We start from the raw sequence: 242,919 nt of genomic DNA on the forward strand, positions 1-242,919 counted from the left end.
ACCTGTTCACCTGAGAGAGATCCACATACTCCGGGAAAATGCTACATAACTCCCTTTAATTATAAGGATTCCTTCCCTCAGAATAGCTCAGACACCTCCTTCTCAGAATGGTCTTGCTAGAGTCACAACACATATTGTTGGGAAGTGGCTGACTTTCTTTGTATAATTAGAGTGAATATGTCTTTGCCTAGAGGAAGGATTCTCTCAGCCAACTTAATGACAGTCCTAAGATCCTATATGGTGACAGTCTTTACCCAGCATCCAAGTAAGAAGAGGTAAGTATCTCAGTAGAGATCCCTGAGGATTTAATATTTAATATTACGCTGCAATGGGACTTCCAGGGAAGGTCATGTTCTGGCTGATGGCCTAGGGAGCGCTAAGGGGGTAATGTTACAGAGTAGATTTTTGTATCAACTCTGACATTGGGACAAGCTGCATGCAATAAGGTAATGACTAATTAGTTACCTTACTGTAGATAACCTTGATCCTGATGAGGATTAGAAATATCATCACACTGTGACTCTGATGTCACTGGTACTGCTCATGATCACCATAGTGACTTACATAGGGAATACAACCGAATGTCAGAGATTTAACATCACCCACCAGGGGTTTTAGATTGCTAATATTGGTACTTTGTTCTTCTGAAGACAGGAGGTAAGATCTAGGGTTTCCAATCTTTGTTATCCATATTCCATCACTCCTTTAGGGGCTGTTACATTGTTTCTTGCCTCTTCTTATTATCTTTTTTTTTTTTCTTTTATCTGGACTAAATTTCTCCCTCATTGTTGCCCCACAAGGTTTCTCAAATTCCTAGGATTAGGTTTGCCTAGTAACAGCCCTAAATATAATTAAGTGGTGAAAGGTACTTTAGAAGACCTTTAAAACCTTGCCATCAAGAGTTGGAATGTGAAAGCAGCAGTATCTCCTAGGCTAGGTCTTTTTTGTTTTTTGTTTTTTCCTAAAAGACAGGGAAACTGTCTTTGAGATTAGATTGATCCGAGCTCTCAAACTGCTGGATGGACTGCATCCTGGCCCATCACTTCTCAATGCTATGACGGATGCTGAGGTAGGAGGGAGCAATTCCTTCCTTTCTCCCTTTGGGCGTGTCTTCCACAAAGCACACTTGTGCCTTTGGCCGACTGTCTTTTAAATTTCAGCCAGGGGGTCTACTCATCATCCCTCAGCCATTCAGTCAGTATCATTACTCCTGATTTATTCAGAAAAAGGTATTTAAATTTTGTTAAGGAATCAAACTGTAACTGCATCTTTGTAATTAGTTAAAGCTTCATTATCACCTTATGATTGCTTATCTTTTGGGCTTTCTTGGTTGAAAGCTGGTCAAATTTCAATGCCCCATCTATACAAAATGGGACATATCAGCATTACTTATGACAATGAGACAGAAACAACATGCCTAGCCTTTGAGAAAAGCTGAACGTATAGAATATGTACATAATGGAATTATTACTGGGTTATAAGGAACTGCCCATAAGCAATACTTTTATAGGATGCCTAGTTGAACCCTCCAGGGCAACTTCCCTCTCTTTTTTCCTTCCTAGTTCTTCACATCCAACAAACTGGGGGACTTATTCTCTCTCTCTTAGCATGGTGTGGATATCAATGAACTATCAATTGTTATTGTTATGTCTTGATGTCATCACATGGCTTACTCACCTTCTATTTTGGTCACACTCATCTCCGATGACATAATTTATAATCCTTCTCTTACACAATTTTTTTGTTGGTAGTATGCTATAATTAGCTACTCAAGTCTACTATGCACTTCATTGTCTTTGATCCTCAGTTTTAATTGCACACAGTATGTGCCATGTGGTACTCTACAATTCCCAATTATACAGAACCACTGGGAAATACTGTTAAAAAGATGGTCTGCTCTCATTCCAGGATGAAACTCCAGGTTCTTAAGATATTAAAAATAATTTTCAAAAGTAATCCATCTCATGTATACATATATTGTATTTAATTTATACTTTAACATATTTAACATGTATTGGTCAACCTGACATCTGGGGGGGGGGAAGAAGGGGAAAAATTGGAGCAAAGGGTTTGGCAATTGTCAATGTTGTAAAATTACCCATGCATATATCTGTAAATAAAAACTATTAAAAAAATAATCCATCTGACCATACCTGTTCCTGTTCAATGACTAGGAAAGACTGTAAATTAAGTCAACATTGAGAGGTAAGAAAATTCTTGTCAAACACAATGTCTGAAAATTATATCACATTATCAAAGGACAGCTCTTCTTTCTGAGGACAATCTCTTTAGAGGGAACATAACTTCACAGAAGGGCTTGTTTTGCTTCTTTGGGGGAAAATGTCTGTTTTCTATGTTTAAAAAGCTAACTTTTTTTTTTTAAAGGAATAAATATCTAAATTCTATTTTATCTTCTACTTACTTTCAGTACTTCATTATCTGATTTCTTATCATTCTACCAAAACTGTTCTCTCCAAGGTTATCTCTCTTAATTGCTAAATCCAATAGTTTTGTTTCAGGTTTATTTCTATTTGACCCCTAATAAGCTTCTTATATTTAACTCCTCTCCTCCTGACTATTCTCTCTTCCTTGGCTTCTGTGCTCTTTCTCTTGGAGCTCTTCCTCCTTTCTGACTATTCTTCAATCTTTTTTCTTATTTTCTAGATTCACATCCATTTTTCTCCATCTAATGGTGTGTTTTCCAAGTCTCTGACTTGGGTCTTCCTCTCTACCAACCAACCATTATAACCTAGCTCTATGCTAGGTACTGGGAATATAAGTAGAAAAAAATAAAACTATCTGTTTTGCCAAGAAGACATTGTTATGGGGGAGACAAGTGTATATGAAAATATACAGCAGAAAATAAAAAGTTTTTAATACACAAAGTGGTTCAATGCACTCTTCCAAAATAAATAATTGATTTCACATATACATATGTATATACATATATGTATGTGTATATATATGTATATATGTATATACATATATATATATATATATATATATATATACACCTACTTCTGTCTAATGGCATCCATCTCTAAGGTGGAGGAAGAAAAAAAGACATTTATATAATATTTTGTTGTCTATTTGAAAGGAATAGGAAGTTGTACCAAGGAGATTTGCAGTTTTGTGTGCAACAATTTTTTAAATTGTATTGTTATGGAAAAGCTTGTTTTATTCCATAAATTAAAAATAAAATTAAAACTTTTCCTGATCTAAAAAAAAAAAAGAAATGTGGAACTCTATAAATTGGATGTAAAAAGGGAGACAAAGCTAGTGCAAATGATTGGGGATGGGGAGATAGAATGTTATGCCTGAGAAACAGTGACAAAGCTAATTTGGTTAGGCTGTAGAATGTTAAAAGATGAAGTACGGTCCAAAAAGGTTGAATAGGTAGGTTGGAGTCAAGTTACACAGGGCTTTAAAAGCTAAACAGAAGAATTTATATTTTATTCTATAGGTAATAGGAAGACATTAAGAGTTAATTGAGCATGAGATTCATATGGTAAGATGTATGCTTACAGAAAATAACAATGTGTAGAATGGCTTCACAGTCTAGAGGCAAGAAGCCCAATTAAAAGGCTGTTGCAATTATTTAGGTGAGATGAAGGCTTGAACTAAAGTGGTACACAGGTGAATGGAGAAAAACAGTCAGATAAAAAAGATCAGGAAGGAGAAGCAAGATTTGGCAACTGATGGAATATATGAGGCAAGAGAGAGTAAGTTTAGAATAATACTGAGATTATTAACTTGAGACCCTGGAAGGATTGGCGTGCTTTTGACAGTAACAGGGAACTTAGGAAAAGGAAAAGGTTTAAGGGGAAAATGAGTTCACTTTTAGGCATGTTGAGTTTTAAGTATCTCTGGGATATCCAGGATGAAAGATATCAGAGGCAATAAGTGTAGGGGAGAGACGAGGTCTGCATGAGTAAACCTGGGGGTCATCTGCAAATAGATAACAGCTAAACTCATGGGAACTAATAAAGTTACTATAAGAGAGGGCATAGGGGGAGAAAAATGGAAGAGGACTAGGAGGGCACATTGGGAAACAACCAGTTAGAGGAGATATTATGTAGCAAAGGAGACTGAGGAATGGTTAGGTAGGTAAGAGGCATACCAAGAAGTAGTGCCCTTAAAAACCCAAAGAGGAAAGAATATCCAGGTGATGTGTGTGGTCAATAGTATCAGATATAGCAGATAAATTACGAAGAATAAGGACTGAGAAAGGACTATCAGATTTGGCAGCTTTTAGCTGAGTTATAAGGTTGACATCCAGACTTCACAGGAGTGAAGTGTGAGAAGTAGAAGCAGTGGGCATAGGCACCTTTTTAAAGGAGTTTGACTGAGAAAGGGATATAAACATGTATATTCATATATATGCATGCATGTACATATGTGTATATGTACACATATACTACATGAATTATACAATGTATGTCCTATATAAGTTCATTGTATGAATATATATTACATATACATGTATGCATGTGTGTATATACATGTATATCTATATATGCTTTAATATACCCATTTGTCCAGTGTCCCTCTGGTATTTGTCATTTTTCCTTTTTTGTCAGCTTGGCCAGTCTTATGGGTATGAGGTAGTACTTCAGAGTTATATAATTTACTTATCTCTAATAGTGATTTAGAGAATTTTTTTCACATATAGCTATTTTTCTGAATACTATTTTTTTCATATTCCTTGACCATTTATCAACCCAAGGAAAAGCTTATTCTTGTAAGTTTAAATTGGTTCCCTTTATATCTTAGAAACAAGACCCTTTTGAGATAAACTTGTTGCAAAGATTATCCTTCAAAATTCTGCTTTTAATTTTGGCTGAGTTTTGCTTTTTTTTTTTTTTTCAAATTTAAATTTTATATAATTAAAATTTGTTCATTTAACCTCCTGTGAATCTGTCTGGTGACAAACTTATCTATAAATCTGACAGGTGATTTTTTTTTCCTTGCTCCTCTAATTTTTTTTGTTACCCATTATGTCTAAATCATTTTGAGTTTAGGTTGATATACTATGTGAGATGTTTGTCTACACTTAATTTCTTTCAGCCTGCTTTCAACTGGGATTTTGAAGTTAATCACTATAGTGATTATAGTGTAATAACACTATGTTATCATGCTTGTTTGCTTCCATATCTAAATTTCACTCAATACCAAGCTGTTTAGAGGATTATGATTTTGCTATAGTTTGAGAGACACTACTAGTGGCTTCTTTTCTTCCCACTATCTCCCCTTCCCCCCATTAATTCCCTTGATATTCTTGACCTTTTGTTTTTCCAGGCTCCATACTCTACATAGTTATACTAGTTTATTTGTAAGGTATTGAAAAAGTAAATTAATTTAGGTAGTATTTTTATTATATCTACTTGATCTACCCATAAGTATTTCTCTAATATACATAAACATATATGTATATATATGTTTATGTATACATATCTATACATATGTATGGAGTGAGTCTTTTATTTATATAGTTTCAAAACCAATCCCTTAACTGAGAAATTGGATCCCCCATTCAACTGCTTTCCTTTTTGTCCTAAGTACATTAATTTTCCTCATGTAGGTTTTCAGTTTAATGTAATCAAAGATATCCATATATTTTGTCTCATTCATTTCTAATCAGTTTCCAAGTTTTGTGGATTCTTCTTAGATTTCTTCCAAATGCCCCTTTCTCTATATTCACATAGTGACTACTTTAGTCTAGGCTCCATTACTTATATATACTATTGCAAATAAATTTCTAAATGTCTTTTCCTCACCAATCTATTTTTCATACTGTACCAAAAGAAGCTAAGGCATAGGCTGAATGATGTTACTCCCAGCTTAAAAACAATCAGCAGCTTCCTATTGCCTCTAGGAAAAAATATAAACTGCTCACTTTGGCATTTGAAGTCCTCCACAATCTGGCTCCCACATAGCTTTCGGGACTAATTTTGAATAATTCCACTTTATTTTTAATTTTAATTTTCTTTTTTGTTATGAACTTGATCATCAAAACCAAAAGTATTTCAATATATAAAGAACATAAAAAGTTTGTGTATATAATTGTGAAATTTTGTGATAATTTCTTAAAGTGTATATCATATTTAACATTCAGTAATAACTTTCTCTGCTTATCGGTGCCTCCGAGTTTTCTTTGGGGTATTTAAATATTTCATTTATGTCCTTTTTTGTTCACTATCAATAGGCACCAAACCTTTACTCTTCCCACCCTCACTTATAAAAAATCATGTTAAATGAAAGCAAGCTTATATGTTGGCTTTGTTTGTGAATATATGTCTCATTTTATGCCTCTAGTCCATCACCATCTCTTTTCCAAGAGGTAGGAAATATTCTTCACAAGTCTTTTGAAATTATTAGTCATTGCATTCATCAGTTGTCTTTCAAAATTGTTTTCCTTTATAACAATGTGGTCATGATATAAATTGTTTTTTTTGGTATTATCCACTATTTTTCATTAGTTCATACATGTCTTTTTTTTTTTTTTTAAAGACTGTTCCTTTGTTATTTCTTAATGGTATAATGATATTATTGGTATGCCATAATTTGTTTACCCATTGCCTGACAGACACCCATTGTTTCCAATTCCTTGCTACAATAAAAAGTGCCGTTGAAAACATTTTTTGTGTGTGCATTTTTTTCCCTATTTGTCCCAATATTATATGCCTTTAGACTATATGCCTTATAGCATATAGGGGAATATTAGAAACTCTTGTCCACTAGTGAATATAAATTCCTCACTGTTTATCTCCTTTGACCACTGTTATAGCTATGACTGTGACAGAAAGCTTAGTGACATTCCTAAGGGAAGAGGGGGAGGGGAAGAGTCAAACGGCTGAAGTGAAAAGGAGTCTCCCATCAGCCTTTGTGGAAGAAGACTGGAAAAAGGAAGCAAAGTTGCTTTGAGCTGCTTTGCAACTTCATGCAAACTAACAAGAGACAGAATGCCAAGTTGCTAAGATAAAGACTAAGAGCTATTTGGAAGTTCCAGGGAACAGATACAGGGTGGCTAGAGTCGTTCCTTCTGCTGAGAACAGAACTAATGACTTCCTACTTGACTATTCCTTGCATTACTATGACATGAGCTCTCCCAGAGACTGACGACCATATATTTTTTTTTTCTCTTTCCAATCCTTGATTTTCTGTGTGACCATTTGTTTAGAAACTTTTTTCTACAAAGTGATTATTCTTTGAAATAATTTTTATATCATCCTAAAGGTAAAATACAGTCAAGAGAACCCCAAAGGAGAAAGGATAATAAATACTATTAATGAGGAAAGACATTTCCTGGCCAAAAAAAAAAAAAAAAAAATTTGGCTCTCAGAGCAATAAAAAATATTTGATACATTCTTTTATAGTTTCCCCAAAGTAGAAAGCTCACATGAATCAGGACTTAAAATGATAGCTAGCAATTTGGTGGGGATTGTGCAGTGGACTAGTGCTTTCTCATTAAAGCCTATTTCCACTGTTCTCTTTGGGAAATGCACCCCCTGTTCCAGGAGGGAAGAGCATTGATTAGAAAATCATTCCTTGAAAAATTGGGTTAGAATGACATGGGGAAAGGGTGAGCAGCTAAAAGGGATTCTATAACTTTCTGTTGACAGTTTTTTATATGTTATTCCACATACTGATAGCTCAGTCAGTACTGACTTGCTCAATGCCTTCTTCTGACCCCTTCAACTCCCATTGGATTGTTGGTGCATGAAAGTATTGGTTTCCCCATAGCTTCTCTTAACTGCAATTTTTCTTTTTATTATCTTTGCTAATCTGATTTGTATGAAGTTTTCTTATTAGTAACTGAGCTTTTTAAAAAAATGGCTAATTCTTTCATTTCTTCTTTTAAAAGCTGTCTGTGTTCTTTAACTACTTATCTAATGAGCTCTTATATATATTTGACTTTCTTGCCAGATCAATATTTTCCCCCAATACTGTTTTTTCTTTTTCCACTTATGAGTGGGCTTGTCAATCTAGTTGGTTTTGGGGCAGGACTCATTCAATTCCCTGAAGGAGGGGAATGCTGGGGGATTTCCTTCTTGATTGGCAGGCTCTATCTTCAGTATCCTTATCTCCTTGGCAACACAAGGAACTTAATACATATCCTTTAGGTTTTCCCCTTTCTATGTGAATCAGAGAAAGTATCTTTGCCTTTTTTTAAACCAAATACTTCCACTTTTGATTCCAACCCTTTCTACTTCCTCTGGGACTTGGCAGCACCAGTTTTCTTCACCAATAATATTAATAGCATTTATACAGTGGCTTTAACATTATGCCATTTGGTCCTCACAACTCCTCCATATTTAGTAGGTGTTATATTTATCCCCATTTTTAAATGAGGAAACTGAATATGAGAGAAGTTAAATGATTTGCCCAGAGTTAGACAACTAGTATCCAAAGTGGGATTCGCATTTAGGTCTTCCCAAATCCAACTTCCACACTCCATCCACTATGCTACCTAGCTGCTGTTTCTTTTTCAAGTGAAAACTTTTGTTTCTTTGCAACTTCAGTATATTTTCACCTAAATTATAGGGACAATTAAATTGCAAAGGTTCTTCCTAATCAATGCATTTGTATTTGGTGGAGTCCCTTTTAGATGTGAGCAGATTATTTTACATCTTGGAAAGGATATAAAATTTATGGTGAGGTGATAATGAGCTTGTAATTCAAGGTTGAAACGGTGGGATTGAATTTGCATTTGCCAAAGTTTAGTGAGTCCATTAGCATACCTCAAGCTTCAAAAGTGATACCTGGTACCTCCCACTATAGGTGTTTTGTTGTTATTCAGTCATTTCAGGGGTTGTTGACTCTTACTCATGACATGTGGGATATTCTTGCCAAAAATATTGAAGTGGTTTGCCATTTCCTTCTCCATCTCATTTTGCAGATAAAGAACTGAGGCAAGCAGGGTCATATTATAGATATCTGAGGCTGGATTGGAACTCAGAAAGATGAGTTTGAGAGGATAGCCAATCTACATATGCAAAGCAAAGTTTCCACACCAGAAATTCGTTATGTGGATGAAATCACACATCTAACTTAAACAAAAAAAAAAAAAAAAAAAAAAAAGGAAGATGCTGTGCTGTGGAAGATTCCTATCTTCAAGGAGTTCAAACCAAATAGGAGAGAGGAATACACAAATTTCAATTTCAAAAAATGTTTCAGTACTCATGATGTGGGTACTGAAAGACTGTGCAAGTTGTTGGGGATACAAGGAGATGCAATATAGATTTTACTTTCATAGGAGTATCTTAGAGAAGATATATAAATGAATAATAGTATTAAGAAGAATTGATAAATGGTAAGGAGTGGTAAATGGTAAAGTATGTGAATATACACTCAGGAAAACTTTTGTGGAAGATGTAAACATTTGAGTTGTGCCTGAAATGAAACAACTTGAAAAGAAAAAGGGGAGAGTGTATAAAGTCAATTTCAGGTAAAGGGAAGAATGTGAACAAAGACACAGAAAGGGGGGCCACCAGAAGGAGAGAAAGTGTCAGACAGCATTCCATCTTGGCAGGAAATTAGGAGTGTCAGAGGGAAGTTAGCTGGCACAATGGATAGAGTGTCAGGCCTGAAGTCAGATCCAGCTTCACACACTTACTAGCTATGTGACCCTGGGTAAGTCACTTAACCCTGTTTGCCTTAGCCTCCTCATTTGTAAAATAAGCTGAAGGAAATGGCAAATCATTCCAGTATCTTTGCCAAGATAACCCCAAATAGGATCACAAAGAGTTGGACACAAATGAAACTATGAAACCCTGGAGGGCCTTGAATTGTAAGCTAACTAGAGTGACAAGACATTGGCAGTGCATGTGGGGGATTAACTGAAGAGGTAATAATCTAATTATAAGATCAATTAGGAGTCTATTATAATAGTCTAGGTTGGAACCTGAACTAGAGTGGTTTTATCATACCTGGAAAAATCAAATGCCAGACATAGTGAGGAAGTAAAAATTACAGGGCATGGCAACTGACTGGATATGCAGAGTAAAAGAGAGGAAAGTGAAGGAGGGCTGTAAAGTTAGGAGCTTGGAACATTTAGAGGATGTGTTACTTTTGACATAATTAGAAAATTTGTAGGGGGAGATTCAGTTGAAAACATGTTTAACTTAAAGATACCAGTAGAATTATCTAAGTAGAGATCTCTAGCAGATAATTAGAAATAAAGGCCTGAAGTTCTAAGGGAAGTTTGGGAGACAGAAATACAGATTTGAGATTCATCTACATAGAGATCAATAAGAATAAATGAGATTGCCAAAGGAGAAAATGCAGAGAAAGAAGAAAAGATCAAGAACAGATCATTGGGAGAAAATGACATTTGAGGGATAGGAGTGTGATCAAAGTAGCAGACACAGATGTTGGAGAAGCATGAAAGTATAATGTCACAAGGTCTGAATTACATAACAGACTTCTAGAATTTAAGACTTCCTAATAAAAAAGTCAGATAAAGTGTTAAATAGTGAGGTAAGGCAGGAGAGGCAAGAAGTACAGACCAATTTTTCCCTAAGTCTAATGAAGACTAGAGATGGTATATCTTGAGAGATCTAATATGGTTAATTTTTTTAGGATGAGGAAAGAAGATCAAAAAAGATAAAACAAAATAGAATAGGAAAATGAAATTAATATCAGCAAGGTACAAAGAGTTCAAAAAAGGAATAGATGACTTCTGGCTAGTGGAATCAGGGAAAAAGTCCTGGAAGTGGTAAAATGTGAGCAGTGGTTTTAAGGATGAATATAATTTCACAATAAAGAATTGTGGGGGAGAACATCTTAGGTATCTGTATTGTTTGCTAAAAGGAACAGAGGCAATAAAACATTGTATATATTTGGAGAATGACAAGTAGAACAGATACATAAATTTATTATGATCTATTAAGTGCCTTAACTATGTAGAATTGGTCCCTACTCTTAAGGTTAATTGAAAAATAGTAGGTATGACAGGTAGATGCAATTAATACAAATTTAGGTATGACTGCCTAAAAACAAAAACGTTATGAACTCAGGTAATGAAAAATTCAGGGAGTTTTGAAATAAGACACTAACACTTGGAGATGTTTTTGAAATAATATGGGAAGAGAAGCTGATGCTAGATGGTCAAAGTTATTTTGAAAGTGAAAAAGATTAACTCTCTGGGAGCAGGTGAAGTTTAGTACAGGTTCATTAATCCATATTCATTATAAATTGAAATCAGCACGTAGATTAGGACCAAATCTCTCTCTTTCACACTCTAAATGATTTCTCTTTTCTACCTAATCAAAGGTTAGTTGCTTGTTTGTGCTTCCCCGACACACTCTCAAGGTCGGGAGTGACTGACTTTCAGGTCTATAGTTACGATTTGGGAGGCAGTCTGGCATAATGAACAGCGAGTCTACATTGAGGTCAGGAAGATCAAGGTTCAGCGTTCAATCCTGACACATGCTGGGCTTTGTGGCTGCCCTCTTCCGTTCGCCTACCCGCTTCTCAGTCCTCGGGGAAATTCTTTAAGGCAAGCAATAACAAAAGCAGTTCCCTACATCAATGAAAACTAAGGTCTAGAGGGAGGAAAAAAAATCTGTTTTGAAGATCACTGGCCCCAGTTTGCTAATCCGTGGTGAAGCTTCATTAAGCACATCCGATGTAAAGATCCCTATGCTAACCTGGACCCTGGGGGATGGAGAAATTAAGACCAGTCACGATCTAGGTAGAAGGCCCATGGGAGATGCTGGCAGTAGTATGGGTAAGAGATTTAAAGGGCTTTGTAAATCTTAAATATATAAACATTAGTTACTCATTATTTTTGAGAGATAAAACAGAAGAAATAATCTGAAATTTGCCACACTACAAGTGAGGAATGTCCTAACCTGAGGTTTTCCCTCTCCCCCCCAACATCCAAGTGGCTTTTTTATTTTTCCAACTCCTAAAGGGCTTTTAGAAAGGGTGAATGGACAAAAAAGGCATTTCCCACTTTTTCGTCTTCTCGGGGCATGCAGCAGGCGCGCAGAACATTCCTGCTCGCCGAATGGATGTGAAAGGCCGAGAGGTTGAGGTGCCCACGATTAAGCAAGTGATTCAGTGTGGTGTCCACGGCTAATCTAGGTTTCCCAACACCCTGACAAAGCGCTCTTTCCACAGGACCACGTTGTTTCAAAATAGCAATCGCTGCCCAACACTAAAATTCTAGGGAAGTCGACTTATCTAGAAGCCTGGAGACACGGAGGGAGACCACTCTCCCAGCATGCCCTGCGGCCACCTCAGGGCGGAGTGACCTTCCCAACATGCAATCGGGGGACGACCCCCCTTCCTCCCTCACGCCCCAGCTTCCACCTTCGTGAGAGAGGAGAAAGGAATTGGACCGTTAAGTGTGAACGTCTGCCGTTTTGAGAATCCGTTCCTCTTTCTTAGGTCTTGCATCAGCGCAAAAGCAGAGCAGAAACGGCCTAAATGACCTTCTTTTTTTTGCACGAAGCCCCAACTCTAGATGCTGCTTCGCGCTACAATGGAGGTGATGAGCCGCGGTGCGGGGGCGAAGGGGGGAGTTGGGAGGAGGGGTTGGCAGGCTCGGGAGGGACACGTGACCATTCCCGGCCACCAATGACGGACGCGGTAGCCTAGGCTGCGCGATGTTTCCAGGACCTGTGAGCGGGAGTGGCGCGTGGGTCTGGCTAACTATTTCTATTCCGTGACAGGTATGCGCAGGCGCGCTGCGTTCCCCATACGTTACGTCGGGCCCCCACGCGCGCTTGTTAAAGACTGCTCGGAGCTCGAGGTGTTGAGTGTATATGTAGGTGAATTTTTTTTGGGGGGGGGAAATTGGAGGGGGGTGTGGAGTCACGTGACAACGTCGGGCCAGTCACAGACTGAGGAGGTGGCATCGCATTCCCGGAGTCCGGGGGTTCGATGTGTATCGGGGTGCGAAATGTTTCACTGCGGTTCGATCTAACTAGGGTGGCCCAAGGGCTTGGTTTTAGACTGTGTACCATCTGTGGGCCCTGAGAGAGAGAGCTTAGACCTAGTGGGTAGAGATCGCTCCCTGAGATCACGCATGGTTAGTCTCCCACAAAATGGCTGCTCGAGAAGCCGGGGAGGCTGGGGAGTTGCGGTGTCACGTGAGGAGGCTGGCAGCGCGTGCTGCGAGCGAGGGCCGGGGGTGGGGCCGAAAGGGCCTTTCGATCACGTGGCCTCTTCTCCACCGCAGGAGGGCGGTCTTAGCAAGGTGGTTCATTTAGACTAGAGCTTTGACTGACTGAGCTCACTCAGTTGGGGGACGAAAGAAGGCATGTGTGGGAAGCGTGGTGTAACGGGGATAGTCTTCTGGGTTTGGAAGCAGGTAAAACTAGATTTAAAAGCCCATCTCAGATACTTAACTGTGTGATTCTTGTTAAAGTCCGTATTTCTGAGCCAAAGGAGATAACAATCTCACGGGCTTGTTTTAGAGGATCAATGAGGTAAGGCTTGCAGAACAAATCCTAAAGCTTCTTTAGAAATGTGAGCCACTGTTAACTTTTCTTTTTTTCGTGACCCCTGCTTTCCATAAGCCCAAATAAGAGAGGAATAAATCTTATTCACATCAAAAATAAAAACCTGGCACTTTGAACATTGTATTACAGGAAATCCCTCCCATTCCCTTTCCAAAGAATGCCTCTTTTCCTCCATCTCCTCTCCCAAACAAATTTGGCAGAATGTCTCCTTGAAGCTTTTCCTCCTCTTCTCCACGATCTTTTATTTTCCTTTCTCTTCCCCCAGTAAGAGGTAATTGTTACATTAATTGGGCCATTGTTTCCCGATAGAACAGTATATTTTTTGTGATGGTTTCAACTACCTTTTGACTCCAGTTGAAGAAATTCTTGGCCCACGTGCTCCCTTGAAAGAACTACCATAATAGAAATTCTTGGCACAATTAAGTGAAACTGATATTAACAGAAAGGGAAATGATTGGTGATGAAGCAGGTATCTATTATGTTATCACCAGGCTTAAAAAAAAAAAAAAGTCCTGTTGGATATGATATGATATGGATTTGCATTCTTTCACAGACATGTAGAAGCTTTATGACTCAAGTCTAGTTGGGGCCTCTGTTCCCTGATCTGTAAAATGGCAATATTAACAGCCCCTACCTGCAGTCGTTGTAGATAATATGTAAAGTACTTTAAGGAATATATAAATGCTAAATATTCCAAGTGTCTTCAAAAGAAACATGAAGTTCTTTGTAGTTTGGACAATTTTTTAGTCATGTGTCAACTGCCTTCTGAAATATAAAGCCCAAAGAGGGATAATACTTTTAATTATTGAGCTATCATAGTGAATTAGTAGATATTCTCTTGAAAAAATATTTGTAAAATGTTTTTCAGACTTTAAGGTGCATGTGACATGCTATATAATTGTTGATCGTTTATTAATTGGGTCAGTGAGTTTTTGAAGAATGCAAACAATCTTTAAGAAAACCATGAAGATTGTATGAAGTCTCCTAAACCTTAGTTTTTGAGAAGATTGGCAGAGTATTGAATCTATTGTTTATTTCAGCCATTTAATGGTTTGAATAAACTTATTAAACAAATGAAGTTTGTATTTTCATTCATTTGTATTTTAATTCCAATTATGCTTATGGATGCCTGGCTTTTCTATTTTATGGGAATGGGCGTGAGGGGGAGAATATATTCTAGATGGTACTGAATCATGCTTTTAATTGTTAAGTGTGGTACATGTATATCCAGATGCTAATTGCTGCTCAATAGTTTTTTGGTTTTCAAGACACATTTTATATACCTGATTGCAGTACTATATATCTTAAATTAGCAAATTCCAAAAGGCCCTCTGCATTTAGCATTAGTCTGAAAAGAAGCCCTCCATATATCCAGCCAGTTGCTAATTCATACTTTTTTCACCTTCACTTCTCTCCATTCACTCATTCAACTACTGCCTTAGTTCAGGCCCTCATTTTCTTACAGTTTCTTCTTTGCTCTCTGCCTCAGTTCTCTCTCTTCCCTAGTCCATCCTTCTTAGTGCTTAGATCTGACCAAGCTATTACACTCCTCAGACAACTTTAGTGGCTTCTTATTGCGGTTAGAATAAAGTATAAAATCCTGTGTTTAGTTTTTAAGGTTATGCACAAATTAGGGTGTAACCTGTCGGTCTTAATGGACATTTCTTTCCTTCCTGCATTCTGTGATCTAGCCAAATTGACTTTTTTTTCTATTATTTCTCACACAGTACTATCCGTTCCTCATCTTCCTTTAAGACAAAACTCAAGTTCCATTTTCTTCTTGAGACCTTTCTTGATCCTTCTCATTGTTAATATCTTCTCTCCCAAAATATCTTGTATTTCCCTTATGATTTTTATATATGTATTCATTTATGCTTATATGTTTACATGTATACTTCTCTCCTATTGGAGTGTAAGCTCCTTGAGAGTAGATAATTTTAAATTCTTTATCCTTTTATCTCGAGAGTCTAGCAAAAAGCTTTGTACACAGTAGGTACTTAATAAATATTTCTTTGCATTCAAATAGACCGCATTAATGTTATAGATGGTTCCCAGGTCATTATTGCTTATTTCTGGAAGTGATTAAAAAGGCAAATACAAAAGGGATAGCCATTGTTCATTGTAATCAGGAATGTCATAATTAAGAGTATTGAGGTGAAAGTTAGAAAAAGAAAAGTTAGGTTGGTAATGAGTAAGTCAAGAGAGAAGACTTTAGACAGTGGGCAGAGGGGTTTGATTAATATTAGGTGCTTTTGGATCATCATGAGTATTAATAGAGTTTTATTAAGAACATAGCACTAAGTGGTATATACATATATGTGTATATATACATATAATATAAATATGCATATATGCATACATAACATGTAACATTTTTGAGGTAGATGGTCTAATTTGTAGGCAAGATCCTTGCCATTATATGAACTCAGGGTAAGGATAGTAGTTGTTGTCTTTTATCTCTATCACAGAATGGGGCTTGAGAAGTTTTTCATGCCCTAATATAGCAAGGAAATGGGATTGCCCAGATCTCTACATTGTAATGGACAAACTCTTGTTTAGGGTTAGATTACAAAATATTTCCACATATTAATTTAAGAGGGCCTACCTTCTTATAAATTTAATAATGATGATAATAGCTGAAGTTGGTACTGTGATTCTCTATCATAAAGAGGTTCAAGGGTATTATAACACTTGTCCATGGTTTTACAATGCAGTTAGCATATTAGTAGTGAGATTCAAACCCAGTCACTTTACTTCAGGTCTAGCATTTTTGATGTACCACGCTGCTACAGACATGTTGATAAGTACTACTTTGGATCAAATTGAAGCATCCAAAATTTTGACTGTACTAAAAATTCACTGGAACATATATTTTTGAGAATACTGTTTGTTTGTTTTTTTTAATTTTTTAAATTTGTTTGTTTGTTTGTTTTTTCTTTTTTTGCTAAGGCAATTGGGATTAAGTGACTAGCCCAGGGTCACACAATTAGGAAGTGTTAAGTGTCTGAGAACAGATTTGAACTAGGTCCTCCTAACTTCAGGGCTAGTGCTCTATCCACTGTGAAACCTAGTTGCCCAGGAATACTGCTTTTTAAAGATTGTAAGATGGCACTTGGTAGCATATGAAAATTCTTGAGCATACTGTATTATTGTGACAACTCTTAGTTAAGGATTCCTGATTTTTGTCTAGATAATGTAAAAGTTGTAATTTTATAATTCTAATTACATGTAATTTTATCTTTTGGTTTACTTTGTAGTAGTAGCAATATTTTGGCTCACATCTGAATAAAGAAAAAGTTGCTGAAGGGTATGAAAAGAATTAATTGGAACATATCAAATTCCTGTAGGCAATCAATAAATATTTGTTCAGTGAATTAATGTATTTTTCATGTGTGACCTATGAATGTCTAAACATATAAAAATATTTCCTTATTAAGGTCACAGCTGGTTGATTAAAAAAAAAGATGTAAATATGTATTTTTTAAACCTGTTGAAAGGAAATGGGAAAAGACTCCTTTCTGGTTTTTTGTTTTAATTAAAATTTTGTTGAGAAAAGGTTTTTTTTTTTGGGGGGGGTTGTATTAAATTTTTGTTGAGAAAAGGTTTTTTTGTTTTGTGTTTTTTGGACTCTTATTCAAACAACTTTTTTCATAAACTGGAAGAGGAAAGTTAACAGAAATATTTTATTGCATTATTTACTATAGACAAGTTCATAATTTATTTGGCCAAGCTTGCCTGGCAGGTAAAAACCAAATATTTAATTATCTTTTTAAAAAATTTCTTGTATTCTTAAAGGTACTTAAATCAGAATAATTAATTTACCTTGTAACAGTTTGATAGGGACTTAATTTCTTTTTTTTTTTTTCTGTTTAGTGAAGGCTTTTTTTTTTTTTTTTTTTAAAGGAAAATAGGCACTTATCATTTTGACTTATTAATTATAGCATTTGGGGGAACAAATCTTGTGGGTTTTAAAGATTTTTCTAGTAATAAGTAACACAAATACTCTTTGATTCAATGTTAGTGTTAATCTTTTCTTTTCCCCCTGTTATTTAGTATTTTTTAAAAAATATTTCCTTTGGGGATAACTTCCCAGTGCCTAGAACAGTGCCACATATTCACATGATTTTGGTCTGATTATTGTGGCTCATCTCTCTACTTAAGTTGAATATAATCCCCTCATTTTTGTGTGTCTTATGCATCTCTTGGTCATGTCTTTTTAATGATTTTATCACATGATATTTAGCCTTCTTCATTTCTCATTGTCATTGAGAAGATAGCATTGGACACATTGTATATTGCATTTGACTGTTAGTCTCATTTTGTTACTAGTTCTTCTCAAAATTTTAAAAATTATTTCCTCAATATTTGTTATTCTGGTTTTCTTTATTTATCATGTGTTATTACCCTCTCATACTCTCCATGTTTAAAAAAGAAACTGCAAAGCCTCCTCTTACTTTAGTGACATAGAATTTTTATATTAAAGAAAACTGTTAATTTCTATGTTCTCTAGTGTTTTTAATAGGAATGTGTGTTGGAGTTGGCAAAAGTCTTTTCCAAATCTATTGATATGATTTTGTGACATGGTTGTTTTTTGTTATTAGAATGATCAAATATGTTTATTTTTCTAATATTAAGCCAGCTCTGTATTCTTATTATAAATCCAACCTTGTTCTAGTATATAATCATTGTAATATTATTATAGTCTCCTTGCTAATATTTTATTTTCAAATTTTGTATCAATATTTAGTAAGGATGCTTTCTCTTGTCCTGATTCTCTCTGGTTTAGTTATCTAAGCCATATTTGTATCATAGAAGGATTTTGGTGAGAACTTGTGTTTTTTTTTTTTTTCAAAATGTTTATGTATTCTTGGAATTAATTTTCTTTTCAAAAATGTTTTTTGTTTCTTTAAATATTTCCTAGTTACATGTGAAAAATTTTAATATTCATTTTTTGAAAATTTGAGTTACAAATTTTCTACCTCCCCCTTATTCCTTGAGAAGTCAAACAATAAAACTATTTATATATGTGAACTCATAAAAAACATTTCCATATTAACTGTGTTGCAAAAGAACGCATATATATATGTGTATAGTGTATATATGTGTGTGTATATATATATATATATGTATACACACGTGTACATTATATATGTATTTACATATATATACATATATATATATATTTACACACACATACAAAAAGAAAAATAAAGTAAAAAAAAGTATGCTTTAGTATCTAGAGTCCATTTATTCTTTCTCTAGAGGTTGATTGCATTTTTCATTATGGATTTTTTGGAATTATCTTAAGTCACTGTCTTGATCAGAGTAGCTATCCTTCACAGTTGATCATTTTTCTAGTACTATGTATAATGTTCTCCTGATTTTGCTCACTTTACTTTGCATGAGTTCATGAATATCTTCCCATGTTTTTCTGAAACCATTCTGCTCATTATTTCTTTTTTTTTTTTTTAGTAATAGATTTTTATTTTCAAAATATATACAAAGATAGTTTTCAGTATTCACCCTTGAAAACTTATATATTGGATTTCTTGCTCTCTAAGGGAGGGGTGGAATAAAGGGAGAAAATCCAATATATGTTAAACATGTACAGTTCTTCTATACATATTTCCACATTTATCATGATGTACAAGAAAAATCAGATCAAAAAGGAGAAAAAAAATGAGAAAGAAAACAAAAAGCAAGCAAGCAGCAATAAAAAAAGGTGAAAGTACTATGTTATGATCCACCTTCAGTCCTGAAAGATCTGTTTCTAGATGCAGATGCTCTCTCCATCTCAAGTCTTTTGAAACTGGCCTGAATCATCTTATTCTTGAGAAAAGCCACATCCATCAGAATTGATCATTGCATAATCTTATTGCTGTGTAGTGTTCTCTTGGTTCTACTCTCTTCATTTCTGCTCATTTCTTAAAGCAAAAATATTCCATCACAATCATATACCATAACATGTTTAGCTATTCCTTATTTGATGGGCAACCCTTCAATTACAAAAGGAGCTAGTATAAATATTTTTATACAAATGATCCTCTTCTCTTTGCTTTGGTCTCTGTGGACATAGACCTAGTGATATTATTGTTGGGTCATAGAGTATGAACCACTTTATAACTTTATTTCCAAATTGTTCTCCAGAAGGAACTAATGATTCTTTTATGTTTAATAGAATTCACTTGTAAATCCATCTGTTCCTGTTCTCTGATCCCCTTCTCTCTTTGGGAGTTAATTTATGGCTTATTCAATTACTTTTTTTCAACATAGGATTACTTAAATTCTTCAGGCAGGAAGGTGGTACAGTGGTGCTAGGTCTAGAGTAAAAAAAGACCTAAGCTCAGTTTCAGGCTCAGTCACTTAACAAGCTATGTGATCTGGGGAAGTAACTTAATATTTGGTTACCTCAGTTTCCTCAACTGTAAGATACGGATAATAATAGCACGTACTTCTCAGAGCTGTTGTAAGGGTCAAATGTGATATGATAAGCATTTAGTACAATGCCTATCACATTATAGGTACTTAATTCTTTTCCTTTCTCTTCTATTTCCTGTTCTCTTAATCTGGGCAGTTTATATTTTTGTAAACATTCATCCATTTCTTTAGATTGTCAGTTTTATTGACATCTACTTGGGTAAAATAGTTCCTATTAATTTATTCTATTCTTTGTTGGTTTTAAATACACTTTGTTTAGTTTTGTTACTTTTCTTTTTTTTATCAAATTAGCTAATATATATATATATATTTTAAATAACAATGCTTATAGGAAAAGATAACAATAAATCTTGGAAGGGATGTGGAAAAACTGGGACACTAATACATTGTTGGTGGAGTTGTGAACTGAACCAACTATTCTGAAGAGCAATCTAGAATTATGCCCGAAGGACTATCAAACTGTATACCTTTTGATCCAGCAGTATCTCTACTGGGTCTCTATCCAAAAGAGATCATAAAAAGGGGAAAAGGACCCACATGTGCAAAAATGTTTGTAGCAGCCCTTTTTGTAGTGGCAAGGAACTGGAAACTGAGTGGATGCCCATCAGTTAGAGTATAGAACAATAATAGATTATATTTTGCTTTTTAATTTTTTTAATTCATTGGTTTTCTAGTTTTTTAAATTTTATACTTAATTTATTCATCTGCTTTTTCTCCATTTTATTGTTGAAAATTGTTTAGAGATATAAATTTCCCACTAAGAATTTTCTTGACTTCATTAAAAAAAATTGATATGCTATTTCATTATTGTCATCTTTTTTGAAATTATTGCTTTTATTATTTGTTCTTTGACTTAGCCATTCTTTAGGCTTATATTACTTAATACATAGTAATTTATTAAAAGAGGTTTATCTTCTTTTTCATTAAAAGTTCGTTTTTTTTCTCCTTTCCCCCTGCCCCTCTCCAAAGTTCTTTTTTCTTTTTTTTTAATTATAGCTTTTTATTTTCAACATATATGCATGATTTTCAGCATTGACCCTTGCAAAACTTTTTGTTCCAATTTTTCCTCTCTCCCCCTCATTCCCTTCCCCAGATAGCAGGTAGACCAATACATGTTAAATATGTTAAAGTATATGTTAAATACAATAGATGTATACATATCCATACAGTTATTTTGCTGCACAAGAAGCATCGGACTTTGAAATAATGTACAATTAACCTGTGAAGGAAATAAAAAATGCAGGTGGACAAAAACAGAGGGATTAGAAATGCAATGAGTAGTTCACACTCATTTCCCAGAGTTTTTTTACTCAGTGTAGCCGGTTCTATTCATTATTGAACAAATGGAGCTGATTGGGTTCATCTCATTGTTGAAAAGGGCCATGTCCATCAGAATTGATCATCATATAGTATTGTTGCTGAAGTGTATAATGATCTGGTCCTGCTCATTTCACTCAGCATCAGTTCATGTAAGTCTCTCCAGGCCTTTCTGAAATCATCCTGCTGGTTATTTCTTACAGAACAATAATCTTCCATAACATTCATATGCCACAATTTATTCAGCCATTCTCCAATTTATGGGCATCCACTCAGTTTCTAGGTTCTGGCCACTACAAAGAGGGCTGCCACAAACATTCTTGCACCTACAAGTCCTTTTCCCTTCTTTAAGATCTCTTTGGGATATAAGCCCACTAGTAACACTGATGGATCAAAGGTTATGCACAGTTTGATAACTTTTTGAACATAGTTCCAAATTGCTCTCCAGAATAGCTGGATGGATTCACAATTCCACCAACAATATGTCAGTGTTCCAGTTTTCCCACATCCCCTCCAACATTCATCATTATCTTTTCCTGTCATCCTAGCCAATCTGACAGGTGTCTAATGGTATCTTAGAGTTGTCTTAATTTGCATTTCTCTGATTAATAATGTCTTGGAGCAACTTTTCATATAGCTAGAAATAGTTTCAATTTCATCTGAAAATTGTCTGTTCATATCCTTTGACCATTTATCAATTGGAGAATGGCTTGATTTCTTAGAAATTAGAATCAATTTTCTATATATTTTGGAAATGAGGCCTTTATCAGAACCTTTGACTGTAAAAATGTTTTCCCAGTTTATTGCTTTTCATCTAATCTTGTCTGCATTAGTTTTGTTTGTAAAAACTTTTCAATTTGATATAATCAAAATTTTCTATTTTGTGATCAATAATGATTTCTAGTTCTTTGTTGGTCACAAATTCCTTCCTTTTCCACAGGTCTGAGAGGTAAACTATCCTATATTCTTCTAATTTATTTATAATCTCATTCTTTATTCCTAGGTCATGAACCCATTTTGACCTTATCTTGGTGTTAAGTGTGGGTCAATGCCTAGTTTCTGCTATACTACTTTCCAATTTTCCCAGCAGTTTTTGTCGAACAGTGAGTTCATATCCCAAAAGCTGGGGTCTTTGGATTTGTCAAACACTAAATTATTAAAGTTATTGACTATTTTGTCCTTTGAACCTAACCTATTCCACTGATCAACTAGTCTATTTCTTCGTCAATACCAAATGGTTTTGGTAACTGCTGCTTTATAATATAGTTTTATATCTGGTACAGCTAGGCCACCTTCATTTGATTTTTTTTCATTAGTTCCCTTGAAAGTCTTGACCTTTTGTTCTTCCAGATGAATTTTGTCATTTTTTCTAGGTCATTAAAATAGTTTTTTGGGAGTCTATTGGTATAGCACTAAATAATAGATTAGTTTAGGTATTGTCATTTTTATTATATTTGCTCAACCTATCTAAGAACTCTTAATATTTTTCCAATTGGTTAGATCTGACTTTATTTGTGTGAAAAGTGTTTTGTAGTTTTGCTCATATAGTTCTTGATTTTCTCTTGGCAGATAGATTCCCAAACATTTTATACTATTGGCAGTTACTTTAAATGGAATTTCTTTTTGTAACTCTGTTGGATTTTGTTTGTGATATATAAGAATGCTGATGACTTATGTGGGTTTATTTTGTATCCTACAACATTGCTAAAAGTGTAGATTATTTCTAATAGCTTTTTAGTAGCATCTCTGGGGTTCTCTAAGTATACCATCATATCATCAGCAAAGAGTGATACTTTGGTTTCCTCATTGCCTACTCTAATTCCTTTAATCTCTTTCTCAACTCTTATTGCCGAATACAATATTGAATAGTAATGGTGATAGTGGGCAACCTTGTTTCACTCCTGATCTTATTGGGAATGGTTCCAGTTTATCCCATTACATATGATGCTTACTGATGGTTTTAAATAGATGCTACTGATTATTTTAGGGAAAAGTCCAATCCATCCTATACTCAAGTGTTTTTAATAGGAATGGATGTTGAATTTTATCAAATGCTTTTTCTGCATTTATTGAGATGATCCTATGGTTTTTGCTAATTTGGTTAGTGATATAGTCAATTATGCTAATAGTTTTCCTAATATTCAAGCAGCTCTGCATTCCTGGTATAAATCCTACATGGTCATGGTGCATTATCCTAGGGATGATTTTCTGTAATCTTTTTGCTAATATCTTACTTAAGTTTTTAGCATCAATATTCATTAGGGAGATTGGCCTATAATTTTCTTTCTCTGTTTTCAACCTACCTGGTTTAGGTATCAGAACCCTGTCTGTGTCATAAAAGGAATTTGGTAGGATTCCTTCATTCCCTATTTTTTCAAATAGTTTATATAGCATTGGGGCTAATTGTTCTTTAAATGTTTGGAGGAATTCACATGTAAATCCATCTGGTCCTGGGGATTTTTTCTTAGGGAGTTGATTAATAACTTGTTCTATTTCTTTTTCTGAAATGGGACTATTTAAGCAATTTACTTCCTCCTCTGTTAATCTGGGAAGCCTATATTTTTGTAGGTATTCCTCCATTTCACTTAGGTTATCAAATTTATTGGCATAAAGTTAGGCAAAGTAATTCCTAATTATTGCTCTAATTTCCTCTTCATTGGTGGAAAGTTCTCTATGTTCATTTTTAAGACTAACAATTTTATTTTCCTCTTTCCTTTTTCTAATTAGATTTACCAAAGGTTTATCTGTTTTATTGTTTTTTTTTTTTAATAAAACCAACTCTTAATTTTATTAATTTAATAGTTTTTTACTTTCAATTTTATCAATTTCTCGTTTTAATTTTAGAATTTCAAGTTTAGTATTTGGGGGCTTTAAATTTTGTCTTTTTCTAGCTTTTTTTTTTTTTTCCCCTGAGGCTGGGGTTAAGTGGCTTGCCCAGGGTCACATAGCTAGGAAGTGTTAAGTGTCTGAGACCAGATTTGAACTCCGGTCCTCCTGAATTCAGGGCTGGTGCTCTATCCACTGTGCCACCTAGCTGTCCCCTTTTTCTAGCTTTTTAAGTTGCAAGCCCAATTCATTGATCTTCTCTTTCTCTATTTTGTTCAAGTAAGCCTCTAAACATATAAAATTTCTCCTTATTATCGCTTTGGCTGCATCCCACAAATTTTGATATGTTGCCTCATTGTCGTTCTCTTGGGTGAAATTATTAATAGTGTCTATGATTTGCTGTTTCACCCAATCATTCTTTAGGATGAGATTGCTTAGTTTACAATTACTTTTTGGTCTATTACCCCTAGCTTTTTGTTGAATGTAGTTTTTATTGCATTGTGATCTGAAAAGAATGCATTGACTATTTCTGTCTTTCTACATTTAATTTTGAGGTCTCTATTTTCTAATATATGGTCAAATTTTCTATAGGTTCCATGAACTGCTGAGAAGAAAGTGTATATTCCTTTCTGTCTTCATATGGTTTTCTCCAAAGATCTATCATACCTAACTTTTTAAAATATTCTATTTACCTCTTTAACTTCTTTCTTATTTATTTTGTGATTTGATTTATCTAATTCTGAGAGTGCAAGATTGATATCTCCCACTATTATAGTTTTGCTGTCTATTTCTTCTTGGAATTCTCTTAACTTCTCCTTTAGGAAATTAGATGCTATACCACTTAGTGTATATATGTTTAGTATTGATATAGCTTCATTGTCTATGCTACCCTTTTAGCAAGATAGCTTTTTTCCTTATCTCTTAATTAGATTGATTTTTGCTTTTGCTTGATCTGAGATAAGGATGGCTATCCCTGCTTTTTTGACTTTACCTGAAGCATAATAGATTCTGTTCCAGCCTTTTATCTTTATTCTGTATGTATTACCCTGCTTTAATTGTGTTTCAATGTAAACATATTGTAGGATTCTAGCTATTGATCCAGTCTGTTATCTGCCTCTGCTTTATGGGAGAGTTCATCTCATTCACATTTACAGTTAAAACTACCAATTCTGTATTTCCTGTCATCTTATTATCCCCAGATTATGCTTTTCTTTTTCTTACCCTCCTTACCCCCCTCCCTAGTATTAAACTTATGGGCACCACTTGACTCACGCAGCTCTTCCTCTTTAGAATCCCTCCTACCCCCTTTGAATCCCTTCCTCTTTCTTATACTTTCCCCTTATTATTCTTTTCCTCTCTCACTTTTTCATGAGGTGAGAGAACTTTTTTTTTTGTAAATCAGATATGCCAATTATTTTCTCTTTGAGCAAAATCTAATGAGAGTAAGATTCACACAATATTCCTCCCCCTCCCTAAATTCCCTCAGATATGATAGGTTTCCTTTGTGGGATGTAGTTTCCCTGTTTATCTCCCCTTTTCCCTTTTTCTGATACTATCCCCTTTCCTCTGAAACTATCCACTTTCCATTTCTACTTCCCTTTTTTTATATTATATCAGTAAAATCAAATTATACATTCATTCTTTATGTTTGTCCATAACAGCAATACAGTTCTCAAGAGTTCTTTTTACCTTTTTCTGCTTCTCTTGAGTCCTATAGTTGGAGGTCAGATTCTAGTTTTTTCATTAGAAACAAATGGAATTCACTTGTTTCATTAAATGTCCATCTTCTTCCCTGGAAGAAAATGCTCAGCTTAGCTGGGTAGTTTATTCTTCGCTACATTCCAACTTCTTTTGCCTTTTGGAATATCAGCTTCTAGGCCCTTTGATCTTTTAATGTGGAAGTAGCTAGATCCTGAATGATCCTTATTATGGCTCCTTGGCATTTGAATTGTTTTTTTTTTTTTTTTTTCTGGCTGCTTGTAATATTTTTTCCTTACTCTCGTAGTTCTGAAATTTAGCCACAATATTCCCTGGAGTTTTTATTTTAGGTCTCTTTCATAAGGTGTTCTATGAATTCTTTCAATGCCTATTTTATCTTCTGATTCTATTACATCTGGGCAGTTCTCTTTGATGATTTCCTATAAAATAGTGTCTAGGCTCTTTTTTTTCATCATACGTTTTGGGAAGTTCAATAATCCTCAAATATCTCTTCTAAATCTGTTTTCCAGGTCTGTTGTTTTTCCAAGTAAATATTTAACATTTTTTCATTTTTTTGATTTTACTTGACTGATTCTTGATGTCTCAATGAATCATTCATTTCTATTCAGTTCTGAATTTTAATGAGTTATTTTCTTCATTAGCTTTTTTTAAAACTTCTTTTTGTATATGTCCAATTGAGTTTTTAAGTGAGTTGTTTTGCTCTGTGGAATTTTTTTCCATTTCACTATTTTTTTTTTTTTTAACTGAGTTATTTTCTTTTCCCAATTCACAAATCCTACTTTGCTGGGAGTTCTTTATCTTTTCCAATTCACAAATCTTACTTTCCTTAGAGTTCTTTATCTTTTCTAATTCACAAATTCTGTTTCCCTGGGAGTTCTTTACCTTTTCTAATTCACATTTCAGTTAGTTGTTTTCTTTTTCCAATTTATTAAATTTTTCTTTAAGTGAATTATATGCCTTTCCCATATTCTCTTGCAGAGCTTCTTTTTCCTTTCCCCATTTTTCTTTTAGCTCTCTTTTAAGATATTTTATAATTTCTTCTAGGAGAGCCTTGTGTGATGGGAACCAGGTTACATTCCTCTTTGGAGTTTTGTCTGAGACTGTCTGCTATTAGTCTCCTAGGGTGGAAAACCTGCTCTCTTTCTATATAGAAGCTATCCATGGTTAGTATACACTTGGCTTTTTTGCTCATTTTTTAAAAAGCCCTTAGGGTCTGCCCTCAGGGTAAAGAGGTTACCAGCTTCCTCTGTAGAGCAGGGATAGATATATAGACAGTAGCTGTCCTCCAAACGGGCTGCAAAGAGCAGTGGAGCTGGAGGTGCCCTGGGAAAAGCCCTGCTTTGTGGATCAGCAGCTGCCCTGGGAAGAGCCCCACACCGGAAGTGTTTCTGCCCTGAGAAGCTCAGTGGCTGTGGAAGTTCTGTTGCCATGAGTAGAACCCTCCTGCTGTGCAGAAGTGTGACTGCCCTGAGCAAAAGTGCCATGCTGCAGAATGGGGCTGTACAGCTGGGCTGTGGTCCCTGTTGAATGATTTCTGGTGCTGGGTGAGTGTGGCCAGGTCCTGTTAGATTCCAGCTTTTTTTTTTGGAGTATACTCTACCTTTGGCTTTAGCTTCTCTGCTGATCTACTGCTTTGCAACCAAAGCAGAGCAGCCAACCTGTGGTAGAGTCCTCCTTGCAAAATTTCCACTTGTGGAGACTGCCCTGCCTCTGTCTGCTCAGTGTGCTAGTCTCTGAGCTCTACCTACCTCCCTATGCTGGCCTGCTCCTATCGAATAGGACAAATCTTTTCTGGCGATCTTCCAGATTATCTTCTGCTGGTAATTTGTTATACTCTCAATATTCATGGATTTTACCAATCAAGTATTATTTCTGAGGCTGAATTTGGTAATTAGTAGTGAGGGTAGGAGAGGAGCTTAGAATGATGCATGTGTCTTCACTGCCATCTTGGCTCCACCTCCGAGAAGACCTTTTCTAAGACCTTTTATTGAATATAATTTTTATTTCATTATGGTCTGAAAAAACTGCATTTAATATTTCTACTTTTGTGTCTTTGTAAAGATTTTATCACAAGACAAGTTTTATTTTTGGAGAGAGGAGTGATCATGTACTGATGAGAAATATATATACTCTTTCTTGTTTTCATTAAATAGCTATAGAGGGTTATCATAATTAATTTTTGTAAAATTCTATTCAGGTCTTTTGTTTCTTTCTTTTTTTTGTTTTGGCTTATTTTTTTTATCTAGGTCTGAAAGGAGTGAATTGACTGTCCCATTATTATAGTTTTATTGTCCATTTCCTTTTATTACTTATTTAACTTTTTCTTTAAGAATTTAGATGCTATGATATTTGTAGAAATATGTATAGAAGAATTGCACATGTTCAACTTATATTGGATTATTTGCCATTTAAGGGAGGAAATGGGGCAAATGGTAGTAAAATTTCAAACACAAGGTTTTACAAAGATCAGTGTTGAAAAATTATCCATGCATATGTTTTGAAAATAAAAAGCTTTAATAAAATAAAAAAAAATTCAAAAAAAGAATTTAGATGCTACATGTTTAACCTATATTGGATTACTTGCTGTCTAGGTGAAGGGGAAGGTGGGGAAGGAGGGAGAAAAATTTGGAATACAAGGTTTTTCAAGGGTCAATGTTGAAAACTATCTTTTCATGTATCTTGAGAAATATAAAGCTATTATTTTAAAAAAGAATTTAGATGCTACACCATTTAGTGCTTATATATAATATCAGTATTAATCCATTTCTAAAATATCTTTTAGTAATTATAGTTTCCCTGTTTATCACTTTAATTAGGTTTGGTTTTGCTTTTACTTTGTTTGAAATTATGATTATTTTTTACTTTTTTAGTTTAATTGAATATAAAGAATTCTTCTGTTGCTTCATATATATATCTTTCTGTTCAAGACTGTTTTTTGTAAACAACATGATAAGTGTGGTTTCCAATCTGTTTTGCTGTTCCCTTCCATTTTGAGTGAAGCCTTCCCCTCATATTCAGTTATGATTGTTTTTTTCCATCTAATCTCTTATACTTTCTTTTTCTTTGTTTCCTTCCTTCTTTTAAAAAAAGTTTCTTTTGATTTTCTCCCTTAATTTTCCTTCCCTTTTATTTCCTCCCTTTCTCTCTAACCCCTTTTTCTTCTCTTTTCCTGCTGAATGACATATATTCTATATTACCTCTATGTGTGTATATATGTTTTTATATGTAGTTTTCCTTCCTTTGACTAATTCACATAAAAATGAAATTCAGATGTTGCTCATTTCCTGCCACCTTCCTCCTCCCCATTGTGATTTTTACTTTTATCTCTTCCACAGTTATTTGAGATAATATTCCCTATTCTTCCTTTCCTTTTCCCTTCCCCATTGTGTTTTTCTTTTCCCCATTTCCAATTTTCTTTTAAAATCACAAAATCAAGACCTAAAGACTTTGAGATCTGTTTAGTAAGATTGTTTCTGTGGTCTGTGACGATTAGAGTTCTGAGCAGATACATATATTTTTTTCTTCCTATAAGAATGTGAACATTTTATCCTTTTTTAGATTCATATTTTGCTCATTCACCTTTATCTTTTTATGATTCTCTTGACTCTTCTGTTTATTAGAGTTTCTATATAGTGCTGTTTTTTTTTCTCAAGAATGCTTTATTCTCTTTTTCATTAAAAGTTCATTTTTTCTCCCTTAGGATTATTTGTTTTGTTTTTTCTTGAGTAAACTGTTTTAAACTGCAAACTTAGATATTTTGCCTTTTTGCTATTATATTGTATCTCTTCACTCCTTTTTTGTAGGTAGCTAGAAGACACAGTAAATAGAAATCTGTATTTAGAATCAGAAAAGACTTGAGTTCAGATGTGGCTTCAGATAATTAATAGTTGTGTGATCCCAGACAAGTCACTTAACTTTTGTCTACCTCAGTTTTCTCAACTGTAAAATGGGGCTAATGATAGCATATAACTCAAGGCATAAAGATCAATTGAGATAATATTTATAAAGCACTTAGCGTACATAGAGTCTGGCACATAATAAGTGATCAATAAATACTTTTCCTTTCCTCCTTCTTTTTCTCTTTTTGCCAAATTGTGTATGTGATCATGAGTGTGGCTCCTTGAAACTTGAATTTTTCTAGCTGCTTATATGTAGTATTATTTCTTTGATCTAGGGAATTTTGGGTTTTAGCTATGTTTTAGGGTTTTCATGGGGGGGTTTCAGAAGGTGATTGGTAGATTTTCTATTTCTCATTTGCTCTTGGCTGAGAAATTTGTTAATTTTTTTCTTTATGAGTTCATGAAGCAGGATGTCTCAGGTGTGTGTGTGTGAGGGGGAATATTCAAGTAGGTCAATGAAAATTTTTTTTTTTTTTTTTGTCACAGAAATTGGGTCTAATTGACTTGCTCAGGGTCACACAGTTAGTAAATATGAAGTATCTGAGGTCAAATTTGAACTCCAGGGCTAGTACTTTATCCGTTGTACCCCATAGTTGCCTAATCTAATAATTCTTAAATTGTTTCTTCTCAATCTTATTTTTAGGTCTTTTTTTTTTTTTTTCCTATGCATTGCATTTTCTTTTTTCTTTCTTTCTTTCTTTCTTTCTTTCTTTCTTTCTTTCTTTCTTTCTTTCTTTCTTTCTTTCTTTCTTTCTTTCTTTCTTTCTTTCTTTCTTTCTTTCTTTCTTTCTTTCGGTGTTTGTCTTTATTTTAATTTTTTTTGCATCAAAGAGTCATTAGATTTAATTTTATCAAATATTCAGGAATTTATTTTCTTGGGCAAGGTTTTGTGTCTCTTGTGTTAGATCATTAATTATTTTTCCATGTCTTTCTTCTATAGGTCTCATTTCTTCTTCCTTTTTCTCTCTATTGCTCTTATTAGGATTCTAAAACCAGTTTTTAACCCTTTAAATTGAAAAAAACAAAAAGCAAAAAACAAAATCCTTGATTTAGCTCTTACAGGAATTGATTGAATATGTGCCCAGTCTGTGTTTTTCTTTGAGGCTTTGCTCGTAAATGTTTTGGGGTCATTTCTTCTGAATTTGTGGTGTGAGCTTCTCTTACGGTTCTTTATAATAATGTTCTTTTCTTTTCTTCCCTTCTCTTTCCCTCCCCCTTCCCTTTTTCCTTCCTTCTCTTCTCACCCCCCCCAAAAAATGATTCTTCTAGCCTACTTCTTGAGTCTGGACTTTGTTTCAAATGGGCACACTTTTGCAAATGATGTCTGGACTGAGATTTTGTCATCTTGGGTCCTTCTCCTTTCTTCAGTTTTGAGTGTTACATTATTCTAGTATCTCTTGGATAATTCTGGCTGGGGATCTGAAAGCTTTCAGTGATCCCATAGTGAAGTGACCTTTGGTAAAGTTGTCCTACTTTCTTCATGTTCTGAGTTCTCCAAGTTCTCCAAGTTTGGTGTTTCATATTTGTCTTCACAAATAGCTGCACAGTTCTATTAGACTTAGCCATTGTCATCTTAGTCCACTTGGAAGATCAGCAGGTTCAAAGTGACCAAACTAAGGAATCGCTTTTGGTCTGGCATTCTTGCCCTTATTATTCCATTGCTGATTTTGATCTGGGCTGAAGGCATCAAATGAGTCTCTGCTCTTTTCCTGGGAGCAGATCCACAGTGCTACTGTTTGCTTCAGAAATGGTTCCTTTTAAACCCCAGATCTTTTCCTCATTTTGCTCTGGATTTATGACCTGACTGAGTAGTAAGCTTTTCATCCTTTTAGGGTCCCAGTGGGATCTTTTTCTGCCTTAGTGCTTTATTTTTGGTACACAGCTTATATCTACACTCTCTCAGTCCCAGAGCATTAGAATGTATTGTCATATCTGTCATCTGATTACATGCTATAATCTGGACAAAAGGCATATAGGTAACACATCTGATTACATGCTATAATCTGGACAAAAGGCATATAGGTAACACATCTGATTACATGCTATAATCTGGACAAAAGGCATTCTTATTCTATATGCATTTAAATTATTCTATTAGGTAGTTGGACCAAATTGTTTTCAGTGTTTATTAATCTTGTCCAGGAAGCTCTGAAGTGTTTTAGGGCCTGATGATAGTGTACTGGTAAACATGAGAGTTCAGAGGACCTTGCCATAGGCAATCCTGCTTCCATTTGAACATTACATCATATCTGTTCCATGACAGATACCATGCTAGACCCTTGAGCAAATGTTTTCTGTGCCTCACTATATTAATTACAGGATAATCAGGGGTATCTCTGTTTTATCTTTCAGGGAAACTTTCATTATTTTGATGCATATGTACAAGAGAGATATCTTTGTTGGAAGAAAACTCAAGGTAATATTTTGCTATACTGAATTAAAAGCTTTTTATAGTCAACAAACAGTAAACACAGTGAGATTTTGCATTTACTACTTTGTCAGTTGTAGAATATAAATAGGTGATTTTTGAAAGTTGTCCTGTTCCTTACTAATACTGTCATAAAAGTTGTCCTTGATATTTGCATATATTTTTCTTTTCTCTCTCTCTCTCTCTCTTTTTGGTTTGAGGCAGTTGGAGTTAAGTGACTTGCCCATATAATTGCCTATGCAGTTATCTATTGCATAGATAATTTTCAACATTCATCCTTGTAAAACCTTGTGTTCCAAATTTTTTTCCCTTCTCCCTATTCCCTCCCCATGATAGCAAGTAATCCATTATATGTTAAACATGTGCAATATACATATTTCCACAATTAGCATGCTGCACAAGAAAAATCGGGTCAAAAAGAAAAAATGAGAATTTTTTTAAAAAGCAAGCAAATAGCACCAACAAATGAAAATATCACATTTAGTCCCCATAGTCCTCTTTCTGGATGCAGATGGCTCTCTCCTTCACAAATTTATTGGAACTGGCCCGAATCACCTCATTGTTAAAAAGAGATAAGTCCATAACAATTGATCATCATATAACCTTGTTCTTGCTAGGTACAATGTTCTCTTGGTTCTACTTACTTCTTTTAGCATTAGTTCATGTAAGGCTCTCCAGGCCTTTCTGAAATCATCCTATTAATCGTTTCTTATAGAATAATAATATTCCATAGCATTCATACGCCACAACTTATTCATCCATTCCCCAGCTGATGGCATCTACTCACTTTCCAGTTCCTTGCCACTACAAAAATAACTGCTATAAACATTTTTGCACATGTGGATCTTTTTCCCTTTTTAAAATAATCTCTTTGGACTATAGTTTGTCTTCTTTTTTTTGACAATTCTATTGCTGTTTTCCCTTGCAAATTCTCCATTTCCTCAATTATGGGATGGTTGAACTGTGAACTTTATTTTCTTGTCATAGCAAGAAAGAATGTGTAAGAAAGTGTAGTGATGATCTTTTGTTTGACAAATCTAATTGCTTTTTCTCAGTCCTTATACTTTTTTATATTGTTGTTGACCTTCTGGATATTTTCTTCTCTCTAGGTTTTCATTATACTACTCTTTCTTGGTTCTTTAACTCTCTGATCTCTCCTCAGACTACTAGTTCTTCTTTCATGTCATGTCTACTACCTGTAGAAGTCCCCCCAAATTTTGTCCTACTTTTCTTTTTTCTTCCATAGTATCTTAATTGGTGACCTCATTAGCTTCCTTGAGTTCAGTTATCGGCTCTATACAGATGAATCTCTTAAATTTGTGTATACACAGAGATATACATGTATAATAGTATTAGAGCTCAGAAGATATCTACATATCTATATCTCTGTATATGTGTATATACACACACATATATGTACAAACATTCATACACATATGCATACCTATCTAACTAACTGATCTCTAATTTCTTGCGCTTTAGTCCTGTATCATCAGTTGCCTTTTGAATACCTTAAAGTTGATATCTGTAGAAATCTCAAACTCAGTATATATAAACAGAACTTGCTATTTTTTTTTCCCTTCCATACCTTCTTCTCTATATTTCCTTGTACCTGTTAAGGGCATCACTATATTCCCAGTCAGCCAGGTTTGCAACCTTAAGGAGTCAGCCTCAACTATTCACTCTTATTCTCTCCACATATCCATTGATAAATCTTGTTACTTCTCCCTTCACAACATATTTCATTTATGTCATTCTTTTTATTCAGAGGTGTAACCCGAGTTAAACCCTTATTGCAACTTATCTGGACTTTGCAGTAGTCTTCTAATTGATCTCCCTGATTTATATCTCTTTCTACTCCAATCTACTGCCTAAGTGATTAATCTAAAGCAGAGACCAGTCCCATGTCACTCTTCTACTCAATAAACTCAATATTCTTTCTCTTCCATAATAAAATATAAAATCCTCTTTTGGTCATTTAAAGCTTTTCACAACTTGATCTTTTCCTGTCTTTCCAGTTTTCCTAAACTTGACTTTCTTTCATACATTGTATACTTCAGCCAAGTTGACTTATCTGCTGTTCTTTGCACATGACACACCTTCTCTGGGCTCGCTGCTTTAGTACTGGTAGACTCCCATACTCTATGTGTCTTCATTCCCATCTCTTAGTTTCTCTAGCTTCCTTAAAGACTAAGCTCAAATTCAATACAAATACAAATCCAAAACAAATTAGAGGGAAAAAAGGAAGAAATTAACTTTCAGATCTTTGTATTGGGGAAGGTTTCATTATCAAATGAATTATAAAAATGATCACAGAAAATAATGTAGACAATTTTGATTACACAAAATTAAAAATTTTTTTTTACAAATCTAGTGCAGTTTAGATTTTTATGATGTGATCTTGCTTTTTTAAATTTTAGTTTATTAAAAAAAAAAGAATAAGAAAATAGAAAAATAGAAAAGGAATACCAAAACAAAACAAGAAAGAACATTCTCATATGCCCAGCAGAACATCAAGGAGGATTCAAAATCTATAACAACAAATTACTAGTTCAAGAAAGTTCAAAAATGTTGCTGGATATGATATTTTTGGCTGCAGGCTTAATTCTTTTGATTGTCAGTAGGTATGATTCTAAAATTTCTGGGTTTTTTTTTTATTTTTTATTGTGGCTGCTGCTAAGTGCTGTACAATTTTAATTGTGCTCCAGCAGCTGGACCACAGGTGTTAGCATTTCATACTTGTTTCTCCTGCCTGAGAACTTTTTTCAGATCTTCTTGGGCTGTACCTGGAGGAGTCTGTTCTGCTACAAGTCTTATTTTTTTAGTAGTCTATGTTTGACCTAGGGAGCAAATTTGTTCTATTTATGGGGGAAATTAGGAGAATTTGAAATTTACCAACCTTCTATCTGTCCTGAGAATCCTTCCCTGTGACCTTGTGTTTTTTTAAATACCAATAACTTTTTATTTTTCAAATTATATGCAAAAATAGTTTTCACATTCACTCTTACAAAACCTTGTGTTCCAAATTTTTCGCCTTCCCCACTTCCATCTTTTCAAAAGACAGAAGCAATCTAATATAGGTTAAACATATGTAGTTCTTTAGAACATAGTTCCACATTTGTCATGCTGGACGGGAAAAATCAGATCAAAAGAGAAATAAACACTAGGAAGCAAAAAACAAACAAACAAACAAAAAACTAAACAAAATGAAACCCAAACAAACAAAGAATAACAACAAAGATGAAAATACTATGTTTTTATCCACTTTCAGTCTCCCTAGTTCTCTCTCTGGATGCGGATGGCTCTTTTTATCTCAAGTCTATTGGAATTACTTTGAATCACCTCATTGTTGAAAAGAGCCATATCTGTGTGATGTGACCTTGTAAGATTAAGTCACTTATTCATTTGAAGCTTATTTTTATATATGGGGTGAAGTTTTGAACTACACTTAATTTTTGCAAGACTGATTTCTAATCCTCCCAGCCATTTTAGTTGAATAGTAAGTATTTACCCTGGCTTTTGGCTCCTTGGATTAATTGAAGAAAAGGGCATTGGCTCATTTGTTTCTGTACTTCATTCTGTTCCATTAATCTATCTCTCTTTTTAAGTTTTGATGATTATTGTATTGTAGTATGGTTTGAGTTCTGGTGCTGTCCTTCATATTCAATTTAAAAATTATTTCTCTTAACATTCTTGACATATTGTTTCTCCAGATGAATTTTTCTAGCTCTATAAAGTAATCATTTGGTAATTTGTTATGTCATTGAGTAAATAAATTAATTTAGGTGATATTGTCATTTTTATTAGCACTGGCTAACAGTGATCATTTACTTGAAATGAAGAATTTAATTGAATTGAAAAATTAACATTTCTTCTAAAATTTCAGTCTATTTCTGCAGAGTTTTAGTTATATACATACAGTTACTATGTTTATCTTGTTAGGTAGACTCTCAAATATTTTATTTTGCTTGATCATTGCTTTTAAAAAGCTTTAGTAGCATTTTATTTTTTCAATTACATTTGAAAATAATTTTCAGCATTCATTTTTGTAAGATTTTGAGTTACAAAGTTTTCCCCCTCCCTGCATTACTTCTCTCCTCTTGGGTATAGATTATATATGTATAATCATCTTAAACATATTTTCATATTAGCCATGTTGTAAAAGATAAATCAGAACAAAAGGGGAAAACTATGGGGAAAAAAAGGCAAGCAAACAACAAAAAAGGTGAAAATAATATGCTTCAATCTGTATTCAGTCTTCATAGTTCTCTGTCTGGATATGAATAGCATTTTCTAGCCCAAGTCTTGTGAATTGTCTTTGTTTGCGGTATTCCTGAGAAGAATTGATTATAGTGACTCAAATATTTTTAAACATTTTATATTTCTTTTAAATGAAAGTTCTCTATCACTTTCTACTGGGTTTTATTAGTGGTATAAAGAAAAGATGTTCTAGATGACCTGCCATTTGGCTGAAATTATTGTTTTAGTTGATTTTTAATTGAATCTTTGACATTTTCTAAATAGACCATGTTAGCATCTACAAAAAGCATGAGTTCTCTTTGTGGTTATTTCCTCATTTTCTTTTTCTTATGCAATAGTGAGCATTTCTAGTTCTTTATTAAATAATTACAGCGATAATGTATATACTTTATTTACTTCTATTCTTATTGGAAATTCCTTTAGCATTTGTGTGTGGCATATAATGTTGTTAACTCTTGGTTTTATATAGTATTTATGACTAGAAGAGAATTGTCTTTTAAGTCAGGAATACTTGGATTCAAGTTCTACTTTTCATAATACTGGCTGCCGAGTAAGTCACTTACCTTCCTAGTATTTAGGCAACTTTCTTTAGGATATCTATAAATTGCAGAGAAGGTGCTGGCTTGCTTTGGTTCAGGGAGATTTCTTATATGAAGCCTAGATCTAGTTTTTATTGCTATTATTTACCATCACAAGGGAAAGTCCATTAATTCCTCTGTTTTTTAGTATTTTTAAGAGATGTATGTGTTGTCTTTTTTTAAAATTAAAAACTTAAAAAAAGATAATCTATTAATATAATCTCATGGGTGTTTTAGTTATTGTAATCTACATATTCTTCTGTGATTATAGTGTGCCTTTTATTGAATGAACTGTGCATTTCTAGTTTAAATTAACTCTTATAGGGGCAGCTAGGTGGCGCAGTGGATAGAGCACCAGCCCTGAATTCAGGAGGACCTGAATTCAAATTTGATGTCAGACACTTAATACCTCCTAGCTATGTGACCCTGGCAAGTTACTTAACCCCAGCCTCAGGGAAAAAAAAAAAATTAAATCTTATAATATATCATTTTTTAAACATTGTGGTAGCCTCCCTGCTAATATTTTATTTTTAAAAGTTACATTATGCCCATTCATATGCAAGGAGTAAAGGAATGGGGAAAGGGAATCAGAGAAAATAAAAAACGATTCTGCAATAAGCCAGTTGAGTGTGAACCCAATTTTAGTTTTCTAATTATGAATGTATTGGCTTTTTTTTGGGCGGAGCAGAGATCGGGAGCAAAGTTTCAGGTTTTCTTTTTTAGTGAATTCCTCCTGTCTGCTGTTGGAAACATCAATTATATTTCAGATAGTGCAAGTATGTCTGTATCACCGATTGCCCATCTTATGGTGGTTGCCCATCAAATAGGAGACTTATCTGTAGGACCAAAAAACCTAGTTGTTTACAATAGGCTTTCAGTGGGTTGTAAGTGTTATGTGTCTTTCAAAATCTTCAACTATCTGGTTTTGCCACTTTCAAATTAATGTTATTTGTTTTGATTTCTTCCTTAGACCCATGGTGAGTCAGGGATCTGTCTGCTTAGCTACCAGGGCACAAAATGTAAGGATTTTGTAGAGCATTGGTTCTCCTGATTCTGTACTTTCTCTGCTATTGATAAGAGATTAGTGCTTTTCATTTCTAGCTTGCATGTTACTACATCTCCTGGAGTTAAAAATCTCCTTAATGGCCTGTCAGAGAGTTGATTCTTAGCTGTATAGAGCTAGGGATGTTGCAGAGAGCAGATGGGGAATAGTTAGATTTCTATTGACAGCTGATTAAAGAGTCCTTGGTATTTTTACGGTAGTGTTTGTGTCTTTGGAGGTATATCACCAGAATCACTTCTAACTAGCCAATCCTATTGAGACAAAGATAGCGTGTACTAAAGGAATGGAGTGGGGAAAAGCAGGAGAAAGGACTGGGATGAGCTGTTGGCAAGCATTTGTGCTTAGTCCCTCTTCCCTTCTGTGCTTAAGCTTGAGCTGCCTAGGTCATTTACTATTGATTTTCCCTCCCTCCATTTGGCTATAAAAAAGAAAACCCTCTGGAATGTGATTGGCAAAATTCAAAGCTTTCAAATTATAGGAGAGAAAATTACTATGAGAATATAGAAAAATTTCAAGTATCAAGGAACCAAAGTTAGGCTCACAACAAGAGTTGTCAGCTACTATCACACAAAAGGAAAGAGACAGAGAAATACAATTTTATAAAAGAGAAGGAAGTGAGAGAAAAAATAAGCATTTATATAATATCTACTATATACCAGGAACTAAAGGCTTTTTTACAAGCCTTTTGATCCTCAAAATCCAATGAAGAAGGTGTTCTTATTATCCCTCATTTTAGGTTAAGGAAACAGGGAAATAGAGGTTAAGTGATTTGTTCAAGATCACACAGCTAGTAAGCCTCTGAGGATTTTAATTTAGGTCTTTCCTAATTCCAAGACCAGATTTTAATCCACAAAAAACCCAAAAATTTACAACTAAGATTAACTGAACAAACAGAATAATCAACCCTACAAGGGGAAAAAAAGTATCATTAATAAAATCAAAGATTTTCAAATATTCTTGATAAATAGACCTAAATTGAGGCAGCTAGGTGGTGCAGTGGATAGAGCACCAGCCCTGAATTCAGGAGGACCTGAGTTCAAATCTGGTCTCAGACACTTAACACTTCCTAGCTGTGTGACCCTGGGCAAGTCAACTTGAACCCCAGCCTCAGAAAAAGGAAAAAAAAAAAGACTTAAACAAGATTTTCAAAATGTGATAATAGAGTCAAGAGAAATCTAGAAAAATAAGTATCTTGGAGCAGCTGGAAGAGGCTTTAGCTTTCATTTGGATGTTTCTAATTTTCAAGGAGTTATTTTCTTCAGTAAAGTTTTATACCTTTTTTACCAAACTTTTTTGGTAAAAAATTATATTTTCATAACAGAAAAAATTTGGTAAAATTATATTTTCATATCTTTCTTGTATAAGAAACGCTCATTTCTCCTTTTTCTTATTTGTTTTTAAAAATGATTTTTGTTCTTTTTAAAAGCTCCTAGGAATTCTTGTTCAGCTTGTGCCCAATTTGCATTTTTCTCTGAGGTTTTGCTTAGGGATATATTCAGATTAGTGCCTTCTGAGTTGGTGTTTTGAGCTTCTTTGTCATAGTAGCTCTTTATTATTGGGTTCCATTTTTGCTTATTCTTCTAATTCTTAATTTGGGATTTTATGTTATTGTTTGGGTTTAGGGCATTACTTGAGGGGATTCTTGTCTGAGTTTCTGTTCCTTAATGTCTTTCTGCTGCTTTCACAACTCATTCTGGAGGCCTGCTCCAATGTGAATTCAGTGTTCCCAAAGTTTGGGGAGATGTTTATTCACTCCCTTTTTAGTCTGACTGAGGTTTGGGTCTATTGGCTTGTGTATAATTGAATTTCAATATTCTGTTGCTAAACTCAGTCACTGTTAACCTGCTGGGAGGTTTTGCAGGTTCAGAACTATTAAATTGCTGACTTTCTTTTGGTCTAAGTCTTACTGCCCTGTTATTCCACAGCATGCTTATTTGTGGGGCTAAAGAATAGAACTAAAGTAGGGATCCCTTTTGATACTTTTTCTGCCCCTATGCTTTCTGGCCTTGCACTCTATGCCAGCTTTTTTTTTTTTTTTTTTTTTTTTTCATTCTTCCATTTTCCAATGCTCTCTGCTACTGCTGCTGCTTACATTCCTAGCCATCCTTAGCCCCAGTTTCTTCATCTTTTCCTCTCTCTGTCTCTCTACACTGCTCTTGGCTGGACAAATAATTGACTGGTGACTTTTTCTAGGCTTTCCCCATCAGAGTTTGGTCTGACACCTTTTCTACATTGTTTTGGAGGAGGCACTTTGGGTGATTTGGAAAAAATGCTTCCTCTCTGTGTTCTTGAGTCTGCCTCTGTAACCTACTTTTGCCCTTCTAGAATATTTCCATTAGACTTCAGGTTACTTACAATTTAATATTTTTCAAGATTGACTTTAAAATAATTCTGATTAATGCAGTGACTTACTCTAGAAGACTAATGATGAAGCATGTTGGTAACTTTCTGAAAGGAGTGGTGGAATTAAGGTGCAGAATAAGACATATGACAGCATATGAATTTGTTTTGCTTGACTATATTTGCTACAAGGATTATGGTAGTTTTTTAAAAAAATTACTAGAAACAAGAAAGCTAGCTATGGTGTTGCAAAAAAAAAGCAAGAAAAGAAAGTCATTGAAGCATTTTTCAAAAATGCTCTGAAGAGAATAAAAGGAAGATCAGAAGGAAACAATAAAACAGAACTGCTTTGAAAGTAAAATATTTCATTTGTTACATAAAAAAAAAGCTTTGCAATTTCCACATTTGTTTTTGTTTTTTGTAAAGTTTAATTAAAATTAAAAGGATTTTTGGGTAGGTATCCATCAATTAATTAATGGCCAGATTATGGTATATGCATGTAATGCAATATCACTGTATCTTTTAAAAAATGACTTAAAAATTATGACTTGACATAGAATAGCTAACTACAACCATATAGGCAAAAATTACATTAAGATGAAATTGAATCCTGTGTATTTATAATTGCCAAACTTGGATCCAGAAAAGGGTTGAGAATATGCTCCCTTCATTACAAAGTTGGAAGAATTGAGTTGGCAATATTATATATTCTATCAGATATAGCTGATGTATTACTTCATTTTACTGAATTCCTTTTTTTAAAATTTTAAAATATTTAATTAGGAGGTAAAACTAATTGTATTACCTAATTGGATAGGGATGGAAAGATTCAGAAATGAATATGATACAAAAACAAATGATATAAATTTTTTTTAAAAAGGCAGGCAATAATTAACTTAGAATTTCTTTTTCATTTTCAGTAGTATTTCATTTTTCCAAATACATGTAAAGATTGTTTTCAACATTCATCTCTGTGAGATTTTGAGTTCTAATTTTTCTCTCTTCTCTCTCACCTCCTTCCTACCCAACACAGCAAGCTAACTTATATAGATTGTAGATGTACAATCATCTTAAACATATTTCCATGTTAATTGTCTTGTAAAAGAAAAATCAGAACAAAAGGGAAATATTCTGCTTTGATCTGCTTTTATTTTCCATAGTTCTCTCTCTGGGTGAGGATGAACTGGATGGGATTTTCTTTTGAAATTGTCTTGGATCATTGTATTTCTAAGAGCAAAGTCTATCATAGTTGATCATCACATAATCTTGCTGTTACTATATACAGTATTCTCCTAGTCAGCATCAGTTCATTTAAGTCTTTTCAAGCTTTTCTAAAATTAGTCTGCTCATAATTTCTTATGGAACAATAATAATCCATTTCATTCATTTACCATAACTTATCCAGCCATTGTTATTCAGTCTTTTTTAGTTGTATGTAATTCTTCATGTCCCCATCTGGAGATTTTCTTGGCAAAGATGCTGGAGTGGTTTGCCATTTCTTTTCCAACTCGTTTTCCAGATGAGGAAACTGAGGCAAATATGTTTAAGTGACTTGCACATAGCCAGCAAGTGTGAGAGGCCAGATTTGAAAAGATGATGAGACTCAAAAAGATGAGACTTTGCATTCATGATCTAGACATAAAGAATGATATTATAAACAAATTAGAAGAACATAGTCTAGTTTATCTCTCATATTTGTGGAGGAGGAAGGAATTTATGATCAAAAAGAACTAGAGACCATTATTGATCACAAAATACATAATTTTGATTATATTAAGTTAAAAAGTTTTTGTACAAACAAAACTTATGCAGACAGGATTAGAAGGGAAGCAATAAATTAGGAAAACACTTTTACATCCAAAGGATCTGATAAAGGCCTCATTTCTAAAATATATAGTAAATTGACTCAAATTTATAATAGTTCAAGCCATTCTCCAGTTAATAATTGGTCAAAAGATATGGACAGATAATTTTCAGATGAAGAAATTGAAACTATTTGTAGTCACATGAAAAGGTGCTCAAATCACTATTGATCAGAGAAATGCAAATTAAGACAATTCTGAGATACTAGTACATACCTCTCAGATTGGCCAAGATGATAGGAAAAAATAATGACAAATGTTAGAGGGGATGTGGGAAAACTGGGACACTGATACATTGTTGGAGAGCAATTTGGAACTATATTCAAAAAGTTATCAACTGTGCATACTCTTTGGTCTAGCAGTGTCTCTACTAGGTCTGTATCCCAAAAAGATCTTAAAGGAAGGAAAGGGACCCACATGTGCAAAAATGTTTGTGGATACTGAATGGATGCCCATCAATTGGAGAATGGCTGAGTAAATTGTGATATATGAATGTTATGGAATATTATTGTTCTGTAAGAAACGACCAGCAGGATGATTTCAGAGAGGCCTGGAGAGACTTACATAAACTGATGCTAAGTGAAACAAGCAGAACCAGGAGATCATTATACACTTCAACAACAATACTGTATGAAGATATATTCTGATGGAAGTGGATATCTTCAAAGAGAAGATCTAATTCAGTTCCAATTGATCAATGATGGACAGAATCAGCTACACCCAGAGAAGGAACACTGGGAAATGAGTGTAAACTGTTTGCATTTTTGTTTTTCTTCCCAGGTTATCTTTACTTTCTGAATCCAATTCTTCCTGTGCAACAAGAAATTTGGTTCTGCACACATATATTGTATCTAGGATATACTATAACATATTTAACATGTATGGGACTGCTTGCCATTTAGGAGAGAGGGGGTAGAGGGAAGGAGGGGGAAATTCAGAACCAAAGTGAGTAGAAGGGATAATGTTGTAAAAAATTACCCATGCATATGTACTGTCAAAAAAAGTTATAATTATAAAATTAATTAAAAAAATAATGGATACTTAGACTTCCATCAAGGAATTATATACTTTGAAAAAATTACTACTTTTTTGAAAAGAAGTGCCCTGATAATGTTTTAATGGATCTGTTCTTATCATGATGGATACTTCTCTAGGAATGCAAGATCACAACAAATCCATGTCTGTTTATCCTATGGATGCCTTGCTGTCTTGCCCTTGCCTTCTATAAATCTTCCAGAGAAGAGCCACCTCAGGTTCTAGACAATTTGTATAAGTCTTTTTTTTCCTAGTAAATTTATTTATTTTTAATATATATTACCTTATGAATCATATTGGGAGAGAAAAATCAGAGTAAAAGGGAAAAGCCAAGGGAGAGATTTAAAAAAAAAAAAAAAAAAGAAATGAACATTCAGTCTTCTTAGTTCTTTTTCTGGATGCAGATGACATTTTCTGTCCAAAGTCTATTGGGATTGCTTTGGATCACTAAACTACTGAGAAGAACCAACTCATTCATAGTTGATCATTTCATGTTCTTGCTATTAGTGTGTATAATGTGTTCTTGGTTCTGCTTGTTGCGTTCAGCATCAATTCATGTTAATCTTGCCAAGTTTTTCTAAAATCATCTTGTTCTTCATTTTTTATAGAACAATAATATTCCATTACCTTCACATACCACAACTTGTTTAGCCGTTCTCCAATTGATGGATGTCTGCTCATTTTCCAATTCTTTGCCACCACAAAAAGGGCTGTCACAAACATTTTTGCACATGTGGGTCCCTTTCTCTTCTTTAAAATCTTCTTTGGATACAGATCTAGTAATAGCACTGCTGGGTCAAAGGGTATGCATAATTTTATAGTCCTTTGAGCATAGTTCCAGATTGCTCTCCAGAATTGTTGGCTCATTTCACAATTCCACCATTGTATAAGTCTCTTGATGTTGTGTTGAATACCCATGAAGTACGTGGGCTATGTTATTTTTCCTATATAATTGGGTCTTTTTTTTGGGGGGAGGCTTATCTCTGATAACATTCTTTTCTCTGGTGCTCTATTGCAATTCTCTATGGGTAATATATTATAAAACTCGCTTGGTGCCAAGGGGAAGAATTATATTAATTCTAGCCTCTTAGTACAGCTATATATATATATATATATATATATATATATATATATATATATATATATATATATATATATATAAAGAGTCTTTATATATCTTATCCTGATATATATATATCTATCTTATCCTGATATATATATATATATATATATATAAAGAGTCTTTATATATCTTATCCTGAATTTTTTTTTCAGAAGTCACAAATGATTGGTTAGATGATGATACGTTCCTATGTTTGTTCATGAAACAGATAATTATTGAATATCTGTTTTGTAAAACACTTGAAATAGAGTCTGAGAGTAACATATAGGTAACCAGATATTATTTTTATTCTCAAGTACAGTCTGGATATACAAGACAAACATAGAAAATTTAAATTTCTTACTATGCAAGTTTGTTGTTGTTACTCTCTCCCCATTCTTGAATGAACTGATTCTTTATAGCCTCCTTATATTGCTTTTACAATCCCTTCATTCCTTGAAGCAGATACTGCAGAGGCTGATGCTAGGAAATAGTCAAGACTAATACCAATGAGCAACAAACATTTTATTAAGTGCTACTATACACTGCTGATTTTATAAATATATTTTCCTTTACTATAATTCCCTTTCCCCCCCTTTATTTCCCTTATTTCAATGTATTATTTTGTTCCCTTTCTAATTTCTTTAAATGCAGACTTAACTTGTTGAGTTCATTTTTACTTTTATGTCTTATTCATTCTTATGTTCAGCAAGGACAGAAATTTGCCCCTGAGTGCTGCTTTGGCTATGTGTCATAAATTTTTATGAGATGAAGAGTGTGAGAAAAGGAAGCTTTGTTTTTCTCTTGATTAGAAGGAAACTCCCTAGGACTGAACCCAGTCTGGGTTATGTGATTAAGTCCAGAGTAGTGGGTTAGTGTCTAAGAAAAGGAAGTGGGCATAATATACCAGCCTGCTATAGGCCCATTAATGGTTTTTTTATTTTTAGAGATATTTATTTTATTTTTTAATGGTATCTTATTTTTCCACATATGTGCAAAGATAGTTTTCAACGTTCACTTTTGCAAAACTTTGTGTTTCAGATTTTTCTCCCTTTCCTCCCTCCCCAACATAGCAAGCATTCCCATATAGGTTAAATATGTGCAATTTTTCTGAACATATTTCCATTTTCGTAATGTTGAGCAAAAAAAAAAGAGGGGGAAATAAACAACAGCTAAAAAAGGTGAAAATATGCTTTGATCCACATTCAGTCTTCATAGTTGCCTTTCTGGATGTAGATGGTACTTTCTATCACAAGTCTATTGGAATTGTCTTGAATAACTTCATTGTTGAAGTTGATCATCTCATAATCTTGTTAATGCCCTACAGTATTTTCTTGAATTTGCTAACTTCAGTCAACATCAGTTCATGTAAATCTTACCAGGCTTTTCTAAAATCAACCTGCCCATCATTTCTTAGAGAACAGTAATATTCCATTATTTTTATATACCATAACTTATCCAGCCATTCCTTATCTAAGGGCATCGACTCAGTTTCCAGTTCCTTGCCACTACAAAAAGACCTGCTACAAACATTTTTGCACATGTGGGTTCCTTTTTTTCCTTTATGATTTCCTTGAAATATAGACCCAGTAATGGTGCTGCTTGGTCAAAGGGTATGTATGCACAGTTTGAAGCCCTTTGAGCATAGTTCCAAATTGCTCTCCATATTGAATCAGTTCACAACTCTTAACAATGCACTAGTGACCCAGTTTACCCACATTCTCTCCAACATTCATCATTAATTATTCTTGTCATCTTAGCCAGTTTCAGAGGTGTGAACTGGTACCTTAGGGTTGCTTTAATATTCATTTCTCTAATCAGTAGTTTTTTGGAGCATTTTTTCATTTGACTAGAAATGACATTAATTTCTTCTGAAAATTTAGACCTTTTTCAAAACAAATGTGCTCATTTTTAGTAGTGCCTTTGAATTTTTTCTAATGCACTGTTTTGTTTTGTTTTTCATATCATTCTTCTACTCTGGAACTTTTAGTGACTTCCCATTGTTTATTAAGTAAAATGCAAATTCCTTAGTCTAGAATACAAAACCTTCCACAATCTTCAGCTCATCATTTGATGTTTATTTCTGTTTACTTATTCTCTGTGCTTCAGTGAAACTTGTTGGAAACAAAATTCTGAACCCCAAATAAGGGCATAGTAAATAAATAAACTCAGAATGAGAGAATTAGTTTAAACTTTTAATTTGTTCCTGCAGGAAGTGTGTGTAAAACTGAAAATGAGCTCACACATTTTACAGAGGCAGAGGTAAGAGCATATAGTCTTTTATCTTTTCTCCTGGCCACAAAGTCCTTCCTCCATCTCCTAATGGCTGGGATGATGACATTCTTTCCCTGTCTTCCTGCAGCATGTAACATTTAATATGTCCCTTCCCCTTTATATACATTGTGTGACCATTAAAATGAACCTTAACTTCTCCTGGAGAGAAGTTAATCTTTATTAATAAATTAAGATGAATATGGTTAACTGAGATATATAACCTTTGTCCTACTTTCAGGTTTTTTTAACTACATAACTAGTTTTACCTAGTTTCAGCTGGTTTCAGGACCTCCCTTGGTCCTCTCTTCTGGACTACTTCTTGGATAAGAATTGGATAATAACCTGGGAAGAAAAACAAAAATGCAAGTAGTCCATATTCATTTGTTATGTATTGTTCTATAAGAAATGACCAGCAGGATGAATACAGAGAGGCTTGAAGAGACTTACATGAACTGATGATGAAATGAGGGGAACCAGGAAATCATTATTCACTTTAACAACAATACTGTATGAGGATCTGATGGAAGTGGATATCTTCGACAAAGAGAAGATCTAATTCAGTTCCAGTTGATCAATATTGGACAAATCAGTTACACCTAGAGAAGGAACACTGGGAAATGAATGTGGCCTACTTACATTTTTGTTTTTCTTCCCAGGTTGTTTTTACCTTCTGAATCCAATTTTTCTTGTGCAACAAGAGAATTGTACAGATCTGCATACATATATTGTATCTAAAATATACTTTAACATGTTTAACATGTATGAGATTGCCTGCCATCTGGGGGGTGGGGGTGGAAGGAGGTAAGGGAAAAGTTGGAACAGAAGTGAATGCTAGAGACAATGTTGTAAAAATTACTCATGTATATGTTCTGTCAATAAAAAGGTATAATTAAAAAAGAAAAAAGAAAAAGAAAGTTTCTGGGTAGAGAAGTGATCAGAATGGTCCCTTAGGAAGTTTATTTTGACAATACCATGAAGTATTATATATAAGAAGTATATATATAAGAGAGGAGAGATTGGAAACAAAGAAAGCCATTTAGAGAGCTTTTATGCTTCTTATGTATCATCATAGAATTTTGATATAGAAAGTACCTTAAAAATCATTTAGTACAATGCAGTCATTTTACTAGAATGGAGGTCCAGAAAAGTGTTGTAATTTGTCCAATGTCTCCCAGCCTAATAAGTAGCTGAACAGAGCTTTAAATCTGGGCCACTTGGCTCTAAATCTAGTGTTCTTTGGAATATTTCTTGCACGTTTCTTAATGTGGGTGCTTGCAGTGAAAATGGAAAAGGGACAGATGGAAGAGATATTTTGGAGTTAGAATTGACATGATATGGAATGTGTTTGGATGTCAAGAGAGAAGGAGAGAGACGAATCAAGAATGAACCTGAGTAGCATTGTAAAATAATGGACAGTTTTTGGGAAAGCAGTCTGGTAGCTATGAAAACAATTATGCCATTTGATTCAATAGGATCCATTATTCAGAAAAACATAATAATGTGTGTGTATGAGAGAAATGATGTTATATTGCTTATAATAACAAAGTAAAGTAAATCCAGTATTTAGTGATAGGAAAATGAACTCTTTCCAGTACAATAACCTATGGCCCAGAACTATAGGAAGCCAACTCTTCATACTGATTCAGCTTTAGTCTTGATTTATCAATAAGAGTATCATGGACCTATGCTACCATCCAGATCTTTTTTTTAAAATCATAATTGGTTTATTTTAGTTTGCTTTTAGGTTATTCAGGTTAGTTCACCTGCAGATAAACACCAACTTTAAAAAAATGAAAAAGGAGCAGCTAGATGGCATAGTGGATAGACACTGGCTCTGAAGTCAGGAGGACTTGAGTTCAAATCCAGCCTCAGACACTTAATACTTTCTAGTTGTGTGATCTTGGGCAAGTCACTTAACCCCAATTGCCTCAGGGAAAAATTTTTTTTTTGCATTTAGCAAATATCAAAACAAATATGACCTCCTTTCATGTACAAAGTAAAACAAAAAAGAGGATGTATATAAAAACATGTCTCTGTTCCGTGCAATTTGTATTTTTGAAAGTGCATAATTCAACATAATATTTTCAAAGCTATCTTGTTCATCTTAGCTTTTTTTTTTTTTTTTTTTTTTTTTAATTTCTGTTCCCTTCTGTGAATTTCAAATGGCTCAATAGGCTTTTTTTCCTTTTCTTTTTTTGGCATCATTATTATTAGTATTTTTCTCTTTCTCAGGTGCTCCCTGCATTCAACTAACAGGGGGGAAATCCATTTAGCAACAAATAGAATAGACATCCCAGTGGCCATGTCCAGAAAATTTAGCTCTTTCTGTACTTAGAAGTCATTACTTTTCTGTTAGGATGTAGGTAATGTGTACTTTAATGAATCTTCTGGAGATAGGTTTGGTTATTGCTTTGATTATAGTTCTTACATTGTTCCAACTTATTTTCTTAGCAACATTTTGTTATTTTTAAAATTTTTTCTTGTTTTTGCTCACTTCATCATGTATCTCTTCATTTAAGCCTTTCTAGGATTCTCTGAAATTATTTTTAGTCATCTTTTCTAACAGTAATATATCATTACATTCATGTTCCATAAGTTGTTCAAACTGCTCCCCAGTTGATGGGCACTCCTTTATTTTGCTGTTCTTTGGTTTTGTTAAAATCCTCAACAGTATCAGTTTGTTTCTAGATTTTCTGATTGTAAAGACATTAAGTTCTGCAGGGATACTTGTTTTTCCCTCTATCTTTTAGAATATTAGCATATCATCATCCTTTAGTCCCTTCCCGTGGCTCAAATTAATTTACCTTTCTAGGTAAATTAGCTCTTGTATTTGCTTTTTATAGTTCCTACTTAGTTCTGATTTTATCAGAAAAGCTTGAAAATTATCTGTTCCATTAAAAGTTGTGTATTTTTACATTTTTCCCTGTAGGGTTGTACTAAGCTTTACAAAGATAAATTATGTGTTTTGAATTATTTTATACCAAGATTTCCTTTTGGAGAGATATTGTCAGGTCTTGTGTGATCCTGATTCTGGTTTTTTTGGTACTTGAGCTCTTTCTTTTTTGGCCACTTGCAATATTTTCTTGGATTTTGGCTAGGACATTCCTAAGATTTTTCCTTTTGGGAATTCTTTCAGGAAGTGAGTGCTGATTTTTTCCTCTCTGTTTCACTGACCTGTTTCTTAAAGTTGAGTGCCATTTTTATCTATGGTGTCTTAAAATATAGTGTCTAAGTGTCTCATCATTATTCATTCTGTGCTATATTTAGGTTTTTCTTGGAGTATGTATATGGGAGCTGTGTCTTTGGTCAAGCAACTATCTTGACTAGAAGTTTCAGAAATCCATTTTGAATAAATATATTAATAAATACATTTAAAATTATAACTAAATAAGAATGTATGAGACTCAAATCTAAACTCAATGGTAAGAAACAAATTCTCATTGTTAAAAGAGCTGCCCTTAAAATATTAATATATTTGGAACATCTTTGAAGATCATTTTAGTATTTTGTCTAATTCCAGTTTCTCTTTTCTTTCTTATCCTTATATTCTCACTACATAAGTGTCTGTTAGCTTATAGATACAATTCAGCCTGATCATTTCAATTTCCGCATAGTTTTCAAATAGATTTTTGCCACTGTTTCTATTTATCATTTTTTTTGGATGCCTATCCCTAACTAAGAGCATGTAATTTACCTTCCTTTTCCTAGCCATCTTTACATGCTTCCAAACAGTGCAAAATCTTACTCTTCAGAATCACCTTTTTAATTAGCTGTGCGTTTTCCATTTATTATATTTCAGTTTTTCAAGATCTGGACACTTCCTCTTTTCATTCTGGCCTTCATACATATATGGCTCAGTAGATAACTTGTCATTTGCTATGATTGAAAAATAACTTCATGGCCACATTTCTACCGGCATATCTCCCTTATTTGAATAGGCTATTCTTAATGTGACATATACAGTTCAACAATCTTAAGTCACAGTCTTTCCTTGGCAGGATCTCTTAGCTTTTAAATTCAATTAGAATAGTCTTCAAGAACCCAGGGTTATTTCTACATCAAAATCGGGCATTGAATTTGTAATTTACTAATGAGATGATTAAATGCTTAATTTTTTTAAAAGGTTAAAAAAAAAAGGACGTTTTAGGAAGTTTCATTTTTATTGATGAGAGCAGTATGCCTTATTTTGGTGTTTGACCTCCATTTAAGGGAGGTTTACTTAGGCTTAGTGTGATTCTACCAAGGTTGAGAGCAATGAGGGAGACATGCTGACTCAAAGGTAGCTCCTACCACCTACCAGTGCAGTAGCTGGTAGCTCCAAAGCAGGAGAAGAAAGTTGTTGCTCAGCTGTCTTAATTGTCAAGTTGTGCATGGTGAAGGAGAAAGCTGGGGTGGTTCCAGCGGGGGCTAATCCATTTTCCTGGTATGTCACATGCCAGTCGTTTGTTGTTGGAGTCCCCTCTGCAGAATAGGTCTTCTGGTTCCACCATCATTACATGCATTAGGGCAATTGAGGGAGGAGAGTGATCGCTGCTGAGATCTCACTTGAAAGGTAGGAAACTAGAAGTGTCTAGAAGGGAATGTCTCTGGCATAAGGTTCTAGGAAAGGGAGATGGTGCCAAGAAGAAGCATTGGGGGCAAGGAGAGGTATGACTAAAGTAGGGAATTTGATTTATAAAAAGAGATTAGACCTAGAAAACCAAAGAGGCATCCTGTTCTGGATTGTCATGAGTGGCACACTGATTTAATTTAAATTCATGATCCTAATATATTGATACAAATGATAAAATTTTGTATTTTTATGTATGTGTAAATAGAGGCCTTTATGTAATAAATTTTTTATAGTATACTGATGCCTTTTTTAAAGCAAGTCAATAAAGTGTAACAGAACACTTAATTTTTATGTTTGAGGCTCTTCAAGGCATGCCCTTAGGAAAGAGTAGGAAACTCAGAAGGCTTAATCAGATTCAAAGCTAGGCTGTGGACAATGAATGATAAATTCATCAATGATTCATTCCTTTTGTTTGTTTGAATTTTTACTTCACTGCCATCTAAAAGATATAGCTACAGTTCGTGTGTCACCATAGGGAGTAGGAAATACACATGGCAGTTTGCTCTTCTGGCTGTCTTCCCAGAAGGTCAGCATACCACTGAAACGCATGCAGTACACACAAGGAGAAAATACCCATGGTCACCCAGACAGCCACAGCCACTGTTCTCCAATATATGTTGGGCATTTTGCCTGTGTCCATCTTTCACTTGTCCTTTTCTTGACCTCATAAAATGGGTGTTCCCGATGGTTCTGTCTTAAGCCCTTTTCTCAGGCAGTACTTTTTCCTTTAGCAATTTCATCAACTCCCATGACTTAAAACTATCCCTTTTATTTAGGTGATTCTGTAATCTGTATCTCCAGCCTTGACACTTTTCATGAATTTCAGTCCTACATCTCTAACTTTGTACAAGCAGCACATTTTTACCTTTTTGTTCATTAGTACCTCAAAGCTTAAAATTTTTCAGTTGGTTTAGTCATGTCCTACTCTTTGTGATCCCATTTGGCGTTTTCTTGGCAAAGATACTGGAGAGATTTACCATTTTCTTCAGCTCTTTTTATATATGAAAAAAAATGAGGAAAACAGTGACTGACTATAAGTGATTTACACAGTAAGGTTGGATTTGTCTTCCTCACTGTAAGTCCAGCTATGAGTCTTCCTGACTTCAGAATCGATGCTCTTCCCACTCTATTCACTGGGCCCTCTAGGCACTTCAAGTTCAAACACCCCAAGATGAATTTAATGTCTTTTCTTAAAAGAAAAAACCTTTATTTCTGACACCATGATTTTTGTCAGAGGTGTCATCATTTATCCAGTGTATTAAAAAAAAACTTTAATGTTATCTTTGACTTTTGTTGTCTCATATCATATGTCTAATTAGTTATTACATCTTTGTCCCTCTGCATTATCTGTCATATCCATTCTCTTCTCTAAATTCTCACTGCTGCTACCTTCTATAGGTCTTTATTACCATTCCCCATGATGTTTTTTTCTCCATAGGTCACTAATTCTTTATTCTTAAGAGAGGTAGTAGAAGCTAACAAGTAGTTATGCAAAGATTAAGACAAAAATAATTCTCGGTATTATTAATATATTTCCAATATGAAGAATGGATAAGAGGCAGCATGGTATGGTAGAAAGAAGGCTAGCCTTCAAGTCAGGAAGACCTACATTCAGATCTAGCCAGGCTACTATTAGCTATGTAATCATCTTGACTATTATAATAACTTATCTGGCCTTCTTGACTTCCCTCTTCCCCCATTTTAAAACGTGCTTTTTTCCCTGCCATTCTTTATGTGTGTTTATGTATATGTGACATTTGTTTAACTGCATTTGACTCCCTCAGGGTTAATAAGACAAAGTGACTACAAAGTGACTCTTAAGTTCCCTTCCCTAAGTCTACAGATAGGCAGTATATCACTGTGTTTATCATCCAGCAAGGGCTCATGACATCATCAATCAAAGCAAATTCCCATTAAAAAAAAATTTTGACTTGTTCTTCATTAAATCCTTTGTCTTGGAAGAAGAATCTTCCAAGGTGGAATCTGATTGGTCATTTGCCAATAAGATTCAGTACAAAAGTATTCTATCATATTTATTTACTGTAACTTATTCATCTCCCAACTTATATGCTCTTTCCCAGATTTACATTCTTTGCCACCTCAAAAAAGGCTGTATTTTTTGGTACATCCTTGGAGTTAGTTTGCTTAGAACTACTCCTTCTCTTAATCTGCCCTACTTATAATTCCCCTTCCCACCTCCATTCTTTTTTTTCCCATCCTCCTATTGAGTAAAATGGATTTTTGTACCAATTCTCTGTGTATGTTTGTGTTTAATTATATGTGTGAATTAGGACTTCTTTTGAACAGTTCACAAGATTGAGGTTCAGCCACACTCCTCCACCATCTCCTCATTTGTATTGATATCTCTTCAGTGTAATTATATGTGAGATAATTTTCTCTTCCAGGTCAGTTCCTTTTGTTACAACATATGTCACATTTTCTTCTGGTTTTTTTTTTTTTTCCTCTTTTTTAAAACTTTATTTTAATAGTCTTTTTGTCTCCTGAAATCATTGACTTCTATTTGGTCCAATCTCATTTTCAGCAAATTTGTTGTTTGGACAAGATTTTGAATCTTTTGTGCTGTTAATTACCTTTTCAATTTTTTTCTTCTCTAGCTTATATGCCTTTTTTTTCCCTAAAAAATTCTCACTTCACTTATTGAAACTTATTAAACTTTTTTTTTTTTTTTTTTTTACTTTTGCTTCATTTCTTTTAGGAATTCTAGTGAAATTTTTGCCCAGGTTATGTTTTTCTTTAAGGCAGTGCTTGTAGATGTTTTGGAGTCATATTTATCTCTTGCTTTTGAGTCTTAGTTGTCCCTGCCACCATAATAACTCGTTGAGGTGGAGTTCTCTTTTTCTTTGCTAATTCTTCCAGCTGGCTTCCTGATGTTAAACTTGTGTTAGGGCTGGACTTGATTGTATTTCATTCTTTTAAAAAAAGCTTTATTTGAACCTATTATACTTTTAAAGTATCATCTTTTTTTCTTCCCTTTCAGAGACCTTTCAGCTTCTAGAACAGCTAGATCTGCAAGTGTTGCCACCACCTTTTCACCTTCTACTCATATTTCAACCTTTTGCACTTAGATTTCCATTCTCATCACTGGATTGTATCTCCTTTCTTCAGGTACTCTTTATTACTAAATCCAAAGGTCCCTATCACCTCTCATCTGGACTATTTGCAAAAGGGTTCTAGGAGGTCTTCTTGTGGCTTGTCTTTAATCTTTTGCTCACACTGTTGATAAAAGTTTTTTTCCTAATATACAGTTTGACTGTATTATTCTCCGCTCAGAAACTTATAGTGGCGCCTCATTATCCAACCATATGAAAATGTAGTCTCCTTAGCTTGACTTTCAAAGTTTTCTACAATTCTTTCTCCACTTTTTTTCTTTTCACTAAAGCATCTTAAACTATGGTCAGTAAATGGAGCTTGCAAAAATTTGATAATAGTAAAAGGTTTCTGAATGCAAGGACCAAAAATTAATTGTAATGAATCTGAGATGTTTCTGGCAGCACTTTGCTATGTTGCATCATGCGATTTCACTGCAGCCTTGGTTCTGAACACTAACATGCACTTTGCACTGCTTACGAGTAAACAGTGCCAGAATCACCTTAGTTCAGATTTGAAATAGAGTCCTGTAAAAATTTCTTAGGGAAGAAGAGATTGTGAGTGGAAAAATCTTTAAGAAGCTTTGCTCTATACTATAGTCAAACTGGCCTACACATTTTTCCTTGATGTCATCATTCTCTCTTACACCTCTTTACTTTTTTATGCCTGCTATTTCTTAACTTTATCCTTATTTTCATTGATTAACATCCTTGTCTTCCTTTCTTCTCAATTCAGGTCACACATTTTGTATGAAATCTTCCTAATCACTCTCAGCTGGAAGTAATCCTATTATTCTTGAACTTTTGAAGCTACTCTTGGACATTTCCTATACATTTACAAATTTTTATTTTGTATTATAATTATTTGTTAACTTGTCTTATTTCATTTCCTTTTCCCCATTAAAACATACAGACACTCCCACCAGATAATAAAATTATGGCATAGACATTTTGCTTTTTGCAAATAATTTTGCTGAAATTTGTAAATATTTGTTGAATTGAAAGCTAAACATAGAACTAGATAGAAGGGGCTTCAGAGGCCATGTAATCAAAGGATTGTATCTGAAAGAGCCCTCAGAGGCTATGTACCTACAAAACTTTCATTTTGAGGAAACTAAAGCCTAGAAAACTTAAGTGGCTTACATAATAATAAATGTTGGAGATAGCATCTGAGTCCAGGTTTTTTGACTTCAAATCCACCATTCCAAACTCCAGTGAAGAGGGTTAATGTGACTCATTTTTTATATGTTAGAACATAAATCCGGAGAACTTGAGTGTTTTGCACTGTTGCATCAGTATGTTGGAGACAAAACCAACATTAAACTTTTGATTCCTAGAGTTATAACACATGGTTCTGTTTCAGCATAACCTCTCTCCTTAGCTTTTTAGAGGTATGTACATTCAGAGAAAAGGAACATGAGATTTCACATTTTTGGTAAATTTTATTAGAAGCTTCAAATATTTGCTGGCATAATTTTATTTGTAGCACAAAAATTCAGTCATCATGGCTATGTGGATCTTTTCTCTTTTTTCATATCTATGCCATTAGTTCCTGAACTAACTAACTAATAAGGAGTGAATTGGAAAAAGCTCAGAACATAACTGCTTTCTGACTTCAGTTCCTACAATCTGCAGGACATAGATTTTTTTTTTTTTTTTTTTTTTTTTTTTTTTGCTACCTAGGGAAGGTAGAAAGTTAATGTTGACATCCTTAATACTATCTGCATTGATATTAGTCATTAAAAGACCAAGTAATAAAACTAAGAAATAATGTTGGTACCTTGTTATATTATTGTGTGCCAAGATTATTTATCTTGAAAACTAGAACAAGATGTGTCTAGATCTTCTCTGAAGTTTTTTGACTTTGCCTCTTTATGAAATTATTTGCTATGTCTATCAGATAAATTAGCCTAAATGAAGGCTTCTGCTCACATCATTTTTTTCCCTTTGTGATTACAGCTTAATTATTTTCTTCTTCTAAGCTATATATATCCCTCTGCCACCCCCCTTATTATTATTATTATTAATACACCACTGATTATAAAATTGGGGCCATTCTTTTCTCTCCTTTAGCCTATGATATGCAATCTATTGGAAAGTCTTGTCATTTCTTTAGTCTGTTTCTTGGAAAGAGTCTTTCTCTTTTCGTATACTAGATGTACTTAAAAAAATATGTTGTAGAAGCTTTTAAAACAGCATTCAAACTCAAGATAGAAATAGGGTTGCTAAACTATACATAAGGATCTCTGTGGGCTTTATATTGATTTAGAAAACTACTTATTAAAATTATCTGTTTTTCATAATGAATACTAATACAAAAATTTAAATTTAAAAACTAGTAAGGAAATTGTAATAATATATCATAAAGATCATATAGTCTGATCATGCAGATTTATATCAAATAGGCAGGGTTCATTGAAGATTAGGAGAATTATAATTCATCACATTAATAACAAAAAAAATCTTTAAACTGATGCAGAAAAACCTTTTGACAAAATACACCAATTTCTGTTAAAAAGCATTAGAAAGCATAAAAATAAACAGAATGATAAGTAATATCGAAAGCTAAGAGCATATATAAAGGGAATAAACCAGAAGTCTTTCTAGGAAGCTCAGGGGAGAAGCAAGGATGTCCTTTATCACCATTGCTTTTCACTATTGAGCTTAGAAATTTAAACTTTTAGCTGTATGGGTCCCCACTGTTGTGCCCTGGTAACCAACACCATCTTGTATACTTTATGTCATTGAAGATTGACCCGAGTTCCTCTTCCTGTAACTGTGCAGCCACTGTGTTCTACTTCTAGCTTCTGGACACTTGTTTTGCTGGATTAAACCTCTAAAAAATTTCAGCATTGGTTTCTAAGATCCTATTTTATTTGGGGACAACCCCCACCCACTTTTTGAAATTATATGGAACAGAAACTTTAGTTTGTCCATTCTGCCCTGCCTTGTCAGAACTTTTAATCTACCTTTTCTACCCTCACACAGAGATAGGCCAACAACTCCTGAGACTGTCTTGATTAGCATGTCTAAAGTAGATTCTTTCTGTACCTGGTCATGCATAAAAGTTTGTTCCTCACTTGGCCCCTCCCTAACTCCTCCCTAATCCTTCCCCAACACCCTAGACCAGGGGTTCTCAAACTAGGGACACGGCCAGGTGCAGCCCACAGAGAGAGTTTATTCGGCCTGCCAGGTTATGGCAAATGGGCTGAGGGACGTAGACAGAGTGTGAGTTTTTGTTTTTACTATAGTCCAGCCCTCCAACAGTCTGAGGGATGGTGAACTGGCCCCCTATTTAAAAAGCTTGAGGACCACTGTACCCTGTCCTTACCTCCCCTCTCTCCTTCCCTCTGACTTTAAAAATCTTGCTTTATCATATATGATTTAGCCTTGTTTGATCATTTGATTTAACTGGTGAGCATTTATATCATATCATATAAATGGCATCCTTTGGAACTGTAGGAAAAAAAAAAGAAAGAAAGAAATGCTAGCTATATGACAAGAAGACCAGAAAAAGATATTGGAAGAATAAACACAGGCAGCAAGAAAACACTAACCCCCAAAGTCTACTCAAAACAATTTACAATTAGAGGAGAGTTGCAGTATATAAAATAAACCCATACAAATGAAGAACATTTCTGTGTAGTACCAACAAACAAAACCCAGTAGTGTTAGGAAGAGATAGAAAGAGAAATTCTATTTAAAATAACTGAAGACCATATAAAATACAGTTTGCCTCCCAAGCCACATTCAGTGCCATACTAATCCTATTGGATGAGTAGGTGGCCCAGTGGATAGTATGCTGGACCCAGCTGGAGTCAGGAAAACTCATTTTCCTAAATTCAAATCTGGGCTGAGAAACCATTCCAGTATATTTGCCAGGAAAACCCCACATAGGATCATGAAGAATTGGACTGAACAACCACCATTCATATTACCAAATAATTATTTTATAGAGGTAGAAAAGAAAAGTCATAACAGAATTTATCTGGAGGAATAAAAGGTCAAGAATATTGAGTGATAGGGACAGTAGATGGTACAGTGGATAGAGCACTCCTGTTGTTATAACTAGTTCATTAGGAACTTAGCTTCAATCCTCCAAACTCCAATATTGGTGGTCTGTATGGGGAGAGTCCTGATGATGTGGCTGTAGGTATTAAATGATGTGTTTTGATTTAGCACCAGATGATGAAATTGTATGCCCCAAATATTGGAATTTGGTCATGTGAAGAATTTACTGTGACTATTCTCTTTGGTAAAAAGTAGATTTCTCTAGGGAAGAGGTTATAGACAAAATGAAGAAATACAATAGACACCAGGAGTGCTAAATATGAAATAGAATTGGAAGAGCATATTAGTAATGAAAGTGGTTTTGACAATTAATGTGGGAAAAGACAAGTTCCCTAATGGAACTTACAAAGTTTAACTAAGAGAAAACCCATGAGGTTGGAGTATGCTCTTAGCTGGCAGGCTAAATTTATGGAGAACTTGAATACTCTAAAAGTGTTAGTTAGCTGTAAGATGGAGAAAGAATAGAGGCATAGTAGGGGGGAGGGAAGTTGAGAAGAGATACCATTTGGAATGGGGGAAAGACACTACAAGGCAGAATGCCCTGGTAAATTTAAATCAAAGGGGTTCAGCAAAGATGGCATGAGCCATGGACAGATTTTTAGAGGAAGCTCACGCTAAGGGCTCTGATCACACATAGCAAGGTGGGGCCCATTTATGACCTCTACTGAGGATGAGATTGTGAAGCTAACCTGATCATCATTGTCCCTCCTGCCGGCTTCAGAGAACAATTCCATCAATATTTCATTCTTTCTCTGCCAACTGTACCCAGTTATTTGGGACCTTCTCACTGAAATCCCAGTATATTTTTTGGGGGGGGTTAATGCTTTTGTATTTCCATGCCCCATCATTACCACATTCATTCTTATCATCTTGAAACTAATTTCAGGAGTATATTTGAATATTTACCTATTAGTTATTATAGTATCTAATCAGTTGGCTCTGAGCCATTCCTCAATTTATTAAAAAGAATTTCTTAAACTTGACAAAATATTGTAACCAATAATCACCCAAAACTACTATGTACAGTGTTTAAGTTGAAAGACCATAGAGTCTCCTGGAACTCTTCTACAATGCAGTCTCAACATGCAAACCTATAAGGTTGCTGCTAAAGTCTTTCAGGAAACCTCTTATTATCTATTTGAAATATAAGGGTTGCTTTTAGTCTGATATTTCTTGCAGAACATGATAAATATGGAAATATGTTTTAAAGGATTGCACATATTTAGCCTATATCATTTTGCTTGCTGTCTTGGGGAGAGGATATGTTAGGAAGAGAGGGAGAAAATTTTAGAACACAGAAGTTTTACAAAAATGAATGTTGAAAACTATATATGTATTTGGAAAAACAAAATACTGTTTGAAAAAAAAAAGAAAAATAATGATTTTCTTTTAGGAAATTTGTTTTTTCTAATTGCACACATTCTTCTTGAAAAATGAAATGAAAAATGAAAAAATCACTTATTAAGTATTTATTGTGTGCCAGGCATTGTTCTAAGCTCTGGTGTTACAAATAAAAACCATCAACATAGTTCCCATCATCAATGACTTTACATTCTAATGACAGAATACTGTATATATAGGGAAACAAGAAAAGGGAGATTTCTGGTGATAGGAGAAGCAAACTCAGAATGTAGGAAGTACAGTTTGGAGATAACAGTTAAAACTTAAACTTTTTATGGGTGATAAAACAGATCTCTAGTATTCTTCTGTAAAAAAGAAAATAAAGAACTCATGAAACTCCACAATTAACCTTGGCCCATAAGTTGTTATAAGTTCATCCAGATTATTAAGGAAGATGTGGAGGATGTTGACTGATGTGAGAAAAATAAATGAGCACATGGAAACTATGGGAACTCTTCAGCCTGGACTTCCATCTCTTACTCAATTGTCTAGAGAATGGGCTCTTTGGTTATAGACATTAAGAATTGTTTCTATTCTATCCCTCTAGATAAGGAAGATATGAAAAGATTTGCCTTTTCAGTGCCCAGCATTAACTTAGCTGAGCCTTATAAAAGATATGAATGGACAGTTTTGCCACAGGGAATAAAAAATAGCCTTACTTTGTGTCAAAAGTATCTTCAACATAAAGAACTCATTTCCAGTTGATCAATGATGGACAGAAACAACTACACCCAGAGAAGGAACACTGGGAAGTGAATGTAAATTGTTAGCACTACTGTCTATCTACCCAGGTTACTTATACCTTCGGAATCCAATTCTTAACGTGCAACAAGAAAATTGGATTTACACACATATATTGTATCTAGGTTATACTGTAACACATTTAATATGTATGGGATTGCCTGTTATCTAGGGGAGGGAGTAGAGGGAGGGAGGGGAAAATTTGGAAAAATGAATACAAGGGATAATGTTATTAAAAAAAAGTTACTCTTACATATGTAATGTCAAAAAAATTTATAATTATAAAATTAATTAAAAAAAAAGAAAATATCAGTTTTTACTACAAAAGAGGCAACCACATCAGTTCTTCATCAAGGACACAGTGTGATAGAGTGGGTGAACCTTCCAGCACAACCAGACCAAAATCTTTATTATCTCTTACACAGTCTGTGTCTGTCATAGTCTGACCCAGTCTCCTCCCCCCTTCTCTCCTCCCCCAGCCTGGCTTTGTCCCCAATTTAAATACCCTATTACAATGACATCATTATAGTATACCAAGTATATATGTGAATTAGAGAACCATCATCTCATCAATTCCACTGAGGTAACACCTTGTTTCAACCTCTACAAAGATGAATGGCATACTTTTTTTTTTTTTTTTGGATTTTATATAAACCATGCTAGTACAAATTGATACTTTTGTCATCTTCCCTTTATTTGTAACTTGGTCTTTCCACTATGTACATATTTGAGCCAGGGAATAGCTTCAGCAAAGATTTAATAAATACATGGGATATCTTTAAAGAAGGTTGAAAAATCTATTATGCTATTATTTCTTTATGAAATTATAAATTATTGTATATTTTATAGGTGAGGGAATTAAGACCCTAGGATGAGAATAAATGCTTTTTGAATTGAATTAATTTGAAAGTGATGTTCTGTTGAGACCTTGGATATCTTAGAATCAGCCAGAGTCAGGATAAGCAAAAGTCTTTATTCTTGGTCTTTTTGAGGTCTGAATCAGGGGATTAGATATAGGAATCTCCACACCTCCATCCTCTCTCTCCACCACCACAGAATGATCCTGCTTCCCCTATTCCACCCTCTGATCTCTCCTCCCTTCTCTATCCATACCCTCAGATCAAGCTAGCACAGAGTTGAGTAGGGTCATCCTTCAAACATGTTAATAGGGAATTGTCCAATTGGTAATTAGCCTTAAGTGCTAAGTTATCTAGGTTAAGTGTATCTGCTCCAAGTTCTAGCCCTTTACATCTTTACCCTTAGGCAATCTTGTGAATTTCAGGTTTTTCAAAGTAGATGTATAGGAGCTAGGCTGTCTGCCTCTGTTTGAGCAGCCATCTTGGCCAAAATCCTACAAGATTCCCTTAGAACAAACAAGCTTATGGGACCAGTAGTGCAAACATTTGGTTCTCTACACTAGATGAAGAAACTGAAACTCATACAGGTTTAGTGGCTTAAATGGGACTACACAGTGTTGGAACCAGAATTCAAACCCAGTATTCTTTTCTCTGATAATAATAATTCAAATTTAAGTAGCTCTTCAATGATCACAAAGAACTTTCCTCATAACACCTCTGTAATATCACAAAGAATATTGGTTCCCATTTCCAAATGTGGATATTGAGGAGTTAAACACTAGGTTATGAATCAATCTCTTTTAAGTACAGATTTCAATATCATTTCTCCTTTCTTTTGTATCAAACAGTCAATAAATACTTACTGGTTGAGATGATAACTTTAAGTCCCTTTGAAACAGTGAATTTGGATATTATGATTATGTCCAAATGTTTTTGATGCCTTTTCCCTTCATATCTCAGGCATTTCCTATCTTGTCTCCATATTGAATCCTCCTTTCATGACAGAAAAGCAATTATGCAAAAGTGTTTGAGAAAGAGTCAGGCTGACATTATTTTTTTTAAATTTTTTAAAATTAATTTTATAATTATAACATTTTTTTGACAGCACATATGCATAGGTAATTTTTTACATTATCCCTTGTACTCCCTTCTGTTCCAAATTTTCCTCTCCTTCCCTCCACCCTCTCCCCTAGATGGCAGGCATTCTCATACATATTAACTATGTTATAGTATATCCTAGATACAATATATATGTGCAGAACTGAATTTTGTAGCTTCCTTTTGAGAATCTTCATTTACATTGTTATAAACATTGTGTATATCATTTTCTTAGTTTTGCTTATTGCCATTTGCACCAGTTGCTACATCTCTTTATTTCTTATATTCATTATTGCAGAATATTGTTCCATTAGATTGATATGTCATTATATATATATTTTTAAAAGCTATTACCCTGTCAATAATACTTTGTTTCTAGTTCTTTGTTATCACTAAGACAGGTACTATGAATATTTTGGCATATATTGGACCTTGGTTTCTTTCTTCAGTTTTTTTAGATTATTTGTCAAATTTAGGTCAAATATTATAAGAAGTTTAATCAGTTTTCTTGCATAATTCTAACTTGAAATCCAGACTAATTTACAATCCACTAACAGTATATTGGTGTTTTTCTCTTCCCACATTTAAGCATTAACGTTTTTTGTCTTTTTTTTCATCTTGGCTAGTTTGCATTGTCATTGTATCATGACATACCATGCAGACCAAAATTGTTTTAATTTGTATTTCTTTTCTTATTAATGATTTAGAGCATATTTTTATATGTTTGTTAGTAATTTGCTCCTTTTGAAAAATTTGTATCTTCTAATCACTTATCTTAAAAAAATTAATTAAAAAAATTCAATCATTTTTATTTCTGAAGAATTAAAAAATATATATTTTCAGTTGACTGCAAAATTATTGCAATTTTATTTAAAAGAGAAGAAACTAACAAATAAAATAAATTATGAAATAAAAAAAGTTTGTAAAATTAAAGCCATATTTAGTATTTAAAAGCCATATTATATTTCTAACAAATTTATTTTATTTTCTGGTCTAACTCCTTTTTCTTTCCCATTCCCATACTTCACCCAGTAAGAAGAATAAAAGCCAATTAAATATGTATAGTTATACAAATAATATGTCCAAATTAATCTTTTACTTTTCCTACTTTCACCCTTTCCCTTTTCCCCCCAGAAGAAAAAAAAAGTAGAAGAAAATATGCCTCAGTCTGTACTCTTAGTCCATCAGTATCTGGAGGTGGGTAGCATATTTCATCATGAGTCCTTTGGAATTATGTCAATTAATTGTGAATTTTTTTTTAAAGTAGAAATAATGGAAATCATATAGTGCTTAACCGACATTAATAATCCACTGTGTATCTCTGAATTTTTCACCCCCTACATATCTTCCACAATTTACTATCTTTATGAATTCCTTACACATTTTCCTTGAAAAGGACTTACAGCAAATCATCGTTGATGTATTATCTACCACAGTATGTGGAATTGATTTTAGAAGATATATTATTTTAAGTAAATTTGACTATTTGATTTTTTTGACTACATGTGTCTTGAAGTATTTTATTTTCAGTCTGTCTGATCAGAATTATTTATTTTTTTTTATTTTGAAGATGTGTTTTAAAGTTTGAGAATAAAAAGAAGCAAAAATGAAATCATAAGCTTTCATACTCTTTCTTCAACTATGCTGAAACTATTAGCAACTGTACCCTCATTTGTTGCCATGTGCTTGCCTGCAATTCATTATAAAGGACTGTGGAAATGCATTAACACAATACCATTCACAGACTTGTTTTATCTTGTAAAATAATTGTGTTTTGGCAATCAGTACAATTGTGTATTGACTATCTGTACAAGAGGAGCTTTCTCCTCTTTTGTAAAGTATGTAAAATCTATGGGGTTTGGCGTTCATAATTTTTGCATAAACTTAGTTCCTTGTTTCTGTATGATCTTTTACAATTCTAACTCAGGTATTATAGAATCAATAAAAAGTGGGTAACTTGGACTTTATACTTCTGGATTGAAAATAGGACCATATGTGCTCATATAGTTGAGCTGGAAGGTTGCCTTCATCTCCCCTGGTGTAAGGTACTTTGCTCTAGGTAGGCACACAATAAATGTTTGTTGACTGGACAAATATCTAAGCTAAGACAAGGATAAATTCCTTAGGTCTCTATAAACTTTCCCCTTCTGCTAGATGAGCACATTATCAGAATTTCTATGTCTTGGGGAACTTGAATCTTCAGCTAACCCTTAGCTTTATGTACTCTGGGCTTTCTTTTTAAAGCCTTCTTATTTCTTTGTCCATTTTGACCATTAACCCACTTGTTCCACTATATTTGGGGATCACCAACAAGAAGATCAGGTGAACATGTCTTTGATTATTCAAGAGAACAGAAAGTACCCGGTTTTAGAGGGAGAAACATGGAACATCAGAAAAGGTTGTTTCTTTTCCCCCTCCCCATCCTCCCCTGACATACTTTCCAGGAGGGATTGATATGATCCTCTCATGATACAATGTATTTCATGGACATGGTAGCTTGATTGCTTCTGGACTAATTGAAGACATAAAAATTTTAATAAGAATGTTGAGAGGGAATGAGGCAGAATGGCATGGTAGAAAGTTTAATTTGAAGCTGGAGGGTCTTAGTTCAAATCACAACTCTGTTATAAGGTCATCTATGTGACCTTGTGCAACTGCATCTACCTAAGAAATAAAGGGATTGAATTTAATAATCTTGGAAGATTTAAGGTTTAAATCTTTATCCTAAGATTGGAGAGTTTTCCTTAGGGGGGATACTACCAGCAGGAAACAGATACAAAAAGAAAAAACATTCTAGAAATTCCATGATCCTGCCACTTTGTAACCTCCCTTGACTCTTCTCTTAATTTACCACATTCTCCTACTCTGCCTATAGTGACACAATTATTGATAGTCTGAAGACCAAGGATCAAATGTCAGCACTATTAATTACTTTTATAAATAAACAGGCTGATTAAAGCTGTAGCTAAACTAGAGGTACTGCTTTTGATATTTTGCCACGCTGCTTCGTACTGTGCCAATGGGTAGATGACTAGTGGAGCTGGACAGAACGTAGTAGCTGGGAATATACCTGTGGATATTTCTGGTATATGTGGTCAGAGATTGCTTATTAAGTTCTAGGGAACTCAACAGTCCTCGCTCATGGTATTCAGGAGCTATGTAAAGATGACCAATAATGAGGCTAGACTTCTGTCATTCTGTGGAATTAAAGGACAGATCTTGGTTGAGCAGTAGAGGAGTGGGTGAGTTGGTACCTGCTTGATACTTGTATCTTTGGGGTCTTGTTTTCCCATTCCTCTGTGTTATTTCTTTGCTTCTCTGGGTTCTGGGGACAGTGGTACTCCTTTGGGAAAGTAATATCTAGAGAATACCACACCCTCCCTGACATCTCAGGAAGGGAGATAAAAACATCAAAGGAAATGGGAAATCAAATCAGATTTATACAGATTAGGTTATGATTCTTACAAGATTCACACATTTAAGACATAATCTATTAATAACTTTTAATTTTAATAACAGTAATTAGTAATAATAATAATCACTAGTATTTATACTAAACCTCAAAACACTGGAATTGATAGAGACAATAATTATCTAATTTAGCATGGTACTTAATTAACAGTTCTCTAGTTCAGTAATATACTTACTAGAATTTCACAAGATTCACACCTTTAAGAGAGCATATATAAGGAGGAGTTCCCACAAAGCCAAAGAAGTCCACAAGCCCCCTCAGAGGCAGAGTCAGATTCATTCCATATTTCACCTTTGTGCTGGCTGGAGATTCAGAGGGAGCTGGCTGAAGCTGTCAGAGACAAAGGACTAGTGGAAAGAGCTCCTGGAACCAAGGAGAGAGAGGCCTCCAAGAAAGCTACTGGGCTATTTTGAAGGAGACAATAAAACATATGGATTTTAACTCCTGGCTGCATTTGAGGTGATTATTGAATTGAACTGAACTGAAACGAAGGCTGCTTCCAGAAGCCCCCCAAGAAACCTACTCCCAGAGAACATTATATTTTAGAGAAGAACATTACACTGAAACACTTTACAAATACTATCCCCACCTCTCCATAACCCTGGGAAGTAGGTTATTATTATCCCACATTTTACAACTGTGAAACTGAGACATACAGAGGTTTAATAACTTGTACAAATTTCCATAGTAAACAAGTAAATATCTGAGAAAAGTCATCTCCATTCTTAGTTTTATTTCTTAAGAAAGCTTTTCAATATATTGAACTGAAATTTAACGTTATCCACAGATTGGTCCTAGTTTTTTTTGTTGTTGTTGTTATTGTTTTTTGAGCAAAATAATATATATCTATTCCATTTCCCTCATGGAAGTTCTTTTTGTTTTAATGTTCACTGTAGTCTAGATTGTTTTCAAGACTTCCTCTATTTATTTTACAATTATTTTTAGGATATAGCTCCAAATCCATCTACCTTATCTGAATAAATTTTTGCATGCGGGTCACGAGGGGAAAACCACAAATATTGTTAGGGGTCTGGAAGAGAAATGTAGAGAGTGATATAAAAAACTGGATTACACACCTCTGTAGTTAAGGGTTGTCCAACATCTTCTCCTTCTGATAATTTTGTAGTTAAAAAACAAAAATGTAATAGAGTAGCTATGATATATCTTTGTTTTATGTGCCTCTCCAAGGCTCTTGTCTCCTCTCATTTCCCCACCACCCACTGGCTTGACATCTGCCTACCGCCCCCACTTCTGGTTAGCATAGACAAATTTGATTGGGAACAGATGGATAAGTGGGGTTTTTGTTGTTGTTGTTTGAGCTTTCATGACTGATTGCTTGACTAAGGGAAGACTGTTAAAATTCATGAAGAAAATTATTTGGTGAATTTTACCTTTAAAAAGCATCACCAGAAAAAAATTGCAACTTATTTCTGTGATCTTTAAAATTGTTTATGTCTACTTTTAATTGGTTTGCCACAGCTCAAGTTTTTTGCTTTTTTTCTTGGTATAATAGTAAGATCCTATATTCATAGGATCATAGGCTTTGAAGTTTGAAGGAATTTGGAGAAGCCTTGTCTAACACATTCATTTTGTTTAATTTTTTGATGTATAATTCTCTTAAATGATATTTTTCTTCACTGCATGTAAAAACAATTTTTGACATTCATTTTTTATTATAGCTTTTTATTTATAAGATATATACATGGGTAATTTTTCAGCATTGACAATTGCAAAATCTTTTGTTCCAATTTTTCTCCTCCTTCCTCCCCTCCCTCAGATGGCAGGTTGACCAATACATGTTAAATATGTTCAAGTATAAGTTAAACACAATATATGTATACATGTCCATACAGCTATTTTGCTGTACAAAAAGAATAGGACTTTGATTTAGTGTACAATTAATCTGTGAAGGAAAACAAAAGTGTAGGTGGACAAAAATAGAGGGATTGGGAATTCCATGAAGTGATTCATACTCATTTCCCAGAGTTCTTTCACTGGGTGTAGCTGGTTCTATTCATTACTGCTCTTTTGGAACTGATAGGTTTATCTCATTGTTGAAGAGGGTCATGTCCATCAGAATTGATCATCATATAGTATTGTTGTTGAAGTATATAATGATCTCCTGGTCCTGCTCATTTCACTCAGCATCAGTTCATGTAAGTCTCTCCAGGCCTTTCTGAAATCATCCTGCTGGTCATTTCTTACAGAACAATAATATTCCATTATACTTATATACCACAATTTATTCAGCCATTTTCCAATTGATGGGCATCCATTCATTTTCCAGTTTCTGGCCACTACAAAGAGGGCTGCCACAAACATTCTTGTACATACAGGTCCCTTTCCCTTCTTTAACATCTCTTTGGGATATAAGGTCAGTAGTAACACTTCTGGATCAAAGGCTATGCACAGTCTGATAACTTTTTGAGCATAGTTCCAAATCACTCTCCAGAATGACTGGATGTATTCACAATTCCACCAACAATGTATCAATGTCCCAGTTTTCCCACATCCCCTCCAACATTCATCATCTTTTCCTTTCATTCTAGCCAATCTGACAGGTGTGTAGTGGTTTCTCAGAGTTGTCTTAATTTGTATTTCTCTGATTAATAATGTCTTGGAGCATCTTTTCATATAGCTAGAAATAGTTTCAATTTCTTCATCTGAGAATTGTCTGTTCATATCCTTTGACTATTTATCAATTGGAGAATGGCAATTAGAGTCAATTCTCTACATATATTGGAACTGAGGCCTTTATCAGAACCTTTGACTGTAAAAATGTTTTCCCAGTTTATTGCTTCCCTTCTAATCTTGTCTGCATTAGTTTTGTTTGTACAAAAACTTTTCAATTTGATATAATTTTGACATTCATTTAAAAAAAATTGAGTTCAAATTTTCTCCCTCTTTTCTTTACCTTTTCCCTGAGATAGTAAGCAATTTGAAATAGGTTACATTTGTGCTTTCATGCAAAGAATACTTCTATATTAGCCATATTACAACACACTCATTTTACAAATGAAACAATTGAGATTTAGATGCCAAATTCCAAGTCCGGCGTTTTAGTCATTGTCATCACAGCTGCCTCTGTGATAAGATCAGAAGTCAGATTGTATAGATATAAGAAAAGATTGGAAAGGAAGTGAAGGTACTGATTATAGATTTGTTTTCAAGGAACTTAGCTGAAAAGAGGAGAGATACAGTATCATGGTTTGGTGGTCATGGTAAATTCAAGTGAGGATTTTTTGAGGATGGAGATGTAGTGTTTATAGGCAGGAGAGATAAGAAGCTAGGGTAAAGGTTGGAGAGTGTGAAGATGGTGGGAGGGACAATTTGTTGGACAAGATAGGAAAGGAGGGAATTGAGTGTTCAAATGGAGGAGTTGGCTCTAACAAGTAGAAATATCACCTCATCCTCAGAGATTTGGTTGGAGTAGGAAATAGGGGAAGATGTGTAAGATGAGAGGGAACTCTCTCTGAATAGCTTCAATTATTATTATTATTATTTTTTTGAGTGAAGTATGAGGAAGGAAGAAAGGTTTTGAATAGTGGCAGTGGTGAATGGCATAGGGAATTAATTTGAAGAAATAGTAGAATTGCTTTGCTATAGTGAGTACCCATTTGAGATTAGCTGGATAGCATAACTTTTTAGGAGATTTTGACTTTCTCCCAGTTTAATTCATCAGAGGAGTAAATAAGAGTAAGAGTAGAAAAGATGAATGATAGGGTAACCTTTGGATTGGATTTGGCAAAGTGTATCTGGATAGGAAAATGGGCTAAGGGATTTGAGAGCAGAGGAAGAAAGTATGGACATAAACTGGTTTACTGAGTTATTTAGATTGGGAAAGGAAGAGACCATGTAGTCAGGACAGGAATGATGACCTGTGATAATTTTGAGAAATGGAGGGATCAGAGGTTACAGTGAAGATAAAAAATACGGTAAAAAGGAATGAGACATAGGAAGAGATAGAAAGATAAAGGGTTAGATAAAAGAAAATCAGAATTCTTGAACATGGAAGCAGAATACCTGTACAGGGTGATGGCAAGTTCAGGGATGGACTTGTATCCTGTATATTGTTGAAGTGGAATGTAGGAGTTGAATAAACTGAGAAACTGGGAGGTTAGGGTATTTAGAGAACATGAATATATTTGTTGAAGTCTCCTAGAATAAGGGACGATTTAGGGTAAAGAGGAAGAATGTGAGCCAGGCTCTGAACTCATTGAGAAAGAAGGGAAAATATCCTGGGGTTCAAGAGATAATAGCTACCAGAATTTGGCTGATTTGATAAATTTAGATTGAATGAATCTCATTAAGGGGAAAGGTTGCTGCATAATCTAACAATGAGTCTGGAAATAGCAATGGGAAGGTAGGAATATTTCTACTCTATCTCTAGAAACAATGAGTTGGGGGAGTCATAGTCATAGCTAACATCCATTAAGTATTCATTGTGGTTAAGTCTTGGGCTGCAAAGAAAAGGAAAAAATAAGATCTTGCTCTCAAAGATCTCATAATGTAATAGAGAAACAACGTACAAATAAATCTATATAAAGAATGTATTTGTGTGTACATGCATACATATATACACATATATTTGTTAATCAGTTTCTCTGTGATCTCAATTGGAGTGTGTGTGTGTGTGTGTGTGTGTGTGTGTGTGTGTGTGTGTATGTATGTATACAGATACATGCACATCCAGAATAAATTGAGCGTAGTCTTGGAGGGAAGGCATTAAGATTAAGGAGGAGTAGGAAAGGCTTCTTGTAGAAGGTAGAACTTTAGCTGACAATGGAAGGAAGTCAGGGAAGGTAAAAGACAAGAGATGAGGAGGGAGAGAATTCCAGATATGGGGTCATCCAGTGAAATGTAGTGAGGAGATAGAGAGCCATCACTGAATGTATAGAGTACACAGAGAGGGTAAAGTGTAAGAAGAACAATAGTGGTCATGTGTTTCATAATGCTGGTGTTCTCATTTAGGTACTGCCTTAAGATTTGAAAAGTTCTTTGCTCAAAACAACTTTGTGGATGGGTAGTTATAGATAGTATTCCCATTTTCCAAATGAGTAGTAAGTTAAGGCTCTGACAAGTGACTTACTTTGGATCAATTAAATAACAAATTAAAATAGCATTTTTGTATGGTGTTTTACTAGTTAATTAACCCATTCATGTATTAAGTCTGTTCAAGGTGCACTTATTCATTACTTTCTGTATGTAGAAAATTACTAATAATTGCCTGACAAAGGATTCACACCCAAATCTACTAATTCCTGCAATAATTTCTACTACATTTAATTCATCAAGGACTGAGATTGAAATTTTTTACAGATCTGAATGAACTGATGCTAATGAATGCAACTATTCCATGTGAATGACTAAATTAGAGCCCTTAGATTATGTTGTATGAGTGATTTTCTATGAATAAATCAAGTGGCACTTGCATCTCTTGTTTCATTGTTAAATGTAAAAGCAAAATATTTTAATGAGTGAGTGCAGTTCAGATATATGCAAGAAATATTAAACATCTCTTAAATGCAAGAAACTATGCTCTGTGCTTGGAATGCAAAGGGGAAAAAAAGGGTCTAGTCTTAGCCCTTTAAAAAGCTTATATTTTAGCTGTAGGTAGAATGCCAGTTTTCTTTTTGTAGAGAAGGCATAATGGTAATTAATATTCACACTACATGCCAAGGAATATTAAAAGTACTGAATAATTGCACTCATTTTACCTGCCAGCAAGGTTATGTTTAGGATTCTTCAAGCTAGGCTTCAGCATTATGTAAATCAAAAATTACCAGCAGAGTAGACTGGTTTTTAAAGAGGAAGAGGAATTAGAGACCAAATTGCCAATATTTGCTGGATTTTGGAGAAAGCAAGGGAGTTCCAGAAAAAACATCTACTTCTGCTTCCTTGACTACATTAAAAGCTTTTGACTGTGTGCATCATAGCAAAATGTGAAAGGTCCTTAAAGAGATGGAAGTATCAGGTCATCTTGTTTCCCAAAGAACAGGTGTGTTGGTCAAAAAGTAGTAGCCAAACATAGAAGTTGATTGATTTAAGATTAGAAAATGATTATGATGAGGCTATTCACCATATTTATTTAGCTTAAATGCAGCATACATCATATGAAATGTCAGGCTTGATGAATCAAAAGTTGGAATTAAGGTTGCTGAGAGAAATGTCAATAATCTCAGATATTCAGATGACACTACAATGATAGCAGAAAGTGAAGAAGAATTAAGCAGCTTCTTGCTGAGAGTAAAAATGGAAAAGCAGGTTTGAAGCTTAATTTCAAAAAACCCTAAGATCTTGGTAACTGCTCCCATCACTTTCTGGCATACAGAAAGAAAAAAAAGGAAGTAACATCAGATTTTCTATTTCGGAGATCATAGATCATTGCAATCAGCTGCTGCAACCATGAAATTGCTCCTTGGAATGAGGGTTAGAAATCTGGACAGCAAAGATAATCACGTTGCCAACAGAGATTGATATAGTCAAAAGTTATGATTTTTTTTTCCCATTAGCAGTGTATGGTTGTGCACTGCAGAATTGATGTTTAATTTTCAAATTGTGGAGCTGGACAAGACTTTTGAGAATCTCTTGGACAGCAAATAGATTCAAATCAATCATCACTTAAAGAAATTAGTTCAGACTATTCATTGGAAGGCCAAATGCTGAAACTAAAACGTAAATGATCACCAGACATTTAAGAACCTGACTGGTAAGGGGCATCTAGGTGGCGCAGTGGATAGTATACCAGCTGTGAAATCAGGAGAAGCTGAGTTCAAATTTGATTTCAGACACTTAACACTTCCTAGCTATGTGATCTTGGGCAAGTTACTTAACCCCAATTGACTCAGCAAAAACAAACAAACAAACAAAAAGAACCTGACTGGTCATCTGCCTTCCACATTAACCACCAATCCAGATCTTCATAAAATCTCAATATTGGAATAAACCTTCTTTCAGAGCTGGTTTTTTTTTTTTTTTTCCACTTAATAGAATTTTATTTTTTCAAATTACGTAAAGATTATATTCACTTTTGTAAGATTATGAGTTCCAAATTATGCTGCTGCTTCTATACTGTTTTCCTTGGTGAACTCATCAACTTTTCTGGATTCAGTGATCATTTAGGCAGGTGATTCTCAGGTCTGTTTATTGAGGCCCAAGTTCTTTCTTGTTCCCAGCCTCATATTTTCAGCTGCCTAGTAGATATATTGAAGTGGATGTGCCATAGACATTTTAAACTCTTCATTTCCAAATCTAAACTCTTTCTTTACCTTCAAACCATCCCTCTTTTTTACCTCGTTATTGCTGGTAAAGGTACCACCATTGTTCTAGTCACTCATGCTTACAACTTAGATATCATCCTCAACTCTTCACTCTCTCTTGCTCTTCATATCCTATCATATTCAAGTCCTATCAATTATTCCTACTTAGTATCTTATGTATAATCCCATTTTTTTCCTCTGATATTATTAACAGCCTAGTGGAGACCTTCTTAAGCCTAGACTACTTGCGGTATTATATTCTGTTTGGCCTTTCTGGCTTAAGTTTCTTTCCACTTTAGTCCTTCCTCCATTCATCTATGAAATAGATCTTCCTAAAGTTTAAGTCTGACCATTTCACTAACCTTACTATCTCCAACTTATTGATCCACTTTAGTAGCTTCCTATCGCCTACAGAATCAAAAATAAAATCCTATGCTTAGCTTTCCACATTCTGTTTAATGCAGTGATGTTGACCTCCTTGTTGTTCCTTGATCAAGACATTCCATCTACTGACTCTGCAATTCTACTGGCTATTCCTTATTTTTGAAATTCTCATCTTTCTGATTTTTGCCTCTTAGCTTTCCTGATTTTCTTCAATTATCTGCTATTAAGTCCTAGCTTCTACAAGAAACCTTTCCTAGTCTTCCTTAATCTTAATGGCTTCCCTCTGAATCTACCCCCAACTTATTCTCTAGTTATCTTAATTGTATACAGTTGTTCACATTTTCCTCCTCCATTAAACTGTGAACTTGAGAGCAGGTATTTTTTTTTTTTTTCCACTTAGCACAAAAGTAGTCATTGACTTGATGATTAGATGCTCACCCTTGTATAACTAGCTGGATCTGGAGACTTCCACAAGGTAGGACCAGGGAATGATAATTTGTGTCATCTCTGTGTACTACATGTATTCCCTGCATTCTCCTTTCTACCTCTTGCTCAGATTAATGATCAGATCAGCCATACTATTATTTCTCATAAGGGCATGACAATCTATTACCCTATTTTGAATCAGACCATTTAGGATTAAATTCCTTTCTAGGCCATCATTCCCTGCTTCTTTATATATAGTCTTGTCAGTATCAGCCTCATCCCTCTTGCACCTCCATCTCTTTCTGCTCCATCTTTTATTTGCACTTTTTAGAATTCATGATGTATTGTTAACAAATTACTCTTCATATTGGTTATGTACTTCCCTCCCTTACCCTGGAAATAACTTTGTTTATACTTTGTATTTAATTTTTCTATATGTAGGCTCCCTTACCCTTTTCCTCTCCTCTCCTTTCCCTCTCCTTCCCCAGCTTCTTAAGGATATGGACTATTTCCTTTTATGCTTATAATTCCTCAACATCTACCTGGCACATAATAGTCACTTAATAAATGCTTAAAAGAATTGAATTGTATAAATTTTGAATTAATATTATGAAGTTAGAAGGAGTAGTTTAACTAGATAGTGTTTATACAGAATAAATATGTGTTGGAGGCAACACAATTTTGAAAACACTGGGAGATTAATTTTTAAGACATCTCAAAGCAAAGAAGTTACCAAAAGAATGAGAAAGAATCACAGATAGTATTTGTTTCCAAAAGAAGACTCTTGAAAAGGTATCTAGAGATACCAGAGTGTGTATATATATATCTATAATATTATATGTATCTCTCTGTGTATGTATTATATATATGTGTGTATATCTATCTATATATAAACACACATATACACACATATATACAAAAATGACATTTTCTTTCTTTCTCTAAAGATAGAAGAGAGATGTGTTTTTCATTTTTCTATGGGTTGAGGTAGTAATGCAGAATAGAGGACTGTATTTTTGTGGACCAGCATAGTGTTGCTCAAGGAACACTATACTGGGAATCAGGAGACAGAAATTCTAACATCAGCTTTGCTGCCAATTGGCTGTGATACTCATTGAATTATTTTTTCCTCTTGATCCATAGTTTAATTATGTATTTTAGAGGATTCCTTCTAAGTCTAACATTCCATAGTGTGAATCTTGATTCTGCTGTTAATTTACTACATGATCTTGGCCAAGTTACCTAACCTCTCAATCATTTTTGTCACTTTTAAAATTAAAGAAAAAATACAAGATCCGTCTATATTACTTGTTGAATACAAAAAGGACAAAAAAAGCATTTGGCTCAGCAAAGTAGAATGAAGTTTGTAAGACTCTATTCCACCAAAAGTTCTCCCATGTATATGTTAAGATTATATGAGATTTCTTCCTGGATGCAGCTAACTTTCAGTAATCTTAGCTTATCAAATGAGGTATTAACTGGGAGATGTGTGGTCATCAGGAGTATTCATTCCTGGCATGGATTTAGACTCCTGTTCAGAATCCAAATGAAAAAGAAATTCATTAAAAATGGTGAGATCATTTCAGATGCTTTTTTCAAAGTATATAATATTATGCTAATGGCAGCAAGTCCTAAAGTAGGATTGGGTCTTCTTATTTACATCTATAACTGCTTAATATAAATTAGAATAACAATCCCAAATCTTTAATTCCTGATATAAATCCAACTTGGTCAAAGTATATAATTTTTAGAAAATGTTGCTATAAAATCTTTATTTTTTTCACTGTGGATATTGATTGGACTGTTTTTTTTTTTTTTTTTTCCTCTCTCCTCTTTCTCTACTTGGTTTATATGTCAGGATCATAATTGATTAACATAAAAAATTGTTGACTTTACCTTTGCATTATCTCTAAAATAATCTCTCTTTTTTTTTCCTTTGACATTGCCACTACTATGGTGTAGGCCCTCACCAGCTCATGCCTAGATTATTAACAACAGCATGTTATGGTGGGTTTGCCTGTCTCAAGTCTCTCCCCACTCCAGTCCATCCTCCTTTTAGCCACCAAAATCTTTCCTAAAACACAGGTAATATCCCTACTCCATAAATTTCATTGCTTCCTAATAACTTCAGGATGAAATACAAAAATCCTCTGTTTAGGGTTCAAAGCCCATCATAATCCAGCTTCCCTCCTCTCTACTTCCCTGCCTCAATACACATTTTCCCCAATCTTTTTACACCATATTTCATGCTTCAATCCTTTTGGATTGAATCTAATCTCCTTATTGAGACACTCCATCTCAGCTCCTGGCATTTTCTCTGGGTCCCTTACCTGGAATACTCCCTTTCCATATCTCTGCTTACTATCTTCCTTTGAGTCTCAAATTCCCCTCTTATACAGGAAGGCTTTCCCAACTCTTCGGGGATCTAATGCCTTCTTTTAAAAACTAGTTTCCTATTTTTCCTGTTAGTTTATACATATTTGTTTACTTGTTGCATTTCCTATTTGATTGTAAACACCTTGAAGGCAGGGATTTTTTTTTTTTTTTTTTTTTTTTGGTCACCCCAGTGCTCAACTTAGTGCCTTTTGCACAGTAGACACTTAATAAATACTTATTTGTTGAGCATTTGATAAGACCAAAGACTTTAGTCACTAGACTAAGAACTTATTTGCAGGCATAAGAGTTCAGATCAAAATCTTTCATACCATGTATCAAGATAGGTTCTCAGTGTATAGAAGACCTATATATAAAAGGCTGCATCATTAAGAAATCGGAGAAGCAAGAAGCCTTTAACTTTCAACTTTGTAGATAGGGGACAATTCTACTACCAAACAAGAGAGAGAGAGAATCACAGAGTGATAAAATGGCTAATTTTGTTTATATAATATTAACATGTTTTTGCAGAAAGAAATCTAATGCCGGTAAGATTTGAGGGAACTCCATAACTTTTTACTGGCTATTCCTCATATCTTTAATGCTTTCTCTGCTCAGCTCTGCCTCTTGGTTTCTTTAGCCTCCTTCAAGACTAAGTTCAAATCTTACCTTCCATGAAAGATGTTTCCTTTCCTCTGAAATTACCTTTCATTTATATTACATATATATAGAAAACACATAGTTGTTTGCATGTATGTTATCTACCTTCTGAGCTCCTTGAGGTTAGGAACTATGTCTATGCCCTTCCTTATATTTGCAGTGCCTGATATGTAATCAATGTTTATTGATTGACTAATTCCTAATTCTTTTTTTTTTTTTTTTTTAAATAATGTAGCTGCCCAATAGTCCAAAGCTGTTAAGAGGCAGGCAGGCAATTCAGCTGATTGTTTTTGAAGACATTGTCTGTCAGATTTAAGTGGGAGGAATTATAGACTGACCTTGCATTATTTTTCTTCTTCTAGTGAGTTTTATTTTTAATTTGATTTTTTCTCAGTCATCTCATATTTAATTGTTTGCTATTAGCATAAGTAAAAAGGCTATCATAGAGATAATAGCAACTTATCTGCCACATAAAGATGTAGAGAAACGGTGAAAGGCACTTTACAGAAGTCTACACTTAGATATGTAGTGACTTCAAAAAAAAGATAGGAAAGATAGTCAAAAAAAAGTCTAGAAAATGTGGTTTAGCTTTGAGAAACAAGAAGTCAAAGGCTTATAAAGCCAGAGGCTTTCTGCCTCTAGATTATTTCATTGGATCTTGTAGGAGGTAATATAAGGGCATGAACACTGGCTCTGAATTCAAGCTCCACCTTTAATGCTTCATAGCTGTGTGACCTAGATCAAGTCATTTAAACTCCCTCCCATGGCTTCAATTTTCTTGTGGGGTGGGGAGGGGTTGGACTGGACAACCTCTGAGGTCATTTCTCATTCTAGGTATATGATATTATGATTAAGTGATTTCTTACATTTTAATCTATGATTCTGTGTATAATGAGTTCTTTTCCATAATTCATGGATTATATTGTTGTGCTATATAAGAGTATAATAATCTGGCATCTAGTCAACCAAATAGAGACTGGTTCCTTCCAAAGTTGGGGAACAAACAAAAAAAGTCTTTCCGTAACCTTTGCAAGGCTGTTTTTTTTATTCCATTTACCACGTAGGCCAGATTAAATAGGTAGATGTATCAAACGCTAACAGCCATTATTATGGCTTCAGTACTACAAAAAGTAACCTACTGATAGCTACTCTTTTTTGAATCACTAATTCATTAGCATGCCTACCACATCAGTAATTCTTATTCTCAGTTCACTATTTTAGTAAATCTTCTAAAATACATATGTTCAATCCAGGATATAGAATGAAAGATCAAAATAGAATCACCCTTAAATGGTAAAACAACTATATTCCTAATGGTTTCCACATCACATAATGAGCTCCATTGTTATGAGTTACTGTATGACATATCAAATTGCCTACAAGAATAATTGACTTAACTGTTTGTTTCTTTGTTTACAAGAATATTAGCAAATGAGTAAATGTTTGGCAGCTTCTGTACTGACCAAGCATTTAATAAATCTTTCTAAGGCTTTCAACAGTAACAATTACAGAAATAATTGTTCAAACAAGATTAGAAAAGTAAAACAAAAATATTATTTTTGGACTTTAATATAGCAGTTCTAGGTTTACAAAGCACTGTACAAACACCATTGTATTTTGTTCTCATACAATTTAGCTACTAGATCATCAGATATGAAACTGCTAAATCACCAAAGATCATGTTCTGTTGCCCCTTTCTAATATAGGTGAGCATGGCAGTCTTTTTTATTTTAGATTCCATGAACTACTTAATTTTTCAATGTTTTTTCTTTTTTTCTGTTCTTCAGTTACTTTTTAGCTGATTACAAAATTCTAGCAGTATATTTTTTAAAAATTCCAGATTTATCCCCATTTACACATACAAATACTATATTAATATATAATAACTTTTGAAGATATTTCTTAGAGTAGTTTAGAAACTTTTAAGCTATGATTACAATTCAGATTAACAATTACAATGTTAGTTTTGTCAGCAATTTCTTTGAAGACAGGGAACAGATTTACTGTTCCATATACCATATCACTAGATTTAAAAAACTTGTTAATGTCTTTTTTACTTCTCACTTGGTTTATTTCAGTAGTGTTCTGATTTTGTCTTCCTTGTCTCTCTTTTCATTCAATCCTTTATATAGTTGCCAGAGTGACAGTCCTAAAACACAGAGCTGACCATGTTATTCCTCTGATCAATAAAATGCAGTGGCTCCTTATTATTTCTGATAAGAAACACAAATGCTTTTGTTTGCTTTTTAAAGCCTTTCTAAATCTTATGCAAATCTTCTTTTGCAGGTTTTTTACATTCCTTTTCTTCTTGTATTCCAGAGTCTATTCAAACTGGCAAAGTTAATTTTCCTCACCTTCTTTCCTCATCTTCCATATGGGCTTTTGTATGATTTGTTATATCATCAGAATGAACATATTCTTCTCTTCTACCACTTAAAGTCTTGAGGTTTCTTCAAAGATTAGCTTAAATGCCATCTACATTGATGCTTTTCTTGACCTTCTACCAGTCTACTAGTGACAACTCCTCAAAATTACTTTATACTTCTTTTATATGTATTATGAATATGTTTACATACTCTACCACCTGGGACCCAAAAGAGCTCTGTCTTAGATAAACCAGGTATATCCTGGAGATTTAACCCCAAAGTTGGTCATAGTGTTTCTCTCTGGCTCCCCTTCTCCCCCAATAAAACTTCATAGAAATCTCTAAAGCAGCATTTTAGTATGGTATGTACAGGATCTCCCCAAAAAGTGGGTAACAGGGTCCCCTTACCAAGAAGAATAATAGAGGCATTGAGTGTGAGAAAGCCTTTATTTTCCCCATCACTGAAATTGCCAAAGATGCAAAAAGTATGTATGAACAAATATTGTTGTTTGTCCTTCATTCTTGGAGAGGACCACGATATCAGGGATGACACTAGGACATGGAAGTGAACTGGATTGACATGAGGAGGACTAGGTGAGGTCACCTGCCTCTATTGTCCAGAACTGTCTGGGTCCTATGGCCAGATACAGATCAGGAAGATTAGAAATGGCTCTGGAGACGGAGAGAGACTTTGACTTCTTTAAGCTAAGATCTTTAACAGGTTCAGTTTGACTGAGGCCACACTCAATCAATGATTAAGGCTAGGTAAGAAATGAGGCAGAAAATTCCTTCTTTAACCTAGTTAAAAAAAAATCTTATCTGAAAGAGGAAGAACCTCTGGGTTTCTGACCAAAACAGAAACAATTATTATTTTCTGTATTCACTCTGAACCAATCAGGGCCCAAATAACAACCTGTTGTTGGTCATTCTGTGAAAATCAGAATGATTTGGGTTTGAGTCTTGCTCCTAGTCTGTGAACCCCAAGATATGTTGGGAAGTTTCAGTGATCAAAATTCATATTCCTTTGGGCAGAATACCTACAGGAAAGGGTGTTCTTCCTGGAGGATAAAGACCCTTCATGGGACTACTGAACATATATTTCACACTCAACTGTGATGTGCACAATATATGCCTGTTACAAAAATTATGGAGAGTTGATAAAATCTATATCTCTTGTCCAGATAGGGTATGACTTTCTTTAGTCCTTCTGGTTCAGGTTGATCCTGACAGTGTTACTATTCTGTTCTAAAAAGTGTATTATGATTTTTGTTGTTGTTTGTTTAGTTTGATGAATGTCTTTTTCAAATTTTTCAAATTTATTTTTAACATTCATTAAAATTTTTTAATTTCCAAATTACCTTCCACTCTTTTCTCATTCTATTCACCCCTGTCCCTAGCAACTGTGCCTAGCATATGTTTGTTTCTTGATCACTTGATTTATTGATTAACTTGAAATTGTCAAGGGAAAGGATGTAGGAAGGTGTTGGAGAGGGTTAGGAGAAATAACTTTGTGAGCAATATTCACTTGACGGGGTCTTCTTGTTGTATAGAATGATCTAGCTCTGCTCACCTCACTTAGCATCAATTCATGTAAGTCTCTCTAGGCCTTTCTGAAATCATCCTAGTGATCATTTTTAAAAAACAACAATATTCCATAACATTCCTATACCATAACTTATTGAGCCATTTGCCAACTGATAGGCATCCACTCAGTTTTCTAGTTTCTAGCCACTATAAAATGGGTTGTCACAAACATTTTTGCACATGTGGTTCCCTTTCCTTCATTTAAGATCTCTTTGGGATACAGGCCCAGTAGAAACACTGCTGAATCAAAGAGTATGCACAGTTTTATAGCCCTTTGAGCTTGGTTCCATATTGCTCTCCAGAATGGAGAGTTCACAACTTCAGCAACAATGTATTAGTACTACCCCTGTCTTCCCACATCCCTTCCAATATTCAACATTATCTTTTCCTGTCATCTTAACCAATCTGAGATGTTCATAGTGGTACCTCAGAGTTGTTTTAATTTGCATTTTTCTGATCAATAGTTATTTAAAGCATTTTTTTATATGACTAGAAATAGAAAAATAGTTTTTAAACTCTTTCTTAAAACTCATGTTTCATCTTTTCTAGGAATGCCAATTGAATTTTTGCCCAAGCTATTTTTTTTACTTTGAGGTTAAACTCAGAGATATTTTGGAATCATTCTCTTTTTTCATTTGTATCTTAAGTAGTTCTTTCAACACAAGAACTTTTCTTAGGGCGAGTTTTTGTGTATGTGTGTTTATTATTCCATTCTGGTTCCTGACATCTGACTTGGATGTGAGGGCTAGGTTCTTATACTTCCATAGGAGAAGTTTGAGCTGGACCTGTTCTTGCTTTTTGGGATTTTAGTTATTATGTTATTCCAAGATCTCAGGATTTCTTCACCTCAGGGTGATGACTTGTAACTTTTCAATACTCTTAAAGTAGTCTGATCCAGGGAAAATCTGATTTTGGCCTCACTTTCTGAGTTCTGGAAGTTTGTGACTAGGATTTAGGTCTGTGCAATCATAGATTGCTGTTAGACTTGGCTACTGTCAGCTACCAAGGAGTTTTTGCACGTGCAGAGTGAGAGAAATATATGTCCTCCTTTGGTCTGGAATTTCTGTCCTGGGTTTTCCTTTTTAGACTTCATGTTGAGCTAGAAACTAAAACTGAGATACCACTCTTATTTGTGGGATCAGAGCCAAACTGATGCTGACTGCTTCTGAACTTGGTCCTCTCTCAGTATATCATCCCTGCATTCAAGCTCCTTTCTTGTTCTACTTTGTATCTATGATCCAAGACTGCATGGAGTGCCAAAACTGCCAGTTGGCACTTGTTCTTTTTGCCTTGCTTGAGATCATAGTGCTCTCCTATTAGTGTGAGACTTTTTACCTTAGGAGCCTCACTCTACATTACACTGCTCTACACAGCATGTTGGCCAGACCTGGCTCCCTAGTTGCCATTGATCCCTTTTTCTGTGTCCTAATACTAGCCTTACCTTGGAAAATGACTCACTGTGACTTTTTCTTAGATTTCTTCATAAGGATTTGGCTTATTTTATTTCTAAGTTTATTTGGAGAAGTTTTTGGGGGGATGGGGTGGGGTGCAGTGGGTAAGATTGGAGGTTAGAGCTTGTTATACTTCTTACTGCCATTTCTTCATCTTGATTCCATCCTCTTATTGCATATGTTAAGTGCTTCCTTAAATTCTCTCCCTATTGATTCCCTACTAGTATTTCCATTCTTGTCATCCCCTTGGAATTCCTTCCTTTAGGAAGGGAAGCCAAAAGTACATTTCTTTTCCATCCTTTTGGTAATTGGTTATTTTTGTACACAAACTTTCTAGTTTCCAGGTTGTTCCAGTGTAGTCTATAAAAATCCCTAGAGAATTATGTTTTAGTGAGTTAGCAGGCTTAACATTTCTATTTGACTTGATATTTCTTTCTGCTATGAGTGGTTTGTCTGCATCAGAGGGCAAGAATCTGGCAGTAATGAATATAACTCAAAATTTTTACTTCTGTGACTCCAGAGGGCCAAATTCAAGTTTATCATGAGTAGGTGAAAGTCACTGGAACCACAAAGAATGAAGATACATTTTGTGGCATAGCCAGTGTACTCTCTACTTTGGTGACAATTCTCTTTGTTCCTGTAACCAAAATGTCCTTGCCCAAGCCCACTGCTGTGAAAACCCACAGATTTGTGGTGGACATTGTGTAGGTATTGTGGGATTCTGTTCCACCTGATTTGAATTGGCAGTTTCTGCAAAAAAAGCCCTTTAATTATCAACATTTTAAGATTCATTGAATTTTGAGCCTAACTCTCAGTTTTTCTCTATATTTCAACTCATACTAGGGCACTTAATATGAACATACTGATATTTCTTCAACTGAAAGTCTTCATTTCTCATTTTCTCAGTCTACTCAATTCCCATGTCATACTTATCCAGTCTTCTTCAACTACAGATAGGGATAGTTATACCCTTGATCTTGCTAACTCTCACAAGTCATATTTCCTGTTCATAAACTGTGAAATTCCTTTATTTGATGATAATCTTTTATCATTCCATAATATTTTATGCCACTTGAGTGTACCTCTGTTCTTTGTCCTCACTGTAACCTCTAGTGTCTTTCAATAAGTCTTTAGGACTTTCAGCTAAGCCAAATCTCCTGTATTATCTACAGTCTTCTCCCTTCCTATTCTTGACCCCTCGTTGAACCAGTTCAACCTCACACTGTCTTCTGATTTTGAATTCCTTGTCCTCTTATCCTACCCCAATCATGATTTTCCAAACCTCCACTCTGATTTTTTTTTTTTTTTTTACCATTTACATCCTCTTCTTATTCATATACTGCAGAACAGAACTGCAGGAAAACTGTGCCGACTAGGTCCATTATAAATTTATGTTATCTAACCTTGACTGGACTTTACTACACAAAGACATTACTATTATTTTGTTCTACTCACTTCTTTTGTTTTAATTTTTTATTTTTTAAATAGTAGTTTATTTTTAAATACATACAAAGATAGTATTTACTTTTGCAAAACATTGGGTTGCTGATTTTTCTCTTTCCTCTTCTTCTTTCCCCTTCTCAAGACAGTAAATATCAATTATTCTGAACATATTTCCATATTCATCATACTGTGCAAGAAAAATCATATTGTTTGGGACAAAAAGAACTACCCAAATTGACTATTCAGAGATCACTCATAGAAAGCAGAATTATTTATTAGAATCTTGAGGACCCCATCCTGGTCTGCGAGCAAAATTTCACAGCAGAATAAGGCCAGAGCCTTGAAAATGCTTACAGCTTTTATACATTTCAGACAAAGAACCTCCAAAATCCTGTCCTCTATATGTTGTGATTGGTCACATAAATCTACTGTTCCCCTAGTTGGTCAGTGGAATATAGTAGACAAGGTGATATACAGCTTCTTCAGCAATGTAGTCCAGGCCTTATCTAAAATCACGTGACTCCAGAGAAGCCGAAACTTAGGCCTAATAGGCTTGATCTACTTTATTTTAAAAAAAATTTTTTTTTATTTAGAATTTTTTTCCCCCACAGTATATATGCATGAGTAATTTTTTTTATAATATTATCCCTTGTATTCATTTTTCCAAATTATCCCCCCCTCCCTCCACTCCCTCCTCCCCGATGACAGGCAATCCCATACATTTTACATGTGTTACAATATAACCTAGATACAATATATGTGTGTAAATACCATTTTCTTGTTGCACATTAAGTATTAGATTCCGAAGGTATAAGTAACCTGGGTAGATAGACAGTAGTGCTAACAATTTACATTCATTTCCCAGTGTTCTTTCTCTGGATGTAGTTGTTTCTGTCCATCATTGATCAACTGGAAGTGAGTTCTTTATGTTGAAGATATCCACTTCCATCAGAATACATCTTCATACAGCATTGAAGTGTACAGCGATCTTCTGGTTCTATTCATTTCACTCAGCATCAGTTGGTGTAAGTCTCTCCAAGCCTCTCTGTATTCTTCCTGCTGGTCATTTCTTACAGAGCAATACTATTCCATAACCTTCATATACCATAATTTACCCAACCATTCTCCAATTGATGGACATCCATTCATCTTCCAGTTTCTAGCTACAACAAACAGAGCTGCCACAAACATTTTGGCACATACAGGTCCCTTTCTGCTCTTTAGTATTTCTTTGGGATATAAGCCCAATAGAAGCAATGCTGGGTCAAAGAGTATGCACAGTTTGATAACTTTTGGGGCATAATTCCAAATTGCTCTCCAGAATGGCTAGATTCTTTCACAACTCCACCAACAATGTATCAGTGTCCCAGTTTTCCCACATCCCCTCCAACATTCATCATTATTTGTTCCTGTCATCTTAGCTAATCTGAGAGGTGTGTAGTGGTATCTCAGAGTTGTCTTAATTTGCATTTCTCTGATCAGTATTGATTTGGAACACTCTTTCATATGAGTGGATATAATTTCAATTTCATCATCTGAGAATTGTCTGTTCATATCCTTTGACCATTTATCAATTGGAGAATGGTTTGATTTCTTATAAATTAGGGTCAGTTCTCTATATATTTTGGAAATGAGACCTTTGTCAGAACCTTTAACTTTAAAAATATTTTCCCAATTTGTTACTTCCCTTCTAATCTTGTTTGCATTAGTATTGTTTGTACAGAAACTTTTTAGTTTGATGTAATCAAAATCTTCTATTTTGTGATCAATAATGATCTCTAGTTCTCCTCTGGTCATAAATTCCTTCCTCCTCCACAGGTCTGAGAGGTAGACTATTTTCTGTTTCTCTAATCTATTTATTATCTCATTCTTTATGCCTAAATCATGGACCCATTTTGATCTTATCTTGGTATATGGTGTTAAGTGTGGATCCATATCTAATTTCTGCCATACTAATTTTCAGTTTTCCCAATAGTTTTTTCCAAATAATGAATTTTTATCCCTAATGTTGGTATCTTTGGGTTTGTCAAATATTAGATTGCTATAGATGTACCCTTTTTTGTCCTTTGTATCTAATCTGTTCCACTGTTGATCTACATAAGTTAATTAACAGTCTTTGAACAATATGTGCTGTAAGTTCTTCACCTTTTCCCACACAAGAGCAAAAGGGAAAAAAACTGAACAAAAGAAGCAAACAACAACAATAAAAAGATGAAAATATTCTATTTTGATCCATATTCAGTCTACATAATTCTCTCTTTGGATTCAGATGACTCTTTCTATCACAAGTCATTGTGATTGCTTTGAATCGTCTCTTTGTTGAAAATTGCCAAGTCTATCAAGATTGATCATCATGTAGTCTTGTTTTTACTGTGTACAATTTTCCCGCTTCTGCTCACTTCCCTCAGCATCAGTTCATGTAAGTTTTTCCAGAATTTTCTGAAATCAATCTGCTCACCATTTCTTATAGAACAATAATATTCCCTTACCTTCATCTATTGTAATTTATTTAGCCAATCCCCAATTAGTTCCTTGCCACTACAAAAAGAGCTGAATTCAAACATTTCTCCACATATGAGTCCTTTTCCCCTCTTCCTAATCACTTCATAAAATCCTATTTCTTCTTGTTATTGTTTGTCCTCCATTCTTGAAGAGCAACAATGACATCATGAGAGTAATATCTTGTGTGTGAAATGGATTTGAATGAGGCAGAGCCGCACAAAGTTGTCAGCCTCCATCTCTCTTAGAGAATTATTGGAGTCTAGTGGTAGTACAAAGGTTAAGATGACTGGTGATGATCCAGGATGCAATGACAGGCTTTTTCTAGACATTTTTTTCAAGCCTGTCATAGAACCTGTTCCTCCTATCCTTTCATCTGACGATCTTATCTTACACTTCACCAAAAAAGTTGAAACTTTTCATTAAAGGCTTGTTTATTCAACTTCATCCCTTCTTACATTCTTTTGACATCTCCCCCACCATCTTTTTACTCTAGTATCTGATGATGAAGTGGCTTTTGTCAATGCTAATCCTTACATACACCCTGGGTTTCAAACTTTCTTCTGTTGTAGATTGCTTCTTATATCATTCCTCTTTTTCTAAATTTCAGTTTTCCCCCATCTCTTGACTCCTTTCTTGATGTCTACCAAGTCCTAATACCAAGTCTCCCCTATACTTAGCTGTCATCTTATATCCCTCCCCTCTTCAGATGAAATCCTTGAAAAAGCCCTCTACAATCATTGCCATCACTTTTTCTTTATTCTCTTTTGTGCTTTTTTTCATAATAAGATCTTTGACCTCATTTTCAACTGAAACTTCTCTCTACAAAGTTATTAATGATCTCTTAATTGCAAAATCTGATAACCTTTTTTTTCAATCCACATCCTTCTTTTCATCTAAACCCTTTCTTCTTCCAAACTTATCTTTACCTTTCAGGGATACCAGTATCTTCCCAAACACCCCAGTTCATATTATCAATTTCATTCTCAACTCCTTATTCTTATTTATCCCTTATAACCCATGAATTGCCAAGTCTTATCAGTTCTACCTCCATAAAATCTCTCACATCTGTCCTATTCTTTTTATTGATATGACCACCACCCTAGTTCATATTCTTACTTGGACTGATTGCTTTCTACTTAGTTTTTCTGCTTTAAGTCTGTCTTTATTCCAACCAAAAGTTTTTTCCTAAAGTGTAAGATTCACCATGTTTTTCTCTCTTCATCCTCCCTCACCCTTTAAGCTTCAGGATGTGATAGACTTCGAGGATCTTATGTAAAGATCTTTATTTAACATTCAAAGTCTTCATAATCTTACCCTTTCAAATTTTTCCAATTTTTATATTCTGCTTCATTCTATGTTTTTTGATAACCATACTGTCCTGCTTGCCCTTCTTCATAGGACAAATAGTTTATACTTTCCTTCCTTGTCTTTCTTCCCTTCTTCCCCTCATACTGTATAGATAATTCTCTCTTGAAGGTTGGAATTAGGAATGATAGCTAGATAGTCCCCTGGCAAGAGAAAATTTAGCCTGATAATGCCTCCATTACAAGGGTGAGAGTTGAAAGGAGGGAATAGATACCCTTCATTTTGGTTTTTATCAAGGCAGCTAGATGGTGTAGCGAATAGAGCACAGGAGAACCTAAGTTCAAATCAAGTGTCAGACATTTAACATTAGCTGTGTGACTCTGAGCAAGACACTTAACTGCCAAAAGAATTATTTACACTTTTATTTTCACCTCAGCCAAACAAATCTCCAAACCCTGAAAGTAATAAATGGTAAATTTATTTTATGATAATAAATCATAAATAAAAAGTAACAAAAGTTGAAATGGTAGTTGGGGGTCAGATTTTAGATAATCAGACTAAGTAGTCTTTTTACAGTAGAAACCATTGGAAAATTTTGAGCAGAGGATGGCCATGATCATACCTATCTGTGTCCTACAAAGTTTGGGGAAAGGAGAGTCTGAAGGCAAAGAATATAGTAAGGAAACTATTATGGCAATCTGAAGCAGAGGTTATGAAAGCTTGAGTTAGGGTCATTATAATATTAGTGGAGGGGAAAGATGAATGTGAAATTCAAAGGACTTCATTACTGATTAAATAAAGGGACTAAAGGGAAATAGTTTGGAGCCCTCCGCTCTTTTCTTTTAATATTAGAGCATTTTGGTCTTCTAAATAGGGATTTGATCACACATCCTCTATAAAAGTAGTTTATCCCTTCCAGAAGAGGACCATTGATATCATTGGATGATATCTTGATTTGTGTGTAAATTGAATTTAAGTGAGACAGAGTTGCACAAAGTAGTCAGCTTCACTCTCCCAGAGTCATTAAGGTTCAGTGACAAGACAAAAGTCAAGATGATTGGTGATGGCTCAGGATGCAATGGATGACCTTGGTCTCTTCAATGTCTGACCAAACTCTTAAGTGCTCCACAGAACCTATTGTAGCTGCCTTCATGGAACAAATTGATCTCATCTGCTTATTCTGCTAGAGGAAGTCAGCATTAATTGATGTAGGTTTTTCTATGCTTTTCTGAAATCATCCTGCTCATTATTTCTTATAGAATAATAATATTGCATAACATTCATATACCATAACTTATTCAGCCATTCTACAACTGATGGGAATCCACTCAATTTCTAGTTCCTGGTCACTATAAAAAGACTTGGTACAAACATTTTTCACATGTGGGTACTTTTCCACTTTTTTATGATCTTTTTAGGATACAGACCCAGTAGACACGCTGCTGGATCAAAGAGTATGCACAGTTTTATAGCCCTCTGAACATAATTCTAAATTGCTTTCCAGAATGGTTAGATCAGCTCAAAAATCTACCAACAATGTATTAAGAATCCCTGTTTTTCCATTACCCTCCCTCAACATTCACCATTATCTTGTCCTGTCATCTTAGACAATCTGAGAGTTGTGTAGTAGTACCTCAGAGTTATTTTAATTTGCATTTCTCTAATCAGGCGTGATTTAGAGCAGTTTTTCAAATGATTAAAAGTGGCTTTAATTTTTTCATATGAAAAAATTTCTTGAACAAAGCTAATTTTAAAAGAAGCCAAACTTACTTTGAACAGAATAACCAAGGAAAGAAAATGATAAAATAATCCAAGCAGCTGACTATAATACATACATTTTTGCATACCTGTTAGAAGAAGGGCTTAGGATGAAAGAGCCTTGGAAGACTTATAAAAGAAATGAATTATTTACATCCAGTGTTCAGAGAATACACAAAAAACTTGGCTTATACTAACTATTGGAAAAAAGGTATTAGACTTGGAGTCAGACTTTGATTTGATTGTCACTGATTAGTTAAGAGATCCTTGGAAATCACTTAATTTTGCTGGGCTTTAATTTTGTCATCTTTACAAACAAGTATCTATGTTAGTGGGTTGTCAGCAAAGAACTAGCTAGATTAATATTTAAAAATTTTATAATTATTGATGCAAATGTGATTAACAGAATTAACATAGTACTCATTATAATTATGTAAACAATTATTGGCCACTAAAGAAAAATCTTCACAGATCAGGGTTTGAACAGGCTAGTGGGTCATGGGAACTGAAAGAAAATGTTCTCACCTAGATTTGTTTTAATATATCAAATGAGATGATTTTTGTAAAAGATTTTTTATAGTGCAAGGAACTATATAAATATTGTTATTGTTATTGTTGTTATTATTCTTATTAGCCATGTTTCACAAAGAAAAGTCTGGTTGGCCCTAATTTTGGTTTCTATGTCATTCAGAGGAGAGGGAGAAAAATGGGAGGAAGAATTAGAAAAATGTTAAATTTACCACTTTGGAGGAAGCCTGTACAGCTGAAGCACACAGAAGAAAGGAAATGGAGGAAGGAGTGCAACAGTGCTTCATTCTGTTGGGATCCAAGGTCTTCAATCTTGTAAAAAAATAGGGGAATAGTCATTATCAAACTGTCTAGGAAGAGTGAAATAGTGAAAGAAGTTAATATAGAGAAGGAATCATGTGAAGCCTGCATTTTTTCTACTCTTCTGGGAGTCCTCTTATTCCAGAAGGGAAACTAGGAAGAGTTGGGCCAATCTGTCTTTTCTCGTTATAATTGGTGTGTTAACTGAAGTCTCATCAGCTTTTTTGAAGCCATTCCTTTTCTCTTCAGGCACATTTACATCAGTGATTAGGAGTTTTCAATATCTCAACTAGTGATTTTCAAACTGTTATGTGGCCATGCTCCCTCCCTTTTTTTGTGTTTAAAAAAATTCTTTCCTCACTTTCCAACTTTCCAGCAGTCTACACAATTGTCTTAACTTTTCTTAGCTTCTTATTCAAATTAGATATTCTTTTTTTAATAAATATAAATAAAAATAATGTGTAAAATAAGAAATAATTATTGTGCTGCATTCATTCTCATAGGATTATAAATTTAGAGTAAAAATCTTTGAGTTCATCAAGTCCAGCTCCCTTATTTTTACAGTGGAAGAAGTCCAAGCTCAGGGAAATTAATTAGTTTCCTCAAGGTTACACATTCAATTATGTGCCAAATTAGGATTTGAAATCAGTTTTGTGTTCTCAAAGCAAACATGCTTCCTATAGCAGCATCATTCTGTGGTGAGATAGAGAATAAAACATGATTGTAGCCATTGGCATTCCAAATATTTAAGAATCAGGTATAGGGTATGTATATGAAATCAGAGTGGGCAAGATTATAGATTGCCCAAAAGGTCCTCCAGTAAACTTCTTTTAACAGTGGGGGAATGAGTACCCCTAGACTGGATATTGAGCCAAGATCAGAGAGTCAGTGGGATACTATACTGACATTCCAGTGCCTTACTGCTGGGAAGTCTTCATATATACATGGGCCAGCATGGATTCTGGTCCCACCTACCATAGGATGGGTAGAGTGGGAGGCATTCTGTTAGCAAGAAGCCTCTATCCCCACCTGGCTCTTCTGTGTCTTAAGTTTTGTACCCAGAGCTGGGAGAGAAGCCAATGCAGGGAGGAGGAAGTAGTATTCATGAAGCCATGAGGATATGAGGTAAAGTTGGGGGATATAAGGAAGCATTAGTAGACTCATAGTAGATTCACAGCCCACTGGCCTATCTATGCTTAGCTATAGCATACCTGTTTCTATCACAATTTGACAGTTGGAACTAATTCTCCCTATTAGTCTTGCTTTTGACTTTGATTTTAATTTGTCATTGAGAAAATTATATATGCTTATGTTAAAGTTGTGCTAACACATACAATAATCTTGATTTTGTTTTGTACCCCTCTGAAAGGATCTCTTACAGCACAAGGATTCCTCCTTCCCTTGTGGTATTTGGAAAGTTCTGCAAATATTTAAAAATGCTTTGTTCTACATGATTTTTAAAAAACTCCTGTCCCATGACTTTGTGACTGTCATGCTTATTACATGACAGTAATTTTTAGAAAATTCTTTTTCTTAAATTATAGCTTTTTATTGACAGAAGATATGCATGGGTAATTTTTACAACATTGTCCCTTGCACTCACTCCTGTAGAAAGTTCTTGATATAAATGTCATTGACTCATGATTATCTTGGTCTGATATATTTGAAAGTATCAAGTGACCACTCTTTTTAACTGAAAAACTGTTTAACTGTTAGTCATCTAAGATGTATATAAACGTTGTCTTATGTGCTAGCATGGGACCAAATGCTCCATTTGCCCCCCAAAGTGATTGCTACTAGAGGTACAACCTTTAAATAATCTGATTTCAGGAAGTACAGCTGAGTTTTCCACTAATTAATTTTGGTATAGTAACAAGTATAATTTGAGGAAGGCCTCTTGATTGATTGTACCTCTCTTGGAACATGCGTGGAACTGTATTGTTTCTAGTGCCACATATGCAGTTCTTGGAACTTGATTCCTTTTGGAATGTAGTGGGCTCTTTATAGTGGGCCACTTAGTCTCACTGAGTCAGTACTGAAGGAAGAGTTTGGCATTTGGATGACGAAGTAAACCCTGCGTGGTTTCATATCTCCTTTCCTCCCTCAGTCTCAAAGGGGAAGGGTATCAAAGCCAAATCTGAAAAAATTGGCCACTGAGTCAAGAAGAGCCACCTACTCAATAGGCCATAACAGGAAGGATCCTACCTTACAGATCTCTCTCTCTCTCTCTCTCTCTCTCTCTCTCTCTCTCTCTCTCTCTCTCTCTCTCTCTCTCTCTCTCTCTCTCTCTCTTTCTCTCTCTCTCTCTCTCTCTCACATCAGGAGTTTTTCAGAGTCCTCATAAATTGATAAACTGGGTGCTCATGGTAGGCAGCACATATGTTGATCTAGGTGAATGGGAGGGACCCTGGTGTCTACTAAAGTGTTTCTTGGAGGAGACACCTAATAGGAGGATAAGTCCAAGCTTGGCTTAGCTTGCTAAGAGACATGGACATTGAGAGAGTTTAGACAGTATAGAGTGAAAAGTGAAAGAATGCTTAGCACTCCTATGAACATTTCATGCTCTGATGTTTTAAATAACAGTATCCCAAGCGAATGTCATAATATTATTGCTTTCACATTTAAATCTTTGTATATGCCCTTATTTATTTTTTTTTTAGCATTTCTTTTGTATGTAGAAAATTTGTAATCTATCCTCTATCGTGTGGCATTGAGGACCTTTATACTCCTTCCCCATTTTGAGGACATGCACTCTAGACATGCACCCAACCTAAGCTATAAGTAATTTTTCCCAGTGCTTCAGTGTGAGATATAGAGAGCAGGTAAGTGTGGGAAAAATAGCCTGATCTCTCTTATTTTAGGGGCCAAGTTCCTTTTGGACCAAACCTGGTATATGCACATGGGTCCTGAATTGAAAAGACCCTTGGTAAAAGAAGAAGGGAGCAAATTCTTCAGTTTGTCTCCTCCATTTCTCTTTCAGAACCAGCAGTGATTCTCCATGTCATTAGACTTCTGTGAAATGCTTTGATTAACAAAGAAGTGGAGAAAAAATAAGAAGTAAAAAAGCTAGGATATGTTTTGGGAGGTTGGCAGACAGATTGTGATGCATACATATGCTGTGCCTGGAATGTCCTTTTTCCCTTTTCACTCTGTTGAAATTCTCATTGTCAAAAACCCAGCTCTTCTTACAAGTCTTACTGATTCTCCATAGATTCCACAGAAAGTAATAGAATGAAATTAATAGAATTAAAGCAACACTAAATTTTTAAAAAAATAATAATATATTTTACACATAACATGATAAAAACATTAAATATAAAAACCTATTTTATGTAGAGCATCGTGATAGGCACTATGGACATAAGAGGGTCAGAGAAGATTCGGTAGTTGCCAATCAAGAAGTTTTCAATCTAGTACAGGGATAATCACAAATATACTTCACTATGATATATCATGATGAGTGCCTAGAAGAGTCACAAAGCAATGCTTCTGTGAGTTTCAAGGATAAACATTACCAACTTGGGGATCAGAAAAGAGGAGATGATCCTTGAGTTGAATTTTAAAGAATAAGAATTTCTTAGGTAAAAGGAGGGAGAACAATTAAGCATAGGGACTGAGTAAGCAAAGCTATAGAGATATGCAAATCAAGTGGGAGATGCATCAAGTGGTTCAGTTTGGTTGAAATGTAGAGGTATATAGGGGACTTACAGGGAATCAATCTTGTAATATTGAATGGTACTCAGTTCTAGAGACCTTGCTTACTGTGTAGAGGTATTTGAGTTTCGAATGGAAGGTTGCAAGGGATTGTTGAAGATTTTGAGCAGAAGAATGAAATGGTCAGATCTTTGTATAAGGAAGATTATATTGGCAATACTGTGAACAATGTATTGGAAGGTCAAGAGACTGGAGGCTCTTGCAGAAATTATAGCAGGTGGTAATGAAGACCTGTACTGCTACAGTAGTAGCAGTATATTTAGAAAAGAAAATGTTGCAAAGATAAAATCCATTTTTAGTGATAGATTGAAGATGAGGGGTAAGAAAGAAGAGTCAATGATAATCCCAAAGTGGTAAGCAAAGAAGACCAGGTGAACCTGGTACCACAGGGAAAAAAAAAATTATGATCAAGAAAATCAGACCTAGGGGAAAAAAGTGTGCTTCTTTGGATATGTTGAGTTTGAGATGCTGGTTGATATCCAGGCAGAGATAAAAAAGGCTATTAAAGATTCAGGTCTGAAGCTTAGAAGAAAAGCCAGGAATACTAAAGTGATGGGAAAAGATGATAAATGTTGGAGGAGGTATAGGAAAACTGGGACATTAATGCTTTATGGGTAGAGTTGTGAACTGATCCAACCATTCTGGAGAGCAATTTCAAACTATGCCCAAAGGGCTATCAAATTGTGCATGGATTCAAATTTTAGGCAAGAAAGAAACTCTAGCTGACAGGAATCCAAAATCTAACCTAAGGATTGATGTAAAATATTACTGAGGATTATTAAAATAGTAAAATCTATAGTTTAAAAATCCTTATCCTATATCTGGGAAATTTTCTCTTATAGACTCAGTCCTTTTTAATTTTATTACAAAGAAGGTGTGAAATTTTGTTACTCACAGATGTATATATATATATAGCAACGATGTAAGGAAAAAGGCTTCAGTATTTATATAGGTACTCTTGTATGATATATCTCACAACCACTGCCTATATTATACAATAGAAATGGGTATAATCATCTGTCCTATTGTCCTGGATTTAGTTCCAAGAAACCTAGAAAGTAAAAGAGAAATCATGGGAGTCCTAGAATGTAGTTCTGGCTCCTACAGTTGAGGTTTTCAGAAACTTTCTGTCTTGGCCAACTAGTTTAAATTTGTCTTTCCGTTGTAGTACTAAATTGGCACTTTTCATTTTTTTCAGTGGTATCTGACTCTTTATGAACTGTTTATAAGGTTTTCTTGGCAGAGATACTGGAGTAGTTTGCCATTTCCTCCTCCAACTCATTTTATAGGTGAGGAAATTTAAACAGGGTTTAGTGACCAGCACAAGTTCACATAGCTAAGTTAAGGTTGGATTTGAACTCAGGAAGCTGAGCCTTCATGACTCCAGGTCTGTCACTCTGTCCACTAAGCCACCCCCTTACCAGGTCCCCCCCTCCAGAAAAATAAAAGAAAAAATTTGGCCACCCTTTATGCCTGCTGCTGCTTTTCATATGCTGGTTCTTACTCCACTTCCTAGTTTACTCTCATCTTTCCTTTATATAATATATAAATTTATAATAATATAATAGTAACATATAATAATATATAATTTTCCTTTTTATAATATAATAATATAGTTCCACTGCCATTATCACTTCCTAGAAGTTCTCAGTCTCAAGAGTGATCCCACAGGAAAATATGAATTAGCACTTCTCTATCTTTATAGATAGTGAGGGATTTATGGGTGTGGAATACTGAATTTTGTAAAGGGTAGAACTCTGGAAAAGTATACTTGAAAGAATGTGTTAACTCAGTGGAACTGATGAGACAATAGTTATCTAGTTTAGCATGGTGATTAATAGTTCACTAGTTCAGTACATGTACTTAGTATTTAATATAATTCTACAAGATTGACACCTACGATGATATAATTATAATAGAGTATATAAGAGCCAACAAGGACTGGACAAGAGATATTTCGTCTTTTATCAGGCTTCTGGTGACCCTCCTTCATTTCTCCACTGAAACCAAGTCCTGTCTGAAAACCCTCCAGAAAGCTAGACAGGCTCCAAGTAAAGGAGATAATAAAGACTTTTGGACTTTATCTCTGGCTATTCTCGTGGTGATTACTCTGCTGAAATGAAGGCTGGTCTGAGGGCCCTCCAGAAAACTAACCAGAACATTACAGAATTTAATTTCAGTTGTTATTCTTGGCAATTTATGAGGCATTCCATACTTGTAGTCTCTTTAATTTACTACATTTAATTATTTGTCCTCTGGGACCAAGATTGGTCACTACATTGCATGTGATGTAAATTGTCTTTTAAAGTTTTCCTCGATATTGTTGTTAGTCATTAGTTCTGCATCATTTCATAATAAGTCTAACTTTATCAACTCATTCTTTAGAAAGCAGAAATTGGTAATTAAAATGCACCAGATTTCCTTCTTGAGGAGATATCATTCCACCTTAATCAGCTATTCTGCTAGCATTCTTCCCAGCTGAATACCTAAAAAGCAGGACTCTATTTGCTAAAATGTCACTTGTATACTAATTAATCATGCATCTGAATCATGATTCATTTGACAGAAACACTTTAAAGTAATTTATGGAAAGAATTCTGTCATTATGGAAAGAATTCTTGTCCATTAGAATTTCTTATTGTGACTAAGTAGCAGGTTTTACTCAGGAAATCCACTTACAAATAGTCAAGTAGTATAGACTGCAGACTTAAGCAATATTGTAGGGCACAAAATTCATTAAGGGCTAGACTTTTCTAGCCTTCATGGATTATTTTAAGAAATCACATATCTTTTATAATCAGGTGAGAATATTTTTTTCTTCATATCTTCTGGCAATTCTTCATGTAAGAGTTGCTTTTTTGGTTTTCGTTTATATATATTCACGTGTTCATCCAGAATGAGATTTCAATAGTGACATTCTTATTGGGCTTTTGGATTCTATTATCTAAGAAGTTCATGAAGTTGAAAATTTTTTAGGAGGCAGACTATTTGTTTTCTTTGGCATTTAATTCTGTTACCCTGTAGTCTTCCCAAGTGAAAGATTCATTTTGAAAAGCCAAAAATACAGAGAATTTTCTCATATGTTTCAAAGTATATTAAATTCAACTTCCTTCTCAATTCTGCTGTAGCAGGAGATATTCATAAATATCCTTAGAAGCTGAAGTAAAATTGCAACATGGAATGACATAAGGAAAAATGAAATAGTTATAATATATCACCTGGGCAGTTTTGTCCACAGGGATACTCTTCTCTAGAGCTATCAAACAGGCGTGTTTGAGCCATTATCCACACCCTGTGGATATGTATATTGACTTTCTATCTTTTTTTTTTTTTTTTTTTTTTAGTACACTGGAAAGGGTATACATGTACAGTAGCAGTTCTATTATTTCTCTGATAAATAAGTATTTAGATAAAAATCTTGAATGAAGAATGTTTGGTACTTTAATGCCATTTCTTGTATTAATACAGTTTGTACTCCCTTCATGCTTTCTTATGAGCTTTATTCTTAGTCTTAGTCTTCCCTTCAACTTTTTTTTCCTTTTCATATTTTAAAATATTTTATGAATTCAATTCTTTCCTCCCCTTCTCTTCTTTTCTTTTCTTCTCCATCATTTTCATTAACTCTCCTCCTTCCTTCCCTATATTTTCCCTTCCCAAAATAGAAGCTCTCTTGCAACAAATAATAATGCAGCAAAACCTGTCACACATTGACCATGTTTTAAAATGTATTTCTCATTCATCATCACTCCTCTGAAGTTATAATTGGTCATTTCATGAATCAGAGATTTTAAGTCTTTCAAAATTCTTTTCCTTTACGTTATTCTGGGCCAGGTCTAATTTAGACCAGTCCAGTGATTCAGCTTTGGGGTTACAATACATTGAGGAGAACTAATTTTTTCTTATAAGGATACTAATTTGGATAAAATACTATTTCTTTTTGCTTCCATAGTTACTCTAGCAGTCACCAATGGCAACCTGCAAAACAAAAGCTTTCTATTGGCTGGACCTTTTTATGCCTCAGACAGCAAAGAAGCCAAATTAGTTATTCAAGAATAGCCTTTCTTTACTCCTAAAAGGAAACAAGCCCAGCCTACATAAAAGAGATGTTGCTCCTACTACAGCATTATTATATAAATTATTTTCTTCATTCTGTGCGATGGTCTGGTCTAGCTACTCTGTAGGGCTCAGAATAAGTCCTTGTCAGGATAAGCAAGAGTCCTTGCCCCACCTTGTGGATGCCAATTTGTAACGTGCTGTTGTCTCCAGAAGCTGCCAATTGCTCTCTGGGAGGAGATCTGCTGTGTCAACTCAAATCTCTTGGACAGATTCTTCTTCCTGTAGAGAACCGTTGTCTCCAGACAGTTACTGTTAACTCTGGTCCAGAGTAGTGACTTCCCTCTTTTATCCTCCCAGAGAATGGGCGTGGGATAATGCAAGAGCTTCTGGGAAAAATTACTTCAACCAATGAACTTGCTCCTCCTAAGCATGCAAGCTCCTCCCAGGAGGGAGGAATTCACAAGTAAAAACTCCCAGTAAAGGCTGGAACTAGAGAATTGTCAAGTACCGACTTAGCACTTAGTAAGAACCTAATATCTCATTATCTCATTAGTACTTAATAAGAACCTAACAATTCTGCTTACTCTATTCTGCATCACTTCATACAAATCTTGACAGGTTTCTTTGAATCCCTTCCTTTTATTATTTTGATAACATAATATTCCATTATGTTCATATCCATAATTTGCTCAGATTTACCCCAGTTGATGGGATACTTTTAAAATTTCTAGTTCTTTTTATGCTTCAAATAATGTTGCACATATGGGCCTGTAGGACCTATATGAGATTTTGATCATTTAGGGGTATATGTTTAATGGTAGAATTGCTGGATGTATGTATGTAAAATTTAGTGATTTTTTTGAGTAGAGTTCCAAGTTACTTTCTAGAAGTAAACAATTTACCCATTGAACAGTGCATTTATGTACCTGTCTTCCTATAACCCTTCCTATAAATGTCATTCTTTTCTTCATCTATTTACAATAAGAAGAGGATGAAGTAGAAGTGCTGAGTGATTATAATTTGCATTTATCATTATTGTTTTTATTATTTAGGTATGTTGTTCCTTTTTCTTTTAATTTTTTAATAGTTTAAAATATCTTACACATTGATCTAACTGGAATTTATTGTAGTGTATGTTATAGATTAAGTATAGCATAGGATTAACCCTAGGAGCTCACAGTATATGCCAATAGAGTACAAGTTGATGGTGATGCTTTCAGTACAGTCACAAAGGTGATTCTTTGTTTACATGATGAATCTACCTTCTGAAGATTGTCTAGTTAAATATCAAGATGCTTCTTACCAGTAGAGTGACCATTTGTGATGTGGCATGCCACATCTACCTATGAGACAAAGCCAAATATACGTTTCTATAATGTTGACAGAAAATGTGTTGGCGAGTACTAAAAATTACAGTTTTTAGACCATCTACACACATTAATTTAATCTGTTGTTACTCTTAAATGTGAAAATTTTATCCAGTGACAAATGAATAGATAAATACTACTGAAGTAACTGAATCATATAAATTGAGACATTCTCACTATAAACCAAACTAGAAAATAAAAAAGTTGCAACTAAATAAAAATATGGCTCATAAATTTTCCTTGGTGAGGCAAATAAAGAAGTACTTAGTGTTATTGTGTTCAGAAGTAACAAGACAATTTCATGTGATAATTGCATTTCCTTACAATGCAAAAATATTTGCCAAAAAAAAGCTATGAAAATTATTTACATACCAACCTCTATTGAAGAAAATGAAAAAATAGAAAAATTCTTTGAAGAACTAGATAAGACCCTTCAAATAAAGTCAGTTTGTACTTTGATACTCAGTGACTTCAACTTCTGTACAAAAGTATGAACAGATTAGCAAATCAAGAATATATTAGAAAACGAAGAAAAAAGAAAGGAGGGGCCGACTAATAGACTACATAAAAGCATATTTGTAGCCAGAAGTGTGCTAAAAGCAGTTCACAATAATTTGTCTCACTTGTATTAATTGTTAGATTGCAAAATTTTCAGTGTGAGCATTTATATCTCTGAAATCAGCAAATACAAATGAAGGCTTGATTTACTGTTTTGTTGGTTTTCTGGTATTAAGAAAGGGATGGAGAAAATGTTAATAGTGTGGATTAAACTTAAAAGTATGCCCTATTGAAAGGTAGTTAATTATTTATCAGCATACTCTTATGCCTCAAGTCTTTTCTTCTTTAGGCTAAACACATCTAGTTTTTTCTTATAATTCTCTTTGCAACAACTGGTATTGGGAGATTAGATATCAGATTTCAAATTGGTAAAATCTGGTCCAATGTCACAGGTGTGTACTAAAATTTAAGAAATTGGAATGAAATCGTTTTCTTTATGAACAATGAAAGCATTTTTCTTTCTCCCTTCCCTTGACCTAATATAATTTGACTTAAGGAACAGGCATTTGGAAAATTTCCTTTTTTTCCCCAAATTTCTCTTAGCCCTATATATATTTGGGTATTTCCATTCACTAATACTACTTATAAGAATATTAAGAGGTTTATTCCAGAACGAAAAGTCTGTGAATTAAATATTCTTTAATCCCTGAAATTTTTCATGTGAAATGTAGGGAGATTTTGGTAGTATTGTAACAATAATTTTTACCTTATGGAGATTCAGTTTTTCCATCTAAAAATGGTAATAGTAGTGCTTGTTCTCTTTTATTATACAGTCAATGTGGTATAAAGCTAGATTTGGAGTTATAGAACTCTGAGATTCAGATTCCTGCCTTGATTATTTGTTTTATCTTGGTCAAATTACTTTATCTTTTTGGGCCTCAGTTTCATTATCTTTAACATGAAGTAAAGGATTTAATTGGGGTACCCTTTAAGATCTTTTCCAGTTCTAAATACTGTGCTGCTTTTTCCATGATCAATCTACTTTCTGACATTTTGTTAGAGTTGATAAAGTGGCTGGAGATTATTGACATTAATATTTTGTATATACTAATTTAGTATTGTATTAGGTCATCTATGTGGCCAGTGGACAGCATTATTTTTGGAGTCAGGAAGATAGAGTTCAAATCAGACCTCAGACACTTACCAGCTGTGTAACCTTGGGCAAGTCATTTTCCTCAGTTTCCTCTTCTGTAAAATGAGCTCAAGAAGGAAATGGCAAATGGTTCCAGGATCTTTGCCAAGATACTTAATAATCCTTGGATCACAAAGAGTCAAGTATATGTGAAATGACTGAACAACATCAAAAACAACATTTTCTAAGGAGATTTTTGGAGATAATGACCTAATCTAAAGGAATGACTTTAATTCAGACTTGCAGGAAATAGGAGTAGGAGAAATATTATATTATATTGCAATATGCTATGTTATGCCATAAGGACTGTTTTGATCTCTATATTTATGAATATTGTATATACTAGAAGCCATTCTGAAGTCAAATTAATTAAATTTTCTCTATAGTTTAGTATCTCAAGAAACTGTGATTTCACCAGTATAAGCACTTTCTCTAATATGATTGTAGTAATAAAAATACCATTCTATGTTATTATTTTGATTTAAGAAAATACTTTTGCACTAATGAAACTCTTTGGACTTTGTTGAAATCAGTCATTCAATCAACAAGCACAATAAATGCTTATTTAGTATATTATAAGGACTCTGTTGCTACCCAAAAGAACATATATTCACCTGAGGGAAAATAACACACGGATAGATATATGTAAGATTAAAACAGAGAAAATAAAAGATAATCTTAGAGGGTAAGGCATTGCTATCTTGGGTACAGTGTGGGGTAGTGGAAATGGGAATGGGAAAGCTTGGGAAAGGCCTCCTGTTGAATTTGAGTCTTGAAGGAAACCATTTCATTTTATAAAATGGTGAGAAGAGAATGCTTCAAAGTTTCAAACTTCAAATCTTTTCAGTTTTAGTTGGCCTTTTGGAACTTTGTTGAGACTTAATGGGAAATAAATTATTGCTTTCTCTTAAGAAAAAAAAATCTATCCCTTAATATGTAGCTTTTAAATTATCATTGTCTGGTCTGTGATTTATGATTCTAACCTTGGATGGCTTTGCATAGGTCATAGGTAAATCAGATTTTTGTTGTTGTAGTTGTTACCTGCTGTTTTAAATTTGTTTCCAAAAGAGCTTCAACAAATTAAACTGTTGGAGGCTTTGACATTTTAAGGACTTAGCAAAAAATTATTATATTCTGGAAAATTAGGTATTCATTTATTATAAATCTAGTTTAAATACTTGATTTTAACTGACTGAAAGCTATAAAAATTCACAGTTCATTTTTTGGTGTTTATTTTTCCACTTATTTTTATTTTTTATTGGAAATTTTTTTGACAGGACACGAAGTAATTATAAAATAGCTAAGTAAGAAAGATTTTTAAAATACCTTTTAAGAAATAAGTACTCTCAGTTCAAATGTGAGTTTGTAAGGTTACTGTTAAGAATTCTGTTGTGTAGTTGAATGTATTTCTTTCTCTTATTGCTCTTTTTATAACTTGGCATTAATATTATACTTTATATTTGCAAAATACTTTGCAATGATTTTTTGTTTTTAAAATAAATTTTTAATATTTTCCCCCAGTTACACTTAAAACTTTTTTTTAACATTTGTTTTTAAAACTTTTGGGTTCCAGATTTTTTCCCTTATCCCTGCTCCCAATCCCCATCAAGAAACTATATGTGAAGTTATGTAAAACATTTCCATAAAAGTCATGTTATAAAAGAAAACATAGAAAAAGAAAAATGAAGTTGAGGGAGAAAAGGGAGAGAGAATATGTATGCCTCAATCTGTAATCAGGCACAATTACTTTCTTCTCTGGGTATGGATAGGATTTTTTATCAGAGGGGCAACTAGGTGGCGCAGTGGTTACAGCACCGGCCCTGAAGTCAGAAGGACATGAGTTCAGATCTTTCCTCCAACAATCACATACCATAATTTAATCAGCCATTCCCCAATTGATGGGCATCCCCTCAGTTTCCATTTTTTTGCCCTGACAAGAAAGCTTCTCCAAATATTTTTGTAATATAGATTCTTTTCCTCTTTAAAAAAAAAAATTTCTGTTGGTATTCATGCGTGAAAGTGATATTTTTAGGTCAAAGGATATGCATGAATTTATAGTCCTTTGGGAATAGATCATATCTTTTGATCACTTATCAATTACATAATGGCTCCCCTTTTTTTAAAAAATAAATTTGACTCAATTCCCCTCTATGTTTGAGAAATGAGTTCTTACCAGAGAAACTTTCTTCACAATTCTTTTTACAATTACTATTGCTAAGTATATTTTTCCGCATTTATTCTATGTTCCCTTCTCCTCTCCCTCTTTCCATTTACTGTAAACCCTTTTTCTTTCTTCTTTTTTATGTCTGATAATTTATACCGTTCCACTTCTCCCTTTCCCTTTCTTCCAGTATATTTTTCTCTCATCCCTTAATTTCATTATTTATTTTTAGATATTATGTTTTTATATTTAACTCACACCTGTACCCTCTGTCTGTCTGTCTGTCTATTTATCTATATCTATATATCTATATACTCCTTCAAACTGCCATAATAATGAGAATATTCTGAGTTATAAGTATTATCCTCCCAAGTTTGAATGTAAACAGATAAATCTAGTTAAGTCCATTATGATATTACTTTCCTGATTACTTTCTTCTGCTTCTTTTGAATCCTGTAATTGAAAATCAAATTTTCCATTCTGTTCTTTTTATCATAAATGTTTGAAAATCCTCTATTTCATTTCTTTCCCTGCTTAAGGATTATACTCAGTTTTGCTGGGTAGATGATTCTTGATTGCTCTCCAAAATATTATATTCCAAGCTTTCTGGTTCTTTAAGGTAGAAGCTAATAAATCTGGTATGTTCCTGACTTGGCTCCACTATACTTGAATTATTTCTTTCTGGACACTTGTAATATTTTCCCCTTGACCTTGGAATTCCAGAATTTGGCTATAATATTCCTTGGAATTTTCATTTTAGGATCTCTTTCAGGAACTGATTGGTGGAGTCTTTCAGTTTCTATTTTACTCTCTGTTTATAGAATATTAGGGCAGTTTTTCTTGATAATTTCTTTTAAACTGATGTCTATGTTATTTATTATTATTATTATGACTTTCAGGTAGACCAGTAATTTTAAAATTAATTTAAAAAAAAGAAAAAAGAAAATTGAGAATGGTGCAGAAGGAAATATAAATTAGTTATAATAACAAAATATAAAAAATATAACAACAAACATAAACAACAAAAACAACAATCACAGAATCTAAGAATGAGTTATGATAGAAGACATCTAATTCAACCTTTTTCTGAATAGAAATCATTTATATAGTATACCAAATAAGTGGTCATTCAGCCTCTGCAAGGCCTCTAGTGAAAAGTAAGTCATTATTTTTTAAGATAGTTAGGAATCTTTTCCTTATGTTAAGTCAAATTTGTCTTTGTAACTTTCACCCACTGATGCTAGTTCTACCTTCAGGGGCCAAGCAAAATAAATTTTATCCCTTTTCTTCTTGATAGGGTACATAGATAACATTAGCTTTTTTGGTTGCCATGTTACACAATTAAATTATTTTGAACTTTAGTTTTTCAATTAATTACTCACTCTTCTCCCATCTTGGATTGGAAGCTAATTTTTTAGCTTAAGAACAGTATTTTACATTTAATTCTATTAAAGTTCAATTTATTAGGGGCAGCTAGGTGATGTAGTAGATAGAGCACCAGCTTTTCCTTAGCTGTGGGTGGTAATTTATCTATTCTTCATAGTACCAAATGCTTCTCTAATTATGATTCAGAAAGCAAAAAATTCAGTGTACACCATGAAGTACATCATAGACCAAAATATTGCAGATTTTATTATCCAATGGGGGAAGATGAGGTTTGTAAAGAACAGTCGTCACCATGGCAGAAATTAGATATGGATCCACACTTAACCCCATATACTAAGATAAGATCAAAATGGGTCCATGATTTAGGCATAAAGAATGAGATCATAAATAGATTAGAGGAACAGAGAATAGTCTACCTCTCAGACCTGTGGAGGAGGAAGCAATTTATGACCAGAAGAGAAGTAGAGATCATTATCGATCACAAAATAGAAGATTTTGATTACATCAAACTAAAAAGTTTCTGTACAAACAATACTAATGCAAACAAGATTAGAAGGGAAGTAACAAAATATTTTTACAGTTAAAGGTTCTGATAAAGGTCTCATTTCCAAAATATATAGAGAATTGACCCTAATTTATAAGAAATTAAACCATTCTTCAATTGACAAATGGTCAAAGGATATGAACAGACAATTCTCAGATGATGAAATTGAAATTATATCCACTCATATGAAAGAGTGTTCCAAATCACTACTGATCAGAGAAATGCAAATTAAGACAACTCTGAGATTACCACTACACACCTGTCAGATTGTCTAAGATGATAGGAACAAATAATGATGAATGTTGGAGGGGATGTGGGAAAAGTGGGACGCTAATACATTGTTGGTGGAGCTGGGAAAGAATCCGGCCATTCTGGAGAGCAATTTGGAACTATGCCCAAAAAGTTATCAAAATGTGCATACCCTTTGATCCAGCATTGCTGCTATTGGGCTTATATCCCAAAGAGATACTAAAGAGGGGAAAGGGACCTGTATGTGCCAAATGTTTGTGGCAGCTCTTTTTGTAGTGGCTAGAAACTGGAAGATGAATGGATGTCCATCAATTGGAGAATGGTTGGGTAAATTATGGTATATGAAGGTTATGGAATATTATTGCTCTGTAAGAAATGACTAGCAGGATGAATTCAGAAAGGTTTGGAGAGACTTACATGAACTGATGCTGAGTGAAACGAACAGAACCAGAAGATCGCTATACACTTCAACAACAATGCTGTATGAAGATGTATTCTTATGGAAGTGGATATCTTCAACATAAAGAAGATCCAACTCACTTCCAGTTGATCAATGATGGACAGAAACAATTACACCCAGAGAAGGAACACTGGGAAGTGAATGTAAATTGTTAGCACTACTGTCTATCTACCCAGGTTACTTATACCTTTGGAATCTAATATTTAACGTGCAACAAGAAAATTGGATTTACACACATATATTGTATCTAGGTTTTACTGTAACACATGTAAAATGTATGGGATTGCCTGTCATCTAGGGGAGGGAGTAGAAGAAGGGAGGGGAAAATTTGGAAAAATGAATACAAGGGATAATGTTATAAAAAATTACTCATGCATATATATTGTCAAAAAATTTTATAATTATAAAATTTAAAAAATTAAAAAAAAAAAGAACAATCGCCACCTACTAACATCATTCCTGATGTTGAGATGTACAAAAAATCTCATAGTGGTTTCCACTTAGAATCTAGTCTATGAAAATAAATCCAAGAGGGAAGTAAAAAGTGACGGTAGAACTATCCTAAAATATCTCTTGTCCAGGAGAAAGGCCAGCTTGCTCAGAAAAAGACAAATTTTCTTAGATTCCAGTTCTATTTTACTGATAGCTAAACATCACAAACTATGATTTCCTATTAATAGTTTTAGACTATGATAATAAAATGATTGAACCAACAATAACTAAAGAAACAAAAGAGTACCCACTAAGTTTTCATTGATTCATTCATTATTATTTTTTTTGTATAATCATTCGATGAATTCTGAATTCAGTTAATGCTACTTACTTTTTGTCTACTTCTTTTCACTTCATTCACCCTGAAGCACTTCATCCTGTCCTTATTTGCTTCTATTTTTCACAAATTAGCTTTTTTAAAAAAAACCCTGTTGTGTTGTTTTTAGCATTCATATCTAGTCTTAGTTTATTTAGTTTTATTGTGTCTCTGACACTCTTTTTTAAAAATGTTAATAGCTTTTATTTTTCAAAATACATGCAAAGATAAATTTTAACATTCACTCTTGCAAAACCCTATGTTCAAATTTTTCTCCCTCCCTCTCTAGACAGCAAGTAATACAATATAGATTAAGCATATGCAGTTCTTCTAAAGATATTTCTACAATTATTATTCCGCACTACAAAAATCAGATCAAAAGGGAAAAAATGAGCAAGAAAAAAAACAAGCAAACATTAACAATAAAAAAGGTGAAAAATATTATTCTTTGATCCATATTCACACTCTAGTCCTCTGTCTGGATATAGATGGCTCTCTCCATAATAAATTTATTGGAATTGGCTTGAATTACTTTAGTTGAAAAGAAAAGAATCTGTCATAGTTGATAATCACATAATCTTCTTGTTCCTGATTTTGCTCACTTCACTTAATGTCAGTTCATGTAGGTCTTTTCTAGACTTTTCTGAAATCACCTTGCTCATCAATTCTCATGCAACAATTATATTTTATTACATTCATGTACCATTACTTATTCAGCCATTTCCCAACTGATGAACATCCATTCAATTTTCGTTCCTTGCCATATCAAAAGGGCTGCTACAAACATTTTTGCGTTTATGGATCCTTTTCCCTCTTTTATGATCTCTTTAATATACAGACCCAGTAAAGATACTGCTGGATCAAAGGGTATGCACAGTTTGATAGGGCATAGTTTCAAATTGCTCTCCAGAAAGATTGAATCAGTTCAGAATTCCATCAACATTAATGCTCTCACTCCATCTTTACAGAATCAGATGATGCTTTTCCATATGATGCAGTAGAAAGAGCATGGATATAGGAATCAAAAGATCTGGAATCAAATTCTACCTCTGACATTCCCTCTACAACCTAGGATAAGTCATTTAAACTCTCTGGGCCTTAGTTTTCTTGATTATAAACAAAGGGTCTTTTTTTAATGACCTAGAAAAAATAACAACAAAATTCATATGGAAGAATAAAAGGTCAAGAATTGCAAGGGAACTAATGAAAAAAAACTCAGAGGAAGGTGGTCTAAGTGTACCTGATCTAAAGCTATATTATATAGCAGCAGTCACCAAAACCATTTGGTATTGGCTAAGAAATAGACCGGTAGATCAGTGGAACAGATTAGATACAAAGGACAAAAAAGGGTACATCTATAGCAATCTAATCTTTGACAAACCCAAAGATTCCAACATTAGGGATAAAAATTCATTATTCGGAAAAAACTGTTGGGAAAACTGGAAATTAGTATGGCAGAAATTAGATATGGATCCACACTTAACACCATATACCAAGATAAGATCAAAATGGGTCCATGATTTAGGCATAAAGAGGGAGATAATAAATAGATTAGAGGAACAGAGGATAATCTACCTCTCAGACTTGTGGAGGAGGAAGGAATTTATGACCAGAGGAGAACTAGAGATCATTATTGATCACAAAATAGAAGATTTTGATTACATCAAACTAAAAAGTTTCTGTACAAATAATACTAATGCAAACAAGATTAGAAGGGAAGTAACAAATTGGGAAAATATTTTTAAAAACAAAGGTTCTGACAAAGGTCTCATTTCCAAAATATATAGAGAACTGACCATAATTTATAAGAAACCAAACCATTCTCCAATTGATAAATGGTCAAAGGATATGAACAGACAATTCTCAGAGGAAGAAATTGAAACTATATCCACTCACATGAAAGAGTGTTCCAAATCACTACTGATCAGAGAAATGCAAATTAAGACCACTCTGAGATACCACTACACACCTGTCAGATTGGCTAAGATGACAGGAACAAATAATGACAAATGTTGGAGGGGATGTGGGGAAATTGGGACACTAATACATTGCTGGTGGAGTTGTGAAAGAATCCAGCCATTCTGGAGAGCAATCTGGAATTATGCCCAAAAAGTTATCAAACTGTGCATACCCTTTGACCCAGCAGCGCTACTACTGGGATTATATCCCAAAGAAATACTAAAGAGCGGAAAGAGACATATATGTGCCAAAATGTTTGTGGCAGCTCTTTTTGTTGTAGCTAGAAACTGGAAGATGAATGGATGTCCATCAGTTGGAGAATGGTTGGGTAAATTGTGGTATATGAAAGTTATGGAATATTATTGCTCAGTAAGAAATGACCAGCAGGAGGAATACAGAGAGGGTTGGAGAGACTTAAATCAACTGATGCTGAGTGAAATGAGCAGAACCAGAAGATCACTGTATACTTCAACAACGATACTGTATGAGGATGTATTCTGATGGAAGTGGAAATCTTCAACATAAAGAAGATCCAACTCACTTCCAGTTGATCAATGATGGACAGAGGTAGATACACCCAGAGAAGAAACACTGGGAGGGGAATGTAAATTGTTAGCACTAATATCTGTCTGCCCAGGTTGCATGTACCTTCGGATTCTAATGTTTGTTGTGCAACAAGAAAATGATATTCACACACATGTATTGTACTTAGACTATATTGTAACACATGTAAAATGTATGGTATTGCCTGTCGTCGGGGGGAGGGAATAAGGGAGGGGGGGTAATTTGGAAAAATGAATACAAGGGATAATATTATAAAATATATATATATATATATATATATATAAAATAAAAAAAACAAAAAACAAAAAAAAACAAAGGGTCTTTAGTGCTAGATCATTGTCAAGATTCCTTCCATCTTTAAATTTTGAATCCTTTGTTCCCCAGTTACTTGCCTTTGCTTCCATTCACCATATTTGTGGTTATTTTAAATTTAAATTGGTCAATGAGTTTCCTGTGTTGTACTGTCTCTTTAGACAATAGATTTTTAAGCTGAAGTCCATGAACTTAAACAAAATTTTTTTTGATAATTATTTCAATAGAATTGATCTTTCTTGTAATTCTATGCAATTCATTTTATACATTAAAAAAACATTATTTTGAGAAAGCATCCAGGTTTTACCAGACTTCTAAAGAACATTTGTCTTAAGACAGTTCCTTATTTTTTCCTCTTTGACATTATATATCTCTGCCAAATTTCATCCTTGATAGCCTTCTATGTTTTCTGGATTGACTTCCCCTACAGAATCTTGGGGTATTACATCTACTCATCCTCTGTAGACTTTGAAATCTCTCCTCATATCTAACATATGTGTGAGAATTTTCTTCTCAATTATAAATTCTAAGACTGTTCACTTTCCTCAAAATTCCTATCATTTCTGCTTCTTTGGTTATCAGAATCATCTTCCAGGAAAACAGTGCTAAATGTCTATTCCTTTATCTTTTCAAGAAAAAAGTTATCATTAAGGAGTTTCTAGAAAGATAAAGATTAGATCATAAATGGATTGAGAATTGATTGGCCAGTTTCATTAATGAATATGGATGTAAAAATCTTAAATAAAATACTAGCTAAAAGATTATAATAATGTTATGAAGATTATACATTATTGCAAATGGGATTCATAGCAGGAATGCAGGGATTGTTTAATATAAGGAAAACTATTAACATATAATTAATTATATCAACAATAGAATCATTGAAATCATGCTAGGAGATGCAGAAAAAGCATCTGATAAGATACAATACTCATTTCTATTCACTTGTCAATCGGTCTGGTCCTGATGCTTTTTTATAGAAATATCATTATGGCTTGTTCAATTTCCTTTTTCTAAAATAGGTATATTTATCTTCTGCTAATCTGGGCAGTTTGAATTTTTGTAAATATTCAATTTCACTTAAATTGTTAAATTTATTGACATAAGATTTTGGCACAAAAGATACTTATAATTACTTTGATTTTACCTTTAGTGATATAGTCTTTTCTTTTTTGATACTCATATATAATCATATTAACCAAAGTTTATTTATTGATATTTTTCATAGTACCATCACCTAGTTTTAATAATTCAATGATTTGCTTATGCACAATTTTATTAATTTCACCTTTAATTTTTAGGATTTCCAATTTAGTATTTAATTAGGGGTTCTTAATCATATGCCAATAAATTTAACAATTTAAGTTAATTTTATCAAACATTTAAAGACTAAGTAAATTATTTGGAATAATAGGCAAAGAAGAGGTCCTACCAAACTTCCTTTATAAAACACTGATACCTAAATCAGGAAATATCAACACAGAGAAAGAAAATCATAAACCAATTTCATTAATTAATGTGGATGTAAAAATCTTAAATAAAATGCTAGCTAAAAGATTACAACAATATGCTATGAAGATTATACATTATTGCAAATAGGATTCATACTAGGAATGCAGGGATTGTTTAATATAAGAAAAACCATTAATATATAATTAATTATATCAACAATAGAATCATTGAAATGATAGGAGATGCAGAAAAAGCATTTGATAAGATACAAGACTCATTTCTATTAAAAACACTTGAAAGTATAGACACAAATGGACTTTTCCTTAAATTTATAAGAAGCATTTACTCTATCATTAGCAAGCATTATTTGTAAAGGAAATTAATTAGAAGCCTTCCCATTAAGACCAGCTCTTAAATAAAAGATGTCCACTGTCACCAATATGATTCAGTATTGCTCTGGAAATCCTAGCAATAGCAATCAAGAAGAAAAAAGAGATAAAAGGAATCAGAAAAGAGGTAATAAAATTTCTTCCTTCCTTCCTTCCTTCCTCCTTCCTTCCTTCCTTCCTTCCTTCCTTCTTCCTTCCTTCCTTCCTTCCTTCCTTCCTTCCTTCCTTCCTTCCTTCCTTCCTTCCTTCCTTCCTTCCTTCCTTCCTTCCTTCCTTCCTTCCTTCTTCCTTCCTTCCTTCCTTCCTTCCTTCCTTCCTTCCTTCCTTCCTTCCTTCCTTCCTTCCTTCCTTCCTTCCTATCCTTCTTCCTTCCTTCCTTCCTTCCTTCCTTCCTTCCTTCCTTCCTTCTTCCTTCCTTCCTTCCTTCCTTCCTTCCTTCCTTCCTTCCTTCCTTCCTTCCTTCCTTCCTTCCTTCTTCCTTCCTTCCTTCCTCCTTCCTTCCTTCCTTCCTTCCTTCCTTCCTTCCTTCCTTCCTTCCTTCCTTCCTTCCTTCCTTCCTTCCTTCCTTCCTTCCTTCCTTCTTCCTTCCTTCCTTCTTCCTTCCTTCCTTCCTTCCTTCCTTCCTTCCTTCCTTCCTTCCTTCCTTCCTTCCTTCCTTCCTTCCTTCCTTCCTTCCTTCCTTCCTTCCTTCCTTCCTTCCTTCCTTCCTTCCTTCCTTCCTTCCTTCCTTCCTTCCTTCCTTCCTTCCTTCCTTCCTTCCTTCCTTCCTTCCTCTTCCTTCCTTCCTTCCTTCCTCCTTCCTTCCTTCCTTCCTTCCTTCTTCCTTCCTTCCTTCCTTCCTTCCTTCCTTCCTTCCTTCCTTCCTTCCTTCCTTCCTTCCTTCCTTCCTTCCTTCCTTCCTTCCTTCCTTCCTTCCTTCCTTCTTCCTTCCTTCCTTCCTTCCTTCCTTCCTCTTCCTTCCTTCCTTCCTTCCTTCCTTCCTTCCTTCCTTCCTTCCTTCCTTCCTTCCTTCCTTCCTTCCTTCCTTCCTTCCTTCCTTCCTTCCTTCCTTCCTTCCTTCCTTCCTTCCTTCCTTCCTTCCTTCCTTCCTTCCTTTCCTTCCTTTCCAGATATGATGTTACACTTGAAAAATCCAAAGACTCAACTAAAAAGTTAATTGAAATGATAATTTCAGCAAAATAGTAGGAAATAAAGGACATAAATCAAAAACATTTATATGTATTACCAATAGATTCTTATAGGAAAAAATAGCTAGAGATATTCCATTTAAAATAATGTTAGATGATGTAAATTTATACCCAGTAATATAGTACAGATATCAAAGCAAACCCAGGATTGCAATCATGAACAAAATCATAAAAATCTTTATACACAAATAAAATTTAAATTAAAGGAGGAATGTTAATTGCTTAAGGGTTGGCAGGATCAGTATAATAAAAGTGACAATTTTACCAAAACCTATATATTCAGTGTCATCCCAATTAAACTACCAAAAATGTATTTGTTTGTTTTATTTTCAAAACATATGCATGCATAATTTGACATTGATCCTTGCGTAGTCTTGTGTTTCAGATTTTCTCCTCCTTACCCCCATCCCTTCCTCTTGATGGCAAGCAATCCAGTATATGTTAAAATATATGTTAAATCCAATTTGTAAAAACATATATATACAATTCTCTTGCTGCACAAGAAAAATAAAATAAAAAAAAAAGAAAGTAAATGAGTAAGAAAACAAAATGCAAGCAAATAACAAAAAGAGTGAGAATGCTGTGTTGTGATCCACACTCAGTTCCCACAGTCCTCTTTCTGGGTGTAAATGGCTCTCTCTCTTCATCATAAGATCATTGGAACTGAATTTTTCAGTCTTCTTATTGTTGGAAAGTGTCACGCTCATCAATTGATCGTCGTATAATATTAATGTTGCCATGTACAATAATCTCCTGGTTCTGGTCATTTCACTTAGTCTGTTCATGTAAATCTCTCCAGGCCTCTCTAAAATTCTCCTGCTGGTTGTTTTTTAAAGAACAGTAATATTCCATGGCATTCATATACTATAACATATTTAGTCATTCTCCAGCTGATGGGCAACCACTCAGTTTTGTTTCTTGCTACTATGAAAAGGGTTGCCACATACATTTTTGCACATGTGGGTCCTTCTTCCTCTTTTAAGATCTCTTTGGGATACAAGCCCATTAGAAACACTGCTGGGTCAAGGGGTATGCACAGTTTGATAAGTCTTTGAGAATAGTTCCAAATTACTCTCTAGAATGGTTGGATCTGTTCACAGTTCTACCAACAATGTATCAGTGTGCCGGTTTTCCTACATCGCCGTCATCATTTGTCCTTGTCTTTTACTGTCATTTTAGCAGTATCTCAGAGTTGTCTTAATCTGATCAAGTAGTGATTTAAAGCACCTTCTCATATGATATCCTTTGACCATTTCTCAATATGAGAATGGCTTGAATTTCTATAAATTTCAATCAATTATATATTTTAGAAATGAGGTCTTTATCAGAACCCTTAAGTGTAAAAATGATTTCCCAATTTATTGCCTCCCTTCTGATCTTGTCTGCATTAGTTTTGTTTGTACAAAACCTTTTTAACTTAATATAATCAAAATTATCTATCTGGTGTCCAATTATGAGTTGCAGTTCTTCTTTGGATACAAATTCCTTCCTTTTCCACAAGATCTGAGAGGCAAACTATTCTATGTTCTTCCAATTTGCTTATATCATTTTTTATGTCTAAATCATAAACTCATTTCAACTTATCTTGTGTTAGATGTGGGTCGAGCCCCAATTTCTTCCATACTAGTTTCCAATTTTCCCAGCAGTTTTTGTCAAATAGTGAGTTCCTCTCCCAAAAGCTGGCATCTTTGGATTTGTCAAACACTAGATGGCTATAGGTATTGACCATTTTGTCCTGTAATCTTATCCTATTCCCCTGGCCAAGTACTCTTATTTTTTTAGCCAGTACCACTGCTTTATAATATAGTTTTAGGTCTGGCACAGTGAAGCTATCTTCATTAACAATTTTTTTTCATTAATTCCCTTGAAATTCTTGACCTCTTCCAGAGGAACTTTATTACTATGTTTTCTAGATCTATAAAATAATTTCTTGGGAGTTTGATTGGTATGGCACTAAATAAGTAGATTAATTTATGGAGTATTGTCATTTTTATTATATTCGCTTAGCTTACCCATAAGCACTTGTAGCTTTTCAGCTTATTAAATCTGACTTTATTTGTGTGGAAAGTGTTCAAAAAATTATTTAACAGAGCTAGAAAAAAATAACAAAATTCTTTAGAAGAACAAAGGGTCAAGATTATCAAAGAAATTTAATGTAAAATAAAAATAAAAAATAGAAAGTTATATCAGTAGAACTGAGTAGACATAAAATCTACATCAACAAAATTTATATAGTTGCCCAATGTTTGACAAGTATAAAGACTTTAAGTTTTGGAGATAAGAATTCATTATTTGGTAAAAATTGTTAGGAAAGCTGTAAAGTGTTCTGGCAGAAATTAGACAAAGACCAATAAATAAGATAAATAAGACCAAAATGTATATGTGATCTAGATATAAAAGAATATATCACAAGAATATTTGATGAACATGGAACATATTATGTTAGACTTAATGGATAGGTAAACAGTTTATGAACAAACAAGAAAGAGGGTTGTGGATTTTGTTTACATTAAATTTAAGCGTTTTTGTACAATAAAACAAATTAGTGAAGACCAAAGGACAAGCAGAACATTAGGGAAAAAATTTGTATAGATAGTTTTTCAGATAAAGGTCTCACATCTGAAATATGTAAAAGAGTTTGTCAAATCTATAAGAATGCGAGTCATTCCCCAATTGATAAATGGTCAAAGAATATGAAAAGACCATTTTCTGATGAAAAAAAATCAAAACAATTTACAGTCATATAAAAATGCTGGAAATAATTATTAGAGAAATGCAAATTAAAACAACAGTAACATATCATTGTATACCTCATCAGATAGACTAAAATGATAGGAGAAAGTCACAAATATTGGAGGGAATGTGGAAAAATTGGGATGTTAATTCATTCTTGGTGGATGGGTTAGCTGATCGAACCATTTTGGAGATCACATTTGGAATTATATCTAAAGAGTTATTAAACTGCTTGTACTTTTTGACTAGTAACCACTATTAAATCTATTTCCCAAGATATTTAGGGAAAATGGAAAGGAACCTATATATTGTAATAAAATATTTATAGCAGTTCTCTGTGTTGGCAAAGAACTGCAGGTATGTCCATCAGTTGGGAAATGATTAAACCAATTGTGCTTGTTATGTGTTCATACTCTGTTATGAGAAATGGTGGGGTCAATGATTGTAGAAATGGGAGAAGAGACCTCCATGAAATAATGAAGAGTGTAATAGAACTAAGAGAACATTTATGCAGTAAAAACAGTATTATTTTATGAACAACTTTGACTGCATCCCACAAATTTTGGTATGTTGTCCTCATGCTTGTCATTCTCCTGGGTGAAATTATTAATTGTGTCTGATTTTCTGTTTCACCCAATCATTTTTTAGGATGGGATTATTTAGTTTCCAATTACTTTTTGGTTTATTTACCCCTAGAATAAAATATTTAGGAATCTATCTGCCAAGGGTAAGTTGGGAACTATATGAGCAAAACTACAAAACACTTTCCACACAAATAAAATAAGATCTAACCAATTGGAAAAATATTAAGTGCTCTTGGATAGGTCGAGCAAATATAATAAAGATGACAGTACTACCTAAACTAATTTATTTATTTAGCACTATACCAATCGGACTCCCAAAAGACTATTTTAATGACCTAGAAAAAATAACAACCAAATTCATCTGGAAGAACAAAAAATTATCAAAAAGTTATCAAACTGTGCATTCCCTTTGACCCAGCAGTGTTACTACTGGTCTTATATCCCAAAGAGATCTTAAAGAAGGGAAAGGGACCTGTATGTTCAAGAATGTTTGTGGCAGCCCTCTTTGTAGTGGCCAGAAACTGGAAACTGAGTGGATACCCATCAATTGGAGAATAGCTGAATATATTGTGGTATATGAATGTTATGGAATATTATTGTTCTGTAAGAAATGACCAGCAGGATGATTTCAGAAAGGCCTGGAGAGACTTACATGAACTGAAACTGAGTGAAATGAGCAGGATCAGGAGATCATTATATGCTTCAACAACAATACTATATGATGATCAATTCTGATGGACATGGCTCTCTTCAACAACCAAATCAGTTCTATTTGTTCAGTAATGAATAGAACCAGCTACACCCAACGAAAGAACTCTGGGAAATGAGTGTGAACCACTACATAGCATTTCCAATTCCTCTGTTTTTGTTTGCTTGTATTTTTTATTTCCTTCACAGGTTAACTGTACATTTTTTCAAAGGCCAATTCTTCTTGTGCAGCAAAATAGCTGTATGGATATGTATACATATAATGTATTTTAACATATACTTTAACATATTTAACATGTATTGGTCTATCTGCCATTTAGGGGAGGGGATGGGAGGAAGGAGGGGAAAAACCTTTTGGAACAAAAGGTTTTGCAAGGGTTAATGCTAAGAAATTACCCATGCATATATCTTGTAAATAAAAAGCTATAATAATAAAAAATAATAACTTCGAGCAAATAAGACATTCTGATTATTGCAAATACACAGTTTAAAGATTTCTACGAAGGAAAATTCTGTTGGCATCCAGAAAGGAATATTGCTGTGGTGTAGGAAATGTGGAGGTGGTTGATTTAGAAAAACATGGAAAGACTTAGAGAAACAGGTGATAAAAGATAATAAACATAGTATGGTCTTATGTATATGTGTCAATATATATGTGTATATGAGTATAAATATATGCATATTTATAAATCTATATATGTATATATATATGTATATGTGTCTATGATTAATTGTAACTAGGATAGATGGGGAGGAAGGGAAAAAAGTAGAATAGAAAGTGCACAGCAGAGAACAAAAAAAACAAAACTAATGAAGCAAAGGAAAGCTGGGCAGCTTTGAAGACAAAGTATTATATTTATTATATAGATTTTCTTGAAGTTGAAATTTATTGTCTTATATTGAAACTTCTCTTATAGTCTGCAGGTGGCAATTTATTTTTTCTCATTTTGTATATGAGTGTAAAATTAAAAAAAAAGATTATTATAAAAAAAGGTACTATATTAATGTGAGCTGTTACAATAAGTAATAAGATAAAAATATCTTCAAATTAAGATACATGTTTTTCATATGACAGGTTTATGAAGGTTAGGCCAACCAAGTATTTAATGTATTTGCCCCACTTGAGCGTTAATATCAGCCATTTATAAGTATTACCTTCATTTTACCAATGAGAAAAATTGAGTTCCTAGAGACGAAAAGTAATTTGTCTAAGGTCAGAAACCTAGTACAGAAGTGGAATTTGATTCCAAGTCTTGGAAGAATACTTCAAAGCATTTAATAATAAGAGAAATGCAAATTGAAACAACTCTTGAGGTTCTATCACGCACTTATCAGTTGGGCAGTATTGCTCCCCCCCCAAAAAAAAATAAATAAAGGCAGCTAGATGAAGCAGGGGATAATGTGCCAAACTGGAGCCAGGAAGAGTCATCTCCTTGATGACTTCAGAATGGTCTCATACACTTACTAATTGTGTAATTCTGGGAAAGCCACTTAATCCTGTTTGCCTCAGTTTCCTCATTAAAATGAGTTGAAACTGGGGCAAACTACCCCAGTATTTTTGTCAAGAAAACCCCAAATGGGGTCACACAGAGTTGGGTACAACTGAAACATCTGAACAAGAAAGAACAACAGCATTGGCAAAATGGAAATTGGTAAATGCTGGGAGATTTGGGGGAAGAAGATACACTAATGAACTAACACTATTAGTGAAAGTTTGAATTGTTAAATGTCCTAATAGATAGTTTGGAATTATACTAGAAAAATTACTTAAATCCTAACTCTCCATGGCTTTTAATCTAGTTGTTATCACTTCTGGGCATGTACCCCAAAGCAAGAAAAGAGGGAAAAGACTGGTGGGTACGTGCAAGAACCTTTTTTTGAGACTAGAAGTAAAGTATATGTCTGTTAATTGGGGAATGGGTGAACAAATTTTGATATATGAATGTAATGGAATTTTATTATGCCATAAAAATGAGTATGAAGATTTCACAGAAATTTTTGAAGACATATATGAACTGATTCAATAAAGTAGGCCGAATCAGGAGAACAGTTTATAATGATTATAGTAATGTAAAGGAAAATTGCATTGATAGATATAAGAAATGTGATCATTTCAGTACCCAATACTGACTCTAGTGCAGCAGTCTCCAAAGTGGGATCCATAGCATAACCCAAAGGAAATGTGGTATGGCCCCAAGAATTGTGTGGTCAGTCAACCTCAATTATATTTGTAAATTATAGATATGGAATCAGGCATGTTGTTCAATATGACCAATGTGTTCATTTGTTTTACTCAATTATATTTATTTGTTTTTAAGGAAAGTGTCTGTTGGGTGTATGGAGGGGGGAAAAGGAACATTGGGAAATGACAGAAAAGTTTAAAAAAAAAAAGCCAAAACCACATATTCACTTCAAAAGAATAACTTTTTCTATAAATAAAACACTTATTAAGCATTTGCTATGTACCAAACATCATATTGATTCTGTTATGAATAGTAGAGTTCTATAAAGGGATGAGGAACAGGTAGATAACTCCCTATACCTGTAAATATTCCTTCTGTACATGCATGAAATCCAACAGCAGTTTTCAGGCTTTAAGTGGGGGTAAAAGGAATGGAACTAATTCTCCTTTTCCCATCTATTATCACTTCTGACTATTTTTTCCTCATTGTACCAAATAAGAGAGGACTAAGGAAGGGAACAATTTAAAAAAGAATAAAGAGAAAAGAGGTAGGCAGAATTTATATTGTTCCTGTGATTTTCACTTTTTCTTCAGGGTCAGTCAACAGCTTTAAGCTGAGATGTGGATGTACTCCCTCTTTCTCCCTCTTCCTGTTTCTCCTTTTTGCTCTACTCCCTTTTCCTCTCCTTACCTTTACCCCATTCTACTCTTCTCCCCCTCTTTGTTGTTCGTTGTTTTAGTAGTCTCACTCTTTGTGATCCCATTTGGAATTTTCTTGATAAAGATATAAGAGTGGTTTGTCATTTCTGTCTCCAGCTCATTTTAAAGATGAGAAGACTTAAGCAAATAGGGTTAAGTGACTTGTCCATACTAGTTAAATGTCTGAAGCCAGATTCAAATTCAGGAAGATGTCTTTTCCCAACTTCAGGCATGGCACTATTCACTGCACCATCTAGCTGCCGTTTATAGCTATGTATGTATGTGTCATGCATCTATGTATATAATATGTATACATGTATATATTGTATATGTTTAAATATATTTATATACACATATTTAGGCAGATTATGAATTGTTTGAAATGGCCCAACATATACTATTACTTTGAATGAATAAATGAATTAATTAATGATGAATAAATGAAAAAATACTTATTAAGTATTCACTATATTATAAAGACAGTGTTCAATATTGAGAATATAAACATTGTTGAGGCAATCCTTTCCCTTTTTAACAAAAATATTTATTTTTCTAAATACATGCAAAGGTAATTTTCAACATTCACTTTTGCAAAACCTTGTGTTACAAGTTTTTCTCCCTCTCTTTTTCCCCTCCCCCTTCCCTAGACAGCAAGCAATCTGAGATAGGTTAAACTTGTGCAATTCTTATAACATGTTATCATATTTATCGTGCTGCAACAAGAAAAATCTGATAAAAAGGAGAAAAAAAATAAACAGCAACAAAAAGGTGAAAATACTATGCTTTGATCCATATTCAGTCTCCATAATTCTCTCTCTCTTGATGTGGATGACATTTTTCTATCCCAAGTCTATTGGAATTGTCTTGAATCACCTCATTGATGAAAAGAGCCAAGTCCATCACAGTTAATCATCCCATAATCTTGTTTCTCTCAGCATCAATTCATGTAAGTCCTTCCAGGCTTTTCTGAAATCAGCCTGCTCATTATTTCTTATAGAACAATAATATTCCTTTACCTTCATATACATAACTTATTCAGCCATTCCCCAACTGATGGGCATCCATTCAGTTTCCAGTTCCTTGCCACTACAAATATAGCAGTCCTTTCTTTTAAGGAACTTGTTTTTAATAAAGAGAGACAAAACAGATAGGGGAGTGGAAGCCAAGGAAGGAAGTTTGGGGCTGAATAATGATAGAGATAGTGATTTGTTCCTTAGGGCAGCCAGCCACTTTCTTGAAGTGATGTGAAGTAGATCTTGGTTTGGGACTGGTTAGATATAAATAAGTTAGCTCAGCTCCAGGGCAGGAGATCAAAGGTGGTAGCACAAGAAACATATCTGAATTGGTTTAAAGTATTAAAAAATAATTAGACATATCTCCTGGTTTATATCAAAAGAAGATTCTAGCAGGAGATGTTTTAAACAGTTGCTTGTAGAGTTGAATTTAAGGAATGCTTTGAGGAAGGCAGAGAGTCAGAGTATGCTCTTCTTTATTCCTATCCTCCTCCCTATTCGCCATGTTAGGAGAGACTGGATTAGTAACAGTGCTGTTGCTGTATACAGTGTTCTCCTAGTTCTGCTCATTTCACTTAGCATCAGGTGATATGAGTCTTTCCTGGCCTTTCTGAAATGATCCTGCTGATTCTTTCTTATAGAACAATAATATTCCTTTATCTTTATATACCATAACTTATTCAGCCATTCCCCAACTGATGTACATCCAATTAATTTCTAATTCTTTGCCACTACAAAAAGGACTGCTACAAATACTTTTGCATATGTCGGTCCTTTTCTCTCCTTTAAGATGTCTTTGGGATGTAGACCCAGTAGAGATACAGCTGGATCAAAGGTTATGCACAGTTTGATAGTCTTTTGGGCATAGTTCCAAATTACTCTCCAGAATGGTTGGATCAGATCACAACTCCACCAACAATGTATGTGTACCAGTTTTCCCACATTCCCTCCAACATTTATCATTATCTTTTTTTGTCATCTTAGTCAAACTGTGAGGTGTGTCATGGTATCTTTGCATTATCTTAATTTGTATTTTTCTATTCAGTATATTTAGAGCATCAAATGATTTAGAGCATTTTTTCATATGATTAGAAATTGTTTTTATTTCTTCACCTGAAAATTATCTGTTCATATTCTTTGACCATTTATCAATTCGAGAATGGCTTATATTCTTTTGTAATTTGAGTTAATACTCTATATATTTTAAAAAATGAAGCCTTTTTCAGAACTTTGGATGTAAAATATTTTCCCAGTTTTCTCCTTCCCTCCTAATCTTGGCTGCATTGGTTTTGTTTATATAAAAACTTTTAAATTTAATATCAAATTATCTATCTTACGTTCCATAATGTGCTCTAGTTCTTCTTTGGGTATAAATTCCTTCTTTTTCCACAAATCTGAGACTTAGACTATCTCTTGTTTTTCTATTTTGCTTATAGTGTAACCCTTTATGTATAAATCATGAACACATTTTGACCTTATCTTGGTGTTGGGTGTTAGATATTGCTCAATGCTAGTTTCAGCCATACTATTTTTCAATTTTCCCAGAAATTTTTGTCAAATAGTGAGTTCTTATCCCAGAAGCTAGAGTCTTTGTGTTTCTCAAATACTAGATTTCCATAGTCATTGACTATTGTATCTTGTGAACCTATTCCATTGATCAACTATTCTATTTCTTAGCCAATACCAAATGGTTTTGATGACAATTGCTTTTATAATACAGTTTTAGGTCATGTATAGCTAGACCGTTATAATTTGCAATTTTTATCATCAATTTCCTTGAAATTCCTGACCTTTTGTTCTTTTAGATGAATTTTGATAATATTTTCTAGCTTTGTATTTCTTGGCAGTTTGGTATGACACTAAATAAGTAGATTAATTCAGGTACAATTGCCTTTTTTATTAATAGTTAGCTTGTCTTAACTCATCAGAATTTGATATTTTTCCAGTTATTTAGATCTAGCTTTATTTGTGTGGCAAATGTTTTGTAATTGTGTTCATATAGTTCCCAGGTTTGTCTTGACAAGTAGATTTCCAAATATTTTATCTTATCCACAATTATTTTTAATGGGGTTTCTCCTTGTCTCTAATAATAGAGTGTATTCTTGTTTATGGAATAAAGTAGATGCTTTTTTTTTCCCTTTTGGTTCCTTCCAGGTCTAAGAGTTTGTGATTCCGTGTCAGTTGTATAATTAAAAAAAAAAAAAAAGAAAGAAAAAGAAAAGAAAACCTTTAATAGCTTCTCTGCAACTTATAGTTTGATAATGTTCAGAATTCATTGCCTGACATTTCAGGTCTTCCTTGATAGGACCCCCAATCTGTCTTTTTCAGTCTTATGTCTCATCATTTCCTTTTACATCCCTTATGCTTCAGCCAAAGTGTATTCCTGATATTCTTTTGCTTACACATTTCTTTCTGCCTTCTATTTCACTTTCCTCACTCCCCCTCATTCCTAATTTATTGAAACCCTCCCTATCCATTAAGATCCAACTTAAATACCACCTTCTGCATGAAGTCTTCACTGATGTTTCCAACCAAAAAGGATCTCTTGTCAGATTTGAATTTCCATAGCACTTTGAACTACTCTTAAGGAAATTTTTACCCCTCTGTCTTGTGTTATAGTTAGGTGTATGTGTTTTATTTCTGACATCTTGCTTGTAAGCTCAGTGGGAGCAAGTTCTCTTGCTCTCTACCTTTCAGTTACCCAAAGCACTTATTAGCCCACTGCTTTATTATACACAGGAGGTGCTCATTTGCTTTTGGTTGAATAATTCTCTAGCAAGACTTTTTGTACTTTTTTTGGGGGGGTGGTTGCTGAGCCTCGAAGAGGACTTGTGAAGCTGAGAAAGAACATATCTTTTTGAGAGGGGAAGGATATCTTTTGGAAGATGCTGAATAATGTCGTTAAGAAGGTTTAAATTGAAAGCCAAGGGAGACAGATCAATAAAAGTTGGGGATGTCACTCTTCACAATTTCTAGTGGGATTACATTCCAGAGAGGGGGCAAGATTTCAGAATTTTAAAAAATTTAATTTAATTAAGATTGGAAATAAGCTGGAATTTGAATTAGTGATCTATAAATACAACCATGACTAACAAAATTGAGATAATTTGAGACTAAAAAAGATGGTTTAGTCAGGCAAAATAGAATAGAAGGAGAAATATGCCTTGTTCATTAAAAATTTGCCCTCCGTGTACTTTCCTAAGACCAGGAAATAAAGGAAGATTGCTAAAAGAAAAGCTTTTCCTTAACTTATAAAAAGAAAACAGAAGAGTATTAACATAATAGAGATATATTATAGATTTTGATTCTAGAAGGACACAGATCTTTTTAAAGAATATGTTAAGACAACAAACATCTAGAAATTAATATCTTCCACTATGACATATAGTATATCATTCCTTTTTTCTCATCAGCATTCTGTAATCGTTTTATAATTAATATGCTGCTTTACAATTTTTTTCAAGTCATTATTGTATGTATATTTTTCTTCTCAACTATGTTGTATCTCGCTCATAATTCTCTTTACATAATAGGCTTTGGATCCTCTGTGACATCAATAATCTTCAAGGGCAGTTCTGTTTATTGCAGTATCAGTAACCACTTGGAAGGTTCAACTCCCCTCACCCAAGTCTCATGCTATCTACAACAGTTCTCTGTGCTCTGTTTCATCCCTTTCAAAGGTATCTTTTCCTTTCTAAGAAGTGAAAAGACAATCCTGTCATTAAAAGGGTTGTAAACTTATAGGCTGTCATTAATTTGAAAATCAACAAATCAAATACATTATTAAACAAGTTCTTACAGTGGGTTATCACTCAACCAACAAGCATTTATGAAGTGCTTACTTAATTAGATGTAAGCTATTGTGTTAAGCATAGGTTTTGTGCAGTTTTATAATGGTGTAATTTCCCACTTTAATGGAATCTGAATGAGATTAGGTTTCCAAGGCCATTTCTCCCTCCTCCCTCCTTCCTCCTCTCAAGAAACATAATGTGTTTTATCTAACCTTTCCTTGAAGACCTCTCATGAGGAGAAAACCACTGCCTCCCTGAGTAGCTCATTCTACTTCATTAGAATTCTCCTTATTAGGACATTTTTCCATATATCCTAGTTTTTCCTCTAGGGCCACACTGAACAAACTTAATTATTCTTCTGCATGCTCTTCACTTTCTCAGGTCTTATATTCTTCTAGGTAGATATCCATGGATGCCTTCATTTCAAGCTTCTTCACTTGTTTGGTTGCCCTTCAGGTTTTTCAATGTCTTTCCTAAAATATGGAAACCCAAACTAAACACAGAAATCCAAATATGACCTTCTAAGGGTTAACTATATTTCTATTAGAACATAATTTATCCTCAGGTATTTTAAGTATCTTGAGAAATGAAACCCATTTTTGTCTTATTATTATTGCTTAGAATAGTGCCTTATGCATAATAGGAACTTATTACATGTTTGTTGAATTGAATTGTATAATGAAGATCTCTGTCTAGATTTGTCACAAGAAAGGAAAAATTAAGTCATGAATTGAAACATGGAAAAAAAGCTGACGGAAATGATTATAAACTGCTGTAGTTTGAGAGAATAAAGGGGGGGGGGAGGGAAAAACAAGAACAGGGCCAGCTAGTGAGTAGTCATATGGTCAGATAGCTGTTAATTTTCTGTTGTGTACAAGGCACCAAGTATAAAAAGATCAAGACATGGGGGCAGCTAGGTGGCGCAGTGGATAGAGCACCAGCCCTGAAGTAAGGAGGATGTGAGTTCAAATCTGGTCTCAGACACTTAACACTTCCTAGCTGTGTGACCCTGGGCAAGTCACTTAACCCCAGGCTCAGGGAAAAAAAAAAAAAAAAAAGATGAAGACATGTATTTTCTACCTTCATGGAATTTACATTCTATTAAGATGGATATAATATTTAATCTAATGAACATGATACAAGGTAGAATGTGATAACTACATGAGAGATTCAAATAAAATAAGACAATTTGAATTTCTAGCTATAGTGAGAACAGAATTAGAGTTTGAGTTGGGCCTTGAAGGAAGATAAGGAGAAGAAGGACCACGTGTTCTACTTTTTGTGAGTGGATTGAGTAACATAATTTGAAAATGTCTGGAAGGTAAGCAAGCCTATAGCAACCTCAGATAGCCCAGTAGCACAGTTTTGCTTGAACTCGAGAGTGTTTGGAAGCATATACTCTGAAATAAAATTGGAAAAATAAATTTAAGCCAAATTATGTAAGACTTTCAATCATAGGCTAAGGAAATTTTATTCTATCATTTAGGCAATAGAGTATTAGTGAAGCTTTTTGAACAAGTGACACAGTAAGCTTTTTGCACTAGGAAGATAATTTTGGTAGATTGTGGATGTGTGACGAAGAAATCGGAAAAGGGAAAAATAGAAGGCTAAATGACAAGTTTCAAGGCAATTAGGATAATCCAGGTAATGAAGATGACAAGTTTTTTGAGTGGAGAAAATGGAGAAGATGGGTTTCATTCTAGTGGAGTTCAGGCTTTTTTAAGGACAAGGACTGTCTACTTATCCCCAAGCCCTAACATAGTAAACTCTACTCCCCCCAAACCATCTCCCCCATTTGATATACTTTTTTTAAAAAATTAATTTAATTTAATTTTTATAATAGTTTTTATTTACTAGATATATTCATGGGTAATTTTACATTGACAATTGCCAAACCTTTTGTTCTAATTTTTACCCTTCTTTTCCCTTCCCCCCCACCCCCCAATGGCAGGTTGACCAATATATGTTAAATAAGTTAAAGTATAAATTAAATGCAATATATGTATACATGTCCAAACAGTTGTTTTGTTGTACAAAAAGAATCGGACTTTGAAAACAGTATACAATTAGCCTGTGAAGGAAATTCAAAATGCAAGCGGACAAAAATAGAGGGATTGGGAATTCTATGTAGTGGTTCATAGTCATCTCCCAGAGTTCTTTTGCTGGGTGTAGCTGGTTCAATTCATTACTGCTCTCTTGTAACTGATTTGGTTCATCTCGTTGAAAATGCCACATCTATCAGAATTGATCATCATATAGTATTGTTGTTGAAGTATATAATGATCTCCTGGTCCTACTCATTTCACTCAGCATCAGTTCATGTAAGTCTCTCCAGGCCTTTCTGAAATCATCCTCCTGCTGGTCATTTCTTACAGAACAATAATATTCCATAACATTCATATACCACAATTTATTCAGCCATTCTACAATTGATGGGTATCCACTTAGTTTCCAGTTTCTGGCCACTACAAAGAGGGCTGCCACAAACATTCTTGCACATACAGGTCCCTTTCCCTTCTTTAAGATTTTTTTGGGATATAAGCCCAGTAGTAACACTGCTGGGTCAAAGGGTATGCACAGTTTGACAACTTTTTGAGCATAGTTCCAAATTGCTCTCCAGAATGGCTGGATGTATTCACAGTTCCACCAACAGTATATCAGTGTCCTGTTTTCCCACATCCCCTCCAACATTCATCATTATCTTTCCCTGTCATTCTAGCCAATCTGACAGGTGTGTAGTGATATCTCGGAGTTGTCTTAATTTGCATTTCTCTGATTAATAATGACTTGGAGCATTTTTTCATATGGCTAGAAACCCATTTGACATACTTTTAAGTTTAATCTTCATACTTAGCATTTTCTCTGTCACTTTATTTAGTCATCAACAAAGGTCAATTTGTAGTTTGCTGATTTCTGAGATGTTAATATATTCTTATACTGACAATTTAATAGTTGGCTCTCACTAGCCTTTCAAGATGACTCTAGAAACACCCTTGGACAGGGATTATAGCGTGTTGTTTTTCTTTCACTTAATCTTCAATGGTTTCCTATATTTGATCCATAATATTCTTCATATTTGTCCTTTCTCATGTCCAATAATACTCCATTACCTTCATATGTAATAAATGTTAGATATGTGAGTTATTTCTAGGGTTTTTTTTATATATATATATACTTCCTTTTTTCTGTATCTCTAGTATCTGGAAGATAAAAATGCTGGATAAATGATTGTTGAAAGTATGAGACACAGACACTCCAAATAAATGAGCTGGGCCTAGAACTGATCAGGAATAGAAGATGCAGATTGTATTGTCTGAGGGAAAGTGCCAAGTTTTTAAAAATACTGATCTCATACTTCTTCTTGAAACAAACAAGCTTCTTCCTTTTTCTTTAAATTCAGTATTTTCCTAGTAATGTTATATGTCTGCAAGTTAAAGAACATTACAAACTCCAAAAAAATTGAAATTGGGATTCTTTCTCTGAAAAGGCAATTGAGATGCACATGTTAGTGTAAGTAGCTGCAAACCAGTATGAACAAGTAAATATAGAGAATATCATGAATGATAGGTATGGTGCAGTTCAAGTTAACTGGGAGAAAGAATTTGATATAAGCATTCCAACATGTACCTTTGCTGCAATCATTTGTTTTACACAATCAGGCATTGAGTTCATGAAATTTTGATATATCCCTTAATTCCTTATTAAACTACACTTAATTTCACATTGGATAACAAGTATAGCTTTAATGAATAATACACAATAAAGTCTTTATAAATATTTTCTGTTGAATGAATGTAAGAGATTGAATAAAATCGTCAAAATGTGACAAATTGCTAGCCAAAAAGGAGGAAGATTATGCCTAGATTTTTCCTCTAGGCTAATAGAATGGTGGTATTATCAATAAAAATGGATGATTGGAAGGATAGGCAAGTGTAGCAAAAAAAATATGATAAAGAGTTATTACATGGATTAAATTTTTTTGAATTTCATTTTAGACAGGACATTAATAAGGAAGGCCATCTATAAGGAAATCAGAATAATGAAGGGCTTTGAGTCCATGTTATATGTAGGTTCATTAAAGAAACTATGGATATGTAGCCTGTAGAAAACCTCGAAAGGCAGGAGCATGGAGATAGAACATAATTGTCTTCAAATACTTGAATAGTGCTATAATGAAAAAGAGGGATTTAGAGCTATTTGGTTTAGCTTTAAGAATATTACTAAAGCAAATGCAAGGAGGCAATTTAAATTTAGCATCAGGAAAATATTTCTAACATCTATAGCTGTCCATAAGTAGAATGGATTATTATAGGAGGCAGTAGGTTTCCCTTTGGTGGAAATTTTCAAACAAAGAATGGATAAACATTTTTCATGTATACTGTATTGGGAATCCATTTTGGTATGATCTTTTTCAACTGTAAACAATTCTTTGAAATGGAAATGTTTAGACACCTAGAGAATAAATATGATACAGTGAAATTACCACTAGATTGGGATTCACATTCTAGCTCTGTTCCATATCTGTGTGAATTTGAGCAAGTCATTTCTCCTGTTCCTCATTTTCCTCTTTGGTAAAATGAGGTAGGTCGTCAGCCAATAAGCATTTATGAATAAGCACTAGTATGAGCAAATTGTTCTAAGTGTTGGAGACACTTAGAAAGGCAAAAGCAGTCTTTTGTTCATATTCTGATGGAGACAACATGTAAATAATTACACACCAACAACATAGATTACAGTGTAAATAGAAGGTAATTTTATAGGGAAAGACTGCAAGAAAATAAGGTCTCCTGCACAAGGTTGGATTTGAAACAGAGTATTGAAGCAATTGAGGAAATCAAGGAATAAGCAGTGAAGAGGGAGTGTATTTCAGGTTTGAGGGAATAGCCATTAAAGAGGCATGGAGTGGAGAGATAGAGGGTCATGATTGAGGAATAAGGAGGCTTGTTTCTGGATTGCAGAATATATAGAGGAGAATGAAGTATAATAAGATTGGTAAATTGGGTAGGGTCCAGATCATGAAGAGCTTTTAAAGTGAAAAAGCATTTTATATTTGATCTTGGAGATAATAGGGCTTTAAATGCCCCCCAAATTTTGTTTTAATTCTGGATGTAATTGAGAACCATTGGAATTAAGGAGGTGAAATGGTTAAGACCTCTTATTAGGAAGATTACTTTGGCATCTGATTGGAGGGATGAATTGGACTGGAGATAAGGGGACCATTTAGAAAGCTATTTCTGTAGTTATAAGTGTTTTACAGCCTTAGAACAAGGGATTAAGCAGGGTTATCTTCCTCATAGATGCTTTTTTTCTTCTAATACTGTGACTCTATGGGTGCATATTGAGGGCATTATTCCCATGTAATAGGAAATGACATGAATAAGATTGGACTTCAAAGTTTTGTTATTTGAAAAAAAGTATTTTGCCTTCAATCCCTTTTAATTTTTTAAGCAGAATTTTTTATTTGTGAAGGACTATTTCTTTCATCATTCAAATGTATTCACAGTACATTCACATTAAATTTAGGGAAAGAACACCAGGAAACTGGTATTTCAGAAGGGGATGGATGGAATTGCTAATATTTAAGGAGGGAAAGGTTAAAGGGTGCTTAAGTGTGGAATTGATTACAGTAGATCAGGTGGAATATTCTATGCTAGAAAATATAATGACTTATATAAACACTTTCAGGTTTTAATCCAGTAGCTGAAACTACTTTTTAGGAAGAAACATACTGCAATATATTGGGAATATTTTAAATTAAAAATTTAAAAATTACCAGTGAATTATTTTAAAAGTCCATAAATTCCTTTAAAATGCAAGCATCATTGATTGCCTCATTTTATATATATTAGGAATAACAAATATGAAATTTTTTTGTGAAGAATTCAAATGCCATACTCAGATAATTCAAGTTAAGTTTGCAGATTTGACCCACACAGTACAATCTTTTTTCAGCTAGTTTTTTTTTCCCCCTTTGTCTACTGATGTGCATTGTTTAGTCTTTCAGCCACATATAATAAATGAATTGAATGTTAGGCTAACAAAAAAAATTTATTGTTTTTGGAGATTCTCCACAGATAAGAAATGCATACTGAGAAATTCACATCTTGATGTGAATATCTGAATTTTTTCTCAAGTTAAAATGTGCAATTTGGTTGTTAGTAGAAAAGAACAATTCCAGCAAACATGAATTATTACTTAAGTGCCCCAAATTCAGGATGATTTCATCACTATATATTGTATTTCTTTAGCATGATCCTATTTCTCACCCGCAGAATTCTAATATAGATGTGATTTTATGAAATCTCTCTTCCCACCCCTCCCACCCCATTTATATATAACCTTTCCGAAAAAAAACAGCTCGCCAATATGTTTGCATGTCTAAAAGATATATATATATATATATATGTATATATACACATATATGTATATATATATACACATATATATATATGTGTGTATATATATGTATTTGCGAATTAAGGCTATTTTATCCAATTAACTTGACTAAGTGATGTGGCATTAATTCAAATAAATCGAGGAATATGTTTGTGCATTGCAGAATATTCTTCCTCCATTTTTATTGGGAGTTTTTTCTGGTTTTTAGAACCATTTTTCTTGGTGTACTCCCATCCGAAGATGGGATTTAGTGGCAAATCCCATTCTTCCCAGATACAACTCATCCCGGTTCTGCCGGGAGGAGAGCCTTAAGACCCGCCTCTGATTGCTACAACTGCTGACTATGACCTCTCAGCATGTTCGGTTATCAGGCCCCCAAGGCCACTCCTTTTAAGTTTTCCATTGGTTCTGGCGCAGGCCAAGGCGACTGGCACGCTGGGGCTGCAAAGCCCTTCCTCAATTGAAGGGTGTTTGGGGAGTAGGAGTCGGTTGAGCCCTGGCGGGGATGGGGGCAGGCGGGGATGGGGGAGCGCAGGCTGGGCGGGCAAAGTTCGGAGGAATGCGTGGCAGGCGCGCTGAGGAGGTCAGGACGAGCGACGATTCCCCAGCTCCCACGAAGACTTCGTGTGCAAGGCTGAGGGAATCGGGGTGCGTCTTGCCTGCCCCGCCCCTCCCATTTCCAGAAGCTTCAGCCTTGGGACCCAGGACGCGGAGAACTAAGGAAAAAGGAGACCCTCCGCTCTTAGGGGCGGGTCTGAGGGCCTAGTCGCTTCTGCTGGTCGGTTTGGCCTCTTGGAACTAGGGGTGGGGTGGGGTGGGGGGGGCGGGGTGGGCGAGGAGCCTCGCGCCGAGAATTATGCGTCTGCGCAGTGGTATGTGGCGGAAGCGCGTGCGCGGTGACGTGGGAGGGGGTTGATGGTGCGCGCGCAGTCTCTTCAGCTGGCTGCAGACACACGGTGTGCGAGCGGAACGGAATAACCCGCCCCCAGCGGGATGTGAAGGACTCGGGGTGAGGTCTGCCGCTCCCTGCACGGTAACTCTCGGGCCTGGGTGGAGGGCATTTGTTTAGTACTGGCGCGATGGGGGCTTTCGAGAGTTCGAAGCTCTTGGGTTTTTTTTTACTCTGCCGAAGCACTCGGCGGTGAGAGCTTCGCGCGCCCTACCCAGGCCGGGCCCGACGCGGGGGCAGCCTTGGGTGCGCGCGCTTCCAGGCCCCCGACCGAGACTGCGCATGACACCTCTTGCGCGCCCCCGTTCCCACTTCCGGACTGTTCTTCTGACGAGCTGGAAAAATCGACGCCAAAGGGATCGGCCACGAGGCGGGCGGGGTGAGAAGCGCCCTAGGCGCGGCCTTGCCCTCGCGTGCGTGGGGTGCTGCGCGGCGTGGCACGGTCTGCGTGACGACACTTTGTAGAGTGTGAGTCTGTTGCGATTGTACGCAACGCTTTGAACTATAAGTGTTTTCGGCTCCACATCAGGCATCTGAATCTCAGAGAGGGGTCGTTGGTAATCCTGTTTTCTGGCCGAAATGGAGCGTGGCTTTGACACCTGTGCACACGTATCTCCTTACGTGAAAAGCCAGAACTGACTCTCTGAGGAGTAACCTGTGTAGAAAGAAGGAGCCGTCGGCTGATAGCTGGTGAGAAATGGAGCTACTTCTGAGCGGGAACCTTAGTAAACAAAGAGCTGATTGCTCGTAGGTGCTGAGTGAGGGCTGGGAAAACAGGTGGGGAGAGGAGGTGCTATTTTGCCTTTTCATCTGTGGGGGCAGTCTCAGGCTGCTGCTGCTGCACTCTTAACTGACGGAGAGGACACATCTATCTTCACCTGCCCCCTACATCTTTTAGGTGAAGGGGTGGGGTGTGAATAAAACCTCCCCTAACCCTTCTGCTCTTCCAGTAGTTAGGGTCTCTTTTGTGCTTATGAAGTGTGGAGTAAATAGTGATTTCTTGTAGTTGAAAGATGGAAAAATGTTGTAAGCTTTTTACTGTGGTTAGTTTTTGCTTCGGATTCTAGGGCCTCTGCAGAATTTTAGGTGTGGTTCCTTCTATCCAGCACTTTAGCTAGAATAACTTGGAGGCAGCTGAGAAGGGAGGCAACACTCGAAATGCTGATCCTTTTGAAGTTTAAAGTGTAGGGAACAGCTCGTTTGGCCTGCTTTCCGTCGCAGAACCAACACGTGGATCCTGTAAGAACTTTCGAACCCACTCTAGTTGTGTCCGCGCGTGCTATGATGGTTTTTGCGATAGCTTATGCAGCTGAATTTTGCGGCTAGCCCTGCAGCTTTACTCCTTGCTCCTGGGCACGACGCCGCTAGTGGGCTGCCGGGAAAGTGAATGGGGGCGGGGTGATGGCTCAGCGTGGGGGCGGGACCAGGAGGGCTTTGAAGCTTTCTGTGGTCTCCAGGGTAACCGAAAGCTGCACCTCTCCCGCGGAGCTCCTAGCTCGTTCCGGCGGGTTGCACGTGACTCTCCGGGCTGCTATTCCCCGGAAGAGCTTTTTCTGCTGCGGTTTTTCACGTGGTACCCAACCAGTGAGACGTTGTCTGTGAGAAATACTGCAAGAGCTGGCCTCTTGTAGGTGACCAGGCCATTTCTCCCGGGGTGGGTGGCATGCTTATATTTCCTTTAGGAAGAACGGCACTGTATCTGGACAGCTATCACACGGCCGGATATTCTAGTTAAAGTGTGTGTGAGACTTGAGCGATCATAGTAGTGGGTAAACGTTTAGATTTGATAAAACCTTGTATCCTGCGTACGACTTGGTGATAGCGAAGGTGAGGCAACATCGTATAGGTCATTGTGAATTTAGTACTCTGAAAAAGAAATGCTTGAAATTGCCCTCTGTCGGGGAGAGTGAATTTAGCTAAGATCCTAGTTTGGGTGGCTTCTGGGCAGCAGAAGCTGCTTTCTGGGTTTTCGAGGAATGGGAAAGGACCTATTTGCATTAGAATGGAGCTGTGGTTTTGGAAGCAGAGTACAATTCAATAAATTGCTTAGATCCTAGAAAGATTCGTTTTAAAATTAATCTATTGTGTTTGAAAACCGACTGGGAGTATGCTATGTAGGGGTTTTTAAAATTACCCACTCTTTTCTCTCCTCCATTCCAACCTATTGCTTCATAATTCTTATCTACCTCCTTCCCCCTTTTTTGAGCTTTAAACTTTTAGGATACTTGGGAAAGGGAACAACTAAACATCCATAGTTTTGATGAATTTACTTTCATCATATCCTCAATTTTAGAAGCTGGATTGAAAAAAATATTTTGGAGATTGTATCTAAATGGAAAGGTCCTTAGAAGACTTCAAGCTCAACAATAGGTAACAATCTCATATTGAAGTCTCGGTTTAAATTACCCTTTCAAATTTCATACTTGTTGAAAACAAATCACATTTGATAATTAATTTTAAATTTTTAAATGTCTAAAAATGAGGTATAGAAGTATTTGGAATTTTGGATAATGGAGTTTGGTGGTTAGCTGAATATTTAAAAATTTGAATAGGGACTAGAAACTGGATCAGTAATTTCCTTGGTGAACAAACTCCTACTAATGAATATAGTCTTTAAATTTTTCTTTAAATTGACTTGCTCAGAGTAACACAGGCATTTATGTGTTAGAGGTAGAAATAAAAATCCAGATCTTTTTGGCTTTGACATCTACCTTCTAGGCATTGCTGCCTCTCTGCATAGAGCTTAGTCATTAAACTGATTAACTCAATTGTAGTTTGAAAAGTGTTATTTTGCAACCAAGGAACAATTAGCAAAAAGAGCATAGGCAAAACTAGATTTAAATTAAATTTGAAATTGTAACCTTTTGCTTATTGAAATTGCAACATTGCTTCAGTTCAAAATATTCCCTGAAAAGTATTATTTTTTGTTGATTGTGTAACTGATGACAATTGATAGGATGTATCATTTCAGTATGTCACTTTGTTTTGCTTTTCCACATTTAAGATTCTAGTTACTAAAATAATTCTTTGTATGTTGAAAAGAGAAATGCTGACAATTCTTTAAACTTCAAATTGGATATTGTTTTTATCCAAGCTGTTTTGTACTCATTTTTGGCATATAATATGTACTTAAATGTTTATTAACTGACAGCATATAAGCCCTGAGAGCTAAATCATTGATCCAAAATATAGTCTCCTTAATTTCATTTGGATAAGGAACCCCCTTTGAGGAAACTCCCTTACCAAAACAGAGTAATAGCTATTCTCATGTTATAAATTGCCTGAGAATAGCATGAGGTTTAAGAAACTTGCCCTGAGTCACACAACCTATAAGGTAATTGGAGGTGAGGCATGGGAATATATATCTACATCTATATAATCATTTTAAAATTGTACATTTTGCCTGCTCAGTGGTATGCCTGGTAGGAATATTGATAGCCAACTTTTAAACTATTTGCTCCCCAAGTAGCACCTATATGATTTATGGATCCCAAGATCAAAACTAAATAAGCTCCTCACATTCTAAGTCATTGGTTAAAGAACCCCAAGTTATATTTCAGAGTAGTTGCTTTTAGTTATATTCTCAAGATCTCCAATCTGTTACATAGTTATTTTTGTGTCTGAAAGTAGCATTATAATCTGATTTGAATACTTTTCTAAATTAAAAAAATCTTTTGAAGATTTATTATAAAATGCCCTGTGGACTAAGTTTATTCATCTCTCGTAGAATAATGTAAAGGATTTTCTCTTTAGGAGAGAAATATCAGAACATGTGGCCTTTTTCTTTAAAACATTGTTCTATAAATGAAAATTATTTTAATTAGGAAATACTGTAGCATTTTGATATTTTGAATTTTTTTCATGATGTGAGTAGGAAACGTGGTTTAATGGAAAAAAGTGTGACAATAGAATATTTTGGTATGAATTCTATTTCTGATGCTTTATACTTGTGTGATCTTGGGCATGTCATCTAATCTTTCCAGGCCTCAATTTCCCCTCCTGTAAAATAAAGACATTGGACTTGGATGGCTTCTTAACTTCCTTTTACATCTTCGTCTGTGATGTTGTTATTTTATTTTAATTTTATTAAAATTTTTATTATTTTAATTCTTTACACATTGTTTTTGTGTGCAAAAAGTTAAAGTAAATATCCTGAAGTGGAAAAAAAATCTAAGAGTTTTGAGGTCATAGGAAATTCTTCCAAAATTATTAGGTGCCTACTGTTTTTGCATGTAATTTTGCATTGAATTTGTGGCTATTTTTAGATGAGTATGTTGTTAATTAGATAGTTATTCTACATTGTTTATTGGAATTGACCTGAATCACCTCATTGTTGAAAGAGCCAAGTCCATCACAGTTGATCATCACATAATATTGTTGCTGTGTACAATGTTCTGTTGGTTTTATTCACTTCACTTAGCTTCAGTTTGTGTAAGTTCTTCTAAGCTTTTCTGACATCAACTTGCTCATCATTTCTTATACAGCAGTAATATTCCATAACATTCATATACCATATGAATAACTTATTCAGCCATATCCTAACTGACTTTGTAAAAATTTATAAACATTTTTGCACATGTGGTTTTTTTCCCTTTTTTATGATGTCCTTGGGGTACAGGCCCAGTAGAGGCACTGCTGGATTAAAGGGGTGTGCATAGTTTGGCAACCTTTTGGGCATAGTTGCAAATTGCTTTCCAGAATGGTTGCATCAGTTTCACAATTACAGAACAATGTATTAGTGTCCCAGTTTTCCCAGATCCCCATCTAACATTTATAATTATCTTTTCCTGTCATCTTATCCAATCTGAGAGGTATGTAGTAATGCCTCAGAGTTTTTAAAATTTGCATTTCTCTAATAGTGATTTAGAACATTTTTTCATGTGACTACAAATGGTTTTTATTTCTTTGTCTGAAAATTGTTCGTATGATTTGATCATTAATCAATTGGGGAATGGCTTGTAGTCTTAAAAATTTGAGTCAATTCTATATTTTAAAAATAAGGCCTCTTTTCCCCAGTTTTCTGCTTCCCTTCTAATTTTGACTGCATTGGTTTTTCAATATTCATTTTTGTAAGATTTTGAGTTTCAATTTTTTTTCTGTCTTCCTTACCTCCTCCCTCCCCAGGAGAGTAAGCAATCTGATATGGGTTATACATGTATAATCTGATTACTCAGAAATTGATGTTGACTGCTGTTGATTTAAATTTCTCTGTTTTTCCCCCCCTTGGCTCCTGTACTAATTATTAAATACATTATTATAGAAAATTGTTTCTTTATTAATCTTGAATCTCTGTTGGATAACAGTCTCATTCTGACCAACTGGCCTATTAGATGTTTCCAATCAGATGTCCCTTAGGCACATCCAGGTTAATATATCCAAAACATTCTTTTCGTCACCTATTTCATTTCTTCCTAACATTTCTATTTCTGTCTAGTTACCCAAGGTTGCATACTTAGATTTTTCATTAGTTCATTTGTCATAGTCCTGGCACCTGTTCCTTTCTTTTCATTCATGTGGCTACCATCCTAGTTCAGCCCTCATTTTATTTGTATACTATTGCAATGGCCCCTAAGTGTGTCCCTCTATCAGTCTATTCTTTACCCAGCTGACAAGATGACATTCCTCAAACAGGTCTGACTAGTCATTTGCTTTCTCAAAAAGCTCCAGGTGTCTTTCTTACTTATAATATACAAACTCCTCTTTTTCGAATTTAAATTCCTTTACAATCTGCAACTTTAGGTGTGGGTTAAGTGACTTGGCTAGGGTCATACAGCTAGGAATTGTTAAGTGTCTGAACTTGGATTTGAACTTGGGTACTCCTGACTTCAGGGCTGGTGTTCTATCCACAGCGCCACCTAGCTGCTCCCTCTTAATAAGTTTTTAACCAAAAGTTGGATGATCACTTGTTGGCTATGTTATAGTGAGGATTCTTTTTGTATGTAGGTTGGAGTGAGTGGTTGTTGAAATCCCTTCCAACTCAAATTCTATGTGATACTATGACACCTTCCCAGGTTTACTACACATTACCCATCTTTATCCACTCTACACTAAAGCCAAACTGGAATAGTGCTATGATTATGCTTCTGCCTCCACCACTCCCTCAAATTAATTTAACATTTCATTTCCTTGCCACTCCATAGCTGTGTGCACTCTCTTTTCTGCTCCCATCATGTGCCTACTATGGTCTTTATCTCTTCTACTTAGTATCCATGCCTTCCTTCAAAATCTTTCAAATGCCACGTATAAAGCTCTCTCTTGGGCTGTTAGATTGTGAGTCTGAGAAAAGTATGCTAGTAGTATGCTACAGTAATAGGGATAGTGGGAGGGACATGGGGGAAAGGTAATGAGTTAATTTTTGTACATGTTGAGTTTAAGAATGTCTATTGAACATCTTTTAGGAATATTTGAAAGGCAGTTGGAGAGGCAAGATTGGATTCAGAAGAGGTTGGGGCAGGTTAGGCAGATTTGAGAATCATCAACATATAGAGATTGTAATGAAATCCAAGGAAGCTGATGAAAAATGACTAAGTGAAATACTATTGTTGTTTATCCTTTGTTTCCAGAGGATCATGACATTAAAAAAGGTGATGCCATGACTTGTAAGTGAATTAGATTTAAGTGAGGAAGGATTGTGTTAAATCACCAATCTTATTCTCTTCTCCAGTCATCGGGAGATCAGTGTCAAGATTGAGATCAGGATACCTTGTATGGCCCTGCATGCAGTGGGAGAACTTGGCCTTTTGAGGCTGAAGTTTTCTCAGATCTCAGTTTGTTTGAAGCAGTGCCCATTCAGTGATTGATAGGTAAAAAAAAAAACAAAAAAAACTAGTCTTTTACTTATTCAATAAAGAAATCAGTCTGGGTGGGGAAAGACCCTCAGGGTTTTTGCTCAAAACAGAAACAATTGCTATTGACACCCACTGAGCCATTTGGGCCCAAATTACAAACAAATTAATTTGTGCATCAATCTGTTAACAGCCAGAGTGATTTAGATTTAAGACATGGTTTTTAAGAAAAAAATCTAAGTTGCAAATCCCAAGATAGCTTGTGAAGTTTCAGTGATCAAAGTTCATATTCCTTTGGGGGAGAGCACCTGCAGATAAGAATATGATATCCTAATTTGGTTCTTCAACAATGTGATAGTTCAAGGCAATTCCAGTAGACTTGGGTTTGAAAATGCCATTTGCATCCAGAGAGGGCACGATATGGAGACTGAGTGTGAATTTAAGCATAGTATTTTCACCTTTATTTTTAATCTTTATTCTTTTTTTTTTTTGGTTTGATTTTTCTTGTACAGCATGACTTAATGGAAATATGTTTAAAAGGATTGCACATATTTAATCTAAATCAGATTGCTTGATGTCTTGGAGCAGGGAGAGGTGAGGGAGGGAGAAAAATTCAGGACACAGTCTTACAAAAATGAATATTGAAAACTCTCTTTACATGTATTTGGAAAAATAAAGTATTATTGAAGGAAAAAAGGGGGGGAGTGTGTGATACTCTATGTGGTCAGAGGAAAGGGAGTGACGGAAAGAAAGAAGGAGGAAAGGGATGAACTGTGTGTTCAACTGGAACTAGACAGTTGGGTCCCCAATGGGGCAGCTGTTTCTTCTCACAGGTTGTTTGTCTTTTGTTCTTGAAAGAAGACTATAAAATCAGGAAGGTGATGCTTTGGATTTCATTTAAGAGGGGCTATGCAAAGTCACCAGTCTCACTCTCGTTTGCAGCCCTCTGCAAACAGTAACAAAGTATAGAGCAGGATGTCTGGAGATGGCCCCAGTAGAAGTGAAGAGATCCCAGGACAGAAATGTGTGGGATACATACAGTTAAAATGAATGATCTGGATGAGGATCTAGCAAAGGAGATGGAGATGGAGAGAAAGTGGTCAACTAGATAGGAAGAGACTTGGAGAAAGTTTTGCTGAAAACCTAAAATAAAAGAAAGTAAGAAGATGATCAGTAGTGTCAAAAGCTATAGAGAGGTCATGCAGAAGAATAAGGCCTGAGAAAAGAAGGTTGAATCTTGCAAGTGAACTAAAGCTAGAAACTAAAAGCTGCATTGTAAATAGGTAAGAAGAGGGTGAGAAGAAAATATTTACTGTGGGTGATCTTTTTGTAAAGTGGACTTGTTTTGTTAAAAAAAAAAATCAACAAAAATCTTGCAATCATTTAGTAAGCTTGGATCTTTAAATACTGGGCTTTTCTAAAATTAGGACCATATATATATTTTTTTAATTTGTAGAGATAATGCTTAATAGTAAATTATAGAGTAATTGATTGGGAGAAATAGTTTGAAATAGATTAAAATTAATTTTTAAAAAATCATTGTTAGCCATATGTTGTTGCTCTTTTTGTAGTGATAAAGAACTGGAAATTGAGTGGATGTCCCATCAGTTGGGGAATGGTTGAATAAATTATGTGAATGTAATGGAATATTATTGTTCAATAGGAAATGATGACTGACTAGGGTTATTTCAGAAAAGCCTGCAAAGAGTTACATGAGCTGATGTTGAGGGAAGTGAGCAGAACTGAGAGAACATTGTACACAGTAACAAGAAAATTATATAATAATCAACTGTGATGGACTTGGCTCTTTTTATCAAGTCAATTCCAATATTATTGACATGGGTTTGAAAATACTATCTGCATCCAGAGAGAGAACTATGGAGACTGAATGTAGATCGAAGCGTACTATTTTTACTCCCCCCTCCCCTTTTTTTTTCTTGTGGTTTTTCTCTTTTGGTCTGATTTTTCTTACCCAATGTGATAAATATAGAAATAGTTTTTAAAGGATCACTTACATGTGATCATATAAAACCTATGTCAGATTGTTTGCTGTCTTTTAGAGGGAGGCAGAAAAATTTAGAACATCAAATCTTATAAAAATGAATGTTGAAAACTCTTTACATGTATCTGGAAAAATAAAATAATTTTGAGGAAAAAATCATTGTGACAAAAATTTACTTAAAATTTTTTTCACCTTTAATTTTACTTCATATTCATTTCAAATGTATTTATTTCCCTGTCTTTCTTTGACCAGTATGCCTTCCTTTGTGGCAAAAAAAAAAAAAAAAAAAAAAAAAAAAAAAAAGTGGAGGAAAGAGAACAGTTCAATAAAGTAATACATTGACTTTATTTGCCAGCATTTCTAATATTCTCCTCTGCACCCCTTATCTTGGATGTGAAGGGGGTATACTTGCTATTTTTTTCCCCAGGGCTTTATAATTACATTGTACTTAGTTTTTATTCTTATTTGTCTCTTTCTATAGTTGAAGTTATTATATATACTGTTTTTCCTGGTTCTGTTTATTTTATTTTACTTTAATTCATAAAAGTCTTCTCATACTTCTTTAACTTTATCATTTTTTGATGGCATAGTAATATTTGAGTTCATGTATCACAATTTATTCCATCATTTTCCTATTTTGTTGCTAACCTTTGGCTACCATTAAAAAGTACAATTATGAATATTTTGGTATATATTTGACCTTTCTTTAACCTCATTAGATTAGTAGTGGAATTTCCCGGATCAAAGGATATGGACATTTTAATTAATGAATGGTTATTTGTACAGTTTTCTAGCAATGGAATGGTATGGTGAAATAATCAAGGTATATTTATGAGAATACAATGTCCTTGTCAGTTTTTAGATTCACTTTTCACATCCTTGTCATTTTGAAAGTAAGTTGTTAATAATATTGTATTATCTGTTTTTAAAGAGGATTCAGCTATTTGTTTTTCTTGTTTTCAGGATGGTGAGAACACGGGCCAAGCTATTTCGACTGTGTGTTGTCTACAATTATTAGTTCAAGAAAGAATTTATTACTAAAGTTATTATGGAGCAACAACAGCAGGTTGCATTGAATAATCAAGATGGTGGGACTGTATCAGGAGCAGCACCTGCTTTTTTTGTCATCTTGAAACAGCAGCAAGGAAATAGTAAAACTGATCAAGGGATTTTAGTAGCAAATCGGGATGCCTGTGCTTTAGCCAGCAGTGTGTCATCATCACCAGTAAAAACTAAAGTAAAGACATGCCTTCCTGCTGATTGTACTTCAGGGGGCATCACTGTCACCCTAGATAATAATAGCATGTGGAATGAGTTCTATCATCGAAGCACAGAAATGATTCTAACTAAGCAGGGAAGGCGCATGTTTCCTTATTGTCGTTACTGGATAACTGGCTTGAATTCAAATTTGAAGTATATCCTTGTAATGGACATTTCTCCTGTGGACAACCACCGCTATAAATGGAATGGCCGCTGGTGGGAGCCCAGTGGTAAAGCAGAGCCTCATGTCCTGGGGAGAGTGTTCATTCATCCAGAATCTCCTTCTACAGGCCATTATTGGATGCATCAACCAGTGTCTTTCTATAAACTGAAACTTACCAACAATACACTGGATCAAGAAGGGCACATTATTTTACACTCTATGCATCGTTACCTGCCACGGCTTCACCTGGTACCTGCAGAAAAGGCAACAGAAATTATACAGCTAAATGGTCCTGATGTCCATACCTTTACCTTCCCACAGACTGAGTTCTTTGCAGTGACAGCTTATCAGAACATTCAAATTACCCAATTAAAAATAGATTACAACCCATTTGCTAAAGGGTTTCGGGATGATGGATTGAACAGCAAACCTCAACGAGATGTGAGACAAAAGAACAGTTCAGATCAAGAAGGGAGTAGTGTCCCCAGTTCTCCTGGTTATCGCGGCCATCTTACTGAAAGTGATGGATCAGAGATACAACAGAGTGTTCCAGATACTGAATTGAGTGGCCATGAACCATCAGAGATGGACTTGGAGAAGGCATCTTTTAATGCAGAACGAGATTTTCTTGGGTTTTTAGATTCTGGTTTGACTCCTGATGGGATTCCACAACTAAAGCAGGAAGCTTCTGAAAGGTATGACAATGTAGTTCTGGTTTTATAGAGGTGATAGGTCTGGAGGGATTGTTTTATAGTGGCATTTTAGAATAATGATTATGGACTCTTGGCAAATGCTATATCATACTTGAACTATGCAGCATTTACTAATGACCATTTTTCATATCTTTCATGTACTTTTTTCCCTTATGAGGGTAGTTGAATTTAAACATTTCTCCCTCACTCTTTCTCCCTCTTCCTTTTTTTTGGGAAGAATTGATATGTGTCATCAATGTAGGGAGTTACCAGCGAGGATCCTTTTATCAGTGAAGATTGGTACCTTCACTGCAACTCAAAATCTTAGTTGTCTGGTATAGTTTAAAACAGAAGTGTCAAATTGTGATGGCAGCAAGTCCTAGTATTAACAGCTCAACCAGATTAAAATGACATATTTAACAAAATAAATACAATATAAAGAATGTAATTTTGAGGTTTTCTAAGTCAATAATAGGGCTCTGTTTCTATTTGAGTTTGCCATTACTGCTCTAAAAGGTTATGTTAAGTTGAATTTCACAGGCAGACTGGACTTAAAACCAGTTCTTATATTGCCTACAAGATTTCCTCCAGATTCAGTAACTAAAACTTATTGGTAGTTTGTGTTGAATTTCAGACATCTACAGTGGGTTGACATGAGTAGATTATAACTGCTATGGAGCTTAAAGTGAAGTTCTAAGTTTAATCATTAAAAGGATCAATTATGTGCCTTCATCCAATATGTTAAAAATGTTAACTAAGATACAACCAGGTCAGGTAGGATCTTGCATTATGCTATTGATGACCACTTTGAAAAATTATAATTTATTGCTTATATTCTTTTCTTTCAGGTTTCATTGAATAATGTGTGCTCAGGTGCTCAAAATCCTGTAGAGGTTCTTTAATCAGTATTGATGAGGAAAGAGTTATATCATTGTTTTAAGGTTCTTGCTTGGTTTTGCACCAAGTTTTTTTTTTTTTTTTTTTTTTTTTTTTTTTTTTTTTTTTTTTTTTTAAAGACAGTTGAAAGTAAGCGACTTGTCCAAGGTCAGAGAGCTAGTAATATAGTAAGAGTGAATCAGCTATTGAAATATCTGAAATATTTGTAGTCACATGAAAAAATGTTCTAAATCACTATTAGAGAAATGCAAATTTTAAAATAGGGTTAATAGGGTTTTATAGACCATTTATAGACCATTCAAGACTAGTGATCATACAATTAAAGATAAGTAACATATTTGAATGGATTGTAAGACCATTTAGTTCTCTCATCCAGTTACTGATTAAACAATTTGTGAATTATCCATGCCCTAAATTGCTTTAGTCTCCCCTCTTAACTTTTTGTCATTAGTACCTTCACCAGAGTCTTAGAGAAAGGAGTATAGGTAACACTAAAATAAATTGTGGGTATTTTTTTCTCCATTTATTCTTTCCTTTTTTATTTTTTTGGCTCCTTAACTGAGTAAATGATTTATTGAGAAGAATGAAACTAGAAGTAAAAATGAGACTTTTGGATTATCTTGGTATCTTATTTTTGCTCATCTAGTTCTGTGGGTTCATCAAAATTAATAGAATAAATAGCAATAGATTATTAGCTATTTCATTTGCTTCCCCCCCCCCCCAGGCTGGGGTTAAGTGACTTGTCCAGGGTCACACAGCTAAGAAGTGTTAAGTGTCTGAGACCAGATTTGAACCTGGGTCCTCCTGAATTCAAGGCTGGTGCTCTATCCACTGCGCCACCTAGCTGCCCCTTGCTTGTATCTTTTAATATAGTGTGTGTTTGTTTCCACATGTTTGCCAAGTGTTTTTCTCTCCCATCTAAGGAGAGAGGAACATCTTGCCTTAAAAAATATATATATATTTTTTCCCTTTCTATCTAACTCTAAAGAGATTTTAGGATTTAGTATTTGATTCTTGGGAATCATCTAATTCAGCTTCTTAACTTTGCAGATGAGAAAACTGATAGTTAGAGAGGTTTAGTTTTCCAAAGTATTAAGTAGGGTTAGAATTTAATTTATCATCCTCTACTCCCAAATCCAGTGCTGCTTTTACTTTATCACTTACAGATTTATTCTCTCTCTCTCTCTTTTTTAAGCATCTCCAGTTTCACTTTCTTTGAGTTTCTTTGGATTTTTGTAAGTCTTCTGCTTTCTTGAAGGCAAAAATTGTATTTCAGAATTTCATTCATGATTTTTGCTTTTTACATGAGCTAATTTCCAAATTAAAAATTTCCCTTCATTTAACCAAAATTTACCTTCCATTGGAAAAAAAAAAAAAAAAAGAAAAACAAAGTTGTTCTTGTTCTGCTGACTTCATGCTTTTTCATTTCATGTAAATCTTCCTAGTGTCTCCATTTAATCAAAGGTGTTAACTTGCAGGCTGATATCAGCCCAAAAAATTCCTGAGTGCTACCTGAAACAGATTAGAATGTAACTGGAAAGTATTTAACAAGATAAATAAAATTACAGTACAATGTGAGTAATGTTAATTTGTTATTTTCTAAGTCAACATGAACCCACAGGGATATGTTTTTATTTGACTTGGACACCACTGAGCTTCATCATTTCCTTACAAATCGGTCATTTCTTTATATATTTTCTAAACCTCTCATCCCTACCATTCAATTGAGCAAGAAAACTGTAAGGAAATCCAAAAAGCACAGCATCTGTCTGATGTATGCAGTATTCTGTATCTAGATTCCTTTCATCACCAATCGGCATATAGTACTTTTTAAAGTTTTGCTTCCTCTTAGTGTTATTTTCATTTGTATTGTCATCATTGTTTATGTGGATTTCTTTGTTCTGCTTACTTCATTCTTGCCCCCGTTTTAGTCATATTTTTCAAAATTTCTTGTATTCATAATTTTATAACAATTTATCAGCAACAGCATTACAACATTTATATTTATGTGCCAAAATTTATTTGTTTCCTAATTAATGGGCACTTATTTTAACATTTTTTGTTCTCTCAGAAAGTGTTGCTATAAGTTTTTTGATATTCACAGGATGTTTATGTATCACACTTTTACTAGATTTCAGTGTAAGCAGGCAGTATAGCTCTACCCTTTTTCTCTTTTGACTCTACTAGTAGGAAGTAATATTTTACTGTATCTAATAAACATATTATAACTTTTCTTTGAAAGATACTAATCATTTGGATTAGAAGATATTTCAAGGGTTCAACTCATACCCAATAAAGTCAGTCTACTTTATAGCTTCCTCTCTTTTATCATTTAGCCTTTTTTTTTTTTTTTTTTTTTTTTTTTAAATTTTTTTAATCTTAGGCAGTTGGTGTTAAGTGACTTGCCCAGGGTTACACAGCTAGGAAATGTTAAGTGTCTGAGGCCAGATTTGAACTCAAGTCCTCCTGACTTCAGGGCTGGTGCTCTATCCACTGTACCACCTAGCTGCCCTTTTAGCTATTCTTTTTTAAGTCCTCCAGTGATAAATGATAAATCTTTTTGGAAGTAACCTACTTTAATAGATCAGATTATTAGAAATTCTTCTGCACAGTAGTAATTTAGTAGAAGGAGCATCTGATTTGAAGTCACAAGACCTTAAATTTGACTGTGTAACATCATCAAATAAGTCTCCCTAGGCTTTAGTTTTTTCTTTTTCAGGTCTCTTTTAGCACAAAAACTGTGATCTTATTTGAACCATAACGCATTGCTGTGAGGTATGCATTATAAAGACTACTAATGTTTTTTCAGACATCCAAACAGAAATGCATTGAGGTTAAGGGTTAGTTAACAAATAATTAGTTATAAATGCTTATTGTGTGCCAAGCACTGGATTAAGAACTGGGGACTTGAGCAACTTTGTGATTGAGTCTAAAAGGTAAGATTTGAACCACTTTTTTGATTTAAAAAAAAAAAGCGGCCATTCCACTGTTCTCTGTGTCTTGTTGCTTAGAGGCTCAGTCCAACAAATACCAGGCTATAATCATTGCTAGAGATACAAAGACAAAAAACATTTACTGCTCACTGTAAAGAGCTTACATTTACTGGGACACAATCTATATACATTTGTGTTCTTTTTATTTATTTTTTTGGTAGGAGGTGGCATCTGAATTGTGCTTTAAAGGAAACTATTTTAAGGGGTTGAGGTGAGGCAGGATATATTCTAGTTTAGCTAATGAGAAACAATAATTAGATTTAGATGGGTTCTTGAAATTCCTAGCTTCCCCAAAAAGTCAGTGCAAATCTCATCTTATATGAGATGTTTCCTTATTTCTTTTCTTCCTCATCTCTGTTCAGTTACTGTTTTCCTTCCTAAAAATGCTTATGTACATGTATCCTCCTTGAGGAATGTAAACTTCTTGAGAGCAAGGATTGTTTTTTCTTTTCTTTTTTTTTGGAATCAGTTTATAGCAAAGTGGTTTTTGTATATAGGTTAATAAATGATAAATTGAATTAATTTAGCATTGAAAGAGGCAGTGTGGTTCACTCTAGTGTTGGAAACTATTGTTTGAGATTGAGGAAAGTATGGCTGTCTTTTTCTAGGAGTTTGATTGTTGAAAGAAAAAAAGAGAAGAATTAAGAATGTGAGAGACCTGAATATTATAGGCAGCAGAGGAGGAACTTATCAGGTAGGGAGAGGTTGAAGATGAAAGGAAATGGTTAAAAGAGCAAATGTTCAGTAGCTTTACAAGTTAGGAAGCAAATAGGAACGTGGGCTTTGTATATCTTGTTCCAGATACTAGAGTGAAGAAGAAAATTTGGAATGATAAAGAAAGAGAAGCTTTTGAGACGAAGGGGAAAAGAATCCATTGTTGTAGTTGGCATGGATTTTTTTTTTTTTTTTTTTCATTTGTATAGGAGGGGAGACCCTGTGATAAAAAGGCTTGAAAAAGTGTAGGGGTCCCATAGAAAGAAAACTTAATAGTTGTTTGAGGAGTGATAGTCAAGAATAAAAGGATTACTGTGTAGGTCATGAGTGCTTTGTAGTGAGTCCAGTTGATATGATTGTATTGTTTTTTTCTATTAGTGTTCAGCATCAAGGATTGGAAGGGGAAAAGGCAAGGAAAGACCCTCTACAGTAATCATCACACAAGCTAGCACCATGTCTATTATATACTAAACACTCAAATTATTTTTCATTTATTGAAAGTGCATACTGGGCTGATTTCTGGAAAGACTTAGAACTGATGCTAAGTGAAGTGAGGAGTGATGATCAACTGTGTAGTTGACTTAATGCTTCAACAATGAGATGGTCCAAGACAATTCCAGTAGACTTGGATTGTGGAAAGTGCCATCCACAACCAGAGAGAGCAATGGAGCCTGTATGTGCATCAAAGCATAGTATTTGCCCCTTTTTGTTGTTGGTTGTTTGCTTATTTTCTTCCCCATGTTCCCCCCTCCCCCTTCTGATCTGTTTTTTTTTCTTGTGCAACATGACAAATATGGAAAGATGTTTAGAAGAATTGTAAACATAATTTATATGGGATTCCTTACTGTCTTTGGGATGGGGAGGGAGGAAGAGATGGAAAAAAATTTGGAACACAAAGGTTTTGCAAAGGTTAATGTTGAAAACCAATTTTGCATATGATTGGAAAAATAAAATGCTATAAAAAAAAAGTACATGCTGAAGACTACTTACTTTGGTAAATTTAGCTCTTTATTGGATATGTAGAATACCACAGAGAAGTTTTCTTCTTTTGAAATTTTATTTAAGCTTAATTATATAAGCAAGAGCATTACAAAAGCATTTCAGAAGAAGGAATATAAGAAGTAAAGTCTAAAACATTGAAAATCATTGGCCTATGTTTATAATCTTCTGTTTAGATAGTAATACTACTCTTAAAGGATTTTTGACTTTAACATAGTATTTCTATTGTCCTTTTCTTCTGGATCTTTTCAAATCATCTTAATTATATGTATAATATGAATTTACATATAATTAAGATGGTTTGAAAAGATCCAGAAGAATTGTTGTGGCTTTTAACTATGTGGTTGTAGTCAGTATGCATGTTTATAGTGTTATGTATGTCAATTTGTCTTATGTTCATATACCGTGAACAAATAATTTATTTGGACTTTTCCAAATTGTTAACAATTTGTTAACAGCTTTTTATTCTTAAAATAAGGGTTTTTTTTTTTAATCCCTTTCTATGTTGTTTTTTGCATAAGATCCCAGCAGTGGAACCATTGTGTCACAGAATGGGCACAATTTCTGCAACTTAATTGAATAATTTCACATTGCTTTATAATTGGTTCAACTTTACCAGCAATATAAGAAACCTTGCTGTTTTACAAAACAGTATCAGTATTGATTTTTGTCTTCTTACAAAACTTTTCCTGTTTGATGGGTTAGGTAGGCACTGAGTTGTTTGTATTTCTCTAATTATTGGAGATTTTGAGCAAATTTTTTCTCATGTGGTTGCTAATTGGTTTCATCTTTTGAAAACTTCTTTATATATTTACCACTTATATATTAGGTAACTCACATTGTTAGAAATTTGCTAATCTTTTCTACATTGTGGATGATCTAGAAATGTTTGGTACAATGTTTTTCCAGTTTTGTTTCCTTCCTTATTCTGGATATGTTGATTTATCTTGTGGAAAATATCTTTATGAAATGAGTTAATTTTTTTTTTGCCTTAAAATTTCCTCTAATTTACATTTTAAGATTTAAATCTTTCTCAGAGTTATGAAAACTATTAACAACCACTTGCCCCATTGTTAAATTTCTTCATATGAGCCTATACAGAATAATTTATTCTGCAAATTTTCTTTTTAAGAGTTTGGACTATTTTAATTTTTGTCTTTATATCTACAGTGGTTTGCATTTAGGTGCTCAGTAAATGATTTTTAAATTGAATCTTCCTAACACACAGTGACACATCACTTTTTAAAAAATTATTAATTTTAAATTATTTATATATATATATATTTTTTTTTTTTCCCCCCATATATTTAAAGAAAGAGAGCATTGTTGAATAATGTGGTATGGATTGAACTATCTTATACTCTTTCAAATATCATTTTACTTATTTTATGTTTTTGCATTTATTTTAGGTTATGCAAGTACATTAATTTTTTTACATATTTCCATATGAGTCATGTTGGGAAGAGAAAAATTAGAATTAAAAAAGGGGGAAACTATGAGGGGGGAAAAATAGAAGAAAAAAGAAATAGATTTTCTTTTGTGTTTTGATTTGTGTTTAATTCTCTATGGTCCTCTCTGGATGTGGATAGCATTTTTCTTCCAAAGTTTATTTGAATTGCCTTGAGTCACTGAATTGCTGAGCAGAGCCAAGTATATTATAATTGATCATCACATAATCTTGTTGCTATATACAATGTTTTTCTGGTTCGGCTTGCTTCATTCAGTATCAGTTCATGTAATCTTTCCAGGCTTTTCTAAAATCTATCTGTTCCATCATTTTTGTAGAACAATAATATTCCATTACTTTCATATACCATAATTTATTCAGCCATTCTTCAATTGATGGTCATCCATTCATTTTCCAATTCTTTCCTGCCACAAAAAAGAGCTGCTACGAACATTTTTGCATATATGGTTCATTTTCCTTTAGTGAGACTGCTGCATCAAAGGATAATGTACAATTTTATAATTTGGGCACAGTTCCAAAGTGCTTTCTGGAATGGTTGAATCACTTTACAACTTGACCAACAGTGCATTAGTGTTCCAGTTTTCCCACATCCTCTCTAACATTTCTCATATTTTTTCCTTTCATCTTAGCCACTCTGAAAAATATAAGGTGTTACCTCAGAGTTATTTTCTAATTTCTCTAATTAATAGTGATTTATAATATTTTTTCATATGACTATAGATGGCTTTAATTTCTTCATCTGAAAATTGTCTATTCATATTTTTAGACCATTTATCAGTTGGAGGAGGGCTATACATTTCAAATAGCTGTATTTTAATTATGAGTCCCATTTCTTCAAGTATCAGTGATAAATATGATTGATTTTTTTTTTTTTTTTTTTTTTTTGGTGGTCCCTTTGAATCAGGATTGCTGATTCTATTTCTTATCTGTATTTTTTATATTTGTCTATAGGAGACTGAGTTTTATGACAAGTTAGTTTCTTGGATTTTGTTTCCTGTGGATTTCTGGATCTTTCCCCTTCATTTTTAAAAATTGCTTTATCTGTTGTCTTTCAGAGACCCATCTTGCCCAATCACCTCATTTTACAAATGAGGAAACTAACAGCCAGAAAAGTTGAGTAATATGTCCAAAGGGATACAAATCAAAGCTTTTTGACTCTAACACTTTTTTCTATTCTTTTCTACTTAAACATGCAAGCCCGTATGTATGTATGGAATTTTATACACATCTAAATCTGTCTGTCCAGCCCTCTTGATCAGCTTTCCAAAATACCACAAATATATAGAACATTTATGGTTATATAATCCATTTCTGGCCAAAAGACCCATTTTGGCTTATATTTCAAACTGATTTTGAAGATTGACTAGCTCTATGTGATTATCTAGGTTTATGGCTTATGTGCTGTTGATCGCTTGCTATAAACAAAATTGAGTTTTGCGGTCAAATCAAGATAGTAACGAAATATACTTTTTTTTGGTAAGAATTATCAAAAAAGAAAACGATCAGATTTCTGGAGCATAGTCTCATTGTTCCTTTGTTAAGAGTGTATTTTATATGTCTCATTAGAATGTAAGAATTTAGGTCCTGGTGGAAATTGAACAAAACAGAAACAATCCTTTTCTTCCCCACTCCCTTCTTATATGTGTATAAAGTAATATACAGAAATTAAATCAGGACATTTAGAGAAGATGAAGGCATAGCCATGAATATGAATTCTGAATTTTAAGAAATAGAATAAATAAATAAATATAATAAATAAAATTTAAAAATAACATAAAATTGAAATCATTAGGAAAGATAGATCACAGTATTTTGAGCCGAAATAGATATCTATTATCTATTATTAGATCTAATATTAGATAAGCAAACTGAAGTCCAGAAGAAAGTCATAGATCTAGAGCAGGAAGAGATCTTAGTCTCTATTTTGTGGCTTGATAAATGTCACACAGATAGTAAATAATGGATTCAGGATTTTAATCTAGATCCTCTGACTGTATTTTTTTCCATTAGGAAATAAGCAAATTGCCATGGGCTTTTGAAGCAAGAATAGAAATGGCAAAGACACATTCGTTTTTGAAAAACGTTAGGCAAGAATTGTGTTCATTTTTTGGCAGCCTTTTACCCTTCATGCTAGTGAATTTGAATAATCCTGTATATCTCTGTGCTCTTCAATTTTTTCCTCTTTATCCTGGCTACTATCACTGTAAATGTCATCTAAATTTTCACTTTTTTGTTTCAGTGAAAGGACAGGATTTATGAACTTGTAGCCCCAAGATTATATAATGCAGGACTAGATTTAGGATTTAATTTAGGCTTTGTTTTAATGTGTGTTAGTTTCACTTTGGCAATAAATTGAAGAGGAATTATTTATGTCCTTTAAGCAAAGATGCTTTTTTTGGGGGGGTTGGGAAGATTAATTGTTGCCCTTTGATTTGCATTAACAGTCTCTCTCTTGTCTCCCCTCCTGCTGCACAAGAAAAATCAAATTAAAAAGGAAAAAGAAATGAGAAAGAAAATAAAATGCAAGTAAACAACAACAACAAAAGGATGAAAATATTATGTTGTGATCTACACTCAGTTCCCACAATCCTTTCTCTGGGTGTAGATAGCTTTATTCATCACAAGATTATTGGAATTGGTTACAGTCTTATTTTCAAAATATACTCCTCTCCACATTGTAACATACATAAGTAAAAACCAATCTTCCTAGTGAGCCTGATTGTTTCTGTAGCAAATAGAGCCTCACTTTTATCAAAAGATGAGAAATGTTTCATTAATTGTTCCTTGGGACAAGATTGATTTTTGCAATTAATTAAAATCTAGTTTCCTTTTCACTATTATTTTCTTTAATGCTACTGTAGTCTTTGTGTACATAGTTCTAGTTCTGCTTTCAACTCCTCTAAACTATACCTGTGTAGTAGAGCTACCCTTGTTTTTAATTAGTCATTTGTTCTTTTGTGAGTAATCAGAGAAACTTTGAATAATAGAACTTCATTATATTAGTAATAGTAGTAAATTTAAAGGGGAAAAATGCTTAATTATGTTTCAGATTTGATGAATTGATGCCAAATTATTGCTTTTAAGTTGGGGTACTAATTAACTATTGAAGTTTGGAGACACTCTTTTCCTCTACCATTTTCATCTCTTAGAGAAAATTTAAGAAACCACTCTCAAGTGGAAACACTTGTTGGCTATCACAACTCTTGATTCTTGGGTTGCCCTCATTATCTTGACATTCCTATTGATGGAGTTTCAGGCATGAAAATCATATTAAGTTACACATCTTTTTTTCTTCTTTTCTTTCTCTCATTCTTTCTTTCTGTGTGTATCTGTCTCTCTTTTTCAAATCTGCGAACGTAGGGCCTTCTGCTTTTAAAAGATTATAAACTTTCAAAACTTCAGTCGAGTGAATTTAAATACTTTAACATTTTTTTTTTTTACTCTTATGTATTTGTGCATATACCTGTTTAATTTGAATCTAGACCAATCTGTAAAGTAAGATCCCTTGCAAAGAATAATAAAGGTATACACACTGGGGGGAAAAAACCCAAACCAGTTTATCCCACTTAATTTCTTTCCTCAGTAGCTAAGGTTTCGTGGTCTTCCTTGAGCAAATACAGCTACTCCTTTTGCTGGAATTGTCATTTTTTTAATTATTTTTTTTCCTGAGGCTGGGGTTAAGTGACTTGCCCAGGGTCACACAGCTAAGAAGTGTTAAGTGTCTGAGATCTAATTTGAACTCGGGTCCTTCTGAATTCAAGGCTGGTGCTCTATCCACTATACCACCTAGCTGCCCCTTTGAATTGTCATTAATGGTTTAATCGTCATCAGGGTTTGCAGTAGATATGATTTTGGCCATAATCCACTTGATATCTATAATATGTGGTGCTGTATTTGTTGTTAATCTGGGTTAGCATCTCAGTTTTCCCCTTTATTTATTTTGTGACTTTGAGCAGATAATTTAACTGTTCTGTTTCAATTTTCTCTTTTTATATGTAGGGATTGGATTATATGAACACTGTGGGGCTTTTTACTTATAAATCTGTGATTTAGTAGTATATTTCTCAAGTTCTCAAGTATCTTAAGTAAAAGTGAAATAACAAACATGATTAATGTTGAATGATTTGTGAAGATCTAAAAGAAGGGGGTCTTAATCAAGGATCCATGAACTTAAAATTAATTTTTTAAGAGATGGAATTGATTTCTTTTGTAATTTATAGTTTTTTATCTTACATATTTAAAGACATTTTATTCTGAGAAGGGATTTATGGGCTTCTTACTAGATTGCTAAATTGGAACATGACCCAATATATGGTCTAGAATATTGAACCAAATTGATACTTGCTCTGTTTTGTCTCTTCCCTTACCTCCTCCCCCCACCCCCATAAAAACTAGGAACAACAGGCAGAATTTCTGAGGAATTATATTTCGATTTGGTATAGGGAAAAAAAAAAGTACATTAGAAGAAAGCAAGCTCTGTCATTTTGAAGTCTTCAAGCAAAGGTCCAGTGGTCAAATATCAGATATATTATAGAGGAGAATCTTTCGTCCTTTGTGTGCTGTACTTTAGTAACCTTAAAAAGTCCTTTCCTCCTCTGGTATTCTGTGAGTCTCTGAAAAGAAAATCTCTTATCTGATCCAGAGTTGGTGGTGTCATCCATTTTTCTTATTATTGATCTCTCGAATCATTAGAATTATAAATATAGTGTTGTTTAAACTTGTAATCTGTTGGTGTGTAAATCAGGGTTGTGGGTTCAGTTATTTATAGTATGCTTTTGTATTCTGTATTTGAAAAATACTTTTAATTTTAAAAAGAGTGAGGAGGCACAAGTTGATAAGAAAATGGGAATTTATGTATTTCAAAAAGAGACATTACAAAGAAAGCCCTCTTTAAACTTTTCAGAAAAACAGATTGTAGCAGACTTTTTGGAAATCATAAACAAAACAAAACAATTTCTCTCCTTTATTTGGATCAGGAGAAAATTATGAAAATTGTTAGCGCTTAATAAAAACTTAAAATTCTTTTTTTTCCTTCTCCCAGTTTGAACAGAGAAGTCCACTTTCAACTGGCCTTATTTGGTTTTCTGTCACTGAAATTAATTTTTGAGAAAGATGCAGCTAAGAAATAAATAACTTAGTAGTAGGATTCTGATTTTGAAATGTGTTATCCTGAGACCAGCTTGGTGACTTAGGCAGTTGCTTAGATGTGACTGATTTGAAAAATCTAATTTCAGCTGTGCTATTTTAGTGTGAAACTCCAGATCTTTTATATAACTATACAAGGATATAGTATTATATTTGTCGTGCTGTGGTTCATGGAGTCAGGAAGAATAAGACACAATTGAAGAAAATCAACAATTCTCTATCACTATAATGATCCACAAATATTGGAGAAAATTTGAATTGGATTTGAATTCAGAATCTCTGGATTAGATTCTACACTTTTAGCTTTTGACTTTGGGCAAAAGTTTTCCTTACCTTTTTAAGCTTTAGTTTCTGCCTGTAAAATGGATGTGTTGCTTGTGCTATTATATGGTACTTCTCTTATAAGAAAATGCTTGATTTGTCTGCTAGGTGGCGCAGTGGCTAGAGCACCAGCCCTGAAGTCAGGAGGCTCTAAGTTCAAATTTGATCTCAGACACTTAACACTTCCTAGCTATGAGACTCTGGGCAAGTCACTTAATGCCAAGTGCCCCAGGGCCTCCCCCTCTTCTCCCCCCAAAAATATGCTTGATAAATTATATAGATGTAAATAAGTTATTGTGCCATGAAACAATAATAGCTAGCATTTATATGATATTTTAAGGTTTGCAAAACATTTTATACATATTTTCTCATTTGATATTTTCAAAATAACCTTCAAGATCAAAGCTGTTATCACAACTATTTTTGTAATTTAAGAAAGTGAGACAAATGGACTTTAACTTTGCTTATGATCAAACAGCTTATTGGGGCCAAATTTGAGTCCAGGTCTTCCTAAACTCTAGGCTAGCACTCAGTTGTGCTATCTAATTTTCCTTAACAATATCCTCAAATTTATTTGATGCTTTTAATCTGCTAATTTTGATTTATAATGAGAAATGGATTCACTTAAGCCAAGACCAGCTAGTGACAACATTTATGCAACATTATGCATTTATTTTATGTTTCACTATTTTAAATTAATTTTAATGATAACTCCCCTCCCCCCCTTTAAAAAAAATTCTCCCTCTTAGGCAGCTGGGATCAAGTGATTTTTTTCCAGGGCTTTCCACTTTTGAAGTACATGCAAAGATAATTTTCAGCTTTCACCCTTGCAAAACCTTTTGTTCCAAATTTTTCTTCCTCTCTTTATCCCCTCCCTTAGTAAACAATCCAGTGTCTGTTCAAAAATTTGCAATTCTTCTATACACATTTTCATTGTTATCATTATGCATTTATTTTAAATGCATAACATTAGCTGGCATATTCAAAGGTCCTTCCTCATATTTGCCATTTTTCTTAGATGTGTTGAAAGGATGATTTTAGTTGCTGATAAGCAGATTTAAAGATAGACCTTTCTAATATTGAGACAAAGGCTTCAGTAAGAAAATAGATGAGCTGTCAATAATCTTTTTCCCTTTGGTGGGAGCAAGAAGGTTGATTTATTTTAAAACTTTGTGTTGATTTATTTTAAAACTTCTTTATTGGATATGTTGTTGATAGAAATATATTGTAGGATATGATTGTTGACTAAGTACTCAGAGAACCTCAAGAATGGATGTGAAAAGGTACTTTTATATCTAGCAGTACTGAGGTTTTTCCTTTTTTATGTATTGATTGCTTGTGTACAATTAACAGATTTGTTTTTGTTTTCTCTCTAGTCCTATTGCCAGTAGTTTTGAAGACAACTCTCATGTAGCATCACCATTAGACCCAAATGAAAACTTTAATGTGGTCATTAAAGAAGAACCCCTAGATGAATATGACTATGAACTTGGTGTGTGCCCAGAGGGAGTTACAGTAAAGCAAGAAGACACCGATGAAGAAACTGATGTGTATTCAAATAGTGATGAGGAGCCCATACTGGAGAAACAACTAAGGCGGCAAGAAGAAATAGATGATCCAGATATTGACCATTCTGCCAAACGGCCACTCAGTAGCCCATCAGGTGTTGCTAAAGCTAAAATGTTAAAACTGGATAGTGGTAAGATGCCAGTGGTTTATCTAGAACCTTGTGCTGTAACTAAAAGCACAGTAAAGATCTCTGAACTACCTGAAAATATGTTTTCTCAAAGTCGGAAAGAAAAGTCTCCTGTATTGACTGAATTAGACTATATGCCTGCATATGTGGAGAATTCCAGGAAATCCAGCTTCTGCTTATCCAGGGAAATAGAGAAAGAACTTAGGAAACAGCCACCAGAGCTCAGAGTACCACAGAAATACTCCTCTCTTAAAGATCCTGATTGGAAATATCCTGATTTGGGTGATATTAGCATGTCAAAAACACTTATCACTAATCCTAAAAGCTTAGATGGAGATTTTTTTTCAGAAAAAGATGACTTGGGAAGAAAGAGAACAACTGTGTTAAAAATTACAGGGACTCCAAAAGTCTCCAGTGCAACTCAGAATGTCACTCCAAGTGTTCCAGGAAAGAGAGGAAGGCCCAGAAAATTTAAATTCTCCAAGGCAGGGAGACCACCTAAAAGTACAGGAAAATCTGTAACAGCCAACAAAACTCCTATGGTACCTGGGAATGCCTTTCCAGATGTGAAGCCCGATCTTGAAGATGTAGATGGTGTCCTTTTTGTTTCCTTTGCATCAAAGGTAAGTTTATTATTTTTAGCATTTTTTTAAGGTCATATAGGAAGAATTACAATAATCTGCTTTAATTCTGTAAAGTTGATTTTGCAGTTATCTAATCAGTGATTTTCTTCTCTGGCTCCTCCTCTTGGATACTTTCATGATCTTTCTATCTGATCATTGGTTCTGTTCTTTGATCACTGTAATATTGAATTCCATCATTTCTTCTTGTTCTACTCCATCATGGTTTTGAAATAACTACTGTAGTATAGATTCCAACTTTATTGTCCCCAAGATATTGAAACATTTTAAAATATGTATTCACACTAGTGTTATGGCATAGATATTGGTCAATTAACTTTGAATTTGATATGATGTATAACTCAGTTCAATTTTAAAATCTTAATGTAGAATTGAAATCTTGTTTTTAGGAAGCTCTGGACATTCACACAGTTGATAGACCAGTTGAAGAGCCCACCAGTCTTCAGGATTCTTCCACAAGTGATCCAGGTATTCTGCGTAGTATAAAAGCCAATAAAATTGTTATTATTTGGCTCTGGAAGTAGATAGATTATAATAACAAACGCTTATTAAACACCTACTATGTGCCAGACTTAAAAACCATCCTATTTTCTTTTTACAATGAAGGGAGAGGTAAATTCTATTTTTATTCCCATTTTACAGGTGAGAAAATTGAAGCAGAGATTAAGGGACTTATCCAGAGTCTTGAGTTGGTCAAGTGTCAAGTGAGGTAGTATTTGAACTCTGGTCTGCCAGACTTCAAATCTAGGGCTCTAAATACTAACATTGCAGGAGGTTTTTATTTTTATTTTTATTTTTATTTTTAAAAATTATTTATTTATTTATTTATTTTATTATAGCTTTTTATTTACAAGATATATGCATAGGTAATTTTTCAGCATTGACAGTTGCAAATCCTTTTGTTCCAACTTTTCCCCTTCTTCCCCCCACTCCAACCCCCAGATGGCAGGTTGACAAATACATGTTAAATATGTTAAAGTATAAGTTAAATACTATATATATACACACACACACACATGTCCAAATATATACACATGTCCAAACAGTAATTTTGCTGTACAAAAACAGTTGGACTTTGATATAGTGTGCAATTAGCCTGTGAAGGAAATCAAAAATGTAGGTAGACAAAAATAGAGGGATTGGTAGTTCTATGTAGTGGTTCATAGTCATCTCCCAGAGTTCTTTCCCTGTGTGTAACTGTTTCAGTTCATTATTGCTCTATTGGAACTGATTTGGTTCATTTCATTGTTAATTCCGGAGGTTTTTAATTACACAATATGCATTTATATAACATCTTCCTAGCTCCAAGAAGCTAGGAGAGTTCATGATTATCACTGAAATGAAAATTATCCCAGAATGTATGCTGTTCACTCAGAATATTTCTTTATTTAGATCTGGTGTTTGATTCTTGCCTGGTGAGCCAAGTACAGGCCCAATGATGGACTATTTTCAGAGGATTAGTTTAGCTACGTTTAAAGAGATTCTATAACTAGTTTGGCTACAGAGCCTCAGAAGTTTATCTGTTAAGATGTAGTGAGATTGTAATCATTCAGTTGGGGGAGTATGCAAACTTATAGTATCATAATATTTGAAATGTTGAAATATGTGCTATTGGTATTTTATTCTTATTACCTCTACTTTCTGAATAGGTAGCAGAGCAAGGATTTGCCAGCTGGAACAGGAGTTGTTAGAAGATTTGAAGTCATTAAGGCACAAACAAGTGATCCATCCTGGTCTTCAAGAAGGTAAGTAGGGAATGAAAGTGGAATGGTTTTTATTATACTTCTAAAAAAAACTCTTAAGTTAAATAAATAAGGGGCAGTTAGGTGGCGTAGTGGATAGAGCACCAGCCCTGAATTCAGGACCTGAGTTCAAATGTGGTCTCAGACACTTAACACTTCCTAGCTGTGTGACCCTGGGCAAGTCACTTAACCCCAGCCTCAAAAAAAAAAAAAAAAAAAAAAGTTAAATAAATAAGATAAGAATACTCTCAAATAAATTCTTTTTAATTTTCTTAATTAATAAAATTTATTAACTTTTTGTAGAAATAATTTTGGTTTTATTTATTATTTTTTTGTCTGTTTTTTTACTTTGTTTTCTTTCTAGGTTAAATTTACCATGTTGGTTATTATTATTATTATTATTATTATTATTATTATTATTTTTTTTTTTTTTTTTTGCAACTGCAAGCATTTAGGGGTAATGCATTTTCCTCTGACTGCAGTTTTCACATCCCACTGAAAAATGTTCTCATATTTACATTTTTATTACTTGAAATTCTATTGTGAAGTAGATTTTGTTTCAATCTTTCACTAAAAGGATTAAAACCTTTTTCTCCTCTAATTTTTTGCTATGATCTGAGATTAGTATATAGAATTGCTTTCTTTTTAAAAAGTGTAAGTATCTATAGAGTGCTGGCCTTGAAGTCAGGAAGTCCTGAGTTTAAAACCGGCTTCAGACACTTAACACTTTCTAGCTATGTGACCCTGGGCAAGTCAATTAACCTCAATTACCTCCGCCAAAAAAAAAAAAAAAAAAAAAAAAAAGGTAAATATCTTTGTGTGGACCAAGTATAGTTGAGAATTAGCATTGCTACTTACTATTTATAATCTTGGGCAAATTACTTATCTTTTTTCAATTTGAGTTTCCTTATCTCTATGCTGAGAATAATATTTGCTCTAGAAGCTAGATGCTACATGGTGGATAGAGGACCAAGCCTGGAATCAAGAGACCTGAGTTCAAATTTGACTGCAGACTCTTAATAGGTCTATGATTTTGGGCAAGGTTTTTTTTTGGCCTTAATTTCCTCATCTGTCAAAGAGGGATAATAAGATTTACCTCCCAGGGTAGTTGTGAAGATCAAATAAAATAATAATTAATTGTAAAGTGGTTAGCAATAGTGTCTGGTATGTTAGCTATCAGCATCAGCATCATCATCAGTTACTTCACAGGATTGTTCTACATAAAACTCTTTGTAAAATAAGTACTACATAAAATGTAAATTATTATATCCAGTTAGTATATATTCTTTTTAGGTTAACTTAGCCCATATATGTGTTCTGTTTTAATGTGTGCCAATGAACATAATGCTAAACTTTTATTTTTTTAGTAACATTATTTGCTTTCTTTTTGCTTATATTTTTCTCTAGGGACTCTAATTTGTATTTCTTTTATAACAGATTAGAAAATAAAGATAACCTTAATAGGTACAAAGTCATCATTACCAGTGTTATTGTGACTTTCTGTACTGGTGATTTTTTTTTTTTTAATAGTTAGGGATTTCCTGTTGAGGAAGTTTATTCTACCAGTGCATATCAGTAAATGTTCTACAGCTGATTTGCCCAGGGTCAGATAGCCCATATATGATAGATGGTGGTGGAACTTAAACCTAGGTTTTCCTGAGTTGAGGCCATGCAAATTAGTATAGGGAAACAAAACATTAAGACAAAGAAATTCTGTCAACTGATCACGTATAACCTTAATTCCTCCTCATGTATCACTCCCTTCTTGCTTAACATTAATATTTATCTCCCAGCTACTCTTGTTTTCAGATATTATCTTCTGTAGTTAAAATGTTTTTTTTAATTAACTGTTAGTACAAAAAAAAATACTTCTGACCAAATGTCTTATGTTTGCAAATGAGTTGTTTTGTTCTATGGAATTTTTTTTTTTTTTCCATTTCACAAATTGTTTTTCTGGGAGTTGTTTTCTTTTTCCATTTTATCAAATCTATCTTTTAATGAGTTATATGACTTTTCCAAACCATCTTGCAAAGTTTTTATTTCCTTTCCCCATTTTTCTTCCAGCTCTCTTTTAAGATCCTTTTAAATTTCTTCTAGGAGAGCCTCTTGTGGAGACTAATTTATATCACCCTTTGGGGCTTCATCTAGAGACAATCTGCTTTGGCCTCCAGGATACTCAGGGTTTGAAATCTGTTCTTCTCTTTCATTATGAAAACTGTCTATGGTCAGAGTTCTCTTTGCTTTTTTATTCATTTTTAAAGAAAGTTAAGGTCTGTTTTTAGGGCAGAGGAGGTTTTCCAAGCTTTTTCTATAAATGGCTGCAGTTGCTCTAAGTTCTTGCTGATTCACTCTTGGTGCTGGGTGGACATGGCCAGATCCCATGAGATATTCTGGCTTTTCGTGGTTCACTATTTACTTTTTGTGTTTGTGTTGGATATTTTATAACTTCTCTGCTGATCTGCTGGCTTGCAGTCAGGGCAGAGTAGCCAATACTGCTGTAGATTACTCCCCGAAGATTGTCCACAGCTCCTTGTGCATCCTGCACAGCCTGGGGTCTGCAGTGCCACACTGATATCTGTGCTTGGCCTGCTTGCGCTTGGCTCGCTTCCCTTTCTGTAGGATTGAAGCAAACCTTTTCTGGAGATCTTCAAAATTATCTTCTGATGGTAATTTGTTGCACTTCTAATATTTGTGGATTCTGGTCCAGAGCTAATTCAGAGGCTAGATTTGTGAATTAATCTGAGAGTTGTAAGAAAAGGTCAGAATGAAACATGTGTCCTGTCATCTTGGCTCTGCCTCCTCAAATACCTTATATAATCATGAACACATAAAAAGGTATAGTAGTGATGTGAAGTTAGAAGTTCCTTAGAAAAATAGCAAGTGTATAATAAATTACACATCAAAAATAACTTATAAAAGCATTTTGAGTAGTGATACAGATTATGAAAGCAGGGCCAAGAGAGATGACAGCAAAACATTCTAGGTGAAAGGAGAAATGATATCAAATAAAAATCGTTAATAATATAAAGACTTGGACCTTATCCAATAATGTTTTGCATTTATGTGAAGACATATTTTAAATCATTAATCTGATAATTCTGCTTATTAATAGAAATGAAAATTGATTTGAAAAAGAAAGGTAAGACTTAGCTTGTTTATTGGAGTAAAAATTTAGGCAGTGATGGTGGGGAACACTTTTAATCCCAGTAGTATCTGCTTCTGGAGGAGGTCTTTTGACTTCAAGAATTTCGAGCTGCCTAAATCTAAAGTGCATCAATGCACTAAATAAACAAACTTACCTAGGTTGGAAAGGGAGTAGCTCAAAGTTTTCTTGCTGATAAGCAATGGAGTACAGTCCATTAGTGTCCTGTTGTAGTTTTAGCAAGGGAATAATAGGAGAGAAAGAGTTGAAGGAGAGGGAGGATGGATATTCATAAATTTTGACTGATTTAATAAGTTTTTTTTTCCCCTGGCAGGAGTTTAAAAAAAATATATAAACTTAAAGTTTAAGGATTCTTATTTTAGAACATATCACTGAGTATATTGTTGATAGTAATAACTGAGAAGTGAAGAATTGATGAAGTTACATCAGTTAATATTTGGAGAAAACATCCAAAAAGTACATTCTATAGTCCAGGGGCTGGGGATATAATATGAATGTGAAAAATTAAATATAAAAATATATGCAAAGTAATTTGTGGGAGGACATTTAACAGCTGGTGGGTGTTTTTAACTTTTAGTCCATGGAAGACAGATTTCAGGAGAGGTGGTGGTGATGCCTATGAACTTAAATGAGGGGGAAAAATGAGAACTTTATTTTCACTAATCTCTAATTGAAATTTAGTGATTAGGTGGTATCCTGGGCATAATGCTGGACATTGAGCTGGGAAGACTGAGTTCAATTCTCACCTCTGTCACTATCTCTGGAATCCTAGGCAAATCATTTCTGTCTGTCTCAGGTTCCTTAACTGTAAAAATTGGAATAATATGGCCAAAGAGCTATTAAACTGCATACCTTTTGACCCAACAGTATTTCTACTGAACTTGTATCCCAAAGAAACCTTAAAGGGAAAGGGACGCACAGGGGTAAAAATGTTTGTGGCAGCCCTTTTTGTAGTGGCAAGAAACTGGAAACTGAATGGATGCCCAATAGTGGGGGAATGGCTGAGTAAATTATGGTATATGAAAGTTATGGAATATTATTGTTCTATAAGAAATGATCAGCAGAATGATTTCAGAGAAGTTTTGACAGACTTAAATGAACTTATGCTAAGTGAAGTGAGTAGAATCAAGAGAACCTTGTACATAGCAGCAACAAGATTATGTGATGATCAATTGTGATGGACTTGGACTCTGTTCAACAATGAGATGATTCAGGTCAATTCTAATAGACTTGTGATGGAAAGAGCCATCTGTATCCAGAGAGAGGACTGTGGGGACTAAGTGTGGTTGATAATATAGTATTTATCCTTTTTTGTTGCTGTTTGCTTGCCTTTTTTTTTTTTTTTTTTTTTTTTGATCTGATTTTCCTTGTGCAGCATGACAATTTTGGAAATATGTATAGATGAATTACATATGTTTATTATTTATTGGATTACAGATATTGGAGGAAGTTGGGGAAGGGAGAAAAATTTGAAACAAGATTTTGTAAGGGTGAATCTTGAAAGCTCTCTTTACATATATTTCAAAAATAAAAACTTATTATGTATAAAAATAAAGAGAAAAAATTGGGGTATTAGTAGTGCACAACTTCCTGGAATCATTGTGGATATCAAGTAGGATAATATTTGTAAAATGTTTAGTACTGTGCCTGACATATGGTGGTAGGACTTAAACCTACATCTTACTTTGTTTAGGCCACACAGATTAGTGTAAGGAACAAAATATTAAGACAAAGAAATTTTTTAAACTGGTTTACCACTTTATAATCTTAGTTCCTTCTCAAACATTTCCTCTTTGCTTTAGTAATCGCTCCACTGGGCCTCCGAATGTAGATTGACACAGGGAAATGACAGGTGGGGCCCAGCTTCAGCCCCCCAAGTGGAGCATGATGGCAGCCGAGGTTACATCCAGAGAATTTTAAGACATGATCAATCAGCCAAAAGGCAATCAGATGGAAGAAAGGGATTGAAATTAGGAAAAATAGAGTTGTGTGCAGTAGAGACTACCGAGATACTCCCTGGAGAAGTGAAATCTGTTCCTGTTGAGCCTATGGATCCTTTGCCTCCAGGGACAGTAGGCTTGACCATTTCACCTTCTGAGAGTGCCTACAAAACAGTGTCCATCCATACACTGATGTGGGAGACTGGAGAACGTGTATTTAATATCCCAGTCACTAACACAGGCAGACAACGTGTGATTTATCAACCAGGAGAAGTAGTAGCATCAGGCTTATTGTTACGGACCCCTAATAAGCAACCTAGTGATAGTCGCCTAGATTTTGACTCCAATGAACAAAATCCAGGAATATATTGGACAGCAGCTGTGACAGCTGACCGACCTATGCTTACTATTTATATAAACGGAATACCATTTGAAGGATTGGTAGACACGGGTGCAGATCGTACAGTTATTAGAGGTGCCAATTGGCCCGGTCACTGGCCAAAGATTAAAGCAGACACCTATATGTCTGGGGTGGGAGGATCAATAGCAGCAGAAGTTAGTGCTAGGCCTTTGAGATGGGTATTTGAAGGAGAAACAGGAGTTTTTCCTCCTTTTGTGGTTGAAAAAATCCCCATCACTCTGTGGGGAAGAGACATTTTACAGCAGATAGGATTACAAATAAGCACTTCGGCTTTTTAGGCAGGGCTGCTGTTGAAGGCCTACCTGCACTTTCACCAGTTCCTATTCAGTGGAAGACTGATTCACCAGTGTGGGTAGAACAGTGGCCCTTAAGAAGTGATAAAATTCAGGCCTTATTAGACATAGTGCAAGAACAACTTGACCAAGGACACTTGCGGCCTTCTCTAAGTCCTTGGAATTCCCCAGTATTTGTGGTGAAAAAGAAATCTGGAAAATGGAGGATGATAACTGATCTAAGAAGAGTAAATGAACAGATGGAAACTATGGGAACTCTTCAGCCTGGACTTCCATCTCCTACTCAGTTGCCAAGAGAATGGCCTCTATGGGTTATAGACATTAAGGATTGTTTCTATTCTATTCCTCTAGATAAGGAGGATATGAAAAGATTTGCTTTTTCAGTGCCTAGTGCTAATTTGGCCGAGCCTTATAAAAGATATGAATGGACAGTTTTGCCACAGGGAATGAAAAACAGCCCTACTATGTGTCAAATGTATGTTGCAGCTGCTCTTGCTCCAGTAAGAAAAGCCTTTCCAAAAGTAATATTGTTACATTATATGGATGATATTTTGGGATGTGCACCTGAGGAACAAATGTTAGAGGCATGTCTACAAAGGACCATGGAAACATTAAAGTACTACAAACTGCATATAGCTACAGAAAAAATTCAAAGACATGCTCCTTTTCAATATTTAGGATATGAAGTATATCCTAAGACACTCACAGTACAAAAGCTTTCTTTAAGAACAGAGAAGTTGAACACCTTAAATGACTTTCAAAAATTAATAGGAGATATCCAATGGATGCGTCCAGTGTTAGGCTTAACTACCAATCAACTACAACCTCTATATGACATTTTAAGGGGAGACAGTGCTTTAAATTCACCACGCCAGCTTACAAAAGAAGCACAAAAGGCTTTGAGAGAAGTTGAACTGGCTTTATCCAATGTGGTTGAAAGAGTCACTCAAAAACCCTTGGAAATATCAGTTTTTGCTACAAGAGAGGCACCCACAGCAGTCCTTCATCAAGGAGACAGAGTGATTGAGTGGGTGAACCTCCCAGCACAACCAGAACAAAGCCTTACACCTTACCCAGTGCTTGTGGCTAGGATTTTATTAAAAGCTATTAAGAGAGTAACACAATTATCTGGAATAAGTCCTGAAAAAATATACACATTCTATACTAACGCACAAATTAATGTATGCTGTGAGACCATCCCAGAATGGCAAATTTTATTGGCCACCGCTCCAAATTTTGCACATGGATCTCCATTAAAGATTACCCGGCTACTACATAATTGGCGATGGATTTTTTTTTTTTTATTTTTTTTTTTATTATATATATATATATATTTTATAATATTATCCCTTGTATTCATTTTTCCAATTTACCCCCCCTCCCTCTATTCCCTCCCCCCGACGACAGGCAATATCATACATTTTACATGTGTTACAATATAGTCTAGGTACAATACATGTGTGCGAATATCATTTTCTTGTTGCACAATAAACATTAGAATCTGAAGGTACATGCAACCTGGGCAGACAGATATTAGTGTTAACAATTTTCATTCCCCTCCCAGTGTTTCTTCTCTGGGTGCAGCTACCTCTGTCCATCATTGATCAACTGGAAGTGAGTTGGATCTTCTTTATGTTGAAGATTTCCACTTCCATCAGAATACATCCTCATACAGTATTGTTGTTGAAGTGTACAGTGATCTTCTGGTTCTGCTCATTTCACTCAGCATCAGTTGATTTAAGTCTCTCCAGGCCTCTCTATATTCCTCCTGCTGGTCATTTCTTACCGAGCAATAATATTCCATAACCTTCATATACCACAATTTACCCAACCATTCTCCAACTGATGGACATCCATTCATCCTCCAGTTTCTAGCTACAACAAAAAGAGCTGCCACAAACATTTTGGCACATATATGTCTCTTTCCGCTCTTTAGTATTTCTTTGGGATATAATCCCAGTAGTAGCGCTGCTGGGTCAAAGGGTATGCACAGTTTGATAACTCTTTGGGCATAATTCCAGATTGCTCTCCAGAATGGCTGGATTCTTTCACAACTCCACCAGCAATGTATTAGTGTCCCAGTTTCCCCACATCCCCTCCAACATTTGTCATTATTTGTTCCTGTCATCTTAATTGGCGATGGATTTTTGAAGAAAAGGTTTCTAAGGTTCCTCTTAAAGGACCAACAATCTTTACAGATGCCTCCAAAGAAAATATTTGTGCCATATACTCTCATGATTTAACCATAAAGAGAGTAATCAGGACTCCTTTTCAATCCACTCAACAGAATGAATTATTTGCTATCATGCTAGCTCTTATTTATTACCCAGGAGACGTAAATATAATTACTGATTCAGCCTATTCAGTAGGTGTAGTACAAAGAATTGCCACAGCCCAAATAAAATTTGCAGCCTCCAATATTTATCAGCTCTTTAAGGAACTTCAAGAGCAAGTGAGAAAACATCCAGGCAAGATTTATATTTTGCATGTCCACTCACATAGTGGACTTCCAGGTCCCATTTTTGATGGAAATTCAAAGGCAGATAGCCTTCTAACCATGTTAGCCAGTAGTCCTTTATTTCAGGAAGCACAAGAATCTCATTCTAAATATCATCAGGCTGCTCGAGCTTTACGTTTACAATTTGGAATCACAAGAGAGGGAGCTAGGAGCATAGTAAAAAGCTGTACAGCTTGTCTTCCTTTCCATGCTCCTACACTCCCTCCAGGGAAGAATCCTCGTGGTTTGAGACCCAATGAAATCTGGCAAATGGATGTGACCCATTATAAATCTTTTGGTCGTCTATCTTTTATTCATGTCGTGGTAGACACCTTTTCAGGATTCACATTTGCAATGCCAGCAGCAAAAGAGACAGCCCGAGTGGTCACTGAATTCCTTATACAAGCTTTTGTAATTATGGGTGTGCCACAAGCAATAAAAACAGACAATGGACCTGCATATACGTCCAAACATTTTACACACTTTTGTGCACAGTATAAGATTTTACATACCACGGGCATACCCTTTAATCCTCAAGGGCAGGCAATAGTAGAGAGAAGAAACAGAGATATTAAGACACTCCTCCAAAAACAAAAGAAAGGGGGAGCCACAGGTAGCCCTAGGGAACTTCTAAATTTAGTTCTCTATACCATTAATTTTCTAATTTTTGACAAAGATGCACTGGCTCCAGCAGACAGGTTTTATAACCCACCAGAAGGGCAGTGTCCAGTGAGAGCATCTCCACTGTCCTTAGATAATCGCCAGGTGATGTGGAGAGATCCAGAAAGTGGTGAATGGAAGGGACCAGATAGGTTAACTGCCTGGGGGAGAGGGTTTGCTTGTATTTCTTCAGCAGGAGAAGGAATCAGATGGGTGCCAACGAGTCATATTCGCCTTGTCCATCAGAGAGAGACAGAAAAAGAGAAAAACCTCAAAATAAAGGAGAAGATCTAAGAAACATCTGACACTGAAAGAGCATGGATAATAAGAAGACTGTTAAAGAACTTTAAAAACCAGCAGGAATCATTGGACTTCCTCACACAAGATGAGACTAATGGACAATGGACTTATGGACATTTATAAATTTTCAATTTATGATTATTTGATTATGATTATGTTATATACTTCTAGCATGTGTTATGTTACTATGTTACTATGTGCTTATGTAATTTATGTAATTATCTGTAATACTTCCCATATTGATGGATTTATGATTCAAGGTCATGACTGTCCTATGTTCTAAATCAAAAGAAAGGGGGAGATGTTAGGATTACTAAGTGAGAACTGAGGTTGTCTGGATAGTGACAAGGTGAGAATTCAGGTTTTCTGGACAATTACAAGGTGAGAACTCAGGTTGACTTGATAGAGGGGGCAAGCTCATTGGCTGGGGTGGTTCTTCCCAGAAGCCCTTGCATTATCCCACGCCCATTCTCTGGGAGGATAAAAGAGACAGCACTGGGCGCAGAGAGCAGATCGGCCTGGAGAAGGATAAGAGCTGGAGGAGATTCAGAGCCAGGATTCAAGAAGACTCTCTGCATTGCATCAGGCTTGACGGGGCTCTCTGCAGGAAGGGAAGTCACTTCTAAGGACAAGAGTTAACAGCAACTGCCTGGAGACAACGGTTCACTACAGGAAGAAGAATCTGTCTGAAAGATTTGAGTAGACACAGCAGATCTCTTCCCAGAGAGTGATCTGGCAGCTTCTAGAGACGACAGCTCGCTACAAGTAGTGCACAACTTCCTGGAATCATTGTGGATATCAAGTAGGATAATATTTGTAAAATGTTTAGTACTGTGCCTGACATATGGTGGTAGGACTTAAACCTACATCTTACTTTGTTTAGGCCACACAGATTAGTGTAAGGAACAAAATATTAAGACAAAGAAATTTTTTAAACTGGTTTACCACTTTATAATCTTAGTTCCTTCTCAAACATTTCCTCTTTGCTTTAGTAATCGCTGTTATGGTGATGAGGACAATTAATTCACAAATATAGGACAAGAGAATAATTCTAATGCATCTATATAAGCAATTCTAATGCATCTATATAAACAAAGCCTCAAAAAATAACACAACTTGGACAGACATTCAAATAGAATTTTTGAAAGATGCTTAAAGTAAGTGTGTTTTTAGAAGTTTAAATTTTTAAAAAAAATTTTTTTTTAGCAATGAAAAGAATATGCTAGAGGAAAAAAAATTGGAAATTAATGAGATTAATGAAGAAAGGAATGAGTAACTTTGGCACAATAAGTACAAAAACCTAATCAATAAGAACAAAATAGAAGTCAGTGACTCTGTGACACAAGAAATATTAAGAATATCCAAAGACTGGGGGGAAAAAACCTAAAAGAAATTTTGTAAGCTATTTAAATAACAGAAGGAATTGACATGAGATTGAGAAAACTTAAAAATTAGACCACTTGAACACCATTAGCAAAATAAGAGCCTAAACATCATATTTCAAGAAGTTTTTTTTAAAAAACTGTTCAGATTTCTTAGAACCAGAGAGCAAAATGGAAATATAAGACATACACTAGTCTTTCCTAAAACTCCTAAATGGAAATTCCCAAAATCATTATAATCTAAATCCAGAACTTTCATGACAATGAAAAAAATATTGCAAGTAATCAGAAAGAATGCATTAAAAGTATTGGGGACACATGGCCGTGATTACACATGATGTAGTAGTTACTATCAATTAATGGAGAGCTTGGAATACCATATTCTAGAAGACAAGATAATAGACTTACAGCTAAGAATTATTTAACCAGCAAAGTTGAGTATAATCCTACATGGGAAAAAAGTGGATTTTTAATGAAAAAGAGTTTTTAGGCTTTCCTGATGGAAAAAACCAGCGTGAAATAGAAACTTTGAAGTTTAGATAAGAATAAACAGATTAAAAGGTAAACATGAATGAACAATGATAAAGGACTAAAGAAGGATAAACTGCTTTCATTGAAATGTGAAATATATATATGAGAACAGAGTAAGAGAGAAAGGAATATACTAGGCAGGATAGGATGAGAAAAGGAAAAGAAAATCAGAGAATATTATCTCATATACTCAGGACACACAAGTAGACATCTTCCCAATTGAAAGAGTTGGGAGGGAACAACTGACACTCGAACCTCACTATCATTTTGTCATCTAAACTGATAAAAGGAAGGAAATGTGTATACATGTGTGCATGCAAACAGAGTTGGGTATAAAAATATATTGCTCTCAACTGGGAAATAGGAGGAATGTGTAGAAAAGTGAAAAAGGAGAGGTATATTAGGTAAAGGATTCCAGAGAAACCTGTATTTTTATATGAATTTATTGCAAATAAAATGAATAGAACCAAAAGAACAATTTATAGAAAAACAATAACTTTGAAAGAATTAGAGACTCTGATCTGAATAATGACTATCCATGATTTCAAAGGACTAATGATGAAATATTTCAAGTACTTCTTATGGAAAGGTGAAAGAAAGAATTGGAGCACAGAAAAGTAGGATATAAGTTTGTTTTGAACGTGACCGATGAAGAAATTTGTTTGTAACATACAAAACATGTTTGTAACAAGGATTTTTATTTTACTAGTTCATCAACAAAATAGGGAGTGCCTTTCAGGTTTGGAGAGAAAATGGATTTTTGCTGACATAAAAATGAAATAGGATTTTTAAATGACAAAAAAAATCCATGGGTTCATTGATGCAGGTAATCCTGTCTCTAATGTAGATCATAATGTCAACCTTTCTCTGAGGCCTTAGTAGGCTGTGTAAATTGCTATGGTTAAATTTTTTTTTTTTGGGGGGGGGTCATCTGGTAGTTACCTGTCTGATTATGATCCTGTCCAAATTTAGCTAAGCAGAGCTCTGAGAACAAATGTTAATTTCTAATTTTTAGTGTTGATCTGGAGTTTATTATTTTTTTTTGTTTTTTTTTTTGGATGAAGTAATTGGGGTTAAGTGACTTTCCCAGAGTCACACTACTAGTGAAAAATTAAGTGTCTAAAGCTGGATTTGAACTCAGGTCCTCCCAATTCCAGGGCTGATACTCTATCCATTGCTCCATCTAGTTGCCCCTTTAGTGTCATTCTTCAGGTCTATCATCAAATAATTTTCAGTCCTGTCCAATGTTTCATGATCCCATTTGGAATTTTCTTGGCAAAGATACTGGAGTGGTTTGCCATTTCCTTCTCAGCTCATGTTACAGATGGGGAAACTAAGGCAAACAGGGTTGTCACTTTTTAGGGGTCATACAGCCAATATCTGAGGCCAGATTTAAATTTAGGAAGATGAGTTTGGCTTTCCTTTAGTTTTAATCTAAGGGTTTTGTTTTAGTAATAAGTTTAATAAACTTAACAATTACTTTGGACATTTACTTTCATTGTTTGGTGCATTTTCTCCATATTTCTCTTTCTCTAAATGTTATCTTTTTGTTTCCATAAATTCTTCATAGAGAATATAAGCCAATAAGCCAGAAGTCTTCTAGTTTTACCATCTGAAGGATAGTTAGTACATTAGAACTGTCCATATATTATCTGTAGACGGAATGGGCCTATTTTACAGACACAGAGATCTAGAGCTAGAAGAGACCTTCCAACCTCTTTATTTTACAAATTTAAAACCAACATCCAGGGAAGTGAAGTGATTTGCCCAAAGCCACACAGGCAAACAATCATCAATGATGGCATTTAAGCCCAGGTCCTCTAATTTCAGAGCCAGAATTCTTCTATACCACTGCACTTCTCATTTTTTCATTCATGTTGTTCCAGGCACTTTATTTTTTGTGTACAGATGCCCAAGCGATCAATATTTAACATAGCTCGTATCCCTGTGATGGTATATGTTGTGAATTTTAATTGGTAGAAATTCTTTATTTACTCCAAGTTAAACTGATAAGTATATTATACTTACTGTTTAATAATAAAGCACTGAGTTACTTATCAGGAAGGGAAAAATCCTTCCCAGGTTTCCACATCATGAAATAGAAACTTACTTTCCTTCTCTCCCTCTCTTCCTGCTTTCCTTTTTTTTCTTTTTAATAGCTGTATCAGTTTGTATGTCCAAGTATACACTTGGCATACATAATAGCTTCTTAAAGATATTAACAGTTATTTATAAAATATTATGTCAATTGAAATTATCTTTGAAAACTTCTAATTATTTTTGAAATATTGATTTCTTTATTTCTATCTTAATTGTATTATTTCTGGCAGTGGGTTTAAAACTGAACTCAGTGGATCCAACAATGAGTATTGACCTTAAATACTTGGGAGTACAACTGCCTCTGGCTCCTGCCACTAGCTTTCCTCTTTGGAACCTTGGAGGAACCAATCCTGGCTCTCCAGGTGAGTAAATTGCATTTGAAAAATCAAACACCATTTTAATTATTTAGGCCTAAGATTATATATGATGTGAATGTAAGAATGTATTTATCGGAAAAAGAGTGAAATCAGGTTTTATGTATAGTGATATGAATCTTAGCAAATGAGATGTTAAATAATTATTTGTAATTTAGTGACATTAGTTATTGCAATTTTTCTTTTTTCAGATGCTGGATTTCCTTTCGTTTCCAGGACAGGGAAGACCAATGACTTCACTAAGATCAAAGGGTGGAGAGGAAAGTTTCATAGTGCTTCTTCTTCTAAGAATGAAGGTACTAGATGATGGAGAAGGAAATAATTATTCCTAACAAATGTTCTATAAAACATATAATTTGATAGTTATTCTTTTTTGGTCTTTCACTTATGATTTAAGTTAAACCAGAAATTATGAAAAGAAATGTTTTTTTCTCAGATTTATTCTGTTTCCTTTATTTCTACAGCTTATACCTTAGTTCTTTATCCTTTTTTTTTTTTTTTTTTTTTTTTCTGAGGCAGTTGGGGTTAGTGACTTGCCCAGGGATACACAGCTAGGAAGTCTTAAGTGTTTGAGACCAGATTTGAACTCAGATCCTCCTGACTTCAGGGCTGGTGATCTATCCACTGCCCCACTTAGATGCCCCAGAAAAAAATTTTTATAGAGTTTTTGTAATAATTTTTTCTATAGTTCTTTTCACTATTTTTTTGTATTGGGTTCATGCAAGTCTTTGCATATCTCTCTGTAATTAACTTTCATTAATTCTTGTATTACATTAATATTCCATTATGTTTATCTGTCTTAATTAGTTCAGCCATTCCCCAGTTGAATGTCACAGTCTTAGCTTTTACTTTATTTGACACTACAAAAAGCTGCTACAAGTATTTTTGTATGTATAGGACCCTTTCTAATTTCTTGAATCCTCTTTGGGGGATATAGACCTAATAGTGGAATAATCACTTCTTTAAACAAGATTTTTCATCATGCTAATAATGTTTTCCTTTAGAACCTTTTAAATAACACCCAGAATCATTATAAATAAGACTTCTGAGACAACTTGTAAAATGCTTTATGGTAGGTATGAATATTCTCATTTAAACGATGATACAAATAAGGCTCAGAGAAACTAAGTGATTACCCATAGTCCCATAATTTCTATGAGTATGAGAGGAAAAGCTCTCATAAAATAAATAAAAAATATTTTAAAAAGCTAAAATCAGCTTTTGTCTGTTCTCAAAGTTCTGCAAAACACATTTTCCTCAACAAAGCCTTCTCTATTAAATCATTCTAGTATATCTTGCAGGTTGTTTTTTAAAGGGTATATTGAAGTTAACATGATAGTATCAACATGGCCCTATTTTTAATCTTTGTACCATGTAGAATTTTCTTGATTTGGAATTCTTACTCTTTTTTTTTTTTTTTTTTTTTAAGAGAACTAAGTTTTACAAATCCTTTTTTTTAACTTAAGAGAATTTTAATTTAATAATGTTTTGTATATCTTCACTGCTGGCTCTTTTCTCTTGTGTCTTACTCTTAGAAATAATAGTTTTTTAAGATAGAAGTTTTGGCCTAGAGAAGCAATTTTCTTGTCCCTGATTGTGCAGTTTTTTATTATCCTTTGCAAAGGATAATTTCTTTCTCATTTGCCATGACATCTCTCTGGATTCATGTCCTCAAACTTTTCTGGGTGCCACTTGCCTTCAGGAGCTCTAGTTCCCTTTCTGAAGCAGGATGATTAGTCTCTTTAATACTAAATATTTTATACTTCTTATAAACTCTTTATCTCTCATTAACTAATCTCTCTATAATCCTCATGGGAACTTCCTTCAGTAGGATTTTTCCCCACTGAGTTCAGTTACTTCCTTTGTCTTCTCGTTCAGTTCTACTGTAGACCCTCTCACCCCAAGATAGCTGCTGAGTGAATTAAGGATTAGGGATTTGTCTTCATTACTTTTAGTTTATCTTTGTTAGTGTCTTACAATGCAGAAATAGTTGAAATTACTTTCACTCTTGTGCATAATTCTTATTTCAAAGAGATTTAAGAAGTGGTGAGGATCAGAGAAAGTGTGGTCTTCCAACTTATTGTTCATATGACCAGGAAACCCCATTTGAAATTTATTCTCTCTTTTCTGAATTTTGTAATATTAGGAAAACTAGAAAATTAGGTTGGCCTCACATAATATAAAGAGCCTAGAATAAAAGACCTAGAATTTAATGTGTAGGTATTGAGGATTCCTTTAAAGCTTTTAAGTCGAGGTGTGTTATTAGAGTGATGCATTTATGAAGATGATTTGAATTGCTTTTTTAAGGATGAATTAGAGAAGAAACAAAAAGCAAGAAAATTATGCAAGTTTTAAAATGCAAAGGATATATAGGTTAATTAATTTTTGTCCTTTTTTATTTTTCTCCCTTCTTAGAATATATTATCAAGTTAAGTAAATTTCTATTCTAGGGCTGTGCAAAGGCTTGCTTTTTGTTATAGTGCATTTTTTAGGATTTATACTATACTTTTCTCAAGAAATGATTTGTTTAATTTCAGGTGGCAGTTCAGAGAGTTCCCTAAAGAATCGCTCTGCCTTTTGTAGTGACAAACTTGACGAATATTTAGAAAATGAAGGCAAACTAATGGAAACAAGCATGGGCTTTTCATCAAATGCTCCCACATCACCTGTGGTATATCAACTGCCAACGAAGAGCACTAGCTATGTACGAACATTAGATAGTGTCCTAAAGAAGCAATCTACTGTTACCCCATCCACATCTTACTCTTTGAAGCCTCATCCTGTACCCTCCGCCCCTCGTAAGACCAAGTCTCTTAATAAACAAGCAATTTCAAGTGGCCGAACTAAATCGTCTTATAAACCCATTTTGCCATCTCCTGTTTCACCAAAGCAAAAATCATCTCAAGGAGATAAGGTCACCAAGACTTCCCCAAATAGTAGGTTGGAAAGTCAGGGGGAAAATTTTGTTGTACCAACTTTGGATGAAAATGTATTGCCAAAGCAAATCAATCTTAGGCAAGCACATCACCAACAGCATCCAGCAACTCGTCCTCCAGGATTGTCTAAATCTCAGGTGAAGCTGATGGACTTGGAAGATTGTGCCCTGTGGGAAGGGAAACCACGGACCTACATTACTGAGGAGAGAGCGGATGTGTCTTTAACAACTCTCCTTACAGCTCAAGTATGTATCTTGCATTTTCCAGAAGGTATTAATTTGGGTTAGAAGGGGTGTGTGATTAGTAAAGGGAGGTTGGAGTGGGATTTGTCAGTAAGATCAGTTAGTTTATAGCATTTAACTTACCTTTGTATCTTGTTTATGAACAAGCTTAAAGAGATGTCCTCTCCATTTGTTCTTTACCAGTTAATCACGTGAGTACAATTCTTCTATCAGCAGAGGAAGATAATATAATTGTGCTTTTAAATATCCCACTTCTGTATAAAGGCAGCTTGCCATTCTAAAATCTCTTAATTTTAATTCCCAAAATGTAGATAAGAACATTTTGTGATCTTATTGAAACAGCTTTGAAAAATTTTGCTTAAATGATCATTGTGGAAATATGTATAGAAAAGTTGCACATGTTGAACATGTATTGGATTACTTATTGTTGAGGGAAGGGAGGAGGGGGAAGAGAGGGAAAAATTTGGAACACAAGGTTTTGCAAGGGTGAATGTTGAAAATATTATCTATGTATGTATATGTTTTGAAAATGAAAAGCTTTGGGGCAGGTAGGTGGTGCAGTGGATAGAGTACCAGCCCTGAAGTCAGGCTGAGTTTAAATCTGGTCTCAGACACTAAATACTGCCTATCTGAGTGACTCTGGCAAATCACTTAATTCCAGTTGTCTCAGGAAAAAAAAAAGAAAGAAAAGAAAATTCTGCTTTAAAAGGTACTAAATCCCAGGAAATGTAATTAAATTTATAGAGAGGGGAATACGAAATTTTACAGTAGGAATTTTTAAATCATTAATGATAGCAGTGATTTCTGGGGACAAACAATGATGTTTGGTCATATTTTTTAAAAAGCCAATAAAAACAATGAATATAGCAGCTTCTATTTTAATCTTTAATTTAATTTCCTAGTCAATGAGTCAAATTTTTTGATTCTTCTTTCACAAGACTAATGTGGAAATGTGTTTAATATGATTCTACGTGTATAATCCTTATCACATTGCTTGCCACCTTTGGAAAAGAGTTAGGGTTGGAAGGGAGAAAAAAAAATTGGAACTCAAAAGTTTATATAAGTGAATGTTGAAAACTATCTTTTCATGTAATTGGAAGAAATAAAATACTCTTAAGGGCATGGGAAAAAAGAAAGAAAGTGAATAAAAATCTTAATAGGAAGGAAAACCTTGATAAGTCTGCTATCCTGGATTCTATCAGAATCCCAGGGGAACTTAATTCTTTAACTGAAAATCTTCTTATTCAGATGGAATTTTTCTTTGTAGAAAATACTTTGATAGTCATCTGTAATATGAAGTGAAATTCTAGTTTACTGATCCCTAAACTCCTAGTGCTCCTCTTCAATATGTATTATATCCTCTCACTCTTAATTATCTGATAAAAAGAAATAAGTGTATGTGTTTTCAATTGAAAATAAGTTTACTAAGAACATTCTTCTGCTTGATTGTACCATTTTCTAAGATTTCTAATTTTTCTAAGAGATTTCTTCTTGCCCTAGCTACACAATCATCTTGTCCTTTGAGTTCTAGATGGAAATTATTCTGATTATACCACTTCTTAAGAATTTCTCAAATAAAGAATGATTTTTCATTGTGGTTCATAATGAGGTAAAGATTAAAGTTGTAGCTATGGTGTTGACACTGCATTGAGTAGTAGTGAGGGATGATGTTGGAAATAAATTTTTGTAGAATTACAAGTGTGTGCTTTAATTTTAGGCATCTCTTAAAACTAAACCCATCCACAAAATCATCAAGAAACGAGCTCCCCCATGCAACAATGACTTCTGCCGACTGGGTTGTATATGTGCTAGTCTAGCCTTGGAGAAACGCCAACCCGCTCATTGTCGTCGGCCTGACTGTATGTTTGGCTGCACCTGTTTGAAAAGAAAAGTTGTGCTTGTTAAAGGAAGATCAAAGAAAAAGCGCTTCCTGAGGAAGGCTGCTCGAAGAGACGCAATATTTTCTGGCACCCTTGGTGATCAGAAAAAGGAAGGAGGAAAAGAAATGACCAGGGAGGAAGATCGGTTGAAAGAAAAAAAGAAGAGAAAGAAGGTGGAATATAGTGAGTATTAATTAGAGTTGGGCAGAAGTGGGGTTTGTGTTATTAGGGAAATCTCATGAGAACATTTATGTTATAATTATTTCAGAATTTTTTTAATCCTTTAGTAATACATAGAGTGTTTTTTTTTGTTTGTTTGTTTGTTTTTTTTTACATTTATTGAATTAATAATCTTCTGATTTGGAATTCTCTCCATCAAATCATACTGTATTCCATCCTATCCTATATATCCTGTTCATACTTTAACATAAATTTCTTCCTTCCTTCCTTTCTGCCTCCCTCCCTCCTTCTTTCCCTCCCTCTTATGGTTAGTTTACATTTTGGAGACAATTATTTTGATTACTTTTAAATGTGTTTTTTTTTCTTTCATTAAGGTAATAGGCAGTTTAAATAAAGAGCACTTGTTAAACACTTACTATATTATATATAATTATATATAAGACATTGTTAGATTCTGGAAATGTAAGCTGAAAAGAAAAAGGGGTCTCTTCATTTATGTACCCTTTCATTTTATTGAATGAATAACTGGAGTTAGATTCACACTTGGCTTTATTCTTTCCTGTTTTGGGCCATTATAATTTTTTTCCATTAAGTCTTTGATAAGAAGTGACATAGCTAGTTTTAGTGTATTGGAAAATATAATTTACCTAGGCTCTTGCTAGTGCTTGCCTACGACTCATATTTGACAACTTATCCAGAGGAAATGAAAATCAGACTTATCCATTTTCATGTAATTCTTGGTCTTTGAGACCATTTGTGGATTTAATTTTCCATCTTGTTCCATTTACTCAATAACATGACTAATAGAGAATTTAATAAAATGATATTTATTAGGCACCTTATGTGTGTTAGATATTATTCTAGGCACAAAAGATAGAAAGACAAAACACAATTGTTAATTGTTCTCAAGGAACATTTTATTTTTTACATTGATTTTATTGGGTGATGGAAATATATCTTAACAGATGGATGACTAAAATATTTATTTAGCATTTACTATATCCCAGGCATGTTACTAAGAAAGAAGATAAAAATAGAAGCAAGCATGACAATCCTTGTATTCATAGAGCTTACATTTTATTGGGACAAGGCAATAACTAAAGGGGAAATGGAAAGAAATTGATGTTGAGGTAGAATATGCCTGCTTTGGCATGGTGAGGAGATGAACAGGAAATAGTGTGAAAGCCTAACCCTGACAAAATAAAATGAGAGTTTGCCTTTCAGAGTTGAGGATTCCATGGACAGGGAGTCCAAGGTTATGTAGGAGAGTGATAATTGAAAATGATGGCTGAAGTGTAAGCATCATGGTGAACAGATGTATAAGAAGTAGAATGGAGGGTTGATAACATAAGACAAAAACTTGCCTATCATTTGGGGGACTTAGGAATAAGCTCCAAGTTTGGAATAGAAAGTATGGGGGTGTTGTTGGCTGAGTGTATAACATATCTTTAGGAACAGTGGAGCCATCATCCAAAGTTGAGTTAAGAGAAAATAGGTTGTGGTTTGTTTTGGAGTTTTTTGGCCTGAAGTATTTGGGGTTAAGTGACTAGTAGCTCTTAAAAGTTTCTAAGGTCGTATTTGAACTGAGCTCCTCCTGACTTAAGGTCTAGTGCTCTATCCATTGCGCCACCTAGCTGTCCTAGAGAAAATAGGTTGTTTTTGATAGAAAGAGGAAGAATAGCTTTGGGAAATCCATCTTGAATTATTACTTCTGTCATTTGCCTCCTTTGCTTTCTTAGAATTAAGTGAAAAAATTTCCTTATTTGTTTTTTATAGTACAGTAATATTCTATTACATGCACATATTATGATTTGTTTAGTTGCTTTTCAATGATGATAAGACACCTCTAAAAGTTCCTTTTTTTGTTTGTTTGTTTGTTTTTGCATTAATTTTAAAAAAGATGTGCTATAAGTATTTTTATGCATGTGGGTCCTTTTTTCACTTTAATCTCTTTAGGGTATAAGCCAGTAGTAGTAGTAGTATTGCTGCCTCAGTGTTTGTTAAGCATAGTGCCTTTTAGGGGCTCATTTCCAAATTACTTTGTACAATAGTTGTACCATTTAACACCAATAATGCATTAATGTGCTTATTTTCTCACAACTTCTCCACTAATTTGTCTTTTTGTTGTTGTTATTAGCAGCTTGTTTTTTCTCTTGGGAGTGGATAAAGAAATTGAAGTTGTTTTAATTTTCATTCTCTATTACTAATGATTTGGGATAGTTTTTCATATGGCGATTGGCAAATTCAGATTTTTTTCCATTGAAAACTGTTCAAATGATTTGACTATGAATTTGACATCATACTCTCCTCATTATTCTGCTATTCCCTAACCTGCTTTCATGCCATTTTCCACTTTGTAATGTTGCACCAAAAACATTGATTCACCTGTAGGCAGCATATTGCTGTCCATGATGTCTCAGGCCCACCACCTCCTCTATTACTTCCAAATGACTTCCATCTTTATTTCTGTTTCCCTTTTCTATTCCCTTGCGTGTATTTAGAGAAGTCTTTTATTGGTCTTTCTGCTGTCACTCTGTTACTGTCTTTTGCTATTAGGTGTCCTATAGATCTCTCAAATTACCGGTTGTCTAAAACAGAACTCGTCTTCACTCATAACTCTTCCCTCTTCCGAATTTTACTGTTGTTGAACATACTGCCATCTTCCCAGTCACCCAGTCCTGAAACCTGTTTCTTACCTCACATAAGCAGTCTTAGCAAATATTGTCATTTTTAACCTTCACAGCATTTCGTGAGTGTTCCTTTCTGTCCACTTATGCATGCCCTCCTTACTGCTCATCTTTCTGATTAGTTTTCCTCCCTCAAATTTCTCTTCACTTCTGAATGTCCTTCACTTAACTCTGAAAACAATGTTGCTATTAAAAAATAACCATATTCCTTGCTTGCTCAATAAGCTCCAGTGTTTCAGGTATCTCTTGTTTGGCAGTTAAAGCCTTTTAAAACTTTCCTACCTTTCCAGTCTCTGTGTACTTTATGATAACAGCTGCATTGGCTTGCTTGTTCTTTCCACATGACACTCCATCCATCTCTTATTTAAATGCATTTGCACTAGGTAGAATGCTCTCCCTCATTTTTGTCTCCTATCTTCCTTGGCTTCCTTCAAGATTCAATATCCCACTTTCTTTAGGAGCTCTTTCCTAACCTTAAGTTACCTTGTCATTATACTGTATGTAATTTTTACATACATGTTTTTTCCCCACAGTTTTTCCCATTAAAATGTGACCTCCCTGATGGTACAAATCATGTTTTTTGCTACTATCTCCTGCACTTAGCACCTAGGACATGCAATTTAATAAGTGGTTGTTAAGATTGAATTAGGAAAGGTTTCTTCTGGAACCTGCCTGCACTTGACGTGATCCCTGAAAATATGTAAATAAGGGAGTTCATTTTTTTATCATATTGAACAGCTTATTCAAAATCAAGAATTCCAAAAATAATATATTGACTCTGGTGAATATCAAATTGTATATTTTGATCAGAAAGTAGAGTCAGTAAAAACATGTAATGAGAATTCAATCTGGAAAGATAGTTTGGAGTCAGATTATGAAGCATTTTAAACAACAAACATAAGTTTGTGTTTCCTACCAGTAATAGGAAGTCTTATAAATCTTTTTCAGCTGGGTAATGACTTGATCAGAGAAACCAATCAATTTGGTAGTTGTGTGACTTTAATTGGAGTGGAGAGAACCTGGAGGCAGGAGACAGGATAACTAATTAGGAAGCTATTGCAGTAGCCCAGAGAAGAGATAGTGAAGATTGCTTGACTTTGGTGATGTCAGCTGGAATTTAGGGATGGAGAAAATAAATAAAAATGTAGATTGAGGAGTTAATCTGCTTAGAAGTCATAATTGAATCTACTGAAAGAGATTATATACAAAGAAGAGAATTTTCATTTACATGTGAAGTGGAGCATGGATGATGATTCTGCACAGGAGACATAGGAATGATCAGAAGGTAGGAACTTTAAAAAAAAAAAAAAACTTTCAAAAAACTTGGGCAGGAGAAAAATATCAGGACCATGCTGTCATAGTGCTAGACATTGCACTTATGTCAAGAAGTCTCTAAAGGCTACAGATTGTTCAGTAGTTAAGAGGTAAGAGTTTCTTTTTTGGAAAGATTCGTTTCAGTGAGATTGGAAGCCACATTGCAAGGGATTGAAAAATGAGTAGATGTGGAAGTGAAAGCTGCAGAGTAGGGATACCTTTTTAAAAATTAAGTTTTTATTTTTATTTTTTAAAACATTCCCATAGTTTAGCTGCAGAATCCCTTCCCTTTCCACAGAGTTGTTAGGATCAAATGATATATATGTGGGTTTTTTTGAATAAAGTTTTCTATTTTCAAAACACATGCATAATTTTCAACATTCACCCTTGCAAAACGTTGTGTTCCCAGTTATTTTTCTCTCTTTCTTCCCCATACTCCTCCCCTAGACAACAACTAAACTTATATAGGTTCAACATATACAGTTATTCTATACATATTTTCACAATTATCATATTGCACAAGAAAATTAGATCTAATGGTGGGGGGGGGGGATGAGAAAGAAGCAAACAACAAAAAAGTGAAAATGCCATGTTGTGATCCACACTCAGTCCCCACAGTCTTATTAGTTGGTACAGATAGCTCTATCACAAGACTATTGAAATCGGTTTGCGTCATCTCACTGTTGAAAAGAGTCACATCTATCAAAATTGATCATCACATAATTTTGTTGTTGTGTGCCATGTTGTCTTGCTTCTACTCCACTTATCAATCAGTTCATGTAAGTCTCTCTAGGCTTTTCTGAAGTCATCCTGCTGATTCTTTCTTATAAACAAATATTCCATAACATTCATATACCATAATTTATTTAGCCATTCTCCAACTGATGTACACCCACTCAGTTTACATTTCCTTGCCATTACAAAAAGGGCTGCTAAAGGGGCAGCTAGGTGACACAGTGGATAGAGTACCAACCCTAAAGTCAGGAGGACCTGAGTTCAAATCTGGCCTCAGACACTTAACATTTCCTGTCTGTGTGACTGGGCAAGTCACTTAACCCAATTGCCTCAGCAAAAAAAGGGGGGGGCTGCTACAAATATTTTTGTATATGTATGCACAGTTTGGTTTCCCTTTGGGCATAATTTCATATTGCTCTTCATAATGGTTGGATCATTTCACAGTTCCACCAATAATGCATTAATGTCCCAGATTTTCCCATTTCCCCTCCTAATATTTATCATTATCTCTTCCTCATATTAGCCATCTGAGAGTGTGTAGTGGCACTTCAGAATTGTCTTAATTTGCATTTCTCTAATGATTTAGAGCATTTTTTTCATATGACTAGAAATGACTTTAATTTATTCATTTGAAAATTGTACATATCCGTTAGTCACTTAGTCACTTTGTTAGTGACTTCTTAGTCACTTTTTCCAAGTTACTTTCCAAAATAGTTGTATTCTTTCCATAGTCTCTCCAACATTAACTGCTGCAGTGTAACCTCCTTGCAGGAAATTGACTATGGAGTGGAAAAGAGAGATATAAGATGATGGGATGGTGTGGTCTACTGAAGAGGTGTGTTTTTTTTTTTTTTTTTTTTTTTAAGAATCAGGGATATAAAATCATTTTTGTAGAAAGTATGGAGGAAACTAGAGATACAGAGGGATGTTGAAGAGTAGAGACGAAAGGGGAAAATTCCTGGAGTAAATAGGAATAAAAGATTAAGTTGGGAGGGGGTTGGGTATTGAGGTTGGCAATGAGAAAAGCCACTTCTTTTACCAAGAGTTGGGGCAAAAGAAGAAAGTATGGAGGGTAGTGTTGTATATGAAAATTGGGAGGGGTAAAAATGACTAGAGGTTGGTATAAATAGAAATTAGATTTAGGAGTGTTGAAGTCTGGATAGAGGTGTAATGCCAACATATTATGGTCACATCAAAGAATTTCTTGCAGGTAGGATGTTTGTGATCATGAAATCAAAGGTAAAACCAATCCTATATATGACTGAGCTCTAATGAGATTCAGATTTTGTTAGTAGAGGATGTTCCTTAGAACAAGGGTCATCAGATTGAGAAATGGCATGTTATTTGATCAATTTATTCAAAGATTTTACTATCTTAATAATGATAATTACATTTATTATATGGCTTTACCATTTGCCAAGTGTTATGTGTTTCTTCATTTGATGTTCATAATAATTTTGGTGAGATTGGCAATTGATAAATCATTATTTTGTTTATGAAATATCTTACACTTCAATTATGGCTTTCTAAGGTGGAACACAGAGCTAGCTATTATGATGGAACTAGAATTAGAATCCAGGTCTTTTGATTCTTGTTCAGTAATTTTCACTAAATTATGCTTGCTTCTCATATATTTTAATTTTTATTTGATGGATATCAATAACTAAACTATTTTATGGAAATGTGATTTTATAAGCATTACATATTTTTAGTTATTTATTGTACTTTTCCAGTGTCCAGCACATACTTGATTTGTTCAGCCTGCATATGGATGAAAAAGTATACTAAACACTTGCTTATATGTCCAGTGGACTGTGTTAAGTGTTAGAGATGCAAATAGAAAAGCATGATAGTATTTGTTCTTTAAGGAGGCTTATACGTTAATGATGAAGATAAACGACATTTCAGTGGCAAGTTAGAAGAATAGGCCTTACAGTTCTTTAAATGTAACAGCAAAGCAGATGATCATTTATTTTCTTCAATGCTATTTTCATTGCTAAACTATTTCTGATGTTGAAATAATTGTTTTTGATGTCAAACCATTTGATGGTGCCAAGAGCTTTGATGGAGGGCTTTCTTTTTGGGGTCTTTAGTAGCTGTGACTGCTGAATGAGCTATAACATAACTTGTAGTAGTGGTTGCCAGATTGAATTTCCAAAAAGGGTGCTTTCCTGGATCATGACTGTGATTGGGACTGTGTTGGAATCAGGGCTAATGGTTGGCAAGTAGTTTTTAGGTTCTTAGGTTCATTGATCTGGGCTGTTTTTATAATAGTATGAGGGGAATTAGTAGTAGTGATGTCATCTGCCTGACGCATGACATCTTATCATCCTTAGCATTCTCTTATTACCTTAGCCAGGCTGGATGTTCGACCTTTTTGGTAATAGGTGGTTGATATTTGGTGGCATTTATTAAGGGCATAATGCATTTTAGGCACTATGCTAAATACCTTGAATGTAAAGAAAGGCAAAAGAAAAGATAGCTTCTCCCCTTAAGTTCCTATTCTAATGAAAGAGATAACATACCAACAACTACGCATGAACAAGGTACATATGGAATTAATAGGAAATAATCAACAGAAGGAAGGCACTAGAATTAACAAAGAATGGAATTGAGGAAGGTAGGAAGCCAATTGTTCCTTTGATTAATGATTATGGAAACTGTCCTGGAAGCAGTGATCTGTTAGACACTTTTAGCCCAGTTATTCTTGAATTGTCTCATTTATGATAGTTGGTAATTGGTTCATGATGGTGGGTCAACAGGTTGGAAGTAGGGCTAATCCTGGATAAAGATCTATAAAGACAAATTAAGATTAGATTATGAAGGATGAAGAAATTAGTCAACAAACATTTATTATGTGTTCACTCTGCCAGCTAATATGCTAAACATCGGGAATACAAAAAGGACAAAATCAGAGACTGAGGAATTGGAATTGTATGGCATCGACAGAGGAACCTTTAAAGATTTTTAGCATCACCGTGATGCTTTTAAAAAGGTTAATAATAAATGAATAATCTATACTGCTTGAGTGCAAGGACTGCTTTTCCTTCTTTTTTAAATCCCTCTTGCCTAGCATGGCGCATGTATATAAAACCATAGGGATAATTAATAAATGGTTTTTCAATTGGATTTAATTGTATGATTGTTACACATTTATGTAGCACTTTCAGGTTTACAAAATACTTTCCTCACATCATTATGAATTAATGGTAGAGAATTCAACTCTTTAGCCCTCACTCATATCCTTCCAGACCAATCTCCCATAAGGAGGGTGTGCTGCTGGTGGTCTAAATGTACTCAGCAATTTCTCTATTACTGTAGTATTGGCCAATATCCTGCCCTATCCTTTATCCCAACTTTCTGTTGCAAGCAGTGGACTTCAACTCTGTTCAGCCAGGAGTGGATGAGAGAGTTTGGAAGGAAGATTCTATATTTTAGGGGATCCATTGTGTTAAGAATCCCAAGACTATAGAACCTTTGCCTACCCATTTCATCTTCCCCCTCACCTACCAAAAGTAATGAACACTGACATGACAGTCCAGTCAAAGAATTAAAGAATTTTGAGGAATTTTGAGATTGGGGACCAGCATTTGGGGCTAAAGTTAAAGGAACTAGTTCTCATGTATAAGTGGAGCCAGACCTTTATACCCAGAATTTACTTGGGGGAAGGACTGAGGGCAGTGAAAAAATAAATTCCTCTTAAGAGGGAGAGGAGTGAGACAGCGTCAAAGTTACAAAGCATCATCAGTATAAACCCACCATCATAAAATTTAAGGACAAAAAAACCTAAACCAATGAAGATATTAGAAGAAAATTAAAAACCTAAAGCCCAGACAGATAAGTCAACAAGGAATCTATTAAAATAAGAGAGGATGATAAGTAATAAGACATTTGAAAGATTATAAATGGTTTTAAATATTTTATGATGCAGGAAATGGCATCTGATTAATCAGCCCTTGTGAATGTCCAGTTGAGCTTATCTCCACAGCAAGAGTTCCAGAATAGTTTGAGCCAAATTAGAAACTTGAGAAAATAATTTAGATGAAACATAAAGTAAATTTATGGCTTGCATGGCAGAAATAATTAGTAGAATAGAAATACTAATCTATGCTAGATCAGTCTTTCTAATACAGTGAAAGAAAGAACAACAAATTTAGAACATATTATGTTGAAGTAAAAGGACCATTTGAAAGGAGAAAGCTTTTAAAAATAGCATTAAAAGAACACAATCTCTATGTAAGCAAAACCCTTTGATATCAAAGAAATACAAGATGAGAAGCAATAAATTAAGAATCATAGAACCACCTCAAGAGCATAAAGAAAAAACTCAAAGTGAAAAAATAGCCCAGAACTTTACACATAAAATTAGGAGCAAATAGAGAGAATCCACAGATTTACTCCAGAATATATGGGAAGAAACAACTTGTTTCACACTCGACCCATTGTAGTTAAATTGAACAACAAAATAATGAAATTTACCAAGGGAAATAATTCTCATATGTAAAGGAAAGAACTTTTTAAAAATTATAATCCGATTACCCATCAAAAATTTCGGAATTATTTGGAACAATATAATCTAAAAAGCAAAGAAGATCAAGATGCAACCCAAAGTTATGTGCCTATAAATCTGAGCCTAATAATATCAGTGAAAAAGGTGAATTTTCGATGAAGATATTTGAAGTATTCCTGGGGGGGGGGGGGGGGGAAAGACTCTTAATTTACAAGTATCCCAAAACCAGTAAAAATAGATGAAATGTAAATAAGTACAACTCTTGAGGAAAGCACACACACACACACAAATAATAAAAAAAATTTTTCCGTCTCTAGAGCTACCAAAAGAAAAACCTATTGAGGCCCATCTGAGGTTAAAAAAAAAAATAATAGAGGGACCTTGAAAAGATTTCTTTCAAAAAATACAAAAGTAAATAAAGATCAAAATGGAATTTAAAGAAAGAGGAGAACTAATGGTTTAGGAGTAGACTACCATTTACTAAAAACCCTGCAATTCTACTTCTATTTTGTTCCCCCTCCCTTTAAAAAGGACCATAACATTAAGAAAGATGATGACATGCAAGTAAATTGAATTTAAATAAATGGAGGGCTGTCCCGAGCCACTGGTCTCATATTAGAACCATCTGGGTCTAATGGCAAGATATGGAAAGTGTAGATGGCCTTGGATGCAGTGAGAGAGACCTTGGACCTTAAGGTTTTTTGTTTTTTTTTTTTTTGAGGCAAGTTTGAGGGGTTAAGGGTCACACAGCTAGGAAGTGTTGTGTCTGAGGTCAAATTGAACTCAGGTCCTCCTGACTTAAGGACCAGCCCTCTATCCACCGCACCGTCTAGATGCCCCCTCTTTTAAACTTTTTAAGACCTTTAACAGGTTTCATTTTGTTTGAGGCAGTACCCAATCAATGATTAAGACTAGATAAGAAACAGGAGGAGAATAAGACATAGGAAGGGGAGAAAGTGATTTAAAGAAAGGGGGCCATATTGGGGAAAAGAGTAGTGAGGAGCAAAACACTTTTGAGGATGGGCAGGATAAAAGGAGAGAGAGGAAAGAATACATGAGGAGAAAATACAGTTAGCAGTATTAAATGTAAAAAGAATTTTGAAGTAAGTTTCTCTGGTAAAACTTTTTTCAAACATAGAGGGAACTGATTGAAATTTATATACATGCCAAAGCTGGTTATAAATGAGACACAGAATGGCTTCTTAGCCAAATAAATAAACAATAAATAGATATGTATGTATGTGTCCACATGTGCGAGTGTGCATGCACATGTGCGCATGCTCACACATATGCCCTTGCAGGGGAAGAGCCTCTGGGTTTCAGACCAAAATAGAAACATTGAGCTAATCAGGCCCACACAGTGCCCAGGTGAGACTTGGTCAGGAATCAATCAAGGAGAGCTTAAGAGATCTGAATTTAAGGCATGGTTCCTGTTAGATAAAATGTACATTCCTTTGGGCAGAGTACCCACAGGTACCCATATGATACCTTATGGGAACTCAGGGAAAAGAAAGAAGAAAGAAAAAATTAAAAGAGCTAGTTCTGGCAAGTTCCACTTGAACCCCCAGTGGGGCAGCTGCTATTCCTACTCATAGAGATTGTTTCTTCTGACCATGATATGAGGGAGATGAGACCATGGCATGCTGGTAAACTGGATTTAAGTGAAGGGCTATGTAGGTATCAATCTCACTTTCTCCTCTGGAGCAATCTCCTTTCTTCTACAGTTGAGTCAGTGTATTTTGTGGGATTAGATTGAAGGATGGACAGAGAGAAGATAGGGCAACATATGATAAATCTTTATCAAATCCATGATAAACAACATAGGAAAATGACCCCTTGAATGCCCTAGCAAAGAAGACAGGTTCCTGAAGAATGGATGAGGTGTCATGAAAGACTGAAATGAGAGAAAGGAGAGAAAACTTGACTCGATGATGGGGAAGGAGATTCTCTGAAGATGTCCATGGTGGGAGAGAGATATTCTACAATGGGAAATGGAACCTTTACAATAGATCGAATCTGGAGGGATTTGGGGCACTGTGAGACTATTTATTTCGTCTAGGAGAATATTGTACTTTTCCATGACAACATTTTGCCTTGAAATAAACTAGAGCTCTATAGTGGCAACTGACATTGGCAAGGTGGAAGAGCTTGATCCAGGGTGGAGATTGCTTGGTGGATTAGGACAGAAAGTCCTAGGGAAAACAGAGAATAGAATTAGACTAAATGATTTGGAAAGCAGGGAAACCCTCTACAATGAGACAGTAGACATCTTGACTTTTTTCATGAATTCACATTTTTAAGAATATATCAACAGGAAAAAAGAGATGACAGTATCTACAAAACACTATCAAAGGAATTATTTAAAAGAAGTAAATTAAATTTCATATTTTAGAAGCTTTTAATTCAATGAGGAGCAACAACAACAAAAAATAAATAAAGAAGAAATATGCCTAAAGACCGTGAACTAGAGAATGAAAATTTAAAGGGAAAAGGAAAAGAATGAAGAGAATAACATAAAATATAAAATAATCAAATTAGCAGAAAATCAAATATAGATCTAAATTCCAGTGCTTCCCTATCAACTCTAGAATGAAATGTGAATTCTCTGGCTCGCCTAGTTTTTTATAATCTGCCCTCCCTCTCTTCCCCCCGCCCCCCCCCCCCCCCCCCCCCCCGGTTTTTTAATACCATATTCAACTCCATGTCTTCTGTAATTGTGACATTGACTTCCTTGCTATTTCTCAGATATAATGCATTATCCCCCAACTTTAGGCATTTTTATTGACTATCTTCCAGGATTGGAATGCTCTCCCTCCTCACTTCTGCCTACTGGTCCTTCCTTCAAGTCCTAGCTAAAATCTCACCTTTTCCTGGAAGCTTTACCCTTTCCCTCTTAATTATATAAAGCCTTTCCTCTGTTGATTATCATCAGTTTATCCTTTTAACTTAGATTTTCCATGTTGTCTACCTCATTAGACTGTGATCTTCTTGAGAGCATGGACTATCTTTTGCCTTTCTTCATATTCCTAGGGCGTAGCACAGTGTCTGGCAAAATAGTACACATTCAACAAATATTTTCCAATTAAAATACATATGATGGTTCAAAGCTAGGGAGAAAACAAGCATTTAATCACATTTAGCAAAAAACATCCAGAATCTCACGATTATCTTCATAGATGCAGAAAAAAACCTTTGTCGTTTATGCCTTTTAAAAAAAAAGTATGTGCATACATACATATATGTACACATAGGCATGCATATAATCATGTATGTTGTACACACATACATATGTGTGCAGAGAGGACTGTTGGCTATCATAGAAGTATTTAAAACCAAAAGCAAGTATCATATGCAATGAGAATATACTAGAAGTTTTCCCAGTAAATACAAGAGGAAGGCAAAGATTCTCTTCATTATTATTTTATATATTTTAGAAATGTTGTCAACAGTAAGATGAGAAATAATGTAATGCTTAAAGATAGGCAAAGAAGAGATTAGGCAATCTGAATTTGCTGATTGTATTATATCTAAGCTTAAGTAGGCCTAGTTCATTGAATAAACTATTGGCTTTAGCATAGTTGCAGGATACCAAATAAATCTTCAAATATCAATAGCATTTATATATTAAAAACCCCCCCAAATGAAGCAAAAATAGAAAGGTTCAAAATTACTGCATTGTCCATAAAATATTTTGGAATAAATTTACCAAAGTAAACTTGGGAGTTGTATCTATCCAATTTCAAAGTACTCCTTAAAGATATGAAGAACATCTAAAATACTTGTGCTTATAACTAGGATTTTGCCAGTATTAGAAAAATGATGATACTACCAAAGTTAATTTATAGTCTTACTGCTATTGCATGTAAACTTTTCAGAGGAATATCTTATGTAATTATTTGTAGGAGCAAAGTGTATAGAATGAGACAAATGAATAGTACTTAAGCTGTAATTTTATTTTTTCTTTTAAAAAAAAATTTTTTTTAATTAAAGCTTAAAAAAAAAAACCTAGATAATTTTTAACATTCACCCTTGCAAAACGTTGTGTTTCAAAAAATTTTTCTTCCCTTCTCCCTTCCCCCTCAAAAGCAAGTAATTCAACATAAGTTAAACATGTGCAATTCTTCTAGACATATTTCCACAATTATCATGCTGCACCAGAAAAGTCACATCAAAAAATAAAAAAATGAGAAGGAAAATATAATGCAAGCAAACAATTTTTAAAAAGTGAAAATACTATGTGGTGATCCACACTCACTCCCCACAGACCTCTCTGGATGCATGTGGCTCCTTCATCATAAGACCATTGGAACTGCCCTGAATCATCTTGCAGTTAAACTGCAGGTATTTAAAACCATTTGGTATAGTTTTTAACAATATATAAAACAAGAGGAGAGATTCTGAAATACTAGAATTCTACCCATTGTTTAATAAGCTTGAAAATACAAATGACAGGGGTGGGGAAAAAACCTTTTTGGTAAGAATTTCTGGAAAATCTATGTATTCTGGCAGACATTCAGCTTAATATTAGTATTTTATGCTTCATTCCATAGTAAATTAGAAAAGGATGTATGACCTGAATGGTAAAGATGATATGAATCAGAAATTAAGAGAAAGAGATTATATTTTATATCTTTCACAGCTGTGGTTCAAAGTTGTATTCTTACCTAAAGTATACAAACACTTACAGAGAAGAAAATGCAGTTTTTATTGTATGAAAGGCTTCTTTACAAACATATCTAAGATCAAGAGGGAAATCACTAACATAAGAGAAAAATAATCTTTTTGTCAATTTTCTTACCTGAGTATGGCGTGTCTTAAGATATATAGATAACTGAAGAAAGAATATATGAGTATAAGCCATTTCCCAGTAGATGATTTGATTTGCCAAAGATTTAAAAAAAATTCATAAAAGAATTGCAAATTTTAAAAACTATTCCAAAGGCATTCCAAAAGCACTAGTAACTAGAAAAATGCAAATTATAACCACCCTGAGATTTCACCTTACATCCAAGAATTGGCAAAGATGATGAACAACTGGAATAGATAGAATGCAGAAGGCTGCTAAATCAAGTCATTTCAGTCATAAGCTCTTTCTGACCTATTTGGGGGTTTTGTGGCAAAGATATTGAGGGTTTTTTTTTTGTTTGTTTTTTGTTTTTGCCATTTCTTTCTCCAAATGATTTCACTGATGAGGACCTGAGATAAACAGGGTTAAGTGACTTTCAGCTAGTGTCTTGAGATCTTATTTCAAGTCAGAAGATGCATCTTATTCTAAGTCCAGTATTCTATCCACTGTGTCATCTATCTGATGGGAAAAGACAGATATTCTAATGCATTGTTGGTAAAGCTTCCAAAGCAGTGCAGCCATTTAGAAAGCAATTTGGAAATATGAGAATAAGGTGACTAAAATGTCATAAAATGTCTATTCCACTGCGAGTCCCATATACCTCAGAAAGGTCACTAATAAAAAAGAAAGGTCCCATATACACCAAAAAATATGAGACAGCATTTTTTGTGATAGCAAAAAAACTGGAAATGAATTAAATGCTTATATATTGGGGGATGTCTAAATAAATGGTGGTAATGAATGTGATAGAATATGATTATGCTATTTGACACATTTACTATGATGAATACAAGACTATCTGAATGTTAGGCATTCTTTGAGACTTATTCAAATCCATTTCCAGGAATCTTTTTGCAGCTTTTCCTGCCAACATTGATCTCTCTGTGTTTCTATCTGTTTTTGTCTCTGTTTCTGTTTCTTCCCTCCTTCCCACCTATGAACTAACTCTCACTCTTCAAGGAATATAATATACACGATGACTATAACAGTGTTAATTGTAGGAACAACAAAAATGAATGTTGTGAAATTACAAAGAACAAGCTTGACTCCAAAGATGAGATATGAGAAGACAACCTTTTCCGGTTCCTTTGAATGATGGAGAAAGGGTTACATAGCTAAGAGAGTGGTATATGTTGATGACCACTTATGTGCAGATTTTTAAATCTGCTTCACTTATTTTTGTATTTTCAACTGTTTACTGGACTTTATCATTTAAATGTTTTCCTATTTATCCTAAACTGAATCTTTTTAACTTGACAGATGTTAATAAAGTTGAATACATTAATATAATAGGTATAGCAAATGAGGGTTATAAATGAATTTGTAAATCTATTATGTGGTGTAGATTAATTTTTTAATGCTTGCATGAAATGTACCACTGTAATAACATCACTTTACTTATATCCTTTCCCATCTAAACTGTGTATTTTTTTTAAAGGGTATTTATTATTCATTCTCTTCTTGTTTTGGAACTACTGTTGCTCCCCCTACAACTTTTCCATCCCCCCCCCCAAAAAAAAAAAAAACAAAACCTTCCCTTATAGCAAATATAGTTAAGTAAACATACATTGGTTGTATTTAAAAATATTTGTCATTCTGTATCTCTAGTCTGTTAATTCTCTCCCAAGATGTGGGAAGCCTGCTTCATCACTAGTGGTCTGGAATTATGATAGGGTAGTACATAAATCAGTTTTCATAGATTTTCAAATCAACTTTCTCTTTGTAAAAAGATAGTACCCAGGGCCTCAATTTTCTTGTCTGTTAAATGAATAACCTTATACTAGATGATTTAAGATGTCTTTTGAGGCTTGTCATTTACATTTACCCCATTTTTCATGCTTCACCCCCTCCCCCTTTTTTTCCCCTTTCATTACTTGTTTGCTGCTTCTTGAATACTGATATTTGTGCCTATTTGAATGTTATGCATTCTTTGAGACTTATTCAAATCCATTTCCAGGAATCTTTTTGCAGATTTTCCTGCCAGCATTGATCTCTCTGTGTTTCTAGCTGTTTTTGTCTCTGTTTCTGTCTTCTTCCCTCCTTCCCACCTATGAACTAACTCTCACACTTCAATAATCTTATTTTCTTGTCTTTTATGCTTTTCAGTAGTCAATATTACATTGTAGCTATGTTTTGCACTATTTTGAAAGTAGACTTGATCTTAGCTATCAAGTAACTTTGTCCCATTGTTACAAAAGTAACACTACAAAGCAGTAAAGGATATACCAAATGTCATTACTGATGTGTATGCTTCAGCAAATTAGAGGTAGGAAAGAATACCTTGAACTTTATAAAGTACAAGCTGTTAGAGCAGACAAAATTGAGCCTTGATGAGAAATCAGAAGAACAGATAGTATTGCTGGTTATTCATCTGTCTTTTAAATCTTCAATCATCAAGTATTTATCAGTTTTTTATTAAAGCTTTTTGTTTTCAAAACATATACATAGATAATTTTCAACATTCACTCTTGTAAAACCTTGTGTTCCAAATTTTTCCCTCCTTTCCTCCCTCCCCTTCCCCTAGACAACAAGTAATCCAATATATGTTAAACATGTATAATTCTAATATACATATTTCCACAATTATCATGCTGCACAAAAAAAAAATAGACCCAAAAGGAAAAAAATGAGAAATAAAATAAAATATAAGTAAAGAACAAGAGTGAAAATACTATATTATGATCCACACTCAGTCCCCACAGTCCTCTTTGTGGGGGCAGGTGACTTTATCACAAGATCATTGGAACTGGTCTGAATATCTCATTGTTGAAAAGAGCCACATCTGTCAGAATTTATCATCGAATAATGTTGCTGTTATCAATTGTTTACTATGTAATTCAAGAGCATTATAAATTCTTACTTATTATTTTTAGTATGGGTGACATGCCCATCTTTATAATAAATTTTTTGGTTGATTAAATTCTGAAAAGTTTTTCTCCACATTTGGCATCTCATGTTAATTAAATTTTTCTTTTATTTTGTTATAGTTGCTTCTCTCTTTCTCTTTTTCTCCCTCTTCCCTTCCCATCCCTCTCTCTTTTTGTCCCTTTCTCCCTTTCTCTCATTGAACTATAAGCATTTTTCATTGGATTGGCAAATGAAAAAGCATGATTAGGAAGTAAAGTAACCCATTGGAACAGCTTATTTGTCCAAAGTTTCATGAGATTTATGAGAATTTGAATCAAGAACCTGGCCCTTTTTATATGGATGTCTTATTCTTTGAATATTATCCTGACAGTGCTTAGAGGGATGTTATTTAATGAGCTGAACTTGCTAAAGTCAAATGTTTTTTCTGTTTTTTTATTTAGCTATTTGTGATACAGAACCAGAACAGCCCATTCGTCATTATCCATTATGGGTGAAAGTAGAAGGCGAGGTAGATCCAGAGCCGGTTTATATTCCAACACCTTCTGTTGTTGAGCCAGTGAAATCAACTGTTCTGCCTCACCCAGAGATTTTACCTACCAGCAATAAGAATAAAGTTACCAATGGTGTTAAACCAGTGCGTGTGTATACTCCCAAACCTAACCCTGTGGTAAGCCTGGGGCTTCACTTTATAAGACAGGTTCCTTTTCTCTTTCATATATAAAAGTAGTGTATTTTTATGAGATTTATTTTTAATTCTCTGAATCTTTTTTTTTTTTTTGGCTCTTTTTATTAGATTTTTTTTTTTTTTAATTTAACAAATTTAATTTGTAACCTTCGGAGGTCATCAAAAGGATAGAGATGTAATATACTGTGTTTGTTTAATTTTTACAAATAGAACTGCCTAAACTAAAAGTTTGTAGTCTTTGGCATCTGTATAAATAATACTCATTGATTTAATTTTATTGTGCCTTTGTAGTATTTTCAGAAATCTGTTCTTTCAGACTTTTTTGAGTCAGATCTGCCTTTTATTTTTAATTAGTGAAGTTGGTTCATTTATCCTCTTCCTATTATGAGCAAAGACATAAGGTAGGTGTTTGATATGAATTTTGGTGTAATGTAGCAAAAAGAAGCCTTGCACCATGTTCTTCCCAACCTTCATGCCCTCTCAAACCCCATATTAATTGCCCATCCTGTGATATGAACTCTATATTGTATATCAAAAAAATTTTACTATTAGTCAGATGCCTTTAGAAAACATTTCCTTTTTAGAAGCTTTAAATTTTAGATTAGAAAATATTAGGGAACATTCTAATCAGAGAGCTGATAGTACCTGAGTAATATTAATTTATAAAGAAGCTTGTTAGTAAATTTCAAACTGCTAAATTTTATTTTCTTGGCTAAGAACAAATTCTTTTCCATGAGAAAAAATGTTCCATTCTGACATATTTGTTCCAGAGGTATGTCTAATGGTAAAGACAATTGAGAAACAGTGTTATTTATGGTGTAATGAAAAGATTATTGAAGCGTATTGGATTAAAGTCTACATTTTTTTGCTTGCTAGAAATGCAAATTGTATTTGTTTACTCCATCCATCTTAAAGAATTATTGTGAGAATCAAGTTTAAAAAAAAAATCACAAAAATGCTTATAAAAGTCACTTTTTAAAAAAAAAATTTAGAAAGTACTTTATAAACATAAAGTTATGTATTATGATCATTCTCCCAGGCATTAAGTATTAACTATCTGTCCTGAAGTTTCACAAACTCTTATGGTTGTTACTCTCTAGTAGTATTTAGTCATTATCCTCTCTGAAATATTCAATTCTGAGAATGGACATTCATATTTTAAATTCTGAAGATTTTGTTTACCTTGGTCATTTTTATTTTTGATCTAGAGATTGCATTGTACTTTGTCACAGTATGTGATAGAATTCTTTTTCATGTAACTTTCAGATTCGAGAAGAAGACAAAGATCCTGTGTACTTATATTTTGAGAGCATGATGACTTGTGCTAGGGTTCGAGTATATGAACGGAAACTAGAAGAAGGGGAACAACCATCACCATTAAGGCAACAAAATTCATGCCAATCTAGTACTAAGAATTATAGTGCAAAGGTGAAGCACTGCATGTATTATTTAATATTCCCTTTCATAAGTAATTATAAATCTTTGAGCTCTGATTTTTTTTCCAACAATTTAATTCTGTATTTTAATTTGATTTATCTTGGTTAGATTTATGCAGGTTTTTTGTTTTTTTTGTTTTTTTTGTTTTTTTGAGATAAAATTATTGAAGTCCCCTATATTTGGGCTAACTTCTTTTCCTTGTTATTTTGCCATTTGGAATATAAATGCTGGCTTTGATATCATTTGGTTATGACAGTCTGAATCAGATTAAAATGTAATTGGGTAGTATTTTTTTTTTTTTTTAAATAAGTAACATTATTGAGATAATGTTAATTTGTGGTTTTCTAAGTCGTAGCCCAAGGGCATACATTTCTTTTGAGCTTGACTCCTCTAGATCACCACTGGTTTTATGGTACCTTTAAAAATATATTATTTCGTCTCAAGACACTTAACACTTCCTAGCTGTGTGACCCTGGGCAAGTCACTTAACCCCAGCCTGGGGGATATATATATATATATATATATATATATATATATATATATATATATATATATATATATATATATATATATATATGATTTCCCTGCCCCACTGTGAACCTGCTATATAGTAAGCATTTTTAATAAATCCTTCTTGTCTTGTTTATCTCTCTTGATAATTAGGAATTATTTTTGCTATAATACAGTGATTTTCAGCTTCAGCTTTAATAGTCGATTTGTTCCACACTCTATTTTATTCTCTTTATATTTTTATTTTTAGATGTGTTGTTTATAATATACCAAATTGTCAGATTTTGTTTTCCCATACTTTCTATCATGTTTTTTCATTTAATTGGATTGTGTAATGCATTTATATTTTAGATTGTGATTATTCAGCCTATTTTCTATGTATTGGTTTTGTGTTGCTTTTTTTATTCCCTTCCTCTTACCATTGTTTTGTTTCTCTGATTCCACTTTCTTGCTCTTCTTTGAATAACTTTTTTATTCATTTTTCATTCTTTTTTATTTATTTTTACAGCTAGAACCAAAATTTTTCTGTTTCTTCCTCCATTGTTTTCCCTTAATTTAAGTAACTTTTTTTTCAGGAAGTCAGTTTTCATTGAGTTTTCTTTTACTTTGCCTTCTTCTTTATTCTCTTCTTGTAGTCTGAATTTTATCCTTAGCTTTTGTTAACTCATAATTCTGTCTAACTCTCAAGATGGTAGAGTCAGGAGTACCAAATTTGAACCTCCACTTCTTTCCCTTTTCTCTCCTCACACACATATCTATATTATGTCTATATCATTTTTGTTTTGTTCTTTCTTTTCCCTTTTTCCTCCTATTTATCATTCTCAATTCATGAAAGAAGTAATAATTGACTGGAAACTGCCAGGAGTTGCCAGAGTCTTGGGTCAAGTAGTTTGATTCTTATCCCTACCCTTAACATTATCAGTTAACCATTCCTAAGTCCTGATTATCATTTTTCTCTTTTATGTCTCTTTTCCCGTAAACCTTGATACTAAAAACTCTTGGGGACTCATTCTCCTTAATTAATGAATAAGAATTTGTCAAATATTTCTTGAGTGCTGAGAATTCAATTACAAAATTGAAACAATCTCTTCCCTCAGAGAACTTACATTCTATACATATATGTATATGTATATGTGTGGGTGGGTGGGTATCTATATCCAAAACAGCACAAGGTTGTTTTACAGAAGGCGTAGCATTACCTTGGGGGATCATCTTCATGAAGTTTTAAGCTTAATTATTTTAGGAAACATTTCTTGGAGTAGGATGAAATTCTAGTTGGTATAAAATTTTCTGAGAATGAATAACCTAAATCACAAATTACTACTATCTTAAGAGTCCTTAACTAATACTACAGGATTTTGTTATTTATTCTTTATTGATTCTCCTTTTGCCTTTTTTGGTTGGAGTCTTTGCAAATCCAATATTCTTTTTTGTTTTTGTTTGTTTTCTAGCAGTCACCCAAATCCCTCTTTTTTGTTAAAGATTCTTTTTTTTCATTGAACAGTATTAACTTTGCATAATATGTTTCTTGGGTTGTATAGCTTGAGATCCTTTCCTTTGTTGAATATATTTATCTATTTTCTTTTTATCACCTGATTGTGGTGAAATAATCTTAAACTTTGTAAATTGACATTTCTTTATATATGATGAAGAGGTGATTGCTTGTTTATTGACATTGCGAAATTTAGCTGTTAGATATCTTGAATTTTAAAGATGATAATTTTTCTGTAGAAATTATAATATTCAAGGTTTTTAAAATCTATTTTGAGTCCTTCGATCTCTAAATTAGCATTATGTCTTCAAGGCTATTCACATTTAGAAGTAATGTGTTTTGTCAAAGCTGGTGCTTCTTTCAGCTATAATTTTGCATTCCAAACCTATTCTTTTTGAGAATCTTTGCTTCTTGGAAGAGATTCATAGGTTTTGAAAATAAAAAGTTTTAATTTAAAAGAAAATTGTAATTGGAAAAAAAAAAGTACTTAAAAAGAATACTATTGCCAGCATTAAGAAACACAGGAGCCTTATTTCAAAGAACTTGCATTCTAATGGGAGAAGATAACACAGGGACGCTGAAAGAAGAGAGTAAGGTATGAGGAGTGTTAAATACCAGCACAGGGGCATGGTATTAAAGTCCAAAAAGTCCATCAGAATCGATCATCACATTATCTTCTTATTGCCATATACAATGTTCTCTTGGTTCTACTCACTTGACTTAGTATTAGTTCATGCAAATCTCTCCAGGCCCTTTCTAAAGTCAGCCTGCTTGATTGTTTCTTATAGAACAATAATTTTCATAACATTTATTTTTAACCATTCCCCAACTTATGGGAATAAGTTTCCAGTTCTTTGCCTCTACAAAAAGGGATGCTACAAACATTTTTGCACATGTGGGTCCTTTTCCTTTTTTTATGATCTCTTTGGGATACAGATTGAGTAGAGATACTGCTGGTTCAAAGAGTATATGCACAATTTCATAGCCCTTTGGGCATAGTTGCGGTTTGCTCTCCAGAATGGTTGGATCCATAATGATTTAGAGCATTTTTTTACATGACTAGAAATGACTTTATTTTCTTCATCTGAAAATTGTTCATATCCATTTATCAGTTAAAAAATGGATTTATTATAAATGTAGGTCAGTTCTATATTGTAGAAATGAGGCCTTTATTGGAATTCTTTGATGTAAAATTTCCCCCCAGGTGTCTGCTTCTCTTCTAATCTTGGCTGCATTGAGTTTTGTACAAAACCTTTTTAATTTAATATAATAAAAATTATCCAATTTGCATTTCATAATGTTGCCTAGTTCTTCTATGGCCATAAATTCCTTCTTTCTTCACATATCTGAGAGGTAGACTATTCCTTGTACTTTTTTCAATTGTTTAGATTTAACTTTATTTGTGTGAAAAGTGTTTTGTTTGTGAAAATATTTTATGTTATCTACAGTTATTTTATATGGAATTTTTCTTTCTATCTCTTGCTGCTCTGGTTATATACCTTGATTGAGCCTTATATAGAGAGTATTTGGGTTTGGAGATGAAGATGCTCAATGTAAGGAGTCTTTGTATTTAAGTTATAAAATTTTTACCTTGTTCTTCTTTTGTTCTGGTAAATCATTCTACATATGATTTATAATTCTGTTTCTAAGAATTTTGTGTTAAAATAGTTTGTAGAAAACAATTAATTATTCCTCTAGCTTATCAATCAATATGATCTTTCATCCTCTCTAGTCTTTTAAAAATTATTTATTTTATAAAGTTGGAAACTGACTAGGGAGAGACTATGAATGGCATTTATTAGCCTAAGAAGTTTTTTCAAAATGACAGAAGATAACTGAAAGTTTTGGATCAGGACAGTGACATGGGGGAAAGTAGTGCTCTTGAAAGATTTTTCTTTCATTGGCATGTAGAATGTTTTGGGGTCAAAAAAAACCTGTTAAATGATCCAAGCCAATTCTAAAAGACTCATGGTGAAAAACTTTATCCATATCCAGAGAAAGAACTATGGAGTCTGATCACTAATCGGAGCATACTATTTTTACTTTCTTATTGTTTGTTGTTTTTTTTTTTTTTTTTTTTTCCCATGGTTTTTTCCTTTTTTCTTTTTCTTTTATAATCACTAATGTGGAAACATTTTCATGATTACACTTGTATAGCATGTTATCAAATTGTTTTCTTGGGGAGGGTAGAGAAGGAAAGATAAATATTTGGAACTTAAAATCTTAAAACAATGTTTAAAATTAGTTTTATATATAATTGACAAAAATAAAAAAATTAAGCTTCTTAATTTAGAGTACCTTATATTACTTTGCAGTGATAGAGATGTGCCCCAAAAGTAATTTTTTTAGTCTCATATGTATTGTGTAGATGCTAAATAAATTTGTTTAAACTAATTTTTTTTTTCCTCTAAACTTTCTCATAGGAACATGATTCTGAACATCAACCCATGAAGCAGAATACTTATGAAACAGAGAATGGAGATAAATCAGGAGGTAAAAACTAAAACTTATTCTTATAGTTGCTTTAAAATGTAGTTAAATAAAGCAATCCAGATCTCTGAAGGTAGCCTTATTATATCAGCCCCTTCACCTAAGAATTGAATGCATTATATCAAAACTATTGTTGGGTCTCTTTTTAATAAATTGCAATTTTTATCAATATCCCTTTTTTCTATGTCCTTTTAATTTCTCAATGAATTTTTTTATCCTCCTCCCCCATTGTAACTATTTGTTATTATAAAGAATAAAAAAGAAAATTAAAAAACAGGAAAAGAAAAGCCAGCTTAGCAAAACTTAAGCAGTGTATCAGCCACATTCTTGTTATTCGATATTTTGCATTTAAGGTCCCTTATTTTTGCAAACAAAAGATGGAGTTTTCCATAGCTTTTCTCCTATTTTCTTCCAGTGGCAAAGCTGTTGTTTTTTTTTTTTAAGGGAGATAGCAAAAAATAGACTTCTTGTAGGTCCAACAGGGAGGAGAAGCATTTCTCCAGTTGACTTTTCTCTACTTTTTCCTAGACAAAGATAGTTTGTCTCTAGGAACTTGTTCAGTCTGGCAAAAGGAAAAAAGGGTGTGTCTAGGAGTAAGTGAGAAGAAAAGAAAAGTGAGAGTGGTTTTCTCATTTCCATTAGATATAGCTACCAAAATACCTAAATGGTTAAGACACAGTAGACTGGATTTTGCCGGGTAGTTGCTTTTTAAAATCTATCTCTCTTTATTGCACACTTATAACTACACAGCAGATGAAGTAAAGGCTAGTGAGGAGGTGGAGATGCAGGAATCTTATGCAGAAGCAATCTCAAAGCAACTTGCAGTAGGAACCTTTGAAAGTAGAATATGTAGCTTGTTACCATAACGATATCTTTTTTGATCTGAAGGACTAGTCTTATGTTAAATGTCTGAACATCTTGTTCATGCCTGCTTTGCATTTATGAATGATAGAATATGTCAAAAACTTGGCTTTTGTTGTAAACTTGTCAAGAAAGCTCTTTTTCACAAAAAAAATTTAAGACAATTTTACAGGCCTAAAGTTTCTATTCAGTCAGGTAATGTGATCTATTCCAGGATCATATTTTAGAGAAAGGGAATAAATGTCCTTCTAAAATGGAAAATTGTAAGATTGACATTGTCTTGTTGAGGAAATGAGATGATGTTGAGATGAAAGTGTTATGTTTACCAGGTGATTTTTTTGAACTATTAAAGAAAATATGAATTGATCACAGTTCAGCCTTAAAATGATTTGGTAAAATATATTTTAATCCTTTGTCAGAAAAAAGCTGGAGGTCTTCCTGCAATGAAGGGGAATCATCTTCTACCTCCTACATGCATCAGACATCCCCTGGTGGGCCCACCAAACTGATAGAGATCATCTCAGACTGTAACTGGGAGGAAGATCGAAACAAGATCTTGAGCATTCTGTCCCAGCATATCAATAGCAACATGCCACCACAATCCCTTAAGGTGGGAAGCTTCATTATTGAGTTAGCTTCTCAGAGAAAGAGTCGTGGTGAAAAGAACCCTCCCATTTATTCTTCTCGGGTGAAAATATCTATGCCATCATGCCAAGATCAGGATGACATAGCTGAAAACTCTGACTCAGAGACTCCTGATGGTTCACCGTCACACAGAAAAGTTGATGATACCACCTTTGAACAGACAAATGCCCTAGAAGCACTGAGAGAAAAATTGCATGGAGGCAAAGCTCTGCCTTTCTATGCTGGACTTTCTCCTGCAGGGAAGCTAGTAGCCTATAAACAAAAACCCAGTTCAAGGACATCTGGACTTATAGAGGTGAGAACGATCTTTAATCTGTATAGTAACATTTGCTATTTAATTTGGAAAAACAAATCTGCTTTTATGACCCTTTTTGGTCCTAGTGCTATTTATTCTCATATTTATTAGTTGGGTGGCAAATAATCATGTTCCATAAATGAAGTAAGCCAGACCTTAGCTAGAGAAATGAATTGACCAAATTCACATTTGGAAGCTAATAACAAAGCCAGAAACTGCTGTAGAGGTAAATACCCTACCCATGTATTAGTTAAGGCTGCATTTTCTTTTTGATTTTCCCATGAACTTCTTGTGTCTTTTTACTACCAACAAGAATATAATAGGGGTATAGTCTATACATTGTAATTTAGCTTTGGCAGTAGTCAATTGTTAATCTACCTTTATGATGAGGAATTTTACTGAGAAGTTGACTTTTTTATACTCATTTCTAGAATGGGAAATAGATGCATGTTTTTAGATATTTAAGTGGTCTTTTAAATTTGTGTATTTTTCAAATTTGATAATTTTTTTTTGTTTATTCAGTGGTTCCTGTAAGGACAGAAGGTGAAGCTTTTCCTAGTAGTTTATAAGTTGATCGAGTATCATCCTGACTTATTAGGACCATGGGATTGCCTTTCCCTATTAGAAGTTGTCATTTCAAAATTTTTTTTTTTTTTTTTTTTTTTTTTGCTCATTCTAACAGGGCAATTTTTACCCATCTTATGTATTACAAAATCAATTAGGAGACCATGTTTTATTTTAGATAAACTTAGAGATAAAGAATTTTCTGAATAAAAACTGAAAGCCTAATAAGCACAGGGAGTATGTTTTCTTGCCTTTTAACCTCTGTTTATCATGGTATAATCTATTTGCTATAAGGCATTTTCATGGCCTAAGAAAAGCATAGCTTACAAATACATTGACTTTTTTGCAAAGATATTAGGTAAAATGGGGAATTATTTTCACAAAAACAAGTTTCTGAATGGTTAAATTTAGATTTATGGTAAAGTTTTTGTTATAATTTATATAAACATAACAATATATATTAGTTAAATTTCTGAGAAACAGTTTAGATCAGGGGAAATATTATGTAGGATATGCCTATGATGACTAAAGTTGTGGATATTGAGTTGAGTATCTTATATCCACACTTATTAACTTTTTCTTAAGGTTTATCTCAAAAAAAGAAATTGAGTTTTACACTTAATGTTTTATATATAGGTAAATTTGAACAAAGTGATCTGTTACCTAAGATCTCTTGCTGTAAGAGTCTTTGTCCTGAGAGCTAGTTTCAGAAGTCTTTTTTTTTTTTTTTTTGGAAAGCCAGCTCAAGTAAGTTGGCAGGCTGGTATAATCTGCTTTTGAAATGTACATCATAATCTGGATTTCACACAGTCTAAAAAATTACATTGAGATTAATAGTAAGAAAGAAAGCTCTTATTCTTTGTACTAAACTTGGATTCAAGGTTTTCTTGGTTTTTGTTGAGCTGCTAACCCAGATTGTTCATAATCACTTGTAGTTATTTTTTCTTGTCACTCATTCTTTTTTGATAAAGGGACTGTAATTACTTCCCTCAACTTTATAGACAGGAAAAGTAATGCATCTTATTTCAAGTTACTTAACAGATTGATAAACAATAAGGGAGAGAAACATTGTGTCTAAACATCCAGCTGGATATTTTTTCCGTGCTATTTCTTAAGATAATGATTTCTTTAATCTAGGTGTGTAGAGTAATCATTATCATATCCTTTTCTTCCTAATTTCACCTCTGTCTTCTTACTCCTAGTTTGATTTTCGGATAAGCTAAAGTGATTCTTAGCCAATTTTGTTATTGTCAATTCAAGCTTTGTTAATCCTTGAGAAAATAAAGGATCATTCCTGATTTTTTTTTGCCAACTAAAAGCTGATTTGACTTAGCAGTCGAAGTTATAGGAGGCTTGTTAGAATTATAGCTTTTTATTGACAGAACATATGCATGGGTAAATTTTCAACATTGTCCCCTCCACTCACTTCTGTTCCAACTTTTCCCTTCCCTCCCTCCACCCCCTCCCCTAGATGGTAGGCAATCTCATACATGTTAAACATGTTGAAGTATAAGATTCTCCTTTTCTAAACCACCAAGTAGATGCTAGAAATGTCTCAGACATTTAGATAGCAGTATTCTTTCTCACCCCTTGATTACTCAGATCATCCTGAGTAGAAAGTCTCATTTTCCCTTTTTAAATTTTGGGGGGAAAGGCCCACTGAAATAGCTTTAATTTTTATTTATTTATTTTTTTAAAAGCAGCACTTTTCAAGGGAGGTGAGTTAGCAAGATAATTTTATTTTTACAGAATTTCTCTTTGCCACTTGTTTCAGGTTAATGGTAAAAGTTACCCGCAGGCTAAGTTGCTATTGGGACAGATGGGGGCATTGCATCCAGCCAATAGGCTAGCTGCATATATCACAGGCAGGTTGCGACCCTCAGTCCTGGACCTCTCAACCCTCAGTACTGTCATCTCCAAGGTAGCATCCAATGCCAAGGTGGCTGCATCCAGGATATCACGCACCCAGGTGCCTTCGCCATCCACTTCCCAAACGATGTCCTCCAGCACTACTACATCCTCCACGATGACGACTCTGAAGGCGTTTGTCCCAGCTCAGAGGCCGATTGGTAAGTTAGAACTCATTTGTCTTTCTCTGTGTTTTGTAACTAAGTACTTAAAAGTTAGGTGCAGATGTAGAAGTAATATTTTTCCTGTTTATACTTCTCATAAATCGTGTTTGCTTTGAATATTTACTAGATGTCATGACTTGAACTTAAGTTAGGAACTACCGTTTTTACAAGTTGTTTGTAGACCTTTTGGATTGTTAGGAATATTAGTTTTAGCAATATTCTGTTAGACTCTGATGCTGATGGTAGTATTGATTGTTATAATTCAAGATTTCTGAATTGGCCAAAAGTTGGAGTTGTGCAAAGGAGGATGTGTTGTGTACCATGACGGTATCTTTGCTTATTAAGAAACAGCTTTAACTGATATTAAAAATGCAGTCTTTCCTGCCTTTTTCTTTAAAAACTTTTTTAAAAAAAATTTTTTAGGGGGGGGTGTTATTGTTTGGTTTTTGTTTGTTTTTGGTTTTTTCTGCCCTTTTCTTAAAGAAGGATATATTCGTGGTTTAGGAGTATGCAGGAGTCTAGTACTGACATTCAGGAGTTAGTAGTGAAGGAGGTGGAGGTGCTGGGACAGGAGGAAGATGGTGAAGAAAACCTTATGTAAGAATCTTAAGAAAAATCCCTTAGGTTCTCATGCTGCATCTGTTCCACATAATAAAATTGTGTGCTGCTTTGTATTGTCTTTCTAGTGTCACAACAACCTGAGTCTTTTACATGGCCAGAAAACAATTAATTAGACAAACTTGGGGGGGGGGGGGAAGAAAAAGAAAAGCCCTATTCTTTGAGTAGTGCAAGAGGGTTGGACATCAAAGAGAATTGCATTAAACTTTCATGGGTGGAAATTGGCATGAATAATGCAGGTAGGTGGTACCTGTAAGAAAAATTGACCCAACATTGTGTAAGATGTTAACAAACACAATCAGTCAGAGGGTGAAGGATGGGAGCCTGTTGAAATTTTTGACCTGCAAATTTTTATTTGCAGCAGTTCGACCCTCTCCTGGTGGTGTATTCACACAGTTTGTGATGAGTAAAGTTGGAGCCCTGCAGCAGAAGATACCTGGCGTTAGCACACCCCAACCCCTAACAGGGCCACAGAAGTTCAGTATCAGGCCGTCTCCAGTAATGGTCGTCACACCTGTGGTTTCTTCCAAGCCATCTCAGGTGTGCAACCTTGTGACGGAACCAGTCACTACCACTACCCCTCAAGTATCTTTAGAAAGTATTACTACTGTGACATCTCCTGTGACTGCTGTTTCCAGCTTGGGAACTAAAGAAACTACTCATTCTCCTTCTGGCACCACTTCTGCAGGGACTGTTGAGATCACTGAAACTAGCGTCAGCACCCCTATTATACCCACCCTGCCTTCAACCACTGTGAACGTTACCAAAGCTACTGGGATAGCCGCCCCTATAACTTCCATTGCTTTACCTAAGTCTGTAGCATCTTCACCAACCATCACTCTTCCTGTTGCTTCCACTGCCTCCACCTCTGTAGTCATAGTGACCACAGCTGCATCTTCTTCCGTGGTGACCACACCAACTTCATCTCTTGGCTCTGTTCCTATTATACTTTCGGGAATTAATGCGAGTCCACCAGTGAGCCAGAGACCAGGTAAGGCCTAGATGCTATTAGCTGATTTACAGTGTAAATGTTTTAATCGCTTTTGTGGTTATAATAGGATTATTGATATGTCAAGGAAGAAAGTAAAGAAAATGGAAGACCTTACAAAGAAAAGAACCCCATAAACTCATGTCAAATGCTTGTATTCAATTCAAAGAAGTAAATGACAGAATGTTTGAATTTTACTTGTTGGCTTGGTCAGATGAATTCTTAGTGGGAATTTCTTGTTTTCTATTATTAACTTTTTGTCTAAAACTCTTTATTAAGGACCTACTCTGCACCAGACAATAGTGTGTGATTTGTTTTTTTCAGAAGAGAAACAAGATAGTTAAAGTAAGAATCTTTGAAAGATGTATATCTTGGTCCCAATTCACAATAAGTCCACTGCTTCTCATGATAGCAAGTCTGCTTTAGTTACTAATTTTTTTTTCCTTACACTGAATAAATTTTTTAAATTTAGTGACAAGATATTCCCATATAACCCGTGTTTTCTTTTCTTTTCTTTCCTTTTTTTTTTTTTTTTTTTCAAATTCAATAGTGTTTTGTTTTTCCAATTACAGGTAAAGATAGCTTTCAGTATTCATTATTGTAATATTTTTGAGTTCTACATTCTTTTCTCTCTCTTTCCCTATCTCTCCCCTCCTCAAGACAGCAAGCAATCTGATATAGGTTATTCATGTACAATCATTTTAAATATGTTTACATATTAGTCATCATATTGTGAAAGAAAAACCAGAACAAAAGGGGAAAAAATGAAAGAAAGAAAAAAAGCAAACAAATTTTTAAAAGGTGAAAATAGTAGCCTTCAATTGGCATTCAGTCTTCATTGTCTCTCTGGATGCAGATGATAGCCCGAATTTCTGAAGGTGACTAACTAAAGGGGTCAGAGATACAATTGACATCAGAATATTTGGGGATATTTGTGATGCCTGGTTTTGTTTTTTTCCTTTAAAATGATAAGAATATGTATGTGGATGATAGTTTTGGCATTGTAGTTTGGGAAGTAGAGTCAATGACTGAGTGTAGTACCATAAAGCAGTGATAATACAAATTCAGCCACCTAGACTTGCCTCTGATTTATTCCTACTGTACCTCTCCCAAGCAGCTACGTTTCTTCTTTTTCCCCCCTTACACCTTGTCCCCCATTTACATAGAAAAGATAAAGATTTTTATAAGAGGCATGGGAATATTTTTAGGTTTTGATTAGATGTAAGTGAACTCCCAAGTAATGATATTTATAAATTTTTGTAAAATAATTTGTCTTTTACATAGGAAAAATAAAACAAAACATTTTTCCCCTTTCTGTGCAAATTGTGTGTTGTGATTTTAATTAGGATTTTTCCTTGCCAGAGTAGTTTTATTTCTATAACAATCAACTTTTTTGACTGATTCTAAAGGACATAGTTTCTCTTTTATCAACTTAGATGTAATATATGTAATGAGCAGTTCTGATGTTAAGTCATTATTAGTTCTGGTTAATTTGGTTTTCTGCTTTATAGTAGCAGGATAACGTGAATACACTTGTAAGGCAAATATACTAATGTTAAATGGTTAAGTTAAATTATTTTTATTTTTGTTGATTACTAGGAATTTTCTGTTCTGCGTTCTTGGAGCTATTTACATAACTCTTTTCATTTCCTTAAGAGCTAATTTTATATCTAAATTTATTTTAAAACTTTAGATATAAACATAAAAGCCCTTCCATAATTTGTTCTTAACTATTTTAAGTCATTTGTACTTGAATATTGTAAGACTTAATTGATATTGGGTTGTTTTTTTGTTTTTTTTTTGTTTTTTTTTTTTTTTGCTTGGGTTTCCCTCCCCTCCACCCCCCACTCCCACCCCCACATATCTTGCCTTTTTCAGTCTATCTAGCCTCTGTGTAGTTTTCATTCTCTTTAGCTCTGTGGCTTCATTTGGATTAGCCCCTGGATTCTATTAACAGGTGGAGTTTTCCTTTTTTTTTGTTTTGTTTTTTTTTTTGTTTTTTTGTTGTTGTTTTTTTGTTTTACCCTTCTAAAAATGTTTCTGAAATAATTTCTACCCATTGTTTAATGAATTATGCATTTGGGCACTTTTCAATAATTCAAATAATTACCCCTGGTTTTATCTAATGTGAATTTGAGCCAGGTATATTCCTTGTGATTTTACAATGCTATCAACATGGTTGCACAGTGATGCCTAGCTTCAAGCAGTACTTCACAGTAAAAATAGTGCAACTATGAGGGATTAGAAATTCTGAATTTCTACTTATACTCTGAAGGATACCCAAAGTGTATAGCTTTGTCTAAGTTTCTTATAAAGCAGATTATTTATCTCTTGTTGAATTGTCCTTCCTAAGAGCAGATGATTCTCCTTTTAAATATTCTAAATGCATTTTTTTCTAGCAAAATCTATAACTTTAAAAATCATATCTGAAAGGCAGTTTTTTTTTATAGCATAACACATTCAGAATTTTAGGAATTTCCCAAATTAAGTATCTTGAAAGGCTACTTGGAGTTGGATTAGAAACCATGGCATTAGTGGTTCCTGTTTGTAGTAAAGGAAGGTTGGGATGCCATATGTCTATTTTCTTGTTTTTCAGAAAATGCTCCTCAGATTCCAGTGGCTACCTCTCCAGTTTCTCCTAGCCCAGAAAAGCGTGCTGGACCTCGGCTACTTTTGATCCCCGTGCAACAAGGCTCTCCTGGTCTTCGACCTCTCCAAAACATGCAACTTGTTCAGGGTCAGAGGATGCTCCTTCAACCTGTCAGGAGCCCTAGTGGAATGAACTTGTTCAGACATCCCAATGGTCAGATTGTCCAGCTTGTTCCTTTGCAGCAGGTGCGAGGCTCTAATACACAGCCCAACTTACAGCCTGTTATGCTTCGAAACCCAGGTACAACAATCATTTTCATAAACTTTTTTTTTGTCACAGGACAGTCCCTCCTTTTTAATCCCAAAAAAGTTAGTTTAATAGAATTAGTGTTGTATATCCCAGCTTCCTTAAGCCGTAGGTCATGACTCCATATGGGGTTTCTTAACTGATTTTGGGAGTTGCAAAATTATGATTTTTTTACCACTAAATGTTTGATTTTATGTACTTGGGGTCATGTAAAAATTTCTTGGGTGAAAAATAGTCATGGGCAGAAAAAAGTCTTGCTTCCTAAATAGGCATTTTTTGTTTGGAATAGAAAAACTTTAAGTGCATATTTTGTGCTAAGTGCTATGTTGAATGCTGGAAATATAGATAGATAGGTAAGATAGGGCCTTTAAGTGGTGTAGAAGTTAGAGCCCTGATCTGGGTCAGGAAGACCTGAGTTCAAATCTAGACTCAGACACTTAGTAATTATGTGACTCTGGGCAAGTCTCCTAACCCTGATTGCCTCTCCCCCCCAAAAAAGATGGTCTCTGTTCTCAAGGAGTTCATGTTCTAATTGAGGGAGGCAACACATTAAGAAAGGGTCATGTTTATTTTTCAGTTCATGGCAGATGAAAGATCAAAAGGTATTTTATCTATGAAAGTAGCAAATTAAGGGAAAATTAAGATATTGGGGATCCCAGATTTTTTTTTTTAGTGAATGAAGTGTGTTTTCTTTGAACTTCTCCAAAATGACATACCCAATTCAAGAAAAGAGACTCTTCCTGGGGAATGACAATTTGTCATTTCATTTTCTTTGTAGGATCTGCGGTTGGAATCCGCTTACCTGCACCTTCCAAGCCTCCTGAAACACCTCCTCCTAATGCCTCTCCTTCAACTTTCTCAACCATGAGTCCCATGATTCAGGCTGTTGGCTCTTCTCCACCTCTGAATTTAATTACTCAGGCATCATCTGTACTTTCCACTGTGCCTAGCTTTGTGTCTCAAGCTGGCACCTTGACCTTGAGGATATCCCCTCCTGGAGCAGGCAATTTTCCAAGTCAAACAGGCTCAGAATCTAAAATAACTTATAGCTCGGGTGGGCAGCCAGTTGGCACAGCTAGTCTCATTCCTCTCCAGTCTGGTAGTTTCGCTTTGCTGCAGCTCCCAGGACAGAAGCCGGTTCCCAACTCAATTATTCAGCATGTTGCTTCATTGCAGATGAAGAGAGAGTCTCAGAATCTGGATCAGAAAGATGCAACAACTTCTTTGAAGCAGGACAGTCACAAAAAGACTTTACGTTTGGAAGAGGGAGATGTCACAGAGCCAGAGAATGATTTAGCATTGGAAGCAGATTTACCTAATAGGACTGAGACACCTTTGACTAATACAGTAAAGCATGACCAAGGTGCTACTGCCTCTGAGATAGCCCAGAGAGATATTCAAGAACATGGAGGTGGTGCCTCAAATAAAGATCCCCTTTTACAAGAGGATATTCCTGCTGATGTCATATCCTCTGATCATTCTTATATCAGTGGGTCACGGGCAAATGAAGGTAATAAAGAAGTTAATGAAGAAAAAGAAAATTGCAATCTTAGCTCTTTGGAAGAAAAAGCAAATGAGGTTTCAGAAGTTAAACATAATCCTCAAGAAGTCAATAATAAAGCAGTTCAAACAACAAATAAGGTACAACTGAAAACCTCTAGTGTTCAGGGAGAGATATCTCAGCTGAGAATTGTAAATGAGGAGCAGAATAATGTAAAGAACCCAGAGGAGAAACTAATGAACAGTGAACTTTTAGCTAACTCTAAGGAAGACAAATCCTCCAGGAGCAAAATAGTACAGGAAGAAGTGACAGCACAAACTGAAACAAAAGACAAGGATTGTGAAATTTCTGTAGAGAAAAAAAGTACAAGAGAAAGTCAGGAAAACCTTCTGAAGGAGAATTTGGCCCAGAAATTCGATGGTATTTCAAAAGAACACAAGCAAGCTGGAGATGAACATTTGACTGAAAGAATTGAGGCAAGTCAAGAAAACTCTGTTCTGAGTCAAAAGCAAAGCTCTTCTGTCATATTGGAGGAAAGTGAAATTGCTAAGAATACCAGAAATTTAAATGTTGAATCTGATACCTGGAACAAAATTCCTAATTCTACAGCCTTTCCCCTTGTTCCTCAGATGGTTGAAAGAGCCCAAAAAGGGGATAAAGTTGTTCAAGGTCATTTGCTCCTTCCAGGAGAGCAAATACAACAACATCTAAAGCAAAGGAAGAAGGGTGGGAGAACCATTATTGAACTCCCTGTTTCAGATGTGGAAGAAGAAGAAGAGGAGGAGGAAGACGAGAAAACTGATGATTCTGCTGATGACATGGTTGATGGCATCTCTGACTACCAGAGTGAAGAAGTTGAAGAAGTAGAAAAGGTGGTGAGCCCCTTTTTTTGTTTTGACTGCAAAGTTTCTAAAATTCTGTTCAATAGTTTTATACAGCCAGTAATCACTTCAGAGGATCACCATTATTGAAAGACTGATACTTCAGTTAGGTGGTTAGATCTAAGTTATAAGTAAATAAATTACCTTTATATTTTATTTTCCATATTGTCAGGCAATAGATAGATTTCTCACCCTACTAAAAGCAATTTTTGACACTTGTTTGAGTATCTGAAATGGTTGAAAAATAATTTTGGCTGTCATGAGACTTTTTGATAATAGTCACACTAACAAATTGTGATTTTATTTTTTCCAAACCAATATTGTTTTTGATATGATTGAGGTTCGGTACTATTCTCTATGTGAGTCTCAGTGTTGATATCACAACTCTGTTGGTATAGAAATATCTACTTCCATTTATGTTAAATGCATTTTTTTGAACATGTATTTTTAAAATATGAAGTAACTGGCAGCTAGGTAGCACAATGGATAGAGCACCAGTCCTGAAATCAGGAGGACCTGAGTTCAAATGTGGTCTCAGACACTTAACACTTCCTAGCTGTGTGACCCTGGTCAAGTCACTTAGCCCCAATTGCCATAGCCAAAAAAAGAAGAAAAAAAAAACCTAAAACTAAAATATGAAGTAACCATTTAGTCTTTTTAACTTAATCATGCCTTACTGATTTTTTTTACCTTCTCTTTCAAAAAAATCTTTAAATCTCTGAATTTTAATCACCATTCTGTACAATCTGGTGTCAAATTTAGGGGGCTGAATATAGCCTGAGATTTTCCTGAATAATTTGGACCTCACTATCCCTTCTTTTAGCATTGTTATCTGGTTACCCTAAATATCCTCTACTTAAAACTATGTCATTCACTCCTTCTCTTTGTTATTTTCCCATTCCCTGCTGTCACCTGATTTTTTTGTGTGTTGGTGTAATTCTATTTTCCTATTTCCTGATGTTTGAATAAAATCAAAAACTATATTCGATTTTGTATGGGGTGTAGGGAACTAAGCAAAAGATATGTAAGTACTCAGGAGTCTAATTTTATCAGTATGTATACTCAGTGAAAAAGGTTCCAGTCCCTCTATGACATGATAAATGATCTTCAGAATTTTCTTTGACCAGATAATTGATCATTGTCCAACTTAATGATGAAATTCTCTAAACTTCCTTAAACAATAGATGGGACAATTAATGAATAGGCCCACATAATTGAAATCTATCAAACTTTTTAAGACTTGCCAGAGCTCCACTAGCATAACTTGTGGAAACTCTAGGTCACCACTGTGCCATGTAGATATCAGAGTAGATAGGACACTAGTGAAACAAAACATTGAGAATATGTTTATGCCACTCTTTTATTATGACTCAACTGTTTGCTAGAGTTTAGTTTTCTTCGGTGGATTACAATGAAGTTGAAAGAAGGGTTTCTTTAATCTAGTGACCCTGGTGTCTGTGTTATTGATAATGTGAAGCTTTTTGTAGAGTCTTCTATTTTAACTAGCACTGGATAAGAAAATCAAGAACAAGCTAACTTTTAAAACCACCTAGTAGTTGTAGGTAGTTACATTGTATGATAATACATTTGTTCTTTTGGCCAGCCTTCCTCTCTTCTTCCTTTTCCCCCCTCCCCCCCAAAATGTTTTTTCATATTTGATGCTCACTATTTTTGAGCCAACATATGGATGAATGTGGATAATTTTTTTATCCCTCCCTTATTAAAATCCCTTCCTGGGAGGTATATCAGTTAGGTAGTCCAGCAAAAGGCATCCATTTAATATATTAAGCTCTAGTTCAAATTATATGTGGCGTCTAGCACATCTGTAGACCATACCAAATGTTGACTTATTTGTTAAATTATATCACTGCTTTGTTCTACTAGCTTCATGGAATTCATTGGGTATAAGAGATAGTTAGACTTAGTGTATATCCAAGTTGTAAAGGGTATAAAATAGGCTTTTTAAGATCATTAGATTAGTAGTATCTTTTGATACAAAATTCATCCCGAGAAGAATTTCTTTATTATTGGTCAGAGTGGAAAGGTTGATGTTAGTTACTTAGACTATTTGGATTGAACAGAAAAACCAGTAGTTACTTTGTGATTATGGAAAGTAAATATTCAGTAACTTTTCTCTTGTTTGCCAAGTATGAAGGAAGAATGAAGGAAGAATCTATTTTCTGTTTCAGCCATTAATGGAAGCAAGTTCAATGGGAGTTGAGGTGGGGTTGATGAGTAATTCTCAATGATTTCAGGTTCTGTTAGTAAGACAGTTAAAAGACACTGTTTAATTTACTTATACTTAACACCTGATACTCTATAGAGAAATTTTAAATAAGTTTTCCTTATTTCTGGTATAGAAAAAATAGCTATTTTGAAAGCTAGAGAATGACAAAAAAATCCAATTACATAACACTTTATGTTAGCAAAGCTTATTCACATTATCTTGTTTTAAGACTCAACTCTGAGATAGGAAGTAAAATAATTTTTCCCATTTTGCAGATGAAAGTTTGGGGAAAGGAGTTTAAGTAATTTAACGGCACAGTTAGAAAGTGGCAGAACCAGGATTCAGACTTGATTTTTGGCTAAAAGTTAGTTGTTTTATCTCAGTGCATCAAACTATGTTAAAATGGCTGTATCACATGCCATTTTTAGTAGGGTATTCGTTACATAGTTTACTCAGTAAACTCTTAATAGTTTACCTAAGCCTTAATATAGTAGATAATCTTATATAGAAGACTTTGTTTTGGAATCTAAAGTTTTTCAAAAAAGCAAACTATAGGATTGAAAAATGTGCCTAGTTTTTTTTTTCTGATTCTTTAACTACTTTGAGAAAGCCAGTGATACTTTGTGATTATTCAGCTTAATATTTCACTGTAAACAGTCCTTACTTGCTATATTTTTTAAAAAATATTAAATCCGACCCTATTCTTGTGAGATCCAAGTAAGTTTTTAAGATTACCTTTCATATATCAGAGTTAAGGTAATACGGTCCTTTGAGTATGATTTTTTTTTTTCTTTTTTCTTTCTGAAGACCTGTATCTTTATGTGACATAGCTAATAAATATCTCTTATAGGTTAAATTCCAGGCTATCTGGTCTAATCATCTTATTTCTAAATGAAGAAATTGAGGTCCAAGTTAGTTAAGTGATTTGCCTAAGTCTACACGTATTGAGCCTCATAGTCAGGATTTGAACCAAGTCCTCTGATTCCCTGCTGTGTTGCACTATAAAGCTTAATTTCATGATGGGAGAAAGAAGATGAAAGCTTTAGATTTGTTCTAATTTAATTCGCATATAGTTTACCATTTAAAATTGCTTTTTTCAGAATAATTCTATGGATTACACTGAAGAGGAAGAGCAAGTAGACATTGAAACTGTTGAGGAATTTTCAGAGAAAATGAATATTGCTCGCTTGAAGGCCTCAGCTTCTCATATACGTTCTCCTAACCAACCGTAAGCTTTTCTCATTAATTTGTTCTTTAACAACTTAAATTTAATGCCATGTTTAGGAACTTTGAATAACCATCCTGTATACTTTCTAGCCTCTTAGCTTTGTTCTAAATAATAGAAGAACATGAGTTAAAATTCGAAAAAATATACTCAGTTCCCTTGAAATTACAAAATTCAGAAATTGTTCTCTGTTATGTTTATAATTCTTTTTTACTACTACTAAATCTAGTTATTTTAATGACACTTTAACACTGAATGATTTTGAACATATTAACTGGAGTTTATCTGTACTCTTCAGAAATAACTTGCAAAATAGTAATAATCTTTTCCATAATATTTTTCTTCCTTGGGAAGGGAGATATATCAGTTGTGTATATTAATCTTTTTTACATGTAAAACTCATATAAAATAGCTCAAAGAATTGTACATTAAACTTCAAATTAATAGTAGATAATGTTTTAGACCTCACAACTAGAAATGGAAAAATAGGAAGTTGGTCAATAGTATAATTATTGAAAGAAAAGATGTGGAAAATGACAAATTGGGACACAAAAATAAAAGCGGGTAAACATGTCATTGAGGTGAACAGATAATTAGGCAAAGCAGAGTTTCTTAAGGAAAAAAGTTTGTATTTCAAAAATCATAGGTGATTTTCAGGCAGTCACAGTGGACCATCTTCCAGATTAAGCACACTATCTCTTCCCACTTTTGTTTCCACTCTTTGTAGGTACTTATTCACTTCATAAATAGACTGGACCTAGGATTTAACTAATATAGGGTTCTCCTAGATGAAGAGTGCCTTCTCTGCCACTTGTGAACTAAGAGTGTTGCTTGATATAACTTACCAGAGCCATACAACTATTGTATGTCAGAAGGAAGGTTTTAACCTCGGTCTTTTTGGCTCCAAGATCAGCTCTCTATTCCCCTACCTTATGGCTCTGCCTCATTTCCTCTGTGCAGAATAAGAACGATAGGACTTGAAACAAGCAGCTTACCTCATATTCTTTTTTATTGGACTATATATTGATAGGGAATAGAGAAAGCATCACAGATCTCATTTAGTTCTCTCTTATTCTCATTAAATGCATTTCAGTAAACAGTGTTTAGTTTCTATTATCTGTAAGTTTTAATGTTCAAAGACATAAAAAGAATCTCTTTCCTTAATGATTTTACATTGTGCTAATGGAGGATATGATGTCTATACCAATAAGTATAATACAAACAAAATTGAGGAGAGAGCACATATTAGTGCTGGGAATTGTGAGCTTAGTAGTTTCTTTTATCTCCGGAACTGGGGTGCTTAAAGTGGACAGTTTTAAAATATATTGTAAATGCAATGTAATTTGATATGATTTCAAGGTATATTTAGGCATTTTCACACTTGTACATAAAAAGATGTGCCGTCATTAGGTAAAATTTGCCAGAGAACTGTTTTCAATAAAGATTTGCTATCATAGCATAAAATTCCAATTGTAAGATGTTAGGAAATGATTCTATCTTCCTTTTCAGATGCCATACTCATGCTCCTTCAGACGAGAAAGCACCTGAGAAGAGTCGAAAGGTCTGTTCAAATATTTCCTTTTTCTCTTCCCTCTCTCCTTTCCTCCTTTCTTCCCCCCCATTTACTTCTCTTTTCCTCTCTTTCCCTCCTTTTCTCCCTTCCCTTTTCCTCCCCCCTTCCTCCTTTGCTTGCTTCCTTTTCTTTTTTTCTCTCTATTTCCCTCTCTTTTTTCTTTTTTCTCTCCTCTCCTCTCTTTCTTTACCTTTCTTTCCCTTCTCCCCCATTCTTCCCTGTCTTTTCTTCCTTCCTTCCAGAAATGAGGGGCCAGGTACATATCTGGATATTTGTTGAAAGTATTGTTAGGTTTTCTCCATTGAAAGCATTTTGGGCTGCTGATTTTTTGAATGGATAAGTGCCATGCCATATTGAATCCTTTCTTTATAGTTTTCCCACAATTACTGCTCAGAACCCTTGTGAATCTCAACATTCCAATGTAGCCTTTTCCCATATCTTAGCCCCATTCTTCCCAACCCGCACATACATGTGCATCCTCCTCCTCACACACACAAAGATTTGGATCCACTAAGGATAACTGTTATGAAAGTCTGTATTTCTAACCCTGATATCTGAGCACTTACTGGTCTATTTCTTATTGATAATTATTATTTATCTATGTTTAAATAAATATTTAAATTACTTACATATGCACAAAAATATAACTTATTAACAAATGAGAATAGTAGTAGCATCAAGATATGTAATTTATATTTATGCATATATATTTTTTCAATATCTTGTCTGTGATCAAAGTCACCTAGTACTTTAAAAATATTATTAATTAATGCCTTTTTCATTGTCTGAAAATTCAATATTATAACAATAAAACATTATTAAGCTCCTATTTTGTGTCAGGAGATACAAAAAGAGACAAAAGATAGACCCGGCCCTCAAGGACTTACAATCTAGTAATATTACTTCATTGTCTCTTGATACTAGAAAAAGTCTTTCCTAACAAATATTCTTAATAAAATAAATTTGAAAACAGCTTTCTTGGGAACAAAAATCTCTTAACTTTATCTCTAATGCTATCAGGAGTAGTGTTTCACATTCAGTTTTTCATTTCTCACCTGTCACTCTCATTTGCCATTCTCCTAACATTCTCTCTATATTTTAAAGTTGTAGTAATATAGTATTTGAATTCTTATCTGGCTATTAAAAAGATAGTAACTGACCCAGTAGTTTCTAAAATAGATATTCTAAACAAGGTTTGCATTTCTCCTTGCAGCCTCAATTTTTCAGCCCTCAGAAAATAATTGAGGGATATATCAAGTCCAGAATATAGTCAGCACACATCTGTCTGCTAAATATCTGGTAGGATCATATACACAACACCTATAGACATACAGAGAGGAGAAAGATGGTATTAATAGTATATAGTTATCAAACAGAGCAACATTATAAATAATTCAATACTGTGTTACATGCCCAAAAAAGTAATGACTTTTCTGCACTATCCTTATGTAACCTATTTATATGTTATATAGGCCTAATTTTCTTTTGGCCTTTTGATCTCTACTAAACCTAATTGCTGTAAAGTTTTATGTTATCAATTTAACATCCACCTTTATCTTTGTACCTTTTAATGTGCAAAATTTCCAGAATTTGAAGGGAATACACTTTTAAAACAAAAATTGCCAGTTCTGTGGATAATTTTGGTTTTACAATTGAGTTTAAATGCATTTGGATAAGTTGGTTCAGAGTTTGGTTGATTTTTTTCCATTTTTAATTTAAATAGGACCCACCAATTCCTGTGAAACTGAAACCTGAATTCTGGAGTGAAAAACTTCAAAAAGAAGCAGAAGCTTTTGCATATTATCGTCGAACACACACAGCCAATGAACGGCGTCGGCGTGGTGAAATGCGGGATCTCTTTGAGAAGCTGAAGATAACATTGGGACTGCTTCATTCTTCTAAAGTCTCTAAAAGTCTCATTCTCACAAGGGTGAGTTTTCTACTCACTTTGTACATATGGATTGAGCAAAAGTGTTTCCAGAAAGATTAAGAGAGTAGTAGTATTGACTACTCCCCAATAATCAATGATAACTTTGTATGGATGTGTTTCACATTCAGAAGTAAACTATTAAAAACCTAATCAAATTACTAAAGTACAATGATATTTTCATGTTTGGGGAATTGTCATTTCTTTCATCAAATGAATTCCTAAATGGCTAGATTAAAGTTTTAATCTGGCATTAGAGTTTTTAGCTGACTAGCTACCCTCCACGGAGGAAACATTAAATGATCCCCTGCAATACTATGAGCCTTAGGTTTCATTTTCCTGTTTACAATTGGAGGCCTTACAGATTAATGATGGCAGACTTCACCCCAAAATATAATGGGAAATTATTCCAAATAAAGTGAATTGACTGACATATGGTGGGTTACCTTTTCTCCTAGGCCTTTGGAGAGATCCAGGGACTAACAGACCAGGCAGACAAGTTGATAGGACAGAAAAATCTTCTAACTCGAAAACGGAATAATCTGATTCGCAAAGTATCTTCTCTTTCAGGTAAGGCTTGTAAATGGGAAAGAAAAGGAATAGTAACTCTAGGAAAAAACCAAACTGTGGTATGTTTTATGTGTTTAGAGAAACTAGGTGTAGATGTGTACTGGTTTTAACTCATGAGGAAATTTATTCTGAGGTACAGCCAATGCTGCTTTACAGATATATGCTTGCCTTTGTGACTAAGCAAATGGACTTCACTTGCTGATTCTCATTTTTATCTGAGCCGTAGATAGCAAAAGAAGGTTGCTTAGATTCTTTTTAACATTCAGGTAAGACAGAAGAAGTTGTCCTGAAGAAGCTGGAATACATTTATGCCAAACAGCAAGCATTAGAAGCACAAAAGAAAAAGAAGAAGATGGACCAGGATGAGCCTAATGTGCCTCCTCGAGTAGTCAAACAGCAGGAAGGAGCTTCTACATCCTCTGTAGAGTTGGGGCAGGTAGTCATGACTAGCAGAAGGGGAAAGCCATTGATACTCGCCAGGAAAAGGGCACCATCCACAGGTAGGAATGGTGTTTTGTGGTCATTTCAAGAGTGCTGTAAAGAAACTAGTTTGTTGAACTATTAACTTCCCTTGCCTTTATTTATTCTTCTGTTGAATGTATTAAAAACAAAATCGTACATCCAATTTTGTTATATATATTTCCCTTTCAGCATATTTCTGAGAATTTATTTACCAATAACTAAAGGAGACTGCTACAATTGATAACAAATTAAGAAGAAAAAAGCAAATTAATCAGTCACTTAGTAATTTAAAACTTTTCTAATGCTATAGTTAAAATTGAAGAATGATGAATAATGCGTTATTTTAATAGATAAAACCATGTTATTGAGTCTTGAATAGCAGTTATGTGCACAAGTTGTCAATTTTAGAGCAAGAGGGGATTTCAGACATAATGTAGTCCATTCTCTAGGTTTTAAAATTAGAAAACTGAAACTGTGGTCAGTAATTCTTTTATGCCAGTGATAGGATCTAGATTTATTAACTCATTCTCATGCTCTTTCTTTTATACTTAGAGTAAATAGTATACTGCACCTGGAGTAAGGAAGATTTGTATTGAAATCTGGCCTCAGATATTTAGTAGTTATATAACCTTTACCATACTGCCTTGGTTTTCTCATCTATAAAATGAGAGTAATAACAAGAGGGTAAAATGAAATTATATTTGAAAAGTACTTTGCAAACTTTATATAAATGCAAACTGTTATTATATTATAGTACTCTAGGTTTCCATAAAGGTTTAACAAACTGATGTTTTGATTATCTTGGACAGTTTTAAAATCTTGATGTTTTTGCTGACATTATTGTTGAAGAACTTTTTCAAATCAATAGTTTCAAGGATTGGTTCTTTAGTAGGAAAAGTATCTCTTTATGGAGGAACAGTAAACAAGGAACTGAAACTAATTCCTTGTTTCACAGTGATTAAAAAAAAAATGTATTCTTAAATGTGGTTCCTGACTTACCTTAAAATTAAGCTGTGCTTTTATCTATTAAAAGAAGGGGTACTTTCAGAGATTTAAATTAAAATTCTAGGTGTGTTTGAAGACTTTTATTCTAATTGACTTCTAATTTTCATTATAGAAAAGATCTCACCTTCTCACACAGTACATAACACTGCCAGTCTGGTGATGACTCCACAAGGACAAGTGCTTACCTTGAAGGGACCCTTAGTCTCAGGACCTATGGTAACTGTTTCTCCTGCTCTGTTACAAAGTGAACTGAAGCCTCAAGTTACCAACAGTGCTGTAGTTCAGCAAGGTATGTCAGTGTTGTCTTACTTACACTGAAGAAATCAGTCTGACTTCTCTAAAGTCAGAGACAGTCTTTTCTCTTTTGTCTTGCTAACATGAATTCCATCAAGTGCAGTCTTACCTAAATGTAGTTTTGCCTGATTCTGTCTTTATAGTTTTTATTAGTTTGGCCTTGTTTGGGCTTGATGTTGAACTCAGATATGAATTGTGAAGTGCTGCTACTTATAAGTGGAAGTTGGGGATAGAAAAATAGAAAATTTATCTCAAGATAAAAGGGAAAAGTATTATGAGGAACTGGTGTCAACTTTCTTAGTATTCTGGTCTTGTAGTGTGGCTTTTTGGAATTTAAATATGAAATCAAATTACTGGAATGAAATTTTATTTCATTATCAGGTTTTCTCTCTCATGGCAAACACAGTTGCAGATATGGGCTGCCAGGCATTTTCATTAATGGGATTGGTCCTTTAGGCTTGTAGGGCATTGGCTTCAAATCCATCAGTGAATTCCACCAGTATAAGTGCCAATATCTGGGATCTAGTAGAACAGAGGCAAGAGAGTTTTTCATATGCCTTCTCTAGATCAAGAGGAAGCACATCTCTCTATGTGAGCTGTATTATTTAGGATAGTTTTCTTTCATTCTTCATCTCATTTTTTACTTTTGTGATATTTTAATTGGTAGGAAGAAAATGAGTCTTTTTAATCCATTACTTCAGGAATCTTTGAAGAGATATTGTTATCTGTCCATTGGCTAAGTGCTGTAGGGAAGAACCTCTAGTTTGCTCCCTCAAGAGTACATATCTTCTTACTCTTGTTTAAAGGAGGTAAGAGAGACAAGTTAGCATTTAGAAACACAAGCCCATAATCAAGAAAAAGACTATTGGTACTGTTAAATCAGAAGCAGAATATAAGTAATATATGTAACTATTTAGATACATACATAATTTTCTATGTGAAAACATGGTCCAATTAGTTTGAAAAGAATATATTTCGGCCATTTCTATTAAAACATCCTTTTAGGCAGGAGAAACTCATAGACTTTCTTCTCCTGGCTCTTTTCTCTCCTTCCTTCCTTCCTTCCTTCCTTCCTTCCTTCCTTCCTTCCTTCCTTCCTTCCTTCCTTCCTTCCTTCCTTCCTTCCTTCCTTCCTTCCTTCCTTCCTTCCTTCCTTCCTTCCTTCCTTCCTTCCTTCCTTCCTTTCTTCCTTCCTTCCTTCCTTCCTTCCTTCCTTCCTTCCTTCCTTCCTTCCTTCCTTCCTTCCTTCCTTCCTTCCTTCCTTCCTTCCTTCCTTCCTTCCTTCCTTCCTTCCTTCCTTCCTTCCTTCCTTCCTTCCTTCCTTCCTCCCTTCCTCCCTTCCTCCCTTCCTCCCTTCCTCCCTTCCTCCCTTCCTCCCTTCCTCCCTTCCTCCCTTCCTCCCTTCCTCCCTTCCTCCCTTCCTCCCTTCCTCCCTTCCTCCCTTCCTCCCTTCCTCCCTTCCTCCCTTCCTCCCTTCCTCCCTTCCTCCCTTCCTCCCTTCCTCCCTTCCTCCCTTCCTCCCTTCCTCCCTTCCTCCCTTCCTCCCTCCCTCCCTTCCTCCCTCCCTCCCTCCCTCCCTCCCTCCCTCCCTCCCTCCCTCCCTCCCTGCCTCCCTGCCTCCCTGCCTCCCTGCCTCCCTGCCTCCCTGCCTCCCTTTCCCTTCCCTGCCTCCCTTCCCTCCCTTCCTCCCTTTCTCTTCCCTCCCCTCCCCTCCTTAAAAAAAAAAAAATTAAATAAAAACAAAAGATTGCATTTTTAGCTTAGACAGTAAATGCTAGAGCCAATAGTATAGTATAATCTATATGACTATGTTTCTTCTGTTGGGGAAGATCTCTTGGAGTGAGGAGGCTTGCACTTATATTGCTTAATAGCAAAAAGAAAAGGGAGGAAGGGATGAGCATATCTTAATTCAGAGGGGTAAAGGTGTGTATGTGTGTGTGTGTGTGTAGTGTGTGTGTTCAAAAAGTAATGCCCCTGCGTGTGTGAGGCAAGTCATAATAATGAATCAGGTTTTTGTTATTGATTAGACAGTTTTTCTCCTCAGTTGATTACCTCAAAGAGAAGAAAGGAAATAAGTAGCTGAAAATTTTAGTAAATTAATATTTAAAAGTATTTGAGAATACTACTAAAATACTGAAGAAACTTGTTGGAGTACATTATTATTGCATATACTTTTAGAAATCTTCAAGTTAATATTCTGCTTTTCAAATGTCAGTAAATATGTGAAGTTAGCATTAAATATAGCCTATAGGTAGTTGTTTAGGAAGAAAGGAAGAAGGCTTGACGGAGGTTTTCTTATATACTTTGATTACACCAAAGTATAATCTTGTATGTGTGCCCTTATTGGATTTCAGCCTCACCATGCAAGGTTGTAAATGCTAAGGGATAATGAATTAATTTACATAAGCATTTGTTTACTTTTAGAATATGAGTTTTCAATGTCTGGGCTCTGGCACTTAACTTATAAAGTAGATCATCAGACAAATATAGCCATTAGAAAGGACACTTATTACTGTCAAGTTCTCAATGTATCACTTCTTGTCTAAATGAAAGCCATTCTCAAGGTTTCCTTAGTCCCAGTCATGCTTGCCTTCTAATGACCATAGCCCCAGGTCTTTAACAATGACTTCAACAATTTTCTGAGTCTACTTTGGGTTAACAATTCAGTAATTTGTATATTTTCATTGCCACTATATTTTTCCCTATAAAATGGGATGAACAAGACTGAGATGAATGTCTGTCTTAAGATAAAAGAATAGATCTTGGCACTGGCCAGAAGTGGGCTTGGGAGGCATTTCCTTGACATAGGATGCTTAAGAAGTTATCAAAGTAGGATATAAGGTGTTAAGGCCAGTGCTGAATTGGCGTTATTTTGTTAGCCTAGATCTAACATTTTAAGGGATACTATTATTTTCAGGGGACAAGTAGGTAAAATACTGATTAAATGGCCAGTCTTAATATAAATAACTACTTGAGATGTTCACTTGTTTTATTTGAAAGAAAATAACATGGATGCCACTACAGAGCTTAATAATGAGTTCTGCTTTTCTTGGTTTTGCAGAAAGTGATGACTTGTTTATGATGCCCAGGATTGTTAATGTGACCTCGCTGGCCACCGATGGAGGCCTCAGCTTAGATGTGGGTGCCAGCAAGCATTCTCATGAAATTTCTCATGCCAAGACATCTGATCAGATACTGAAAGAAGCCATCAGGAATGAGACCCCATCCCTTGAAGACCTCACAAGAATATCCTCTGGAAGCAATCATGGAGATGGAAGACTATTGCCAGGGCCCACACAGGATTTTGTGGAAAACAAAGACGTTAGTTTTCCACAAATAGTCAATGTTTCTAGTATTCGGACACCTTTGGAGACCTTGTCCAGAAAAGTTTCTGGAGGAGTTTTAAGTGGTAGCCAGAGTAGGAGAAAAGAAACTGAATCAGGAGGTGAGAGGTTGAAGTTAAAGGAGATCCCATTTCGCAAACTGCAGGTGAAAGATCTTAAAGATTCAAGTATAGAGATAGAGCTTAGAAAAGTGGCCTCTGCCATTGAAGAAGCAACATTGGATCCTAATGAGCTTCTATCTAGTATGGAGGAAGAGGATGACACAGATGAGACTCTAACCTCATTGCTCAATGAGATTACCTTTCTCAATCAGCAGCTAAATGATGACTCTTCCAGCATGACTGAGATCCCCAGCTCTGTAGGTGCAGAATTCCCTAGATTGGCAAATGCCCAGCGGGCTGTTGCCAGCAAGCTGGCTTCTGGCAGTAGAGCCACTTTTCAGCTTGGCACCCTTGGGACTAATTTGAAAGAGCTGCCTGAGGTACAGGAAGCCAGTGGTTCCATCAGTCCCCTTCTATTGCACCTGGAAGATGATGATCTTACTGAGGGTGAAAGGCAACCTACAGAAACTGATGTCCTTAAGATTGTCATTGACCCAGAGATAAAAGAATCATTTCCTTCCCATAGGAGAGCCAGTGATACTGGGAAAATGACTGCTAATCTCCCAACTGAGCCTGAAAATTTATCCTCACCCCCCATTCTTCATATGAAGACTGGCCAAGAGAGCAGCAGCACCGATACTTTATGGAGGCCTATGCCAAAATTGGCACCACTAGGACTTAAATTAGCTAATCCTCCCAGTGACATAGATGGACAGAGTCTTAAAGTGATGCCTTGCTTGGCACCTATAGTTGCCAAAGGGGGGTCAGTTGGACTGAAAACCACAGTAATGGGCCACAGTGACCAAGAAGGACAGGAGAACAAAGTGATGCCAACATTAGCACCTGTGGTAGCTAAATTGATTAATTCTGGGTCCTCCTCAAGTTCTTCAGGCAAATAAGGAGGTTTGTCCTGAAGCTAAGTGAAAAAGCCTAAAACTATTAGACTGTAAAGGGAAAAAAAACTGCCTCCTGCTCACTCTCTTCTGTAGGCATCTTCTTATTTTTTTGTTATGGGACTATGGTGGTCCTTTAATATGAGGGTGGGGTAAGTGATGGGAAATGTTGGCCCTGGAATCAGTGCTATGAAATTCTGATCATGCTAAAGTTTGTTACCTCACTTTTGGTGCTGGGTTCCATTATTCTCTGGGGGAGGATGGTCATCCATCATTGCTGGACATAGGGAACCCCTTTTACCAAGGAATTTTTTCCATGCAAGGGAAAGTAGCCCCTGATTTCTTCCTCCTAGAGAAAAAAGCTGCTTAAGGCTGAGGAGCTGCTATGAATTCTGGCTCCTGGTACAATGAACTGTCTATGCAGATTCAGGGTTGTTTGTGTCTGAAGTTTCTGCAGAACCCTGGGAACTTGATGAGCCTTGTACAAAGGAATCTAGAGGATTGGTATTCCAGGAGTTAGGGGTGGAGGAAATCAATTCTATGGAATACCAAAGTGAGGAATTTTCTCAGCAAAAGCTTTCACTTTTGTCATTGTAAGCTTCTGCTCCAAATCTTTTCTGGTGTAAGCCCAAATGTCTTGTAAAGTAGGGAAGCTTTCAAATGGCTCAAAGCTTATTAGCCTGATTCATTTAATAGCTATATTCTCATTTATTCTCCTATTGGGCTCCTAGATTAGCATTACCCCCAGAAAATACCTCCTGAAATACTCCTAAGGGTGTACATGGAACTCTTTTACATCCCTTTCCTGCCCTTGGTCATCCCAGTGACAACCCTGCTAAGATATGGTTTGGCTCATGGAGGGTATGCTTTTTTCCCAAGATAACAGCCAAAAAACAACAACAAAAAAAAACAAAACCCTGTGGGGCTGTTTGCTAGATCAAACAAGTCTCCTCTGCATACAAGAATGGTGCTTGGACAAGGTTTTGCTGCACTTGCACAGGGTTGTATAGCAAAAAAAGAAAAAGAAAAATAGTCATAGCAGACACTCATTACCAGGGAAATAGGGCAGTATTTGAATCACAAGATGTATTTTTTATTCTCTGCCACCATGGATTCAATGATATATAGAGCCTTTTCACTCATAAGCTATCAGGTTGTTAAGGCCTGGCAGCATGTAAAGATATTTATATTTTTGTACACAGTTGTTTTCATAGCTTCCTTAAAGGCTGAAGTTTTCAACCTAAGAGATGAGATTTGTAATGCGTATAGAAATGTTTTTTCCTATCTGGTTTGTAAATAAGTAGGAATCATGGTGCACTTGAGGGGTCTCTTGAAAACTCCTGGAAGTGAGAATCACTGCTCTGAAATTGAACTGACTCTGGGATCTAGCTGCTGCATTTTGCCTTTCTTACGTAATTGTATTTCAGAATGTAACCCTTGTCTTCACCACCTTCATTGGCAGGATTTCCTTGTGTTGTGGAACACTAGCACGAGAGCTTCCAGCTTTTGAAGCTCCTGGGCAGTGCCTAGGAGATACTATCTCTTCCCTCTCCCCTCTTTTCTTTACCCCACATCCCACACAGCATATTTTCCCAACCTAGTTTGTGAGGTTGTTTGATATGTTTTTGGCAGGTAAGTTCTTTCTGACTTCTATGTTTGGCATCCTTCCTGCCAATCTTGAAAGAATGGGATGTATATTCCCTGTAGTCTTACTGTATACAAAGATATTGGCAAGGTAAAAGCCCAGTAATTATAATTGCTTTGTTGGTCTTATACTATTAATACTAGGACCTAAAAGTCCTGTGCTCTGACCTCCTTGCTCCTTAATGAAGAAAGAAGTAGGTGAAGGATACCCTTTCCTCACCCTTCTCCCCTTTTCATGTCCAAAAGATTTCATTCAATGCCTTAGCCAAGGAGAGCAGCATCTTCCTCCCTTGCTTGTCCCCTCCTAACTGTTCCTCCTGGCTTCTCCGGGCTCCTTTGGTGACTGTTAGTGGAGGGTCCACTCAGCAGTAACCAAGGGAATCATCCTCAGGATAAAAGGAGCATTTTAGACTCTAAACATTTTTCTTTTGCTTTCTTGGAAGAGAACAAATAACCTCTTCCTGTCTGGAGGACATGTTTGGCTCTGGTATTGCATAATTATATGAAGACTTGAATAGGTGGCCCGAGGTTCTCAGGAATAACTGCTGCAAATAGTGTACTATCCAACAAGGTAGTACTCTGGAGCTGCCTAATGCTAATACTTGGCAAGGCCAGCTTGGGGGAGGGCTCAGACTTCAGAGAGAAAGAGTCCACATGTCTTTTTCCTGTAACTTGCCAGCAATCTGAAATCTCCAAGGTCCCCTCTTCTCCTCACTGATCCCAGACTTATTCTTATCCCAAGGGATTGAATGAAAATTACGTATGTGATATATAAAAGATGTAGCAGTGTGGAGAGGGATTGTGAAATCAGGACAGTGGGCTTTCACCCCCACCCTGCAAAGAGCATGTTCTTGCTAGACCAAGAATCCTGTTGTTTTTTTGGTTTTTTTTTTACACATCTGTAAATAGATGGAATGTTTTTAAGAATATAATAATGTCAAATTTAGCTTTTCCTTTTATATATTAAAAATATAACTTTCCCTCTTTTCTGCTTTTGAAAAATGATTATTTTTTTAGAAGTCTTAACAATAGGAAATGTTTGGTGACTGAGAGAGGCATAATGTATAAACCTGAAATAAATCAATCATGGTAATTAAGGTGTTGGGAGGTTTGTGCTGGTTTGGGGAAGGGGATGGAAATATTGAGACAGACCTTAATTCTGAAAATTTATCTTGGACTGGCCTTTTTCTTGGAAACTTCCTGCTGTACCTTTTGGGAAGAATGTTCAGACTATATAGTCAAAATGTAAGGTGTGACTTCATATACCATTTATCTCCATTAACTAGGTTTTAGAGGGAGTATCTCCCAATAAAGTGAGGCTAGCAGTGTACAAAAGCACTCTTTATTATTACATTGCAGAAAGTCTCTTCCCTTTATAGAAGTTTCACTGAAGAGTCCCTTTCAATATTGTGCTCCGTTAGTGCCTTTGTTTTGTGATCATTAACTACAGATAACATGCCATTATATGAATGCCATGCAAATGTCTCTGTAGAATTTTAATATGAACATATTGTTAGAAATGCTGTTTGAGAGCTAGAGATCAAATAGCTGATTCACAATAAGTAAAAAAGTGTTTTGAACATAAAGGAAAGAGGGACATGTGTGATTTGTTTGGGTTTGGGAGTTTAGCTGGGGTTTTCTGGAAATGCTGGTTGAGATTAAAAGTTAGATGAGGTAAATTGAAAAAAAATTTTAGGGCAATCCAACATATCTACCTCCTAAAAAATATGCCCAATAAAAAGAAACAAAAGATCCTATTATCAATTACTCTTTTAAAAAATCATTGAGATGGTAAGAAACCATTGAAAGCACTCAAGATTTTTCAATCGGCAAACTAATCATTGTCAAACATGAAGTGGTTATTAATACTTTCATGTAATTGGTTTTGTCAGTAGTGAAGTTTTACAGAGTGCTAGGATATAAATAAACTTTTTGAGGCTTGTGATTATCTATTTTTGATAAGAGTTTTGGGATTGTTACATTTTTGAGCATTTAAATTTCAAATTTTTTATTGGTGCCTTTTGTTTTTATTTTGTGAATGTATCATCCCTTTTCCTCTTAAAGAGTTATTTTAAAGTTATTTTTAACAAAAATTACAAAAGAGAAAAAGGTCATTTCAAAATTTAAGTTCAACCCACTGATTATATGCAATATTCCACACTCATATCCCATCCCCACTAATGCTAACAACTTCTAAAATGTTAAGGTATATGATCTCAAGAGTTGAAAAGGGTCATCAGGGAGAATCAGTACCAAAATATCCCTACTTAATGATTATTTCGTTTTCATTTAAAGAATTCAAGTGAGAATTAATTCCAGAGGTAATTTATTCCTTGTTTTCTAATTATTAAGTCTTCCTTACATTGAGTTAAATCATAGATTATATTCTCCTTGGGGTCATGAATTATCTCACTTAGGTATTTATCCTCAACACTCAGAAAAATGCTTAGTACTTAATAAGTACTCATTAATTGGAAAACAGACTCCTGACATCTGCATATATTCGACTAATCTTCCTGAAACTCACTCACTGTCCTATTTTTGTTCTTTGGGTCCAAGTCTAATCACATTTGTATATGACAAGTTGAAAACTACTTGAAGATAACTTATCATTTCTCTTCTTCCCCCCAAAAAATGTCTTTTCCAGACTGAACTCCCCAAATAGTTCCTTAGGTATTCTACTTATCTTAGTCATTCTTATCTTCACGTGTTCATCACTCTCCTTGTTGAAATGAAACACTTATAACTGAATCCTTCTAGGTGTTTTTTTGGAAAAGTTTTTTGGGCTTCATGCAGATGTTCCCATACAAGAGCAAAACAAAATGGGATGATTTACCTTGTTCATTCTCAAAATGAGGGTAAAGTCAGATTAAAAAATTTTGGGGGGGAGGAATTACATCATACTTTTGTTAATTCATTACACTTGCATTCCACTAAGTGTTCTAGTTCTTTTATAGACAGATTGCTATGTAGATCCTCTACCATTTTGTACATGAGCATTGGATTAAATTTCATTTTACTAGCTTTGGTCCAGTGTTCCACCCTATGTTATCTTTTTGAATTTCACAACTTTGTTGTGAAAGCTAGTTGTGCATCTCAGCTATGGTTTAATTTACATTTTCATTGATTTTTTTTTTTAATGGTATGTGATTGAAATTTTCTACAGTATGCCTTTCAGTGCCATGTCAGATAATATAACATTCCTCCCTCCCTCCCCCAAACAAAACGGGAAGAAAGCTCAATTATACGTTAAAATAAAATTGGAAAAACTTGTGCAATGTGTAACACCCATGAACCTCCCATCTCTTCTTTCAAACCATATTTTTATTTATCATTTCACAACTCTATTCTTTCCATTTTTATTGGAAATTGTGTATGATGTTATCTTGGCTCAATTTCACTCTTTGTCACTTCACATAGATCTTTCCTTCTCTGTATTCATCACATTGTTTCTTAACAGTATTATTTCATACTTTTTTACTGTGCTATTCATGTATATGAACATGTATATGTTTCTAATGCTGTCAGTATTCTGGTGTAATCAGTGACCTTGGAATAAGTGCAGTACTAGAATGTCTGGGTCAAAGGTTATGGGCATTTTAGTCATGTTATTTGTAAAAAATTCCACATTGCTATTTAGAATGGTATGCAATTTCATAGCTACACTAGTAGTGTGATTGTCTTCCCAGGGCTATGATTTCATTTAAATCACACATGATAAAATATTGCCATAACAAGGCAAAGGACAATCTTCTCCACTGTAGAAACCCTCATTCAAGCTGAAATCACTGCCACAATCAGTTCCAAGGCGTCATAATTAAAATTGTAACTTAGGGTACAACTTTGTAATTTGGTTCTAAATCCCTTTTGTCAGAATGTGTGTGTGGTGTATAGACTGCCTATCATGATTAGAAGTTCATTCTTTTGCAAGTATTCTTAAATAAAGAGACTATCTCTTCTTCCTCATTAAGAAATGTTGGACAAGATGATAGTGACAAAGCGTATAGTTCTTAATATCTACAACACTGCAGAACCGAATTGGGTGATGTAGTAAGGAATTGGTTTAACTAATTCAATGTTCTACAAGCTGTTTTGAAGGACATGCTGTGTATTGGACCCTGCTCAGCACTGTACAAAGATAAGCCCTCCCTCTCCTCCCAAAAAAGTCTATAGCCTTCAAAGAATTTGCATTTTAGTAGAAGAATTGTTTTAATAAGCCTTTCAGGTTTCAGGTTCTCAGAAAGGAATGGGGAATGGAAAAATCCAATACTAATTTGTTTGCTAATCTCAACTGGGTCCCTATTGTAGTAAGACAATTAACTTATTACTAATTGATTCCCTAGTCCATGCTGAACAAAGATTGTTCTAGGTTCCCATCTACTCCTTTCCCCAGGTTGAGGATTTTATCTCATACTTTTCTAAAACCATTTGCTTTCAAATCTCATAATCCTTAACATCATTTGCTTACTATTCCTTCAGTCTCTGAAGAGATATTCTTTGTAAGTGTTCAAGTACATCGCTTTCTGTCTTGGAAGATTTCTACATGATTTTATCCACTCTGTAGACCACTCAGTTCTCTTCTACATATTAATCCTTTCCCTGCTGCCCAAGTTTCCTCTAGACTTCTAATTCAGATTATTTTCCTATATATCTTTCCCTTTTCCAGTAAGAATCCTAGGAATAATTTTTAAAAAAAATTTTCAAACGCTTAATTCTAGGCCCTTTGAAGTTTGGGTTCTGACCATCACTTAACTGAAACTACCTTGTTTAAAATTAATGATAATTTCTTAATAGCCTTTTCCAGTTTCATTTTTTCCTTTGTAGCATTTGACACTTGTCCAATTGCTGTGGTTTCTCTCCTGGTTCTCAGGCTGTGCTATTGCTTTTTCTGTATCACTATGCACATCTTTCCAGCTTTTTTAATGCAAGGTTTTGTCTTAGACAAACTCTTGCTACTTTCTGATTTGGTGACTTCATCTCCCAAGGATTTCATTCTCTCAGCAGAAATTTCTCAGATCTATACATCCAAGCATAGTCAGCTAGCTATATGGCTCAGTGGATAAAGTTGCTGGGTTTTGAGTCAGGAAGACCAGAGTTCAAGTATGATTCCAGACACCCTGGGCATATTAGTTATCTTTTGTCTCAGTTTCCTTAACTGTAAAGTAGGGACAATAACAGCCCCTGATTCAAGAGTATAGTTGAACAAGTTAAGAAATTTTTTAAATCACTTGTGTGGGACAGTGACCATTAACCCAAAACAATTCAAATAGAAGCTTCTTAGATCCAGAGCAGAAAGCAGTTTATTCAATTCCTTCAGGAAAAGGATATGGCCTCCACCAGCATAATCTTATAGAGTAAGACAAAAAAGTACAGGCAACAGAGCAGAGTTTTTTGTACCCTGAACTTGGGTCCCAGCTGTCTCTGATTTAGTATTGGTGCTCACTATCATGGTAATCCATTTCACCCTCAGAATACAAGAATAAGGGGACTATAGATTGATTACAAAGTGGTTTGTGTGGGATTAAGCACAGTCCTTAAACTAGGGCAATGGTCAATTTTCTGAGAAGGCCTCATGTACATCCCACTTAGACATACATATATATATATATATGTATGTATGTATAATGCATAGTATATGTGTGTATATATATTATATTATATATATATATATATGACTTAATATAGATCCTAATGGTAGGTGCTTTAGAATGCTTTTTTTTCCTCTCTCCCTCAATCTTTTTTGAACTCCCATGGCAACACAATGTAGGCTATTTTCAACTGAATGTCCCAACTCAAGTTCTATGTGTCCAAAATGGAACTCTTCTTTCCTGCTTCCCCCTACCCCCAAGAACTTCTGAACCCAATTCTGTTAAAAGCACCATCATCCTTCTGGTCACCCAGGTACAAAATCTTAAGAGACATACTTAAATTCACTCTTCCTTACCTAATCAATTGTCAGCTCTTACTGCCTTGATCTTTACAAAATCTATATGAAGTTGTTTCCTCTGCATCTCCCCAAGTTTTTAGTGCCTTTCCCTCCAGAATTATTTTGTACATATCTGCTCTTTTTTATAAGTGATATGGAGAAGTAATGGGTTCAAATTCAGCTCTGACCCAGAGATTGGGTTACCTGTGAGTGACATTGGACCACTTTGAACCTCACTTCTCAGGACTAAGTGGCAAAATCATTTACATAAAAAGTATATTTTGGAAATTTTTTTGTGGCAGTAAGAAATGATTGATTATACACATTAAGCACCGTATTTGAGACTTGAGAACTTCTAATTTTTTACTAATCCTTTAAACCTTATTGTGTTAGGTGAATTCCTAAAAGGATTTAAAAGCCTTTTATAAGATGCAGCCTATCTTTAGTCATAAGCACTATCCTGCAGTATTTTGTACATACTAGGAGCTCAATAAATATTTGACAAGCCAGCGAGTGATTGTTGACTCCAGCCTGCAGTTTTCCAAAGTCTAGTGAACCAATATTGCTTTTTCATGTTATGAATTATCAAAATTTGTATCTATTCAAGTATGTTAAATAGAAAGAATTACATAAAATCCCAATACATTTGAAATCTTAGAATATTAGACATTATTTGCATTTAGAACAGATAAAAACAAAAACAAAATTGGTCAAGTGCCTTTTTAGGTTATTGTGCTATGGTTGTGTTAAGGTAGATCTAAGGTAAGGTACATAGACGGCAAATAGGGGACAGTATTGAATTCATACTGAGCCAGTGACAAGTTATTTCTAAGAAATAATCTTTGAAAAATTTTATTGGATTACAAAGGTATGGGGATAGCTGAAGGAGACTTATCCATTGTTCTTTAGGGTTTCATCTTTAGACCATTTCTGGATAAAGATCAGTATTGTATCAAAGAACTTTGGAGTTGCCTCTGAGTATACCTAGTTTTGAGGATTTCAGATAGAGGCTTTTTAACAATTTATTGTGTCATGAGTCATTTGAACCATGTAGGCCTCTTCACGGAATAATAATTTAAAATGTATAAAATGGGATTATAAAGGAAATCGATCACATTCAAATAGTTAAAAGTACATAGAAACCTTCGATGGAAACCTGTGGAGAGAAACCTGTAATACCCAAAAAGTGACACTTGATGGCACAATTGGTTACCATTGAAATTTTTTGTCCCTGTTTCCACAGGGAAACATGTATGCTCTTATCTTCTGGGTTTTACTTGGGAAACAAAAATATGCTACAAAGTAGAATTACTTAAAAGAAATAATTTCTTTTTTTTTTTTTTAATTTAGAATTTTTTTCCCACAGTATATATGCATGAGTAATTTTTTTTATAATATTATCCCTTGTATTCATTTTTCCAAATTATCCCCCCCTTTCTCCACTCCCCCCCCCCCCCATGACAGGCAATCCCATACATTTTACATGTGTTACAATATAACCTAGATACAATCTATGTGTGTAAATACCATTTTCTTGTTGCACATTAAGTATTAGATTCCGAAGGTATAAGTAACCTGGGTAGATAGACAGTAGTGCTAACAATTTACATTCACTTCCCAGTGTTCCTTCTCTGGGTGTAGTTATTTCTGTCCATCATTGATCAACTGGAAGTGAGTTGGATCTTCTTTATATTGATGATATCCACTTCCATCAGAATACCTCTTCATACATAATTGAAGTGTACAGCGATCTTCTGGTTCTGTTCATTTCACTCAGCATCAGTTGATGTAAGTCTCTCCAAGCCTCTCTGTATTCATCCTGCTGGTCATTTCTTACAGAGTAATAATATTCCATAACCTTCATATACCATAATTTACCCAACCATTCTCCAATTGATGGACATCCATTCAACTTCCAGTTTCTATCCACTACAAAAAGAGCTGCCACAAACATTTTGGCACATACAGGTCCCTTTCCACTCTTTAGTATTTCTTTGGGATATAATCCCAATAGCAGCAATGCTGGGTCAAAGGGTATGCACAGTTTGATAACTTTTGGGGCATAGTTCCAAATTGCTCTCCAGAATGGCTGGATTCTTTCGCAACTCCACCAACAATGTATCAGTGTCCCAGTTTTCCCACATCCCCTCCAACATTCATCGTTATTTGTTCCTGTCATCTTAGCCAATCTGACAGGTGTGTAGTGGTATCTCAGAGTTGTCTTAATTTGGATTTCTCTGATCAGTAGTGATTTGGAACACATATGAGTGGAAATAGTTTCAATTTCATCATCTGAGAATTGTCTGTTCATATCCTTTGATCATTTATCAATTGGAGAATGGTTTGATTTCTTATAAATTAGGGTCAGTTCTCTATATATTTTGGAAATGAGACCTTTGTCAGAACCTTTACTTTTAAAAATATTTTCCCAATTTACTTCCCTTCTAATCTTGTTTGCATTAGTATTGTTTGTACAGAAACTTTTTAGCTTGATGTAATTAAAATCTTCTATTTTGTGATCAATAATGATCTCTAGTTCTCCTCTGGTCATAAATTAATTACTTAAAAGAAATAATTTCTTGATCACACTGGCTCTTATTCAGGCTGGTAAATTTCAATGATATAAAGAATGCTGGATGAGCAAATTCATACCAATGCAGATTGACAGTTTCCTGCAATTTATAGTATTTAGGGGCCTGAGAGCTTTGCCCAGAAGCAAAAGAACAGTATGTGGGAGATGAATTTGAACCCAGGTTTTGGTTGCAAGACCAATTCTGTTAACTGCCTTTCAGCCCCTAATAATTTGTCTATATAATCCCATCGGTTAAGGGCTGCAATTTCCCCTAAGTTATTTTGCCCCTAGGAAACACCAAAACTTCATTTCCCACCAGCTACACTGCTTGGTTTCAGTTCTATCATTTCCCATTAGGATAAGCTCAGCAAGCTTTATAGAGTTTGCTTCAGCAGGAGGTACCACTTCAGTACTCTGTTGCCTTTTCCCTCTAATTAGAAGTTAGACAAAAAACTACTCCTGAATCTCCTTTTAAACAGGACCCAGAACCTCAGCCAATTCCTTATTTCCCAACAGTTGCACTGCTTGATTTTTGATTCCACCATCATTTCTTCTCCCTCCCCATCTCAGCTTTTCAGCTTCCTTATCTATGTTGTCATCTCCCATTAAATTGCAAGCTCTTAGAGAGCAGGGTTGTTTTTTTTGTTTTGTTTTTTGTTTTGTTTTTGTTTTTTAAATCAGTGCTTAGTAAAGTGACTAGCCCTTAGAAGATGTTTAATAAATGTATAGTAAGATGACTTCTTACCAGCTTGTCATCTATCTGAGGATGAAATCCATTCAGAGATGACATACTTAGGAAGTCCAGCCAATCTATCTGAAATGCTATTCTACCTTTTTTATAATGATAAGGACAGAGGGGACAGAGATTAATTTGGGACTCAGGAGAGCCTATTTGTATATTAGCACAAGGTCTGGATCTTTCATCAGATGGTTCAGATGGTCTATTGTGAGTGGTGATGAACTCTCCTGTCCTCCAATTCCCACACTAATTCTGCTTCTCAGAAACACTTAAGATCTTCCTAACTTAAAAGAACTTAACAGTTCATGGCACATCATAGGTCTTAATTCCTCATTTCTTTTTCCCATCCCCCATGTAAAGATGGATTAACTAGCAAGTAGCTTTTGAAGGATTTTTCAATACACAGGTAAGTTTGGACATGGGGAGAGAAAACAATAGGAGTTTGCAAGTAGGGAGCAGAAAAAAGGTATCTGACACTCCAGCTCAAAAAGCTTCCATACTTTAAAACTTTCCTCTCAGATAATGTACAAAAGCGTGGCATTTAGAACCATTCACAATATTTCCTACCAACCTTTCCAGATAATTTACATTGTTTACCTTCATGCACTGTAAATTCAACTATAATTATAGATAGATAGATTAATAGCAGTTTTGACAACTTGGCATTCTAATTTTTCTTAGTTTCATTGTCATAATAGCTATTAAGAGTAGCATTTGAGCTGAAGTTTGGGGAAGCTAAGGATTCCATATGTGGAGGATATATAGGATATAAAATGTCATGTACATAAGATTAGAGATTTTGAATTTAAAGAGAACTTGGAGGTGATCTAACACAGCAAGCTCATTTTGTAGATTAGTAAATGGGGCAAGAAAATCTGACTTGTTCAATATCAAATTATGTAGACTAGAATTTGAACTCAATTACAATAGGAAAGGGAGAGTTGTCTTATAGGCCATTCCTATGCTTAGAATGTAGTCTTTTCTCACTTCATCTTGTATAGGGCACTTAGGCTAATAATCTGTTAAATACAGGAAAGGCTTTACTTCACCTGAGAGAACACAGAAGATTCACACAAGTCTGTGATCTGGATTTTGTCCCACCAAACTTCACTGATATCTATTAATGGCTTTTTCTCAGTCTTTATAGCTTTTATAAATTGCACTTATCACCATTGACCACTTCTTCCTCTTCTGGCTTTCTTCCTAGCTGATGGATTAAGAAATTTTTGAACTTCTCTAAACAGAATTATCCATGTCATTGTTCCTACATAAGGGGATTCTCCAGGGTCTATGTCTTGAGCCCTCCTCTTTAGTAGTGATATCAGCTTCAGTCTGTTCTATTTGGGGTAGCTAGGTGATGCAATGGATAAAATGTCAGGCCTGCACTCAGGAAGATTTTCCTAAATTCAAATGTAGCTTGAAATAACTAGCTGTGGGGTCCTGGGCAAATCACTTAATCTTGTTTGCCTCATTTTCTAATCTGTAAAATAATCTGGAGAAGGAAATGGCAAATCACTTCAGTGTCTTTGCCAAGAAAACCCCAAATTAAATCAGGAGTTGACAACTGAAATGACTGAGAAATAAATTCAATTATCTTTATACAGATAACTCCTAAGTTTAGACATACTACCTTCAATTCTTGATTTCTAGTTTTGACTTTCCAGTTGTCCTTTAAAAAAAAAAAAATCTCAAATTCCACATGTCCAAACCAGATAGAACTCTTAAGAACTTTAAAGCCCTATTTTGTTCTAAACTACTTATTTCTATTAACTATTCTTCCAACCCTTGACTTTTCTCATTTCCATATTCAATCACTTGCTAAGTCTTATTGATTCCACCTCCAACATCTCTCTCAACTTTCCCCTTTTTCATATTAAAACCACAGTAGTCCAGGAGCTCTTTGATTTTTTACTTTCTAATTGGTTCTTTCCTTGCCTGTAGCCACCTAATCTACAATCTCCTGAGACAGCACATTCCAGGATAATTCTAATTGTTAAAAGTTGTTCCTGACATTAAACCTAAATTTTTATCTGCAACATCGTTTCTGCTGAATAAAGCCAAACAGAACAAACCTAATTCTTCTAACAATCTTTCATATACATTAATACAGCTATCACATATCTCTGTGTTCTTTTATATAAATAAAATATCCCTAGTTTTCCAACCAATCCTCATATGATGTAGACTGTCAATCTGGTTCTCTCGATGATCTCTTTTATCAATGTCATCCCCAGAACTAAGCACAATGGTATAGATGTGGTCTGGTCAGGTCAAGAAAGATATGTGTGTAAGTGGGGGAATATCACCTGCTTATGATTGATAGCTAGGTTCTTTAAACCCAAGAATACATTAGTTTCTTTTTGTCTGTCACATAATATTGCTAGCTCATTAGCACTACATTAAAACATCCAGATTATTTTTTTTCAGGTAAACTTATCTAGCCATGCTATCCCCATCCTATACTTGTGTTATTAGAATCAGTATTAACACCTTACGTTTATCATGTTCAGCCTAGTGCTCTAGCCTATCAAGATACTTTGTGGATATGAACATCAACCAATTTGTTGGTCAATCCCAACTTTGTCATCTGCAAATTTAATGACCATTCTATTTCCTATTTAAGTCATTGATAAGGATTTTAAACAGCACCAGGCCAAGCATAGAACCCTAAGGTACTCCACTGAAGACTTTCTACCTAGGTGATATTTAATTGATTGCTCTTTGAATCCAGCCATTTAATCAGCTTTAAATCCTTCTAATTGTCTTATTGTTTAGTTCATCTATGTCCTTTTTCTCCTCAGATGCTTTCTATCAAATATTTGGCTAAAGATCTATATACATAAACATACTTTATTTATTGATGTCCCCATTTGAGACCTCATTTGCTGGTTGTGTCTTTTCCCCCCCCATTTAGTAGAGTTACCAGAATGGTTTGCCATCTCCTCCAGCTTATTTTATAGATGAGGAACTGAAGCAAACAGGGTTTGCTGGAATCACATTGCTGGTTAAGTAAGGATGGATTTGAACTCAGGAAGATGAGTCTTCCTGATTTCAAGCCCAGTGCTCTTACCACTGCACCATTTAGTTCCCCAAAAGTTTAGTAACACCATAAAAAGGAAATAAATTTAATCTAACATCACATTAACAAAGTCACATTAACTCTTTGTAATCACTGTTTCCTTTTCTGAATTTTCATTTTCCATATCTTAGATTTTTCCTAATAACTCGAGTCAAGTTCCTTGGCACATAAGAGTTTTCAAACCCTATAATTTTTTTAATCAAGGCATTTGCCTTGTTTTACTATTAGAGTCATAATACCGTCTCCTGTTTTCCATGGTTTTTTAGAAATCACATCCACAAGTTCATTCAGTAACTGAGGATATAGTTTATATATGCCAAATGATCTGAATTCATTAAAAGTAACTGTCTTTTTTACTTCATCCTCATGGGTATCAGCTCCCTGTAAAATTTGTTTTGGAATTTCTAGTACAAAAGGGGGACTAAGTAGCTCTGACCTTTGTTGTCAGTAATAATCATCCCATCCACCCCAAACAGAAATCCTAACCCAAGTATGATCTTCCTCTGTTTCCAGTATACATATTTTTTAAAAAGATTCTCAACTTTTTGCTATTTTTATCTTTTCTAACCTGCTTCAGCTCATTATGAGATTGAACATTATTACCAGGACTTTATAAGATGATGCCATGTTCTTATATTATTCTGATACCTGCCTGTTTCAATCTGAACACATCCTTATTTTTAAAATGAGTTTCCTGTGCATCCATCTATGCTCTCTATACAATTCCTGTCTTATTTCCTTTACAAACTTTACACTCCAACCAGACAGTATTTTATGTTCTTTTTTTTTTTTTTTGGTGGTATTTACTCCCCAGGCCAAGGATCTGTCTTGATCCTTTCATGACTAGAATTCTTGCCTTGGAGAGTAATTGCCTCAGTTTCCCACTATAGTTTAGGCAATCTCATGAACAATTGCACCACTTCCCTCTGTCAGTTCTGGAATGAAAAGTAAACCCTTGTTATTACTCCTGGAAAGGTCAGTCTATTCCCCAAAGTCCCTATGTTATCTATCGTCCTTATAAATTTCTATACCAAAATGTCCTTGTCACCACTCCTCCATATTTATCTCTTCCATTAGGTTTCCCTGAAGGCTAGGCTTAAAACGTTTAATGCCTTTTGGTTTTTCATCTTCAAGCTTCTAGGAATCTTTAGTTTCCTTCAAATACTATCTTATTTAGGTGGTTGCCTCTAAAATATATAATCAGAGAGCAGGGGAGACATTGACTTGCCCTCCAGCATGACAGAAAGGTTTTCCTCAATTATTGGCCAGCTTCGTTGTTGTCTCTGGTGTGTATCTGTATATACATACATATAGAGACATATATGTAGATATATATTTTTTTTAATCTCCAACATTTGATATGTTGAGTCACGTCCAACTCTCCGCACCAGACCCTTCTATTCTCCGCTATGGAAGTCTATCCAAATTTATGATGTTTCCATGATACTATCCATCTCACCCTCTGCCCTCCCCTTTTCCTTTTGTCTTCAGTCTAGTACTTGGTATATAATATGCTTAATAAATGCTTGTTCCTTGATTTAACTGATATGAAACCAAATTGTGCTTAATTTTACCTAGAGAAAATCATACTTGGGTAGAAATTAAAGTGGGAGTCATCTAATATTTGGGGGGCCAGTTTTTTCCTCTTGGTAAACGCTAGGTACTGGGACTTCTAGATTTATCTAGGCCTGTCCTGGCAGGTGGGTATGCCAATTAAATATCACAGCTCAAAAATCCCATAATAGTTTCTGTAGTCCCTCCTTTTGGCGCCTCTGCAGGCCCTATGCAAGTAACAGGTCCACTGGGTCCTGAATAGCCTAGGAACTGTCAAAGCGGAGGAGTCTCCCGGAAGGCGGTCGGTGGGTTGGTTCCAAGCGCTATAAAGCTTTCGGTAAAGAGCCGCGGGAGGAGACAGATTCATTCCACGTCGTCTTTTGACGTCATCTACTGCAGCCTCGAAATTTTGCTTCAATCTGGAGTCCTAAATTGAACAAGAGACTCTGAAACAGGCTGAAGCCTGCACACTGGGGTGCAAACTAACTCCGTTATCGTGACTGAGCGAACTCCATTTACAACGTACCCCATATCAACTTTCCTCTTCTCTCCCCCTCCCCCTCCCCCTCAGCCCTGAAGCCAGACTCTATGAACCTCCTTTTGGTAACTAGACTCTCACTTTCCGCTTATCAAAAAGGCCCTTCCCGCCTTAGAGAACAGTTTTGCCCCTCTCACGCGTGGAATTCTTCGCAGATGGGGGGGGTGAAGAGGGGAGGGACTTGCTTTCGACAGAGATCCTATGAATAAACTAACCTCAGTGGCCAGCAGGGCGCAGATAGGAGTCTTCCCGAATAGTGTCCAAATCCCAG

At 34.6% G+C, this 242,919-nt stretch overlaps 1 protein-coding gene across 11 annotated transcripts; it reads left to right on the top strand.

Moving 5' to 3' along the window:
- The first annotated feature begins 10,862 nt into the window (after positions 1-10,862).
- Positions 10,863-242,100, top strand: MGA (MAX dimerization protein MGA). 11 transcript variants are annotated; one of them, XM_074289346.1, is made up of 25 exons: positions 10,863-12,496; positions 32,024-32,087; positions 141,414-142,568; positions 156,479-157,421; positions 157,829-157,907; positions 159,089-159,184; positions 172,699-172,830; positions 173,034-173,138; positions 175,380-176,023; positions 177,738-178,083; positions 195,481-195,707; positions 196,992-197,153; positions 201,588-201,657; positions 202,935-203,455; positions 205,794-206,088; positions 207,071-207,700; positions 210,294-210,587; positions 211,372-212,966; positions 216,303-216,430; positions 217,937-217,988; positions 219,724-219,930; positions 220,386-220,497; positions 220,764-220,997; positions 222,077-222,253; positions 225,320-242,100. In XM_074289346.1, the coding sequence occupies exons 3-25, from the start codon at positions 141,499-141,501 to the stop codon at positions 226,600-226,602; spliced, it is 9,402 nt and encodes a 3,133-aa protein (XP_074145447.1). In that variant the 5' UTR covers positions 10,863-12,496; positions 32,024-32,087; positions 141,414-141,498; the 3' UTR covers positions 226,603-242,100. The 11 variants fall into 11 exon arrangements, with proteins under 11 accessions (XP_074145447.1, XP_074145450.1, XP_074145448.1 ...); XM_074289347.1 differs by lacking the exon at positions 10,863-12,496 and adding an exon at positions 12,633-12,680; XM_074289343.1 differs by lacking the exon at positions 10,863-12,496 and adding an exon at positions 12,682-12,775.
- The last annotated feature ends 819 nt before the right edge of the window (positions 242,101-242,919 follow it).

The sequence above is a fragment of the Sminthopsis crassicaudata genome, chromosome 2, assembly GCF_048593235.1.
Source record: "Sminthopsis crassicaudata isolate SCR6 chromosome 2, ASM4859323v1, whole genome shotgun sequence".
NCBI classification, from domain to species: domain Eukaryota; kingdom Metazoa; phylum Chordata; class Mammalia; order Dasyuromorphia; family Dasyuridae; genus Sminthopsis; species Sminthopsis crassicaudata.

Excerpts from the sequence above, each read along its gene's own strand:
- MGA (XM_074289346.1), top strand. The coding sequence starts at position 141,499 with ATGGAGCAACAACAGCAGGTTGCATTGAATAATCAAGATGGTGGGACT. Across the intron at positions 173,139-175,379 it reads TTCTTCTTCTAAGAATGAAG|GTGGCAGTTCAGAGAGTTCC; the intron begins GTACTAGATGAT and ends GTTTAATTTCAG. Across the intron at positions 220,498-220,763 it reads CAAAGTATCTTCTCTTTCAG|GTAAGACAGAAGAAGTTGTC; the intron begins GTAAGGCTTGTA and ends TTTAACATTCAG.